The 288358-nt window shown below is 46.6% G+C and overlaps 1 protein-coding gene across 1 annotated transcript; it reads right to left on the reverse strand.

Annotated features, from left to right (window-relative positions):
• Positions 1-61677: 61677 nt before the first annotated feature.
• Positions 61678-62523, reverse strand: LOC138579815 (apolipoprotein A-IV-like). Its single transcript, XM_069650045.1, has one exon. It carries the CDS (start codon positions 62521-62523, stop codon positions 61678-61680), a length of 846 nt encoding a protein of 281 aa, XP_069506146.1.
• Positions 62524-288358: the final 225835 nt, after the last annotated feature.

Raw genomic sequence — 288358 nt, forward strand, 5'->3', positions numbered from 1 at the left:
TGCTAGTAGTCACGGGACGACCTGCCCTTCAGCGTCAAGTTTTTTTAGGTTTACCCATTCTTTATGGGGATGACACAAATATATGCCCAATGATGTAAAATGCAATGAACAACTGCACACCCCAAAACTATAGGCTTTGCCAACACTTGTTTAAAGAGGCATGAGCAATCCTTCCAATATCCGGTACTATCTTCTGCATGCAAACAGATATGGGCATGGGGAGTGCAGCGATGGCTATGTCTGGTTGCCGTGTAACACAAGGCAAGATTCAACAAACCTACTGTTGATGTTGAGAAAACCCTGCATGACATGAACACCAACATCCTGCTGTGGGATTGGTGGATCACCGCAGGCTTGTTGTCTCACGAATCTCTCCTGCTAAATGCAGAATTTTCTGAAATACCTGACCTTTTTATAGGAAGACCCAGCATTTCGCAGAATTGATGCATTTATGCATTCACGCTCTTTCACCAGCTGTATAGTTTGATGACCACCTTTTTCCGTTGGTTAACCACATTCATCGCCTGGCCCCGGTGATACACAGCGAAACTCAAACTCACACTCCACGTACAGAACTTCTGCTATCACTGAAAATCTTTAATGTTATGATCGATCAGCGATGGGCACTGACTCTAAGCTGCTGTCATTGGCAAAGCTAATAGATTTGGCTGTTGTATACTGAAAAGGACTTCATTGATCGGAATTGCCACTATATGCCCAGGTTCTTGAATCCGTGCCACGTAGTGTCATTACCTGTACAGGTACTCACACCCTTTCCAGGTATTCTCACATCTGCTGCAGCTGCTGTTTATCACAATCAAGGAGCATTTAGCATCAGCCCGCCTGCTCTGTGTAAGGCACCAAAAGGCGGTGAGCATGGAATGAATTAAATGAACATCAACATAATGTTGTCCAGTCCCCCATTAGGCTTCAAGAGCAGGAGAAGGTCAGCACCTGTACCCACCAGGGGCCTTCTGGAGCCCTCTGCCTTTGCTCAGTGCATGGCTGCGGCCAGGGAATGTGGGTGGGGGCTCAGCACCTGTACCCACCAGGGGCCTTCTGGAGCCCTCTGCCTTTGCTCAGTGCATGGCTGCGGCCATGGAATGTGGGTGGGGGCTCAGCACCTGTACCCACCAGAGGCCTTCTGGAGCCCACTGCCCTTGCACAGTGCATGGCTGCGGCCTGGGAATGTGGGTGGGGGTTCAGCACCTGTACCCACCAGGGGCCTTCTGGAGCCTTCTGCCTTTGCACAGTGCATGGCCGCGACCAGGGAAGGTGGGTGGGGTCTCAGCACCAGTACCCACTAGAGGCATCCCGGAGCTCTCTGCCCTTGCACAGTGCATGGTAACGGCCTGGGAATGTTGGTGGGGGCGCAGCACCTGTACCCACCAGAGGCCGTCTGGAGCCCACTGCCCTTGCACAGTGCATGGCCGCGGCCTGGGAATGTGGGTGGGGGCTCAGCACCTGTACCCACCAGGGGACTTCTGGAGCCTTCTGCCTTTGCACAGTGCATGGCCGTGACCAGGGAAGGTGGGTGGGGGCTCAGCACGAGTACCCAATAGAGGCATACCGGAGCCCTCTGCCCTTGCACAGTGCATGGCCGTGGCCTGGGAATGTGGGTGGGGGCTCAGCACCTGTACCCACCAGGGGCCTTCTGGAGCCTTCTGCCTTTGCACAGTGCATGGCCGCGGCCTGGGAATGTGGGTGGGGGCTCAGCACCTGTATCCACCAGGGGCCTTCTGGAGCCTTCTGCCTTTGCACAGTGCATGGCCGCGACCAGGGAAGGTGGGTGGGGGCTCAGCACCTGTACCCACCAGAGGCCTCCTGGAGCCCTCTACCCTTTCACAGTACATAGCCACAGCCTGGTAATGTGGTTGGAGAGCTCAGCACCTGTACCCACCAGAGGCCTCCCGGAGCCCTCTGCCCTTGCACAGTGCATAGCCGCGGCCTGGTAATGTGGGTGGGGGCTCAGCACCAGTACCCACTAGTGGCCTCCCGGAGCCCTCTGCCTGTGCATGCATGGCTGCGGCCTGGGAATGTGGGTGGGGGCTCAGCACCTGTACCCACCAGAGGCCTCCCGGAGCCCTCTGCCCTTGCACAGTGCATAGCTGTGGCCTGGAACGTGGTTGGGGAGATCAGCACCTGTACCCACCAGAGGCCTCCCGGAGCCCTCTGCCCTTGCACAGTGCATAGGAACGTGGTTGGGGAGATCAGCATCCTTGTCCTCCTTCTTACCCTCCTGCCCCATCATCTTCTTTGCCCGCAGCAGTGAGGGTGGAGAGGCGGTCCAGGCAGAGGAAGCCTATAGACACTCTGCTCATATTGTGCCGGCAAGGAGGGAAGTGAAGGCAAGCGTCCCCAGCCAGCACGATCCTCCCCGCAATGAGAGACAATGAAGGACTCTCCCAAGTCGGGAGTAAGGCCAAGACAGAGTGCGGGTGAGCTTAAATGGGAGTTTATCAATCAGAATATGGCATGCAAAGAACTCTGCAAACTCCGAGAGCGATCTGTCCGACAATAGCAAAGACAGGCGTATATATTTACACAAAACGTCATAAGAACCTACATACTATAGGGGGCACAAGTTCAATGGGATTGGGTGGCGATGGCTAACTATAGATGCTGCTGCGATGTGGTTGGCCGTGGCTGGAGAACGTCACTGGTCAGCCTCGTGGGTTGGGCTGGGCCTGGCAGATTGGCAGAGTTCATCCGGGCGGTGTTGTTGTGCCATCGCGGCCAGTGTCAGAGATGAATGTCGTTTCCTGACTTATTTGTCCTAGGCCATGCACACCGCAGTCATTCAGTCATTGCAATATTATCTTCTTTAGTAAATCTTCCAATAGGTTATTCTACAGGTTAATGCAACACAGGTGGAATGCACCTTGTGAGGGGTCTAATGGTCATTCGTCAGGGCATGGTTACCAGTGTCCTGTTGACCGGAGCCATAGGTTGAGGGGCTAAGCTTCAGGGCATGGGACGGACGGTACAAGCCTCCCTGTCTTGTTAGATGTGGTTATAAATGTGCCGCTGTGTGTTGCCACAGTGTTGGGTGTCCTGATTGCACAGGGCCATAAGTCTAAGATGATCTGGTGGGTTGTGGGGTTTACGAGGGGGCGCCTTTGGAAGTGTGGGTTCAGGCAGAGGTTTACTGCTGTGCTGTAAATAATGCAGGTGGCGGCCCGTGGCCTTGGGTGCTGCAGAGGGGGCTACACATCTTTTGAAGCGGCTCCAGTCTAGTTGGGGGAGGTGGGGCAGCGCAGCGCGGGCTTCTGCTCTCATGTTTGGCAGTCTCCGCAGGGTGGGAGGGGAAATGGCCTTGCACATATTTACAAAGGTATCTTCCTCGTGTGTTGCCGGTTTTTGGAGGCGAAAACATCACAATCATTAGAACACTTTATAATATTTGTTTGAATTACTTGAAAACATACATTTCATTTCGCTAGAGGCGTTTCAATTATATCCAGTCTGAGCACCTTATTCGTACACTATGTTTCAACAATTACAATATTTAGCTATATGCATATACATTTGCAGTAAGTGAGGTAGTATTGAGGTTGGTGGAGTACATAGAAAATGACCCGCCACTGTATGTGACGGTGGTGGCATGTAAGGGGTTTAGACATACACGCGTGACGAGTGCATTCTCGCACACCCTTCACATGTGCCCCCTGTATGGTTACATTCGTTTTCTTGTGTACTCTAGCAGCATTAGTTCAGTTATGGCGCGGGGCCGCGGGGAGTACGGTTTTCAATGATACATATAAGGAACACTCCCCCGGAATGCGTTTATCATTTGCACACCCCTGCAGGGGTGTGGGTCCTTCATGGCTGGTGTCATACACAATTTTACAGGTTTCTTTAGTAAAAGTGGTTGTATGGAAAGGATATACGTGTTAAAAGTGGTTTTTGACATTCATATTTGGGTACCTTTCTGCTTTCATCGGATGACCATTCTACAGATCTTCCCATCACCCAGGCCTCGCTGACCGGGTCACTCTGGGAGCAGTGATACACTGCGGACGGTGAAATGTTACAGTGTTAGTATCTTATGCTAGCTCATGTCCGTTCTGTTCGTGGGAACGTGCTCACAGCGGGTCTGCCAGGGTGCTGCGGCGGCAGGGATAATTGAAACTCTCCGAGGGTGGGGGTCGCGCTGCAGTGCGCCACGCTCACACCATCTTTATTAGACAAAATGGTTTCTGAGGCCTAGCTAAATTCAATACGTGTGGGCAATGTCTTCAGCAGGTGAGCCATCCGCCACCTGGGCCCAGGTGGTAAGGAGGGGACGCCTGATGAGCCATGGCCCTCACCTGGGGTGGAGATGCAGGCCAGGGGGGGTCTTTTGGACCACTCCTCCCCTACATTTCCCCCCTTTCGTTACTTAAGTAACGAATACTTTAACTCCTCCAGCCTTCTGCATTCTGCTTCGTCCATCACTGCCTCATCCCATGCAGGTGTGCCTTTTATGGGCATCCATGCTCTACACACCCCCCGTAAGCTTTCCCCTCTTCTGCCATATTCATCTGGGGTACAAGTCAGGTATATACATCCGCCATCTCCCGCCAGATCTACCCAAACCTCTTGGTACCATTCTAGTACACGGGGCTCTCTAATGGTGGTGTGCCATGCTTTATCCACAATATCTTTGTCGTGATAGATAGGCACCAGCTGATATCTTGGTGTGTTATCTGTTCCTGTTTGTACCTGCACTTCCTGCATGTTATGCATTGTCCCACGGGTGTTGCCCATTGTCACCATCATCATTGCACCATTAGGTACTGCGTTAGCACAACATCGAAGACCCACCTGGCACAGGCAAAAAATAAAAAGGAGGAACACCACAGCTGGCATCAAAAATTTCACAGTTGTTCCAAGCCATGAGGGGACCCAGGAGAAAATGTTATCGAACCACGTACTGTCTTCTGCTCCACCTTCCATTTTCATTTTTTCTCCTAGGTTGTGTACTGCATCGATCACATGGGACAGGGAGCCGTTTTCTGCATCTTCGGAAGGTACGAAAGTGCAGCAGGCACTTCCAATTTTTCGGCAAACACCTCCATCCATCGCTGTTAACAGGTCCAAGAAATACCTGTTTTGCATTGTCATCAGCCGTAAAGCCCTTAGTTCCACTTTTATTACGTTGAACCCTTCTTCAGTGTCATTGGCCAGCTGAATCAGTTCCCAACGTGTTATCTGGAGCCATTTTGCGTTTGCCCTTGCTTGGACACTTGAGATGAGTGAGGCGAAGAATGTTTCTGCTGAGCTGAATAATCGATATCTGTCTGGGATCTGAGCCAACAGTTCTGATGATGCCTTTGATATGTAATTTGATGCTGTTCTGTTACGGGTCAGCACCTCTCCCTTGTTTCCGGAAGACAGGACATACATTTGTGACTCCGCAGTCGGCTGGGCTGCACTCTGTTGTATGCGTTCCTGTGTCCTTTTGCTTCCATCGATGTGGCTTTCTGGTATTACCATTAGGGCTGAGTGCAGAGTGGCCATTGAGCAGCTGCCACTCCATGACGAGGGAAGGTGCAGGTATGCCTGGTTGCCGCATACCCAGTACGTGTCCATTAGGGCCGCTGTCCCTTTTCTCAGATCTGGGATGGTGAGGGTCTTGTTACACTTCTTGTTTGTTCCCATGGAGGTTTTCCCCTCTCCTTTGAAACATAGTTCATAGTCTATTTCGCTCTGTAGTTTGAAGGGTTTTTCAATGGCGGTTACCCAAGTTAGTTTTGAAATGTGTTCCTTCCATACTGGTGTGCATGTTTCTTCTATCCACTGCAGTTTCTCTGGTGCCACACCTCTCAGTGCTTCAGCTTTACACATTACTTCTTCATCCTTCCACTTGTTGTCTGAAAAAAGTGTCCCTTGTATTACAAAAAATGGTTCCTCCAGACATACCACCCCTGCCATTTTTGGATAACAAGTTTTCTCGTTCTGCAGCATTTTAAAAGTAACTTCATGTGCCTGGAAGGTGTTCTTAATCCTGCACAACGTGAGATGAAGGAGAAATTGGGCATCCACAATAGGCAACTCTTTGGGTAACAATACTTTGGGTGTACTTGAAGCATGAGGAATGAGGGGGCAGACATAACAGCTCTCATTTGTTGTTTGTTTCGCGGTGGCACTCATATCTGCATACCACTTATTTGTCTGGTGGGGGTGTCGTGGGTCTTCCATTTTTATCTAATCCTAACCCATAGTACTCATCATACTTCCTCCTCCCGATTCCCTTTTCCGTCTGTTATTCTTGTTCCTCATGCACTTCCCAGCCTCCTGGGCGAGGGACAAAATAGACCCCCCTTTCTCATTCCCGCCCCCCTTGGCCCATTCATCGTATAGGATTTCGTGTGCTGCTAATATCTTTTCCTTTTCGTCCCTGAGTTTATCTTGCAGGTTGTTTTTTAATATGGGGGCAGGTTGGCTGGTGGTGGTATCGTACAACCACGATATGGCAGACAGGTTTCGGTCATTTAAACTGCGAGCATTATACCTATACATCACTGGTGGAGACACTGTGTTGTTTTGCATTCCACCCTGTGGCTCTTTCTTTTCCGATATGACAGCATTGGATGTTGTGGTGTGATAACCCCATACAAGTTTAGTTCCGTCCCATACCAGAAAATCACCTTCCCTCATATTGACACTTGCAGTTACATTGGTCCCAGTGGCGTTGTTAATCCCAGTGCTGTTAATCCCTCCCCCCTCGTTCGTCTCGATAGAGATGAACGCTACAAACCAATATGTAACCAGACCAAACATTAGCATAAAAAACATCGTAATGCACACAGATAATCCGCACTCATACGAATATCTGCATCTCTCATTTAATAATTCTCTCATTCTACTAATTCTATCCGTTGCAGGCTGCCTGTTAGATGCCATGGTAGTTCCTGTTTGAGATATAAAAGTGCATTAAGTGCATGCATGTAAACATTTTGTTGGCACCATTAGTGCCAATATATATTGACGGGTAATGGAAGCGGGTAGGGTTGTAGGGAAGGGTATTCACAGACAAGGGTGTAAACATGTCATAATTTGATCACTTCATTAATTACATATAAGTCCAAAAAACTTTTTTTTTTTCCCCCAGTAATATATATAAAAGAGAATGCAGGAATACTTCATCAGTCACTTTCCCATTCACGTTCATTGCTGACGCACAAACACAAGTTAATATTCAGACATTCTGTTCAGTTGAATCGGTTGCTGTTGTCTGTACCTCCTCATCTGCCTCCTCTTGCACATTACTATATGCTCTTCGTACATCTGTCAAGTGTACCCAGTACCTCAAGCCCTTTACTTTTACAGCTGTGGGCGTGCACAACACTACCTCGTATGGGCCGTGGAACCGTGGTGCATTCCATTGACGCACAAAACTCCTGACATAAATTAATTCGCCCGGCATCAGCTGTAGCTGTTGCTCAGGCTCTGTGACAGACCCTGTTATGTTTCCCTCCTCTCTAGTGAAGGGTGGGGAGAGCTGCTTTGATATTGCGCGCGCTGCCCTTGTTAATTTTTTCAAATAGTCTGTGAATTCTTCTCCCAATATCGCGGCGCTCCTGTGTGCATCTGAGTGTTCGCGCAGTGGAGAGTGTGCTGTGTGCATTCGTCTCCCAGTCACGATTTCGTGCGGGGACAAATGGTGATCTTTACTTGGCTGATTTCTCAGTTCAAATAGCGCAAGGGGCAGACAGTAGATCCAATTCTTCTTCAATGAAAAGCATAGTTTTGATAACCTGCCCTTTAACAGTCCGTTCATCTTTTCCACTATGCCATTACTTTGAGGATGATAAATCGAACACAATTTATGTTTTATTCCCAATAATGTAGTGACTTCCTTGAAAAGTTCATTCACAAAGTGAGTGCCGTTGTCTGAGCGAATCACGTCACAAATTCCCCAGCGCGGGAACACTTCCCTCACTAGGAACTTTGCAGCGCTTTTGGCATCAGGTCGTGCACATGGTCCTGCTTCCACCCACCTTGAGAATGGGCATACAACCATGATCATGTACCGTGCGCCATTACACCTTTCCCCCATGTCTGCGTAATCAATATGCAGCTCTCTGAATGGGCCAATGGGTTTAGGAATTGTTCCACGGAGCGTGCGTAATGTCATTCCTGAATTGTAGATTTGACATGTTGTGCATTCCATTGCTAATCGAGATACGTGCTCCTGGAGACAGGGCACGAACCATTCTTCTTGTATTTCTGCTGCAATGTGCTGTTTGGTAGTATGTGCAGGGAAGTGTAGTTGTTGAAACGCAATTTCTAGTAACTGGATTGGCATTACCACTTTTCCTGAGTTATTTTGCCGCCACAGTAAGTCTGTTCCCGACTTGCTGCACCCTCGTTTTGTCCACATCAATTTTTCGTCTGCACTAGCTCCTTCCTGTAATTCTAGTATTTGTGATATGGGCATCATGTTGTACCCTTCTGGGGGCTCTTCGTTTATCTTGTGCTGCAGCATGTACTCACCTGCTTCATATTTCTGAAAATAGGAAGCCTCCTTGGCGGCAGCGTCCGCTGCCGCGTTCCCCAAAGACACAACGTCTGTGTTGGATGTATGTACTTGGCACTTAACTATTGCTACTGCAATAGGGTTTTGTAGGGCCTCAATTAACTCTTTCAACAATTCTGCAGGCTGTACTGGTGTTCAGTCTGCCCGTCGGAATCCCCTCCGCCCCCATCTCGCTAGACCTCCATGTACTGTCGTCATCATGTAAGCTGAGTCTGTGTATATTGTCACTGCCCAACCCTTTGCTGCATGTAGTGCTTCTATGAGCGCAATCAGTTCTGCTGCTTGTGCGGAGTAATGTGATGGGAGGCGGTACTGCACTAATGTTTCATACTCACCGTCTTCTAATCTCACCACCGCCATACCAACATGCTTTTCTCCTGTGTCCACATCAATCGATGCAGACCCATCCACGAAGTACACTTCCCCCTCGCTCAGAGCGTTCTCACACACCACTGTGTCCTCCCCTCTTTCTCCTGTGTAGGTTGCGCAATCGTGGTCCTGCATGTCTTCTAGTGTGCATGCTTCTGTAATGAATGTCGCGGGGTTTACTGTTTTACATCTCACCACATGGATGTTGGTGCTAGACAATATGATTTCATAAGCTGTTGCCCGCTGTGTTGTCAGTGTGCTTTTTGACCTCTCAAGGATTGCAAATAATGAATGTTCCACAAACAATGTTACAGGGCAACCCATTACTATTGTGGCACTTTTCTCAATCGCGAACGCGGCTGCTGCGAGCGATTGCTCGCACGCGAAATGGCCTTGCATTACGGCATCCAAAGTACCACTATAGTAAGCCAAAGGCTTGTGTCCTAGGGACGTTTTTTGTGTCAGAACAGCTGTCATGAGTGTTCCCTTGCAGTGTGAGAATAGGTAAAATTTGCGTCCATAATCAGGGTTGGCTAGCACTGGAGCGCTTGAAATTAACCTTTTCAATGATTTGAATGACGTGCTCATTTCTTCTGACCATTCGATCTTTTTATTTTCCTGTTGTGCTTCTTTGAGTGCTTGTAGTAGGGGTCTCGTGTATGCTGCATAGTCTAATATCCATGCTCGACAATAGTTGCACATTCCCAAGAATTTCTGCATCTCTTTCACTGTTGTGGGTTCCGCTACTGATCTTATCGCTTCTACCCTGTCGGGAATTATTCTTTTTCCATCTTTTGATATCAGCTGTCCCAAGTATAAGACCTCTGTCAGGCAGTACTGTAGTTTCTCCTTGTCTACCTTGTACCCCTTATTGGCCAATAGAGTCAGGAGCGTTGTTGAATCTTTTCTACATGCTTCTTCGTCTTGTGCACACACTAGTAAATCGTCTACGTACTGAATGATTGTACTCACAACTGATAGGTTTCCCAAGTCTTCATGCAATATGCGGTTGAATATGCTTGGGCTCTCACAGTATCCCTGTGGTAGTCTGCAGTGTTCATATCTTTTACCCCCCAGTGTGAATGCTGCAAGGTATCTACTCTCTTCAGCCAGGGGTATTGAGAAAAATGCGTTTTTCAAGTCTACTACTGTGAAATGTGATGCCAGTTTCGGGATGCTGCATAATATTGATGCAGGGTTCGGGACCAAAGGGAACTCTTTCTGAATTACATCATTTAGGGGGCGTAAGTCCTGTATCATCCTCCAAGACCCTCCTTTTGCTTTTTTGATTGGATAAATACATGTGTTACATGGGGAGGTTGAAGGCACTATTATCCCTTGTGCTAGTAGTGCATTTATGGTCTCTTTTATCCCTTGTTCAGCCTCACGGGACAGTGGATACTGTTTCACTCGGGGTAAAATTGCTCCTTGCTTTAGCTTTATTACAGGTTGTACTCCATGCAACAGCCCTACATCATGGGGGCCTGTTGTCCACAAATTATTTGGTACGAGCCTCATGTCGTCATCAAAAAATGACGGCGGTGCTCCTACCACTGCCATCAATTGGACGGGGGTTTCCCTGGCTTGAATCAAAATGTCACAGGGCATCGCTATTTCCATTACTATCTCACCCTCCCCTTCCGTGTCTGAAAAAAGATCCTCATCTGTCAACTCTCTTAGGGCGATGTTGGCATTTGTACATAGCACTGTACGCCACTCACATCCTTCCCTATCCACTCCAATCACAGCGATCCTTTTCGCTGATACCTGTACAGCGTGCAAGTCTAATGATACCACTGATCCTGGTGCTGTGTCGGGGCACACTATGGGGCGGAAGAGGAACTCCGCTGGAATCCTACAGTCCATTCTTCTTAGCTCTGGAATTATGAGGGCCAATGTCTTTAGCCCTTCAATAAACATTTCCTCATTTTCCGGCAACCCTCGTACTTCTTGTGTGGTTGTGTAGGCTTGCACTACCAACATTGCACGCAAGGGGCATATCCCGGGTGTAGAACACACTATTCCTCTCTCGGTAAATGATATGGTCATGTTAAGTTTACTCAGGAGATCCCTCCCTAATAAATTAATTGGTGAATGTTCGTAATACAGTAAGGGTGTCTTTACAGTTTTACCCCCCACTGTTACATCCAATGCTTCTGTGTAAGGAACTTCAATTACAGCCCCAGAGAACCCCTGCGTCTCTAACTTCCTGTTAGATAACGGGAACCGGCCCTCCCGGATACATGATTTCTCCGCTCCCGAATCAACCATGAATATGAACTGCTTGTCTCCTATCTGCGCCCCTACCAATGGTTACTCTGCTGCATTGTAGGTTGTAGATAGAACTGGACACGCAAGTGTTCTCCGTGGGCTGTCCTATGCGGGGTGTCTCATTGCCCCCCCCTGATTAAAGGCACTTCCTGAAACCACTGACATGCCGTTGTAGGGTGCTGGTGCGGGGGCCCGTTTGCTGTGGTCGCGAAAGGGTTGCCTGGCGTGTACTGCATATTGTCATTATTTTGTGGGTGGTTCTGTGTTCTATACTGGTGCCCCTGTTGCTGCTCATTATTACCTTGGCCTGGGTTTCTCAGTTGTTGTTGTCCCATTGGAAGGCCATATGGGCTCCCCGGGTTGGGGTGGCCATATTGTTCTACCTCTTGGAACCCGTTGTTGGGTCTGGCTCTGCACTCCCTAGAGTAATGCCCCCATCTTCCGCAGTTCCAGCAACACCCTTGTGCACCTCTAGGGCCCTGCCATCCATTTCCTACCATTGCTCCGTATCCTGGTCCACCTCCTCTTCGGCCCCTGTACCCACCTCGTCCCCCTCGAGGGGTCCACTCTTGCCACTGCGGACCTCTGCCTTGCTCCTGCTCATTCCACTGCCGCTGTCCTGCTCCAACCCAATTAGTTGCCACCCTTCCTTGTATTGCTATCAGCCCCTCCTCCTCCTCATCTCCCTCCCTGCTGTGGGGGAGTGCGGCTACAGCCGCTGCGACCTTCACCAACTTTGTCTGCACTAGCTTTGCTTCGTCTGCCAATCTCTTCTGCGCCACCTCCTTCTCCCTTTCCTTTATTCTCTTACAATGGTGCACTATTATGCTCTGAATCTCCGGCCATCCCTTCGCTTCAATGCCTGCTATCTTGTCAAGCGCCTTTTGCACCTCTTTTGGGAGCCCTCTTTTTATAATGAAGTAAAATAAAGATGTCGATTGATACCAGGGCGTGCCCGTTTCTGCTCTCCACATTTCTTGAACCAGAAAAATGTAATCCATAGCCTCCTCCCCATCATTCATTGTACACTGCATTACTGACTGCAAGTCTGGCGTGTCTGGAAACGTTTCTCTCAAGACACCCTTGCACGCACTGTGTTAAAGGAGGCCCAGTCATGGCGGTCACAGTCTAATGTTACTCCCGGGAAACCGGCCTTGACCCATACTCTCTCAGCCTGATCCCCCACTGCTGATACGAGCAAGCTCTTCACATCTCCTATTGCTAGGGGTACCCCAGCAGTGTGCTTCTCAAAGGCGTATATCCACTTACTTGCCCCTCCTGATAACGGGGGCAATAGCTTTAATAAATTGGCTTTATCCATCTGAGCCCATGGGATATAATTCGGCCTCCCTCCTCCCCTATGTATCAATGGGAGCTGTAGCCTTCCTTTTGTCGTTGCATCCAGACCCGTTTTGGCTGTTGAGGTCCCCAGTGATGCCATTTTCCCCACCCTGTTCCTTAATCGCCCCGTCCACTCATCATCCAATGTTCTCATTGAACATGTACCATCCCCTCCTTCGCTTCCCCCTCCCATTGCCATGCTCAACCTGTCGCTTTCTTCTAACTCGTCCCTTATATCACATAGTAATTCCTCTCTGCCCCCCATAGGCCTTTCTTCATTATCAATATCTCCCTCTCGTGTCCCTACTTCGATTATTCGTGTCGGTTCTTCTTCAATTCTGAACAGTATCTTGCCTTTTTTCCACCCTTCTTCAAGTTTTCTATTCTCACCTGGCGCTCTAGACGTGCGCCCTGATCTAACTGCATTAAGTGCTGTTTGTTCACATATGTCTTTTATCCTTGAGAGCTCATCTTTTGCTATTGAGAGTCTTGATTGTAAATCATCTGTGAGCTTCTCTATGTCCACCCTTTGTGTACTTGCCTAGGCTCGCTCCCTTGTACTTTCATATGGCGGGGGTGCCGTGGGCCGGCGGGGTATAGTAGTTGTCGGGGGAGGCACGTAAGTGGGGTCACTGTACCCTTCTGCGGGCACAGGCTTGTTTAATATCGGGTACAAACTTATTACCTCTATTGGTGGCGCTACACTTGACAATTCTTTAACATCTTTCTGTATCATCAGTGGATTGTCAGTGATGGACGGGAGGTCAGGATTTAATGCTGGTGCTTTAGGCGGTGGTATCTCTTCAAATAACCTCCAGAGATCTAACACTTCTCTCCTATTTTGCAACTGCTTCCCCTTGTACTTCAAACAAATGCATGTGGCCACCATATCCAGAACACTTTTATCAAATGACCCTCCCTCGGGCCATATCTGGGGTAACCCCTCTCCCTTCAACTCGGTTATCCATTGGTCAATGTATTTCTTAATTCGCTCCGCGTAGCCTGGTAGGTTTTTACAAATATGTGATAAGGGTGTTTCGGCCCCCATCTTGTTTATTTTCATAGTACTTGTTTCTCTCTGTGTGTCCACAATTACAATGTAAACCTCTTACCAATATGGCTTTCGTCTTTTATGTCACATTCAATAATGGGTTCCTTTGTGCTCTGCCCCCTGCCTGCGCAATGCAAAACTGGCTGTACACAGTCTCTATTCTATTCTCTTTGGGGGGCACATACAAGAGCAAACCATCAGTTATTTCGACAACCTTAACCCGGAAATCAAATAGGTACACACTCTCTTCACCTTGTCGCTCTTCTCTACAAAAAGTTCTATCCGGTCACACTTACCATGACCATTCGATTTCTATACATTTATAGCCATTTTACACACTTACAACATCAAATTGTCGTCTGACACATACGAGGCGCACACACCTCCCGGTAACACTCTATTCACAATTCAAACTGCCCTCCCTTTCCTCCCTAGCCGGCTATCCCTGTCCGTCTTATTCGGATACATGGATGCGCATATATATATATTGGTCTGCTCTTCCCTCTTATAGTAGGACTCTCTTTCTCTTACTTTCTCCCTAAGTTTTGTACTAATCTCACTTTTATTTTTCCCCCCTAACCCTAAAGAAAAGAAAAGAAAGAAGTAATAGCGGTCACTAATATATTCGCAGTGCCCCCTTTTGCTGAGCACTTTTATCTTATATTCCACTTCTTCATATATTCCCAGTACTAGTCAAGATAGCACTATGCGGCGCCGCCTTCCACCCCCTTTCGGAGCTAGGTTCCCGTCACTTTTATCTCTTATTCACCTCTTAATCCTAATGGCCATATGCAAAGAAAAAGCAAGGAAATTTTAGGATGATCCTTAGTAGATCTGCGTACCCCCTCTTCGTTCCCTGTCCTACACTTCTTCCCCCACTCCCTTTACAATCGCTCGCACTCAATACTCACATGCCCGTCTTGAACCGATAGTCTCCGAAACTGGGTCTGTCCAGGCAGTGTCGCCGTCAGCTCAACAGTCAGCCCCGGCTCCTGCGAGCGGTACTCAAAGGAGATTTTTCAACTGGGATCCCGTACCCTCTCTCTTTTGAGTGCGCACTTCTTAGTGTACCGGTCGCCGTTGGCGGCCAGCCTCCCGGAGCCGGCTCACCGTGCGTATCCCTTTCCGACCGGAGATTCTCGTGCCAAAAGGGGACGGTAATGTTAGATCAGGAAAAAATAATAGTAATAATCACGCTTTCGGGGTCACCACTGAAGGCAAGCGTCCCCAGCCAGCACGATCCTCCCCGCAATGAGAGACAATGAAGGACTCTCACAAGTCGGGAATAAGGCCAAGACAGAGTGCGGGTGAGCTTAAATGGGAGTTTCTCAATCAGAATATGGCATGCAAAGAACTCTGCAAACTCCGAGAGCGCTCTGTCCGACAATAGCAAAGACAGGCGTATATATTTACAAAAAACATCATAAGAACCTACATACTATAGGGGGCACAAGTTCAATGGGATTGGGTGGCGATGACTAACTATAGATGCTGCTGCGATGTGGTTGGCTGTGGCTGGAGAACGTCACTGGTCAGCCTCGTGGGTTGGGCTGGGCCTGGCAGGTTGGCAGAGTTCATCCGGGCGGTGTTGTTGTGCCATCGCGGCCAGTGTCAGAGATGAATGTCGTTTCCTGACTTATTTGTCCTAGGCCATGCACACCGCAGTCATTCAGTCATTGCAATATTATCTTCTTTAGTAAATCTTCCAATAGGTTATTCTACAGGTTAATGCAACACAGGTGGAATGCACCTTGTGAGGGGTCTAATGGTCATTCGTCAGGGCATGGTTACCAGTGTCCTGTTGACCGGAGCCATAGGTTGAGGGGCTAAGCTTCAGGGCATGGGACGGACGGTACAAGCCTCCCTGTCTTGTTAGATGTGGTTATAAATGTGCCGCTGTGTGTTGCCACAGTGTTGGGTGTCCTGATTGCACAGGGCCATAAGTCTAAGATGATCTGGTGGGTTGTGGGGTTTACGAGGGGGCGCCTTTGGAAGTGTGGGTTCAGGCAGGGGTTTACTGCTGTGCTGTAAATAATGCAGGTGGCGGCCCGTGGCCTTGGGTGCTGCAGAGGGGGCTACACATCTTTTGAAGCGGCTCCAGTCTAGTTGGGGGAGGTGGGGCAGCGCAGCGCGGGCCTCTGCTCTCATGTTTGGCAGTCTCTGCAGGGTGGGAGGGATAATGGCCTTGCACATATTTACAAAGGTATCTTCCTCGTGTGTTGCCGTTTTTTGGAGGCGAAAACATCACAATCATTAGAACACTTTATAATATTTGTTTGAATTACTTGAAAACATACATTTCATTTCGCTAGAGGCGTTTCAATTATATCCAGTCTGAGCACCTTATTCGTACACTATGTTTCAACAATTACAATATTTAGCTATATGCATATACATTTGCAGTAAGTGAGGTAGTATTGAGGTTGGTGGAGTACATAGAAAATGACCCGCCACCGTATGTGATGGTGGTGGCATGTAAGGGGTTTAGACATACACGCGTGACGAGTGCATTCTCGCACACCCTTCACATGTGCCCCCTGTATGGTTACATTTGTTTTCTTGTGTACTCTAGCAGCATTAGTTCAGTTATGGCGCGGGGCCGTGGGGTGTACGGTTTTCAATGATACATATAAGGAACACTCCCCCGGAATGCGTTTATCATTTGCACACCCCTGCAGGGGTGTGGGTCCTTCATGGCTGGTGTCATACACAATGTTACAGGTTTCTTTAGTAAAAGTGGTTGTATGGAAAGGACATACGTGTTAAAAGTGGTTTTTGACATTCATATTTGGGTACCTTTCTGCTTTCATCGGATGACCATTCTACAGATCTTCCCATCACCCAGGCCTCGCTGACCGGGTCACTCTGGAAGCAGTGATACACTGCGGACGGTGAAATGTTACAGTGTTAGTATCTTATGCTAGCTCATGTCCGTTCTGTTCGTGGGAACGTGCTCACAGCGGATCTGCCAGGGTGCTGCGGCGGCAGGGATAATTGAAACTCTCCGAGGGTGGGGGTCGCGCTGCAGTGCGCCACGCTCACACCATCTTTATTAGACAAAATGGTTTCTGAGGCCTAGCTAAATTCCATACGTGTGGGCAATGTCTTCAGCAGGTGAGCCATCCGCCACCTGGGCCCGGGTGGTAGGGAGGGGACGCCCGATGAGCCATGGCCCTCACCTGGGGTGGAGATGCAGGCCAGGGGGGGTCTTTTGGACCACTCCTCCCCTACAGAAGGCAACCACCATGTGGGTCGAGCAACTGCCCTTTCCTGAAAAATCTTCATACACACATGTTGTTTTTTCTTCATTAAAGTGCATTAGTTAATTATAAAGTTTTAGCACCATCACTACAAAATGTACAGTACATAATCATAAATAGACCTAATAAAGTATTAAAGTATTTACATTGCATAATGATACAATCAACAATATTATTAAAAACATAATTAATAATATCATTCTTATGTGTTTACTTTTCGACCACCAGATAATGCTCACATATTACCTGACCAATTATATTTTACAATTCGAATAAGTGTGCAATCTACATACAGGGCGCCATTATAAATCATGTTAGGATCAGTATGATTAACAATCTCCTTCCATATCATAAATGCTGCAGATGTTATAACAATCGATTATGCCCCATAAAGGGTGGCCCAGAATTGATCCTTAATAATATTATCAATATTTGCAGCAAAGCCCGAGTATCCCTTTATGTAATGCCTTAGTAATGCTGGACAGAACTACTCCAAGCATCAGGGCGACACGACTCCATACAAAATAACTCCACCGCAGGAATATTAGAAGACCTTAATGGCTCTGATGGTCGAACAAGCAGTGGGCTGACGTGTGTGGAAAAAGTAAACAAACTGAATGCTGAGCATTTGCAGAGAAACGAGAAGGACATACCCGTGCAAAACAACCAGGAAAACTCGCACTCGAATAAACGGCTAGAAACAGAAAAGGGCTTTGGACTGTCATAAAAACATCCATGCACATCCACCCCGGATGGGCGTCGAGACAAACGATCGATTGCTGAAGTAGACCCCAACCACTCCTCTGCCCAAATGTTTCAACAAAAAAAATGTAAAACAACCACAAGCAACATGAGAGAGAATGATTGCCAGGAACTTGTTGATGAAAATACGGATAGGTGCCTAGCTACACCGACAAGGCAAAAGCGATTTACATCTAAGTTAGTGAACCAAAATCAATCTGACATAAGTGAAATTCCTACCCCTGCACAATCATCGCGAAACGCCGAATCTGAAGAACAAGTCCTGAGTACAAACCGGACGAAAGAAAAAAATAAAGCCAACTGCACTTGTAAAGAGGCTAAAGAACACAAGTGTCCCGAAAGCCACCCACAAGATCCAACAAAAGATCCTAGCCTAGCCTGGGCAGACCAATGTATTAAATTGCAATTGGCAGTTGGCTCAATGCTGACAATAACATTGGCCCCGTTTCTCAAACTGTATGAAGGTCTACACGAAAACTATAGGGACCAGTCCACCCTGTTGGCTCTGATGCAGTCGAAACTGATATATAGAGTTATACGTTGATGATATAAAGGAAAGAAGAGCCAAAGAAAAGGAGACAGAAAATGTAATCTTCAAAACTCTGATTGGCCTAATGGAAGATGCCTGTGAAGACAAGAGAGCTTTCCTAAATAGCTTCAGAGATATAGTTAAGCTATTAACACCAGACTCAAACAAAGAGCCAACACTAACAAATGATATCATAGGAATACATGCTGAGCGATTGGCCCCGGAACGCTCCGCTCCCGTGACAGGAGCCTCAGTGGATCTGACTAACTCAGGCCTCATAAGAAACGACCTGTATGTACCATGTCCGGCTCCAGAGTTCCTAAACCTGACTCTGTTACCGTTGCATCTACAGCTGACAAAAGACAAAGAACAGTCTCCCTTAAATAAAGCGGAGACAGTTCCTTTAAAATCTGGCCTAAGTGCCATCGGGGGTGATCAGTCAGGTCCAACCAAAACAACAAAAGAGGTCTTTGCAATATTTGAGCAAACAAAATGAAATGGCGAAGAGAAAGGTAGAGAGCTCGGAGCTAGAAAAAAAAAATAGCTCAACAAACCAAAAAATCTAAGAACCAGCCAATGGGAAAACTATCTTGTAATAGCGGAGCCAGGAACTTCATCAGGAACATAAAAACAACAAAAGAACTAACCAGTGAAACAGAACCATTGCAGTCTGTAAAGTTGATACATAAAGAAAACAAGGACTCAAACGATAAAACAAACACAAGACAATTTATTGTCAACCAGTCAAAAGTAATAAATACAACATGCTCAGAAGAAAGAGACCAAGAGGCACTCCTAAATCTCTCAACTTACGAAGAGGAGAGCATCATAGAACTAGAGAGTGAAGACGAGCTGGAAGAGACTCGAAGCATGATTGGAAACAGAGACTACCCAAAGACCCCCACCCCTGAATCTCCCATCTTCGAAACCCTACAAAAAAAGAGAGCACTCTTGTTATACAAACAAAAACAAGAAACTAAACAGAGACAAATAATGGGTGAAATGGTCGACCATTCCAAAAAAGTCCAGATTAGAAATAGCCACTCATCCAATGACAACCAAGGAAAAACTGAAAAAGCCAAAAAGTGGATCTCCAAAACCCATCAAAAATTAGAAAAATACCCAAAATTATCACTTGGCCGTATTTGGAACGCCATAGATGGTTTGATCTTAAACAGGGCAAATTTAATGAGGCTTCTACACTCGGTACCTCCTTTACGAGTGATAGAGCCAAAAGACATCAAAATAGTGGCTTTCCCGTATGAAAAACAAACAGACTTCATACACATACATCTGGCATCCAAGACAATTTTGAACCTGATCAAATCTGCAACGGAAGATTTAAGAATCCTAGTTTTGATATCAATATTTTGCGGGAGGATGACCAAAGTAGCAAAACCCATTGGAACATCAATAACTCGGACAAAGGTTATCTACAGAGAGAGACGGAGAATGACCCAGAATCGGAGACGCATACTAAACCTATCAGATTTTCACCAACGATTCTGAGAGGTCCAAAAGCCCTACGCATTATTGTCAAAGGCTCCCCTGAAGAATCCCAGATAAACAACTCTGCAAGTACACATAAAATAATCACAAAAATTGATAATAAAACTTCTTGGGAATGGCTATCTACAAATCTGGCAGGGCAAAGTTCCAATTAGACCGTCAGCCGACAGGATGGTATAAGTACTCAAATTGCCTCCTGGAATTCGACAGGATTTAAACACCTGTTTAAAAACATAAACCACAAATTCTTGTCAGCTGATATTATATGCATACAAGAATGTTGGCTACAGAGTACCCCCTTCATTGATGGGCGCACATGTCTCTTAAACGAAGCTCAAAAGGGAGCCATGGGCAGACCCTCTGCCGGATTGTTAACCATCATAAAAAACACGACAAAGAAAACAATCATACGCTGCCTTACGCCGTCTCCCTTAATACAAATCGTAATAATGAAATATGAACAAGAACATACAACAACAGATGTAAAAACAACATATATCCTCTTTAACCTGTATTGGAACAGCAAGGCAAAAGAAGGTGATTCATTTCTAAAGACAGTGATGAAGAATATTGACGAACTTAGAGCAGAATTTTTTCCATCGAGCATAATTATTTGTGGCGATTTAAATATCGACTGCTATAAGCATGCAAAACAGGGAACGATGCACAACAAAAGACGAAAAATGCTTTATCATATCAATGGCTGAAAGCAATCAAAATAAGAGATCTTAAAATGGTAAATGGTAATGTTAAAGGCGACTTAACAGGAGAAGTTACATGGTCCTCGTACAATGCCAGCGCTACACTGAACTACTTCTTTGTCGACTCAGGAACTTTCTCTTAAATAACCTCTTTGGATATCTTGAATACCGACAAAAGTGATCATAAACAACTTATCACATCATTTGAGCACCCGAGGCAATCATTGAGAAATCAAAAAAATAAACCTAGTGAACAATGGACCTACAGATTCAGCACCAATAATAGTCTAAATAGACTCTGCCTAACAGACAGAGAATTACCTCGCCTAAACAAAGAAATGCCAGGGGTAGCGGAAGTGACATCACACAACCCTTGACCCCCCTGGTGCAGGTCTGCATTCAGGACCCCTCCTCATATCCACAAGTCTGGTAACTGCTCACACACAGCCGGCCAATTAGGCGATCTGCCCCTCTCAAGCACATCAGCAGTGGTTCAATCATGCTGAAGTGCACACCGGACATCCTGGCACCAGTAGTGTGGATTGGGCACAGACTGCCCCAGGCCACCTGCTGGGTACTGTGACAAACCTGAGGGTATTCTCCCAAGTAGACCTCGGGAATACTGTATTCAGGTAGGCAGGAAAGGGCAGGCACTGTCAGATCCCAACCCTGGGGGTGGACGAGCGAGGGGGGATCACTTGGGTAGGGAAGCCTGGGGTTATGCTCAGGGAAATGCCCCAGGTGAGAGCGGGACTATACCGGTGAAAGGGAAGAGGAAAATGAGGTCCTCAAGTCTTTTGGGGGCTGTATCAACTCAACCACCCTTCCACCCATTGAATCTCCTTTTCTTGAATGCACAATCCCCTCTGCATCTGTTGAATCCATTAGGCACCCTGTTGCACTTAGAAATCACATTCACCCAAATCCCTGTTTCCCTGTTTCCCTGTTTCTTACCGGAATACTCGCAGTCATTTTTCTTCACGTCCTCTTGATTATTCTTTCCAGAACACCCAATCTACCTTGATAAAAACCCTACCAATCCCATCGCTCTGATTATCATTTCCTGTATTCCCAGCCTGCTCATACAAAACACTAATGTGCCCACAAACGCCCCTGTTTATTTTCTGACAATAATCCTGGTCATTCCCGTTTGTTCCAACCACCATACAAATCTCACCTTTCCGAATTTACCCAAACCCCTAGCAAGAGAACTTTAAACCAATATAACACCTCTTCCTCTCTATACCCCGTAGGATTTTCGAACACTCTAACTCCCCCACTTTCTGATACAAACACCTTCTCCCATCACGATAAACATCGGACTGACACTAACACCGTTTACCTGACCTGCCCCAAAATGAGGGTCAGGCAATTAACCAGCATCACACACACCTGACGGCCCTTTCCTTTCCCCACAGGGATAAAAGGTGGAACAAGAAATCACAAGAGGAGCAAGGCAGACCGCACTACATGAAGGCTAACTCAGCACAGCAGTTCAAGAGGAGGCAAAAGATGGCAAATAACGAGAGGCCGACAAGGAGAGAAGAGATCTTGCCCTTTCCAGTCAAGGCTGGTGAAACCTCCCCAGATGAGAACATTAGACCACGAACAAAGGCCAGCCTGTGTTGCAGCAGATGTCAACAGTACATGAGATCCTCCTCCACTGATAACCAAGCCAGGGAGAGATGTGTGTCTCAGTGGTACCAACCTTGACTCCAAAGCGAAGCGGTTCATCACAGCCGGTGAGTCGAGGGGCGTGTCGATAAGAAACTGAACCGTATTGAAGGAAAAGTAGCAAGAGCTAAATTGACCTTTGAAAAGAAGAAGAAGGGGGAAACCGACAACAGAGGAGGTAGGCACCACGTGGGTACTGAGGCAGGATTACTCTGGGCGATTACTCAATGGTAGAAATACTACCATAACCAGAAGGCCTTAGGAAGAGGCGAAGATAGGTCAAAGTGGTCATACAGGGGTCTTGTCAAACCCTCTGTACCGTCACAAGTCTTTGACCAGCAGATGATTGAGAAAGCTAAGGTAAGTGAATCCCGCATGGCGAGCATTAATACATGAGCTGTATTCCGTAATGATTGTCAAGAGTGAACCCGGTAGAGGGATGCTGATGAGAGGGGGTGAAGTCCAAAGTCCTGACAAACAGTGTGTTGACAAATGTGAACACGACAGAGGGATGTCCACGAGAATTGTTTGAAAAGACATAGGGCCTGATCACGGTAGCGGTAATACCGCCGGATTTAAGGGTCCGCTGAATCAGGGCTTTGGCGGATTTCACCCCAGCTCTGAGCTTGGGGAAAATCCACCAAAAATGTGCGCTATTACCGCCAGCGGGAAATCCGCCGGCGGTAAGAGCATGAAAATTCCCCATTGAGCCCAATGGGGAATGGGGCATTCCCGAATGGGCTCAATAGGGAATGGGGAATTACTTTACTGCCGAACTTGTGATCCGGCGCTATTAGCGCCGGGGAGTTCGGCAGTAGGGCTATTATCGCCGGCGGTAATACCACCGGCGGTAACGGCCAAGTCGTGATCAGGCCCATAGACTGCTGAAAGTTAAAAAGGTGAACTGTCTTTGTGCAAAGCCATAGTGAACCCGGAAGAGGGAGGCTGCGAACCGAGACAAATATTTGAAAGGGGTCTGCACCTGGAGGAGGGAATGCAGGGGTGTGAATCCTCACCTCAAGTGCAAAAAAACAAGAAGTATTGTAAGACAGGTGGAAGGGACGTGTCCCCCTTGTCATTTGGGATCTGAGCCCGGCCGAGGGAGATCAAGGGGTGGAAAGTTATCACCCAACGTTCAAAGAGAAGGGAACTGTCTTGTGCATTTGTTGAATACGATAGTGTGAAGGGTCTGCACCTGGAAGAGGGGGACCCATGGGCGAAGCCGTCACCCAAAGTCTATGGGAAGAAGAAATCTCTGTTTGTTTGTTTAATACATCAGGCGTCGAAGGAAAGAGACTTTTATTGAAAAGACACTTTACCATCAAATAACCTGATAGCTGGAACGGAACTGTCAGCTTGTGCTGAGAAGGCCTGAGCATGTGCTGTGCTCCAAAGTTCCACCCTGCCCTGTGCTAAAAACCTGTGGGGATGGAAGACATCAAGGCAATCACATCCTGACTTATTATTTGAACATCGTTTCCTTTGTATTTTGACACCCTATCCCATACTCTTGCTGTAATTAGTTATCAGGAATTGGCAATAGGTTTTTCTTAGTATAGGCCCTTTTATTTTTTGACACGCCACTAGGACTGCCTTGTTTTTCATTTGATGGTCGATACTTGCTCCCGTCTTAAATTTAGGTTTAGCGAAGGCATTTTTCCACCCTGCATTTACAGTTTAATAAACACCATTGAAGTGTGATCACTTGTGTCTGTCTTTACTGTTGCCATCATGAGAAGATGCGGCTGTCGCGGGCACCTGCATGCCCAAATGAGGAATTCCCAGGTCACAAAGACCAGTGGTATAGCCAAAAGAACTAATGGCCACAGGAGTAGACAAAGGACCTTGTGGCATGGCCATGATGGACCCTAAACACAGTCATGAGCCAAACCCGGTAAGCGTGGTATGGATTGTTAAAAACCTATAAAAGTACATGAAAAAGCTTCTGCTGCCACCAGCTCACTCCTAGGCATATTGTCCAGTCACCAAAAAATCTTTAGAAAACAATAGGACTCCATTGGGCGGTACTGTAATTTACTTTGCACAATGATAACATGTTACCAAAAGAGAAAGACTAGGCAAAACAAAGTTTCTCAGTACTGACATCATGAAGGACATGTAAGTTTCCCCACAAAGATGAGCGAAAGCCCAGTGGAGTGCAGCTGAAGGCTGTGCTCCACTGACAAATGTCAGGTCAGGATGTTGCAACAAAAGCAAAATGTTTGGGGGGTCCACAAATATAGAGGTACATTAGTCATAAGACAAATCTTCTCCAACACTCACCCCCCCAGACTAAGGACAGAGGTACTGAATCTACCTCTGGATAAGTCTCATGTTCAGGTTAGTTAAACATTCCGGACATCCCATCTGAATCACTATGTTGGACACCGGGCATGTGCTCAATAGTGAAGTCAAAGCCTAGAAGGCTAATGGATCATGTGAGCAATTTAGGATTCTCACCCTTCATGTTCATCAGCCACTTTAAGAGCCTATGGTGAGTTTGCACAGTGAAGTGGGTCCCATGGAGGTAGGGCCTCAGCTTCCTAATGGCCCACACAATGGAAAAACATTATTTTTCCACAATGGACCACCCGAGCTCTCTGTCCTTAAGCAGGAGGCTGATGAATCCAAAAGCGTGTTCCCTGCCTTCCTCATCCAGCTGTGATAGACCTGCACCTATCCCAGAGTCAGAGGCAGATGCACAATAAAAGGTTTCTGATCGTCAGGGAACAGGGGCCTGGCACATGGAGTCTTTAGAGACTTGGAAGGCCTTCTCACATTCCTCAGACCAAGACATCTTCTTGGGTTTCTTTGGAGTAGTAAGGGAAGTCATAGGGGCAGCTATGGAACCATAGTGTGCCATGAAGTTTCTGTCATACCCAGTGAGGGCCAGGAAAACCCTCATGTGGTTTTGAGTTCTAGGGGTAGATCAGTCTTGTATGTCTTGTACCTTACTGCAAAGAGGCTGAATTCTACCTCCACCAACCTCATACCCAAGGTAGACCACTGAGTCCTAATCGATTTGACACTTGCTGGCCTTTATGGTAAGGTGGGCCTTCTGAAGAGCCTTCAACACTATTCCTAGGTGTCTCACATGTTCCTCCCAAGTAGGGCTGAGGACTGCTGTATCATTAAGATATGCTATTCAGAATTCATCCAACCCATTCAGAACATTGGTGACCAACCTCTGAAAAGTGTCAGAAGCAGTCTTTAATCCAAATGGCATTACCGTGAACTGGTAAAGCCATTCTGGGATTGGGAATGCAGTCTTCCCCAAGGCATCTTCTGTCAGGGATATTTCCCAATACCCTGCAGTTAGATCAAAGGTAGTGAGATATTTGGAAGCACCCAGCTTCTCTACCAATTTGTCTGTTCTTGGTAGGGGGTGAGCATCTGTCTTGGTGACAGCATTCAGGAATGCAGTCTTCCCCAAGACATCTCTTGTCAGGGATATTTGCCAAGACCCTGCAGTGAGATCAAAGGTAGTGAGATATTTGGAAGCACCCATCTTCTCTACCAATTTGTCTGCTCTTGGAAGGGGATGAGCATCTCTTTGGTGACTGCATTAAGAGCCCTGTAATCTGCACAGAACCTCATCTCAGAGATACCTACCTTTGGCACCAGAACCACAAGACTGGACCACGGACTACTGGAGTGTTTAATTACCCATAGAGCCAACATCTTGTTGGCCTCAGACTTAATGTGGGACCTTACTTTGTCTGACATCCTATAGCTCCTACTTTTGGTAGGCACACTATCTCCAGTTTAAATTTAATGTTTACACCAAGATGTCAAACCCGGTGTAAGTGAAAAGAAGGGGGGGGGGTTGCTTCAGCAAAGTTCTCACCTCACCTTGCTGCTGACGAGACATTTGAAGAGCCAATTTGACAACCTTAATGGAGCAAACAGGAAGGACTACCTTGGAAAAGATCAAGGAGGGGTTCAGATTCCTCTTCCTCTCTGATGCCAAGAGCAGAGCAGCCATTTCAGCCCTAGGCCTGCATTCCTTCAGTCTATATACATGGAACAATTTTGGGGCTTGACCAGGCCTTTCAAGGTTCACTAAACAGTTCACCTCACCAAGTTGCTTCACAACTGTGTTGGGGCCTGGCCTTTTATCCTGTAGGGCTCTAGGCCTTATGAGATTCATAATCAGGATTTCCTGGTCTGGGGAAAAATGTACAAGTGACGCTTTCTGGTCATATCAATGTTTAACCAATCCTTGACCAGCCTTCACCTTGTCACTGGCCTGAGCCATCAGTAAGGCCATCCTCTTTCTCAAACCTAGCATGTAGTCCACCACATTTGTAGTGACAGGAGAAGCAGGGAGCTCCCACCCTTCCTTGACTATAGTTAGTGGTCCCCTGACAGGGTAACCAAAGAGAAGTTCAAAGGGATTATATCCAACCCCTTGCTGAGGGACCTCTGCAGGCAAATTGTAAGCATGGTTGAAGGAGATCCCACTTTCTCCTTTGGGACTCCTCCAGAGCTCCAATCATGCTTTTGAGAGTTTTGTTAAACCTCTCAACTAAGCCATTTGTCTGTGGATGATAAGCTGATGAAAACGTAAACGAGACCCACACTCCTTCCACATGGATTGCATGTACTTGGACATGAAGTTGTTGCCTCTGTCAGACACAACTTCTTTATGGAATCCAACCCTAGTTAGGCACTCATGTTGGCCCTTACTAAACTCTTCCCTGTCAGGACCACTTTCTGCAAGTAAACTCTGCAATTCAGGATAGTCATGGAGGTTGAGAATTTCAGGCAGCCCCTCTTCCTTGCCAGGTTCAGGGGCTTCACCAACTGCCTCCACCCCAGTGGTAGGTGGGTTGGGGGGGGGAATACTCTCTTGCCTTTTCTTTAATTTGTTCACTCCCTTAGCTTTAGGTTTCCTCTTTGGCTTTAGCTCAGCCTTGGTCTTGACCAGAGCAGCCTTGGTCTGAGACCTAGTGCTGGGTCGTGCTGCTGTATTTCCCCAAGACCGAGGTGTCTGAAATCATTTTCCAGCAGAACTCTCACAGGGACTTGCCTCTAAACACTCACAGGTATCCCAACTACTCCACCATTCACAACTATAGTTACAGTAATAACTGAGAACTTGAGAGGGGGTCCATCAGCCAACTTAGTGGGAAGCAGAGGGCTTATGGCTAGCTCCTCTGGGTTTACCAAAATGGAATCCACTATAGTTCTGCTGGCCCCAGTGCCCCTAATGGCTGAAGTGTCTACACCATTTACCATGTCACTATCCTTGAAGTAATGCTTTGTGCTATCAGGGATGGGGGCATATGCCTCAGATACTGTAGGTTCCCAGGATGCCAGGGAAACTAAGAATACTTCTGATCTTATTCCACAGGTTAAGGAGTCAGAAGAGAAGGATGCCCTTGTGAGTGTTTCTTCCTCATTATGAGCGAAGGCTAGATTCACAGAGTGGACCCCCAAGCTTTTGACCTTACAACTGGGGTCCCCCCTTCACATGGTCATTTGCTCCATAATCCACACAAGATCCACTTGGTCTTGGAACATAGAGAGCCTTAGAACAACCAGAGTTTTGCTTGGGGTGATTAGTCCAACTACCCTGTACATGTTCATGTGATGTACTGTTCTTAAAGGTTGTAAGCCCTGTTGGGAATATGATTTTTCAGATGTCCCACTCTCTTTCTCTTTTTGCTTCCTTCTTTCTCCCTGCTTTCCAGAAGCAGTCTTGTCCTTATGGGGCACGCTGTGGGACACCCATAAATCAGCTGCAGTGGCCAACTTCTTAGGATCTATCTCCTTAGAGTCAGCCTGATGCTGCTTAAGCTCAGAGGAACATGAGGCAAAAATATGTTCCATCATGACCAAATGGATCATGCCTTCAAAATGGTGAACTTATTACCTTCCACCCAACCAGTCAAGTTTTTTAAGGTTTCAGTAACATATATTACCCAAGTACTACCTTCTCTTTTCTTGTACTACCTGAATCTTCCAGGTATTGGGCAGGAGTCTTCCCAAACTTCAAGATCAGGGTTTGGTCAATATTGCAAAATCTTTTCTCTCACTCTTAGACATGTCCACAATGGCACTGCAGCCAGAGTGGGGCAGTCTACTGAGTAACCATTGAATCTTATCAGCATCTGCTGCTTCTTGTACTTCACATGCATACTCAAACACTGTCAGCCAGTCCAGGATGTCACCTTTTTCATCATACACACCGAGCAGGTTTTTAGGAAATTTAGGATGTGAGGAGGGACCAGAACCATTCCCAGGCCCTCTTGAGGAGCTGTTGGCAGCTTGAAGCTTGGCAATCTCCAACTGTTGTTCCCATTGTTTTTGTTTCTCCACCTTTTCCATCTTCAGCTTAGCCAGGTTCATCTCACGTTCTTTTTCTGTTAGGCTAAACTTTTGTCTCTTGAGTTCTAATACAACCTGAGCATCAGAGGAAACCGATGGCACATTGGAGTGAACATCATACTCCTCATCCTCTATCTCTAGGATGGCAGCAACAGACACATCATGCCTGTTACTAGGAGCAGTCCAGCACCTTCTGCACTATCATCGGAGGGGGCAGGCATAATTCTACTTTCCTGCCAATCTACAATCTTTTGGATCAATTCAGTTTGTGTGCCAGAGCTAGTTATACCTCCTTATGCATCAGCCATCTTAACTTTTCAGACATAGAAAGACCTAAATAGCAGTGACTGATTCCATTGTATACATTTAGCAGGTGGCTTGCAATTACCAGCTCACAAAAATCATTGTGTTACTGTGTAACTCTAATCCAGGCACTACACCAGTATGTAACACCAAAGTGCGTCAGTTCCTATCCCACCATTGTACACCAATTTGATAGAATGGATTTCTAAACTCTGCTCTGGTGAACAGGTGTTTAGGAGACCATCCTGGGTAGTGAAACGGGGAACACTTCTGGGAAGATAGCCAGACCAATTCACGGTAGCTTGGAGAGCAGTCAAGGCTAAGTCACAGGAGGAGTGAGGGTGATCTGAGGTCTTTGATGAGCACACAAAGTAAGACACCAATATTACCTTTAGACAGTAGTATACGAAAATATAAAACATTTTAGGCCCAAGAATAAACAGAAGTGAATAATGAAATGCACAATAAAAACACCACTCAAACAACACCCATTGTAAAATATATCCAGTCACTTTGGTCAATTCAGTGAAGTGAGACATCCCGACAAAACCTTTAAAGGAAAAGGCACCAGTATTGTGGATTGGGACCAAACTGTCCCAGCGCACGTCATGGGTACCCACACAGATGACTTTCGGTACCCCGAGAAAGACACGGCTTTTGCAGGCAAGTGCATGCCCAAATAAGGATTACCCTTACCCGGGTCACAAAGATCAGGAGGAAGGCCAACAGACAAAATTGCCAAAGGAGTAGACAAATGACCTCATGGCACGGCTATGACGGACACTAGAGCCAACCGTGGTAAGTGCAGTATGGCTCGCTAAAAAGTTATAAAAGTACATGAAAATATTTCTGATGCAACCAGCCCACTCATGGGCATATTGTCCAGTCACCAAAAAATCCTTAGTGGATCACTAGAGCCAGAAAACATAAGGACCCCATTGCATGGTACCGTAATGTACTTTGCGTAATGATAAAATGTTACCAAAACAGGCAGCAAAGTCTAAAGACTAAGTGAAACAAAGTTTCTCAGTACTGACAGCCTGAAGGACGTATCAATTTTCTCAGAATGATGAACGAAAGCCCAGTGGAGTGCAGCTGAAGGCTGTGCTCCACTGGCAAAAGTAAGGTCAGAAAGCTGCAACAAAAGCAAAAGGTTTGGGGTGTCCACAAATATCGAGGTAAATTAGTCGTATGAGAAATCTTCCCTAACAGTCGGCTTTCTCAAGTATTTCTGTACGACATTTCAGAGCCTTAAGGAAGTCATTTTTGGTCCACTAGTAAACAGAATGCTTGGGGTTACACCACCATGCTGGACATTCTTTAATGCCCTGTGTAATTGGGGTTCGAAGATGTGTTTTCACATTCTAGATGACGCTATGCCTGATGGTCAAGACATTAAAATGCATGTTGTGGGCCTCTGTAGCACACTGCGTAAGCTGTTTAATAAGCTCACCTGCTAGTAGTCACGGGACGACCTGCCCTTCAGCGTCAAGTTTTTTTAGGTTTACCCATTCTTTATGGGGATGACACAAATATATGCCCAATGATGTAAAATGCAATGAACAACTGCACACCCCAAAACTATAGGCTTTGCCAACACTTGTTTAAAGAGGCATGAGCAATCCTTCCAATATCCGGTACTATCTTCTGCATGCAAACAGATATGGGCATGGGGAGTGCAGCGATGGCTATGTCTGGTTGCCGTGTAACACAAGGCAAGATTCAACAAACCTACTGTTGATGTTGAGAAAACCCTGCATGACATGAACACCAACATCCTGCTGTAGGATTGGTGGATCACCGCAGGCTTGTTGTCTCACGAATCTCTCCTGCTAAATGCAGAATTTTCTGAAATACCTGACCTTTTTATAGGAAGACCCAGCATTTCGCAGAATTGATGCATTTATGCATTCACGCTCTTTCACCAGCTGTATAGTTTGATGACCACCTTTTTCCGTTGGTTAACCACATTCATCGCCTGGCCCCGGTGATACACAGCGAAACTCAAACTCACACTCCACGTACATAACTTCTGCTATCACTGAAAATCTTTAATGTTATGATCGATCAGCGATGGGCACTGACTCTAAGCTGCTGTCATTGGCAAAGCTAATAGATTTGGCTGTTGTATACTGAAAAGGACTTCATTGATCGGAATTGCCACTATATGCCCAGGTTCTTGAATCCGTGCCACGTAGTGTCATTACCTGTACAGGTACTCACACCCTTTCCAGGTATTCTCACATCTGCTGCAGCTGCTGTTTATCACAATCAAGGAGCATTTAGCATCAGCCCGCCTGCTCTGTGTAAGGCACCAAAAGGCGGTGAGCATGGAATGAATTAAATGAACATCAACATAATGTTGTCCAGTCCCCCATTAGGCTTCAAGAGCAGGAGAAGGTCAGCACCTGTACCCACCAGGGGCCTTCTGGAGCCCTCTGCCTTTGCTCAGTGCATGGCTGCGGCCAGGGAATGTGGGTGGGGGCTCAGCACCTGTACCCACCAGAGGCCTTCTGGAGCCCACTGCCCTTGCACAGTGCATGGCTGCGGCCTGGGAATGTGGGTGGGGGTTCAGCACCTGTACCCACCAGGGGCCCTCTGGAGCCTTCTGCCTTTGCACAGTGCATGGCCGCGACCAGGGAAGGTGGGTGGGGTCTCAGCACCAGTACCCACTAGAGGCATCCCGGAGCCCTCTGCCCTTGCACAGTGCCTGGTAACGGCCTGGGAATGTCGGTGGGGGTGCAGCACCTGTACCCACCAGAGGAGGCCTTCTGGAGCTCACTGCCCTTGCACAGTGCATGGCCGCGGCCTGGGAATGTGGGTGGGGGCTCAGCACCTGTACCCACCAGGGGACTTCTGGAGCCTTCTGCCTTTGCACAGTGCATGGCCGCGACCAGGGAAGGTGGGTGGGGGCTCAGCACGAGTACCCAATAGAGGCATACCGGAGCCCTCTGCCCTTGCACAGTGCATGGACGTGGCCTGGGAATGTGGGTGGGGGCTCAGCACCTGTACCCACCAGGGGCCTTCTGGAGCCTTCTGCCTTTGCACAGTGCATGGCCGCAGCCTGGGAATGTGGGTGGGGGCTCAGCACCAGTACCCACTAGTGGCCTCCCGGAGCCCTCTGCCTGTGCATGCATGGCTGCGGCCTGGGAATGTGGGTGAGGGCTCAGCACCTGTACCCACCAGAGGTCTCCCGGAGCCCTCTGCCCTTGCACAGTGCATAGCCGTGGCCTGGAACGTGGTTGGGGAGATCAGCACCTGTACCCACCAGAGGCCTCCCGGAGCCCTCTGCCCTTGCACAGTGCATAGCCGCGGCCTGGAACGTGGTTAGGGAGATCAGCATCCTTGTCCTCCTTCTTACCCTCCTGCCCCATCATCTTCTTTGCCCGCAGCAGTGAGGGTGGAGAGGCGGTCCAGGCAGAGGAAGCCTATAGACACTCTGCTCATATTGTACCGGCAAGGAGGGAAGTGAAGGCAAGCGTCCCCAGCCAGCACGATCCTCCCCGCAATGAGAGACAATGAAGGACTCTCCCAAGTCGGGAATAAGGCCAAGACAGAGTGCGGGTGAGCTTAAATGGGAGTTTATCAATCAGAATATGGCATGCAAAGAACTCTGCAAACTCCGAGAGCGCTCTGTCCGACAATAGCAAAGACAGGCGTATATATTTACAAAAAACGTCATAAGATCCTACATACTATAGGGGGCACAAGTTCAATGGGATTGGGTGGCGATGACTAACTATAGATGCTGCTGCGATGTGGTTGGCCGTGGCTGGAGAACGTCACTGGTCAGCCTCGTGGGTTGGGCTGGGCCTGGCAGGTTGGCAGAGTTCATCCGGGCGGTGTTGTTGTGCCATCGCGGCCAGTGTCAGAGATGAATGTCGTTTCCTGACTTATTTGTCCTAGGCCATGCACACCGCAGTCATTCAGTCATTGCAATATTATCTTCTTTAGTAAATCTTCCAATAGGTTATTCTACAGGTTAATGCAACACAGGAGGAATGCACCTTGTGAGGGGTCTAATGGTCATTCGTCAGGGCATGGTTACCAGTGTCCTGTTGACCGGAGGCATAGGTTGAGGGGCTAAGCTTCAGGGCATGGGACGGACGGTACAAGCCTCCCTGTCTTGTTAGATGTGGTTATAAATGTGCCGCTGTGTGTTGCCACAGTGTTGGATGTCCTGATTGCACAGGGCCATAAGTCTAAGATGATCTGGTGGGTTGTGGGGTTTACGAGGGGGCGCCTTTGGAAGTGTGGGTTCAGGCAGAGGTTTACTGCTGTGCTGTAAATAATGCAGGTGGCGGCCCGTGGCCTTGGGTGCTGCAGAGGGGGCTACACATCTTTTGAAGCGGCTCCAGTCTAGTTGGGGGAGGTGGGGCAGCGCGGGCCTCTGCTCTCATGTTTGGCAGTCTCCGCAGGGTGGGAGGGGAAATGGCCTTGCACATATTTACAAAGGTATCTTCCTCGTGTGTTGCTGGTTTTTGGAGGCGAAAACATCACAATCATTAGAACACTTTATAATATTTGTTTGAATTACTTGAAAACATACATTTCATTTCGCTAGAGGCGTTTCAATTATATCCAGTCTGAGCACCTTATTCGTACACTATGTTTCAACAATTACAATATTTAGCTATATGCATATACATTTGCAGTAAGTGAGGTAGTATTGAGGTTGGTGGAGTACATAGAAAATGACCCGCCACCGTATGTGACGGTGGTGGCATGTAAGGGGTTTAGACATACACGCGTGACGAGTGCATTCTCGCACACCCTTCACATGTGCCCCCTGTATGGTTACATTTGTTTTCTTGTGTACTCTAGCAGCATTAGTTCAGTTATGGCGCGGGGCCGCGGGGTGTACGGTTTTCAATGATACATATAAGGAACACTGCCCCGGAATGCGTTTATCATTTGCACACCCCTGCAGTGGTGTGGGTCCTTCATGGCTGGTGTCATACACAATTTTACAGGTTTCTTTAGTAAAAGTGGTTGTACGGAAAGGATATACGTGTTAAAAGTGGTTTTTGACATTCATATTTGGGTACCTTTCTGCTTTCATCGGATGACCATTCTACAGATCTTCCCATCACCCAGGCCTCGCTGACCGGGTCACTCTGGGAGCAGTGATACACTGCGGACGGTGAAATGTTACAGTGTTAGTATCTTATGCTAGCTCATGTCCGTTCTGTTCGTGGGAACGTGCCCACAGCGGATCTGCCAGGGTGCTGCGGCGGCAGGGATAATTGAAACTCTCCGAGGGTGGGGGTCGCGCTGCAGTGCGCCACGCTCACACCATCTTTATTAGACAAAATGGTTTCTGAGGCCTAGCTAAAATCAATACTTGTGGGCAATGTCTTCAGCAGGTGAGCCATCCACCACCTGGGCCCGGGTGGTAGGGAGGGGACGCCCGATGAGCCATGGCCCACACCTGGGGTGGAGATGCAGGCCAGCGGGGGTCTTTTGGACCACTCCTCCCCTACATTTCCCCCCTTTCGTTACTTAAGTAACGAATACTTTAACTCCTCCAGCCTTCTGCATTCTGCTTCGTCCATCACTGCCTCATCCCATGCAGGTGTGCCTTTTATGGGCATCCATGCTCTACACACCCCCCGTAAGCTTTCCCCTCTTCTGGCATATTCATCTGGGGTACAAGTCAGGTATATAAATCCGCCATCTCCCGCCAGATCTACCCAAACCTCTTGGTACCATTCTAGTACACGGGGCTCTCTAATGGTGGTGTGCCATGCTTTATCCACGATATCTTTGTCGTGATAGATAGGCACCAGCTGATATCTTGGTGTGTTATCTGTTCCTGTTTGTACCTGCACTTCCTGCATGTTATGCATTGTCCCACGGGTGTTGCCCATTGTCACCATCATCATTGCACCATTAGGTACTGCCTTAGCACAACATCGAAGACCCACCTGGCACAGGCAAAAAATAAAAAGGAGGAACACCACAGCTGGCATCAAAAATTTCACAGTTGTTCCAAGCCATGAGGGGACCCAGGAGAAAATGTTATCGAACCACGTACTGTCTTCTGCTCCACCTTCCATTTTCATTTTTTCTCCTAGGTTGTGTACTGCATCGATTACATGGGACAGGGAGCCGTTTTCTGCATCTTCGGAAGGTACGAAAGTGCAGCAGGCCCTTCCAATTTTTCGGCAAACACCTCCATCCATCGCCGTCAACAGGTCCAAGACATACCTGTTTTGCATTGTCATCAGCCGTAATGTCCTTAGTTCCACTTTTATTACGTTGAACCCTTCTTCAGTGTCATTGGCCAGCTGAATCAGTTCCCAACGTGTTATCTGGAGCCATTTTGCGTTTGCCCTTGCTTGGACACTTGAGATGAGTGAGGCGAAAAATGTTTCTGCTGAGCTGAATAATCGATATCTGTCTGGGATCTGAGCCAACAGTTCTGATGATGCCTTTGATATGTAATTTGATGTTCTTCTGTTACGGGTCAGCACCTCTCCCTTGTTTCCGGAAGACAGGACATACATTTGTGACTCCGCAGTCGGCTGGGCTGCACTCTGTTGTATGCGTTCCTGTGTCCTTTTGCTTCCATCGATGTGGCTTTCTGGTATTACCATTAGGGCTGAGTGCAGAGTGGCCATTGAGCAGCTGCCACTCCATGACGGGGGAAGGTGCAGGTATGCCTGGTTGCCGCATACCCAGTACGTGTCCATTAGGGCCGCTGTCCCTTTTCTCAGATCTGGGATGGTGAGGGTCTTGTTACAGTTCTTGTTTGTTCCCATGGAGGTTTTCCCCTCTCCTTTGAAACATAGTTCATAGTCTATTTCGCTCTGTAGTTTGAAGGGTTTTTCAATGGCGGTTACCCAAGTTAGTTTTGAAATGTGTTCCTTCCATACTGGTGTGCATGTTTCTTCTATCCACTGCAGTTTCTCTGGTGCCACACCTCTCAGTGCTTCAGCTTTACACATTACTTCTTCATCCTTCCACTTGTTGTCTGAAAAAAGTGTCCCTTGTATTACAAAAAATGGTTCCTCCAGACATACCACCCCTGCCGTTTTTGGATAGCAAGTTTTCTCGTTCTGCAGCATTTTAAAAGTAACTTCATGTGCCTGGAAGGTGTTCTTAATCCTGCATAACGTGAGTTGAAGGAGACATTGGGCATCTATAATTGGCAACTCTTTGGGTAGCAATACTTTGGGTGTACCTGAAGCATGAGGAATGAGGGAGCAGACATAACAGCTCTCATTTGTTGTTTGTTTCGCGGTGGCACTCATATCTGCATACCACTTATTTGTCTGGTGGGGGTGTTGTGGGTCTTCCATTTTATCTAATCCTAACCCATAGTACTCATCATACTTCCTCCTCCCGGTTTCCTTTTCCGTCTGTTATTCTTGTTCCTCATGTACTTCCCAGCCTCCTGGGCGAGGGACAAAATAGACCCCCCTTTCTCATTCCCGCCCCCCTTGGCCCATTCATCGTATAGGATTTTGTGTGCTGCTAACATCTTTTCCTTTTCGTCCCTGAGTTTATCTTGCAGGTTGTTTTTTAATATGGGGCAGGTTGGCTGGTGGGGGTATCATACAACCACGATATGGCAGACGGGTTTCGGTCATTTAAACTGCGAGCATTATACCTATACATTACTGGTGGAGACACTGTGTTGTTTTGCATTCCACCCTGTGGCTCTTTCTTTTCCAATATGACAGCATTGGATGGTGTGGTGTGATAACCCCATACAAGTTTAGTTCCGTCCCATACCAGAAAATCACCTTCCCTCATATTGACACTTGCAGTTACATTGGTCCCAGTGGTGTTGTTAATCCCAGTGCTGTTAATCCCTCCCCCCTCGTTCGTCTCGATAGAGATGAACGCTACAAACCAATATGTAACCAGACCAAACATTAGCATAAAAAACATTGTAATGCACACAGATAATCCGCACTCATACGAATATCTGCATCTCTCATTTAATAATTCTCTCATTCTACTAATTCTATCCGTTGCAGGCTGCCTGTTAGATGCCATGGCAGTTCCTGTTTGAGATATAAAAGTGCATTAAGTGCATGCATGTAAACATTTTGTTGGCACCATTAGTGCCAATATATATTGACGGGTAATGGAAGCGGGTAGGGTTGTAGGGAAGGGTATTCACAGACAAGGGTGTAAACATGTCATAATTTGATCACTTCATTAATTACATATAAGTCCAAAAAACTTTTTTTTTTTTTCCCAGTAATATATATAAAAGAGAATGCAGGAATACTTCATCAGTCACTTTCCCATTCACGTTCATTGCTGACGCACAAACACAAGTTAATATTCAGACATTCTGTTCAGTTGAATCGGTTGCTGTTGTCTGTACCTCCTCATCTGCCTCCTCTTGCACATTACTATATGCTCTTCGTACATCTGTCAAGTGTACCCAGTACCTCAAGCCCTTTACTTTTACAGCTGTGGGCGTGCAGAACACTACCTCGTATGGGCCGTGGAACCGTGGTGCATTCCATCGACGCACAAAACTCCTGACATAAATTAATTCGCCCGGCATCAGCTGTAGCTGTTGCTCAGGCTCTGTGACAGACCCTGTTATGTTTCCCTCCTATCTAGTGAAGGGTGGGGAGAGCTGCTTTGATATTGCGCGCGCTGCCCTTGTTAATTTTTTCAAATAGTCTGTGAATTCTTCTCCCAATATCACGGCGCTCCTGTGTGCATCTGAGTGTTCGCGCAGTGGAGAGTGTGCTGTGTGCATTCGTCTCCCAGTCACGATTTCGTGCGGGGACAAATGGTGATCTTTACTTGGCTGATTTCTCAGTTCAAATAGCGCAAGGGGCAGACAGTAGATCCAATTCTTCTTCAATGAAAAGCATAGTTTTGATAACCTGCCCTTTAACAGTCCGTTCATCTTTTCCACTACACCATTATTTTGAGGATGATAAATCGAACACAATTTATGTTTTATTCCCAATAATATAGTGACTTCCTTGAAAAGTTCATTCACAAAGTGAGTGCCGTTGTCTGAGCAAATCACGTCACAAATTCCCCAGCGCGGGAACACTTCCCTCACTAGGAACTTTGCAGCGCTTTTGGCATCAGGTCGTGCACATGGTCCTGCTTCCACCCACCTTGAGAATGGGCATACAACCACGATCATGTACCGTGCGCCATTACACCTTTCCCCCATGTCCGCGTAATCAATATGCAGCTCTCTGAATGGGCCAATGGGTTTAGGAATTGTTCCCCGGAGCGTGCGTAATGTCATTCCTGAATTGTAGATTTGACATGTTGTGCATTCCATTGCTAATCGAGATACGTGCTCCTGGAGACAGGGCACGAATCATTTTTCTTGTATTTCTGCTGCAATGTGCTGTTTGGTAGTATGTGCAGGGAAGTGTAGTTGTTGAAACGCAATTTCTAGTAACTGGATTGGCATTACCACTTTTCCTGAGTTATTTTGCCGCCACAGTAAGTCTGTTCCCGACTTGCTGCACCCTCGTTTTGTCCACATCAATTTCTCGTCTGCACTAGCTCCTTCCTGTAATTCTAGTATTTGTGATATGGGCATCATGTTGTACCCTTCTGGGGGCTCTTCGTTTATCTTGTGCTGCAGCATGTACTCACCTGCTTCATATTTCTGAAAATAGGAAGCCTCCTTGGCGGCAGCGTCCGCTGCCGCGTTCCCCAAAGACACAACGTCTGTGTTGGATGTATGTGCTTGGCACTTAACTATTGCTACTGCAGTAGGGTTTTGTAGGGCCTCAATTAACTCTTTCAACAATTCTGCATGCTGTACTGGTGTTCCGTCTGCCCGTCGGAATCCCCTCCGCCCCCATCTCACTAGACCTCCATGTACTGTCGTTGTCATGTAAGCTGAGTCTGTGTATATTGTCACTGCGCAACCCTTTGCTGCATGTAGTGCTTCTATGAGCGCAATCAGTTCTGCTGCTTGTGCGGAGTAATGTGATGGGAGGCGGTACTGCACTAATGTTTCATACTCACCGTCTTCTAATCTCACCACCGCCATACCAACATGCTTTTCGCCTGTGTCCACATCAATCGATGCAGACCCATCTACGAAGTACACTTCCCCCTCGCTCAGAGCGTTCTCACACACCACTGTGTCCTCCCCTCTTTCTCCTGTGTAGGTTGTGCAATCGTGGTCCTGCATGTCTTCTAGTGTGCATGCTTCTGTAATGAATGTCGCGGGGTTTACTGTTTTACATCTCACCACATGGATGTTGGTGCTAGACAATATGATTTCATAAGCTGTTGCCCGCTGTGTTGTCAGTGTGCTTTTTGACCTCTCAAGAATTGCAAATAATGAATGTTCCACAAACAATGTTACAGGGCAACCCATTACTATTGTGGCACTTTTCTCAATCGCGAACGCGGCTGCTGCGAGCGATTGCTCGCACGCGAAATGGCCTTGCATTACGGCATCCAAAGTACCACTATAGTAAGCCAAAGGCTTGTGTCCTAGGGACGTTTTTTGTGTCAGAACAGCTGTCATGAGTGTTCCCTTGCAGTGTGAGAATAGGTAAAATTCGCGTCCATAATCAGGGTTGGCTAGCACTGGAGCGCTTGAAATTAACCTTTTTAATGATTTGAATGACGTGCTCATTCCCGCACATTCCCAAGAATTTCTGCATCTCTTTCACTATTGTGGGTTCCGCTACTGATCTTATCGCTTCTACCCTGTCGGGAATTATTCTTTTTCCATCTTTTGATATCAGCTGTCCCAAGTATAAGACCTCTGTCAGGCAGTACTGTAGTTTCTCCTTGTCTACCTTGTACCCCTTATTGGCCAATAGAGTCAGGAGCGTTGTTGAATCTTTCTACATGTTTCTTCGTCTTGTGCACACACTAGTAAATCGTCTACTTACTGAATGATTGTACTCACAACTAATAGGTTTCCCAAGTCTTCATGCAATATGCGGTTGAATATGCTCGGGCTCTCAGAGTATCCCTGTGGTAGTCTGCAGTGTTCGTATCTTTTACCCCCCAGTGTGAATGCTGTAAGGTATCTACTCTCTTCAGCCAGGGGTATTGATAAAAATGCGTTTTTCAAGTCTACTACTGTGAAATGTGATGCCAGTTTCGGGATGCTGCATAATATTGATGCAGGGTTCGGGACCAAAGGGAACTCTTTCTGAATTACATCATTTAGGGAGCGTAAGTCCTGTATCATCCTCCAAGACCCTCCCTTTGCTTTTTTGATTGGATAAATACATGTGTTACATGGGGAGGTTGAAGGCACTATTATCCCTTGTGCTAGTAGTGCATTTATGGTCTCTTTTATCCCTTCTTCAGCCTCACGGGACAGTGGATACTGTTTCACTCGGGGTAAAATTGCTCCTTGCTTTAGCTTTATTACCACAGGTTGTACTCCATGCAACAGCCCTACATCATGGGGGCCTGTTGTCCACAAATTATTTGGTACGAGCCTCATGTCGTCATCAAAAAATGACGGCAGTGCTCCTACCACTGCCATCAATTGGACGGGGGTTTCCCTGGCTTGAATCAAAATGTCACAGGGCATCGCTATTTCCATTACTATCTCACCCTCCCCTTCCGTGTCTGAAAAGAGATCCTCATCTGTCAACTCTCTTAGGGCGATGTTGGCATTTGTACACAGCACTGTACGCCACTCACATCTTTCCCTATCCACTCCAATCACAGCGATCCTTTTCGCTGATACCTGTACAGCGTGCAAGTCTAATGATACCACTGATCCTGGTGCTGTGTCGGGGCACACTATGGGGCGGAAGAGGAACTCCGCTGGAATCCTCCAGTCCATTCTTCTTAGCTCTGGAATTATGAGGGCCAATGTCTTTAGCCCTTCAATAAACATTTACTCATTTTCCGGCAACCCTCGTACTTCTTGTGTGGTTGTGTAGGCTTGCACTACCAACATTTCACGCAAGGGGCATATCCCGGGTGTAGAACACACTATTCCTCTCTCGGTAAATGATATGGTCATGTTAAGTTTACTCAGGAGATCCCTCCCTAATAAATTAATCGGTGAATGTTCGTAATACAGTAAGGGTGTCTTTACAGTTTTACCCCCCACTGTTACATCCAATGCTTCTGTGTAAGGAACTTCAATTACAGCCCCAGAGAACCCCTGCGTCTCTAACTTCCTGTTAGATAACAGGAACCGGCCCTCCCGGATACATGATTTCTCCGCTCCCGAATCAACCATGAATATGAACTGCTTGTCTCCTATCTGCGCCCATACCAATGGTTCCTCTGCTGCATTGTAGGTTGTAGATAGAACTGGACACGCAAGTGTTCTCTGTGGGCTGTCCTATGCGGGGTGTCTCATTGCCCCCCCTGATTAAAGACACTTCCTGAAACCACTGACATGCCGTTGTAGGGTTGCTGGTGCGGGGGCCCCGTTTGCTGTGGTCGCGAAAGGGTTGCCTGGCGTGTACTGCATATTGTCATTATTTTGTGGGTGGTTCTGTGTTCTATACTGGTGCCCCTGTTGCTGCTCATTATTACCTTGGCCCGGGTTTCTCAGTTGTTGTTGTCCCATTGGAAGGCCATATGGGCTCCCCGGGTGGGGGTGGCCATATTGTTCTTCCTCTTGGAACCCGTTGTTGGGTCTGGCTCTGCACTCCCTAGAGTAATGCCCCCATCTTCCACAGTTCCAGCAACTCCCTTGTACACCTCTAGGGCCCTGCCATCCATTTCCTCCCATTCCTCCGTATCCCGGTAAACCTCCTCTTCGGCCCCTGTACCCACCTCGTCCCCCTCGAGGGGTCCACTCTTGCCACTGCGGACCTCCGCCTTGCTCCTGCTCATTCCACTGCCGCTGTCCTGCTCCAACCCAATTAGTTGCCACCCTTCCTTGTATTGCTATCAGCCCCTCCTCCTCCTCATCTCCCTCCCTGCTGTGGGGGAGTGCGGCTACAGCCGCTGCGACCTTCACCAACTTTGTCTGCACTAGCTTTGCTTCGTCTGCCAATCTCTTCTGCGCCACCTCCTTCTCCCTTTCCTTTATTCTCTTACAATGGTGCACTATTATGCTCTGAATCTCCGGCCATCCCTTCGCTTCAATGCCTGCTATCTTGTCAAGCGCCTTTTGCACCTCTTTTGGGAGCCCTCTTTTTATAATGAAGTAAAATAAAGATGTCGATTGATACCAGGGCGTGCCCGTTTCTGCTCTCCACATTTCTTGAACCCGAAAAATGTAATCCATAGCCTCCTCCCCATCATTCATTGTACACTGCATTACTGACTGCAAGTCTGGCGTGTCTGGAAACGTTTCTCGCAAGGCATCCCACACCCTTGCACGCACTGTGTTAAAGGAGGCCCCGTCATGGCGGTCACAGTCTAATGTTACTCCCGGGAAACCGGCCTTGACCCATACTCTATCAACCTGATCCCCTACTGCTGATACAAGCAAGCTCTTCACATCTCCTATTGCTAGGGGTACCCCAGCAGTGTGCTTCTCAAAGGCGTATATCCACTTACTTGCCCCTCCTGATAACGGGGGCAATAGCTTTAATAAATTGGCTTTATCCATCTGAGCCCATGGGATATAATTCGGCCTCCCTCCTCCCCTATGTATCAATGGGAGCTGTAGCCTTCCTTTTGTCGTTGCATCCGGACCCGTTTTGGCTGTTGAGGTCCCCAGTGATGCCATTTTCCCCACCCTGTTCCTTAATCGCCCCGTCCACTCATCATCCAATGTTCTCATTGAACATGTACCATCCCCTCCTTCGCTTCCCCCTCCCATTGCCATGCTCAACCTGTCGCTTTCTTCTAACTCGTCCCTTATATCACATAGTAATTCCTCTCGTTCCCCCATAGGCCTTTCTTCATTATCAATATCTCCCTCTCGTGTCCCTACTTCGATTATTCGTGTCGGTTCTTCTTCAATTCTGAACAGTATCTCGCCTTTTTTCCACCCGTCTTCAAGTTTTCTATTCTCACCTGGCGCTCTAGACGTGCGCCCTGATCTAACTGCATTAAGTGCTGTTTGTTCACATATGTCTTTTATCCTTGAGAGCTCATCTTTTGCTATTGAGAGTCTTGATTGTAAATCATCTGTGAGCTTCTCTATGTCCACCCTTTGTGTACTTGCCTGGGCTCGCTCCCTTGTACTTTCATATGGCGGGGGTGCCGTGGGCCGGCGGGGTGTAGTAGTTGTCGGGGGAGGCACGTAAGTGGGGTCCCTGTACCCTTCTGCGGGCACAGGCTTGTTTAATATCGGGTACAAAATTATTACCTCTATTGGTGGCGCTACACTTGACAATTCTTTAACATCTTTCTGTATCATCAGTGGATTGTCGGTGGTGGACGGGAGGTCAGGATTTAATGCTGGCGCTTTAGGCGGTGGTATCTCTTCAAATAACCTCCAGAGATCTAACACTTCTCTCCTATTTTGCAACTGCTTACCCTTGTACTTCAAACAAATGCATGTGGCCACCATATCCGGAACACTTTTATCAAATGAGCCTCCCTCGGGCCATATCTGGGGTAACCCCTCTCCCTTCAACTCGGTTATCCATTGGTCATGATATTTCTTAATTTGCTCCGCGTAGCCTGGTAGGTTTTTACAAATATGTGATAAGGGTGTTTCGGCCCCCATCTTGTGTATTTTCCTAGTACTTGTTTCTCTCTGTGTGTCCACAATTACAATGTAAACCTCTTACCAATATGGGTTTCGTCTTTTATGTCACATTCAATAATGGGTTCCTTTGTGCTCTACCCCCTGCCTGCGCAATACAAAACTAGCTGTACACAGTCTCTATTCTATTCTCTTTGGGGGGCACATACAAGAGCAAACCATCAGTTATTTCGACAACCTTAACCCGGAAATCAAATAGGTACACACTCACTTCACCTTGTCGCTGTTCTCTACAAAAAGTTCTCTCCGGTCACACTTACCATGACCATTCGATTTCTATACATTTATAGCCATTTTACACACTTACAACATCAAATTGTCATCTGACACATAAGAGGCGCACACAACTCCCGGTAACACTCTATTCACAATTCAAACTGCCCTCCCTTTCCTCCCTAGCCGGCTGTCCCTGTCCTTCTTATTCGGATATATGGATGCGCATACATATATATATTGGTCTGCTCTTCCCTCTTATAGTAGGACTCTCTTTCTCTTACTTTCTCCCTAATTTTTGTACTAATCTCACTTTTATTTTTCCCCCCTAACCCTAAAGAAAAGAAAAGAAAGAAGTAATAGCGATCACTAATATATTCTCAGTGCCCCCTTTTGCTGGACACTTTTATCTTATATTCCACTTCTTCATATTTTCACAGTACTAGTCAAGATAGCACTATGCGGCGCCGCCTTCCACCCCCTTTCGGAGCTAGGTTCCCGTCACTTTTATCTCTTATTCACCTCTTAATCCTAATGGCCATATGCAAAGAAAAAGCAAGGAAATTTTAGGATGATCCTTAGTAGATCTGCGTACCCCCTCTTCGTTCCCTGTCCTACACTTCTTCCCCCACTCCCTTTACAATCGCTCGCACTCAATTCTCACGTGCCCGTCTTGAACCGATAGTCTCCGAAACTGGGTCCGTCCAGGCAGTGTCACCGTCAGCTCAACAGTCAGCCCCGGCTCCGGCGAGCGGTACTCAAAGGGGATTTTTCAACTGGGATCCCGTACCCTCTCTCTTTTGAGTGCGCACTTCTTAGTGTACCGGTCGCCGTTGGCGGCCAGCCTCCCGGAGCCGGCTCACCGTGCGTATCCCTTTTCGACCGGAGATTCTCGTGCCAAAAGGGGACGGTAATGTTAGATCGGGAAAAAATAATAGTAATAATCACGCTTTCGGGGTCACCACTGAAGGCTAGCGTCCCCAGCCAGCACGATCCTCCCCGCAATGAGAGACAATGAAGGACTCTCCCAAGTTGGGAATAAGGCCAAGACAGAGTGCGGGTGAGCTTAAATGGGAGTTTATCAATCAGAATATGGCATGCAAAGAACTCTGCAAACTCCGAGAGTGCTCTGTCCGACAATAGCAAAGACAGGCGTATATATTTACAAAAAACGTCATAAGAACCTACATACTATAGGGGGCACAAGTTCAATGGGATTGGGTGGCGATGACTAACTATAGATGCTGCTGCGATGTGGTTGGCCGTGGCTGGAGAACGTCACTGGTCAGCCTCGTGGGTTGGGCTGGGCCTGGCAGGTTGGCAGAGTTCATCCGGGCGGTGTTGTTGTGCCATCGCGGCCAGTGTCAGAGATGAATGTCGTTTCCTGACTTATTTGTCCTAGGCCATGCACACCGCAGTCATTCAGTCATTGCAATATTATCTTCTTTAGTAAATCTTCCAATAGGTTATTCTACAGGTTAATGCAACACAGGAGGAATGCACCTTGTGAGGGGTCTAATGGTCATTCGTCAGGGCATGGTTACCAGTGTCCTGTTGACCGGAGCCATAGGTTGAGGGGCTAAGCTTCAGGGCATGGGACGGACGGTACAAGCCTCCCTGTCTTGTTAGATGTGGTTATAAATGTGCCGCTGTGTGTTGCTACAGTGTTGGGTGTCCTGATTGCACAGGACCATAAGTCTAAGATGATCTGGTGGGTTGTGGGGTTTACGAGGGGGCGCCTTTGGAAGTGTGGGTTCAGGCAGAGGTTTACTGCTGTGCTGTAAATAATGCAGGTGGCGGCCCGTGGCCTTGGGTGCTGCAGAGGGGGCTACACATCTTTTGAAGCGGCTCCAGTCTAGTTGGGGGAGGTGGGGCAGCGCAGCGCGGGCCTCTGCTCTCATGTTTGGCAGTCTCCGCAGGGTGGGAGGGGAAATGGCCTTGCACATATTTACAAAGGTATCTTCCTCGTGTGTTGCCGGTTTCTGGAGGCGAAAACATCACAATCATTAGAACACTTTATAATATTTGTTTGAATTACTTGAAAACATACATTTCATTTTGCTAGAGGCGTTTCAATTATATCCAGTCTGAGCACCTTATTCGTACACTATGTTTCAACAATTACAATATTTAGCTATATGCATATACATTTGCAGTAAGTGAGGTAGTATTGAGGTTGGTGGAGTACATAGAAAATGACCCGCCACCGTATGTGACGGTGGTGGCATGTAAGGGGTTTAGACATACACGCGTGACGAGTGCATTCTCGCACACCCTTCACATGTGCCCCCTGTATGGTTACATTCGTTTTCTTGTGTACTCTAGCAGCATTAGTTCAGTTATGGCTCGGGGCCACGGGGTGTACGGTTTTCAATGATACATATAAAGAACACTCCCCCGGAATGCGTTTATCATTTGCACACCCCTGCAGGGGTGTGGGTCCTTCATGGCTGGTGTCATACACAATTTTACAGGTTTCTTTAGTAAAAGTGGTTGTATGGAAAGGATATACGTGTTAAAAGTGGTTTTTGACATTCATATTTGGGTACCTTTCTGCTTTCATCGGATGACCATTCTACAGATCTTCCCATCACCCAGGCCTCGCTGACCGGGTCACTCTGGGAGCAGTGATACACTGCGGACGGTGAAAAGTTACAGTGTTAGTATCTTATGCTAGCTCATGTCCGTTCTGTTCGTGGGAACGTGCTCACAGCGGATCTGCCAGGGTGCTGCGGCGGCAGGGATAATTGAAACTCTCCGAGGGTGGGGGTCGCGCTGGAGTGCGCCACGCTCACACCATCTTTATCAGACAAAATGGTTTCTGAGGCCTAGCTAAATTCAATACGTGTGGGCAATGTCTTCAGCAGGTGAGCCATCCACCACCTGGGCCCGGGTGGTAGGGAGGGGACGCCCGATGAGCCATGGCCCTCACCTGTGGTGGAGATGCAGGCCAGGGGGGGTCTTTTGGACCACTCCTCCCCTACAGAAGGCAACCACCATGTGGGTCGAGCAACTGCCCTTTCCTGAAAAATCTTCATACACACATGTTGTTTTTTCTTCATTAAAGTGCATTAGTTAATTATAAAGTTTTAGCACCATCACTACAAAATGTACAGTACATAATCATAAATAGACCTAATAAAGTATAAAAGTATTTACATTGCATAATGATACAATCAACAATATTATTAAAAACATAATTAATAATATCATTCTTATGTGTTTACTTTTCGACCACCAGATAATGCTCACATATTACCTGACCAATTATATTTTACAATTCGAATTAGTGTGCAATCTACATACAGGGCGCCATTATAAATCATGTTAGGATCAGTATGATTAACAATCTCCTTCCATATCATAAATGCTGCAGATGTTATAACAATCAATTCTGCCCCATAAAGGGTGGCCCAGAATTGATCCTTAATAATATTATCAATATTTGCAGCAAAGCCCGAGTATCCCTTTATGTAACGCCTTAGTAATGCTGGACAGAACTACTCCAAGCATCAGGGCGACACGACTCCATACAAAATAACTCCACCGCAGGAATATTAGAAGACCTTAATGGCTCTGATGGTCGAACAAGCAGTGGGCTGACGTGTGTGGAAAAAGTAAACAAACTGAATGCTGAGCATTTGCAGAGAAACGAGAAGGACATACCCGTGCAAAACAACCAGGAAAACTCGCACTCGAATAAACGGCTAGAAACAGAAAAGGGCTTTGGACTGTCATAAAAACATCCATGCACATCCACCCCGGATGGGCGTCGAGACAAACGATCGATTGTTGAAGTAGACCCCAACCACTCCTCTGCCCAAATGTTTCAACAAAAAAAATGTAAAACAACCACAAGCAACATGAGAGAGAATGATTGCCAGGAACTTGTTGATGAAAATATGGATAAGTGCCTAGCTACACCGACAAGGCAAAAGCGATTTACATCTAAGTTAGTGAGCCAAAATCAATCTGACATAAGTGAAATTCATACCCTACACAACTGCACTTGTAAAGAGGCTAAAGAACACAAGTGTCCCGAAAGCCACCCACAAGATCCAACAAAAGATCCTAGCCTAGCCTGGGCAGACCAATGTATTGAATTGCAATTGGCAGTTGGCTCAATGCTGACAATAACATTGGCCCCGTTTCTCGAACTGTATGAAGGTCTACACGAAAACTATAGGGACCAGTCCACCCTGTTGGCTCTCATGCAGTCGAAACTGATATATAGAGTCATACGTTGATGATATAAAGGAAAGAAGAGCCAAAGAAAAGGAGACAGAAAATGTAATCTTCAAAACTCTGATTGGCCTAATGGAAGATGCCTGTGAAGACAAGAGAGCTTTCTTAAATAGCTTCAGAGATATAGTTAAGCTATTAACACCAGACTCAAACAAAGAGCCAACACTAACAAATGATATCATAGGAATACATGCTGAGCGATTGGCCACGGAACGCTCCGCTCCCGTGACAGGAGCCTCAGTGGATCTGACTAACTCAGGCCTCATAAGAAACGACCTGTATGTACCATGTCCGGCTCCAGAGTTGCTAAACCTGACTCTGTTACCGTTGCATCTACAGCTGACAAAAGACAAAGAACAGTCTCCCTTAAATAAAGCGGATACAGTTCCTTTAAAATCTGGCCTAAGTGCCATCGGGGGTGATCAGTCAGGTCCACCCAAAACAACAAAAGAGGTCTTTGCAGTATTTGAGCAAACAAAATCAAATGGCGAAGCGAAAGGTAGAGAGCTTGGAGCTAGAAAAAAAAACATAGCTCAACAAACCAAAAAATCTCAGAACCAGCCAATGGGAAAACTATCTTGTAATAGCGGAGCCAGGAACTTCATCAGGAACATAAAAACAACAAAAGAACTAACCAGTGAAACAGAACCATTGCAGTCTGTAAAGTTGATACATAAAGAAAACAAGGACTCAAAAGATAAAACAAACACAAGACAATTTATTGTCAACCAGTCAAAAGTAATAAATACAACATGCTCAGAAGAAAGAGACCAAGAGGCACTCCTAAATCTCTCAACTTACGAAGAGGAGAGCATCATAGAACTAGAGAGTGAAGAGGAGCTGGAAGAGACTCGAAGCATGATTGGAAACAGAGACTACCCAAAGACCCCCACCCCTGAATCTCCCATCTTCGAAACCCTACAAAAAAAGAGAGCACTCTTGTTATACAAACAAAACCAAGAAACTAAACAGAGACAAATAATGGGTGAAATGGTCGACCATTCCAAAAAAGTCCAGATTAGAAATAGCCACTCATCCAATGACAACCAAGGAAAAACTGAAAAAGCCAAAATGTGGATCTCCAAAACCCATCAAAAAGTAGAAAAAGACCCACAATTATCACTTGGCCGTATTTGGAACGCCAAAGGTGGTTTGATCTTAAACAGGGCAAATTTAATGAGGCTTCTACACTCGGTACCTCCTTTACGAGTGATAGAGCCAAAAGACATCAAAATAGTGGCCTTCCCGTATGAAAAACAAACAGACTTCATACACATACATCTGGCATCCAAGACAATTTTGAACCTGATCAAATCTGCAACGGAATATTTAAGAATCCTAGTTTTGATATCAATATTTTGCAAGAGGATGACCAAAGTAGCAAATCCCATTGGAACATCAATAACTCGGACAAAGGTTATCTACAGAGAGAGACGGAGAATGACCCAGATTCGGAGACGCATACTAAACCGATTTTCACCAACGATTCTGAGAGGTCCAAAAGCCCTACGCATTATTGCCAAAGGCTCCCCTGAAGAATCCCAGATAAACAACTCTGCAAGTACACATAAAATAATCACAGAAATTGATAATAAAACTTCTTGGCAATGGCTATCTACAAATCTGGCAGGGCAAAGTTCCAATTAGACCGTCAGCCAACAGGATTGTATAAGTACTCAAATTGCCTCCTGGAATTCGACAGGATTTAAACACCTGTTTAAAAACATAAACCACAAATTCTTGTCAGCTGATATTATATGCATACAAGAATGTTGGCTACAGAGTACCCCCTTCATTGATGGGCGCACATGTCTCTTAAACGAAGCTCAAAAGGGAGCCATGGGCAGACCCTCTGCCGGATTGTTAACCATCATAAAAAACACGACAAAGCATATGCTGCCTTACGCCGTCTCCCTTAATACAAATTGTAATAATGAAAGATGAACAAGAACATACAACAACAGATGTAAAAACAACATATATCCTCTTTAACCTGTATTGGAACAGCAAGGCAAAAGAAGGTGATTCATTTCTAAAGACAGTGATGAAGAATATTGACGAACTTAGAGCAGAATTTTTTCCATCGAGCATAATTATTTGTGGCGATTTAAATATCGACTGCATAAAAGCATGCAAAACAGGGAACGATGCACAACAAAAGACGAAAAATGCTTGATCATATCAATGGCTGAAAGCAATCAAAATAAGAGATCTTAAAATGGTAAATGGTAATGTTAAAGGCGACTTAACAGGAGAAGTTACATGGTCCTCGTACAATGCCAGCGCTACACTGAACTACTTCTTTGTCGACTCAGGAACTTTCTCTTAAATAACCTCTTTGGATATCTTGAATACCGACAAAAGTGATCATAAACAACTTATCACATCATTTGAGCACCCGAGGCAATCATTGAGAAATCAAAACAATAGACCTAGTGAACAATGGACCTACAGAGTCAGCACCAATAATAGTCTGAATAGACTCCGCCTAACAGACAGAGAATTACCTCGCCTAAACAATGAAATTCAAAAATGGATAGGACAAAACAACATAGAGGTGGAATATGAAGAGTGTCTGAGCTTATTTAGAACGGCTGGCACAAAAGTTGGAAATCGCCAAGTAAAAAGACTCCACAAATATGATCAACAACTGGCGGAAAAAAAGAAACAACTGCAAAAAAATCTGCAGCTTCTAAGGAAAAAAATTAAAACAAAAGAAAATAAATTGGAAGAAAAAATAGTAAGAACAAAATATCGCAATTGGGTTAAGGCTCATCGAGCCCAACTTTATCAGCAAGAGGGAGAAAACATGATTCGGGCCACTGAAAACAAGAACCCAAAACTCTTCTGGACATTAATTAACGAACAGGCAAAGCCGACAGGTCATGAACAACTAAATCCAATTCAAGAACATCAATGGGTGCAGCATTTTGAGAGAATATATGATCTGAAAAAAGAAAACTTGAGAGAATTTAAAGAACCTCTAGCTAAAAGCTCATGGAAGATTCTCTTTAGCAAAAGTGAAATATTATCAATTATCAAGAAGGCAAAGGCATCGCGTGCTCCTGGACCGGATGGACTATCAAATTTCACGCACAAGTTAGATCCGGAAATGTGGGCAGATTTCTGTTATGCCTTATACAATAGAATCAACCTCACGCGACAAATACCCATGTCATGGAAAACCATCATTGTAATCCCGATCTTTAAAAAGGGAGACCGTACCAAGCCGCAAAACTACCGCCCGATGTCCCTTTTAGATGTCCTGGGAAAAGTTTATGCGGGCATACTCCTAAAAAGATTAAAAGAGTGGATTGCAATGAGCGGTAACTTTGACGACAGACAGACGGGTTTTGTAGAACGGGTTGATTGTGGCCTTAATCTCCTCCTGCTTAATATCCTTAAAATGAAAGCATCAAAAGATAACCAACCTATCTACCTGGCTTTTATCGACATGGCGTCAGCCTTTGATAGAGTCGATAGAGAAATTCTTCGGGAAAAACTCAAGGCAAAGGGCTGTCGGTCTGACTTATTGGAGTCAATTATAGCCCTTCATTCAAACACCAAGCTTAAAATACGGCTAGACCTAAAAGGTAATCTTAGCAGATCCATAAAAACAACGAGAGGGTTAAAGCAAGGGTGTCCCCTGGCCTCAATACTGTATAACTTCTTTATACATGATATTGGGAGCTGTTTGAACCCTGAGAGATCATATGCCCCTCACATTGATGGATCTGCCATAACCCACCTACTGTACGCTGACGACCTAGTGTTGTTGGACCTAACACAGATAGGGCTACAAAGAAAACTAGACGCCCTACAAGCATATGTAGCAAACAGCAATCAAGAGATAAATGCAACGAAATCAGAAATCCTAATCTTCAAGAGACCGAAGACAAAAAAAAGCAAAGGATTTAAATGGAGGTTGAACAACACAACAATCAAAGTGTCCAGCAACTTGAAATATCTAGGAGTCATGATCAGCGGAGACGATTGTGACAATCCATGGAAATTGAATCTGGAGCTAAAAATGGATCAACTTATTGCCCAAGAATTGATAATAAAGAAAAAGTTCCGAAAATTCTCAATGCAATGTCTAATTGACCTTTACAACCGAAAAGTGACACCAACTATCACCTACGGGGGAGAGTGTTGTTTGGGAATGCCATGGGAAACCTGGGATCACTTGGAATCCAGATTCTGGAAAAGAACGCTAAGGCTCCCAAATTGTGTCCCTAGCGGAGTAATAAGACACGAATTGGGACTCTATTCGCTACATGTTCAAATAGCATGGAAACTGTTGTCAACCTACAGAAAAGCAGATTCTAGCGATTGTCCAGCCCAATATAGGGTGCTAAAAGCAACAAACTTTGTATAAGAACTCTGGGCTGCTAAGTATTTGGAGAAACAAGTGCCAAGAGATAATGGAGAATACCGACATCCGAATGGAAATGTTGCAAAACAATACAAAAAAAGTAAAAGAAGCTCTTTTGGCTTTAGACTGGGCCCAAACAGAAGCTATACGTACAAAAGCAAAATCTCACACTCTTTCAGACACATTTTTTAACCCCCCAAAAATTCTCCCAAATTACCTAAAAAAAAGTGAAAATCCAAAACACAGGGACTGTTTATTGCGCTTCAGATTGAACATTCTTAGAACTCGTCAGATTCTGAAGAAATATGGCATAGCAGAAAACAATATGTGTCATCTTTGTAACGAAGAAGAGGAATCTTTACAACACTTGACGATGTTTTGTAAACAACTCAAATCTGAAAGAGAAAGAACTTTGCTACCAAATTTGCCAACAACATGCGGGCTGGACTCCGATGCATGGTGGGAGGCCATGTACATAGTTCGTAACAAAAAAACAGTCAGAGGACTAGGCTCGTATTTACTTGCAACTAAGGAAAAATTTGCCAGACAAGACAGCCACGAAGCTCTGTGAATTAGTTCAAATTGTACCTGGATACCTTAGCCAAGCATAGGACATTTAACATCGTAGAACAAAGTAGGAGAATCGATGTGTAGTAAAATGTTTGGCTTGATGACGAGAAAGACAATGGAAATCAAAAGCAAAAATTGTATTCATTTGCGATAAATGCTTAAATAAATAAAACAAAAAAAAAAAGGGAGGATTTGCGGGAGGAGATAGTAAACTATTTTGAAACCAACACTGGGAGTGTGGACTCGGCGGGGACACTATGGGAGGCCTTTAAAGTTGTCATGAGGGGGGCGGCCATGGCGAAATCCAAGGGCCTACAGGGTGGGGTTTCGGCTGAACTGAGGGAGACGGAAGCAAAATTGGAAGAGGCCTTAAAAGCCGGTGACGATACAGCGGAGAAACTAGATTTGATACTTAAGCTACAGCAAAAATGTGCGGAATACTGGGAGAGGTTGTGTAACCTTAATTATAAAAAGTACATAGAGAGACAGCATGCGGGAGGTGATAAACCGGGGAGACTTTTGGCGTGGTTATATAAGAGCGAGACCCCCAGAGCCACAATTAGAACTATAGAGAGGGAAGATGGTAGCGTAGAGGACACCCAGGAAGGAGTTAATCAAGCATGTGTTGATTATTATAAAGTGTTATACGGGGAAAATGGGGAAAGTAGCCGTGTAATGATAGAGGAAACGCTTGATGATATGGGGCTGCCCAAGATAAGCGAGGAAGAAAGAGAGGAATTGGACTCCCTGATTACCCTGGAAGAACTGGGGGAGGTGGTGAGGCAGTTGCCTACTAGTAAGAGCCCGCAGACAGATAGGCTCCCAAGCAAATTTTATAAGGTATATATAGAAGAGGACCTCCCCCCGCTGCTAGAAATGATAAACGAAGCGTTCGAGACGGACCGCTTACCGGAGTCACTGAGAGAGGCTGTCATAGTACCGCTCCCTAAACCAAATAAACCTGGGCGTAGCTGTGGTTCCTTTAGACTTGTGTCAATGCTGAACCAAGACGGCAAGATATTAACTGCAGTCTTGGCAAATAGACTGAAGAGGGTCATTAGCAAGCTAATACATCCGGATCAAACGGGCTATGTCCCCCATAGAAACATCACCAATAATCATAGGCGACTCCAGAGGATAATTGAGTTTGGCAGTGGAAGTGATGAGGAAATGGCAATCATGTCCTTGGATGCGATCAAGGCCTTTGACACCGTCAAGTGGCCGTGGTTGCTGGCGGCCCTGAAACACTATGGGTTAGGGCCTGGCTATGTAAGGTGGGCGAAGATTTTGTATAGTGAACCGCTGGCCAGAGTAAAGACAGGATCTGTGATATCAGAGAGGTGGCAGCTTAGTAGGCAAGGATGCCCGTGGTCTCCTATGCTCTACATACTGGACCTGGAACCTCTCGCTATCTATCTGAGGCAACGATATGACACCATAGGCATCGAGGTGAACGGGGAGCGGCATTTGATCTCCCTATATGCGGACGACATGCTGCTGTATGTGCGGTTTCCAGAGGAGAACCTCCAGTACTTGGAAGTGCTTGGGAGATACGCTGTGCTATCCGGCATAGCGGTGAACCCCCAGAAGTCTAGCCTGTTCCCGTTGGGGGGGTATATAGGGGTTCCAGCGGAGAGGTTACCAGTTTTACAGGTACCGTGGGCGGTTAGTACTTTTCGGTACCTTGGGATAGACATATATCACACCGTTGGGGAGGAGCATAGGTGTAATACAGAGGTGGCAATCCAAAAAATTGAGAAATGCATGCAGTTTTGGGCAAAGCTGCCTTTGGCGATGATGGGGCGGGGAGCGATGCTAAAGATGGTGGTCCTGCCGAGGCTCCTACATTACTTCGGGAATATACCGTACCTGATTCCTAAAGTGTTCTTTACCAAACTGAATAGCATGTGTAGGGACTTTCTGTGGCATGGCACGCGAAGCAGAGTGGCGTTATGGAAGCTTGAGAACTTCCATGACAAAGGGGGAATAAAGCTGCCCAACTACGAGGCGTACTATGTGGCGAGCCAGTTGCAGTATGTTTCAAAATGGCTATCTGATGAAGAGACCTCTGAACTTAGGCTGTTTGGGCGTGATTGTGCACCTTTTTATTTGAAAGAAGTTATGTGGGCACCCAGGGCGGAAATGGTGGTGTGCCCTAAAATGATGCTATTAGGGTGGAAGGCGTGGCGCAGGGCATGCAAAATGATGGGGGACCCGCCCCCATGCTCACCGCAGATGCCATTGGTTGTATTGACAGGGACAGACGCTCAGCTGCGACTGATACTCCAGACCCACTGGGAACCGGTTGGGGTTGCAACGATGGGGGATATTTGGCAGGGGGGCTCTAGTGTTACTTTTGAGGGGCTGCGGGAAGAAGCTGGGTTGCACGAAGGCCAGTACATTACGTATCACAGAATGGTACAGAGGATTAAGAGAACATGGCCTGAAACTGTGCTGGAGGAAGAATTGGACACCACCATAGACGTGATATATGATATAGCTGAGGGGGGTCATGAGATTTCCAGACTGTATGAGATGTTGATGTCTAAAGTGGGGAAGGAGGTCACGCAGTTGAGAATGGACTGGGAAACGGAGGTTGGGGCCCAAATGGGAGATGGGATGTGGGAACGGGTGCAAGGGTATCATAAGAAGGTGTCTAGAAACATGAGGCTGAAACAGATACAGCTATACATAACACACAGGGCTTATATGACGCCTTGGAGGATATCGAGGTTCGAGAATGCAGGTCGGCAAGCATGCCCCAAGTGCGATGAAGAGAGCGCGGGCATGGTGCATATGTTTTGGTCATGCCCGATCATAGAGAGGTTCTGGAGGGGAGTAAAAGAGAAACTAGAAGGAAGTGGGGTCAAGATAGTAGTGGATACGGTGTGGGCCTGTCTGCTCGGGGGGTTCCCCAGACCACAGAAACTCAGGCATGCAAGCAAACTGGCTTATGTGCTTGCAAAAAGAAGGATTGCCATGGGATGGAAGTCATGCCATGTGCCGAGGATAGAGGTGTGGTGGAAAGACTTGCAAAAATGGGCAGAAGCCGAAACCATGGCATGGCAAGAAGCGTGTAGCAACGGGGGGGAGGAGGAGAATGAGTCCCTGATGGCCTGGAAATCACTGATAGCCGGACTGTTTGGGTCATTAGACGACCCGACTGAGCCTGTGGAGGAGGAGACCGAACCACAGGGTGTGGAAACTGAAGGTTCAATGCAATAGACTTGCAAGGGGGGTGGGGTAGAGGGAGTAGTGGTTAGGAATTTAAAAAAAAAAAAAAAAGTGTAATGAAACTGTTGGAACATGCATTGTTTGTTTGGTTTTATTGTTTGTTTGTTTGTAAAATTTAATAAAAACCTTTAAAAAAAAAAAGATCATTTCTACAGGGCCTATCCAAGATTATGTTTGCAGGCACTACGTGGGGATTTTCTGTATCATCTATTAGGGATTTCATATTAGTGTTGAGATCACCAAGCACCATAAATTGCACCCCGGGATAGAGTAAAACACAATTTTCCATAATTGATTCCATTTTTACCAGAAGAGTGTGCAAATCATGTCCTGGGGTCCAGTATACATTCCACAATAAGATATATGACAGATTCAGAAAGTCTTTCACCCCCAATAAAATGCCCAGCGCGAAATGTGGTTCTCTATAGATTTCTATTACCTGAAGGCCACAATTGATCTTAATAGCTACTCATATCTGTCTAAATGTGCTGGACTAGACATCCAGGAGTCCTGTATGCAAATTAAATGTTTCGACTTAAGTTTGCAGCATAACTCAGAAGAGGAGGACAAATAAGAATGCCCCCTCGAACTCCAACTAATTAAGGAAAGAGTGTTCTCTGAACCTAAAAGTGCTGATTGAGAGTTTGTAATTTCGAAATCGAGTCTCGGACACTCTGTGCCAGCCATTGCCAACTTGTTTCTTGCTCTGGTACATTTTCTGTGGTCTTTATTTGGACAGACCACCCTGGATAGAGGGGCCTAGAAGCGTCATTTATGGCGCAGTCGGTCAGTTGTTGTGAGCCATCACCAAAAATTAATACATCAAAGCCTCTTCTATTAAATTGATCTAATTCAGCTAATAGTTTCTGGAACACCAGGTGAGAATGAAAAACAACCCTCACATGGTCATAACATTGGGGATGAATAAAATCTACCCTCTTAATATCTGAGCAGGCCATTCCCGCCAGAGATGGTATATCATTTATGAGGGTGAGAATTCTATTTCTATTCAATGCTGGTTGCCTGCCACCGTCAAAAAGAGGATAGAGGAGAATACTGAGGAAATCTAGATGAATGGCTTTCTCCACATTACATCCCTCAAATCGGTATCCAAAAGGTTTTTCGGTTGCCTAGAATCGGCAACGCCCATCATTGGGGGCTGATTTGATGGAGGGGCCCCCAATACTCGGGGGGGATTTTAAATCAGAAATCCCCAGAGTCTCTCTGGTAGGAGGAACCTTGTTGCTGGATCCATGAGACTCTTCCCCAACCCAGAGGATTCGCACGGAAAACTCATTTTTGGGATGATGATGGAGGGCTTCTCCAACAATTTCTCTGTCGCCACTGAACTCTGCCCCTCCTTCTCAACTTCCACGTCTACCAAATGAGTTGGTTTTAAAGATGTATTAGTCTTTACACTACTCCATTGCATTCTAAGGGCTTCTTCCACAGCACTACACATCATTTGAGTCAGATCAGTATGTGAGTTATTTGCAATGCCCCTTATTTCTTTCTGAGGGGGCACTGCCACAGGTATCTGAGGAGGGGTGGGAAGTGTCGGAATGTTCACCCTTTTTTCTACCTCTGTTGCTGACTTCCGGGGCACTGGGAGAGAGTCGAGCACTTTGGTCCTTCCCACCATTGGCAGTTCTACTTCTGCATGAAGTATGGGTTCTAACCCACCTCCTCCTATTTCAAGATCAATTATTTCTACTCATGTGGTTATATTAGAATTGAGTGGGTTTACTCTTGACTTAGAAAAGAGATCATATGTTTCTTTCTGGGGCAGACATGACGGAGACCTGTCTAATGATTTCTTGCTTCTGGCAGGCACTTCCACAAGGCGCTCTGGATTTATCCCAAATTTACCACTGCAAAAGGTGAGGGGGAAAAAACAGCCTTCTCAGTCCACAAATGTCCGTTCGAAGTCTAGGAGGTGCACATCTGGCTCAATCCTGGCGAAACAGACGGGCACTTAATGCAAACACTTCCAAAAAGGTTAAATCTACCTAAAAATAAAGCTGGGCACCAAGAACAGTGCAGAAGGTGATCGACTTGAAGAGGGAATCGAGGTATTGTTTGACATACCCTTGTCACAATAGCATTTGGGTCAAAGACTATCAGTCTGCAGCCCCAAAGCCTAAAACTACAGCTAGTCACCGAGAACAGTGCAGAAGGTGACCGATTTACAGTAGAAAACAAGATCTCGTTTATCATGCGCTAGTCACCATAGCATGTGGGTCAAAGACTATCAGTCCGCAGTCCCCAAAGCCGAGCAGCTCACTGGCTACTCTCGTGGTACAAATGAACTTGCACCACAGCACGACACCATTGGGCGCCTATGGGCTTCAATCTGCCACCCAAGGAGCACCCTGCACAGCTGTTGCCCTTGGCAGACAGCGTTATGTGGAAGGGAGGGATAAAGCTTAAAGGCTTACAGGTCTCTCACTGGACACTGGACACTGGTCACTGATCATTCACTGGTCACTCACCCATTACTGCTGCACACGCGCACAGCGTTGAAAGGGTAACGGCCAACCTGTAGCCCTCTGGTTAGCAGGCAAGGCTTTCAAGCCAAACCCAAAACCATCTCTGGATGACTACTGGCGGAGCTCTGGAGGAATTCCTCTGTCTCACTCGCTCGTTCCACAGATTTCTGCTCCTGCGTTCTCCCACTCCCCGGACCTCCAGCTCCAGCTCCCGCATCGCGTCACAGAGGCCGCTTCTGACAGTCCTCAACCTGTACCCAATCTTCAATAAGTGGCTTCCTTAGTCTGTCACATCAAGACCAGCGTCAGTCAAGTACGTCCTCATCACAATGCTGAGAAGGTATTAAAAAAAAAGAGACCCGACCGCATGAATCAGCAGACCCCCGGTTCTGCCTCTGGACAGTGTGGCTTGACCTCTCCATTCCCAGAGCTACCCATGCCCCTCAGCCTGTCTGATTTGTCTTGGATATTGGAAATTTAAAATCCATTAAGTCCTGCTCTGCCCAACACCTCCACTAGCACCACCTTACTGGGGTGCCTTTTTCTTTCCTTCTCTGCCAGTTTGGCCTTACCCTGGTGGTGCCATAGATAGCCACAAAAACAGGCATTCGACGCCATCCAAACATACTCTTGCTAGACAACCTGTAATGTCTCCCCTAAAAAGCCTTGCCTTTGGTCTTTCACTTTCTTGACTGATTTACTCGCTTGACTAGAACGGCGGCTTCTAGATCTGACATTAAATATGCCTGTACGTTTTTTTCCAACAACCAATAGATCTCCTTCGAAGGGTGCCTTATACCATTTCCTGTAATCGTGCATGCCAGCGGCAAACCTCTCCTTTGTTTCCTTAGACAGAGACAGCGTCATCAGTTCATTCAGTCTTGGACACCAATGCTCCGGTGCAGGGTTGTCCAACCCAAGGCCCAAAACGGCCGGAAGCATATCGGATTTTGAGGATCATTAATATTCATGATATAAATGTGCACAGAATGATTCTAAATGCATGCAATTTTTTTCTCATGAATATTAATGAGGAATACACTGAAAAACAGTCAGGATTGCGGCCCTCGAGGCCTAGAGTTGAACAACTCTGCTCCAGTGGCTTTGTGGAAATGGCAACATCTCTCTTCCTGCTTCTGATGCCAGTTTTTGGAAGGTTTCCCACTTGAAATGAGACAAAGCATCCACAATTAGATTCTTGGACCCCTCCACAAACTTAGCTGCAAAACAGACATTACATTTTAGGAAGTGTAACACCAATTTCCCTCAAAAGGCACAACACGTGTGGACAACTTGCCAATTGCTTGTTCAGCACCTGGAAAAAAGGCAAGCTTTCCCACCCCCAGATCATTATTGCAACCAAGATGGGGAACAGCTTCAGGAAGTTGATGTCCATCCTCAAACCCCTGCTGAGCCATTCAGCTGGACATTGCACGGCGCACCTCAAGCAATGCCACTGCAACATGGTGGAGTTCCAGAGCTGAGCAGCTCACTTTCTCACCTCTCCACATAGAGACCCAGTTTAAATGCAGGCCCCACACTTCCAGGCCCTACTTTACTGGCCATGATAACCCGATAAAGTTATTCCTGTGTCTGAGGTCAACAGTGGCTCTAGCCAGCCTCCTGGAAATGTGCTGACCTATCAGAATCACTCTGGTTACAAAGTGTAGCTTCCCAGTGTGTTAATGTCACTGACCCAATGTCACTTTGTTACTTCTTCAACATGCTCTCACTGCTGCATGAAAGCACAGCTCTCTGGCAGTCAGGACTATTGTTTTGCTGTCTCTAGCTTTATCCGCAGAAATGAAAAGGTTGTTGGCTACTGACGCTTCTACCCAGCCAGCAGGACCCTAAAATCTTCTACCCTGCTCCCCCCCTCCAGCCTACTTCTGCAGGTGTCTGTCCTGATATATTCTGGTTTCACCATCCCCGTCTTGTGGCCAATGCTGGATTTGACTTTTATGGACTTCGTTCATTCACGGTGCGTCTCTCTTTCTCAACTCTCATGCTGGATTTCCTTTGCATCTTGTACTCATGGTGGCCCTGAATCATGCTGTTCCCATCTTCATCTTGTATCCTGGATTGCAACATTGTGTGTTACTACTGACTTCTGCAATTATATTTGCTCTCCCCTCTTGCTTCTCCACTCTTTTTGACTGCTTACTTTCTGTTCTCTCCTCCTCTCCCCTTCTCCCTTGTCCTATCTCCTCCCCTCGTCCCCTTACTTTCTTCTATGCACTTACTCTATCAGAATTGTCCCTGGACCTAGTATGATAGCAACCTCGTCTGTCTCCTTCCCCCTCCCCTTACTTGTTTTTATGCCTTCCCCCCATGCCCACCACTCCAGCACTATCTGAAATGTCGTCAGGCCTAGTATGATAGTCTCTTGTTTTGTTCCTCCCCTACCAGGAGCCCTCACCTTTGTTTTACTCCGGCTCTACCTGAAATGTCGTCAGGCCTAGTACGGTAGTCGCCTGTCTGTTTCCATTTCCATCCCACTCTCCCCCTCCCTTCATTATCTATGTCTTAGCTCTTGCACTATCTGAAATGTCATCAGGCCTAGTTAATTTCACATCCTTACTGTTCATGGCCGGTAAGAATATCATTGTATTTTCCCTTGATCCCTCCCTTGCCTTGAAGCGCTTTGAAACACATTGGGCCTCATTACGACCCTGGCGCTGACGGAATGAAGGGGGCCGGTAACCCTCCAAGGCCTCTCTTAATCTTGGCAGAATGACTGGTAAGCGAAGCTGAAAGGTTGTACCATTGGGTCGCCCTGGCATTTCTATCTGCTTTGGCATTTCTCTGATACTGTTACATTAAACCCTCATTGGCTGGCGTATTATGGGGACTCCCTCCCACTGGCCCCTATCCTTGCCTGAAGTTCTGCAGCTCACTCTGAGATGCCAACCCGCATAGCTGCTGACCTGTGGGCAAGCCAGCAGAATCAAACTCATAGCAGATCCCTTTCCTTCCGAACCCGTCCTTTTGTTCGCCGTTCGCTTGGGGCTTGACTTGAAGGGCTCAGTGATCGCGTGTTGTGCACTTTATCGCACCCGTGGGAAAGATGCAACCCGTTTGGTTGGTGGGAGCATTGATCATAGAAACACCACCCGTCGTTCCTGTGCCCATCATCCTTGCATTGTATTACCTCCTGGTCCTCCCACAAACCTTCCTTCAGGAAAGGTCTCACCTGCGGCTCAACAGTGGCAGTGACCCCTAGAGTCATCCCCCAGTTCCCTATTGTACAATGCAGGGCACAGCAAGGGGGCTTCTTCTCGGGATCCCCCATGTGTTACTCATCTGATCATTCAGTGCTTTTCTTCTTCCCCAGGTACAAGAACATATTGAAATATTTCATTTCTTCCAACTTCTCCTTGAGCTTTCTCTCCACATGGCTGGCATTATCCTTGAGCTTTCTCTCCACGTGGCTGACTTTGTCCTTGAGCTTTCTCTCCACGTGGCTGGCATTATCCTTGAGCTTTCTCTCCACGTGGCTTGCATTGTCCTTGAGCTTTCTCTCCACGTGGCTGGCATTATCCTTGAGCTTTCTCTCCATGTGGCTGGCATTGTCCTTGAGCTTTCTCTCCACGTGGCTGGCGTTGTCTTCGAGCTTTCTCTCCATGTGGCTGGCGTTGTCCTTCAGCTTTCTCGCCACGTGGCTGGCATTGTCTTCGAGCTTTCTCTCCACGTGGCTGGCGTTGTCCTTGAGCTTTCCCTCCACGTGGCTGGTGTTGTCCTTGAGCTTTCTCCCCACGTGGCTGGCATTGTCCTTGAACTTTCTCTCCACGTGGCTGGCATTGTCCTTGAGCTTTCTCTCCACGTGGCTGGCATTATCCTTGAGCTTTCTCTCCACGTGGCTGGCATTGTCCTTGAGCTTTCTCTCCACGTGGCTGGCATTGTCCGTGAGCTTTCTCTCCACGTGGCTTTCATCATCCTTGAGCTTTCTCTCCACGTGGCTGGCATTGTCCTTGAGCTTTCTCTCCAAGTGGCTTGCATTGTCCTTGAACTTTCTCTCCACGTGGCTGGCATTGTCTTTGAGCTTACTCTCCACGTGGCTGGCATTGTCCTTGAGCTTTCTCTCTACGTGGCTGGCATTGTCCTTGAGCTTTCTCTCCATGTGGCTGGCATTGTCCTTGAGCTTTCTCTCCATGTGGCTGGCATTGTCCTTCAGCTTTCTCACCACATGGCTGGCATTGTCCTTGAGCTTTCTCTTCACGTGGCTGGCATTGTTTACCCCTTAACCTGCTGGCCAAGCCCCGAGGGACCTTAATCGTGGTGCTTAGGGTTTGGAGAAGTCACAGAATGCACCTAGACCTATTAGCGGTAGAGACCAACCTCTGGCCTGGTGGTGCCTGTAAAAGGGACTGGCTCTGCCGTTAAGAAGGCGCAGGCAAAGCCAGCAGTGCAGCCGCTACCGTCGAAAAAGAAGGGGAGTGAGCTTTGCCAGGAAAATGGGAGCAAGCAAGCCTGCAACACTGGTAGGGAGGACATTGGGATGGGAGAGGTGGGCGCCTTCTACAGCAATTGGAGGGTAGAGGTGGGTACCACCTGTAACACTGGCACTGGATGAGCAGGCTCAGCCTACGTCTTTGGGAGGGGAGAGGTAGGCACAGCTGGCAAACCAAGTGGACGAACCTTTCCCCTTAGAGGGGATGCTGCCCCTCCCTCTTTCGATCTTGCCCTTTCTCTCTACAGTAATTCTTTGGTCTCTTTTCCCAAACCCTCCCACTCTTCTGCATCCCTTTTATTTTTGCTCCCAAAGGTATTATTGACAAGCGTTTGCCCCACCTTCCTCCATCTATTAGTTCACAGTTCCGTCCACCCCGTGCAACCATGCATGTTTTCCCACTCAGTCCTTATCACATGTTCCTTCTCTACCCACTCCCCCTTCTTTCCCATTGACCAAGAGAATGATTGTCCCACTGTTGCCCTCATCCCCTCTACCTCTTCCTTTGTCCTAGAACTTCAGGGCTGATTGCTATGCTTTTTCCCTTCCCCCTGCTTTCCCAATTCTCCCTGAAGTCTAATATGATATCCCATCTCCTAACTTCTAGCTCACAATCAATGCTGAGCTCCTCTCCATTGGATGGTGTCCCTTCCCTGAGAACCTTTGCACTGTCCCCCAACAAGCGAGTGATTCCGGGCTCCTCTCTCCCTGTGTCCCCCTTAATATCTGCAGCCTCTTCCTTCCTGCTCCTCTCTAGTTCTGCCACCTTTCTCATCAGCTGGGCAGTGGCGTGTCTGGCCTGTGCCAGCTCTAACCTTAATTCCCCCACCCCCTTTCAAAACAGTGTTTTAAAGCCCTCTAGCACCAATCACCATCCAATAGGAAAAGAGGAACCGCTGGTTGTTCAGGGGCCTTTCTGGTGGAAGCCTTCTTGCTGTGGGGAACACTGCAGGTCAGTAAACAGCTGTGACTCATAACTCTTTACTACCAGTGGACCGACAGTGAGAGCAGTGTGTTTATCACTGAGAGCACCCCACAACAATAACCCTGTTTCACTCGTGTACTAGCAGGATAATGATATTTATGAATAAATCCTTGGTGGGCTAGGGGCCTACCCCTTCCTCCTATACCTGCCCTCACTGGTGGTGTAGTGAGCCTCTTATGCCAAACCTAATTCCCAGGTGGACTAGTGGCCCCATAACCAATATTCCAAATCTTTGTGGTCCAGTGGTATATTCCCTGGTTGTCCATCATAGAATGTGCACCCTCCCTCTTAGTCCCCCCAATACCCGTCCGGTAGGGTGCCCTCATGGGTCACCCAATGAGCATGGTAGCCTGCGGGGTCGGATCTTGCCTAATAAAAGCCTCCATGAGGGTCGTCATGGGCTCCTATTTCCCCTTGTCGCTACTGTGGATCGCCTTACAGCTCCTTGCTGCCTCTACTCTCATCATCTGTAATTGTAATAGTAATTGGTTATTTATAACGTGCTTCCAGAGGTTTCTAAGCGGGACCCGGGGATCGAACCTGTGTTGCTCCGTGTCGTCTTGGTTCCAAGGCAATCACGTTTCCCCTGAGCTATCCTGCAGGCCCTCAGCTAGCTGTTGCACTGGCAATGAAAAGGGAGAGGAAAAGAGAAACACAATTCCTTGCCAGGCCGTACTTGGAAGGGAAAGACCTCTCCGGTCCCGGCAAGCACCTTATGGGAACCCTTATATCAGGTGCGGGTACCAACATCATCATGCCGTGTACATACAAGACCACACTATGGAGAGACAGGACCACCCGATGCCACTAGGGCCTTCCTTCTTCCCCCACACAAACCTCCCGGAGTGATGGATCGCCTGGTCCTCGGGGACATTCCGTGCATAGTAAATGAGCAGGGGTCCCCATAGGGAGGGGAGCATCTCTGTGCTCTACTAGCCCACATGGGCGAGAAGCTTGTACAGAAAGGCAGCAGGGACACTGGATCATTGCACCCTCCTCCTCTGACGCATGTAGAGAGGCCGTGGACGTGGGAAAGGCAGGGGGAAGACAGGTCATAGTGAAGGTAAGGAGGACACAGTGATTGGAGAAAACTTTCCAGAAGATCTAGGGGTGGGAGGAAAGGGATAATGATTTAGCAAGTGGAGGGAACATCCAATACACTTCTATCTCGTGTGTGAGGACACCCACTGTATACAATTCTGTTGTCTGCAGTATTTACAACAGCCGAACCCCTCCATCACTATCAAATACCTACAACAGTTAGCCTCTGGGAAGAGGAAGTACTCTTGCTATCTGTGCGGCGCTATGCGCGAGGTCCTGCCACAAGAGTAGTAGTATGTCGAAGAAGTAACCTAGGGATAGGTTCTATTCACCTAAATATGTACCAGAAGGAAGGCCTGAGGGTGGGGTGTTTCCCTGAAAACCCCAGGAAAAAGAAGCGCTTGCAGTAAGGATAACATGCCTACATGAAAAGGACCATGAATGAAGGGGAGAAATACTTGTTACCAACAAGAGAATCCTGAGTGAACCAGAGGCTGTGGAGAGACCAAAAGAAACTGGTACTAAGTCACTTTCCCGACACCATTATGATCGCTTTAGAAAGACCGATTACATTTGAATATCCAGTCTTTTTTTTGTTTTTTTTATTTATTTGTACATTTTACACAAGAACAGTTAATCATCAATAATAAATAACCAAAAACGATATAAATACATACATACAAAGCCCAACCGTCTCCCGTGCCACATACCTTATTCTCTGCGATACCCCAGTCCTCTATGTGAGCCCGTCATCTTTGGACAACAGATGCTCCATGCGATGCACAGGAGTGTCCCCGCAGGGGCTGACAGGCGTGGCCAGGAGAGGGAAGTCACGGGAATTAGGTACGAGGTTTTTTGTGTGAATGTGTGCGTGTGTGAGAGTGTCTGTGAGGGAGAGGTGGGAGAATGTTTGTAGTGGGGAAGGGAGGGCAGGAGTCTGGGGAGGTGGGAAAAAGTGTGTTTGCGTGAATGGCGGGGAATGTGTTGGGATAGGAAGGGCACGGCAGGGGATGGAAGGATGTTTCGGGGGTGAAATCCCCCGATTTACTAGAAATCCTGCAAGCACTCCTGCAAGCACGGGAGAGGGTGGGGGTCGTGGTGCAATATGGGATATTTCACCCAAATGAATCCGTCTTTTTTGTGTTCAGCCTTCAAAATGTGGAAATATCAAATTGAACCAGAACATTGCGAGAGAACCCAAGGTTGGGGAGAGACCTAAGACGATTGATGTGCTTTGTGGAGCACACAGATGTGTTATGTTAAGTTGATCTATACTGTGCACCGCTGCCATTCTCATGGTTTCCGGGCACTCTCTTGGCTCAGTAAGTTAAAGTGGGTAGGGTTGACTCAGGACATGGGTTGTGCTCACCTGTTGATGTGTGTAGAACCAGGAGTGTGTCTCTGTGAGTGTGCTTTCTGGGTGTCTTTTATTTTGTACACTGGATGCGTATTGTTTCCAGATGAGCGGCGTACAGTGTTTGTGTTGTTGGGTGTTAGAGGCTATTGGGGCCTGTGAGTTGGTTTTTAAAGCGATGCGCGGTTTGGAGGTTTTAAGTGAGTGGTGTGAGAAGGTGGTAGGGAAAAGGAAATGGTTAGTACTTTTTTGGGTAGTAGCTGGGTATTGGGCAGCAATGCTTTTGTTTTTTTTCTTTGGTAGGGCATTCACCTTTTCATTGGCGTGCGATAAAATTGATGGGACAGGACTAAAACGAGAGTCCTAAAGAGTCTGTGCTGACCATAGAGCCTGCAGAAGGCTCTCTGGTCAGCAGTCAGGAGAGGACTGGACTGAAACACATCTGGCGCATGTTCATTTCCCAGAATACTCATCGATGTTGAAGATTGAGGTCTTTGAACAACGTTGTTGGTAGCATTAGAGAAGTCTTTTGTTGTAGTATAAGGTTATGTGGGGGGGGGGTAAAAGCCGCTCACAAAGATGAGGTTTGAACTTTGTCTGGCCATTACCTTTGAACTATGGTTATTATCATAGAGCTTCCGTTGAGGGGCAGAGATGTGTAAGCATAGGCTCAAGAATGTTATGTGTAAAGGCATGTCACCCTCTGGTGCAGGCAGCACTTACAAAGCCCCACTTTTAGCCCATTCCAGCCACTAGTTTATTGAGCAGTTCCTCATTCTTTCTAGAATACTCCCCAAGTACCTACAGGTGTTCAAACAGCTCAAGAGCTTCTATTGTAAATGTGAATAAAATGCAATGAAGCTGCAGTTGTGTGGTAGGTTGCGTCATTGCGTGCCCTCCCTACAGGCCCCATAAGGGAACTTCCATAATAAACGTCTTCCAATCGAGCGCCAGGCGGTGGCTAGGCAAATCCCTAAAGCACATGTGCAGGCACACGGGCTAACACATTCCTTTTCCTGAAAGGGACCAGGCTTTCTTTCGGGGTCAAAAACACAAGGTCTCACGTAATCCCTTGCATGTCCTACATTCCATGAGACGATGCCCAACAAAACCATGCAAACTCTAATGAACATTGAGAGTCCGAGCTAGAAAATGTGGGGTAATTCACAAACATAGCCTCAAGCTAACATAAAGGAAAGAAACACAACGGTGCAGCAGGGCGGGCCCTGAATACACACTGATGGAGGTCCTGGGACCTCAATTCTTCCATCAGATCACCATTGAACACACGCATCTATTTATTGTTCAAATGATTGCACTGAGATTCATAAAAGCGTGCCATGCCACCCATGCCATGCCACCCATGCCATGCCACCCATGCCACGCCACCCATTCCTACCCAGCTCGCCATGTTACCATAGCACCCCACCACCACTCCACATCCAGAAACGTCTTTATAGGAGGGCAAAGGGGGTATTTGCCCCAGGCTCTCACCTTGGAGGGGGGCACCACACGGCTGCCCGAGTTAAAGAAGTTAGTTCCCATTATTCGCCAAACCTAAATAGCACACGTCAGGATATGTTATGCTATGCTGAGGAGGTTCTAAACCTATTGCCTGTCTGTTGTTGACAAATAAATTCCACTCTGATCAATTCAATTCATCCTGCAATGCTTTCTGTGTTCACTGTGGTAATCATAGGGTGTGCGTTTACTTAGTTCACATAGTTTTACGGCACAACTCCAGTAGCATTCTCCCCTTTCTCTGGAGGTTATATTGATCATGTGCAAGAGCCAAAGGTGAAATGCTTATTGATAAATGTGAGTGCTGCAATGGCTCAGAAGATAGCTCAGGGGGTTACGCACTCACTGCAGAGATCTGTGTTAATATGCAAGATTACAATACCAAATTCCAGCAAGAGTGACTCAGTCTATTCTATGTCTGGACTTAATAAACCTGCACATGAAGAAAACAAAAGCATAGATGCACAATATCCAGAGGCCACTCAAAATGAGCTAACCATTTCCTTTTCTCTACCAGCCTCCCTCGCCACACACATATCACATCTGCCCAGATGGCCAGTGAACCACCCTGCTCTGCTGCAACACCAAAACCGCACATCACTCCCAAACCAACTCACAAACCCCACATATAAAGTAATATGTACTTTGTTCTGTATTATCAGCAATGTACCTGCATCAGATAGTGGTTGCTTAAAAACAAACGTAGCATCAGTGTGATAAATGTCTAGAAATTGGATTATTCAGATGGGGAGTTGCACAAACCAAGCAGCCACCTCCAATGATGAGCAGTCCAGGGAGAGGGTAGTCCGGAGAGAGGGTAGTCCGGAGAGAGGATTAGGTATGGAACCAAAGCATTCATGCTTGTATCCTGGCTCTGCCAGCAGAAGGCACAGGGATCCTGGAAAAATCATCATTTCACTGACATCACTGTCTGTGCTCTCCTCTGTGAAAGGTTTTGCCTTCTCACATGCTGGTGGCATTGTTTAGCTCATCATCTGATCTTTCTTTTTATTCAGGCGATTTGAGTGGAAGAGGTTCTAGACAGAAGAGGACGGAACACGTATTGCTGGCCTCTGGCAAGCATATTTTAAGGTCTGCTCATTTGACAGGTTTATAAATAACAATTTCACAAGCCTGCATTTCAGGCATATTTAAAGCTGTAAAATGCAATTAAGAAACCCAGATAAAATCACATGAATTAGTAGGCTGGTACTTGTTTACTTCCCTTGATAATGGAGACAATGAAGCTAGAATCATTCCCATTTTGCAGACTATTTTTTTATTAACATTCTGTTCATGTTGGCTTATGTGACTTGTGTACTTTCCTATAAAATGGGATTATTTTAAATAATGGAAAGAACTGGGGAAAACAGGGGTAAAGTTCAGAAATTGCAGAGTGGGTGCAAATCCCAGCATCAGCTCTTAACCAACGTGTGATCCTGGCCATCCCATTGAATCTCATATTGCCTAACTTGTCAAAATTGCCAGTCAGCAAACCTTTCAAAATCATCGCCCTTCAGGGAGAATTTGTTCTCAGGGTATGTACTTCAAAAAGCCTCACGCATGGTTTCACTGGCTAATGTGCTGCTTCCTCTATAAAAGTGAGCATTGACATATTGCACATCACAGGTACTTGTTCCTTTGCTCTCTAACGGCAACACTGCTTGCAAACCATGTCCCTCTTCTAATCGCAGTCCGGATGCAGACACCTTTGCAGTATCTTCTAATATTCATCCACTATCTTTCCTACAGAATGTGTTGCTTTCTCCTTACTTCCAATTGGTCACCTGGATGCATGCTTGAGCACTTTTGCATTCTCTGAGGCAGCTTATCTGAGTCATCTGTTTATTCTGGATTATGAGCATCTTTTTCATACGACATGTGTCTTGCGTTTACGCTATGGCCGGTGTACCTTCACCCTGGCTGCTATTGATGAAAAGTGCCCTGTACTGATACTAGAACACTACCCCTGTCGTGGACTGCTAATGTTGCCCTTGAAATGCTACTTGTTTATCATTCTGATTGCAGCAAGAATGAAGAAGGCAAGGGAAACGGAACGAGAGTACCCATACTTATTGCGATTGTTGAGAGGCAGCAAATCAAGCTCTGGGTTGTGATCGCAATGAGGGGGGCATGACCAGATATTCTGGATCCCTTCATTCATTTGGTTCGGTGGAGGGGGCCCTCAAAGATGTCCTTGCCCCAGCCTCCAAAATTGCTTAAGATGGCCATGTCCACACCAAGACACCACCACATCACCACATCGTTCCACATCACAGTACCACCCACCACTCCACATCACACCCCATTTCCACAGCCCATTCCACATGAAGACACACCCACATTACACCCCCACTCCACACTACAACTCTATGCTTCCACTCCAGACTACTGCGTCACTCCATCCCCCACCCTAGTCACAACACTCCCCCTCCACCACACCGCTCCACCCTGCCTCAATGCTTCACCTCACTACCACTTCACTTCACTGTAGCTACCACCACACTCAACCCATGCTTTAACCCACCCCACTCTAACTCCATGCCCCAACTCTACATCTGCTCCACCAATGCACCTGTCAATCCCTACCCCCACCCTACCCTCTGCCCCACTCTATTTCCTGCCCCATTGTAATACCTCCCCTTTTCACCACTGCCCCACCTTACTCTACCACACTCACCATTCCAGACCCACTCTACTACTCTACTACTTACCCACCCATCTCACCCCACTACACCCACCCAGCTTTACTTAGCTCTCTACCCCTACCCACCCACTGTTAGTGCTTTACCTACCCGCCCTTTGTACCCCTGCCCCCTCATCCACCCATTATCACCCCTCTACCCCAATTTCTAACCCTCTGCCCCCACCCACTCTTTCTCATCCCTATGCTCCCCCACCCACCCCTCTGCCCCCAACCACCTGTCGTTCCTTACCCTCTACCAGCATACACATTTCAGGACCAGGCACTAGACTAAACACCATATCACCTGAGGCCATAGAGATGTCACCAGTCTGGTTGATGCTGAATGATTGAGATCATTTTTGGGGTTTGCAGAATTTCATGTGTGCTTTGTCAGATCCTTTACACATATATGAGAGGCGCACCAGCAAGGTTCATGGACTATGTAGGTCTTTCCTTTCAAATGTGGCAACCGGCTCCACATAGCTACTCTAAGCTCTTGCTCTGCTGTCAAACATTCCTCTGACATCTGCCACCTCCTAGAAGACCTTGACCTGGATGTCCTCGCTCTCACTGAGACATGGTTCACGAACAGCTCTGTCACCAGTTTTGGCACCCTCCTACCTGAGGGCTACAAGATCCTCTCCGAGCCCAGAACCGACCGGCCCAGAGGTGAGTGGCCCTGAACTTTCCAGAATGGGTCCCTGCTTCTGTCATTCCCACGCAGGCCTGCTCCTCAATTGAATGCCTAGTCTTCAGGCTCTCTATCTCTCCAGGCCTCTCTCTGACTGTGGCCACCATCTACAGCCACCTGGCCAGGTCACCTTTTCCTACCTCTCCTCTTCTCTCTTTGCCTCAACCTCTCAACTTCTCTTCCTCAGAGACCTCAGCATCCACCTGGATGCTTCTAATCCCTCTTCTGGGCTCTTCCGCAACCTATGCGGCACGCTCTCCCTTTCCATTCTATCCTCTGGTACGACACACTCTGCTGGACACGACTTTGCTGCTCTCATCTCCTCAGACATCCCCCTCTCAAACCCTCTCACTACTCTTCTCTCTTAGACTGACCCCTTCTTGCTCTCCTCTCAACTGAAACTTCTTGCAGCTCTAGCCAAGCCTACCCCAGACCTGCCACCTCCCTTCTCGGTCATTGGGCCCATGAAGCGAGTGTCAGTGGATGCCTTTGCCTCTACTTTCTCTACTCCTACTACTCCTGCCGCTTACTCGCACACTGACACAGCCCTCTCTATTCCAACCTGCATCTTTCTATCTCCTACACTCTGGACATCCTTGCCTTGTCATGAGAATTCATCTGAAGCCTACCTCCAAGTGCAACTCTTGGTATGACTCCGACCTCACCGCCCTGAAACGTAGGTGCAGGATGGCTGACATGAAGTGGAGGGCTTTGAGCGCATTCTCTGACAAACTGGCCTGCCGCTGGCTCCAAAGGAATTGCAGACTCTCTGTCCTTTCCAAGAAGTGAGTCCATATCCAAGCCCACATCAATGCGGCCTCTCACACGGCCAAACTCTTTTAAATCTGCAAGGAGTTGGGCCGATCCTACTGCAGTGTCCACCTCTCCTGTTCCCTCCCAGCCCCTCTCTGCGGCTATGGCCTCCCATTTCACTACTAAAACTCAGGACATCCTATCCTCGCTTTCCTCTTCCCCTCCCTCTACCTCTCTCAGGCCCTGTTTTGCCGCCTCACCCTCTCCTCTTCATTTTTCCTCCTTCTCTCTGACAACACCTGACGATGTCTCTAGGCAAGTCCAATTTATGAAAGTGTCGTCCAAACAGGTGCTCTCCCACTCCTCCAGAAACATCAACGACCACATTTCCACCCTCGCTCCAGCCGTGGCAGATTTCTTCAATCACTGTTTTGCCACTGGATCTTTCCCCTGTCTCCTTAAGCACTCCCTTGTGCAACCCGTCCTAAAAAATCCATCTGCCAATCCTACATGTCCGGCAAACTTTTGCCCGATTTCTATGACTCCTATCCTGGGCCAACTACTGGAAAAGATGCCATCTCCCAGCTTTGCCTCCACACTGAATCTGTTGGCTGCCTCCATGACCATCAGCCTGGCTTCAGAGCAGCCAGAGGCACTGAAACTGCTCTCCTGAACACCTGTGAAGATCTGCTCTCTAACCTTGACTCCAGGTCTCCCTCTGCCCTCATCCTCCTTGACCTTCCCACTGCTTTCGACACGGTCAACCATGCCACCCTGATCACCCGGCTCTGTGTGAACCTTGGCATCATGGAACAGGCCCTGGCATGGCTGACCACCTTCTTCCTGGACGGTCCCTCGCTAGTCCAACTTGGGTCCTTTATCTCCACCACCTCTCTCTCCACTTGTGGTGTCCCCCAGGGCTCTATCCTCTCACCCTAACTACTCTTCAGTGTCTATCTGGCCCCTTTGGCCCAATTGATCTCCACCTTCTCTTCTAACTTTGAGTGTTATGCAGATGACACTCAGCTCTCTTTCAGACTTTGCTCCGCCTCCTCTACTCCCTCGCTCATTCCTGACTGTCTATCAGCGATTTGGGATTGGTGCGCCACCAATGATCTTTGCCTTAATGCCAGTAAGATGGAGATTCTTATCATTGGAACCCCTGCTCCTGCTTTCCCTCTCACTCTGGCCGCCATCCTTGGGCCCTCTTCCGTCTCCTTCCAGTGAGGCAGAAAACCTTGGTGTCATCTTCGACTTCACTCTCGTTCTCTCCTCACATCACAGACCAAGGCCCACTTCCATCTGCACCATCTCAGAGGTATTCGACCCTTTCTCACTTTCCCCCAGAAGCTCACTGTCTCCAGAGCCCTGGAGGCTGGACTCCTGCAACAGCGACTTTCTCAATCTGTCTACCTCTACTCTTCGCCCCCTGCAAGTGATCCAGAACAGGACTGGGAGACCTATTCTCCGCCTCAAGCCCAGGTACTGCATCTCTCCTGCCCTGAAATCTCTCCACTGGCTCTCGGTGGCTGAAAGGATCAAGTTCAAGACCCCCTGAATTGTCCACAAGGCTTTCTGAGGCCGGGTCCCCACTACATCCAACTCTCTCTTCCAAAATACCTTCCTTCTCGAGCCCTTCGCTTAGCCAGCTCCAGCTCAGGGTCAGATGCTTCTCCTGGCAGAGTGTGGGTGGTAGATTTCTCTGCTCTGCGGGTGTCTCCCTCTGAAAGGACCTCCCTGTCCCTCTCAGAGTTGAGCTGGACCACCTCAAGTTCCAGAAGCAGCCTCCTTTTCTCCTCTGCCTTCTCTCTCTCGCTCCCTTGCTAACATACCTGTCTGCTGCAATGGCTGGGTCCTTGGTTTCCTCAGAGTCTCACTGGTTACCAGGCACCTAGACGACCAGTCTCCCATTGCACTGCCTCCTGGCCTTTCAAGCACTTGGGGGCTGTAACCCCTACACCTCCCCTGCCTCCTTAACTTGGCTGCATTTACTCAGAGCCATGTTGCCCTGATCCCATTTCCCTTCTCTCCCTTGCACTTCCCCCTCTCCTTGTCCCCGCACTTGCACGATCAGAATGACACAAGGCCTTGTAGGATTGTTTGCATTGTCCTCCCTGTGTCTTGTCTCCCTTAACTTGTGGCACCTAGAAACACTTGTGTACAGGCGTGTTCTAAAGGCCATAGCATATCATATAATGTCTTCCCTTTTCGCTCCTTATAAAGGCCAAGATATGTTGAGTTTCTGTTTTATAAGAGTGTCACGCGCCCTGCGTGAGTACTCCTTAATGTTGGTGAGCCAGTCCTTCGGCAAGGCGTATTGAGCCGAAGCGGGAGTGTCCCTTACTATACCTCTGACCTACTATTCTCCTTACTTGTATGAACTTGTTTCCCCCTCATTTGGCCTCTGCGTCTCCGCTACACTCCATCTCAATGCTTGAGACTCTCTTTTACTCCTGCATGTGAGGGGGTGATAAGGATGTCAGTGCTTATGGTTTGTGAGATCCCTGCACACATTTCATCCTCATTTCACAAGGCTATGGTTCAAACCAGGGGCCGGTCGGGTGTCTATGGCCCTGATTCTGATGGCCAGTGAATGGGCCACAAAAAACAACATTCCCCCTCCAGATCCTTCCTCCACTATTCTGAGGTCCCGATTCTGAGGCACTTTTTTAAATAGCGCAATTTTCAGCACCAATATGAAAGTGCTGGACTCGCACTTCCTTTCCACTCCATGTGTCCGAGGTCTCAGGAGGGTGGCTCAGGGGCAACGTGCTCGCCTTGGAAGCAAGACGATACGGAGTAAAACAGGTTTGATCCCCGGGTCCGTGCTTAGAAACCTCTGGGTATTAAGCGTGTTATAAATAACCTATCATGTCAGCACCTTACGGCCGGACAAAGGGTCTTAGTGGGTATTGGGTAATATTATCCCCATGAATAATGTTGCCATACATATAGTCACCGGAAAACGGCATAGGCAACATTATTTATGGGGATAAATTATGGGCGAAATGTGAGCGGGGGTGTCCCGCATGCCTTTTGAAAAAATATGGGGTTTGCAGGGCTATCCCACGCAGGTTCCACAGGGTAATATAACTGCAACAAAAAGGTGCGCTTCTTGCATGGCGATATTTTTGCAGGGATGTTATCACATGGAACCTCCTAGAGACCACAAAAAGTGGAAAGCTGATTGTATGTGCTGATTCTGATAAAACCAGGGTCACTTTTGCACCTAAAAGGTGCTAAACTATGGGACCCGTGAGGTGTCGTTCATGGAGGGAAAAGGCAACATTCCTACCAACGTTTCTATTTTAGATTCAGTAAATGCTAAACCATATTTAGGCCACAAGAAGCAGCTGCATTATAAAATGAGCACCCTGTCCCAAAGCTCCGGGACACATTTCTACTATACAGGAAGTGCTGGCATGGGGTGCACGTGAGCTGCAGCTGGGCAACACTTCCGGTGCAGTCGCTAGAAACGTGTCTCTGAAGCTTCTATTTGGCACAACTGAGCAGATTATCAAAGCTTTGCACTGGTGCAAAAAAAGTGCAGCTAATGAATTAAGCACCAACTTTCCTGCTTAGAGAATTGGGAATAGAGCACACAGGCTTAGCCCCATTGTGTATTATCTAAACATGTTTTCACAAGGGCAAAAAGGAAACATGCAGTTTTTTTACTATGTTTGATGAGTAACATGAAAAGAAATGTCGGAAACGATTTATTTTTAGGCTATGCAGCAAGCATAGCACAAAAACAAGATGATTTATTTGTGCCCCAGTGCAAATGTGTTTAGATAATACTGATTGTGACAAAACCTCTTTGCGCCATTCTAAATTATCAAAGCATTTGCTCACTTTTTTAGAGCTTGTGCAAACGTTTGATAATCCGGCCCCAGGTGCTCTGCACGTGCTAACCCTGCAGAACGGCATGGAAGGATTTGGTGAGGAGACTGTTGGATATTCGCGCCACTTCCCACACAGCGATAAAGTGGTGGGTGGGGGGAGATGTCATCCGGTCAGAGGTGTAAAGCCACCTAACATTGCATGCTTCATCCACACGGGCCCCCGGGCCTGATTCTGAGGCCCGGCGAATGTGCCGTAATATTCCAACACTCTGCCCACCTAAAATGTCCTCTGCCACTCTAAGGTTGACAGGAGGAGTGGGGGGCAGGTGCTGTAAAACATCATTGAAGAATGCTGTAAAATGCTGGCAGGAGGGGCGCTGCTGGGTTAGCATGTGCAGAGCACACACAATGTCTAATCCCTACCTCAGACCCATGTCTCCATTACCAGAAGTGGCACTCTGGGCCTGATTCTGAGCTTGCGCTAAAGGTAGTGTGGAAAGCCGGCATTCTCCCCTCCAGTTTCCAGCACCCCCCTTCTGAGGCGGGTGGAAGGATTGGAGGAGAGCTGTACTGCTTACCTGCAGCACAAGCTGCTAAAATATATACTTGTGGGAGAAACCTGTGGGCGACAGTGGCCCTGTGAGCATTTCCTAAAGACAGGCACTTTTATCATTTGCAAAAGTGTCCTTAAGCTTTCAGTAAATTAGAAAAGTGCTGCTGCAGTCTGGGAAATACTTTACTAATGAAGGGAAAATGTGTGAAGTAGAGGTTAACGGCGCCCCACCCACCAGAAACCCTCCCTGCTCCTGCACCCTCCACCTCACACTGTGCTTGTAACAGTCCGGCATCCTGGTGCTCTTATTGTATTAGACTGGTCTCTACTGCCATCTTGTGGCCAACCTATGATATACGTTTGAAGATAATCTGATTCCAAAGAGTGCAGCAAGAAGGCCGCCTCACCGCATCCATAGCCACACCTCACGGGGTTCTGTTTGTTTTTTTTTTTTTAGTATAGCACTCCAGACCCAGGGGTAAATGGGCGTTTACGGACAGGTTGTAGTTTAGCTCCTATTTTTTCAGGTGCAAATATGCCATTGGGCTGGCAGAGTGTGCTGGCACTGGTGGCTCTGTGGTTGGCCTGGTCACTAGGGCTGTTGCCAAGCCGTCAAGTGAGGACGTGACATATGAACCAAATTGCCAGATAATATCCCAATCCACCACTTTTTAAATCCAGGGGAATCGGGTGCATTGCAGAATAGTACCCCTCCTTCACAGAACACAACTCTACTTGCTTTGCCTGCACCTCCCATTCGGCCCTCGGTGGTTTACATTCCCTCTATACCTTTATGCAATTTGTGAATCACAGGTGTGATTCCTGGCAGGGCAGACTCACCCTTTCATCCTTCTGAGGTTTACAACTTGAGTACTTTTGAGTTGGCAATCATAACATCTGTTACACACTGCTCTACAAATCAGCAACGCGGTGGGACGAGCTAAACGTGCAGAACACCTTTTGCTCCCAATTTTACGTGACTGTGAAAACGTTATTATTTCTTTGTTGTGTAATTGGCCAGGCAAGGTTTATATCAATGTTTAAGGTACGAAAGCAGAACGAAAGGGACAAGGTATCACATGATGTGGTGGGAGGTTTACGGTTGCGGTCAGGCTGAGACAGGATACGAGGAGAATTGGAGAGAAAAAGAAAGGAAATATGGAAAGGAGGGGAGGGAGGATTAGGGTTATTAGAATCATTACAATAACAGCTAAATAAATGCATAGAGAGAGAAACAAGCATTGGCCAAGCCAACAGTGCAGTTCTTTAAATAGGGAGACATGGTTTGCTAAATCAAGTGTTGTTAACCTTGCAACATTGATCCAATACAATGATGTACAAAACATTCAATATCGCGCCTAGAAACACGTGTGTACAGGTGCGTTATACATGCCACATCATATCATATATCATATCAACATATGTTTGCCAGGCCCTGCCATAATATCACCACTTGGGCATAACATGGCAACAGCTGGCCAATGGGTGAGAACCTGAGAATATGAGGGCAGTTCCAGTGAAATGCCTATCTGATACCTATACACAAGCTAAAACTCTTGGCTTTGCCAGAGGTCTTTTTTATGAGGACATCTGTGCAAGGAACAGATTTGAATACACAAGTATTCCATGTAAATCAAATTGTTGAAAATACATACTTGATTATGATCGTGGTATTACATCAGTAGCTCATTTAAAGCAGGAATTATTATTTTTTATTTTATTTTGTACGATTTATGGTTTACAATTAAAACCTTTCACCAATTTCCAGATAGACAAATAAATAAATAAGACTTCAGAACACATATATCCAATACAGTGCAGTTGTCCAAGAGATATAGGAAAAGGCCATCTAGACCATTATCAAATCTAACCTTAAGAGGCTTGATTTTGCAAACATTCTAGCAAAGCAAATATTTCCTGTATTAAATGTATCAGGTCCAGTGACAAAGAAATTTGCTCCCCCTGCAATAGAATAATCCACCACTGTTCAGCCGCAATCGACGGTTGCTCATTGACAAAGTTTCCCAGCCACTTAGCCCTGATTTCGAGGGGGGGTCCACTCCCCAACCTCACCTCCACCACCTATTTTTTAGTATTCAGGAACTCCACAACCACTTATCTTCCCTTTGCAACCCCCCCCCCAAAAAAAAATCGATTACCTTGTTTGTAATTTCATTCACGTTTAAAATGCAGTCGTAGAAATGACAGGCGATGGAAATACGTTATACTGAGTGGTGGGGGAGGGCGGTGACCTCCTGTCAGAGGTGCAAAGCCACCTAACATTGGCGCAGCACAGTATGCTTCATCCACACCCCCCTGGCCTGATTCTGAGGCCCGGCGAATGTGCCGCAATATTCCAACACTCTGCCCACCTAAAATGTCCTCTGCCACTCTAAGGTTGGCAGGAGGAGTGGGGGGCAGGTGCCGTAAAACATCATTGAAGAATGCTGTAAAATGCTGGCAGGAGGGGCGCTGCTGGGTTAGCATGTGCAGAGCACACACACTGTCTAATCCCTACCTCAGACCCATGTCTACATTACCAGAAGTGGCGCTCTGGGCCTGATTCTGAGCTTGTGCTAAAGGTAGTGTGGAAAGCCGGCATTCTCCCCTCTAGTTTCCAGCACCCCCTTCTGAGGCGGGTGGAAGGATTGGAGGAGAGATGTCCTGCTTACCTGCAGCAGAAGCTGCTAAAATATATCCTTCTGGGAGAAGCATGTGGGCGCCAGAGGCCCTGTGAGCATTTCCTAAAGACAGGCACTTTTATCATTTGCAAAAGTGTCCTTAAGCTTTCAGTAAATTAGAAAAGTGCTGCTGCAGTCTGGGAAATGCTGTATTTACGAAGGGAAATGTGAGAAGTAGAGGTGAACACTGTGCTTGTAACAGTCCGGCATCCTGGTGCTCTTATTGTCTTAGACCGGTCTCTGCTGCCATCTTGTGGCTGAGCTATGATATACGTTTGAAGATAATCTGATTCCAAAGAGTGCATCAATGCATTCCTAACCACACCTCACGGGGTTCTGGAGTTTAGCGCCTATTTCTTCAGATGCAAATATGCCAGTGGGCTGCCAGAGTGAGCTGGCACTGGTGGCTCTGTGGTTGGCCTGGTCACTAGGGCTGTTGCCAAGCCGTCAAGTGAGGACGTAGACAGATGAACCAAATTGCCAGATAATATCCCAATCCACCACTTTTTAAATCCAAGCGAATCGGGCGCATGGCAGAATAGTACCCCTCCTTGACAGAACACAACTCTCCTTGCTTTGCCTGCACCTCCCATTCGGCCCTCGGTGGTTTACATTCCCTCTATACCTTTATGCAATTTGTGAAACTCAGGTGTGATTCCTGGCAGGGCCGACTCACCCTTTCATCCTTCTGAGGTTTACAACTTGAATACTTTTAAGTTGGGCAATCATACCATCTGTTACACACAGCTGTACAAATAAGCAAAACGGCGAGACCATGCGATACATTAAATGGGTTATTATTTCTTCCCTGTGTAATTGGCCAGGCAAGGTTTATATCAATGTTTAAGGTACAAAAGCATAACGAAAGTCAGGCTGAGTCAGGATAAGAGGAGAATTGGAGAGAAAAAGAAAGGACATAAGGAAAGGAGGGGAGTGAGGATCAGGGTTATTAGAAAACATTGCAATAACAGCTCAAAAATGCACAGAGAGAAAAACAAGCATTGGCCAAGCCAAAAGTGTTGCCCTTTAAATAGGGAGATATGGTTTGCTAAGTCAAGTGTTTTTAACATTGCAACATTTATCTAATACAATTATGTCCAACACATTCAATATTGCACCTAGACACACTTGTGTACAGGCGCGTTATACATGCCACATCATATCATATATCATATCAACACATGTTTGCCAGGCACTGCCATAATATTAGCACTTGGCCATAACATGGCAACAGCTGGAAAATGTTTGAGTACCTGAGAATATGAGGGCAGTGCCTGAGAAAAGGCCCATCTGATGCCTATACACAAGCTAAAACTCTTGCCTTTGCCAGAGATTGTTTTTAGGAGGACATCTGTGCAAGGAACAGATTTGAAGACACACATATTCCATGTAAATCAAATTGTTGAAGATACATACTTGATTATGATTGTTTTAAAGCAGGAATTAAGCCATGACCTTTCAGAAGCGAGGTTAGAAATAAGATTGGCAAGTCCTATCCAGCACAGCGTTTGATGTTATTGTGTGATAGCGCTACCTGAAAGAGCTTCCATAAGGATTTGTTTTGGGAGGGGTGCTGTAGGTAGCAGCTGGGAATGCCCTTGGGATTAATATTCCCATAGGCATTTGTTTGATGTTTAAATGACCAAACAATGCAGATAGGCTGTGCCTCCTCCTTACATACCATCCCCTTCCTATCTGTAATCCAACGCAGCAGCTTCAGAATACACCTGCCAATAGAGTGCCATCCAATACATAGAAATAAAAACATTAAGAAGACTCCTCTTTTGCCATTATGCTGCCTAGACTGTGTAACTCCCTACCCATAAGAACCAGATCCTTGCCTGACATCACTCTTCCAGAATAGCACACACACCTGGCTATTTCCAAGAAGAGTTAATTACTGAACACCTGTGTAACCTGAAGAGGAAATGGCAGCCGCTAGCTCTGAAATGGTGATAGGTAGACAAACAGATCAAGCAAATGACACTTTGGTCAAATGAAGAAAGCCCACTCATGTTAAGAGAAGCTCCAGTATCCAAGATAATGGCAAGCCTGAAAATAACCTCAGGTCCTGGCCCACCCAGACTACATGACCCTAAGCACATGGCACAAAATCAAGCCAGCACAATTCACACTACTCGGGTGCAAACAATGTCCCCAAGCACCACCCAAGGGGAGGAGAGTGCAGTTGTGTTAAAATGCAGCCAACCCGGTTATCCAGAAGCAATCCCTGGAAGACCATGCAGGAGGAGAGCATCCCTATCTGGGAGACCTGGTAACAAGGGTGCAGGAGGCCCAGTCCTAAATATCTTGGTAGGAGAGCTTGAGAGTGGAAGCTGGTAGAAAAAGAGGCTGGTCTGTGATAGGGTAAGGGAATACAATGGAGGGACACTTTGTGATACCGATGGTGGGAGGTACTGGATGTGTGGAGAGAGAGATGCCAGTGTTTTGGCAGAGGGAGATATTTCTGTGAGGTCAGAGGGGGGCTTTGTGCTGTTGGAGGAGGGAGATAGTCCATTGGAGTGTAAGGAGAGGAATATCACCTTAGAAAGGAAAGAAGGAGACATCATCTTGAGATTGAAGAGAGAGATTCTTTGCCTGAGAATGAGATTGAGAAGACAAAGAGAGAATGTGGAAGCAAAAGGGGGAGATACTGTACTTCAGAAGGAGTGCGATTTTGAAGCAGAGAGACATTGAGAAGTAGAGATATATTGAAGTGAGAGAGATCTTGAGACGGAGAGATTGATGAAGAGAGGGAATCTGTGAAGGAGTGTCAGGCTATGCACAATCACTGGAATGGCTCACCTGTGTCTTCTTTTGAGAAGGCTTGCTGTGGTCTTTTCCTTGACGACTTCTCTGTTTGGTGAAGGAATCATGTAGATGGGGGCGAGCCTTCCCAGACGCCACCCTGCCTGGTGGGTGTTTTCTCATGCCCGGTATCCCCTGGAGGGATTGCCAGTACACAGAAAAATCCTCCCAAAAGGAAGGAAAAAACCTGTTACCCAGAAGCCCAAGAGAGTACCCAATTGAGCAGCAGACAGCAGGAAAACAGGATTGAAGTGTTTCCAGGAAGTCCTCAGAGGAAGAAGAGACCAAGCTCTCAGACACCACAAAGCGGTGGAGCAGTACGGGGAACTGGAACAGAGAAGAGAGCATAAGTAAAAATGTACCAGGGCCAAAACAGGAAGGAACGAGGACTCAAGAAAAGAAGTCAGAAGGAACAAAGGAGGATCACAAGAGGAAGCGCTGAGCTGCGTAGCATACAGAATTACTAAATGTTGAGATGCGTTGTCGTGTTCCGGAAAGAACACAGTTCACGGAGTGTCCGAGCTCCGTCAAAAGAAGCGCCAGCCAATCGGGTTTTGCGCAGTTCGCACATGCGTGTTAGACTATCCCGCGTTCAGGCAGTTGCCGGTTCAGAGAATAAAGAATGTTTATGACGTTCTCTGGCTCTGTTTGATCATTCCCTCTGCACTGGAGTTAACCCCCGGTTTCATCCATCGTTTGTAGCACACCTTCATGCCATTTCTCACACAAAGGACAGGGCAATGGCAGCGAGGGTGTGATTCCAGTAAACGCATCCCAAGTCCATAAAACCTCCTGACACCTGCATCGTTGAGGCCGTCACAGGGACCATCACTTTCCACAATGTCAGAAGGTGAGCTAAATGAAGAAGATGCGCGCGGTGCAGCAGCATTTCACCGACCTGGGCCGTTCGATATGAAGAATCAGCCAGCTCTAGGACCTCACTGGGAGAAGTGGATAAGAAGATGCGAAAACTATCTGCACGCACATGACGAAACTGCGCCTTACAAGTTCCCCAGAAGGCTGCTAGTGAATCTAGCCAGAGATGAGGTAGAACACCTCATTCCCACATTCCCGCCAGAAGAAGTTAAGACTTATCCAGACCTCAAGAAAGCACTGAGTGCATATTTTGACCCCCAACGTAACATCGACCATGAAAGACACCTTTTCAACATGACGTGCCAGCTGATGGGCGAATCAATGTACACCTTTGCAAGTCGTCTTCGCAAATTGGTGGCGCACTGCAAGTTTAACACATTCTCGAATGAAGAGACCATTTCACTGAGAATCATAGGAGGATGTTTGTCATTGTCATTTAGGAAAAAGTAGTCCGAGAACCTCTCCGGTTAGCTATCATATTGCAAATGGCCAGGACAGAGTCCAGGGTGGACGTGCAAGCTTCTCAGATTGAAACCTCGAAAGCACCTAGGAAAGAGTGACTCTATCAAATATCGTCATCGGCCCGAGGGGGACCCGCTGCCAGACAGGTGTCCAGATGATCTGCATTGTCCAAAGGATATGAGAGGCGAGACCGTATGTGCCAAGTTAGACAGTTGACGGGAAGGTCTCCTTCGCTCTCACCACCCAGAGAACCAACCTACTGGTAGGAGATCATCATGCAAAATTCCTCATGGACACTGCTGCCACTCTGAACATTATGCCTGTATCAGAATACCACAAAATGATGTCTCTGCCACAACTAAATCCATCTGACCTGACGGTTTTCCAGTAAGCAGCGAGAGGGCTGGTACAAAATCATGGGAAGTTCTCCACAACATTATGATACAAAGAGAAGTGCACCCAAGCTGAGTTTTCCATGCTTCAAGGAGAGGTTCCCGGGAGAAGCTACTTGGTCGCCCCACAGCCATTGAGATGGAGATTACGGTGGTAACATACAATATGCAGTCCAGGTTCTCAGCCAGACAACTGTTTCTGAACCTATTTAAAGGCATTGGGGGCCTGAAAGGAAGTCCTGTAACGCTCCACATCGACAAATCAGTACCACCGGTCGCTCAACATCCGAGGAGGATTCCAGTGCTCCTGCAACTACTGGTGAAAGAAGAAATACAATGTCTTTTGAGTGAAGGCATAATAGAACTGGCTGATGACCCCGCTCCATGGGTGTCTCCCATAGTAGCTGTTCGCAAGAGAGGATCCACCAATAAGATGAGCGTATGTGTTAACATGCACTAGGCAAATAAGGCAATCGGACGCGAGAGGCATCCTGGAATGCATCTGGATGATATGATCAGCCTACTAAATGGAGCAAAGGTGTTTTTAAAACTTAATCTGAACAAAGGATATCAGATTGTGATAGATGAACAATCCAGGTATATCACCACTTTTGCCATGCCGAATGGACTCTTCAGATATAAGAGACTTAGCTTCAGCATCTGCTCCGCTGCCGAGAAATTTCGGGAGAGTGATTCGCCATGTGAAAAACTGCTTCAAGTATATCAATGACATCTTGATATTTGGGGCCATGCTGGCACAGCATGATCACACCCTGCGTCAAGTGAGCATGGCATTGGTGGATGATGGGCTCACACTCAACAACGACAAATGCATCTTCCACAAGTCGCATTACAAGTTCAATTGACATATAGGCCCTCATTACAAGTCAGGCGGTGGACCATGGTGCTATTAGCACCATGGTCCATGCTGGATTCCACCATGGTGGATGGCGGAATTACCGCCCCATTCCAAGGTGAGTGGGGCGGTAATTCCCCATTAACCATTTGCCCTTCCTCATTCCCATTTTTGCCCCATAGGGCATAATGGGGATGGGGAAGGCGCTAATTATGGCACCGTAAATTACGGTGCTGTAATTAGCACCAAGGTCGCTTAGCGCCTTGGACTTTAACGCCTGCAAAAAGCAGGCGTTAAAGTGTGAATCAGGCGTTAAGGGTTAACGGCGCCGACGGCACCGTTAAACCCTTAACGCCTGAGTTGTAACGAGGGCCATATTCTTATAAGAGGGCATGAGCCCGGATCCGAGCAAGATGTCAGTGAAGTCAGATAATTCCTGGGAATGGCCAGATACTGTGGTCGACACCGCAGAGGCTTCGCAACTACCAGTGAGCCCCTCAGAGATGGTCACAACACTGCAAGGATGTGTTCGCACAGATCTAAAATGACATTGCATAAGCGGAACACATGGCCAATTTTAATCTGAATCTGTGCACAGAATTCACCATCAATGCCAGCCCAGCAATTCTGGCACAACATCAGCCGGGACGGGAATCTCTCCGGACTGTTGTAGCCTACACCAGCAAGAGCCTCTCCGAGGTGGAAACCAGACACTCACAACCGGAAAAAGAAGGCCTTGCTGTCGTCTGGGCATGCAAACACTTCCGAATGTTTCTCCTGTGCAAACCATCCGAGATCACATGAAGCGAGATGTCGCACTGGTCCGATCTGGGTGATGGAGAGATCTGTACAGCACCAGTGAAGTACGAGAAACCCATCTCACTGTGGAAATGAGTGCATTCAAGAATGTGAGAGAAGAACTGTCAATATCAGCAGATGGACTTGTCATGACAGGACATTGAATAGTAATTCCCACAGACGTACGACAAGCAGTCATTGATCTAGCACATGAAGGTCACTGTGGAATGGTGGCCCCTGGAAAGACAAATTAGAGACACCATGTGGTTCCGTGGCTGGGTCAAGTGGTAGAGCGCACCATCAGCACATGCCGCTTATGCCAGAGTACCTCCAGACCAAATAGACCGGAGCCTTTGGTGATTTCAGACATGCCTGAACAATCCTGGACCCACCTCGCAATTTATTTCTTCAGCATCTTCGAAGAAAATGAGTATTGTCTGGTCATTATGGATGAGTTTTCTTGGTTTCCTCTGGCCAGCACCGTCATATCAGTACCAGACAACATTTTCTCTGCCTGGGGCATTCCAGAAGTCCTACAGTCAGATAATGGTCCACCTTTCAACAGTCTGGAGTTTTCAAAGTTCATTGAGTACATGGAAATCCATCACAGAAGAATGACTCTTCTATGGCCAGAGGCCAATGCCATGGTGGAACGATTCATGGTTAGTTTGAAAAGAGTTCTCCATCAAAATGTACTAAGACAAATGTTGCTCAATCAGGTTGTGTGCAACATGCTCAGGGACTATAAAAACTCGATGTATGTCACAGCAGGGAATTGTCCCTAAGAACTGCTTTTTGGTTGGAAAACAAGGACCAGACTGCCTCATTTCGCGGATGAAGTGAGCGACCACGTGAAGCAGACGAGAGATGTAGAAGCCCCACAGAAAACAAGAGATAAAGGTGTACGCTGATAACAGACGGTGAGCAGAAAGCTCTGATCTGCAAATAGGAGACCGGGTGTTTGTATGCAGATGACAAGATAGAAAGACAGATTCAAAATTCGATCCAGAACACCTGACGATATTGCATGTGAATGGAACAATGATTCACATTGAATTCACATTCACGCCTGGGCGTCCTAAGCGAAGTGCAGGCGAAGAAAAGGGAAATTCCTGTTTGGACCTGTTCGGACCTGGAGGACCCAGGGCCTGACCCCCTGCTCAGACAGCAGGTAAGCATGCACCAATATGTGTTACCCCCTCTGTCCCTACAGGCCATTCCCACCCCCTCTGGTCCCCCTGTGATGTCCCCTTGTGCCCCCCCTTTCTCGCACACAGGTGTTGCCTGTTTTGCTTGATTATTCTACCCTGCTCCCCCTCAACCTCCTCCAGCCTACTTCTGCAGGAGTCTGTCCTGATGCATTCTGGTTTCACAATCACCGTTTTGTGGCCAATGCTGGATTTGACTTTTATGGACTTCATTCACAGTGCGTCACTCTTAACTCTCATGCTGGACTTCCTTTGCATCTTGTACTCATGGTGGCCCTGAATCATGCTGTTCCCATCTTCATCTTGTATCCTGGCTTGCAACATTATGCATTACTACTGACTTCTGCAATTGTTTTCACTCTCGCCTCTTGCTCACTCTTTTTGACTGCTTACTCTCTCTTCTCTCCTCCTTTCCCTTCTCCCTTTTCCTATCTCCTCCCCTTACTTTCTTTTATGCACTTACTCTATCAGAATTGTCCCTGGACCTAATATGATAGCAACCTCGTCTGTTTCCTCCACCCTCCCATTTCAGTTTTTTTCCTCCGCACACCCCTCCAGCAGTATCTGAAATGTTGTCAGGCCTAGTATGATAGTCGCTTGTTTTGTTCCTCCCCTCCCTTTCTGCACCCCTCTCCGTCACCTTTTGTTTTTCTCCGGCTCTGCCAGAAATGTCGTCAGGCCTAGTACGGTAGTCGCCTGTCTGTTTCCATTTCCTTCCCACTCTCCCCCTCCCTTCCTTATCTATGTCTTAGCTCTTGCACTATCTGAAATATTGTCAGGCCGAGTACGATAGTTAATTTCACATCCTTACTGTTCATGGTCTGTAAGAATGTCATTGTATTTTCCCTTGTTCCCTCCCTTGAAGCGCTTTGAAACACATTGTGTATAGGCGCTATATAAATAAACTATCATATCATATCATATTACTGCTCGCTCCACCAGGAGAGTGGTTACTCGGACTGTCTCTCACTTCAAACTATACAAAGAAGAAGGTTGAGAAGATCACAGGGAAGGAAGGAGCTGTGAAGGGCTCATCTTCTCCCTCTCTCTGAAAGAGAGAGGGAGAAGATGAGCCAAGAGACCAGCAGGAAGAACATCGGACCAGGTCCACCAGGTGTATTCGAAGGCCTGTACGCCTCATTAAAGAGATGTGAGGACATAAAAACTGTGCGTGACTTTTTGCTTGCCCGAAGGGGGGAGATGTTGTGTCCCGGCAAGGACACAGTTAACAGAGTGTCTGAGCTCCGTCACAAGAGGCGCCAGCTAATAGGGATACATGCAGCTTGCACATGCATGTTAGAGCATCCCACGCTCAGACAGGTGCCAGCACAGAGAATAAAGAATGGTTATAACGTTCTCTGGCTCCGTGTGATCATCCCCTGTGCACTGGAGTTAACCCTTCATGCCATTTCTCACATGGTCTGCGTTCTGAATAAGTAAAGGCGATCTACAAGCTTCCGGTGTGTGTTTTCCCAGTACACTAGAGTGCTAGATCCGCTTCTGGATGGAAATGCGGTGCGCCATGTTGGAAGGCAAAATGGCACCCGTTACCCAAGGTTTCAGCTTCCAGGGGGACCACAGGGACCAAGGTCGATAAAGCATGACAAGGAGTGAGACAGATGGGAGTACGTGAAAGAGAGGAAGGACAATGAGGTACAGAAAAAAAAATGACTGGGATATTAGAATAGAAGACTTGGAGTGAAGAGCAAGGTGGGTGTAACAGTGTCAATACTATCAGGAGGGAGAAAGGGAGAATGATTGGTTAGAGAGGGCAATTGGGTCACAACAACTGAAGAAGAAGTGTGTAGAGATTAGGCAAGTTTCAGAGAACTAAGTCACTCCAGAGGAGATTGCAGCGGAAGGTAGAGGTACCAGGTGGCGTCACTCTACCAGGAAGAAGGTAAGACTGCTTGGGGTGGTAAGAGTGGGGAAACATGGAAAGGAACATTGAGCAGAGAGGTGGGTGGATGGGATTAGGTCACGCCTCTCTGCAATTCTCCACCCTAGCACACCCTAGCCCCTTGTGAGCACCAAACTAGTACATAGCATGGCAAAGAACACCTAGTGTTCTGACAGAGGAAAACCCAGAGGAGACACCCTAAAGGGCAGCACTCGGGGGTAGCTCATAAACACCTGAAAAGGAGAAAGAGAGTTTTGGGGGGAATCCATTAACATGGCCGGGACAGCAATTAATGAAGTACACATAGCAGGAATCAGCACGGGTTGTAATGATATGGCTGCTCTAATGAATGATTCAGGTCAGAGACATGTAGATGCATTACACATTATTCTACCTCTGGCAGAGTTAGTGGCAACTGCATTTCACTAAGAGGCAAACCTGGAGGCTTGGTATTAACAGGTGCTTGAGGCTTGGGAGGAGTTGAATAATAGAATACATTGCCTGATCACGTAGAGCGTGGAATTTAATAACATTTTTAAAACAATAAGGAGCTTAAGGGCAGGAACACTGCTCACTGTCTATTGGTTGAATGGTCCTCAGACTTGGGGTGAAAGAGTGTTTTTGTGCCTCTTTGTTCCATTTAAAAATGATTAAAATAGGAGGATGTTAGGAGAAGAAGAAATTAGGGGAGAGTATAAGAGTAGTGGTCGACACATGCATGTGCAGAAAGATATACGTTTAGCGTAATGGACAGGTGTAATACTAGGTTAGGGACATGGCTCAGTCAATGCTTGTGCTAACACTGACTACTCATGTGTTACTTTCCCTATACTATAGAGAGCGGCGCCAGGGCTCCGTGCAACCCGCGCCATCTTGTTGTCCGTGATAATAGGCCTATCTCTGAGGCTCATGCAGAATGTGTTGGTAGAGAATGGACACAGTGAGTAGTTAAGTATAGTTTGTTAAGTTGAATTACATGGAAACACCATATCTATAACCACCAACTCCATGACCTCCCTTCAAATGTCTTCCCTCAAACTTCTCTCGATTCCAGGGTCTGTAACCCATGGTGGGTCAATCTACACAAAAACACAGTTCTCATCACCTTCCGGCAGCTGTAGCCTACCATGAGACGTGCGCATGGAACCAAGAGATCTTGGACTTGGGGCTTCTAAAACGAGTAGCACAGAAGACCTTGGACACACAGAACCTACAGTTTAGCAGAGGGACACTAAGCAGCCGCAGTCTGTCCTCATGAAGGTGCCTGTTATTTCTGTGTGGTTATTGGCAGAGCACAGGGCGGATTGAAGCAGCAGACCATGCTATGTTTTCTTTGTACAGTTAGGTGTTGCTGGGAGAAACGAGACAGGGCATAGTAGCCCTTTGTACAGAATCCTGCTCCTTGGGACAGTGCCCCCTAATAAAGTTACTTATCTTTATCGTTGAAGCCAGTCGTGCATTGGAGAAAGGCAGCCAAGAACCATACTGGTGTATGATCTAAGCATTGACACATTTTAACATACATATTTAGTGAAGTAAAAATGATGTCAGTTTTCAAGAAAATATAATTGTTTGAGAAAGAAAACTCATTTAGTCAGCTGATGGAACACAAATTAGTACTCAGCCGGGGCGATGGGGGTGAGGTTGGCACCCTCCCAGCCAGTGAGGTTGCTCGGCATAGAACATTACCACATAGTAATCCCCCCGCTCCGAGCCTCCTAACGGCTGGAGGCCACCATCTTCTCCGCCGGGGATCAAGGTAAGTTGTCCCCTGCCTCCGCCGGCCTCTTCTCATCCACAGATTTCCACAGATTTCCCTTCCCTCCACCCTCCCCCTGACTTACCTTCTTTTTGGTCCTTTTCGGGAGCGGGTGCACCAGGAACACTTCTGGCCCTAGAGCATACGCTTCCGAACTGCGACATGCCACCATGGAAAGAGAGAAGGGACTATCTAGTAGCACCCGTCAAAGGGGGGGGGTAGCCTGCCAGTCAATGAGGAGGCTCGGGATGGGGGCATTACGGCTGGAGGCTGCCATCTTCCCTCCGGGGGAACAAGGTAAGTGGTCACTTCTCTCTCCCCGCCCCTCCTCCCCATCCACAGATTTCGCTTCCCATCCCCCAACTTACCTTCTTTTTGGTCCTTTTTGGGAGCGGACACGCCGGGAACACTTCTGTCCCCGGCATGTCCGCTCCCGAACTGCGACATGTCACCATGAACGAGAGATGGGACTACATGTAGTCCCTTCTCCCATTCCATCGTGGCCATTTCTTTTGCTTACTTTTTTTTGCTAATTTTTTAATGGCTGCCATGGAATGGGAGAAGGGACAAGTCCCTTCTCCCATTCCATGGCAGCCATCTTCTTTGTTTACTATGGTTGCCTTGGAAAAGGAGAACGGACTCCGATCCCCAATCCGTGGCTGCAATTCAGAAAATAAAATCTGGTTGTGAAACGCTGGAGCATCTCGCAACCAAAAAAGACACCATTAGTACACCAATCTAACGGGCTGGGTTACTAATAGCATTAAGACCCTCGCCAGGTGGGAATTACAGAGTCAGGTAATGCCCCCCCCCCTCTGGGCTTATTGCTTAGAACGTTAGCCTTTTAATGGCTTTGTTTAACTTTGAAGCACAGCAACACAACTGTTCTCGCATTTGAGAGTGGTCTACGTGCAACCATTTTATTCTCTGCATTACATCTATGTTTTTATAATTTGCTAATGGATATCAGAATACACTTTATTCTGTACATTCATGTGTTTACACTTTGTGAATGGAGGCCAGTGTGGACTTAATTTTGTGCATTACATCTATGTTTTTACACTTTGCTAATGGACATCAGTGTGGACTGAATTCTGTGCATTACATGGGTGTATTTACACTTTGCTAATTGTGCTCAGTGTGGACAATATTCTGTGCGTTGCATCTATGTGTTTAAACGTTGCCAATGGCGGTCAGTGTGGTCTGTATTCTGTGCATTACATCTGTATTCTTTTACTTTTCTAATGGATGTCAGTATGGACTTTATTCTGTGTAAAGGGGGAGGTGTTGAGGTTTTCCACTTTTCTTTCAAGACACAGATATGCCACTACTGTGATTATTTTGTGATTGTCTCACTGGAAAGTGCTTCCAGGTTTGTCAGGAACAAATGTGGCAAATAAATTGTTTGTGAGAGTGTGGAAATTGCAGAAAAGCCCTTGGCTGATGACTTTATCCCTGGCATGCAGCTGTTACCAAAACTAGAGAAAATACCCAATGAACGTGGAGTATTATCCCTCCCTTACAGCATCTAGGAACCATGTAATGAACTCTACCGGTGAAACTGTTGAAGGGCCACTTTCAGTGAGCCTTGTCAATGTCGTTTCTTTACCGAGTCTGCCAGAAATCTATTACGGTGCTGTCCCTTTAATTCTGCATCTTTTCAATCTCATCTCATGGTATTCTCATGGCGTGTGCCTGTCATGTTTCTCCCGGTGGTGGAGGCGTGAAAATAGAAGTATTCTAGCTATGTTTCTACACTTGGCTAATGGAGGTCAATGTGAACTTTATTCTGTGCATTATGTCTATGTTTTGCAATATGTCTCTGTGCGTCTAGATGCCTGTGGGCTTCGGGGCAGAACAAATAAATAAAAATAAACACATCACAGTATGATCTGGTTGCTGTATTTTGCAATTGTGTATTTACTCTAGTTAGCAGGACTTTGTACTATGCACAATGTAACTTTAGTGTTTACCTGAAAAGGAAGGGAGGAAATAATGTTGTCTCTTTAAATTGTGTCCAATAAAATATGTGTTTAAAAAAAAGATTTGTCCAATAAGAAAAACACAGAGCAGATGTCAATCCTTTGGGATTCTTCAGAACCCACGATGAGTTGGGAGAACGTCTGCTTTGAGCGCATCATGATGTTAAATGCTTTGTCTTCACAAGTGAAACAACAGATTTACATGTTCAGGGGAAAAAACATTCATATAGACATAACAAGCCTGTCAAACTAGTTTGCACTTAACAATGTGTTGGAATGACAATATTGTCCTGTTGAATGCTTCTGTTGTATTGAAAAGGGGTTTCCTTTAGATAAAATGCTACAGCACCTCCGGCTGCACATCACTTTAATGATGGATAAAGTGTGATCCGTCACCCAGAAACTGGCTCACCTCCCTCATGTGAATGCCTCAGGATGCCAAAGAGAGTATGTCACCTTTAAAATGTCTCAATTATTCAATTAAATTCAGTGCTACGACACAATCAGGCCAAATAATGTCTGTGGTTGTTGAACGCCTTTGATTGGCGACTGTTTTAGACTGGAAATGCTACTATTTATAGTGACCCTGAGGTTTTGCCTGCAACATGTAACGGTAGAAAGATAGTATTCCATTAGAGAAAGCCGCATTCCCATTTTCTTATTTAATTCATGAGTGAGAGTCACTGCTAAAAAGCTGCCGGAGGTCTGATCACGAGACTCGCACACTGCAAAAAGTCCTTGGGATTCCACGTTGAAGCCAATTCATCCTAACAGGATTTTGTCAGCAGCAACTCAAAGAAAGCCTTGTTCTAAGGTAGCGTCCTCAAAACACCAAGTAATATCTAGCACTCTCAACCTTTTTCCCTACTGTGCAGGCCATGGTACTCTCCCATGTAATCTCCCCTAAAGATGGTAAACTTGCAGAAGGTAAGAAAGCAAGCACCCTGTCCCATGTCCAGCACCCTGCCCTCACCCCCAAGTGTGTGGAACATGCATCCAGCACCCTGTCCTCACCCCCAGGTGTGTGGAACATGCATCCAGCACCCTGTCCTCACCCCCAGGTGTGTGGAACATGCATCCAGCTCCCTGCCCTCACCCCCAGGTGTGTGGAACATGCATCCAGCACCCTGTCCTCACTCCCAGGTGTGTGGAACATGCATCCAGCACCCTGCCCTCACCCCCAAGTGTGTGGAACATGCATCCAGCACCCTGCCCTCACCCCCAGGTGTGTGGAACATGCATCCAGCACCCTGCCCTCACCCCCAGGTGTGTGGAACATGCATCCAGCACCCTGTCCTCACCCCCAGGTGTGTGGAACATGCATCCAGCACCCTGTCCTCACCCCCAGGTGTGTGGAACATGCATCCAGCACCCTGCCCTCACCCCCAGGTGTGTGGAACATGCATCCAGCACCCTGTCCTCACCCCCAGGTGTGTGGAACATGCATCCAGCACCCTGTCCTCACCCCAGGTGTGTGGAACATGCATCCAGTACAGCTAAAGCACTCCTCATTTCACCAAACATTCACAGAATGCATGAAATCCAATCTTCCCTCTTATCTCATCTAGAAAGTTGGGCGAGTTTGGCATTGCGGCAAAGCAAATATACCTCCATATTTAGAAAATTAGGAAAAGACAGGGCAAAATCTATGCATGCTGCGTACTCCAATTTGGAGTGTGGCTTTAACATGATGTCTACATGCATCCAGCAGGAGCACAGTTTGAACAAGGAGATACAAGTACTAAAAATGAAGCATAGATGATATGGTAGGTCAGAACAAAGAGGTGGACAAAGTGGTGGCATTCTTACCAATTCATCTATTGAAAAAATGCATTGAAGGCCCTTCTATTGCTAACAAAAGGGGGAGTTCCCTACCTAACATACATCTAACTATGGTGCTCCTCATCAGTGATGTAGTCCAAATCAAACAGTCCGTTCTCCTTCCAAAAACTGACCTGCGCTGACCCTACCACTAATCAGAAAAAGTGTTCCTCTAACCAACCAAAAATGCTTCCAGGAGAATGACTCCCTTCTCCTGGACAGGCTTCCTCAGTCTTCCTAGTCTATCTTGAGATAGTTCCTTATGACGTGATTAATCAGTTCCTTTAATTCCTCAGGGGGACTCTTCCACCTTCTCTGTCTTGCTTTATTTACAGTTTCTTGTCTACCCATTCCTTAGCATCAAAATATCTCTCACTTTGTTCACAGTCTCTCCTTCCACTTGGACCAGTATCCAGGTCCCTTTGACCACTTCTTTCTCTCCTCCATTGACTATTGCCTATGTAATACACTTGTATTGCTCTCACATTAATTCTGTCATTGTCTATAGCACCTTAACCTAACTGAACGCCGCCGCCCACACCCTGGAGTTGCACTGCATTTTAGTCATTGTACTAAACCTCTTGCACTTGTGCTTAGCAGTGCTTAGCTCAATTGTGTCCTGCCTAGTCTAGATATGCCCTGCAACTGCATTTATCACACCTGTGATTAACATTGTCTAGCTTAAATATGCCCTGCACACAAAACTGCATTCAGTATATCTGTGACTAGTATTGACTACCTTTGCACCTTGCTAGTGACCTATGCCTCTGTGTCCCGATTGTTAAAATCGAATTTAGGTGACCCACTGCCTTTGTACCCGGCTAGTGACCTATGCTTTTGTGCCGTGATTGCTAAAAATAGAATTTAGGTGACCCTTTGCCTATGCACTCTGCCAGTGACCTATGCTCTTGTGCCTGATTGCTAAAAATCTAATTTAGGTGACCCATTGCCTATGCACCCTGCTAGTGACCTATGCTTTTGTGCCTTGATTGCTGAAAATCGAATTTAGGTGACCCATTGCCTATGCACCCTGCCAGTGACCTATGTTCTTGTGCCCTGATTGTTAAAATCGAATTTAGGTGACGCATTGCCTTGCACCCTGCTAGTGACATATGCTCTTGTGCCTGATTGCCAAAAATCTAATTTAGGTGACCCTTTGCATATGCACCCTGCCAGTGACCTATGCTCTTGTGCCAGATTGCTAAAAATCTAATTTAGGTGACCCATTGCCTATGCACCCTGCTAGTGACCTATGCTTGTGTGCCTTGATTGTTAAAATCGAATTTAGGTGACCCATTGCCTATGCACCCTGCCAGTGACCTATGTTCTTGTGCCCTGATTGTTAAAATCGAATTTAGGTGACCCATTGCCTTGCACCCTGCTAGTGACATATGCTCTTGTGCCTGATTGCCAAAAATCTAATTTAGGTGACCCTTTGCATATGCACCCTGCCAGTGACCTATGCTCTTGTGCCTGATTGCTAAAAATCTAATTTAGGTGACCCATTGCCTATGCACCCTGCTAGTGACCTATGCTTGTGTGCCTTGATTGTTAAAATCGAATTTAGATGACCCATTACCTTGCACCCTGCTAGTGACCTATGCTCTTGTGCCTGATTGCTAAAAATCTAATTTAGGTGACCCATTGCCTATGCACCCTGCCAGTGACCTATACCTTTGTGCCTTGATTGCTAAAAATCGAATTTAGGTGACCCATTGCCTACGCACTCTGCTAGTGACTTATGCTTTTGTGCCTTGATTGCTAAAAATTGAATTTAGGTGACCCATTGCCTACGCACCCTGCCAGTGACCTATGCTCTTGTACCTTGATTGCTAAAAATTGAACTTAGGTGACCCATTGCCTATGCACCCTGCTAGTGACCCATGTTTTTGTGTCCCGATTGTTAAAATCGAATCTAGATGACCCTTTGCCTTTGCACCGTACTAGTGACCTATGCTTTTGTGCCTTGATTGCTAAAAATTGAACTTAGGTGACCCATTGCCTTTGCACTATGATAGTGACCTTTTCTTTCGTGCCTTGATTGCTCAAATCGACTTTAGGTGACCCATTAGACTAGACCTACGCTACCAGACAACAACTACACTGCACTAGTCTATCTTGCCCAACATTACAATGTATCTCCATGCTCTTTATACAGTGTTACTGAGATCAATACTGCACATCTTGAACAGCCAATACCTAATCATGCTACCCAACTCACCAGCACTTGAGCCCGCACATAACCCATACATATTAACTGAAATGAACTCCACACCTTGCCCTGTTCTCACGAGGACCTTAGACTACGTGCCAGGCTCGCAAGACTCTATGACCCCCTATCTAAACCAGCCCACAACAAGGTGACCAGGAATCCATCCCTACACCCTCTTCAACTGAACAGTAGACTCCACCGTGAGCCCATCCGTGACCAGAAAAGTATGCACGAATCTGTGCCACCACCCCTAAACCCAGTAGATCTCGGGACCAAGGGTGCACTAATAAATGCCCGCTCCATGGTAGCCCATGCATCAGGCATTGCTGACCTGCTACACAATGAAGACCTGGACTTCTTAGCAGTCACCGAATCTTGGCTTCACCCCACGGCAGGCCCTGCAATTATGCTAGCAGTTCCAGATGACTACACGGTATTAAGACTTGATCGTACCACTTCTAGAGGTGGAGGTCTTGCCATCATAGCCAAAACTAAATTTACTATCACAATTGAATCACCCACCAATGTTAGCTCCTGTGAATCTCTAACAGCCAAGTTAACTCTATCTAGTACTCAATCCATCTCCATTCACCTTATCTACTGACCACCGGGCCCCCTAGGATCATTCGAAAAAGACCTCACAGACATCTTATCAAACAATCTTAAAAACTCCTCACAACGCATCCTACTAGGAGACTTTAACCTCGGTTTTAGCGACCCCGCAGACGCCAATGCCAGTACAATCAACAACACCCTAGAGGAACTAGGGTTTACCCATATCAAAGGGAGAACTCTGGACTGGCTAGCTGTGCACAACTGCCCAGTCCTGGTCTCTGCCATACTCCCGCAGCCCTGGACAGACCACTACTTGATCTTGTTTACCCTAGAGGCAACCCCAGCACAAGCTAACAGCATAGCTCCAGCTGTCCAATCCCGAAATAAAAAAAACATCACCCCGACAATCTGATCCCGCTTATCACACCATCGTTAAATGCCATCCCGGATCACACTGATCCATTCACGATGGTGGACATCTATAATAAAATCATGCTCTCATCCCTTGACGCCATAGCCCCTTTGAAGCTAAAAAAGAGCAAGCCCCGGAAACACATTAACTCCTGGTTTTCGCCTCATCTCAAAGCCCTCAGACAGGAAAAGCGACGCTGTGAAAAAATATGGCGAGCTTCCCCCTCAGAAAATAACAAAAAAAACTTGAGTAGTCTAGCCTCCCAATATAAAAAAGAAATTATACTGGCCAAACAAACGTCATATAGCACGCGAATCTCACAAGCTAAATCTAACACTAGAGAGCTTTTCACAATACTTAAAGAGGTTGAATCCCCAATCCAAGTACCCGATTCATGTATCAAAGATAAAAACTGGTGCACGGGCATTCAAAATGCCCTAGCAAAGAAAATCTCCTCCCTTAAGACCAAGATAAGCATTAAAAAAGAATCTCTGCTCTCCTCCACCAAGCAGAGTACCGTCTCCCTTAAAAAGGTTCACCTGACTCAATCCTCCCCCCCGCGCACAACCCCTCCTTTAACTTCCACAAAGTATCCACCAAAGAGGTAGAAAATACCATTCTCACCCTCAAACCCTCAAACTGCCAAGGAGACCTATGCCCCGCTCAACTGATTACGGATGCTGCCCGTGATCTCGCACCATTTATTACCAAACTAATAAATGCGTCTTTCACATCAGGCACCGTACCTAATAATTTAAAACAGTCCTGGGTCCTCCCTCTGCTTAAAAAACCGAATTTAGACCCTTCCACCCCAACTAACTACCGCCCTATCACCACAGTACCGTTCCTTCTTAAAATCATCAACAAAATAGCATACCAACAGATCCAACACTACCTTGAGCACTTCCATCTCCTAGGCGTCCGACAATCGGGCTTCAGGCCACAGCACGGAACCGAAACCGCACTCATAGATCTCAAGGCACAGATAGACGAGTTGAGAGACCAGGGGAAGACAGTATTATTGCTTCTCCTTGATCTCTCTGCGGCCTTCGATCTGGTCGACCATGAGATCTTGTGCAACCACCTACAAATAGCTGCCCACTTCTCTCAAGAAGCAACCAACTGGATCCAATCCTTCCTTAATAACCGTACGATGAGAGTCTTCTCATTATCAGCAGCAGCCGACCCTACCCCTATCACGTGTGGCGTGCCTCAAGGATCTTGCATCTCCCCTACACTTTATAACATTTTCACGAAGCCCCTTTTTGATGATGTAGACGATCTGGGTATCACCTACACTAATTACGCCGATGATAACCAGATCCTCATCCCTTTGTCGGGGGATTATGACAAGGATTTGTTCTTCGTTAATAAAGTGTACCTCATCATCCAGGCATGGATGGCCTCACACGGTCTATGCCTGAATGATGACAAGACAGAACTTCTCATTCTAGGCTCTACACACTACCTCAACAAACTGGGCCACAAATACTCATCGCTCATAATTGACGATAACAAAATCAAGGTAGCTAAGGAGGTCAAAACACTCGGCTTCTATCTAGATTCCACCCTTACCTTCAATAAACAAGTGAATGCAATGGCCTCCGCCACTTCCTACACTTGCAAACTTATCAGGGCAGCCAAACCCTTTCTCTCCCCCACAAACTGTACCACCTTGGCCAGGGCGCTGATCCTGTCCAAGTTGGACTATTGCAATGCCTTATATGTAGGCTGCAACAAATATATCTCTAACAAAATCCAAATCCTCCAAAATAATGCCCTTAGAGCGGCCCTCAGTATCCCGAAGAAAGCCCATATTTCAGATTCCAGAAGATCTGTCAATTGGCTATCCACCAAGGACAAGATATTCCTTAAATCAGTGTCTCTGATTCATAAATGCCTCCACCAAGCAGCCCCCCAATACCTCATCGCCTGATTTACTAGACCTACCCTCTCCCGCCCCTCGAGAACGGCCAATTCCAACCTTCTTCTGGTGCCCAGGCTCAAACGTACTGCATCTGGAGGCAACAGCTTTCCAGTAAAATCAGCGCAATTCTGGAACTCCCTCCCTCCTACTTGCAGGGAGGACCTACCCTACCACCAGTTCAGAGCCAGGACTGTCCACTGGCTCAAATCTCTCGACTCATAACGACTCTCAGATACCCAGATGCACCACTACCATGTGGCTCCTCATTGAATGTAAATATGTTTATAGTATTGCCTTTAGTGTACATGTTCTACCCTTCCTATTTGGCGTGATACGTCCGGCACTGTAATCCTAGCTGGACCTCACCCCACTGTATGTAACTAAGCTTTGCAACCCTCTTGCTGCCTTTGCGCCTGGCTACCCTTGGGTTAGGTGCGCATTACAAATAAATAAATACTAAATACTAAATACTTCTAAGCACTTCCACTTATTGAGACCAACATGAATATTCATCTGCCCCTCTTTACTTGCTTTATGGTATTCCCAACCACTGAGATGGGTACAATAAGTCTCTTAGTATTCTTTACTATCTTTGTGGGTTTCACAAATACTGGGACGAGTATGATTAGTCCTTTAGTATTTTGTATTTGCTTTATTATGCATTACCACTGACTTCTGCAATTGTTTTCACTCCCCCCTCTTGCTCACTCTTTTTGACTGCTTACTCTCTCTTCTCTCCTCCTTTCCCTTCTCCCTTTTCCCATCTCCTCTCCTTACTTTCTTCTATGCACTTACTCTATCAGAATTGTCCCTGGACCTGCTTTCACAATTACTGGGACGAGTGCGAGGAGTCCATTAGTATTCTTGATTTTCTTTTCTGGCTTCAGTATCAATGGGATGAATGTGAAGTGTTATGTAGTGTTCTTGATTAGTTTTACTATCTTTATAATTACTGGGATGAGGATGATGAGGCCCATAGCATTCTTTATTCACGTTACTGCTTAATTCCTGCCCGTTGTCCCTCCCGGGTCCCCCCGGCCCCTTTTACTTTTATTTTGCTGAGTCGGCATCACCGGTTCTTCCTGTGCGGTCAGGATCGTGCTGTCCTGGTAAACTCTTCCAACATTTCCTCCCCATTCTCTGTTTTGCTCTCTGCGACTCATCGGGTGAACTTTGCTCAGCGGTTGCGGCGTTGTTCACGGACCACATGGTCCACCTCCCTAAGGACATGCCATCACCTTGGAATTCTCTATTCATATGCTTCCTTTTTCATGCTCTTGTAATATTTGGGGTGTTTTTGTAAAGTTTGCACAGTTTGTAATATATTGCACAGTATTCTCTTTGTTACCGCCTCATCTTTTTTGGGATGTTCTTAGTTGATTTATCAAGTTTGAATTATATTGCACAGGATTCTCTTTCTCGGCCCATGTGCTTTTTGGGATGTTACCATGAGCTTCCTTAGCTCCCTCAATGCCCCTCCTGTCCGGTCTGAACCTTTCCCTACCTTTGGAAACTCTCGGGCGGTCTCTGGTGTCTTCAGGAGTTGGAGCAATGCTTCTTCGCTCCTGCCACGCTAAGCGTCCTCCTTCTCGTGGCTCTGCAGCTGCAGAATCTCTCTCTCGCCTTCGGCTGCCTGTGTCTCTGTTCCCGGATGGTTTCCACTGGTCTAGCTTCCTGTGTCTCCGCCGCTGCTCAGGTCCGGCTTGCCAAGGCATCTCAGCCAGCTCTGGCAGTCTGCGACCCACTCTTCAATCTTTGGGTTCCTCCATGCGGATACAACGTCTCCTTCTCTGCTCCTCCAGGGATGATTGTTCGACGACCCGAAAATGTGTCCTTGTTCCCTTTTTACCTTCCATTTTGCCTTTCGGCAGCTGGACTGCGTGTGATGGTTCCACAGTGAGCTTACGCCTCCTTGCTTCATCCTCCTCGTCACAGTGATATTCTGCATCAGGCTTGGGTGAGTCTCCCTCTTCCTTGTCCCGATCTATTCAAAAATGCCTTCTGCTAAACCATAACAAATAGTGTTGTGGGGGTTCAGGGGGGCTGGACTGGGGGTCATGGAAGGTGGGGGTACCAAAGGGTGGGATAGATACTGCGTTCTTCCAGGGCCATTGTCACCAATCCCTTGAAGGGTTTCCCTTCCTATGAGAACCACCCGCTGAGTACCACCCCCAGGGAGACTATCGGGTAGCGGCCTCACCTCTCTGGCCTCATGGAAATGTGCCTCCTTCATGAAAGATGTGTCAATACGCTGGGATTCATCACAGGTGTTATTCATAAGGGGAAATGCCTCTGGATACCTGGTAGCATAGTCAACTATGACTAATATGTATCTGTTTCCTAACTTGGATGGCTCAAGTAGATCAACAATGTCCATTCAAATGCAGGAAAAGGGACCTCAATAATAGGTGGAGGTTGACAAGGGGCTGGATAAATCATCGGGCAGGCCGTTCTCTGACACAGGGAGCAGGTTCTGATAATGTTTTTCACATCGGCATAAATTGCCGGCCAGTAAAACTTTAGGATGACCTGACTTTGAGTTTTGATTACTCCTTAGTGGCCAGAGGTTAAATGAGAGTATGTCAACTCTAGGACTACTCTTCGGTGACTCTGAGGAATCACCAGATGGGTTCTTGATACACCCTCAGGGGTGGTGACACCCTGATACAAAAGTCAATTATTTAAAAGAAATAAGGAACCGCTCTGAGCCCTGCCTTCATTTTAATGGAATAACTTTGGCAAAGGATTCGGTAAAGATTTGGTCGTTATGTTAAGCAAAGGCCAGGTCTGGTATAAGCTAAGCATCGTCGACCTGTGAGGGACATTTTTTCCTGAGCGGATCGGTTTGTCTCCCCAAACCCTTGGGTACCCCTTTCCGTAGTTCCTGTTCTTGTACTTCTCTAGGAATGGGAAAGATGGCATGCTCCAGTAGTTGCTGGCAATGTTGTCCCCTACCTTAACTTGATAAGGCTGTTTCCCATGATTATGGATTAGTCCTTGACTTTTACATCGCCTCTAAAATCCAGGTCAATCACACCGGCCATAACATCAAGACCATATTTCCATGCCAAGCCTGATATAGAGGCCAGTTTTACATAGGTTCCCTTGGCAAAGACAACACTAGACCTGCGGAAACCAGTTGGCTTCCCCCCACTTCAATAGTTACTTTGGCACTGCTATGGAGATCGCAACCAATAGACTCAGCTGTAACCACTTGAGGGGCAGAGTCTCTAGGCATTAGTTTACTAAACTTCAGGGTCCCCCAACTTTTATCAGTTGGGTCAAATCCCACTCCTGACACTATAAGTGATAGGTCAGAAGAAAGAGGCGGACAAAGTGGTGGCATTTTTACCAATTAATTTACTGAAATAATAAATAAAAGGCTTGACTATCCCTACCTAAAGGTGGTTTTGCCCTACCTAACATAAATCTAACAATGGTGCTTGTTGTCAGTGATGTAGTCCAAATCATCCTCCAGCCAAAAACTACCCAGCGCTGACCCTAAGACTACTCAGAGAAAAGGTTGCACTAACCAACCAAAAAGGGTTCCAGGAGAATGACTTCCTTCTCCTGGACAGGCTTCCTCTGCCTTAAAGCTCTATCTGGAGATAGTCCCTTGTGATGTGATTAATCAGTTCCTTTAATTCCTCAAGGGGACTCTTCCACCTTCTCTTTGTTATCCTCTGTCTTGCTTTATCTACAGTTCCTTGTTTCCCTTCGAGAGGGTCTTGGCCTCTACTCCTCTGGGTTTCTTGTAGTGTCTTTTCCTTCCATTGAAAAGATGGCTTTACTTCAAACCATTCCTTAGCATCAATATATCTCTCACTTTGTTCACAGTCTATTCTCCCACTGGGCCCAGTATCCGGGGTCCCTTTGTCTGCTTCTTTCTCTTCTAAGCACTTCCACGTATGGGGACCAACATGAAGATTCTTCTGCCCCTCTTTACTTGCTTTCTGAAATTCCCAACCACAGAGATGGGTACAATTCTCTTGATATTCTTTACTATCTTTGCAGGCTTCACAAATACTGGGGCGTGTATTATTAGTCCCTTGGAATTCTTTATTTGTTTTACTGATTTCACAATTACTAGAATGAGTGCTAGGAGTGACTCCAGTACCAATGAGACAAATTTGAAGTATCCCATAGTGTTTCTGATTAGTTTTACGATCTACAAAATCACTGGGACAAGGATGAGACCCGTATTATTCTTTATTCATGTTACTGCATAATGCCTGCCCACTGTCCCTCTTGGGTCTGCCACCATTCCTGTTACCTCTAGCTTGCTAGGTCGGCATCACCAGTGCATCATGTGAGGTCGAGATCACGCTGTGCTTGTAAACGCTTCCGTTTCCTTCTCCGACTCACTCTCTGTGGCTCCGTGGATCCCTTTGCTCAGTGACCTCGGCGTGATTCGCGGTCCTCCCGGTCCACCTCTTCGAGGTTACACCACAACCTTGGAAAGCCTTGCACACACACATGAGTTGGCTCCTTGCCGGCTCCTGGACTGCTTTTCTCCTTGGTTCTCCTCATCCTCTCGATCGAGGACCTCCCGGATTCTCTTGGCTTCTCTCTCCCAGGTTTGAACTTCCCAGGCTTCACCTGCTCAGTGACATGTCTCTAATGCAATGCAGTTGAGCTGGGTCCTTCCCAGCGGAGGATCATTTTCCTTCCTCACTGTCCATGAAGTATTCATTATTACTCTGTGGTTCACACTCTTCACAGTACAGTCTACTTTCCATGGAGGAGTGATCAGCAATACTCCTCCACTCTTCTTCTTATCACTATAGTTGGGTTCCAAAATGTTAGCACTCGTCATGCTTTCTTCATTCTTCCTCTTCTGAGTGGATTTGAGCTTTGTTTGAGCATTGGAAGTTGTGTTACAGTAGCAAACAGTGGTCTGGTCAGATTGGTTTTTCTGACGTACTGGTAATCTTAGGAGCACATAGGAAAGTGGATCAGGGAGTTACTTCTCGGTACGGGAGTCCTTGTCCCCAAGAGGAGAGTCTCTCCCTGTGAGGTCCTGCTTACCATCCCCCCTAGTGGGAATGTTGCGCAGTAGGCTCACCTCCCAGGCCACAGGCGGAATGGCCCCCCTCTGAGGAGAAGTGGCGAGATCCAGTAATTCATCACAATGACCGTCACTGATGTTCTTAAATTGCTGCTAGTGCAGCTGACTAAACTCTGGGAATAAACTTTTATAAACTGAAACCTACAGATCCAGGTGGAAAAGAAAGGGGGAAATTCAATAGGCACAGGTCACATTACACAGGATCAGGTGCATGATCTTGCCTGCCAGTGTTTGGTGCATCCCACCAAGAGTCAGATTTGATTCTACAGAAGAGGAAACGCTATAACAATTAGTGAAATATGTAACAAAACAGTGAAGTATCGGACATCAAAGGACAAGGCAGATAAAAAATATCAGGAATTACAGATGGTTTACCAATCAGAAGCATGTTTTCTGACAGTAAGCACCATGAATGGAAAACTCAAATTGACAGGAGAGTTGTGAAGGGGGGCAGGATAAAAGAGCTAAGGGGGGAGTGCTGGAGGGGAGAAATGGGAGGCAACCAAGGAAATTGGGCAGGAATGGCAGGAGGAATAATTGACCTGAAATTGAAAAAAGCTGCAGAAGAGTTTGTAAAATAAAATCTATGGGCAGGGCAAGAGCACAATAGGAGAATTCTATAGCAGTGGAATCTTATTTTCTTGAAAGGTGAACCACTGGATCACCCTGTGTAAAGGAAATATGCCAGGTTACAAGAGTACAAAGATACAGCAGTGTTCTCTAGTGCACAAGGGAAAATGGTTACTCTTTGTTAAATAAACAGAAAGAACAGTAAGACCAAATAACCCCAGTCCCAGTGCTGAATTCACATGAAATAAAGGTTAAAGTGAGAATATACTATCGAACCAAAAGCAGCATCTTTCATGTTGTCCATGGATGGTTAGAGAACCCATATCATGTGAACCTGTCCTAGATTTTCTGCCAGCAGTGTTTTCTGTGCTAGAAGTATACAAATACCTTTAATTCGGACCACTAAAACTACAGGCCTCAGAATGCAGATAGGTGTTGGTTGAAAAGCAAGCACTACCCCATGGAGTGCTACCCTGCGACTTTGATTATCACTTGTCAAGAGTTTCCCCTTTACTAAAGTAGGTGGTTTGATGTTGTGGCAAAAAAGATAAACCCAGACATTCAGAACTCAGTAAAAATGAGGAAAGCAAACAGTGCAATCTATATGTATGTTACAACTCAATTAAGAACTAAACTTTGAACGGTATGTCTATGTTCATATAGCAATAACATACTTGTAGAGAGGAGCTACAGGAACCAGTTAAAGGTTTAGATTATTGTTAAGACAGAAATTCCAAGTTGGGGGTTCTAGGGCCACTTTTTAGGTCCCCTTACACTTTTTGCTTTTTTCCTAGTTTTATTTGTGGGTCACTGATCTATTTTTGGTGGTCAGAGGATCTTCTATGGAGTCCCACTACCATAGCAATACTATTCTACAAATTTTTAGTATTTGGCTCTGGGTCGTCCATAAGGGTCTTAAGGGTGCTTCCTGATCAGAATTTGTGAGCTAGGGTGATAGCATTACCGTGCATTAGTTTTAGGGAGTGGGCTGATGGCAGCTGTAATTTAGCTTTGGCTTCACCAGGGATGTAAGCTATTTTACTGCAGTAGTAGCCCAATGTACATTTTGGTAGTCATTGGCATACCAATGTAATGTGTTTTTATTTCACTGGTTTTCTTTGTTCTAAAGAACCACGTGGTAGGTTTAAATGTCCCTTCTTCACATGTGGGCTCGTTATGATCTATATTGGTTTTTATTGGTTTAGATCACTATATGTCCCTGGGCTATTCATGTCACATCCCATGAGAGTGTTCTGAGTTGGGTGGCAATTATAAGGGACAACCAGATTGGTTGGCCACCTGTCCCTTTGTCTCCCCAGCATTACCCTTTGATAGGTGGGCTTGCTTTGGCCAGCCCCTGTAAGTTTTGATATTTAAGTGGAAACCCTGCGCCTAAGCTTCGCCTTGTTCCAGGATTTCTATAATAAGCAGGCTTACATCCGTGCTGGAGGATTTCTTGCCATTTCTCGCCACTGATGCAATTTTAGGCCAGCCAGAATGGCTGAATGAGGTGGTTTGGGCGCATCTCGGGTTTGGGTTTCAAATGCTGGACATCCATCCCGGGCCTCCCACATCCTCAAGCTGACTCCATTTGTGTGCTGGTTCAGGCCTTTCATGCTCAGACTGTCTCCAGGCCATTTACCATCACTTCCCACCAGGGTCTGCCACCTTGGTGCTGGTTGCAGTGCCCTGGAAGGGGACTGGGACAACAAAACCCCACCTCATGTGCTCATAGGGCAGTGCTGGGTTGCCTCCACCATTGTCTCTGTGCTGGGATCATCTTCTGCTGGTTAGATGCCTCCTTTTGCCTGCCGAGCTGTTGGAATCCCTTCTTCAAATCTTCCTCACCTCTGCTCTTGCAGGAGGCTTGAGGTGCTTCATCGTGGGAAGGATGTTTGTCTTTATATTTGGTCATCAGCATTGTCTTTGGCCCAGGGTTCAAGTCCATGGAAACTGGATCCTTTTAAGTCAATCCTCGAAAAGGTCACTCTTTCTGGGACCCAATGGTAGCTACCTCTGGGTCGTGGGCTGGTTGATTACTCTTGATACTCACCCTCAGAGGCAAAGACATTTCAGAAGTGAGTCTTTACCACATGTGCCATTGGTTAACTTGGGGATCTTCCTGCTGTGCTGCCCATCCTTCTGGGCTTCTAGTTCTCAAAACAAACCCTGAATTATGTTTTAGGGGGTCTCCTAGGGTCCTGCTTGGGGTTGTTTGCTACCAAATACACCACTGTGGGGTGCCACAGAAACATACCTTTATTTTCTCCATACACGTGGATGGCCTACTGACTTTGGACTGTTGATTTATATGGAACATTCCACTCACCTCAGAACTCTCCCAAAGTGACATTGGTGGTCCTTTAGCCCATGGTCATTTTCCCCGGTTGTGTTGTTATTCTCAAATGGAATTCATGGTGTTCTAGGCCAAAAACTAGAACTGTATTACTTACCAGTGAGTTCTGTCACATTTTCAAAGCTATGCTCTTCACTTCTTCAACAGTTGATGTATCTTTACACTGTAGCTCAGGGTTGTCATCCTCCAGGCCTCGAGGGCCGGAATCCTGATGGGTTTTCAGGATATCCTCATTAATATTTATCAGAAAAAAATGTGGATGCAAATTTCTCTCATGTATATTAATGAGGGATAGCCTGCAAACCCCTCAGGATTACGGCCCTCGAGGCCTGAAGTTGAACCACCCTGCATTTGGTAACTGTTACTATTTTTCCATGATGTGAATTGCATTGGTTACTGCTTCTAAAATGCACCTAAATCTTATGGAGCCACTGACTGTGTTTACGAATTGACTTTACCCTCTGGCCCTGTCTTTGAGTGGGATATGTACATTTCTATTTTCCAGGTACTAACCCCTGGAGGGCTGGAAATACTCTGATTTATTGGTGTGGGCCTAGGGATCCTATTGTGACTCTGTTTACTGTATGTTTATATGTCAGGGTCCCTTTTTATTTCCAACCGTTGTATTCATATAATGTATGCTTACCACCAGGTAGTGGGCCTGTGATGAACCAACAATCATTCCCCCCAAAAACCTGGCCTGAGACCCTTCTCATGTGGCAAGGAAAGGGCAGACACTTCCTGATTCCGGTCCTGGGGGTGGTGTTCTGAGGGAGGATAACATGGGGGAAACAGGTCAAGAAGACTGAGAAACCTCCTTATTTAACTTTCCATGTAATCCCACACTTTTAATGGCTTATTGCAAATAAGAAGCCATAAGAAAACCTAATTCTGTTAGTTGGGACTACAAGTCCCGTAAATCCTGAAGTACTGGGACGAGAAAGAGGGCTCAAGAGCAATATTGCAGGAGTAATCAGCCTGTTAAGCATAATGACCCACACCTGATGGAAGCACAGAGGCTTAAAAGGCCCCCTCAGTGCAGTCCTCCATGGAGATGAAGATGTGGCTGGAGTAGTCGCAGCATTAGGAGCAGCAGAGCAAGAGCACGTTGTTGGAAAACCAAGCAGAGGTTGGTGGAAAGAAAGGCCATCAGGACTTTGACCAAGCAGATTTCAGCTACCTGGCCTGAAAGCGTCCTGTTCCTCCTAAATCTGAAGTGCAGAGGTTGCACAGTGGAAAGCGTGAAGAAAGAGATTTCACAGCAAGAAGCGTGCCAGAGACCATGGCAGAAAGTTGATGTACAGGGGGGGGGGGCTGTGTGTGTGTGTGTGTGTGTGTGTGTGTGTGTGTGTGTGTGTGTGTGTGTGTGTGTGTGTGTGTGTGTGTGTGTGTGTGTGTGTGTGTGTGTGTGTGTGTGTGTGTGTGTGTGTGTGTGTGTGTGTGTGTGTGTGTGTGTGTGTGTGTGTGTGTGTGTGTGTGTGTGTGTGTGTGTGTGTGTGTGTGTGTGTGTGTGTGTGTGTGTGTGTGTGTGTGTGTGTGTGTGTGTGTGTGTGTGTGTGTGTGTGTGTGTGTGTGTGTGTGTGTGTGTGTGTGTGTGTGTGTGTGTGTGTGTGTGTGTGTGTGTGTGTGTGTGTGTGTGTGTGTGTGTGTGTGTGTGTGTGTGTGTGTGTGTGTGTGTGTGTGTGTGTGTGTGTGTGTGTACGAAACCAGAAGCAGTCAAAGTCCTGTAGCATGCAAAGGGAGCAAAACAGAAGCCGGTGAGTGTTACCAAGCGTTCTGATCCCTTGCGCGAACAAAGGCAGGCTACTGTATCCATAAGAATCACTTGCGTGTCCGTGAAAGCCATGTAAACCCAACCGTTGATTGTCAGACAGTGGGAAGTTACAAAAGTAACCGTCACGTATGAGTGAACATTTTGAATAGCACTTGAATAAGAGTAAAACATTCAGAACCAGATTAATGGAATGTTAAAACATTTGAAAACAGACGAAAGATGGGTGGAGTGTTGTGAAGAATCCTGCCATGTGGCCAGAGGAAGGCAGGTGCTTCCTGATCCCAACCCCAGGGTTGGTGTACTGCGGGAGAATCACCTGGGTGGAGAAAAGGAACAGGGTAGTGAGGACATTCTGTGGGATAAGACACAGCATTTTCCTCTGAAAAGAGAGACTCTTACCACTGTGCCAGAAGAGGTTAAGGCTTATTGTCATTTTGATGTCACTCAACCTCCTATTAAATCTAACGTGGTAAACCTTAAGGTTGTAACACCAAAGCATATTATACCAAAAGAAAAAACCCTTTTGGTTTCTACAATTAAAGGTCCGCAATTCCAAGGGGACACTACAAGAGATTGTGGAAATGTTGTCTTCTCTAAACCATCTTCCTCTATAAAGGGTAAAACCTACAGCGCCTCTGTTAAAATTACTAAGGGAATTAATCTACCCTTAAATATAAGCAAGAAGTGGAAAAACCTAACTTTGATAAAGTAAACTACATGTCACAGAATCCTATGGGGACTGAGACGAGGAAGAGGGCTGAAAAGGCATGTAGATGTAGTAGTTAGGCAATTAGGCCTAGCAGCCAATGCAGTAGTCAGGCAATTGAAACTAATGGCTCACACCTGAAGCCAATTGCCAAACCTCTGAGGCATAAAAGGCCCCACAAGGAGAAGAGAGAAGGAAGGATCTGAAGCACGAGTTGGAAGGCTGGCAGTAGTAGTAGTAGAATAGGAAAAGCACGAGGCCGACAATTAACAAGGAAGTGGGAGCACAAAAGAAAAGCCGGAATGTGGAAATAGCAGGTTCCACCTGCAAGTTCTGAGAGGGTCCTGTGTTCTCAAAACCTGTCTTTCCCTGGCTGCACAGGGGAAGACATGCTGAGGGGAACGTTTTTCCCATGTGCGCTGAGCTGCTGTGATTACAGAGCCGTGACCGTGCTGAAGCCCGAGGCCCGTAGCAGAAGGCAAGACGAGGTACAGAGTAGTGAAGGAGACTCCAAAGTAACCTGGCCGGACCAGAGACACCAATGCTGCAGACGGGTGTGGGTCCCAAGGATGGCCAAAGCAGGAGTAGAAGTTGTGGAAGTCGGGAAAGTGAAGCAACCCACAACCGCAGTGCTCCTAGAGCCAGTGAGTGAAGCTCGGCATTCAGGTTCACTTAGTAAGCCTTGCTGGTAATCCTATCCAGCTAGTACGTAACTCGCATTTGGCCGGAAGCGAGTAAAAGCTTTTCATTGATCTAAAAGCGTTTCTAGCAATGGAAATGTAACACTCACACTAATAGAGAAAGCCGTAGTGTTATGTAATGTTATAACAAATTATATGGCGCAACTTACACCCAAAGGCAGCATGGCGCTACAAGAAAAGCAGAAAAGATGGGAGCAAACAAGTCAGAGACTACTGAAATGGAAAGGTTTTGAGATGAAGCTTAAAGGTTAAATGGTCTGTGATTTCACGAAGATCAAAGGCAGCCTGCCCATATTTGAGCTGCTGCAATGGAGAAAGCTTGGTCGCCTATCTTAGCTCAATGAACTCTAGGTACTGAAATCTGAAAATCCAAAGGAGAGCGGAGCGGTCGAGCAGGCACATAGCAACAGAACTTTGGCTGCAGGTAATCAGCACCTTGTCAGTTTATTTATCCCGTTTGGGGGGCCAACAGGGGCAAAAGGCTTCCTCTGTGTCCATCAGCCCGTGGTTGAAGGACACCATTTCTTTGGTCTGTTCATTGTCAGAGTCCCCTCTGTATGGGAAGATAGTGGATCACTCTACGAGACCTGTAACGCCTTCCTGGCCGTAGGGTGCGCCACTCTTTGACATTTGCTCAGCATTACAGGCTGTCCACTTTGCGCCATGCGGATATGAGTTTGCCTCAACGGTACTACATTCTGTACTTCTGTAGATGCATGTTACTTGGTTGTAGTAAAGGTACACTGGGTGAGCAGTATCTTGACTGTTCTGATTTCTTGGAGTCAGTCGGATGTTAGGAAATCTTCAGCTAGTAAGGACTGGGAAAAGGAACAGTGTACAGAGAGACAATGTCTGGATTACTTACCAGTAATCTTCATTACACCTAGTCCTACTCTTCCTCATCATAGTCCTCACATAGCCACTGCTCCCACCCTGGGGGGGGGGACCAGCCAGCCACCTGTCTTCAAGGTATATTCACGAACACGTGGGTGTGGCCACCCACTTTATGCCCTAGGGGTCTGGGGTGGGTGGAAAAGACAACAGATTTTTTTTTAAAAGCATTGCTGTAGACAGGTTTGGGGTGAAGGTGGATGTCCTTCAATTGGTAAGGACAGTGACCAGAGAGAGCAGGACCAGGTTTTACGAAGATTACCGGTAAGTAATTTTAGACATTCTTGTCCTTCTAATCTATATATATGACCGCCACAAAATGTAGTCCTACTTCCATGTTCATGGCCTGTCAGAAGTTTTTGGCTTTGCAAATCTGGCCATCCTGGTCATTGGTGACGAGAGTGGCATTGCGAGAGTTAAAATTCGAATGTCCCTTGCTTATGTAGAATATGCAGAAAGGGGCAATTCGTAGGAAGCTTCCATGCCATTTCCAAGAAACACATTTACTAACCCGCTCACTCACGACAAATCCTGGGGTGACCTAAAGCTGCGATTTCCGAAGTATGCTGTGGTAAAGGAGGGCAGGGATGGGCAGCGAGAAATCGAGCAAGAAATACCCAACCTTAAATACCATGGAAATGGCCACTCAAATGCAGGCCATTTACAGCAAGAAGGCTGATACATCCGGGTCTGGACGCTACTAACAAATCAAATAAATAAATAAGGCGCCCGTGATGCTTAATAAAAACTCGCCATATTTCATTGGGGATTATTTACTCCCGTGTATCGTTTAGCTAAAGAAAAAATGCTTAAAAACAATGTTTAGACATGTTTGAATAGTCTTTCATTTTTGATAATTTTGTCATTGCTTACAAAGAGTGTGCATTAAAGTAAAGAAAATAACATGTTCACCATTTTTTTAAATTAAAAGTAACATTTTACATTCGTTTTAGACTTGAGAAGATCATGTAAACAAATTAAAATGGAATATGAAAAGGTGATCTTGTCTGTTCCAAAATGGCCTCCTTTCTTTTTTCATGCTCTCAAACTTAATGACGGTTTAGACAGAAGGCCATTGCTCTTTCGGTGAGCATCCAATTAAATAAATATCTCAAAAAGTGTGTGTTTCGAGGGAGTAGGAGTTCCGGTGTCCGTCCCATGCCTGCCCACATTATCCATTCCATTCGGAGACACTAGTCAAGTCCCCACTTTGCTCGCCTGCCTGCAGGATCAAAGCTTTCCATGTGCTCGGAGCTCACATGTTCCTGTGATATTTCCCCTTACTGTCTGTGAAACAGCATTGTAACATCTCGCTCTGTGTCAGCAGACCATTACAATGGCAGTGATTTGAGGTTGATGGCCCAAAGCCATGAGCAGACATGGAAGAGGGGGGCTGAGAACTCACTAAGAGCAAAATGAAGCTAAACCATAACCGTGTTTGTTAACCGTCATACGCGGACAATAATGAACGGAGGAGCCAGCGTGGATTTGTACCTTTCTTTATTCTTTACATGCAGGAACTGTTCTCCCATAGCTCCCCACTCCCCCTCTACACGTCACTTCCCGCGTGACGTATTCCCATGCCATGACCTTCCCTTAAAGGGCCAGTACACGGCAACAACACCCCTGGACAAATGTCCTTAGAACTATAACACGTGATTGTCTTTGTATCAACAACTTTATGGACTTTTTAACTTTCAACACTCCTCCACTAACCTGGGAGGCTTCTTAATTGTCCTTTGTGGTCGTCCTCGCGACCATTGGCTGTGGTCGCCGTCAACCAGGGATGCAGGGCTTGGTTGACGCAGAGCTTGGTGGCTCCGGTCTGGAGGTGCATTGGCAAGCTATGCAATTGCGGACCCACCTGTCGACCATATTGTCCATGAACGGGAACCACACGTGGCACCGCAGCAACCTCTTCGTGTTTTCTGCTCCTCTGTGACCTTCATGAGCCGTTTTGATGACTTCCACTCGTAAGGTGTTGGGAATGACTATTTTGCATCATCTTAGTAGAATGACGTCATCTTGAACTGCCAGTTCCGCGTTTACTCTTGCCAGTCTCTCAAGCTCGTCACAACTGGCTCCCGGATGGGCCTGAACCGCTCTCCTAAAATCTTTCCACTTGTTGTTGCGTGTAAAACTGATGGCTAGGGCTGCTGAGGCTGCGGCTACCGTGTCAGTGGACATAACTGGGGGGAGGGCGTTTGCGGTCACGTAACTGATGTATTCTGCATCTCCCTTTCTCTGGGCCGGAATGCCAACAGGGTGTCGCGAAAGATAATCAACTGGGTTGTTCTCACCCCCTGGTCTGTGGATTATTTGAAAGTCATATTCTTGCAGGCGTATTCCCCACCTCTTGATCCTGGGGGGCATCTTGGTCCGCGGGTTGCCAAACAGGGACAGGAGAGCCTGGTGGTCCGTGATGAGGGTACATTTCTTGCCAATGATAAAGTGATGGAAATGTTCACAGGTCCAGACGGCTGCCAGACTCTCTTTTTCTGCCTGTGAGTAGGCCCACTCTGGAGGAGCCAGAGCTCTGCTGGCGTAGGCGACCACATGGCGTGGGTACGTTTCCTGGCCACTGGTCTGGGCGAGGATTGCGCCTAATCCCACAGGGCTGGCATCGACCACGATTTCGGTATGCCATTCTGGATCGAAGTATGCGAGGTTGCTGGCCTCCGCCAGGGCGTGTTTGATGTCATCAAATGCTCCTTGGCACTCCTCCGTCCAATGGAAGGGGACATCCTTTTGCAACAGGCGTCTCAGAGGCTCTGTGATAGTGGCAAATTGCGGTATGTAGCCAGCACAGTACCCAGCCATGCCCAGGAACGACCTGATGTCCGCCACCTGGTTGGGTTTTTCCAGATGGAGGATGGTGGCAACTTTGTCAGGGTCAGGAGTCATCCCGTCGGCCGAGAAGATGTGTCCGAAAAACTTGAGTTTGGCTTTCCCAAACCGGCATTTCTCTACATTGAGGGTCAGACCTGCCTTTTGTAACGCTCCAGATGTGTCCCTTAGTGCCTCATCATGTTCCTGCCGAGTCTTCCCGAAAACGAGAATATCATCACTGTAGTTTAATGTCCCTTTGATGGGTCGAATGATTTGCCGAACTGTCTCGTGGAAGACTTCAGCCGCGGAGGATATTCCAAAGTTAAGTCTTTTGTAACGGAATAGTCCCTCATGGGGCGCGAATGTGGTGATTGGTCGTGAGTCCGGGTGAAGAACCAACTGGTGGTACCCCTGGTTGAGGTCCAATTTCAAGAACAGGACTGCCTTGTTCAGTTGGACTATCATGTCCTCAATTTTTGGACCAGGGTGCCGTTCCCATTGTATGGCAGTGTTGGCCACCCTCATATCCACACATAGCCTGAGTCGGCCGCCTTCCTTCGGTACGATTACGAGAGGGGACACCCATGGAGTGGGCCCAGTTGCCGGTTCAATAATGTCATCCTTTAAGAGTTGATGTAGTTCTTTCGAGACGGCCTCCTGTAGGTGAAATCCCACTCGCCTTGGGTGTTGTGGCACTGGGTGAACGTCTGGATTTATTTGTAACTTGATGGGCAGACCGTTCAGCTTGCCTAGGCCCCGGAAAATGTCGGGAAATTCCTTTATGATGTCATCTTTTGTTAGGACGGCAGGCTTGGTAGCCCCTTGATCTATGTAGCATATTTGAGCTGGTTGTGGTGTTTGCGGTTCAATAGAGTTGATGAGATCACCTTCCTGGACCAGTATGTTGATCAGGCCCAGCTGTGATGCTGTTTTGTAGCTCAACAGGCATTGGCCTTTCGTCGGGCTCCTGATGACGTGGATTATGGTGTTGGTGGTTCTGCCCCCAAATGTGAGGCGTCTTTTGAATGACCCAGTGCAGCATAGGGGTGTGTCGGTGCCCCATTGGTAAATTTTGGAGGTAGTCTGGGTGAGCGCAGGTCTGTTGAGTAACTGTTGGAATTCCTTTTCACACATGATGTTAACCGTTGCTCCAGAGTCGATCAAAAAGCAGTATCGTTGGTTGCAGATCTCGACTTGTATCCTGGGTGCTTCCCGCGCCACTTCTTCATCTAGTATGAGGTTAACAAATTCATCTTGACTATGCGGATCATATTGTCCGCCTTCATAATCTGTGTAGCCTTCAGGCACAGTGTATGACACTTGCCTGGATGGGGGTGGTCCGTCATATTCGTCTTGTATGTGCGGCTCGGGTTCCAGTGTCTCGTATTGCTGATATTCTTCTTCGGGATATACTTCTTCCACCACCCTGACGTATCTTCGTGGACCGGCTTGGTAAGGGCGATTTTGGTATGACTGATTTGATCATTGAGCCGGTCTGAATGAGGGATTTCTGGGGGAGCGAACCGTGGGAAAAGGTCTACCTTCTCTGCACACGATTTGAAAGTGCCCTTCCCTCCCGCAGTTTCCACACTTTTGTGTGAGGGCCGGGCAGGAGCCCCCGTGCGGGAATGTCATTCCGCATCTGTAACATTGTCTCTGCATTCTCGGGGTCGCCGCGGCGCCGAAACTCCCAGTCCTTTCGTTGTTCCTTTTGTTGGACCCTTGTACCACTGCGATGAGGTCGCTTTTGTCTTGTTTAGTGGCAGCCGTGTTGGACATGGGTGTTACTTGTTTTTCCACTCTCTCGAGTATCCGCGCCATCGCACTCACCTTATCGATAGTGATGGGTTTCTTGAGTAGTTGCTTCTTCAATGCAGGCGAGACACATCCCTCGATCACTCGTAGTCGGATGGCTTTGTCTAGTGAGAATGCGTCAAACTGACAGTGTTCACCCTTTATCCTGAGTCTCACGATGAATTCGTCCACTGTCTCTTCTCTGCGTTGCGTGCACTGATTAAAGATATATCTTTCATAATCCCTGTTGGGAGCGATGACAAGTCTGTTATTTAGGGCTGTGATGAGGCTTGCAAAATCAGTGAGTTCCGCTGGGGGAATGGTCTTGAGGATGGTTTTTATCTCATTTCCCGCCGTGTTGATGAACATGCTGCGCAGTCGAAGAGAGGTGTCTTCTCCGGCAGCCTCGATAAAATTGTTAAAGTCCTCTAGCCATTCAACCCACCTCGCTCCCTTGTCGGCTTGAGGCATCATGGAGAAGGGGGGCGGCATGCGCCATGCTGTGGCTGTGGATCTGGTGACTGGCGCCGCTGGCGGTGTGCTCTGGTCAGCTGGAGCGGTTGATGTGTTGGGCGTATTGCTCATCTTGTCGCAGCTGTGTCGGGGATGGTTGATCAGAAGTCCGGTCCGGAAACGTTTTTTGTTGGCAGCGTGTTAGTGTCTCGTGCTCTCATTGGCGGTGCGGCACTGTAGCTTTGTTGGGGCTTGCTGGTCTCTTCTTGGGCCGTTTGGCCAGGGGTAGGTTCGCCAGGGCTACCCTTCTACTTCCTCTTCTTTTATTTATTTATTTTTTTCCCTATTTGTTGGAGGAGGGGGCCGCAGCTCTTTTCATGCCGATCTGGAGGGGGCGCCGGGCAGCGGGATCACTGCGGGATCACTGCAGGCTCACGTGTTTCCTTTCTCGTGCCTCTGCGCTGGATCCGTGCCGCACGGTGGGATCACCCGCGAGCACAAGGAGGACGACGGCGGGATCGCCGTCAGCTGAGCAGCCACGTGGTGGGATCACCCGTGCTGCAAGGAGGACCACTGGCTGGGGATGGATCCTCGTCGCCAGTTGTTAACCGTCATACGCGGCCAATAATGAACAGAGGAGCCAGCGTGGATTTGTACCTTTCTTTATTCTTTACAGGCAGGAACTGTTCTCCCATAACTCCCCACTCCCACTCTACACGTCACTTCCCGCGTGACGTATTCCCATGCCATGTCCTTCCCTTAAAGGGCCGGTACACGGCAACAGTGTTGCTCCTCATGTTTCTAGAACGTTCTGTATATAGATATTCAAGTTAGTTTATAGGTGCTTTTCAAGGCAGGCTAGTAAACGAAGCATTATTAAAACTCATGAAACCTAAACTTAAGACATATATGAACTGAAGCTGGGAACGGATGTTGTCAAGTGCTTAAGTCACAGACTTGACCCAAATCACTGCGACTTCACTGCATAACTAACTCCAGGTCAAATCCTTAAATCTCTCCTTGTCTTATCTGAGTCACTGGTTGTTCATCAGATTCAATTTTTTGCTATTAAAAATGCCATGCTCCTAGTTTATTGGACTGCAAAGTTGGAGCATATATAATATTGACCCTTGATATATTGCACACCACAAAGTTATTAGTCTCTTGTGTTAATAGTACCAGCTTCTCCTAATGTCACTTTGCACAATGCCCTTGAATATCAAAGACTGATGACACTCCTTGTAATGTTCTTTTATGCGACGTCCCTTCTGATGATGTAAATACATATGCCAATGAACAGGGTTTCAAGTCTTTTGCTGCAAAGGGCCTGCAAAGTCCCTGGGCTGGTCCTGAAGTGAAAAGTAACAGGTAACTTGCCCAGTACCCGCAATGATCCTACAGATTTTGGTATTTTTGTGTGCAGTGCATGTGTTAAAATGCTGTTTAAAACGTGTATCGGGGGAAGAGGGGATCAACTGAGATGCACTGACCCGAGTACACTGCATACTGCTTCTGGAGCACCACTGCCTTTTGTGTCCAGCAAAAACATGTAATAACGTTGTCAACCGTCACCCTAGTGTGGTCGGGGCTGTCCCAGTCCAGAGTGGGGGCTCCCCACCGCTGTAAGCAACACACAGAGACAGGGAAACGTTAGTCACTGGGTCCCCGTGCTGGCTGACTACGCAGCACGGGCGGCCCCTATTTATTAACTACACCACGTGACTTTCCCCATCACGATTATTAAAGAAACATACACTACATTCCTCCTTTTTCATAAACAACAAATTACTGTAACAGTTACCCATGGGGCCACAACGAATAAACAAATACAAAACAGAGCTTTACTTTTCCTTAAATTCAACATCTGCATCACATAGCTCTACCGTGCACCTCCGGGGTGCGGACCACAAAATATTTAAAATACTCTGGTGGTCTACAACGACCTCTCACTGGGTAGCACCTCTCAACTTCCCTTTCGACCTTCCTACTAGCCGGAGGAAACTTGCTCATGGGGGTTCATATTTCCTTTCGGGTACCTGGTACGTACTAGTACCATGTCTCCGACCTCCAGGTAGTGATCACGCAGGCCTCTCCTAATGATTTCCCTTCGATTAGCTCTGCTCTTTCGCTCAAGCACCAGTCCTTCTTCAATCACTGCTAGGGGGCGGATGGAAAGATCAGGAAGCAGTCCACTCGGGAATCGGTGGAAGAGGGCTTTAGGCCGTGGCACCGGATCGAGCAGTGGGGAGTAGTTCGGTATTTTAACAAGAATTGGTACAGGGCCCGGCACTCGCACTCCCCTTGTCCATGTGCGATGCACAGGGACGTCATTTGTGGTGTGCCAGGGGTCGCTTGCGACCCCAACTTTAAATGTAATATTTATTTCTTTTACAAAAAAAAGGGTGCTCCTCATGTAGCAGGCACTCCCGTGGTGCGGTGAAGGGAGTTGGGGAGGCACCCAGGTCTGGTGGGTCCATCAAAGTGAAGGCTGGGCTAGGGAGTCGCTCAGTAGAGGTTGGAGTTGGCCATGACATGTGGCACATGTCACATGCCACGTTCAGCTCCAACGCCTTCTCCCTTGGCTTCCTTGCAGCTCATATACAGGAACCAGGAAGCTCTTCCATCTTCCTGGTTCCTGTTTGTCAGCAGCATGGAGGAGCCGAGGGGGCCTGGAAGGACAGACCCAAGCTGCAAGAAAAAGGTAAGAAAGCTTTTTGTGTGTAATATGATGTGTGTTTTGCATGTGTGAAGTGTGTGTCAGATGTATGTATGTGAACGGTGGGTGAATGAGAAGTTATGTGATGTGTGTTTTGAATGTTCTGGGTGGGTGGGTGTGTGCCTGTGTAGAGAATTCAATGAGTGGATGTAAGAGAAGGTGTGAGTGAATGGTGGGTGAATGAGAAGTGATGTGTGTTTTTGAAACCAGCACACCCCACCTTATGTGGAGTGCTGAGGAGATACAATGTATCCCCTTTTACATTAAAACTGTAACAATTATGTTACAGTGACAAGCTTACCTTTAATGGCTGGTGGCAGTGATACCTTTTACTAATTTGGTGCACCTATACCGCGGGCTGTAATCACAGCTGCATTAAAGGCACCTAAGGGTGCTCATTTTACCAAAATGGCTGTGTCTTCTTTTTCTGCCATTTTAGTGTTTCTTGTCATTTCTTGTTCCTTCCCCTGACATCCAGGGTGGGAAATTCCTTTGTTTGAGTTTTGTCTTTGGCGGGAGGACCCTGGACACCCCGCCCAGGCTCCAGTCAGTCTGTAAGCACATGAAGTGGGGGAGGAGTCCAAAACTTCCCCCCCTTTTGTCTAACACCTTCCTTCAACTGGGACAAATCCCAGTGGGGGGCTGGCTGTCCTGATTGGACAGACAGACGCCCCTTTCTTGTAAAATGCAGGGAGAGAATGCAGACGTTGTGCTGTAGTTCCTGATAAATACTGGAAACCTGGAAGCTGAAGTGATGTTGACCACTGGAACAGAGAACCGAAGGGGATGACAAAGGAAAAGCGGCGGGAATGATTTCCAGTGACCGGAGAGCCTGCTGTGTAACCGGAGCCTGCTGTACCCCTTCCTTCCGATTGACCTGGGGTTTCCAAAAACAGCTACCCGAACCCAGAGCCTGGTGAAACCCACTAGACTTAAGACGACCTGCATTTTGAGCCATCCCACGGGTTGCTGCTACCTTGCGTTCATGCAATACCCAAATACCCTGGGACCTCAAGCCACTGTCCGGTGCACGGTCTTCCCAATTCCGAATCTCACTGAAACTACGTGGGCATCCTGGTGTATCTCCAGATAAACTAATCAAGTCCAAGAGTGCTGGACCTTTATAATGACGAGAATTCAACCGCGATGTTCTGTCTTCTTCTGTGCTCCTTGAAAAGGCGCCAAACCCGCAGAACCGTATTCAGCCATGAGAGAAATCTTGCCTAGAGCCTTCTTCATTGATCCCTGCTGCAAAGTCCCTTCTGAGGTCTTGTGTTCAGCCTCCGGAACAAGGAATCCAGTAACCAGGTATTTGGCTGCAGTCCCTGAAGTTCTCCTGCTGCAATCTCTTCTTCATTGCTGAGGTACTGTGTTGGCTTGGGTACATACTTGCCTTAAACCTGTTGGGATTTCTGTGTAGTCCTGGGGTGTTTTCTGTGATTGGGATGTCCCTCATCCAGTGCACCCTGTCCCACTGCTAGAATCCTGCTGGGGTGTCTTCTGTGAGGCTACTGGACCCTCTTCTAACCCTAGAAGTAAAGTACTCACCTGTTTGCCCAGTTTTCCTAAGGAACTCTGACTTTTGCTACTAAAGAACTTATTCTAACTAGTTATTCAACTAGTCCTAGTGACCCCCCTTCTGCTACTGAGAACACTCATGCTCTAGGGGAAAGACTTTGAAGGGATTGGGACTTCTGCCTAGAAAAGAAATCAAGTGTTTTACTTACTTGTAAAGAGTTGGTGGGTAACTGTAATTCTCAGAGTGAACAGTTACAAAAGTTCTTACTGATCTTGAATGTGTGATGCACTATTCTTAAAAGTATGGTTACCATCTTTTCTTCCTTAGCCACTGTTTTGCCAGTCTAAAAGAAAATAGATGTAAAGGTATTTTACTCTCCTGTGATTAGGTTGTGTATCTTTACATAAGTAATGTGTTGGTTTCACCAGATTATTCCTGTAGGGTAATTGTATGAGTGTCCTCCAACTGTTGGTATCATCAGGTTAGCCCTGTTAGGATAACTGTATGAGTGTCCCCCAACTGGGTCTTGCTTCCCCTGACTTGCTGCTAGTCTGTCCTTAATAAGTCTACATTAGGTTGTTGCCTACCTAGAATAACTATTCAGTAAAGTGTGACATTGGGTTTTACTTTCCCCTTCATTGTGAAGTTAAAGTATGTGGGTTTTACTTACCTTGTGTTAGCTTTGTGCCATCCAAAACAAGTTACCAGAGGTATTGCTTACCTCAATCTGGGGTTCCCTGATTTCCAAAGCATCTGTAATTGTATATTACATCCTGAGGTTTTACTCACCTGGTATAACTGTGTGTTATGACAAAAGTAGTTATAGGTTTTTACTACACCTAGAATAAGTGTTTCACTATTCACCAAAAAGTATATTGTCCAGTTGACTGTTTATGTGATCGTTCCAAGAGTCACTGTATAACTGGAAGGGCCTACTGTCCTTGTATTACCAAAAGTAATCTAAAAGTAACCATTGGTCTTTTACTCCCAAAGAATAGGCTTGACCTATACTAAATGTGTATAACAAGGTTTTGACTTCCCTAGAACTACTGTTAGCTGTTCCAAATAAGGTCTATACTTGGGTATGTGTACTTTCAAGTATGGTGTTGTGTTTTATATTGTGATTTCATATAATGTGTTAGTACTTACTCATCCCCTAGATTTATCTGGGTCTACCTGTATTTAAATAAATCCTTTATTTTTACAATACATAGTGTTTCAGTGTTTCGTTGGATCATTTGTATGACAATTTCATTTGTACTGTATCTACTGCACTCTCTCCCTCCTAAGATAAGCCTGGCTGCTCTGTCTACGCTACCTCGAACTCAGATGGTACAGCCTTATACTAAGAGTGGAGTATTGTACTGCCTCAGTAGAATGGTTTTGCTAGGCCCTTAATTGGACTTCAGAAAAACTGTCCTAACACTGTTGGCATGCTCTGGGATAAAGGTGGATTGCATTACATTGATTATTGATATACTTTGTGTCCAAAGGAAACCATCCAGTAGGTTTTGTTTAGCCAAGGTAAAGTGTACTTATTGTATTTAACACAAGAACCAACACCACGGCCTGCTTTAGGCCCGAGGACTACTCTTATGTTGCAATGGAAAATGTGGTTATAATGTGTATAGAGAAAGGCCTCAATTGTGAACGAAGTAAGCTTGAATGATTACAAAGGGTATGGGACCATATGCATGGTTTCAGTGAACCTGTGTCCACTTCTTACAATATTGCTGGGAGTGAGGATGATGAGGTTTCAGACAGCTGTCCAAACTCCTCAGAGGAGGAATATGAGGGTTCTAATGTGGGGGATGTTAGTTCACCCCCTCCCCTTCTCTTTCCTCTACCTTACTGCCTACCATGTGCTCTGAGATATCTAAGGAACTTTATATAAGAATATTCCTGTGGAAAAACAATTTGGTGATGTGGGAACATGGCAAAAAGTATGACATGTCTGTAGAAGACAGTTTTCTGCACCCCTCTTCTTTTTCCAGTTCTTCTGTGTCTACAGCTTCCAGGTTCCCAGAATTGGTGAGTCAGTATGATCTGAAGTATGCCATTGTTATATGGCTGAAAACCTTTCACCTCGCTTGTAAAAGGTTTGGTCTGTGTGAGAGTGATAGAATACCCTGGGTTCTTTTTAGACTTCCCAAGAGAGACTACCAAGTGCTCTTGGATTTACATGTAGTAGAAACAGGTAACTGGGATAGGGTAAAAACAGCTCTCATAGATAGATATAAGAAAAAAGCTTCTACATATCTACACTCCTTAAGGGACTCTGAGAATAGATGTAGGTCAGTAAGTGCTGTCTCCTCATCCCTTAAGAAATCTGTCAATACTGAGTATAGCAGAAAAGCTGTGGTCTTAGACTCAGCTGATCCCCCTTGTAAAAAGGCTGAGGCTCTTAACCTTGAAGTAAGAGAGTTCCCTTAGGGGACCCCTCTTTAGAGATAAAAGGCATTAACTGCCACTCTGAAGGGCACTTGGATGTAGCACCCATAACTTCAACTAGGGACAAAGCCTCTATGCCCACAAAGCTAAAGGTCACTCCTGTGACCCCACTTTTAGCTGCTGCTAAGGTGATAGAGCCTCTTGAAAAACCACATGTAGTGGAAGTGGTTCAGCTAATTCCCAGAATCTTAAAAACTTCTGTCCTAGTACCAATATGGTGTAATACCATTAACCAGGTCACTGATGTGACCCACCTTCAGTTAACACTGAGTTGATAGAACCTCTTGAAAACCCACCTAGAGTGGAAGTGGTTGACCCTGTGGATAGAAACTTGTATATTCCTGTCCAATCTATAACACTGTGTAAAAACTTTGTTGAACCTGACCAGAACCTCGGTGTTCATGTCACACACCCTGTGTGGTGTATGTCCTTTAGGATAAAGGCCCCTTCAGTTAAACCAGTAGTGACTGAACCATTGGAAAACCCACTTACAGTGGAAATGGTTCCTAAAACTCTAAACATGGATACACCTGAAAACTCACTTGCAGTGGAGGTGATCCAGATGGATCTACAAAGCTTAGGTGTTTTTAACAACCCTAAGAGGGCAAGGAGTTTCCTTGACCCCAAGGTAGGAATTGAGTTTTCTCCTTTAGTTCAGAGTGCCCAGAATGTAACTTCTAGAACTGAAAAATTGAAAACCAAAAAGAGTTATAAGAAACCTAAGAATAGCTTTCTTACTAGGCCTTCTAATAAAAGGCCTGTGACTCCAACTACTCCTACAGGAGAGATGGATAGATGTTCTGACAAGGCTAGGGTCTCTGTTTCAAGAGACCACACTAAGCCTGTAGGATCCTCTATAGCGAATCCTACTGAAAGTCCTAATGTTAGAAGGGAAACCTCTAACAAAGGCAAATCAAAATCTAGAATATTAGGGAAATGGGAGCCCAAACCATACTACCATTTCAGTTCAAATTCTAATGTCTTTGACCCACACTGCTTCTGAGGAAGGGGTGGATAGACAAGCTGGAAACTTAACTAGGCCTTTGGGGACTGGTAAACCTCAAAGCTGGTGGAAATCCAGAAAAGCTATGTCTAAGGCTAAACCCCTTGACCTTGTGGGCTCATCTGCTGAAGACCCCCTTGTAAATCCTAGTGTTAGAAGGGAAAACCCTAACCAAGGTAAAAACAGATATACGAGCAAGTGGAAGGATGTTGTTAAGGGACTTCAATTCAGCACTCCAACTAAGTCAATGCCTGGTCTGGGATGCCCAAGGGAAGCCCTTATTTATATATTTTTATGACAAGTTCATGGATCTGGATGATAAACCCTTGTATAAGGCCCCTCTCTTTGAATACCCCTGACCTCACTGAGCCAAGAAGTAGGTTTGTTTTGCAAATTAACAGATTTATTTGAAAATTAAACAATATATATATATCACACTTTTATAATAAATTAATATTTGATCGCACGCTTATGAATAAGGAAAAGCGGTGGGAATCATTTCCAGCTACCGGTGAGCCTACTGTGTAACCAGAGCCTACTGCATCCCTTCCTTACAATCGACCTGGGGTCTCTGAAAATGACGACCCGAACCCAGAGCCTGGTGATACTCACTGGACTCAAGACGACCTGCATTTTGAGCCATCCCACAAGTTGCTGTGACCTTGCGTTTTTGCAATACCCCAATACACTGTGACCTTCAGCCACTGTGCGGCGCACGGTCTTCCGAATTCCGAATCTGGCTGAAACTTCGCGGGCATCCTGGTGTATCTCTAGAGACAAGCATCAAGTCTGAAAAGGCCCCCCACAAGAGTGCTGGACCTTTGTAACGACGAGTATTCAACCACAATTTTCCGTCTTCTTCTGTGCTCCTTGAAAAGGTGCCAAACCCGCAGAACCGCATTCAGCCACAAGAAAAATCTTGCCTAGAGCCTTCTTCATCGATCCCTGCTGCAAAGTCCCTTCTGAGGTCTTGTTTTCAGTCTCCAGGACAAGGAATCCAGTGGCCGGGTATTTGGCTGCAGTCCCTGAAGTTCTCCTGCTGCAATCTCTTCTTCATTGCTGAGGTACTGTGTTGGCTTGGGTATATACTTACCTTAAGCCTGTTGGGATTTCTGTGTAGTCCTGGGGTGTTTTCTGTGATTGGGATGTCCCTCATCCAGTGCACCCTGTCCCACTGCTAGAATCCTGCTGGGGTGTGTTCTGTGAGGCCCCTGGTCCCTCTTCTAACCCTAGAAGTAAAGTACTCACCTGTTTGCCCAGTTTTCCTAAGGAACTCTGACTTTTGCTCCTAAAGAACATATTCTAACACTGCCTGTTGGTCACTAGTCCTAGTGACCCCCCTTCTGCTACTGAGAACACTCATGCTCTAAGGGAAAGACTTTGAAGGGATTGGGACTTCTGCCTAGAAAAGAAATCAAGTGTTTTACTTACTTGTAAAGTGTTGGTGGGTAACTGTAATTCTCAGAGTGAACAGTTACAAAGGTTCTTACTGATCTTGAATGTGTGATGCACTATTCTTAAAAGTATGGTTAACATCTTTTCTTCCTTAGCAACTGTTTTGCCAGTCTAAAAGAAAGTAGATGAAAAGGTATTATACTCTCCTGTGATTAGGTTGTGCCTCTTTACAAAAGTAATGTGTTGGTTTCACCAGATTATTCCTGTAGGGTAATTGTATGAGTGTCCTCCAACTGCTGGTATCACCAGGTTAGTCCTGTTAGGATAACTGTATGATTGTCCCCCAACTGGGTCTTGCTTCCCCTGACTGGCTGCTAGCCTATCCTTAATAAGTCTACATTAGGTTGTTGCCTACCTAGAATAACTATTCAGTAAAGTGTGACATTGGGTTTTACTTTCCCCTTCATTGTGAAGTTAAAGTATGTGGGTTTTACTTACCTTGTGTTAGCTTTGTACCATCCAAAACAAGTTACCAGAGTTATTGCTTACCTCAATCTGGGGTTCCCTGATTTCCAAAGCATCTGTAATTGTATATTACATCCTGAGGTTTTACTCACCTGTCATAACTGTGTGTTATGACAAAAGTAGTTATAGGTTTTTACTACACCTAGAATAAGTGTTTCACTATTCACCAAAAAGTATATTGTCCAGTTGACTGTTTATGTGATTGTTCCAAGAGTCACTGTACAACTGGAAGGGCCTACTGTCCTTGTCTTACCAAAAGTAATCTAAAAGTAACCATTGGTCTTTTACTCCAAAGAAAAGGCTTGACCTATACTAAATGTGTAAAACAAGGTTTTGACTTCCCTAGAACTACTGTTAGGTGTTCCAAATAAGGTCTATACTTGGATCTGTGTACTTTCAAGTATAGTGTTGTGTTTTATATTGTGATTTCATATAATGTGTTAGTACTTACTTAACCCCTAGATTTATCTGGGCCTACCTGTATTTAAATAAATCCTTTAGTTTTACAATACATAGTGTTTTGGTTTTTCTTTGGATCATTTGTATGACAATTTCATTTGTACTGTATCTACTGCCCTCTCTCCCTCCTAAAATAAGCCTGGCTGCTCTGTCTACGCTACCCCGAAATCAGGTGGTACAGCCTTATACTAAGAGTGGAGTCTTGTACTCCTCTGTGGAATGGTTTTGCAAGGCCCTTAATTGGACTTCAGAAAAACTGTCCTTACAGTGAGGAGTGATATAATGTGCGTTTTTGAATGTTATGGGTAGGGGGTATGTGCCTGTGTAGAGAATGTAATGAGTGGAGGTAAGAGAAAGTGTGAGTGACTGGTGGGTGAATGAGAAGTGATGTGATGCGTGTTTTTGAATGCTCTGGGTGGGTGAGTGTGTGCCTGTGTAGAGAATGCAATGAGTGGATGGGTGTGTGCCTGTGTAGAGAATGCAATGAGCGGATGTAAGAGAATGTGTGTGCAAGTGACGGTGGGTGAATGAGTATTAGGAAGAAACCTGTGCAGTTCCCTCTGGGACCACTGCAAAAGATTTAAGACTACAGGTGGTTGGCAGTAAACCCAATTGGTAGCAGTCTGTACCACCCAGATTTACCTGGTAGCTGTGGCTGAGCAGTCAGACTTCTCTCAAGAAGAGTTAGGCAGTATACAGAGTATTCACAATAGGTCAAAAGAACACAGTAGAACAAGCAAACACTGACCAGAGCTTGGTGTAAAAGAGATATAATTATTTATTTAAAAAAACACATCTAGTTAAACACACTGGCACTAAAGTTAAGCAGTTCAGAAACACGGTCACTAAAAGATATACACTCCCTGCAACAATTATTAGACAAGTCTTAAGTAAGGCAACATTTATTTTCAGACAGCGGTGAGCGCTTAACGGAGATGGCACTCTAATCAATCGATTAAAAAGGGAGAGAAAGGCAGAGCAAAGATAGAAACAGATCCCAATCCTTTCGGAAGAACACAGTAGGAGAAGAAGGCAGGTTAAAACCGTAAAGCCAAAGTTAACAAGGCCGGACCCACTTTAAGAGGCTCCGGTCGAAATGTGTCCAAGGTCACGCGGTTAAAAGTGCCCAAAAGTCTCGCAATAGTTTCAGAAGGAGTTGGATCAACAGAAAGGGACCAGTTAGAGGGTCAAGGCGGCCAGCCCAGTCCAGAAGGTTAAGGGATTATTGTTACCTTGTAGCAATCTTTAGAAAGGGAGGCCTGGCGGACACGGTACCTTAAAATGGTGAGAACGCTCCAGCGGGGGCAGTTGTTCCTGGCAGCGGGTGCAAGTTGGTGCTTCTTCCGGAGGAAGAGAGGATCTCGTCAGGGAGGAAAGCAGGGGTCCGTTGCACTGCCAGGGAAGAAACCAGCCGCGGAGTTCTCAATTAAAAGGAGCGGTCCTTTTATTCGCGGTCCAGTGGGAAGTGGCTATCCGGATGCCGGGGTGCTTGGCACGGGCAATTCGACCACAAGACGTCCTGGGATGCGAGCAAAGAAGGTAAACTGGTTGTGCCCACCAGTCAGGGGAAGAAGACTCTCCAGCAGGGAGATCTCCTCTGTCGTTGGGAAGTTGTGAGTCGGTTCAGCAGGGCTCCACCGGTGGTGTCGTCGTAGCAGGTCGGCTCAGCTTCTCCCTCATTGGATTTTCAGGTCCTGTGGCGACTTCTGAAGTTCCAGTCCCAAAAGCCCTGCTTTTATGCAGCACACCCCCATTCACTCAGCCTAGCTCTCAATCAAACATGCTAAGTGGTGAGCTGGCCGGCCGGCTCACCACTTGGGCCAATCACAAAAGCCCTGCTTTTATGCAGCACACCCCCATTCACTCAGCCTAGCTCTCAATCAAACATGCTAAGTGGTGAGCCGGCCGGCCGGCTCACCACTTGGGCCAATCACACAAGAGTGCGACTTGAGTTGCCAAGGCAACTCAGTCCAGGGTGCCTAATCCCCCTCCCACACCCCCTGTGGTACCCAGACAGAGTGGCACCACTTTTGGAGGCTTCTGTGGAGAAGCCTGCCAAAAAGTGGAACAAAGGGCTCGACCTTTGATTTGGAGTTACAGAGGCGAACACAAACGCCATTTTAAAACAGAGTTCTGGCAGAAAATACCAACCAGTGAATTAATATTAAATAAATAAACCGGCGGTATGTTAGAGGCTATGTTAAAAAGTATTAGCGATATATTCGCGGTTGAATATAAAAAGTAGTATCCACTGCCACCAGCCAAAACTCGACGAGGGGGGATGGGACAGTGCCCCCTCGAATAACAGACCCAGAGGCAATCGAATTGCCCCTACCCGTACGTCCACAATATGATGGTTTGTACTGGTTCTGTTAGTAATTTGGGACTAGTAAAGCCAATGGTGACTTTACATGCCCTGGGAGACAGTAGTCAGTCCCAGGGTATGGAGTCTATGGTGGGGGGTCACTATGACACCCCGGTGTTACTGCATGGAGGGTGCGGGGTAACACACATAGAAAAAACATATGAGACCCTATGGAGTAAAAGACCCCATAGCCCATGAAACACATTAACATTCAAAGGAACACCACAAATCATGTCCAAGAGTGGGAAAAAAAAGAGTCTCACTCTTGGCAGGAGAAAAAAACAAACTCCAGAAATCCAGCAAAGCTGCTGGGGGACTCACTAGGTTAGGAAATTCAGCCTAAACAGAGAAATCTCCCTAACACCTGCCCCCCACAGACTAAGGGACAGGAGGATTTAATCCACTCCTGGATGAATCTCATACATCTAGTCGATGACATACATCCTAGAGAGACCATCAGCATTTTGGTGGTGACACCTTGACCTATGTTCTATGGTCAAATCAAAGGTTTTCCTTTGTAAGCTATATGACCTACAAACCCTTTGGGGAACATCAGTCTTTTTAAAGTTATAGGGGATCTGGTTGACCAGTCCCTCAAAAGTTGTAACAACTTCTGAACCTGTGTTAGGCTTTTTCAAGGGGTCCTTATAAGGGATTCCCTTAGATCTAGAGGGGCCTCCAGAAGTCCTCACCACCTCTCTGTTGGGAGAAGGTTGGGTTTTAGGCCTCTTGGTTGAAGGGGATGGAGATAAGCAAGGTACATGCTTCGCCTTCCTCTTAGATCTACCTTTACCTACTTTAGGAGTTTCCCCCTTAAGACTAGGAATTGGGTTGGAGTCTTCTGTGGAAGGTCCAACCGTCTGAAGGTTTTTGGCCTCAGACTTTTCTTTTCTGGTTTTCCACCAGCACTGAGAATTGCCAGTTCTCTTAGGCCTAGTTAGGGTTCCAGTAGGTCTATCCACCTCTTCCTCAGAAACAGGGGGAGTCACAGACTCTATAACTGGGGGAACAATGATGGAGCTTGGTTGGGGCTCCCATTTCCCTAACATTTTAGGCTGAAATTTGCCTGGGTTAGAGGTCAACTTACCAACACCAGGGCTTGTAGTGGGGGTCTCAGTAGAGGTTCCCACAGGCTTAGAGTGGTTCCTTAAGGTGGCCTCTCTAGCCAATTTGATTTGGTTCTGGGTCTCCATACTGGGAGGCCTGGGGGTACTGGATACTACTCCTGGAGTTCTTAGATCATTCCCCAACAGGACTCTCCCAGGCACCTCAGTCTGAACACTGACAGGAATCAACACTGTCATGTCATTAGACTGAATGAGGGCGGCTGGTAGAATGGAACCATTTGGACAGGGCCTCCAGACATCTTAGTGGGACCTTTGGGTGCCTTAGCAACATCCTCAGGCCTGAAAAAGCTTTCATCCACTACTGTTCTGCTGGCCCCAGAGTCTCGCCTGGCAGGAGTATCCTGGCCATTGACAAGAACACTGTCCATATAATAAACTTTAGAGTTTTCTGGTATGGAGTTGTACACACTCCTATTCTGATCACTAACCAGACCCATGGACTCTACTGTTACACTTGCTTGAAGACCCAAAGGTCCTTCAGCAAAGACTTCAAAGTGAGCACTAGCCATTTGGACTTCCTCCTCAGGAGTGAAGGTTAAGGAGACTGTGCTGATCCCTGCAGGTTAACCCTTACATCTGGTATCTCCTTTGATGTGGTCAGTTGCCCCACAGAGGTAGCATGTTCCAAATGCTCTCTGGAAGGGTGGCTTGGCCTGGCCTCCTTCTGGTTTGTGACCAGAAGGTACACTAGCCTGTTGTGGTTTACCCTGGGGCTTAGCCTGGTTATTTTGTTGTTTGGGGCCCTCTTTGGTAGGGAGGTATTAGAAATCTCTTGGTTCCCTTTTGGTGGCTGCTTTCCCTCATCCTTTTTCTGAGTGACCCCTGAATCCTTGTGAGTGGCCCTGTTGGCAACCCACTGGTCAGCAGCCTTAGCTAGCATCCTGGAATCTAATTCCTTTGAATCAGCCAAGTGCTGTCTGAGCTCAGGAGAGCAGGCATCATAAATTGACTCCAACATAACAAGATTTCTCATTCCCTCATCGGTGTTCACCTTGTAACCATTAATCCATCCCTCTAGGTTTTTCAAACACTCACTCACCCAGGTAGCCCAAGGGGTACCATCATTCTTTTTGAGGGTCCTAAACCTCTTAAGGTACTGGGAAGGGGTCTTCCCAAATCTAGCTATTAAAGCTAGTTTCACAAATTCATAATCCTTCTTATCCACCTTCCCAAATCCATTACCACATCAGTTGCAACAGGGGGAAGCCTAGAGAACAACCAGGGAAGTAACTCATTCCCTGTGATGTCCTGGAGCCCATGATTATACTCAAACATTTTTAACCAATCCAACACATCCAACTTAGGTTCATACATACCCACTAATTCCTTAGGCATCCGGGGTCTTTTGGGACTGGAACTCCTAGAGGAACCAGAGGAGAGAGAAGCATTTTCCACAGACAACTTTTTCATTTCTAGTTCATGATTAAGCTCTATTACTCTGAGTCTCAACTCAGCTTGCTTCTGCTCAGCCTGGGCATTCATTCTTCTGAACTCTAGCTCTTGGTTTCGTTCAGATTGATCAATAAAACGTTTGTACTCTAATTCAAGCTTCATTTTTTCAAGTTCAAAATAAGCAGGGTTACATGTAGGACCTGGTGTAGGTACAGTAGGTAAGGCAGACAGAGGCTCAGAGTGGCTAACTTCATTAGGTTCACTTTCCTCTTCTGACTCATTATCAAGGCTTTGATTCAGATCAGTACCATTACTGTTTTCTACATTTGCTGTGGGGGTAGATTCCTCTGTACCACCCAGACTTTGGTTTTCTAACAATCTTTCTACAAGTTCCATTTTCTTGCCCTTCTCAGAGAGATTCTTATGTCTACACAACACTTTTAAACAATCAGTAGTTTTGGCAGACAATGATTGTAGGGTATAACTCTCCATAGCAGACGTAGTTAGAAAATCAGCTTTTTAGTGCTAAGCTTTGTGGTTAGTTGTCCTAAAGTATTCAAAAAGCACACTAAAGTGTATACTCAATATAAACCCCACCGCTGTACACCAGTGTTAGGCAGAAACCTGTGCAGTTCCCTCTGGGACCACTGCAAAAGATTTAAGACTACAGGTGGTTGACAGTAAACCCAATTGGTAGCAGTCTGTACCACCCAGATTTACCTGGTAGCTGTGGCTGAGCAGTCAGACTTCTCTCAAGAAGAGTTAGGCAGTATACAGAGTATTCACAATAGGTCAAAAGAACACAGTAGAACAAGCAAACACTGACCAGAGCTTGGTGTAAAAGAGATATAATTATTTATTTAAAAAACACATCTAGTTAAACACACTGGCACTAATGTTAAGCAGTTCAAAAACACGGTCACTAAAAGATATACACTCCCTTCAACGATTATTAGACAAGTCTTAAGTAAGGCAACAATTATTTTCGGACAGCGGTGAGCGCTTAACGAAGATGGCACTCTAATCAATCGATTAAAAAGGGAGAGAAAGGCAGAGCAAAGATAGAAACAGATCCCAACCCTTTTGGAAGAACACAGTAGGAGAAGAAGTCAGGTTAAAACTGTAAAGTCAAAGTTAACAAGGCCGGACCCACTTTAAGAGGCTCCGGTCGAAATGTGTCCAAGGTCACACGGTTAAAAGTGCCCAAAAGTCTCGCAATAGTTTCAGAAGGAGTTGGATCAACAGAAAGGGACCAGTTAGATGGTCAAGGCGGCCAGCCCAGTCCAGAAGGTTAAGGGATTATTGTTACCTTGTAGCAATCTTTAGAAAGGGAGGCCTGGCGGACACGGTACCTTAAAATGGTGAGAACGCTCCAGCAGGGGCAGTTGTTCCTGGCAGCGGGTGCAAGTCGGTGCTTCGTCCAGAGGAAGAGAGGATCTCGTCGGGGAGGAAAGCAGGGGTCCGTTGCACTGCCAGGGAAGAAACCAGCCGCGGAGTTCTCAATTAAAAGGAGCAGTCCTTTTATTCGCGGTGCAGTGGTAAGTGGCTATCCGGTTGCCGGGGTGCTTGGCACGGGCAATTCGACCACAAGACGTCCTGGGATGCGACCAAAGAAGGTAAACTGGTTGTGCCCACCAGTCAGGGGAAGAAGACTCTCCAGCAGGGAGATCTACTCTGTCGTTGGGAAGTGGTGAGTCGGTCCAGCAGGGCTCCACCGGTGGTGTCGTCGTAGCAGGTCGGTTCAGCTTCTCCGTCATCGGATTTTCAGGTCCTGTGGCGACTTCTGAAGTTCCAGTCCCAAAAGCCCTGCTTTTATGCAGCACACCCCCATTCACTCAGCCTAGCTGTCAATCAAACATGCTAAGTGGTGAGCCGGCCGGCTCACCACTTGGGCCAATCACACAAGAGTGCGACTTGAGTTGCCAAGGCTACTCAGTCCAGGGTGCCTAAACCCCTCCCACACCCCCTGTGGTACCCAGACAGAGTGGCACCACTTTTGGAGGCTTCTGTGGAGAAGCCCGCCAAAAAGTGGAACAAAGGGCTCGACCTTTGGTTTGGAGTTACAGAGGCGAACAGAAACGCCATTTTAAAACCGAGATATGGCAGAAAATACCAACCATTGAATTAATAAAAAATAAATAAACCGGCGGTATGTTAGAGGCTATGTTAAAAAGTATTAGCCTCGAACAATGGGAAAATCCCATAGAGATATATTCGCGGTTGAATATAAAAAGTAGTTTCCACTGCCACCAGCCAAAACTCGACGAGGGGGGACGGGACAGTGCCCCCTCGAATAACAGATACAGGGGCAATCGAATTGCCCCTACCAGTACGTCCACAATATGATGGTTTGTACTGGTTCTGTTAGTAATTTGGGACTAGTAAAGCCAATGATGACTTTACATGCCCTGGGAGACAGTAGTCAGTCCCAGGGTATGGAGTCTAATGTGGGAGGTCACTATGACACCCCGGTGTTACTGCACGGAGGGTGCGGGGTCACACACATAGAAAAAACATATGAGACCCTATGGAGTAAAAGACCCCATAGCCCATGAAACACATTAATATTCAAAGGAACACCACAAATCATGTCCAAGAGTGGGGAAAAAAAGAGTCTCACTCTTGGCAGGAGAAAAAAAACAAACTCCAGAAATCCAGCAAAGCTGCTGGGGCACTCACTAGGTTAGGAAATTCAGCCTAAACAGAGAATTCTCCCGAACAATGAGTATGAAGGTGATGGTGTGTTTTTGAATGTTCTGGGTGGGTGTGTGCCTGTGTAGAGAATGAACTGAGTGCATGTAAGAGAAGGTGTGAGTGAGTGACTTGTGGGTGATTGAGCATACATGTGATAGTGTGTGTTTGTATGTTCTGGGTGGGGTTTGGTGTGTGCCTGTGTGGTGAATCCAGTGTGAGAGGAGATGTATGGGTGAGTGATCGGTGGGTGAATGGGGATGCATGTGTGTAACGCCCCGGGAGACTGGAGATCACTGGAGCACTTTTGCCATATCCTTTATTGACTTTACAATCTTTACTGGTATTTGTGGCCAAAGGAAAGTTCATGTATACCATTCCCTGGATAGACTGGCATTATGGTGCAGTCAGTCTAGCCATTGCTTACTGTGGCATGACATTTATTATTTGGCATCTTTAAAAAAGCAAGCATGATAAGAAGTGTTACCTTGATAGACTGATGTTTTGGTGTAGCGGCCTGTATATTCTTCACTGTAGCATAACTTTTTATTAACTGAGCATCTATGATGAATCAAGTGTAGAGAAGGAGCTAAGCGCCCCCACCTCAATCACCTCGCCCATATTGCCTATATGTTGGCAACCAGAGCATGAGACACGTACAGAGCCATTTAAACTACAGATACCAAGGAGAATCCTGGAAGCAAGGTTCCCATTGAGACAACCATACCTGCATACGAGACAGTATGATGGCTGTTGGATTGAAATTCGGGAACAAAACAGGAAGATTGAATGATGAAGAAAAATGGTGATGTCACCCAGAGCAGAGTTGATGTGCCGAGAAAAAATGCAAAGACCAGTGAATGCTGGCATTTCTTTAAGGCATCAAGAAAGAATTGAAGATAAGTGACATCTTGGGATCAAGATGAAGAAACTTATGCTATGACAAAGACAAAGATATCAAACTGTTTCACGCATGTAAATATGCAAGGAAACGCAAGCAAACAAAGTATTCTTGAGGCAAGCTTCTTAGTGAATATATTGTGGCATACGCCAATATGTACATATATATATATGTATAGTGGAGTCAGTAAAGAACGGATTTTCCCACTACGTACAATAGCAGAACTGAGCAAAAAGAAGGAAGGCTGTTTTTCCAGTATGTGACAGTTATAAAACAAGTGAATTACGGGCGAGGTTCGATCAGCCAAGAAGCCAAGGCCATATCAGACTGGGGTGAGCTGACATTGGATACAAATCTTGTGTAAGAATGAAGCTCCTGTTCAGGAGGCATGGACAAAAACAAGAAGACATCAGAGGTCTATTAGAAAATAGCATTTTAATACACCAAAAACTGGATTTTGTGGCCTTCAGTCACATGGGGAGAAGAAGTTGGACTAGCATGATGGTCACACCTACGCACGAGGGCAGAGCGTGCCTTCACTCCCCTGAATTCTTCAGAAGCAAGGAAAATTTCCAAGGCTGTGTTCAAAGCCCTAATTGACAGCATACCACTGAGGTGATGATGGACGGATAAGTTAATTGGTGGGAAGCATGGTTAAGATGAGCTCCCCAGCACCTGGACGCTCAGCCTGCATGCTGCTACACGTAGGTGGGAAGTTACTGACGGAGGTTAGAAACTAACCAATAATAGAGGTGTACGGGAGGGGGAGTGACCCATGACTTGCCCATAGAGTCAGAGCTCACCCTTGAGTACTTTAAGACAAGAAAGCTGCACCTGGAGGTGGAAGGGGTGCAGGATTCTCTTACTCCAACACCAATCAATAAGGACAACTCAATGGTTTGGCAAAGGGGAGTCCGTTTAATGACAAGTACAGAAAATGGGGAAACATGGAGATCAACAGTGATGCGATAGCCCGTCTCGCTTCAACTCCCAACAATCTTCATTCAACAGTAACAGTTATACCCAAAATTCGTCATCATTGATGTGTAACACTCATAAGCTTGTCATACAATTCTATTGGTTGGAAAAGGTAACTTAAGTATAGGTGCTATACCTGTATATGGTAATGGAGTGTGACGATTGGATAACTCTTATCATGTGGCCGTCTACGCCCTTCCCTCTAAAATTACTCATGTAAATGTCACTAAAAGTACGACGTCTCATTGGTTCTACTAGCTATAGGACCTTAGATTATTTGGTCCATTGTGATTGAGTTGGCTACAACCCCAGGCATAAGTCTCCACTTTAATTAGCAACTTGTCAGAATGGTCACTCAGATACAGGATGCCCCAAGATTCACCCAGCCTCCCTTCCATCAAGCAGTACTTTATTGCTATGTGTCAATTAGTTGGCTGAGGTTGGCCTCAAAACTGTAGCTTCTTTTCAGGAAAAGTTATGGTATCTTCTGGTTTTGGGTGACATCAGAGGTTGGTACCTCTTCACGCTTGGCTGGTCACGTGATAGGTCAAAAGATATATAAAGGGCGCCTGGCGGAGTCCTGAAATGCCCAGGAGGGTACCTGTATACAAAATGCTAGAAATCAGGATGAAAGATCCATACGCAGCTATCTGGTTTAGATACTTTTTTATTTTGCCTCCAACCAATTTTTTGCACAGATGATAAAATTAAATATTTACATGACTTTCGATAAGCACGAAAGTAGTACGGACAGATATTATTTGGAACACTGGAAATACAGATGTGTATCAACCTCTTTAGTATCGAGGTAAAATTTCCAAGGTAATGCACAAGTACAAAATACAAATAAGTGGGGACAAGATTTGACAAAGTGCTGCCCAGGACTGTGTTAGGTCCGGGGGTGCTGAACAAGATGGTGTATACAACACTATCTACAAACACATATACAACAAGGTTTTGATCGTTGTGCCACGGAATATCGACACTGAAGTGTTTCGGCCAGATAGCTGCATATGGATCTTTCATCCTGATTTCTAGCATTTTGTATACTGGTTACGTGATAGTACACCGTGAATCGGCTTCGTTTTCCTTCTATTTGTGCATTTAATTCTCCTTTCGGCCTACCACCTGCCTGGGCCTCCTTATCTCGACATTCACAGGGCAGGTTGCTCTGCTCTTAAGTTTCAATTCTCTGAAGTTTCTGTCCGCCTCCCTTTCTTGGTCTGACCTTGACTTCCCAGGCACGGCCTGTTTCTTGCTGAGTTTCGATTCCTCCGTCTCTCTTCTTGTTTTAGCTGGAAAGTGAATCCTGTCCTGTTTGACCCTTAGTAACCTGGGTTAATTCTGCTTTTGTATAACATAGACGTGCACTTATATAGTGTGCTTTGTTGAGGTAGATATATAGTTGGCGCTTGCCGCTCTATTCTTCTACTAAGCATAGTGAGCCGCACTGTTTTCTTGCGTTACAAGCATATGTACAGGCGTTAACTGTTTGGATATTTTCATCCTGCTTTACAGTTTGAGATTCTTTATATTTCAATATTGTCTTCCTTCTAAGCTCATGATATTCTTATTCAGATAATTTGTCTTTGTGTGTCATCTATTAATTGTCATTTCTTTCATTTGTAAGTGTCCGGGCCCTTGTGTCATCACCATTCGTCTTCAATTAACGCCTTTTGAGTTTCGTCTGGGACAGTGTTTAAGCAACCTTCATTTCGTGTCATTTGCTGGTAGGGTTGTCTCAATCGATACCTTACTGTCCATGGTTGTCTGGTTATTGGCACTTCAATAGGTGTTGCTCTTCTGATGGGCACTGGGCAGAGTCCTGGTGAGGCTCTCTGCTGGTTTATCTGCTCATCATATGTCACATATCTCGGTGTGAACCTTCCCGGTACTTCAAAATGGGTGACTGGAGTGCAGGCCATATTTGGGACATCCTCTACACTCTCCTTCTGGTCTGTTTATCGACCACTTCCGCTTCCTCCTTTGGATTCATCTTATTTGGTTCTTCTTTATACATTTCTTCTTCATCTTCTGGGTTTGTACATGACGGTTTGAAGCAGTGTCTCTTTGGTGTCCATATCTTTATCACTCCTTTCAGGATTCCTGCTGTCTTTACATGTTCATCCTTATTCCATGTCATTAGCTGACATTGCCAATTGGGCTACAATATATCCATTTCCCTTCATAATGTCTGCATTTCCTGGGATACAGAAACTTCGTACCTTCTGGCGCATACTTGCTGGCCTTCACCAAGTCCTTTATTTCATCATCAGTTAAGTCTCTGGCCTTCCATCCTGGATTGACATCAATCATGATATTCATCCCTATGGCTTTCTTTGCAGTTTTCTGGCATTGCGAGATTATTATCTTGATAACACAAAATCCTTGTAGTATCATCAATAACAGGGCTCCCAGAAACTTGAATAGGTCTGCCATCCATTGTGGGCCCCACAAGAATAGTTATCCAAACCAGCTGTCATCATCAACTTCGTCAGTTTCATTGATCATCTGGTTCTTTAGGTTTGTCAGCATACCTATGGCTTCTGTTAGAGTTCCGTTTTCTTCGTCGTGCGAAGGTATGAATGTGCAACATGATTCTCCGATTTTTGCACAAACACCTCCATCCATAGCTGTGATCATGTCAAGTACATGTCTGTTCTGGAGAGTCATCAGTCGGATTGCACTTAACTCTTCCTTGATTGCTATAACTACATCCCTAAATGCATCTGTTTGGCTTTTTCTTGCTGGAGGACTCTCAGGTATTCTGGTCCATGGTGCAGGTATCTTTATCTGCATCAATGGGGTAGGTGGAGGTTTTGCAGTTCTCTCCTTCTCTTCTTGCATCCTTTTACTGTCCTTTATAAGTGCCTTTATCAACCACCAGCCTGACGCTGGCCCAGTGTATGGCTGTATCGTAGGCCTGGTACTTGTCCCTCGTGTTGGACTATGCGTGCTGGATAGTACAACCTCTGTTGTTCTATTCTTCAGTTCCTCTTGTCATTTTATCGCTCTAATCAGGTGTGGAAATAGAAGGTCTACTGACATTTGTGTCCTTGCGGAGAGTCTTTCTGCGGCCGCATTCTGCGGTCGTTTTTTCTCACTATCTCCTGTGAAGGTTTTTTTGGTAGGCAGTCTCTTCTTCTCTACTGCTTTCGTTTGAGATTCTGTGGTTCTTGCCATCTAGCCTGATTCGTGTGCATTCAGTGTGTGCGTGTAGTTGTCAGTGCTATGTTTTCATTCATCTCGTGCTGACCCTGTCTCCAGCTTTCATCTTCATTCATTACCTCACGTGTGTGTGTATCGCTGCTGATTACATTCATTTCTAGTTCATTTACTTTACCATCGGATTTTCTCGGGACTGGAATGGATATATAAGGTCTGGGTGCTTTTGTGGGTTTCATGCGTACATCATCAGGTGGGTGGACTGAAATTGGAACGCTTCGTGCACCAATGAAAAATGCAGTTCTGATCGTCAATGACAGTAAAATAATGATAAGCACAATTGATAAGTACATTATAGTTAGATATGTAAGGCGACAGCATTTTCTTCCAGAGAAAGAAAATTCTCTGTAATTGTGGGAGGACCAGGTTACTGTTCTGGGCCCCCATCTCGATCATTCGCCAAATGTCACTGTTATCCCCCCTCCCCCAATATCGTTCTTTGGACAGTTTTAGTGTCAGAAAGTGTCAAGTGCTTCACACGTGTTCCCCCTCTTGCGGAAGGTAATTGTCTCTTTATACAGGATACAGTTCCTTTGCTACTATGGGAAAAAAATAACACTTCAGTAAAACACCTTCACTGTGCACGTTCAAAGTGTGCGAGTTCCCAGTTCACTCCTTTAATCTGCTTCAGTCCTGAGGACGTGTTGGATACCGGTCAGTATGGAGAAGTATGGGAAAGATGACAACAAATATAACAAATGAGGTTATTGACTCTGCTCCCTCGATCTGTTCCTCGGTGGAATGTTTCTTCTGGATCTCCTAAGATAATCTCTCTGATGATTCAATAGTTCCACTTGGATACTTATTCCATGCATGAGCATTGCCAATTGTGCGATATTAGCTGGATCTCGGATGAATGTGAGGACGTCAACTTCGATAGGTCTCCCCACTAATTACAGAAAGTCAGCAACTATGCGAAAAAAGACACTGTGCACTAATCTGCTGTCCTCTGGTGATAGGGACATTTGTCCAGTCTTTGTCGAGATTCAGGATTATATGTTCTTTCCTTGACGTGAACAATGTTTGCACTGTCCAGTCGCGTGGAGTGTGACCAAAATGCTGATTTTGTTTAACAAGTGACTCAAATGTTCAGTGTTTGCTGGATCTCGAAGAAATGTCAATGTATCTGTGGTTCTTCCGACAATAGAGGGGCACTCTTCGATTATGCAAAAGAAAAGTGTATTGATGAGTTCATCTAGTATCACCTGTGGTTGAAGCATTTATGTTCTTCTCACCGTACTGCGGGATTACGATGAATGCTTCCGCAATGACAGTAAGCAGGTGTCTGATTATTTGCTCATTGTCAGGATCTTGAATAAAGTCTGTGACACTGGTGACCCTCCCTACCAGTGAAGGGTATGTTATTAGCACTATGTGGAAGTATGTAACCACGTCCTTTGTGATGTCTCTACTGTGGGACACGATAAGTGCTGTCAAATAAAGTCTCGGTTCTGGATAAATTGGGATGCTGTATCTGTTTCCAATTCGGCTATATTTGATCAAATGTTTGTTAAACGTTTGTTATAGTCATTCCTCATCAAGGCTTAAGTGTGTCTTGGTTCAAAAGTTTGCATCACCAAACGTGCTGTGGCTAGATGCGCAATTGTCTTCTTCACCCTGCAACTAGGATGCACAGAGTGTCCGTTTTTTATGTTCTTATCCCCTTTTGTTTAGAGGAAATGTCCAAGTTAAGCCACAAATTGCAAAAGGGTTCTTTGTCTTTGCTATGCCGGTCATGCTTCCTTCTTCTTCGTCATGGATCTCGTCTGCACGTGCTGTGTTTCTTCCCCGTTGTCTGTAGGTTCTTTGCGGTGGGGTGCAGGCAGGGCGTCTCCTCCGACGTATGGCTTGATATCACCCAGGAAGATCCACACTCTTCTCCCTTGTAATTTGACTGTGGAAGGAGTAACGTCTTCAACTGTGAATGGTCCGTTGAATCTTGGCTCATCCCACTTTTATCTTGTGAAGTTCCTCACCAGGACAGTATCTCCAAGGAAGACGAGTGGAGAATGTAGACCTTAAGCTGTGTCTGGTGTATTGTCTCTTTCTGTGCCTTGCACTCTGTTCGTCGTCGCTGCAGCTGGTCTGAAATTACACTAAGGCAAGATGTCATGCAGTCCAGATAATTTTGCATTTCAGTTCCCAGAATCTCCCTGGTTGACTGGGCATCACATCTAGCTCTATCTCGGGGCATCAGGGGAGTGCGCATTCGTCTTCCTGTGGCTATCTCGTGTGGCGTAAGATGATGGTCAGAGCCGGGTTGGTTCCGAAGAGCATGCAGTGCCAGTGGAAGGCAGTGCAACCATCCCCTCTTTAGAGTAAGCATCAACTTGGCTATCCTTTCCTTTAATAAGCCGTTGAGCCTCTCACAGATCCCATTACCTTCCGGATGATACGCCAACGAGAACCTGTGCTTTATACCAAGCAGCAAGCTGATCTGCTCAAAGACTGCATTTACAAAATGAGCCCCATTATCTGATCTCATTACTTCACACACCCCCCACCCAGGGAACACTTCTCTAACAAGGAATTTGGCCGCACAGGTACAGTTTGGGTGTGAACATGGACCTGCTTCTATCCATCTAGAGAATTGACACACCACGACAATTAAGTACCTGTACCCGTTGCATACTTGAATCATGTTGATGTAATTGACATAAAAGTGCTGAAAATGCCCATTTGGCCTGGGGATGACGCCTCTCATAACTTTTAATGTGTGCCCTGCTGTGAATTGCTGCCAGAGTATGCAGCTCACCATAAAGAATGCAACATGCTTAGCTAAATTCGGTATAAACCAGTCTTCCGTGAGCGTTGCTGCTAGATTCTCCTTTGTCATGTGCCTTGGGTAATGCAATTGTTCCAACACTATTTTTAGTAGGGCTACAGGCATTACTGGTTTACCAGTGCTGTCTTGTTGCCACAAGCTGTCAGAGGGGTTTAAAGAACACCCTCGATGTTTCCACAGGTTTTTTTTTCCTGTGGTGCCTCCCCTTGAAGCTCCATCAGTTGTGTTTGCCCAAGATTACTATAGGCTTCTGGTGTGGTTCGTGCTACCGTCATCCTTTCATGGGTGCACGCCACTTCCACTTCCATAACCGTCTCGCTTTTGGATGCCATACGCTTGGCTTCCATGTCTGCTGCGTGGTTTCCGCGTGACACAAAATCTGTCCCCTTGCTGTGGGCAGCACATTTCACGACCGCTATGCCCACTGGGAGCTGTAGTGCCTTAATCAGCCTGTCCAATAAGGCTGCGTGCTGTACTGGCGTGCCATCTGCTCGGAGGTAGCCCCTCCTTTTTCAGCATGCTAAACATGCGTGCACTGTTGACGTCACATAGGCGGAGTCACTGTACACCGTTGTTTCCTGGTCTGTGCGATTCTCAATGGCGAGTATCAGTGCCAATAATTCTGCAGTCTGTGCTGAGTAGTGAGATGGTATCTGCACACTCTAGTACTCGGAATTCTCCATTTGCTTTGTTTTTCATCACAGCAACGCCTGTGTATCTTTGTCCATCACTTTGGTTGATCCTTGAAGATCCGTCAATAAAGACGATCTCTCCTCTCGCCAATGCATTTTCTTTTACCCTGGGGATTTCATCATAGAATTCTTCATAATTCGTGCAGTCATATATCGGCTCTCCTCCAGTGACTGGCTCTGCTATAAAGATAGCTGGGTTCACTATCTTAGATCAGACTATTTTAATCGATGGATTTGATATTGTCACTTCATAAGCAGAAGCTCTCTGAGATGTCAATGTCCCCTTTGGTTTCTCTAAAATGGCAAATAATTAATGCTCGACGTATAACATCATGGAACAGCCCATTACAATGGTTGACGCCTTTTCTATGGCGAACGCTGTGGCAGCTAAACTTTGTTCGCATGGGAAGTGGCCCTTCATCACTGGCTCCAGGTTCCCACTGTAATATGCTAAGGTATTGTACCCCAGCGAGATTCTTTGGGCGAGCCCTGCCGTCATAACGTTACCATCTATGCGCGAAAAAAGGTAGAATTCCTCTGCATAATTAGGAATTCTGAGAACTGGAGCCGTACAAATCACTCTCTTGAGTTCAGTGAACCCTTTCTCCATCGTCTCAGACCCTTCAATTTTTTCCTTTGTCAGTTGGGCCTTCTTTAGGGCCTGAAGTAAAGGCTTAGTATACAAGCTGTAATTGAAAACCCATGCCCTAACATAGTTGCACAGGCCTAGAAAGCTCTGCATTTGCTTTATCATGTGTGGCTTAGCCGTGTTCAATATTGCTTCAGCCCTTTCTAGGGTCACCTTCTTTCCTTCATGAGAGATCAACTGGCCTATGTACAGCACTTCCTGTTGACAATAGTGTAACTTTTCCTTGTCAACCTTATAACCTTTCTCAGCCAGTATAGTCAGTAGCTGAACAGAATCGTGCCTGCATTGCTCTTCTCTAGTACTGCAGATTAGAATGTCATCCACATACTGCAAGACGACACTTTCAAATGCAATATTGCTTAGGTCCATCTGTACGACTCAATTGAAGATGGACAGGGACTCACAGTACCCCTGTGGCAGCCTCGTGCTTTTCAGATGCATTTGTCTGAACATGAATGACGTCAGATCTTGTGAGTCGTGGTGCAATGGGATTGAGAAAAAGGCATTTTTGAAGTCAATCACTGTGAAATATTTTGCCTCACCGGGTATATTATATAGAATTGTAGATGGATTAGGGACTAAAGGGAACTCGGCTTCAACAATATCGTTTAATGCTCATAAATCCTGGATTAAACGCCAAGACCCCCCCTTTGATTTCTTGACAGGATAAACCACCATATTACATGGTGACTCTGACGTCACTAAGATGCCCTGGTCCATCATTGCAGAAATTGTCCTAAAAATCCATTCGTCTGGGATTCCAAGATGGCTGCCAGAGCAGGGAGACGTGAGTGAGATTTGTTCCCGCCGGGCCTTTCAGCAGCACCGTAATTAGCAACGATCCGGAGGGTGGCAGATCCTACATCCGGCACCGAATATCGTCCAAAGACACAGGACGCACACGGAAGAAGTCTCCCCAAGCCCCGACATCCAGAGACGCCGCGGAGAGGAATCCCCCTCCCCCACCGCGCCAACGATCCATCCGACGCGGCCCAGTGCAGGGCCTGGGCGCACCGAGGGAGCGGAGCGAGGTGGATCGCCGCGCAGTGCAGAGGAGGCTAGCGGCACGGACTGCCCGGGTGGGAGTGAACCCCAGCACAGCAGCGCCCACTGAGACGAGCAGAGAGTAGGCGGCCTAGCGAGGTGGAATCGGCGCCTCCAGATGCCAGCAGAGTTCGCGGAGGGAGCGGGGGAGCAGTAAGAGACGCATCGAACGCAATCCGATGCCCAGACCCGAGGGGCACCAGCAGTAGTCCCCGGCCCGGTGGACTGGAAGGTGAGCCTCCCCCAACCGCAAGATCTCCCCCCCTGCGAAGCGGCGGGCGGACCCCGAGAGCGCTAGGAGGAATCCTGCATCCCCCCCACAAGGCCAGAACAGGCGGGAACCACAGGACGCCGTGACAAGATAGCCACAACAAGGGAGACCCTCCCCGCCCCCTTCTATGCACGACGGAACTGGACTGGGGACAGAGAAGCGCAAAAGGGAGAGTCAATCCCCACCCCAAAATCACCAACGGCCTAAATCAAAGCACGCAGCAGGACCTTCCTTGGGTCACCGCTCAAGCTAACATCACGCAGCCATCGAACAGAGAGGGATAGACACGGAGGAGAATCGCGGCGGTGATCATCTGTGGGTACTATGTCTAGAGCGAAAGTGAAGGGAGGGGGAACCCAACAGAACCAGCAATCCGCTAAGCAGGACTCCAGCCTTGTACAGATGTGGGCAGTGGAGACCCCAGTATCGACGAGAAGTAGGCCCCTGGAGTCCATGCCGTCATTACCCGCGTCGGAAGCGGGCCACATCAGCCCCAGCGACCTACCCCCAACAAAAGAAGATATGCACTCCTGGTTTAAAGAACTACAAGACAAGCTCATGTCGACAGTCCAGGACCAATTCGCCGCAATTAAACACGACATGGAACATGCAATCCATGATGTTAAACACGACATTGCGAACCTGGAAGAAAGGACAGATACCCTGGAAAAAATAGTGCAAAACGCAGAAGAGGAGGATCTACAAAACAGCGAAACACAAGAGCACCTTGTCCGCTTTACCCACAATCTGGAAATACAGTGCGAGGACCTAGAAAATAGGTCCCGCAGATCGAACATACGCATTAAAAATATGCCAGAATCGGTCACGGACAGAGATCTAAGGAAAGCGGTGCAGGAGGTCTTCAGAGATATCATAGAAGCACAAGACTCGGAGGCAGTGGGGATAGACTGCATCCATAGAGTGGGCCCAAAGCGCACTGGGGCACCAGGGGAGAGACCCAGAGACGTGCTGGCAGCTCTATCTTCCTACCTACAAAAAGAACTCATACTACGGAGAGCGAGGCAGCTAGAACAAATCAGGATGAACGGAGTGGAAATTCAGCTATTTCAAGACCTATCTGCCACAACACTCCAGAAAAGAAGAGAAATGGCCCCACTCACTCGGGAACTGGTCAAGAGAGAGATACAATATAAATGGACATTCCCTTTTGGTCTACTGTTTGACTGGGAGGGGCAGCAAAGGAGGGTGACCACCATGGAAGAGGGGCTGAGCATCATGGATATCCAGACAGATGAGCCATCGACCAAAAACGAAAAAAAGAAGGGGGAGCGGCAGAGCAGACCAGGGGGATGGGAATGGGTCCACCAGAAAAGGAAACGGCAAGGAAGGGGAATGGAAGTGTCAAATAAAACAATGGAACAGACCTGAACCCATAGCTCAAGATACTCGGTGCCCAGAGGCTGAACATTCTATGCAGAACACTACCCAATGATGGAATTCAGACTGAACAGACTCAGTAGGCCCGGTGTGGAACCGGAACGACTTACATCAAGGCCAAGGGATGACGTGGGGTTTAGGACTCCCCGCAATGTTAGCCTCGAGTCTACAGAGGGCAGGGAGCGATAGGCGGAACGCCAGAGCTACCTTAGGTACCCGGGCCCTCCTCGGGTGCACAAGTTGGAATACAGTTAACGGTTGGGGACAATCTTACAGTTTGGCGGGGAGGCGTGGGTGGGGAACCGTTCCAGAAGAGAGTGAGGAATGTTCAACTCGGGCAAAAGGAGCACCCAGAAAGGGCATCTGAAATGGGAAAGATAAGATTCATAACCTTAAATGTAAGGGGTCTGAACTCCCCCGTGAAACGGAAAAAAGTGGAGAACATGTTAAGGAATGAAAAGGCTGAAGTGCTACTGCTCCAGGAGACACACATCAAAGCACAGGATAGGGGGAAAGTTCGCCTCAGAGGCTATGAAATATTGGCACAATCCAACGCAGCGGGGGTGATGATTGTAGTTAAGGAGGGTCTGGAAGCAAGCCTGATCGACAAACTTTCCGACAAAGAAGGAAGGTTCGCCTTTGCCAATATCAAACTCCACAATGCCACAATGACACTAGCCTCCGTATATGCCCCAAACACGGGCCAAGATGGCTTCCTGAGAGACACGATGGGGAGGCTGGAGGAGTATGCGAAAGGTGAAATAATCATAGGAGGGGACTTTAATGTGGCCTGGCACCCTCAGATTGACAGGAGCATGGGTGGGCCCCACCACCAAAGCGCCCCGTCGAAACAACTTAAACGGCGGATGGAGGGTATGGCATTGTGCGATGCATGGAGAGAACACAAAGGTCAAACCAGGGGATACACATATTACTCAAACGTCCACAATACGATGTCAAGAATTGACTACTTCTGGTTGTCAGTGGGGAACTTGGGTAAAATACAAAACATGGAGCTGGGACCCATCTCTCTGTCAGATCACACACCCCTCTGGATGGATCTGTCGGCCCCAAAGAAAGAGAAAGGAATTTGGAGATGGCAACTTCCACAGGAGATACTGTCAGACCCATTAGGGACAAGATCACAGAATTCTTCGAACATAACGATACAGGGGAGGCTGCCCTGAGTACGGTGTGGGAGGTGTTCAAGGTAGTAATCAGGTGCCACTTAATAGCCCTCAAAGCAGCGAGGGATAAACAATCACAGCAGTGGGAAACTGAACTGGAAAAGAAGCTGTCCAAAATCCGGGAAGAACTACTGGCAAACCCCACCAGGAACTTAAAAAGGTCACTTAAACACACAGAGGGGAAACCTGAACTCCTCCGTAGCAAGAAAGCCCAGAGATCCCTCCTAAACCTCAAACAGAGATACTATATAAAAGCTAATAAAGCAGACCGATATCTAGCCCGATTACTCTCATCAAAGCGAAAAACAATGACCATCTGGAACATTAAAAATGCACAAGGAGATTTTCTGACGCGCACCGAAGATATAGGGGACACGTTCAGGGAGTTCTACCAGAGCCTTTATGCTACTGAACACCCAGATGAGGCAGACCAAAACAGATTTCTGACATCGATCCCCTTTCAAAAAATACCAGAAAAGGCCAGAATGGAACTTGAGGCCCAGATAACGGAAAGTGAAGGGAAGAAGGCAATAAAAGATCTCCCACTCAACAAAGCGCCAGGCCCGGATGGCTTTACAGCCCCATTTTACAAAAAGTATGAAGACCTCCTCACCCCCTTCCTCACTAGACTGCTAAACACCTTTAGAGATAGTGGGAATATTACCCCATTCATGAATGAAGCTAAAATACTGGTGTTCCACAAACAAGGGAAAGACCCCACCCTGCCAGGCTCATACAGACCGATTGCCCTGATCAATCTAGACTCAAAAATATACACAAAAATCCTGGCTGCCAGGCTTTCCCCACTGCTTCCCTCCTTAATTAAACCGGACCAATCGGGATTCATACCAGGGAGGCAGACACACGACAACACGAGAAGGCTAGTTCATCTAACAGAAAAAATTAGCATATCCCTCACCCCTGCAGTTCTACTATCTTTAGATGCAGAAAAAGCCTTTGACCGGGTAGAGTGGTCAATGCTCTTCAAAACCATGGCACATATGGGATTTGGGAACCAATATATTAATATGATCAAGGCCAACTACTCCTCCCCATCGGCTAGAATAGCGGTAAATGGGGTGGTTACGGAGAGGGTGGAAATCTCTAGGGGAACGAAACAAGGCTGTCCTCTATCGCCGCTCCTATATGCGCTGTTCCTAGAACCACTACTAATTAAAATTAGAGAATCGGACCAAATCAGGGGAATCGAGATGGCGGGTAAACAACATAAGGTAATTGCCTATGCAGATGACATGTTACTGGCACTCAAACACCCATCCCAGTCCATCCCCGCGGCATTCCACCTACTTGAGTCATTCGGGGACATATCGGGCCTAAAAATAAATTTTAAAAAGTCAGAAATGTTACTCCTAACCGGGAACAGAGAAACACTGAATAGAGAAGCAGGGCAATTTGGCCTAAAAGTCGCAGAGGAAGGCATAAAATATCTGGGTATAACTCTCACACAGAAGGTAGAGGCACTATATAAAAGAAACTACTCCCAAAAAAGAGCTAGAGCGGTGGTGTCTCTTGGTATCTCTTGGTGGGGAGGAATCCAATCGATAAAAATGAACATCCCCCCTAAACTGCTATATCACTTCCAATCCCTCCCGATCGTGATCCCAGATTCCTTTTTCAGGGCAATGGCAAAGTCAGTCTCGTCATTCATTTGGAATAGGAAACCCCCCAGAGTAGCCAGATCAGTTCTCACGTCTCACACCAAAGAGGGGGGCCTGGCGCTCCCTCACTTTAAGAACTATTACCAAGCGGCACAACTTTGGATCCTAAAAGAATGGCTGGGAGACAATCAGCGAATGATCTGGGTGACCCAGGACAGAGCGGTCGCAAGAACACCTTTGGAGGACTTGTTGTGGAAATCAAAGCAGCATAGGCACCCGAACCTGCGCATCAGCTAGATCATGAAGGCCACATTGAATGCCTGGGATGAGCAGACACGGAAAGGGCACATTACCACTGCTCTGGCCCCGTTCACTCCAATCTGCAGGAATCCGCAATTCCCACCAGGGACATGGCACGGCGCATACGAGAACTGGGAGGAAGCTGGTTGTAAAAAAATTGGGGAAATGTTCGTGGACAAGGAGCTGAGATCTTTCGCCGACTGCAAAACACTATGGAATCTCACAAATGCGGATAGATATAAATATGAACAGCTCAGACACTGGCTGTCCTCACCCGAGATAACACACGCAGCGACGAGGGAACTTACCGCCTTTGAAAAGTTTCTCCTTACCAACTCAGGAGACAAAAAACTAGTCTCCACTCTCTACAAGTTCATAAATACGCAGGAGGAAGACATAAAGTGGGCATATATGAAAAAATGGGAAAAAACACTGGGAGAGGACATCACACCACAACAGTGGCAGTCGCTATGGGCCGATATCCCCAAATTAACCCGAGCTGCCCAAACCAGAGAAATGTGGATTCAAATTATTACACAATGGCACTACACCCCAGAGAGGCTATATAGCATGTTCCCACACACATCAAACCGTTGCTGGAGAGGCTGCACAGACGTAGGCACATGGAGACACATTTGGTGGGACTGCCCAAAGGTCAAAGGCTTCTGGACAGAAGTAATATCCGAACTAAAAAAGATATATCCAGAAGTGGAACGAGTTCCAGAAAAACTCTGGCTATGCGGACTTAAAGGGCATCAGGCCAAAACACTCACTAAGGCGCAATGGAGGAGTCTCATGGCACTAGTCATAGCGGCCTGGGCCACGATCGCACAGAGATGGAAGAAGAAAGATCCACCATTGCTATACACTTGGTTATATAAGGCCTGGTCCCAAATGACCATGGAAAAGATAACACACAATCTCCAAGGAACACAAGGCGCCTTCACAAAAGAATGGGGAGGGGTACTAGAATATCTCCAATCAGACTATATGGCACAGTGGTGCCCGCACAACATAAAAATAAAAGACTTTTTCACTTCTTAATCGATACCGAGGACATTTGAACATGGACCTCTCTTCCGAACGGGGTGGGTGGGGGGGTGGTATGGGAAGGTTGGGGATTGTTTACTTTAGTACTATCTATGAAAACAATAAAAATATGTTTTTTAAAAAAAAAAATCCCTTCGTCTGTCTCTCTGGACATGGGATACTGTCGGACTCTCGGCAAAATTGCTCCTGGCTTTAGTTAAATTTTCACTTTTCCCACCCCCTTCAAGAGGCCTACGTCAAAGGGTCCTGTAGTCCATACTGAGACAGGTACCTTAGCTATATCCTCCTCAAAATATTCCGGGCGTTTCAGTGCCAACATCATTCTCTGGGGCACTTTTCTTTTGATCATTTTTTACCCAAAATACAAGACTCACTTCGACTCTTGTCTCTTCCGTGTCTGATTGTTCTTCAAACAGAGCCTCATCGGTGACGTCAGTCACCCTTCTTTGATGGCGATAATCGCGCACCATTGTACTGCTGCTGTGTGTATCATCAAGGGAAATACTTGTCTCTCCTCCTCATGCATAGGTATTCGTGGTCTAAATAAAAACTCATCAGGGGTTCTCATGGTTCTGTCTGCAAGGCTTGTCAATGCTGCCATAAGCCCACACATGCCATATGCGAACATTTCATGGCTCCAATGGTATGGCCCTCATGGCTATGTGTCCTGAGTATGCTCTAATCATTTTGCATACATATGAATAGTGCATTCCTGGAGTGGAGCATACTACACCCTCCTCCGTGAATGAGATTGTCATGTTCAACTTTGTCATTAAGTCTCGACCCAAAATGTTTACTGGGGTCTGATGTGAATATAATAGAGGTACATTCATTTCGCATACTTCTATGGAGACTGAGAGTGCGTCTGTAAAGGGAACTCGACTGTGAGCTCTTGTAAAACTCTGAGTACCTATTGCCTGGCCGGACAAGGAAAACTTGCCTTCATGTATGCACAAGCGTGTTGCACCAATGTACACTAGGAAGGAATATTCTTTACCCCCTATAACAACATCCACCCTAGGTTCCCTATGAGGGTCTGGTGTCTGGTGTCACTGATAGGATAGAGCACATCAGGGTTCTCAGTGAGCTGTCCTAGTTTATATATAAGTTTGGCCCACTGTGCACCTGCGGATTTTCCCCATTCCCAGTGTTGCTTCCCCTTCCAGGGTTCTGGACCTGCACTGTGCTCATCGTGTGTGACACGTGCAACGGTGTCTGTTGGGATTGTCCTTGTGAAAGATTCCCCATGTTCTGTGGTTTCACCCCTTGTTGCGCACCTTGCTGCACCCCTGGCGCTTGCTGCTGCACCATGTGATTCTGTGCAACGCCCTGTTGTGAGACTGCAGGTGGATTCGCCGTGCCTGCTCCCGTTCATTGGCCATTCTGCAACATGCCTTGACTTCTGCACGTGCGCGCCAAGTGCCCTGTCATTTCACACAGCCAACATACTGGCAGAGGTCGGATTATTTGTCCATTTGACATATCTGGATTACCAATTAGCACATTTTGAAAGCCTCCTTGGTTACTTTGGAATCCTCCCTGATTGCTCTGCCATCCTCTTCCTCTAAATCCTCTTCCCCTTGGGTAAAATCCTACGTTAACCTGGTTATTCTGTTGCGGGTTAACCACCTGCTGAATGTTTTGTTCAGCTGCGTTAGTTAGCATGGCTCCTTCGAGAGCATACTTTGATAATTTCTTTTGCACCAGCTTCGCTTCCTCACCCTTTCGAGTCGCCTCTTTTTTACGATTCTTTTCTTGCAACAGTCTACAGTAATGTGCGATAGTCAACTGGATTTCAGCCCAACTCCTATCAATTTCTTGAGCTGTTTCTGCACTGGTTCAGGCAACCCTTGACACAATATGTGGTAAAACACAGGCATTGAGTTTGTCCAAGATTCATGCGTTTCAAGCACCCACTCTTCTTGGAAATTCTGGATATAAATTAACAGATCTTCCGACTCATTTTTCGAGTCATTATAGCTCCCATATCGGAAGTATCCTGGGTAAAGCACTCGTAGCGCTTTCCATACTGCTGCTCTGCAGTTGTTGAATGGTGCTCCGTCATGCGCAGTGTTAATTGTGGTTACACCAGGGTAGCCTGCCCGTGTCCACACATCGTCTGCTCTCTCACCAAGTATGGCGATCAGGAGACCTTTAATGTCCCCTACATCTAACGTGTTTCCTCCTGTCATTTTTTCTAACTCATGTATCCTTTTCCGACTCCCTATGTCAGCAGTGGAAGCTTGTTCTTCAGGTATTCTCTATCTCTGTGTGGCCATAGAATATACTGTGGTCTTGCTCCCCCCTTTTCTAGTAACGGAAATTGGAGTGCGCAGCCCTCTTTCTCTTCCCTCATTGTTCTCCTGTCTATCGCAGGGTAATATTCCTGCATCACCGTTTACCTGGCAATGTCCTTAATCTTTCTATACAGGGCGGTGACGACACCCCCCTCTGACCATGGGGTTTTCCTTCATGCCAGTCAGACTGTGCAGCAGACTCTGATGATCTCTGTGCGGACTCGCTAGCATCTGACCATCGTACCCCTCTCTCCCTTGGGAGTCGTCTTTCACGCTGTCTGCCTTCTTCATTTGCCTCGCGCTCCTCCTCTTCGGAGTCGGACATTGTTTGTTCCTAATTCACGCAACTTCTTGTGTCGTCATTGTTTCTACTGATTTCTAATCTATCCAGGGACAGTTAACTACTCCCACTACTTCGGGTGACATCCTCAGTGTCATATAGCTGAGTGCTCTCCAGGCACTCGTCCTCCCCCTCTCCGTGGGGTATTTGTTCTAGCCCCATTTCATCATATATTTTATCATTCGTTTCCCAGATGCTTCTGGTGTCGAAGTCATCTTCAATATTTGCCCTAGCCGTGACTGGTACTGAATCGTGCACAGGAAAGAATTCTTCAATGTGTTCCCACTCTACTACTGGATCAGGTTTTTTAACTTCCCTCTCCAAATATTCAAGATTGTGTGCCCTCTGTCTACGCTTAGGTTCAATATCGTCATCAAATTCTTTGCCCTTCCTCGCCTCTTCTCTGACCCTATCTTCCTCCCTTCTCTTTTCATTTCTACGTTCATCTACCCTTTGTATTTCCTCATCTCTTCGTCTTCTTATCCTTTTTTCACGTACCCTTTGCTCTTCTTCCAACCTTTGCTGTTTCTGTCTGTCTTGATCATAGGCTGCCCTCAGTTTGCAAGCTAGCTGCTTTTCTTGCTCTTCGCGATATAGCTGTTCTCGCCTCAGCCTATCTTTCCTTCTTATCCTTTCATCCCTGAACTCCTTCTCCTTTCTCTGTGCCTCATCTAACCTCTCTTTAGGTCTCGCATCATCACTTCCTTTCCCATTGAGCTTCAATAAGATTTGTCCTCCCATCCATTCGTCATTTGCGAATGCTATCTCATCAGTTCTGTCTTCGCTTCCTTTCCACTTCTTTCCCTGTCTCTCATTGTCGGGAGATGCACTTGTCTGTGCCTGATCCTTTCTTTCATCATCGCATCTCCCTTTGTCCCTCGGGACTGCAGAGGTAAGATTCTTTTCCTTATCCTTCCCTTGATTTTCATCACTAATGTAAGTAGGTGACTCATATGTGGGGTTGCTGTACAATGTGGCTGCTTTAAGCTCTCTTAATGGGTAGAGTCCCTCAGCCTTACTTCCTTCGGTTTCTGTTTCAGGCGGGACAGGTAGCACGGTAGGCGTCTCACCCCCCCCTGTGCATACATTTAATATCCTATCTGCAGGTGGCTCGTCCTCCGTTGATTGTTCAAACATTTTCCAAAGTTCTAGAACAATAAGGCGTTTCTCTAGCTTTTTGCCTGCATATGTGTCATGCAAATATGTCATCATGGCCCTCATTACAACCCCGGCGCTAAACCATGGTGCTATTAGCACCATGGTTGGTGCCGGTGTTGTAACGAGTCCGCCATGGTGGAATGGGCAAATACCGTTCCATTCCATGGTTGGCGGAGTGGTATTTCCCCATTTTACCATGGCCCTTCCCCATTCCCATTTTCGCCCCATAGGGCTCAATGGGACTGGGGAAGGCGCTAAGTACGGTACCGCAAATTGCGGTACTGTAATTAGCACCGAGGTCCCTTTGCGGCACCCTACTTTAACGGCTGGTAAAACCAGCCGTTAAGGTCGGGTCCCGAAAAGGGACCTCATAATCAGGCGTTAAGGGTTTAACGGCGCCGACACCTTTTACGGTGCCGTTAAACCCTTAACGCCAGGGTCGTAATGACCCCCCATGTGTTGTAATACGGCTTTGGATAAAGACCCATTGTGTGGCCATGGCATAAACATCTTGTGTTAGGTACCCTTAACCCACTGGGTGCTATACTTCTTTAGGTTGGGCGCATGTTTCGGCAACTGTTTGCATAAGTGTGCTAATGGAGTTATGTCTTCCATGTTTATATCTGTTTTCTTTCCTCTTATACAACACTTGTCAATACCTTGTGTGATAAAAACACCTTGTAACAATGTGAGCGGCACCAAACACTGCAAGCTCCAAACCAAATTGTCCACCAAACAAAAATCTCTTATATCACCACTTTGTTCAAAAACATTTAGTTCAGGTGTGATTCAGTCTCAATTATCGAATCGCTCAACAATATTTCAACCAGTTCTTGTAATAACAATTTCACACAATGATGCCACATAAAACATATAGGACAGACACTTAACATACTTAGACAGACACCAGCTGGACACAAATATCTCTGCCTCTAATCATTACCCCTACATGGAGTTTAAACGAACCCTGTTCACGACATCTTTAACCGTGGTGGTAGCCTAATTGTTCTCCATTATGTGGGACTCTGGGTTCACGTTTCTTCTGACCGCTATATCAAAGCGCAGGAATAAGGCGTATCCTCTCACTTCTCAGATGTCTGCCCTGGCATCCTCTCTCTTCTCGGGTGTCCACCGCGGTATTCTCTATTTGTTCAATTATTCATGAGTCATTATCCCCTTATATATATGCAGTCTTCTCTACTTCTGACTATTTTGTTTTTCCTCCTCCCTCCATTACCTTTTCCCCTTACTTGTTCTAAGGCTTACGTCGTTTAACAAAGCACTCAATGTTTTCTTTCTGTTCACTCACCGTTCGCACCGTTCGTCTCTGGACCCCCGGGATCGCCGCCTCCCTTACTGCCTCCTTCAGGTTTTCGTCCGATCAGCTGCCCGTAGGAATGGGAAGGGATATGTTTTTAAAACGGGTCCCTTCAGGCCCCAACTGCAGTCTTGGGTCAATTACACTACCATTGTCCATGGGAAGCTTCACAGCCTACTCAGCCGAATAGCGAAGGACTTGTGATATTGCCGAAGACCTAGAGTTTCTTCGTGCTGATGGTCAATAGGTGTCTTATTTTAATCAATAATCAATAATCGATAATCGATGGGTTCCAACCATCCTCTGCTACCAAGTGTACGGGAGGAGGAGTGACCCCTGACCGGCCCATAGAGTCAGAGCTCACCCTCGAGTACTTTAAGACAAGATATCTGCACCTTGAGGTGAAAGGGGTGCGGGATTCTCTTACTCCAACACCAATAAATAAGGACAACTCAATGGTTTGGCAAAGGGGAGTCTGTTTAATGACAAGTACAGAAAAAGGGGAAACATGGAGATCAACAGTGTTGCGATAGCCCGTCTCGCTTCAACTCCCAACAATCTTAATTCAACAGTAACAGTTATACCCAAAATTCATCATCATTGACGTGTAACACCCATACGTTTTTCATACAATTCTATTGGTTGGAAAAGGTAACTTGAGTACAGGTGCTATGTCTGTATATGGTAATGGAGTGTGAGGAATGGATAACTCTTATCGGGTGGGCGTCTACGCCCTTCCCCCTAACATTACTCATGTAAACGTCACTAAAAGTACGACGCCTCATTGGTTCTACTAGCTATAGGACCCTAGATTATTTGGTCCTTTGTGATTGGGTTGGCTACAACCCCAGGCATAAATCTCCACTTTAATTAGCAGCATGCAGAATGGTCACCCAGATGCAAGATGCCCCAAGAGTCACCCAGTCTCCCTTCCATCAATCAGTTCTTTATTGCTATGTGTCAATTAGTTGGCTGAGATTGGCCTCGAAACTGTAGCTTCTTGTCAGGAAAAGTTATGTTATCTTCTGGTTTTGCGTGACATCAGACGTTGGTACCTCTTGGTGCTTGGCTGGTCACGTGTTAGTACACCGTGAATCGGCTTTGTTTTCCTTCTATTTGTGCATTTAATTCTCCTTTCAGCCTGCCACTTGCCTGGGCCTCCTTATCTCGACCTTCATGGGCCAGGCTGCTCTGCTCTTAAGTTTTGATTCTCCGAAGTTTCTGTCCGCCTCCCTTCTTGGTCTGACCTCGACTTCCCAGGCACGGCCTGCTCCTTGCTGAGTTTCGATTCCGCCGTCTCTCTTCTTGTTTTAGCTGGAATAAGAATCCTGTCCTTTTTGACTCTTAGTAACCTGGGTTAATTCTGCTTTTGTATAACGTGGACGTGCACTTATATAGTGTGCTTCGTTGAGGTAGATATATAGTTGGTGCTTGCCGCTCTATTCTTCTACTAAGCATAGCAAGCCGCACTGTTTTCGTGGCTTCTTGTGTTACAAGCATATGTACAGGCGTTAACTGGTTAGATATTTTCATCCTGCTTTACAGTTTGAATTTCTTTATATTTCAACATCATCTTCCTTCTAAGTTCATGATATTCTTATTCAGATATTTCGTCTTTGTGTGTCATCTATTGACTGTCGTTTCTTTCATCTGTAAGTCTGTCCGGGTCCTTGTGTCGTCACCATTCATCTTCAATTAAGGCCTTTTGAGTTTCTTCTGGGACAGTGTTTAAGCAACCTTCATTTCATGTCATTTGCTGGTAGGGTTGTCTCAATGGATACCTTACTGTCCATGGTTGTCTAGTCATTGGTACTTCAATAGGTGTTGCTCTTCTGATCGGCACTGGGCAGAGTCCTAGTGCGGCTCTTTGCGGGTTTATTTGCTCATCATACGTCACATATCTCGGTGTGAACGTTTCTGGTACTTCAAAATGGGTGGCTGGAGTGCAGGCCATATTTGGGACCTCCTCTACAGAGGACTGCATGATCAAGGTTCCTATAGTTGTGTAGCCAATAAAACGTTGTATATTTAGTGATGTACACAGTGACATGTTTAAGGGAAGGGCTTAGTTGCCCCACCTGATGTTAGGAAGCGAACCACATTATTCCATTGCCCTAGACGAGTATGGATTGTATACTTAGATGATCCTTTTAGACCTATCACACTCACCATTAGGTTTTTGTAGTTTGCCACATAGGATGACGTTAGTAAAACATAGGTTAACGTCATCAATGATGAGTTTTTACTATAAGAGTGTAATTTTTTATGAAATGCTTTGAGAAGTCTTGAGAGAGTCATTATGCAGAGACGTCCGTCGATGTCCGTTGTACTCCCTGTTTTAGATAATTGATATTAAAACAATTATCCTTTTGACAACTAACTGAGTTGTTTCGATTATTGATGTTTAAATAATTTCTGCATCCCCATCTATCTCAAGGGTATTGCTACCTCATCATAAAGGGCTGGTAGCTCCAGATCACGTGGTAGCTGAGAGGATGTTAGATATCCATTGAGATAAGTAAGCTTTTGAGGTCCCGAAAATATTGCACAACCTCTGCCATTCGGCTGAAAGGACGTGAGGCTCCCTGTCGATACCAGTTTAGTGTAGCACGAAGTCTTGCAAGCCAGGTTAGAGACAGGTTCCTTGTTTTCATGCAGAAACCCCTCCTGGCATCTACATGAAGCTGAGTGAACAGAAAGTTGGAGAGGCTGCTGAGGAGGCGTACGATCCTGAGAGTCGGAAGTTGAAATATTCGAATGGTGAGTGAAAAACTGAGCGAGGTGGCAAAAGTGTGAATGGGCAGTGGGTAAAGACAGTGATAAGGGGAAAACGTGTAACAGAGGGAGGTGGTTTAAATATTGAGTAAATTGACTTGAGGAGAGGCCAAGCAATTAAGTAGTATTGTAAGGAAAGGTTTTGATAAAAAGAGTATGCCTAGATACCTGCATTTTAAAGAATGTAACAGAAGGAACTGCACCTAGAATCCCGTAGCGGGTGACGTAGGAGACAAATTCAATTAAAGTCAAATTTAAAGAGGGCAGTTCAAACTCTGTAGGAGTGTTTTTAGAGACAGGATTAGTCTTAAGAAAAAAGTCTATGATATGTGTGGCCGGCCGAATGTGTTTGTCCGTCTGTCTGTTTTATGTGATTGTATAAATAATGATGAAATAGTTAGAGGTAATTGAGAAACAAAAAGAGGAAGATTGCAAGAGTTAAAGAACTAAGCGTGTATTTAATGAATGTGAATTGATGATATGTTTAGCAGATTAAAGTAAAATACGAAATAATAAAAGGTTTGGAGCCTGCGACAATTGGTGCATGCTCATATTCTCTTGTTTTTATTATTAAAAAAGTATTATTGTAATTTTCAAAGAGTAAACAGTGAGTATTGACGGTCAAAGAGTCACCTTTGCAAACAATTGGCGAAACACGCACCTAAGCCTAGACAGTACAGTGCGGAATGGGTTAATGGAACTGCAGACAAAATGTTCATGCCATGGCCACAAGGGGGATCGCTATGGAAGGCAGCCCTGCAGCACATGACAACATATTTGCATGCTGCATATATGGGGAAAAAGTTAGACAAACGACTAGCGAGCTTAGAGTACTGGATAATGCACCAGGATGAGAGAGAGGACCTGCCTCCTGTAGATTGGATACTTAATGTATGCAAAGAGGGGAGTGCAGAGCCTTCCGCTCCACCCACCGTGCCGGAGGCCGACTGCGATAGTAAGAAAGATAATGGGCTGTACCCATTAAGGGAGCTCAAGGCAGCAACAGGGTATAGCAACCCGGCATATGAGTCACCTGCGCAAAGCAGTGACGAGGGCCCAGATAAAAATACTGAGAGAGACGTAATCTCTAAGCTCCCAAGGGACAAGGAGAGACACGATAAGGAGAAAAGTGATCCACCACATACATCTCTAGATATAGGACGAGAAATAAAGAGATGGAAAGGAAAAAAGGATAAGACTGATGAGTTAGCGCTTATACAGAACAAATGGATGGGTGGTCAGATTTTGCTCAAACTCGATGGTAAAGGCATTCAGGACGTAAGGCAATGGGAAGATCGAGATGAGCAAGATAAAAAAGATAAAGAACGGGAATAAAGATTGAAAGACAATAGAACAAAAAGAAAGGATAGACAGAGACTGGAAGAGTTGTATCAAGAGGAGCAACTGAGAAAACAGGAAAGAGGAGAGGAACAGAAACAATATGACAACAGACAGAGGGCGATCGAACAGCAAGAAAGACTAGAAAGGAAAAGGAGGGAAGAAGAGGAACAGAAATGAAGGGATAAAAGAATGCAAAGACGCATAGATGAAGAAATACAAAGGGCAAATTAGAGAAGGGACAAGAAAAGAAAAGAAGAAGACGGGGTAAGGGAGGAAGAAAGGAAGGGAAGAGAGTTTGATGATGAAATGGAACGAAAAAGAAGACAGAGAGAGCGCGATCTGGATCGTGTGGAAAAGTAGGTAATGGATCCTAATCCAGTAGTGGCATGGGAGGACCTAGAAGAATTCTTTCGAACACATGAGCCGATAGAAGGTCCATCCGGAGCAAATCTGGAGGATGAGTTTGATTCTAGAAGCATTGGGGACGCAATCGATAAAGTCTACCATGACATGAAAACCAAGAAAGTACTGCAGGGGAAGGGTGAAAATTATCGACTTGAGGGTACGCAGCTGTATGACAAAGAGGGAACCTCATGTAGTTTTGAACCCAAGGAGCTGTCTTTAGATAGACTGACTCTGAACAGAGATGATGAGTAGCGAAGTCACACAAACTAAGGACAGGATATGTCAGACGAGGATAGAGAACCCCGCTCATGGGAATGAAGGTAATACATGTGGACCTGAAGGGTGTTTTTCAATGGATAAGGAAGTAAGATGGTCGGATTTAGATCTCCCTATATCTCGGGCGTCAGATTCAGTGACGTGGCTAAATTGACCTAAAGAGCGATCCCATCGTCAGAGGGGGGACTCGCCACCATATGTGAGCAGGCTAAGGTCACTACCAGGTAGAAGGCGGCGCAGAACCATTCGTGACACCCTGTTATGGACAGACAAATTATGGGTGGCGAATGTGAGTTTGGGGTTTCACAGTTCCCCTTGTTAGAGAAGGGAGGGGCCAGACCACAATATATACCTTGGCCGCAAATGGAAAAGGATAATTTAAGGTGCAAACTCCTGAGTCTAACTTCTGGTGCTGGAAAGTGGATACATGAGCTAGAGAAAATGACAGGAGGAAACACGTTAGCTATAGGGGACATTAAAGATCTCCTGATTTATATTCTTGGAGAAAGAGCCGATGATGTTTGGTCGAGAGCAGGATATTCCAGTGTTATCATGGTAAACACTGCTCATGATGGAGCGCCGATCAATAATTGTAGAGCGGCAGTTTGGAAAGTGCTTAGAGTGCTGTATCCGGACACATCAGATATGGTAGCTATGCTGATGAAAAAGATGCAGGAAGGGGATGATTTGCTTGTTTACATTCAGAATTTTCAAGAACTGTTGGTTTTGGAGACAGGCAAGGCTTGGGGGAAATATATACCTGTGTTTTATTCTATACTATGGCAAGGGCTGCCAAACCCGGTACAGAAGCAGCTCCAGATGTTAGTGGGCATGGAAGCAAAAACAATGGTTTAGCTGACCATTGCACATTATTGCAGGCTTTTGCAAGAAAAGAATCGAAAGAAAGATGATATTAGGAAAGGCGAAGAGGCGAATTTAGTGCAGAAAAAGCTCTCTAAGTACGCCATTGAAGGGGCAATGTTGAAAAGTGGGGACGGATCAGGTCCACATCAATCAGCAAACATGCCACAGGGAAATAATCAAAGGCAGTTTGATCAAAGTAATAATGGATTTATACCACAGGGAAGGGGAGTTTTTCGAGGAAGAGGCTTCCAGAATAATCAGAGAAACTTCCAGAAGAATCTGTAACACTCACCTGGTATCCACGGGGACGTCACTCAGCCTGTTCTGACCTCTTACGACCTCAAACACTTCCCTGGAGTCGACTTGACTGGAGACTGGACCTGAAACATAGGATTGGTAGAGTTTAACTCCCTATTGTCTCTGTGTGCTTTAACCCCTTCTTCCCCGGGGTCCAACCCTTCCCTTTGATCCACAGCTCACCTTGTTTTCTTGGAAAGTGTGCTCTCCGTCCTGCTTTCAGCGCAGGGGCAAGTTGATTGATGCGGGCTCGTTGCTGCCTAGTTACTTCACTGGCAAGAGTCCGACAGGTAAGTATAATGAGTCTTTTGAACAGTTTTCTAACTTCGTTCCTTTCCTTCCTTAGATGATGAACACAAAGACTCACATCAAAATCCACCTTGGCGTCACGGAAACATCATAAACCAACCAGTTAGCCCACATGTTGGGGCAGCTACGTTCCGAAGTACATGCAGGCAGGCAGGAGACCAAAACCGTGAGGAGATAGCTGATAGTAGCCAAAGAACGCACTGATGATTTAAGCCGGCAACTTCTCCAGTCACAAGCAGGGCATGCACCATTGCCAGGAAGCGTGCCCTTGATGCCAGCACCATCAGCCAATCCCGTTCAGATAACCCTTCCTTGGGCAGTTCCATTGGCCCCGTCCGAACGATTTACGGGGGATCCCAAGAGGTTTGCAACGTTCATGAACCAGTGCCGCCTGCACTTCCTTTGTAGACCAGGGGCCTTTCCGAATGACCAATCACGGGTCGCTTTTGTGCTGTCCTACCTGAGTGGTAGCACCGCGGACTGGTCTGTACCCTTTGTGGCCCAAGACGATCCTTTGCTGCATGACTTCAGGGACTTTCAGCAGGAGATGGAAAAGCTGTTCGCCCGTCGTACTCATGGGCAGGCATTAGACAACAAACTTCTGTCCCTACGCCAAGTGAATCAAGACCTATTAACATACATAGCCATGTTCAATAGACTCGTATTTGAAGCAGAATGGCCAGTGGAGAAGAGAACCACGTTATTTCATCAGGTGTTGCGGGGGGAGCTCAAGGATGTTCTCGCACAAGTAGTGAATCCCCCAGAAAGAGTGCTCAGAATTCATTGACCTTGTTGTTCAACTGGATCATAGGTTGCAGGACCGAAGATCAGATCGAACCAGACCGGACCCTCGCCCTATGTATGTGCGTTCAAAGGACAATATTGCCCACACAATGGAAGGTTCAGGAGAACCAATGCAAATCGGGGGGGTCAGACCCTCTTGACTAAAGCGCAAAGGGATAAAAGGAGACAGCAGAAGTTATGTCTGTACTGTGGAAGGTCAGGTAATTTCCTTAAAGAGTGCCCTGTGAAGCCACCGAGGAGGACGGTAGGGGCCACGGACAAGGAAGATACCATCAAGGAATCGGAATACTCCCCAGCCCGGCAAGTGTAGGGGTCCACTTGTCGAGCGAAGAAAGTGAACTACAGACCTCCCATTTTGCACTATCTGTGGTCTTGATCAATCACCAACAACCATCTTGGATGCACGCAGTAAGAGCGTACATTGACAGTGGAGCCGTTGGGAATGACATCGACCAGGATCTTGCGGCAAAGATGGGGCTTCCGTTATGCCCTAAATCAACCACCGACACTGTTACCACTGTTGACTGCATGGAAATAGCTTCTAGTCCAGTATCCCAATGCACTGCAGCTTTAACCCTTCTGTGCCAGGATGGACACCAGAATCTATCATTTTCGACCTCATTAAGGCACCACAGTTCCGGGTTGATTTTGGGAATGCCATGGTTGGTAGCTCACAATCCTCAAATTGATTGGCAAGCAAAAGAATTGGCCTTTACCGAGACTTGCGCCCACACATGTTATCACCAAGAGAAACAACCAATAGACACCAGAACCTCCACGCTGCGACTGTGGCAATCGGCACCCTACCAAGTGAATACCAGGACTTTCAAGATGTCTTTCATAAAGAACAGGCTAATGCCCTGCCACCCCATAGATCATACGATTGCCAAATTAACCTGATACCTGGCGCACAAATCCCTTGTGGGTGAATTTTACGCACTCACGGAACCAGAAAACCAGCACCTGAAGGCCTATCTTGACCAATACCTGGCCAACGGGTTCATCCGTCCCTCGAAGTCTCCAGCAGCCAGTCCTCTATTCTTCATACCGAAATAGGAGGGGGACTTGAGAACGTGCATCGACTATCGCGCACTGAACCAGATTACCGTAAAAAACCGCTGCCCCCTGCCACTGATCCCTGAATTGCTTGATCAAGTCAAAGATGACCAAATCTACACAAAACTAGACCTGAGGGGGGCATATCACCTTGTTCTCGTAAAACAGGGGGACTAATGGAAAACCGCTTTTCGCACCAAATACGGCTTGTACGAATATCAAGTAATGCCCTTTGGCCTTTGCAATGCGCCTGCAGCATTTCAATACTTCATGAACAATGTCCTACAGGAATTGATTGATGTCTGTGCTCTAGTGTACATCGACGATATTCTAGTATATTCCGCATCAAAGCAGGACCATGTTAAACATGTCCGATCCGTATTGGAGAAACTCCATCAACACCAGCTCTACGCCAAGCTCAAAAAGTGCTCATTCCACGTCTCTGAGGTGGAATTCCTGGGCTTTATTCTCAGCCCGAATGGAATCCGAATGGATGTACACAAGGTAGACACTATACTGAACTGGCCATCCTTAAATTGATTCAAGGGGGTTCAAAGTATGCTGGGTTTTGCAAACTTCTACTGCCGGTTCATCCCAGGATTTTCACAAATCGTGCATCCCATCACGTCATTGCTAAGGAAAAACAACAAAAAGATCCAGTGGACATCGAAGCCGAGGAAGCTTACCAGGAACTCAAAGCAAGATTCACATCTGCCCCAATCTTACGCCACCCTCGCCCTGATCTCCCATACCTGGTGGAAACGGATGCCTCAAGCATGGCTATGGGAGCCGTCCTCTCACAAAAGGACCCCGAAACAGGCCAGTTACACCCTGTTGCCTTCTGGTCGTGTAAATTCACACCCCATGAACTCAATTATGCTATCACAGACACAGAACTCCAGGCCATTAAGTCAGCCTTTAAGGCATGGCGGCACTACCTCTTGGGCGCCAGACACACAATCACCGTAATAACTGACTACCGGAACCTCCAGTACCTAAAGACGGCAAAGGCCCAATCCTCAGTACATGATTACATTTCGACCAGGGGTGAAAAACAGGATGGCCGATGCCCTTTCCCATATGGGGGTGGAAGAGCAAGGGTATCAGACCGCTGACCCAATAGCAATCATCCCGAGTGACCAACTCCTAGAAATCACAGCAACCATAACTCAGAAAGAATTACATGAAGAAATCCAAGGACTACGAGAACAAGTCATGTCCGGTTATCATGATTCCTTGATCGAGGGCCACCCCGGAATCGCTAAAACCCGGGCCAAGGTAAAACTAAATTATTGGTGGCCCACGTGGTGTAAAGACATTATCCAATTCATCCTATCTTGTGGAGTGTGTGCTCAAAACAAGTCATCCAAGCAGAAACCGGCTGGGCTTTTACAACCATTGGAAATCCCACCAGCACCCTTGCACCCTTGCACACGTTGTCCCTCGATTGTATTTCTGATTTAGCACCCAGTCAAGGGTTTAACACTATTTTCAAAAATGGCACATTTCATTCCTCTTAAGGGGCTCCCAAATGCTTCCACTATGGCAAAGGTATTTCTTGAAGGCATCGAATGGCTCCATGGGTTTCCTTCAGTTTTAGTCTCAGACCGAGGTACTAAATTCGTATCTAACTTCTGGAGAAAATGCTGCTCTATGGTCCGGATCGACATTCGGCTATCCACCAGTCACCACCCCCAAACGGATGGTCAAACTGAGAGGACAAATCAGACGCTCGAGCAGTATCTGCATTGCATGTTACACCAAGCTGAAGGAAGCTGGTTCGACCTATTATGGATAGCTGAATATGCTTATAATAATTCCCTACACACCAGCACTGGGCAGACACCCTTTATACCATATATGGCAGGCACTCACGTACTTCTGAGTTGGACGTTCCTACAACCCTGGAAATTCCAGCAGTCAAAACCTTGCACACGACCATTTGTCAAACCATTAAAAGGGCAGCTAAACACCTACTTCAAGCTAAGAATCGCCAAAAGAAGTTTGCTGGTCAACACCGAGCAAAGGCCCCCAACTACCAAGTGGGAGACAAAGTCTGGCTGGCGTATAAACACGTGTCCATTAAAGGAACCCGAACTTTCCGTCCAAGATACCTGGGTCCATTCACCGTCACCTCTGTGATAAATCCTGTGGCGGTCAGACTATCTTTGCCATCAAACATGCAGATTCATCCTGTGTTCCACGTGTCTCTCCTTAAACCTGTTCAACCTGGGACCGGGGTAGCAACGCCACCGCAGCAGTAGTAGTCGCTGGGGAGCCAGAATTCGAAGTCAAGGACATCCTGGATTCAAAGTACATCAGATCCAAATTATACTACTTAGTAGACTGGAAGGGGTATGGTCCACAAGACAGGACGTGGGAGCCTTGTGAGTACATCCATGCACCTCGCTTGCTTAGAAGATTTCATCGAAACCATCCAACCAAACCAGGACCAGAAAGAAGAGCCACCTTGAGAGGGGCCTCGGGGGGGAGTGCTGTCATGATTCCTGCCCCTCATGTCCCCAGCCCTCCAAGATGTCAGACTGGAGCCAGGCCACAATCACCTACATGGCCCTCAAGGGCCTCTCCATCCCTCCAAAGACCCACTTGGAGTCAGACTTGGTGCTTTTGGCACCAGACTTTGGCACCAGACTCACTTTCTGCACCTGCAGCGTGACACTCACTGTGTTCGGATCGGTCTCCAGTAGGCCTGCATCTTTCTTCTGCGCTCAGCTCCTGCAAGAACAAGAACACTGTTAGGAACAGCCTTACCTTGCGGCGCTTCTGCCCATCATTCATCGCTTCTTCTGTTCTGCGGGTATCTTCGGCGGTGTCATTCCCATCCCGGCAGGCCTACTGGAGACCGATCCGAACACAGTGAGTGTCACGCTGCAGGTGCAGAAAACACAAAGCATCTTTCTCAGCCTGGGCATGGCTTAAATAGTCTCTGGGTATCCCAGGTGTCTCTGGGCTGAACCACACTCAAAAGACTAGACTGCACATGCAGTTCTGGGAACCGAAATATGTGGGGGCATCCATCTTGTCCCCATCAATGCACTACAAGTCCAATCCCCAATGTTATCCTATGGGAGTGAGTGAGTCTGGTGCCACAAGCGCTAAGTCTGACTCCAAGTGGTTCTTTGGAGGGATGGAGAGGCCCTTGAGGGCCCTGTAGGTGATTGTGGCCTGGCTCCAGCCTGACATCTTGGAAGACTGGGGACATGAGGGGCAGGAATCATGACAGAATCAGAGTGGGTTCCAGAACATGCAGAATGATAAGCAAGGTATGCAAGGAGGGCAAATTAGGAGACCTCCTATATGTTGGACATGTGGAATGACAGGGCACATTGTGCGTATGTGTGGAAGCCAAGGGTTTGTGCAGAATGGGCAGTTCTCAAGGGGGGGGATGTCAAACCCACCTGCATATTTGCAGCAGAATGGAGATGGGTTTTCTCAGAATCAGAAGGTGCAGCAGACACAAGCGCAGAGAGTACAGCAAGACTTTCAAACACAGCAGCCACCAATGAATCTGCCACAAGGGCAGTCACAGCAGTCACCCATGCAGATACAGCAAAAGACAAACGCAGGTCAGTTAATGTCTCCTAGAATAGGGGTGTCCCTATTAAAGGAGGGAATCCTTTCACAGCTACGGGAATGGGACTGTATCCACAAGAGGACAGCTCACTGGGAGACTTGATGTGTTCTATACTATCAGTGATGCCTAATCCTCAAGAGGAACCAAGGGTTGACGTTAAAATAGGAGGCAAATCCTTTTCTTTTTTAGTAGACACAGGTGCAACGCGCTCATGCATACGAGAGGGGACATTTTCAATGTCTGGAAATGCCATGAATACTCAAAGGTTCACAGGAGCTACACATAGAGTTCCTTTTACTGACACACTACTAGTCTCTATAGGAGAGTGTGACATGTCTGTACCGTTATTATATTTGAGACAGACACCTGTCAATATATTGGGTCGAGACTTAATGACCAAATTGAATATGACGATTTTGTTCACTGATGAAGGCATAGTGACTCAACACCAGGAATGCATTATTTAAATGTGAGTGAATTTAATATGGCATTTGCAGGACAGATAACCATACAAGGAGTGCCATTAGATGCAGAGGTTTTTCATTATGGGGTACGCATTCTGTTAACATGGTTACCAGGCTTAGTGGGCAGAACTGTGAAAATACCTGATGAATTTTTGTTTAGGCCAAAGATACCTATGGATTAAGAGGGAGGGCGAATCTTTCCTTTAGAATTGCAAGCAGCCATAGTGCGAGGAGAAATGGCTTTGCTTGATGGGAATGACCATGAAGGCAGACAATAGAGCACAGTGATTGCCATTGGGGAGGGTTATAGATTGACTGACGTCACTGATGAGGAGATGCTTGGAGATTATCCATCTGATGATCTAGTGATATTCGAGATGAGTATTACTTATTGGGTGAGAGCCATTAAACTAGAAGTTCTTCAGAAAATGATGATAGCACAGAAATGCCCAGAGTATTACGATGAAGACATGGCAAAAATACCAGTTTCTTTATGGACAAAAGGCCCCTGTGATGTAGGCGTGTTGAAGGGGGCTGGAGAAGTAAAGATTAAATTGAAACCAGGAGCAATTTTACTTTGAGCACAAACGTATCCTATGTTTCGAGAGGCAGATGAAGGTATTTTTAAGACCATATCTGCTATGATGGAACAGGATATTTTAGTGATGTCAGAATCACTGTGTAATACTGCAATCTATCCAATCAAAAAAGGGAAAGGGGGGGTCGTGGCATTTAATTCAAGATTTACGGCCAATTAACCAGATTGTAGGGGCCGGGTTCCCTCTAGTCCTTAATCCAGCGACAATTTTATGTAATAAACCTGTTGAGGCGCGATATTTTACTGTGATTGATTTGAAAAATGTGTTTTTTCAATCTATTGCATATACACTCACAAAATCTGACGTCATTTACGTTCAGATAAACCCACCTGTAAAGCACTCGTTTACCCGAGGAGTACTGTGAGTCCCCATCGATTTTTAATAGGGTCCTACAGATGGACTTAAGCAATATTGATTTAGAAAGTGTTGTGTTGCAGTACGTGGATGACATATTGGTCTGTAGCACTGCAGAGGAAGTGTGCAGGCCTGATTCAGTTCAGCTGATGATTATCCTTGCAGACAAAGTATATAAAGTAGACAAGGAGAAGTTACAGTACTGTTAGGAGGAAGTGATGTACATAGGCCAGTTAATCTCACATGAAGGAAAGAAGGTTACTCCTGAAAGAGCTGAGGGTATATTAGAAACAGTAAAGCCAGTCACAATAAAGCACATGCAGAGATTCTTAGGACTACGTAATTATGTGAGAGCATGGATCTTTGACTACAGTTCATACATAAGGTCCTTGTTGCAAGCTCTGAAAAATGCACAGCCAAATCAGGAAAATATTGTTTGGAATGAGGTGATGGAAGAAGGGTTTGATGAATTGAAAAAGGCAATTTGTACAGCTCCAGTTCTAAGGATTCCTAATTATGCAGAGGAATTCTTCTTGTTCTCACACACGAATGGTACTGTTATGACAGCTGTACTCACGCAGTGAACCATGTTGGGGTACAAGCCCCTTGCTTATTACAGTGGGATCTTAGACCCAGTAATGAGGGGTCACTTCCTGTGCGAGCAATGTTTGGCAGCCGCCACCTTCACCATTGAGAAGGCTGCCAGTATAGTAATGGGATGTTCTATGACGCTTTTTGTCGAACATGCATTGTTTGCCATTCTGGAAAAAACGAAAGGTACGTTAACATCTCAAAGGGTTTCTGCCTATGAGGTGGCCATATCAAATCCAGCTATTAAAATAGTCAGATGCAGAATAGTGAATCCTGCCATGTTTGTAGCGAAAGGTTGAGCATGCACATGATTGTTCGAACTACGAGGAGTTCTATGAAGAGCTCCCAAGGGTGAAAGAAAGTACATCGGCAGCTGGGGAGATTCTCTTTATTGACGGTTCTTCTATAATGATGGACAAAGATATACAGGTGCCGCTGTGATAAAGCACAAGGCCAATGGAGAGTTTGAAGCATCGACAAGTGCACGACTACCGTCTCATTTTATTCGGCACAGACTGCTGAATTAGTGGCGCTGATTGTCGCGCTTGAAAATCATGCAGACCAGGAAGTAATGGTGTACAGTGTCTCCGCCTATGCGACATCAATGGGGCACGCAGGGCTAGCACGTTGGAAAAGGAGGGGCTACCTCCGAGGGGATGGCACACCGGTGCAACACGCAGCCTTATTGGACAGACTCATTAGAGCACTACAACGCCCAGTAGCCATTGCAGTGGTAAAATGCACAGCTCACACTAAAAGTGCAGATTTTATTTCACATGGGAATCAAAAAGCAGACGAGGAAGCCAAACATGTTGCATGTACATAAATAATTATGTCATTTGATATGCCTGATGTGAATGAAAGCATGGTGGTGATGATGAGTGTGCCAAATTGCTATAACAACTTGTCTAGAACTCAGTTTGGAGAAATCCAAGGGGAAGCACCCCAAGACGAAAAAGACTTGCGGATGCGGTGAGGGTGTTCTTTAAACCCCCCCGAGGCATTGTGGTGACAAGACAGCACTGGTAAACCAGTGATGCCTGTAGCCTTGTTAAAGGTGGCATTGGAACAGCTACACTACCCTGCTCATGTTACTAGAGAGAACCTCACCGCAACAATAGCGGAGGATTGGTTTGCTCCAAATATAATAGAACACGTTGCATTTTTTGGAGTAAATTGTATCGTATGTCAAATGTTTACTGCTGGGCACACATTGTGCACAATTAGAGGAGTTATTCTGAGACCTAATGGTCCCTTTCAGCATTTACACATCGACTATGTTGACATGCTGCAAGTCTGTAATGGAGACAGATAGATGATTGTAGTAGTATGCCCCTTTTCAAGGTGGATCGAACCTGGACCATGTACACATCCAGACGCCACCTGTGCAGCCACATTTTTAGTACGAGAAGTATTTCCTAGATGGGGAATATGTGAAGTATTGAGATCAGATAATGGCCCTCATTTTGTCAATGAAGTCTTTGAACAAATAAGCTTGTTGCTTAGCATAACACACAGGTTTTCATCGGTATATCACCCGCAGGTGAATGGCATCTGTGAGAGACTGAACAGCCTACTTAAAGAGAGAATAGCCAAATTGAAATTGACTCTGAAGAAAGGCTGGTTGCATTGTCTACCACTGGTATTGTATGTGTTGAGAAATCAGCCAGGTTCAGACCACCATCTTACCCCTCACGAGATAGTGACAGGGAGGCGAATGAGGACACCTCTCACCTCTCTGTCTAGGACTAGAAGTGATGGCCAGCCAACAGCAGAATTGTTAGGAAAGGAGCTATGAGACTACCTTACATGTATGACCTCAGGTATCTCGGTCATTTCAGCTCAGCTCAAGCGAAAGGGGTGTTGGGCAACGCATAGCAAAGAAGGAGATGCTACAGCAACAGGAGCTGATCAGCTTTGTCTTCCTAAACTTTGTCCTGGAGATGCAGTTCTAATCGGTAATTTCACTCGAAGGTGGCACAAAACTCATTTCAACGGCCCTTCATAGTGGAAGAAGTAACACCATCTGCAATCAAAGTGCAAGGCAGACGTGCTTGGATATTCCTTGGCAACGTAAAGATCTATACTGGAGAGCCTGCATCACCCTCACCCCCACCCGAAGAGAACATCAGGGAAGAACCACTGCAAGTGCAGACTAGGTCTATGACGAGGAAGAAGGATGCAGAAGCTGCTGTCGAGTAAAAACAAAGAGTTCATTGGATTGTGGCTTATTTTGGGACACTCTTTTCAGTCACAAAAAAAGGGTCAAGAGAAAATAATTCTTCTTGTGCCACAGGAGCTTGTTAACATTGGACTGAGACATGTTTAAAGTCTTGACCGTAAAGAAGAGTGCGCCAAAATTAGAGGTCCTTTTCAACATTGAGAAGAGGGCGCAGATCCCCGATTCCTTTCTTATTAAACTTCCTTTCTAGGGTGCCTATGGTGGTGCCCAACGACAGCGTTTCCCAGATCGTTCTTACTGTCTTTCTGTTCATCTTGCACGCTTACCCGGTGCTGGTGGGGAGAACTACTAATGTTCATTTGTTCTTTCAAGATCCTAAAAATGGCCCAATTGTGAGAAGATCGCTTGCAGCTATCATTGAGCAGATCCTTCAGCTTCCTGAGTTCAGTGTGGAAAACACAAACGCCCCTATCACCGGATAATGCTCACAGACTAGCCAGTACAGTATTTTTCTATCTGATATAGGAATGCCCACACCTTGTTGGGAGACAAACCGACATCCGAACTTTCCAGAGAGATCCGAGAAACAATGCAGCGCTGAAATGAAATATTGAGAGACATCATGAACCAAGTGAATGGGTACTCTGAGAGAACATTAAGAACTGAATGAGACTTTCGAGGAAGAAGATCAAAAGGTTTACTGATTGATGAACTTTTGTTTCATGCTGAAAGAAAATCTGCATGTAGTCTGGTCAAAGGCCAATTTGTGGCATCAATTGGGAATTTGAGTTTATTATTGTATAGTCATCCTGCTGAAGCTGATCGAGGAACTTTTGAGCCAATTCCACAGATTCCAGAAATAGTGCATGGTGTTGCCCTATTAAAAATTACTTTTTCTTTCCTTAAAACGTAACATGGGCAGCATCAGTAGCAACTTCATCATGGCAGATCACGAGAGAAGTCCACGATGTATCAAACGTTATTGCTTCAAGTGGTCGTGTTTCTGCACAATTTACACCTGTATTTCGTTCATAGTAATACTGCTCTCACTTGCAGTATGAACAGCTTATTATGTCGACATAAATAAAGTGAAGATTCCTGTGTATCCTCCTGTACAATAGAAGAGTACAGACGTGGCAACTATTAGGCAGCCGAGACCTTATGTGATTGTTCCTACTCTAGAACTACACACAAAAGCACCTTGTCCTGTGATAAATGAACAAGGGTTCGTTTCTAAAAGGAAGTCACCTATGGAGATATTGCAAGACATTTTTATGCCTAAAGCTTATGTTGAGAGGATGAAACTCCTATAACTTTCTCCTTCTCAGGTAGCACATGTAAATACACCCAGTCCACTGATGAATGGTTCTATGATTGGTCTAGTAGGAAGAAACTATGATGACATACTTCGTAAGAGAAGAACGAGATCCAAGAGAAATGCTAGTGAGGATGATCATGAGCTAAATGATTAGCTGGACAGTACAGCACACTTGGGGAATGACATTTGGTAACAGCATGTGAAAGAAGTGGGAAGGAGGACCACGAAGGAGGAATGCTTTGTATGTGCACTCCTGCCTTATAGCATGGGGAAGTCTAAAATCTTCATAGCTATTGAAATAGACTTGCAGACAGCACATTGCCTTTCACACATAGCACTCTGTCGTACAAGAGGCCAGTTCATGCGTCGAGATGCCTATCTCAAATGGGCAACTGAAAAGACAGATCCAGAGAAGATGACTACGTGCAAGACACAATGATAAGAAACAGAGCTCATACCAAGAATCACGTGATCAGATATGAAAAACCTGGATGATTAAAAGGAGCTGGAATCAGATGGGAAGTAAATAAAAGACTTGAGAGTCCAGTAAAAATAAAGAAAACATCTGACATTAGAAGAACAGAGACCAGATGCAGATTTGGGGAACAGTGTTATCACCAAATGGATGGGAAGAAGGAGTGGTTATCTGCAGAGCCGGAATGATATATGATCGTCCTGAATCAACTGTTTGGAATGCACAGGTGGGCTGAAAACCACTGTGGCCGAAACCTGCTAAACTATTGACCTGGGTCGAAGACAGAGGGGGACCCTTGCAGATAGTGCCTTTGGAAAGTTCAAAGTTGTGCTTCAGAAACAATGGCACAAGAAAAGTCAGAGAGAATCAGAACTGCAGTCAGATCTTTGATGCACCGAAGATGAATCTTGGGACAGCAGTGATCATGGATCACTATTGGGCCTGTGGAGCCAAAGCCTATATGTGATTACCCACATACTGAGGAGGAATATGCACCTTGGTGAATGTTCATGTTCTTGCATTGGTGATGCCTAAAAGTGACTTGAATATTGACAGTTTTCCTAAAGCAGATGCTCATCTGAGGAAGAAGAGATCTGTAGAGCTGACTAATCAAATGAAGAGGGAGAACTACTTCTCTGGCAAGTCAATAGAAGCCTTTGACTTCATCCCATATGAACACAGACTGTTCAGCCAGACTTCATCAGTATTCACGTTAATCTTCATGCCGAGAATCCAGGTTGTAGCAAACTCCAAATGGTTGCAAACTACCAGATGGGAATTGCTGCAGACGATTAACACAACCATAAAGGGATTCAATGCTATCAGAGAAGAAATGAGAGCCATAGGACTGATGACTCTCCAGAACAGATACATCTTAGATATGATCACATCTATGGATGGAGGTGTTTGTGCAAAAATCGGAGAATTATGTTGCACATTCATACCTTCTCACGATGATAAGAATGGCACCTTGACAGAGGCCATAGAGATGCTAATGAAGCTACACGTCCAGATGACAGATGAAGTAGGAGACACTGCTGATGACAGCTGGTTTGGGTCACTTTTTCTTGGGTTCCACAATTGAGGGCAGACATGTTCAAGATCCTTGGAGTCCTGATCATGCTAGTGTTGCTGGGATTCTGTGTGATCAAGATAATAATCACACAGTGCAAGAAAACAGCAAAGAAAGCCATAGGGATGAAAATCATGATCGATGTTGAATCAGGGTGGAAGGCCAGAGACTTAACAGATGAAGAAATCGGAGACTTTGTGAAGGCCAGAATCCATGCACCTGAGGGAACACAAATTCCAGTATCCAAAGAACCATAAAAAGGATGTGAGAAGATGGATCTATTGCAGTCCAAGTGGACAGTGCATGCTCATGAACAAAGATGAGCATGTGAAATCAGCTGGATGTTTGAAGGGAGTCATAAAGATATGCATCCCAAAGAAACATTTCATCAGTCAAGGATGTCTAGATGGGAAGAATGATGAGAGTGGTCTATGAATTGCCCAGAGGGGATGAGTGTAGAAAAGGAGCTAAGCGCCCCCACCTCAATCACCTCGCCCATATTGCCTATATGTTGGAAACCAGAGCATGAGACACGTTCAGAGCCATTTAAACTACAGATACCAAGGAGAATCCTGGAAACAAGGTTCCCATTGAGACAACCATACCTGCAAACGAGACAGTATGATGGCTGTTCAAATGAAATTCCAGAAGAAAACAAGACAATTGAATGACAAAGAAAAATGGGGACCTCATCCAGAGCAGAGTTGACGTGCGGAGAAGAAATGCAGAGACCAAGGGATCATTTGGATCAAGATGACGGAACGTATGCTATGATTAAGAAGAACATATCAAGCTGTTTCACACGTGTAAATATGCAAAGAAACACAAGCAGACAAAGTATTCTTGAGGCTAGCTTCTTAGTGAATAGATGAAAAGATTGCGGCATGCGCCAACATGTACATATATATATATATATATTCAGTAAAAAAACTTTGTTAAAGGGACGTTATGGTTAAGTTGCGCTACTAAAAACCTATGAAATTCAGTAAAAAAACTTTGTTAAAGGGACGTTATGGTTTCAAGTAAAACCGAAAAACCCCTGAAATTCACCAGTTATGGTAAGCTAAGCAACCATAACTCGCGCCACCACCGTGCACTGCTAAGACTAACACCCAGGACATCAAAGATGACATCACAAATGTCATTGATGACATCACTGATGACATCACATGTCTTGCTCCCCCTTTTTTCCTTTACTGATATATCTAGGCCAGTAACAGTCAGGAACTAAAAATTCAAAAGTACTATATTTTTAGACTTATACTTCAAATATATTCTTACAGTAATTCACTTGGGGTTCACTCACAGCATATTAAACATATACATAGGGGAAAACACAGATTTGGAAGACAGCAATGCTTTCTATGTATGAAGATGATTAGTAAAGTTATCGTCGCCATTGTAATAATGAGGCACACTGGGATGGAGGTGAGTAAGAGCTTTATTCAAGGCCCCCGGGGTAGTCACAGTGGAGGCACCAACTGGCGAGGCACTCTCAAATGGAATATACATGCACGAGGTTCTAAAGAGACTTGTGCATGTATTACCATAACACAGTGCACGTGGTGGTGCGAGTATATGCACTTTTCTCTGGGAAGAAGTGGTGGCTTTGAAAAGAACCTTGTGGTGGTGTTTTTGTGTGTTTGAAAAACTTGCAATCATCAACATCTACTGCAAAATAAGTCACTCTAATTCCAAAAAAGGTTGCAATGCATTTTGTACATTTCTCGGAAAAATCTGATTGCCAGCATAAGTAAGATGGACTCCATCTCTGCGAAAAATGTATGTGCTACGAAACATAATATTTTCATTGTGAAAAGAGGACATGCCAACATCTCTTAGAAAGGCACAAACAGCCTTATTAACATTGCGCCTCGCTTTCTCCATTTGTGCACCAAATAAAGAAGAACGCAGCCACATCTGTCTTTGTGCAATACGAGAAAAAATGACTTGGGAATTTGGAACCATGTCCATGACCTTCTCAAGTCCTTCTTTCATTGCAAATTGCAAAGAAATTCCAGACACATGTCCTTAACTGTACCCTCCACAATGAATGATAATTATGTCCGGATGATGCTCTGTCTCTAAAGTAGCACAGAGAGGTACCAAGTCCAGCCACTTCATTCCAGGCACTCCATGCCAGTGCACTTCCACATAAGGGAATCCAAGATCTGCTGCTACTCTACAATGTTCTGCATGCACCTCCAACCAATGTATCCATGAGTCTCCCAAAATCCAGATAATCTGTTTTCGAAAACACACAGCCATAGCTATCTGTTCTTCTCTCAGGAAAAAGACATTCTCACAAAACTCTCCTTACACAACACACCCACTAAGCTTTAATGAACAATCCCTAGCTCCGCTCATTCTCATTTGCATGCCTCTCCACCCCAGAATCCCTGTATGTAAAACATGCTGTCCGCAGACTACCGCCATGTCCGTGGACATATCGAAGATCTGAGCATGGTGAATGTACAATTAAATAAATAGTGTGCCCATTTCTCATTTGAGGTGGGCTCTGAAAAGAGAAGTTTTTTTGGTTTTTTTGCAGATGCCTGACAGACACCTGTTATTTTTATTTTTTGGGGGGGTTTTCTTCTTACTTTACAACTAAAATCTTCACATAACCTTCTCCAAAGCAACCCTTACATTCCAAAACAGCATGGCATTTCCCAAAAATGATATAGAAATACCATCTTCTTCAAAATAAACAGCATTACTACAATCAATATTCTCATTATTACAGAAAAACATACCAGCTCTAAGCATGAAACCACACATGCCTCGATTTATTGCACACCTAGCAATGTTTTGCTGAGGACAAAAAACAGAACTATTGTCCCATATTGCCCTAGGTAGTAATACAGAAAATATTATTTCGCATTTAGAAGGATGTTCATTACTGCTTGAACCAACTGTTCCAAATCTTCCAACAAAGTAGGGGCACTCGCGTAGCCCAAATAGAAAGCACCATAGTGCAAAACTACCAGATGGGGACTGTTCATCCTACGCATATCTTCACAAACTTGTGGAATTCCCTCTACATTACAATCAGGCACAGCGCTCCATACCACCTCCACTCATTCAACATCTAAATTGTTTGCCACATGCCTACATTGAGAATACTGCTGTAAACCATGGACAAACATATCTCCGAGCACCAACACCCTGACTTTCTCCACCTCCGCCATCTTCACTACACACACTCTCTTTCTACACAAATCCACAACGTCAACATCTGATTGGCTGATTCCTACAGTCCCCTTTCCATACTGGATTTGCTGGAAAACCCTGGATGTGGCACGCACTGCCCGCAGACAGCCCCGGTGCCCACGTGGCACGTAACTCTTAGCCAGCCCTTCTACCCTTTTCACATTACTCTCGGTGCCATTCCCTCATTGGATACAGCTAAGCAGTCACACAACCATCCACCAATCACATCGAAGACCTCTACATCTAACTCCATCATCAGAGTTCCGCACTTCAAATGTACTGTTGATCACTCTGAGTACAAGTCTCATATCATTGGAAAGCTCCTACCACAAAAACTACTGTACACGTCTCCAAGATTTCTACTTACAGCTCCATGAATATCCACATGCCTGAATACAAACTACAGGTATGCATATTTTATTCAGAGTACATGTATAACTCATATGAATGCATGTAAACAGAATAATGTCACTAAACCTGTATAACCTATACATACATGCCAACCCTCCCGATTTAAGTGCGAGACTCCTGATTTTTCATTGAAAATCGCACTATTTTTGACTGTCTTCCACCTAAATTAATGCTAATCCCAATGCAATCCTATAGTAAAATAAATGTTCCCGATTGCTGTGGTGAAATATCTCTCTCAGGGGCTCCGGATTGTTGTCATGTCTGCCTATAAAATTAACTTATTGAAATTTTTCCCATCTACTATAATCAACTGTCACTTCCAAACCTGTCTGCTATCTACAACACACCTTTAAAAAAACAATTGAATTTCATACACTTAAAATTCTACTCATTTGCAAAGCATGTTGAACTAACATATTGTAAATAAAATATAAAGGCTGCACATAGTCAAATGAAATGCATGCACACACTATGTTCAGATATCAAACAAGAATACTACCTCAAAAACATAAAAATCAACGTCTACATTAACATCAGTGCTATAAACACACAAAATTACTAACTTCTTTCTTTTACAATTACAGTGAAGACCACTCTCCTGATCAGCAGCATCTGAACTACAAACAACATATCCGAAGAAACCTGCTCATTCCACAAAAAAAGAGTAAGTACAATACTACCTTAATATTCTTACTGTTCCTCAAAGACACTGGGCCTCATTACAAGTGCTCCGGTCCGGAAATTAACGCAGCCGGTATAACCATACCGGCACCGTTTCCGCGTCCGCCTAATCATGACCTGCGAACCCGGAAATAGCACCACCTCCAACCGCCACCGCAGAGTCAAAGCTCCCGTAAACTCTGCCTGCACAGAAACTCCTCCGTTGCCGCCAATATGAAACACTGCGAGCATCACAACTAGCGCGGACATGGAAACACAAACAACAAAATGGCGGTAAAACCGTGATCACGGTGGCGGTACCGCCGTCACAGCGAACATGACGTTAAACTGTGCCTGGTGTCCTGAATCAGGCCACAGGTCCACCAAATCAGCCCAGCTGGACCCAGCAGGCCACTGGGTGCGTACAAAAGGGCCACACCCAGCCCAACTCAAAACAGAACTATGCAGGCAGCAGCTCTAGTAGCATTGGGACTGGGCCTACTCAACCAACAGGCAGCACTGCACATGATGGCAGTAATGTTGCAGAGGAGGAAGAGGAGGCAGAGGCATAGGAGGGGCAGGCGGCAACCAGCTAACCCTGTACCCATGGCAAACCCCACTGTCCAGCCGGCAGCACCCCACAGGCAGCCTGCAATACCACGCATCAGGGCCTCACCCTGGAACCTCACCCCAGGACAGATCCACACATTATACTGGCTGGACCGTCCAACAATCCTGTACATCACTGGCCTGATAGAGGACGACATCAGAAGCCACATAGACACCCCCACCGCCATCCCCCCTCCTGAAGGTCGTGTCTGTACTGCACTTTCTTGGCACCGGTACCTATCAACACACAGTCGGTGAGCTGCACGACCTATCACAACCCTGTTTCTCAATAATCCTGGTTCAGGTACTGGATGCCCTGTTGCGCCATGTGTCTGAACAGATTGCCCTACCCCGTACCCTCCCCCAGGTGATTGCCACCAAGTTGGCCTTCCATGCCATAGCATGCATGCCAAATTGCATAGGTGCAGTCGACTGCACCCACATTGAGCTGACAGTGCCACGTGCAATTGAAATGGTGTTCCGCAATAGGAAACAGTACCTCTCACTGAATGTACAGATGGTATGTGATGTGACGCAAGTGATTACACATTGCTGCGCACGTTTCCCGGACTCAAACCATGACTCCATGGTACTGCAGAATTCAACATTGCCACGGTACATGGAACGCTATGCTGGACAAAGCACATGGCTATTGGGTGAGTACAGCTGCCAATGCTCCAGACCTGTGTAAGTGGGGTGTGTGTGTGTGACCAGAGCAATGAGCTACGTGAGTGGGCTGCTGCGACTGCACATGCATCCCCCCCACCCATCCACTGAATAGACAGCAGAACCCAAAGTTCACAAAACAACACATGACAGGTAGCCACAGTGTGGCCGTACATACCCTGCCACCTGACATACACAGCCTGAACTCCCGCTGGCACACACACCTGGAGCCACAGCAACCCCCACCCCCCATAATATGCAACACAGCACTTACAATGCACATGATGGCTGTACATGAGACGTCCTGCATCTACTATATCATCACTGTGGAGTGACCCTGCCATGTGTGCACATCACTGCACAATGCCATACTCACAAGCCACATGCACACCAATGCATTGGTCAATGTCCAGCTGCCAACCCCCACTAAGATGGCCATAGAAGATTAACACCCATCTGTGAAAACACTGCATGACTCATACGCATGAATGACCAATGACACACGATTGCACTGCATCTGATGAAGACATGATACTACCAACACTGACATGTCTCCCACATCTGCATCCCATGTAGGAGATTCCGGATATGCACTCATGCCATGGCTGATGACGCCTGTACGGAGGCCAAGGAACAGGCATGAGGATGCGTACAACAGGGCACATGTCCGCACACGTGGCATGATTGAGAGGACATTTGGACTACTGAAGGCCCGGTGCCGCTGTTTAAGCAGATCTGGCGGATCACTGCTGTACAGCCCAGTAAAGATGGGTAAAATTACGCTCGTTTGTTCCATGCTGCAAAATCTGTGCCAGCGCAGGAACATTCCAATGCCCCCAGATGGAGATGATGAAGATGGGGATGGTGACGGAGCCGGAGACAGGGATGGGGATGGGATGGCACAACCACCTCCTGGGGGTCCAATAGATGGACAACAAGCACGGGATGCACTGATTCGCATTTACTTTTAGGGGCAGCACATCCACAGCATTTCAGGGATATGGTGATGCCACTAAATGAATAAAGGGTGTTTCCGTGACCAAATTGTAATTGGCCCTACGGGTCGGCCATGTGTTTTCAGGCATGGATCTGTCGTTCGTAGAAAATTTTCATATGGACCTTACCCGACTTTTCGTCCACTAAACAAACGATAAATCAGGCTGCTGTGCGCCGACATTAGGTGATAATTCTATCACTTGCCCCATCGCCCTGGCTGACCTGCTTTTGCGGCACTAAATCATATCCCCTGCCCCTGAGCCTGACATCAACAAAGCATTCATATTCCCCGCCTCTCTCCGTGACGTTACTGGGCTGCGTAGCCAAACGCGCTCAGTCGCCTTCTACGTGACTTCACACAGAACCCGTAAAACAACACAGATCATCTCATAACACAGCGTGCCACGATTTGGAATATGAAACTGTGGTTTAAAAGCAAACAGCAAGATTGTACAATTGGTAAAGTACATTTATTTGACGTCAAATGTTTAGAGAATATTCAGCGATTCGCATTTGTCTTTGCTCTCGATCTGCAAAAGTTCATCTTGAGTCACGCGCTGTTCCTTTGCGGTACACAGGGTGTTGTTTTACGATAAAAGAAGCACTATGGTCGCACTGATAATCGCAAGGCTTTTCCAACAACGAGGCACTACACCACCGTAATGGTTGGGATGTTGCTTCTAGCCGCTAGTACCGCGTAAGGGCATATTGGTCCTTGCCGATCGTCCCGTAAAATGGTCAGGGTGGTGAAGTTGTTGACATGGAGCTGCACCTGGCAGGTGAAGAACCCGTCGGCCGGGGTCTGGAAATGATGGCATTGGCAGAATGGAAGGATGTACCTGTATTAAAAACATAAATTAGTCTCTCTGAAAGGGGCCCCTAGGGGACCCTGACGTCTATGGAAACAAGGCGAGTCACCACACACGATAGATACGCCAGACACGAGGTTGTATTCCCAAAGCTAGGGTTTATTGCAAAGCAAAAGTCTCAGTTGGCCAACTCGGTCTCACGCCCCGCGACGTGTATCTCTAGACCTCGAGGGACGCAAGAGAGTGAATTACGTACATCAGTTACATATATACAAAATGCATATCAAACAATTAGCTATGACATGTTTAACACCCCCCTTTTATTGGGTTTCTTTGAACTTGGTGTGATGATGGACATCTCCGACAACTATGACACCTTCAAACATCCATTCTAGTAACAATTTGCAATTTGTGAGTGCGAAGGCATCTTTCAGTTGTTGAATAGAACACAGAGCTTCTGTTCTTGGAAGCGAGCTACATACGGGGGGAAGAGTTGCATTCCAGACCTTGCTATCTATTAGGTGCTATTCGTGTCCTGGGAGCCGACATGCTCTAGTGGGCTCAGCAAAGGGGGGCTGTAAGAGAAGCATAATTCAAGCCTTTAGCGGTATTATTCTAACATATTCTACCATATAACGAGACTGGCTGGCAGCTGCAAAATGATTAAATGCCCTGCAGCTCTGCTTCAAGGCTACATTCGGGAGGGAGCTGGGCATTCTTCCTGGCACTGCCTACGTTTGTGTTTCAACAAACTCTTGTTATCCTCTCAGCCCTGTGGCCTTGTCCTTTTTACGTACAGACAACAATGTTTTACAGTTGAGCAGTGTAAGCGGAAAATATACTGCGAAGCAATAGGAACAGAAAGCAATGAGCAATGGTTAGAAAACAAAATGGTGATCCTTGTTACATCAAAACGGGCGTTCATTGGCGAACTCGAAAACCTATATTCCGTCATATCGTGCATGAGACTGTTGGCCCACAGCCACCAAAATACGTTTCCGGTCACAAAGTAGAGGTATCCATTTTTCTAGACTGACATCTCCAGCCGATCTTTATTAAAATTATTCATTTTATTTATTGGGCCTGAAACTATTTGCTAGCGAGGAGAGTGCAACGGAGTATGTTACGTTATTCCCACTAACCCACACCCTCTCCTCCGCCAGGGGAGTACTTCGGCGTTGATAGTGCGCGGTACAAAATACCACATTGAACGAACAAGTACAATTTAACCGGCCTTTAACGCTACGCTATTGTTAATATATTCCGATATAAAATCTTCTAAAGGGTTACTTACATTAGATTTGCATTTTCCATTGTCTGGGCGTAATGCAGTCCCTAAATACCACTCCGTCTGTGCCAACGATCTTTCTTTTAGTGAACAAACATGAAAATCGGTCTCGTTTCTAAAATTTCATCCTTATCATCTCTTACGTTATTGCACCCCTCCTTCAAAAGAAGTCTTTAGGCACGGTGCCTGTCTGTCAAGGTAAAAAAACAATAGAACCTTATACTGCGAGTCGTGGCCCACTCCGGCCCGCGAGCAATAAATCGAAGCAGCTGACCTTCACTGTGAACGTGCATACATTCTTACTTTGCAACATTCTGTGTAAAGCCATCCCTGAGAACTTGAATTTTACACTCCATCTTTGTATATTGTCAGCGTGCTTTGCAGCCCTAGAGAACCATAAATATGGAGATAATTGTCTATCTATGTAAAAGTGAGATTTATCGTTTGTTTAGTGGACAAAAGGTCGGGTAGGGTCCATAGCAAATTTTACTACGATCGACTGATTAATGTTTAAAAACACATGGCCGGCGTGTAGGGACAATAAAAATTTAGGACCGGAAATACCATTTAATTGTACTGCATATGAAATGAGAGTTGTCCACTCATTATGGTACTTTTCAAAGGTGTTGTATTTTCGATAAACCAGGTAAGAAAGTGCATTGGGTAGGTAAGCTGTACACCCGTGCCCACGCACCACCCAAACGTACACCCCCCCAACCAGGCCCCAAACAACTAACCCCCTAATGGACCTTCCCCATCACCCAAACGTACCCACACCCCTACACCCATGGTGTCCTCAAATGTCATGTTGACTGGCATCCCCACATGCCACTATTTGCGGGGGCGCTTATGCGGTGCCATGTCCTTGCTGGCGGCTCCAGTCACCTGACTAGAACGCCTCTGTGTCCTGACAGTGGCAGAGCTGGATGGGGTGGTGCTGACTGAGGTGACTGTCGGTGTGACTGTGGACAAGCGCCCTTGAAACGCCTGCTGGGCTGCCAACATTGACTGAGCAATGCTGGATTGCACACAGTTCCCTTCCCTGACATGGCGTGCCAGGGTGACAATGGTGGCCGCAAATCGTCCAATCGACCTGGAGAGCTGCCACAACGACGTACCATTGCTCTCACGCTGCAGCCTGGCCTCCTCCCGCTGATGCCCGGCCTCCTCACGCTGCAGCCTGGCCCCCTCAACTGACTTTCTGCCAGCTGCGTCAGGGTGGCCTGTTGTTGCTCAAAGTGCTGCAAGCGTGTACTGAGCTCAGCCATGGAGGGAGTTGGGGAGCGCATGGGGCTGTGCAGTTCTTGGGGGCTGAACTGTAGGCCATGGATGGGTGACACCTCATCCATGTTGTCCCCCTGACCCTGTTGTACTGCTTCGGCCTGCATGGCCGGGGCACTTCCATCACTTGATGCAGCCTCCTCAGCTGTGCAGATGGGCTGCGAATCATCATCCGGGGCTAGGGTGGTTGCCTGCATGGGGATGGTGGCGTATGCTGGTGTGCCTAATGTAGCCGGTGTGGCTGATGTAGCCGGTGAGCCTGATGTAGTTGGTGTGGCTGATGTAGCCGGTGTGGCTGATGTAGCCGGTGTGCCTGATGTAGCCAGTGTGCCTGATGCAGCCGGTGCTTGTGTGCTGGAGCAGCTAGCATCATCCTCCTGGACAGAAGTGCTGAGTTGTTCGCGTGCAGGTGGCCGTCGCTGTCACTTGTCTCGACTGTGGGGATACAGAGGGCATGCTGTTAGTTGTGTGATGTTGCTAGATGTGTCCATCACATGCATCCAACATGATAATCCATTACCACTTCCATGTACACACTTGTGACTATTGATGCACTCAGGTGTGTGTGTGTCTGCTTCCAGTCAGGCACACACTGTGTGCATTTCCAAGGTTCATGCTTTGGGGATGTGTTACTTGTCATCTGGCCAGTCAGTGGGTCCATTGGGTCACTCCTGCCCTGTTGGGGGGGGAGGGCATTGTGAGTGGGTCCATTGGGCACTCCTGCCCTGTTGGGGGGGCATTGTGAGTGGGTCCATTGGGTCACTCCTGCCCTGTTGTGGGGGAAGGCATTGTGAGTGGGTCCATTGGGTCACTTCCATTCACATTTATGGCTTTGTACTATGTGCACTTACCAGCATGTGCAGGTGGGCTCACTCCTGCCTCTGCCGCTCCCATGCCGTGGATGCCTTCGAGGTGCATGACACTGCTGCAGCGCTCCTCCTACGGTTGCAACTTGAGAGGGGATGCAGGGCCTCCACCAGTGCCAGTGCTGTGTTGGCGGTGTGCAGTCATGAGGTTGTGCACCAGGAGCCTGAGGTCATCCCATCTCTTATGGCAGTCCTTCACAGAGCGTGTGGTCACACCGACCGCTGTGCACTTGTGTGCTGCCTCCGCCCACACCTCCTTGCGCCGTTGCTGAGTAGCGCGCCGCTGATCTGCACTAAAGAGCATTTCCGCATGCTCAACAATGTGGTCCACTAGAACTGTGAGCTCAGCCTCACTAAAGCGCGGCTCACGCTGTCTGCATGCTGGTATCCTGGATGCCATTCGATGAGTTGTCAGTCTCAGGGAGGTAATCTGACCTGTGGTGTCTGAGGATGGCAGTGGATTGTGCTTTGTATAATGGCCGCCTCTCCATTTCCGTTTTTTTCCTGCGGTCATGCTGTTTCCGCTTCCGGTGTTGGTGTTTCCACTTCCGGTGTTTCCGTGTCGGCGGGGGCGGACACAGGTTTAGCACCGTTTTCTGTGGCGTAAAGTCCATGTGCCTGGTTGTTTATATGACGGCGGTGACTCTGTTTCCGCCTCATTGTGTTGCGCACGACCCAAGTGCCGTAATCGGCCCTTCTTTCCGCAACCTTGCGGTCGCGGAAGTGGAGTAACCGTCGTCACGGAATCACCGGATTCCGGCACGGCCGACTCGTAATGAGGCCCATTGTGTGGTTAATTCATGTAATTTGTGCACCAAAAAAAACAGCGATTTCTGAACCATTCTGCCCACAAATCACCATTTATTAAACAGAGATTAGCAGGCAGAATGGCACACAAATCCTGTTTTTTTTGGATGGAATACAAATAACATACTCAACCCTTAGAATGTTAGTACTACAAAACAAAGAACTGTTTTAATTTTATACCATTACGTTTACTATTAATGCTTCTCCTCACCACTAGCTCACTTTCTACTCTCATCTGAACCACAATTTAGTAACACACAAATAGAAGACTAGCCTTCCCAACTCATTGTAACTGCCCATTACTCAATCACACATCACCACATACATCTTTCCCATCATACTCAGACACTCATGCACACAGCACACATACCTTGCAAAACGGCCAAACCAATACCTTCTTTTTTTTTCAACAGACCCCAAAGAATGCCTACCAAAAAGCAACTCCGTAGAAAGCAACGCAGAAATAGAGCAAATGAAAATAAAAGTGTCCAAAATAAGTATCCATTTCTACCAGAGTTTGTACAAAACGTTCAAACAAAACAGCTAATAGTCATTTAGCGAAACAAAACAAGCTTCTAGTACAGAAACCTTGCCTCCTCTATCAAAATGTAAAACGAAACAACTGCTAAAGCTGCTCATATACATCTTGATATACTAGCAAGTAACCATAACAAAAAAACTATTTTAGCAAAAATGTACCGCCACAGAGTCCTTCAGAATCTTATAAAAACAGGAGACAAATCATGCACAACCCTTCAAACCTACCATCGAAAATTAATCTTAGAAGCTTTAATAGACAGTGCAATCCTTCTCAAAAGAAAGTTATTCTTTTTAGTGTTAAACAGAATGAAAGCAGTAACAAAACTTACTACTAAATTACAAAACAAAACTTCTCAATAAACGGAATGTCAACAAAAATAACTTCTTAAATATTTGTGAAGGTGAATGGAGTCATAGCACGAGCACAGAATCATATTTTAATGAAGAAGCATACAAACAAAACCAAACAAACACAATTGCCATCCATAGCAGTGGACGAGGTTATAAAAACATTAATAATACCATAACGGAACAAGAAATACTGCTTACAAAATATCCCCAGAAAACTCAGAATTACCTCTCCATTCGACTGAACCAGAACGCCCAGTATACAAATGGCCATGCACGTCAATGTGTAACATTCCCAAAAAATCTTTCAAATCTTTACGCCAGTTCCTCAATCAGTATGTGAAAGGTAAAGACAAAATCAAAATGAAAGTGCTGCAAAATATGGATATCTGTCCAGTGCGCAAATACACAGGACTACAAGGACATTCATTAGCCTGCATTTCAGGACCTATTTGCAAAAGCACCTTCCATCATATCAAAATGATATCAGCACATCATTGAACTATAAGAAATCTAGTCTATAAACTGTACTATGCTAAAAGTCCTGCTTTAGAACTAGCCAATTTAATTAACACTCTTCTACATGGTACACCCAAAGACCTAATAGAAGAAATCGACCATATCCAGAGAAAATATTTTGGAAGTGAAAGCCACTTACAAAATGCAATAGCTTTACAACAGACTAGCAACAATTCTGCACATGGCAAACTTCTACTACACTCATACAAAAAAGAAATACTAAAATTTAAAAGTACATCCACTGAAGTACCAAACCATGTGTGTGTGTGTGTGTGTTGCCACAGAACTTTTTATAAAAGTAACACAAAAACTATAGACGTAACATACAAAATAGAAGACAATGAAGATTCCAAATGGTTTGGATTAGCTCTCTACCTTGTAGCAGAAACCAAACAAGAAATAACTGACTCCTTAATACTTTGCAGTTACTGTACTACAAAACTTGACAACAACCAAACTCCTTCACGTGCTATCACAAATAACTTGGAATTATTCCCACTACCAAAACCCCTGCAACAACTCAATTTATATGAGATCATCATAATTCAAACAGTGCACCCATTTCAAGCAATAATACACCTTCAACCAAAAACAGCAAAATGTCCTCCCTCTGAATTGGTGAAAGGCATTCGTGGCAAAGTAGTTTATTTACCATTAGATCTGAAAGAAAATGTGCACACTATGGGAGTGCAACATCCAACAGAGCAATCTTTAATTGTCTTAGTAAATGGTGTACCAACAAGAGACAAAAATATTTGGCAACAACTCGTCGACTTGCATAAAGTTAGACAAGCCTTGCAGTATCTAAAAGACAATAATGAATACGACAAAGAAATAAATATTGAAGAAAACTTAAGGGAAACAACTGAAATATTTCAAGAGTCACCACAAACTGGTCAATTTGAACTTCTAGATCCTGCTACAGTATCCAATATTTTAGACCATTATACAATTCATCCATTACACTCTAATGACACCGTAGATGATGCACTAGAAACATAGCAAATGCGACAAACCAAAGGATCACCAATGAGCATATGGGAAAAAAGTATAGAAGCACGTGCTTTTCCTCTACTCTTTCTTACTGGCAAAGGAGGAAGGTATGATGATAGACCCACCTAGATAACAGCATCAGATTACCACTCATTACGAATCTATTCTGAAGATCCCAGATTTAGACAAAATGTGGAATACATATTCCACCTACGTTTTGAAAGTGAACTAGCAACTCTATGTTACGGAGTTGCACACATATTGAAATCAGGAACCCACTTTCAAAATATGTCAGCTACGCAATTAATACAAAAAGTGCAATAAAAAGATGAGGTTTTACAATCAAGCATTACAAATCTGTTTGCAAACATGTGTGGTACGAAAGAGTACTGGTTCCGACGTCACAGAGATGTACATTGTATGATGAGAAACCTTGGCCCACCCACTTGGTTTGTTACATTAAGTTGTGCAGAATATGCATGGGAAGATTTACATGATTTCCTACACATATCAAACAGAAACAAAACAAACATAGATATACTAACACCTGGATAACTTTTCTCTCTAGATCCTGTTAATGTTTCAAGATATTTCCACCATTGTTTCATTGCTATGCTACACTTTATTTGTAATAAAACTGTGCCTCCCCTCGGAAAAGTGCAACACTTCTTTTGGAGAAAAGAATACCAAGTCAGAGGAGCACCACATATGCACATGCTTTTTATGGATTAAAGATGCTCCTAAATTTGGTCAAGACAGTGATTACACTGTTTTACAGTTTATCGAAAAATAGGTGACTTGTGAAATTCCATCAAAGCAACAAATACTGATCTTCATGCACAAATTGTACAATTTCAAAGACACGAATGTGGCAAATATTGTCGTCGCAAATACAAAAACAAAGGGAAATACAACACCAAATGCCGATTTGGTTTCCCTAGACCAGTTACAGAAACAGGTGACGTGAACAACTTCATGTCTTCAGTTAGACATAGTGTTAAATGTAAATCACCTAAGAACACTTATTACATAAAAAGAACAGAAGAATCAAAATATATCAATGATTACAATGCAATCATTGCCCTCTTATGGAATACAAACATAGATGTGCAGTACATTGCAGACAATTCCACTGCAGTTGCACGATATGTTACAGCCTACTTAACAAAAGCAGAAAAAACAGAGCTTTAAGACCTCTGGAATGACCTATCATCAGACAAAACACTATCTCAGAAATTGTACAGCTTAGGCATAAAAATCCTCTCTCATAGAGAATGTGGCTCCTATGAAGCTGCAGATCGTTTAACCAGTACTGCTTTGTATGGAAAATCTGAAAATATAGTATGGCTAAGTCTTGGTCCTGCTAAATCTAGAAAAAGAGTTCTCAAATCATATGAGGACATAGAAACAATAGCCAAAAATGATCCCAACAGCCAAGACAAGTAAATTGAAAAACAATTTACTAGACACATACTACCCGAACAGGAGTACCACTTTGGAAACCATGTGTCTATACCACATAGCCCAAAACTTTGCATACAAAAATAACATAAAACCAGATGAAAAAAAGGTAGATATAGAGTGACAGATTGTGAAGGCAGCTTAGTGAAACTCACCAAACGAAGCTTAATTAATCATATCAAATTGTCACTAAAAACTCTTCAACAGAATGAATTATATTACATGTCCCTGCTACAACTTTTTAAACCATGGAGAAAAGAAGAAGAGATACTAGATAACTATGACTCCTATGAAGATGCTTTCAAAGCAAATGAAAGCACTATCACCAATGTAAACGTTATGCAGTACAAAACAATGTTGCACAATGAGCCTCAACACGAAGAAGAACTCAGGCCCAACTAGATAAGGACACTCCCGACAGTAGTCAACATTCTGTAACAGGAAGCCAAGAACCACTGGGACAGCCACTAATAGCAAATGAGGCAGAATTAGCTATGACAGAAGTAGAAAAAAACCATGTGTCACTATGAAGAAGATACAGAAGACTTAACTGTACTACAATCAAAACTGAGCAAAGAGCAGCGCACCATTTTTGAAGAAGTAACAAAAGAAATTGCACATGGTGTACAACATGAAAATCAAGAATGTACCTGCCAAAATTACAAACCTATACTACTATACGTCAGTGGTGAAGCCGGTTCAGGCAAAAGTTCCTTCAACAATTGACAAACAACAAACTGTCAGCTGTTGTAACTGCCCCTAGAGGTTTAGCTGCCTACAACATAGGTGGTGTCACTTTACACCGATTACTACTCCTTCCAGTAGAAGACCAAAACAAATTAGACTATTACAAACTTTCTACAGACGCTGCAACGGAACTACGCAGAGTGTTAAAACAAATGAAAATGCTACTAATAGATGAAGTGAGCATGGTCTCCAACCTAATGTTGTCTTTGATTCACCTCAGATTGCAAGAAGTACTTAAAACAAACTATGAAGAGCTCTTTGGAGGAAAACACATTATTGTTTTCGGAGATCTTCTTCAATTGACACCAGTGAAAGGTGAACCTATTTTTAAAACCTAAGAACACAAACTGTTCCATAAAACTGCCAACATTTTAAAAAGTATTAGAGTTAGTGTACTATCTCAAGAAGCACAAGCAACATTAAAAACCTGGCACATCAATGCACTTTATGGTGATAACTCATGTGCTACTGATGTTATGGAACAATTAGCCCACAAAAATGTTAATTGCATGTCCTTATTGCCAACTCTTACAAGCTGTTCCAAATTCAATGAAACAATGTTGAAAAAACAAATGCAACCAATAATTGAAATTTGCTCCACAGACAAACTGGACGTACATGGTATGACACTACCCATGTGTCAACAACCCACAACAAGACTAAATACCTTAGAACATTCTATCTCCAACACAGCTGGTTTGGAGAAAATATTAAAGTTATCCTTAAACTGAAGAGTAATGCTTAAACGTAACCTTGACGTGGAGCAAGGACTAGTTAATGGAGCACTGGGTACAGTTGTTGGCTTTCAAACATACCCACATGACAACAACATTCGGTTTGTCAATATTCTCTTTGACAAACTTTCAGAAGTAAAAAGGATAGGGCGCTCAACAGCTCGATTCCTTCTCTTCAAAGACATGTATGTACGCAGAGAACCATTTTCTCTAACTCTAGCATATGCAGTCAACATTCATAAATCACAAGGTCTTACCCTAGACAAAGCATTGATAGATATTGGTAACACAGTCTTTAAAGAAGGCATGAGCTACGTAGCACTATCACACTTACGTACACTTGACGGTCTATTTCTAATCAACTTTAATGCAAGTAAAGTAAACACTGACATGCCTTGCATTTTAGAATACAATAGACTACATTCACTATACGCCCCAGATCTAAAAGCATCCTTTTCCACAAAAAGTAAAACGCTGTAAAAGAAAACTGATTCAAACAGAAATGCAACAGGATCTGACTGCAAATCCTCCAAAGAGAGTAAAAGAAGCGAATACTTCATCAATTACCACAACCAAAGAAGAAACTATTACTCAAAGTAACTCAGGTACTTCTTCTTTGAAGAATCAACACACACTCCGAAAAAATGACTTGGACACAGAACTATCTGGTCCATTCAAATTTTCAAATCTAACTGGTGTAAGTTGTTACGCAAATGTAGCTATGAATATTCTATTTCAATTCCATAAAACTTGCAAAGGACTGGGTTTTTTTGTTTAGAGAGGCCTAGGACAGTGCCAATGAAACTCGTATTGGCTGCAAAGAAAGGGTCCTAGCTCCTCTCACCACCTCACCCTTAGGGATCCAAATTGAACTGTTCGGAAACCTTACGACCTGCCCTCCTTAGTTGCAACAAATTACACTTACAACCATAATTGAAAAAATATATATATTGTTATGCTTTATTACAAAATTCACTTTATATTATAAAACCTTTTTTCTTAAAAACAGCATACCAACCACAATAATTCTAATGTGTGGTGCAAAAAAAAGGAAAAAAATAACTAAGATAGATAATCTAGTAAAGAACAGATAAAGAAAAAGAAAAAAAGAGGCCCTGAGATGGGACTAATAAAGTTCCGTGCATACGTGAAGAAGAAACCTACACCATTAATAAACAAGAAAACGGAAAGACAGTTGTTGCAAAAAATGTTACTCTTTGTGGTTGTTATTAACATTATGAAACACAAACATACAATTGCGTACTAAATAAAACATAACATATGACATAAAAAATATAAAACATTAGCATCTTCGGTCAAACCACAAATCTGATGTCTAATTTGGAATCTCTTAAATTGATGATGAGATCCTATTATTAATCCTGGATGCAAAGCAGCTCTTAATGCCTTAATGAAACCGTGACATCTTTCTCACAGACAAAAAACCCGACATGTTTCATTCCCATTATCCTTCGAGAGGGTTGTTAATGGGAAATTCTTCAGGGGGGATGTACGGTAAACAACAATTGGCATTACAATTACTAGAATAATTCCAAGTATTAACAGTGTGACTTGATGCAAGGAAGAGGGAGCAGCTCGTTAAGGAAGGCTCTTATCACTGTGTAGTGCCCACCTAAACAAAAAGGGGAGAGAAAGAGAGACAACTGGACAAATCAGTATAATGTATCAAACACAAATACTAATTATAGTAGTTTGTGGGCTTTCTAGACTATTAACAACTTGAAGGCTTACCTCACTGCCAACTTATGAATAGTAGCAGGAGTAACAGAAGAGTCTTTGTGTGCGAATGTTCTACTCTCTGAAAAAAAGTGGGATGGCAAAGCCTCATTAGTGGTGGGACAGAGACAACAACATATAATCTATTAACAATCATGTGGCTTCATAAGAGATGAATGCACTCAGTTGATTTCTAGCAATGCAACAGTAAAAACCTTTCATCTCGTGCTCACATATGTAACACACTATAAACCAAGTGTGCACTTCTATGTAGCACTGGCTTGTAATATGCAAGATCTCTCAACTTCTATTCTTTATGGAAACAATACATATACCAAGTATTATGTGTATATGAACACAACTGTACTGTATAAAAGGAACTGTACCGTTCTAATAACTTAGTAAACATTTATTTCAACTGACCTTGAGCTTCGGTCTTTTTAATTAAGTAGACAGCAGGAATTATGAATCATCGAACAGCCGAAAAAGTCATGAAATATCTGGACTTAAAATAGCCTCGCGCCGTTGGCCTTTGAGGGCACTGAACTGTGCCTATAAACAAGTGGAAGGAAAGAAAGGAAAGCTTCACGAAACATGTGAGCGGGGGCCTCCTACTTGTGTCAGGACACTCCATGTTAAAGATTCCGGTGTGTGGTCCATGGCCAAAAAGTGATCCACAAGGGGGGCTGTAATATTCTTATTTCTGATACAGCTTTTATGTTCTGTAATTCTTGTTTTTATTTTCCTTTCCGTCATGCCAATATGTATTTTGTGGCAAGGGCACCAGGTCACATAAACTACCATCTGTGAGTTACAATAAGTGAACAATCTTTGCTGCCACGGCTTCTTTAGACCCAAATCGAATTCTTTTGTTCGCTTGGTATTGGAGCAACAACTGCAATGTCCACAAGGTGTGTGTCCAATGGGTTTTGGCATCCCCCAGGACTCAGTTAGAGTCATCTGAGGTGAATGTATCGATATGTCATTTCTAGTGACCATATCTTTTATGTTTTGGCCTCTCTTGAATGTGCATAATGGTCTGGTGACAGGGCATTCCCCCGAATCTAGGATATGCCAATTGCATTTGATGATAGCATTCACTTTATTTGAAAGTGTATTAAATGTGCTCACAAATACTATTTGATCGTCATCTTTTGATTTATTCCGGTATTCAAGAAGAGCTTCTCTATTGTTATTCTTTGCTCGTTTATGAGCTCTCTTTACGATCTTGTGAGGATACCCTCTTGACAGTAACTTGGAACTTAAATTAGGTGCTGCTTCTTCAAAGATAGTCGTACTAGAACTATTTCTCTTGAGACGAAGAAATTGGCCCACTGGTAAGTTGTTTCTAATGTGACTCGGGTGACAACTGTTAAACTGTAACAGGGAATTACGATCCGTTGGTTTATGGTACAGTTTAACTTTGAGTGTGTTATCAGTGCTGTCAACCCAAATTGTGATATCAAGGAAGTTGATTTCAACGGTGCTTGTGGTAGCTGTAAATTTGAGGAATTGATTTTGTTCATTCAGCCATGTTTTGAATTTGTCAAAAGAGGGTGTGTCGCTGTCCCAAATGATTAGGATGTCATCTATAAAACGCCTCCAAATCTGTAGATGACTCAAAAATGGATTGGAGGAGTTGTAGACACTGTTTTCAAAGAATTCTACTAACAAGCTAGCTGCAGAAGGGGCTACAGATGATCCCATTGCTGTTCTGTGTACTTGTTGGAAACGTTGCTGATTAAAACTGAAGTCATTTTCTTTAAGGGACATGGTTGCAAACCAAAGTATAAAGCTGTTGGGACAATTACCATCCGTTCTCTTAGTAAGGAGTACCTCTTCTAAAACTTCAAGAGTGATATCCTGAGGAATACACGTATACAGAGATACTATATCGAGACTGACTAAAATTTGTCATTTACTGTCAAAGGGGTAGTCTTCGATTAGAGTGATAACTTCAGTAGTGTCCTGTATATATGAATACATCTCTAAAACAAATGGTTTTAAGTACTTGTCCGCAAATTTTTAGAGCGGTTCTAACAATGATCCTGACCCAGACATGATCGGACGGCCTGGATGGTTTTCTAATGACTTGTGGATCTTTGGCAAGATATAGAATTTAGGTATTGATGGTTTTTTGGCAATCAAGTATTGATATTCTTGATGACAGATCCATCCTCTTTCCAGAGCTTTCTTAGTTTTTTCTTCGATCGTTGCTTGCAAGCGTGGTGTAGGATCTTCATGTATTTTTTTGTAGAATGATGTATCTGCTAGCTGTCTAGTACACTCTGAAATATAGAAGTCGCGGTTGAGTAACACTATCGCTCCTCCTTTATCTGCCTTTCTTATTACAATTTGATCATTGTTCTTCAATTGGTGCAGAGCTAGGCATTCTTCCTGTGTCAAGTTTTGAAAAAACTGGGTATTTATGTTTTTCTTTTCGAGCAGTTTTAGTTCGGATAAAACCTGTTTTTCGAACACTATTGCTTCCGGTGTAAGGCTGGAAAAAGGAGGATGAAAATCCGAGGGATTCTTTAATCCACTGCTGTTTATTTCACCGTCAAAACTTTTGTCTGTAAAGAATTGTTTAAGGTGGATTTTGCAGAAAAGTTGGTAAATCTCTGTTCTCATCCTAAAACCGTCACAGCTTGTTGTTGGTACGAACCCCAAACCCTTATTTAACAATTTGACCTCTGGAGGGGTCGGGGTATAGTGTAACGCTCACCTGATTCCCGTAGAGGCGCCGGTCTTGACTGGGCATATACCGTATCTTCAAAGGTGATGTGTAACACACGGCTGGCTCTTTGGGCTGGACCTCTGTGCACTGTATGTCTGACTCGAAGGGTAAGATGTCTGCAGATAGAAAATATGGGATTAATGAACTGGGTTATTGAATGTCTCTCTCTTCTTCCCTTTCTCTTCTCCTGTAGAACCCCGAAGGTTAATGCTCTCACCTTAGGTAAGTGAACGCCGTGCTCTCCATCTGCCTCGGGGCAGGGTGCTGTAACCAGTTTCTTCACTGGATAAGGGGAGCAGGCCTCTTGACTTCAGAGGACTGCTGTCCGTCGTTTACTGCACGAACGGTAAGTTTCGAGTAATTCTAATGTCTTTAAAGTCTTTAGTAATGATGTCTCTTGTTTTGCAGGGTTCCGGCGATGGTGGATGACGGGCTGAAGTGAGTTGAAGATGGAGCCCGTGTGATGAATAGAAGCGCCTGGAAGCACGTAAGTAAGCGCTTGTTGCCTGCTTCACGATGCGCTCTAACTGTCTTTTTATTTTGCAGGTACAAGTTCGGAGCGGCTGCAGGGTGCCGGAATACCCACTGGGTTAGATGTGGAAAGGAGTAATGGCACGTGAGCATTAAAGTTCCCCAATGTCTTTAAACGCACCTTGTTTTGTCTTTCAGATGCGGGATGCAGCGCCGAAGGCCTCCGGAGCGTGCGAAGAGTTGGTAAGCTTTTGTCTTTCAGATGCCGGAATGCAGTGTGAAGACCTCCGGAGCGCATGAAGAGTAGGTAAGCCTTTGTCTTTCAGATGTCGGAATGCAGCGCGAGGCGTTGGTGACAGCCGATGGACCAGGTAAGTGAAGAGCTGTCACTGAAGACCGTAATGCTAACCTGTTCTTTCTTGTCTTTATAGGTGTTGCTGAAGACTGGATTCAGGATGGTAAGCCTTTTTCCTTAGGCCCAGGATCAGATGCAGAAGACACGATGAGCGTTCTGCTGCAGAGGATGCAGAATAACGCAAAGCAATATTCATCCATCGGGTGTGGTTTAAATAGCCTCCTGTAGTGCTTAGGTGTCTCCTTCCACAGCCACGCCTAGGTAAGAAAAGAGTTCCTGCTTTCCAGAAGAGTTCCAGTGTTCTGAACCTAGGGAGTGGCTCCTGCCCCACCCAACAGGAAAAGTAGTTCCAAACAGAAGAGGATCAGAGGCTCAACTGGCAGGCAAGTAAGCAGCATGGTCTGCTGCAGGTAAGTCCACCCAAGCATTATGAGCCCGGCGCTTCCAGCGCTGGGACTGGGCATATTTATGAGCCTGGTGCCACTGGCGCCAGGACTGGGTCCAAAAGGTCCCAATTGGGACTGGTTGGCACTCGGAACCTGGGTTATGGATCTGCTTCCAAGGGAGTTGGGAAAACCCTGACCTTTTGGAAGCAGAGATCATGACATATAGTTCGACAAGTTCACTAGTAGCCCCTGGTGCTCCTGAGCTGGCGGGATGCATAATCCCAGTCCTTGTTGTGTGCTTCCTCCTCTAAAAAACGTTGTCTTTGTGGTGGTTGTCCTTGCCTCCCTCTGGAGGAACTGTTATGATTTCGTCCTCTGTTGCTGTTCTGCCTGCCTCTGCCTTGTTGCCTTACAGGGCGATGGCTATTTCTCTGAGGTCTAAAGTTAGAAGAATTCTCATCTCCTGAGGATCCTGATGAAAACGAGGTGTACCCGAAATGCACTTTCCGTTGTTTCTGGAATTGTACTGCTTGATTTTTTGAAGGGTCGTACCCTTCTTGGGTGTACTTAAACGCCTTCTCATGTGAGAATTCAGTAAGATCTTTTTTCATTCTCTTTACTCTTTCTCTTGTGGTGAATTCCTTAAAATCTGTCATTTCTTTCATGGTGTCTTCTAATCTACGTTTATAAGTCTCGAGCGGGACCAGTTTCTTGATTTCAGCCTACATTGCTGTGAGGTCTTTTGAAATTTGAATGGACATCTCACTAGCCGTATCTATAATAAGTACAAGCCAATCCCTCCCACACTTGTTGTCAACATAACTCCATTTAATAACAAACTCCTTATTATCTAAAAATAACCGGGGTTCGTTATGGACAATCAGTCCTTGAGGGAGGGTGCCTGCTCTAAGATACTCTATCATGATAGAACCATGCAATTCTGTCCTAATGAGACGTTTTTTAAGTTGTAGAAGTTCGTCCCAATTACTGAGGTTTGAGATTAACAAACCCTCACCTTCCTCAAAATATTTATCATCGAAACTGATCACCTTTTCGGCACTCATTTTCCCAAGCTAGTTGGGAGGTCTGTGTCAACAACTATGCCACCACACCAGAGTGCCCCGCCAAACCCACTTTCACAAAGGCAAAAAATCCTACACACGAATAGACACTAAAGGCCTTTGGCCATGCACTCAAGACTCTAGGCCCTGCCCACAACCACCTGACAGATATTCGATTCTATGGGTGTGATCTATGGGTGTAATATGCTGCGGTGGTTGTGGCCAGGGCCTAGAGTCTTGGGTGTATGGCCTACTGCCTATGCGGCCATGCACCCAAGACTCTAGGCCCTGGCCACAACCACTGCAGCATATCACACCCATAGAATCAAAAATGTTAACTGCGGCATATGGTCAATTTTTATGTCTGCTGACACCGCGCGTGTCCTTAGAACAGTTTCAACTTGCCTGCGCACAGCACGGACGGGAATACTATCCTTAGGACACCCCTCATTTTCACTAATTACGAACATCCCGGACAGCGCGGGCATGGCAAATACATCAGTAGCACCTGCCACCTAAACAAATACAGTATTTCTCCCATCTCTTACTCCCCAAACCTCCCCAAGCACTCTTGCACTCCAAAACACTCCCCAAAACTGCATTTCGCCTCTGTTCACCGCCACGCTGTCGGCAGATCCAAGATGGGGGGTGCATCAGAACAATCTGATGCACATCACGCCTTACTCCAGCCAATCGGCGGACACGTTGTGTGTCCGCGGACATGACGCGAGCCAATTAGCCAATCAGTGTCCTGTCTGCGGAGCGTACAGGGAAGTGTGTCCGCAGAGCAGACATAGATATCACTAATTTTTTTAGACCTACTTTTTGTTTGTTTTAAAAAAACTACTGGACGGATTTTCACCAAATTTACAAAAGCACGCTTCCGGGACCATGCCGCTGCTCCTGTCGCAAATTTGGTGAAAATCCGTCCAGCGGTTTGGGCTGTAGACGTGCGCAAAGTTTTTCCCCCATTCAGTCTATGGGAAAAAATACATTTTGGGACCCCCTCTATAACTTTCCCCCCCCCTGAATCAAACCTTCCCAAACTTTGCAAAAATAAATTCAGAGTCGGCCATATACTTTTTTTGCAAAGTTGGGTGTGGATTCGTCCAGGGGGAGCAAAGTTATAAGCTACCCAAAAAGTGCTCTTCCTATGGGATTAGCAATTTAATCATAACTACAAAGCCACTACTGTGGCTGTGTAATATATATATATATATATATATATATATATATATATATATATATATATATATATATATATATATATATATTGGGGTCTGTAAAGAATAGATGTTCCCACTACGTATGATAGCAGAGCAGAGCAAAACGAAGGAAGGTCGCTTTTCCAGTATGTCGCAGTTATAAAACAAGTGAATTACAGGCGAATCTCAGAAAGGTGAGGTTGGATGAGCCAAGAAGCCATGGCCATATTAGTCTGGCGTGAGCTGATATTGGATACAAATCGTGTGAAAGAATGAAGTCCCTGTTCAGGAGGCATGGACAAAAACAAGAAGACGTCAGAGGTCTATTAGAAAATAGCATTTTAATACACCAGAAACTGGATTTCCTGGTCTTCAGTCACATGGGAGAAGAAGCTGGACGAGCATGATGGTCACATCTACGCATGAGGGAATTCTTCAGAAGCAAGTCACATTTCCAAGGCCGAGTACAAAGCCCTAATTGACAGCAGACCTCTGAGGTGATGATGGTTGGATATGTTAATTGGTGGGAAGCATAGTTAAGATGAGCTCCCCAGCACCTGGACGCTCAGCCTGCATGCTGCTATATGTAGGTGGGAAGGTAGTAACAGAGGTTAGAAACTAACCAATAATAGAGGACCGCATGATCATGAGTCCTATATTTGTGTAGCCAATGAAACATTGTATATTTAGTGACGTTCACGGTGACATGTTTAAGGGAAGGGCTTAGTGTCCCCACCTGATGTTAAGAAACAAATCACATTATTCCATTGCCCTAGACGAGTATGGATCGTTTACTTAGATGATCCTTTTAGACCTATCACACTCACCATTAGGTTTTTGTAGTTTGCCACAAATGCTTTGAGAAGTCTCGAGAGAATCATTACGCTTAGACGTCCATCGATGTCCGTTGTACTCCCTGTTTTAGATAATTGATATTAAAACAGTTATCCTTTTGCCAACTACCTGAGTTGTTTCGATTATTGATGTATGAATAATTTCTGCATCCCCATCCATCTCAAGGGTATTGCTACCTCATCTTAAAGGGCTGGGAGCTCCAGTTTACAAACAAGATAAGTGTTCATATGGGTCTAAACTGGCTCACATTGGAACCAGTTTGGACAGTTTTTCCAATTGTGACATGTTACTTTTAATGCCCAAACCAATGGGGGCATGTACTTACACAGTACTACTGGTATTTATTGGCAGAGCCAGTTTTGGGCCCAGTGCCAGTGTCAATACTATAGAAATACATCTTAAAGCGAAAATAAGTATGGTCTTATATGGGAATACTAGCATATGTCGATGGAGCCAGCATTGAAATGTATGGGCAGAGCCAGTATACAAATGTTTTTTATAATGGCATATACTGCAGGGACCGGCATGATATTGCATTGGGAAATGCCCTGTGCACTTTTGGTGACTTGCATCTATTCTACTTTTTTTCATGATTTACCCTACACCCTATAAAACCGATTGTTGGCCTTTTACCCACATTGTTGGCCTTTTACCCACATTTTCCGAGAAAATATGGTGTGTAATGCACAATTTTAACCCATTATTCAAAACATTTACTCAGGGGAGGAAGAAGAATACCCCAGACGCCCCCCAACCCATTTTCGTTAGTGAGGGCTCCCTTGCTAGTCTCAATCAAATACTTGTGTAAATCAAATATTTACACCTTTGAAAAAACAACTCACCAGTACCACTGGTGGCCGGTATATATGTGCACCATGCACCGCCCCCTTCTGTCAATGCTGCGTTAAAGATTTAATCTGTGATTGAAAAACATATTTACTTCTTTCACTTGCAGTAGTGCATGCCCCTGCAGCGGCATAATCATCATGGACATTGCGCACAAGTGGTGGTCCGATTGGCCTGGGGTGTGGTATGCCCTGTGCTTTGTTAAGGGTCTTGAGGGGCCCCCACAGCATGGCTCACAGGAGAGCTGCCAAATTGTGTTCTATGCCATTGGGCACCACTGGGTCTGACAAAGGATTAGTGTGCAGTGCGCGCCTTGACGTTTGCCAGTGAGTCCCCGGGTGAGAAGCAACTTGTGGATGTTTTCAATTTTAAATAACTGTGTGGTGCCATGGATGTATGTATGCAGCAATGATATTACATTAAAAGGTGTTTTTTTTAAAGTGCTCTGGCACCCATTATTACTCTTAGATAGTATAAACTTTCCCAGGTGTTATACTCCAGCAAAGATAACATTATCAGGTGCACTCCCCTCTGTGCACGCAGACTAGTCTGATAGGTTTCTTCTATCGTAGTGGTAGCTGAATCATATATACATTTATAGCCAGGGAATTTTGGTGATACTAAATCTTGCTCAATTATTTAATTTTCAGGTCTTGCTCGTGCAACATTTTTCTCCTGGTTAAACAGCAGTGCATGCCTCCCCAGGTCAGTGATTGCTTGGCTTGTTTAACACAGATAACACGTACTTATCTTTTCATTGATCTATACATGTTTCATACACTAGCTGTAGCCTGCGTTATAGATTTTGGTTACCCTGTAAGAATACTGCATTATGTATGCTTTACATATAGTCCCCTCGTCGAATCTGGAAAATGGCATTCCCCAAATGTGCAATTGTTAGGCAAGATTATATGCAGTACCCTTTGGGTGCACTACAACAACCCTGACCTCCTGGCAATAGTAACCCAACCTTTGGTATAAGTCTGTACTACACAGTTTGGTAGCGTGATTGAGCAGCCAGGCTTATCTCAAGAGGGGTCAATGTGAGCTGTAGGGGAGTTACACAGAGATTCACAGTGACAAGTATTCAAATACACTCTTACACACAAGGTTTCTTGATTAAACAATTATTAATTTATTTAACAGTCAGTTTGAATAAGCCTTCTTCAGAAGGGGCAATATAATAGTAACACACAAATACACTCCAAAATACACACTCTTCATATTTCTAAATCAGTAAGTACCCTTTTGGGATGACACACAGACACTGCCTACACCCTCAGGTGATTTTAGTAGTTAGGACACTGTGGACATTAATATATCACAGTTAGCATTTGGAATCCGATTTAAGAGTTTGTCAAAGAAAAAGGTTATTAGGACAAAACAAGATATCTCACAAATATTCTGAAAGCAAATAAGTACTTTTGAAAAAACCCCAATGTAAAGTTTGTTAACCCCTTCCTAGAAGGAAGACAAAACAAAATGTCAGAGGGAAGAAGAGTCATTCAAGGAGCCAGGCTAGGCCAAAGTCAATTGGGCAAAAGTCTAGGTGAGCTGAAGCTCTTCTCAGAGGTAGAAAAAAGTCTTGTACAATGTTTTAGAAATCTTTGTAGAAAAGAAGATATCAAAAAAGGACCACAAGCTGTTTAGGCAAGTGAAGTAAAGAAGCTGATAGCAACTCTACAGAGCAAACAAGACAGGTCTCAGCAGAGAAAAAGTGAGGTTACATGACAAGAGGTAAGGTCTTAGACTGTATAGTACCTTTGGTTAGAAGAAAAGGGTTTGGCTGGCTTCTGTTCCTGTTCAGCTCTACAGATCCTGTGTTCCCGAGCCTCAGTTGTGGGGACAAGAGGGAGGACATCTGGAGGACTCCCGCACTGCAACGGGATGGTTGACGACAGAAAAGGACCAACTTCTATTCAGTGGCACTTTGCGGTTTCAGCTCCTCGGGTCTAAGCAAATAGCACCATCGCGGACTCTTGGCTGTTGAGATGGGCTTTCCTTGCATTTGGGGTCCATCACTCTGTTGTGGTGGCTCAGGCTCGGTCAGTCCGCCTTCCTGAGAATCCGGAGATCTTCCTGGAGCACTTGGCCAACTTAAAAACAATTAACATGATCAGGTGTTCCTCTCCCTGGCTGTTCAGTACCAGCAGCAACTGCAGTGGAATTTCAACCTGCTCCGAGAGAATGTCCAGGTGGCTTACTTTGGAGTTGATTGGTCCCACCAACTCAAGGGGAGAAGTCGTCCCTACAGGGCTTATCTAGTCGAAACGAATTTGGAGTTTCAGCACAGCAGCAGGGCTTCACCGGGCAAACCAACGTTCTAGGAGTTGCTGCATGTGTCGTCTTCAAGTTCTTCTTTGGATTCCTTCGTCCAGTGGTCAACTCTGCCTTCCAAGCCAAAAAGCCTCACCTTTTATGCAGATTTCTCCCATTCATTCAAGCCTAGCTGTCAGTCACCCAGCAGGGTGGCTGTCCTTGCCAGACAGAAAGTGGCCAATCATCTAAGAGTGCACTTCTGTTTCCTAGGAGACTAAGCACAGGGAGTTTTGGGCACCTCCCTCGATTCCTGCCCCTGCCAGACGCCCTAGATCCAGAGGTGGGATTCACTTGTGAATCCTGCCAAAGGCAAAGCGAACAAAGGGACCAAACCTGGTTTGGCACGCAGAGTAAATCTCAAGAAGGACCTTTCCACAAAGAAATAGCAAAAAAAGAAGACCGGGCCATTTTGAAAAAAAATGGCACCCTTGGGTGCTTTACTGCAACTGCGAACGCAGCCCGCTGTAAATGCACACCCCGGTAGTTAAAAGTAAACCACTGCCACCAGCCATTTATCAAGTAAAGGGTAACATAAAAATGTTACATGAGAAACTAGACAAAGGGGATACTAAGTAAACCCTCCAGCACCCTATTGTAAGATAGTGTGTGCTGGGTCTAGAAAGTTAAACTGTAAGTAAAGTCAATTTCACTTCACTTCTCTTGCAAACAGTAGTGTATCCATGAGAAGGTATTTAAACCTTGGGGAAATCTGAAAGACTTCCCTGTGTCACTGCACTGAAAGTGCTGTGTGACACATGTAAAAGATGATGCCTATGGAGTTTGTCAGACTCCACAACCAAAAGAAACACAGAGTTCAAATCACATTAAAAATACATGAGAGAGTAGGAAAAAGGATCTCACTCTCTCCAGTTTAAAAATTCAAGTCCTCAAAATCCAGCAAAGTTGCTAGTGGTCTCTAAGGTAGAGAGGAATTCGCACATTTCTGAGAATTCTTCCTAACATTAATCGTGGACAAATCATGCCTCCCTCTGTGCCTCGGTTCTTATATTTGCCTTAAATAAGAGCACCTGGAAACACGGGTGCTAGATGCATCTAAAAATGTGATGGTCGCTTACCATCACTTCCTCTGATGTCATCAGGGGGTCAATGGTCATGTGATGTCACTTCCGCTACCCATGGCATTTTGGTGAAATGATGTCCCTGGTGATGCGAAACACTTTGTTGAGCTTCCTCATCATACTTTCTGCTTCTCCGTCTCCCTCCGCCAAACCAGTGTTATTTTCCAGTAGCAGATCCTCAACCCATGGAGGTACTCCGAGAACCTCCCGCTTTGAAATGGCAGGCATTATCTGTGCACGCCTCATCCGGGAGTCTGTGAGTGACGAACACTTTCTCGAGAATAGGTACTACATCTTCTAGTTACAAATAAATAAACTAAACTAAATAAACTAATAAACTAAACTAGCGAGGTGGACTCCACAAACTCCACCTCCTGGGTACCTTGACCACAGGTCCACTAGTACCAGGAAATGAGTTTCCCGGCAGGAAGATCCAAAATCCATGTACACCGTGCCATAGGGGACATTGCTTTGGTCCATGGACTCTATGCATGGTTCTCTCTGGTGGGGCAATGCCACCTGACACGACACACAGTCATGTACGAATTCTTCAACCTTCTAGACCAGGAAACCAGAACTTCGTTCTGAGTCGAGCTTTTGTTTTTGCCACTCCTTAATGTCCTCTGTGGGCCAACTCCAGCTTGCGTGCTATCAGGCTGGATGACATGACCATTCTCGATCCTCTTAGGACCAGTCCATTATCAAGGAATGTCAGTTTGTGTTAGGACACCACCTACCTGGAGGCAGTCCTTGAGGGGTTCCCCGGGTCTTGGGCGATCTTGGAGATTATATCCCCGTTACCGCTGGGGGGGCCCACAGGTGCATGGTGCACCACCCCGCGTCTCACATCTCGCCTACTCCTGAACACTGCGCATGCGCAGTCAGGCGGCGGCGCAGAGCTTGCGCGGCAAGCCTCGCTTTCGCGCCGTGGGCACGCGCGAGGAGGCGTTGAGTGCCTAGCCTCGTTTTGGCGGGGACTCCCTTATTATGCGGTCGGGTCGGGAACAAGTCGCGTATCAACGCGGCTTGGTTCCTGACCCGCCGCATCACTCCGTGTGAATCCTGACCCGCTCAGTACCTCGCAATTCCCCTGCCCTGCTGGGTAGGGCCCCTGTCTTGCCTTTTCTCCTGCCTTGTTGGGAGGTTGTTCCCTGTCCTTCCAATTGCTCCTGCCCTGGTTCTGTCCCTTCCAGATTCCTTCCGTCCAGCCCCTGTTCTGCTCCTTGTGCCCCCTCCTTGTCCTGGATCCAGTTTCCTGTCCACTCCTACCTCCTGGTGGTCCTGTCTTGGGCTCACCCCTTGTTCCTCTGCCTGATCCTGACTGCATGATTGCCCCTGGCTTGGGGTCCTGTCAAACCAAGGTTCCTGCATCCTCGTTCTTCCTTCCTGGTTTCTGCATCTGGACCTGAACATCTACCAGCCCAGTACCTCGTTGGAATGGCCTTCCCTGTCAGTGCTCGTACTGTTCTGGTGCCACATTAAGATCCAGGGAAGTGCCTCATTTGTGGCGTCAGGAGTTGGTTCCCCTTCAACCCTGTGCCATTAGGGCGGGAGTGGGGCTGACTTCTGGCGTTACCTCTCTTCGGATTACCCACCAACCGACAGCCTGGCATCTCCTCAACGAACAACTCCCGGAAACACAGGTACGCAACGTCCCAGGGACGTACACCCTGACAGATTGAGATGCCTAGCCACTTGTTCCGATTCCGAGATAGACGACGCTCAGGAACTACGAGACGAAATGAGGGCCTTGAGATTGGAGATGACCGCTCTACGCCAAGAGAATGTGAACTTGCGACAAATGGTCGTTCACGGGGCCGGTACTGCTCCCCAAGCAGAGGCTGCCATGGCCCATATTGTACCGCTGAAGTTTGACGGTGATCCCAGACGCGTGGCTGAATTCTGCAATCACTGTAAGATCCATTTCATGTACCGATCTTCACAATTTAGTCAAGGCAAGGCTAAGATTGGTTACATTCTGGGAAAGCTGACCAGAAACGCCCTGGCATGGGTAACGCCTTTGGTTGCAGCTAACAGTCCTGTTCTTAGTGACTTTGGTGCATTCGAGAAGGCCTTTTTGGAGGTTTTTCAGTCTCCAAACCTCGCGGCCACAGCACAGAACCAGTTGGTGGATCTCAGACAAGGATCAAGCGACATAATCTCCTATATTAGCCATTTTCGCCAGATTGCCACTGATTCACTGTGGCCGGAAATAACCCAGAAGACTCTGTTTCACCGAGGACTGAGGGAAGACTATAAGGACGAGCTATTACATATACCGGAACCTGACACCTTACAGGCCCTCCAAGACCAGGTGCTTTGGATAGACCATCGATTAGCAGAACGTAAGGGTGAAAGACGACGGTATAAAAGAACCTTCCCAAGGCCCCCGCCGATACCCGTAGGAGTACCAGGTACTGCTGAAACTGGTCCAGAACCCATGCAGTTTGGCGCTGTAAGAGGGCCATTGTCAGAAACCGAGAAGAAGCGCCGGAGGGATCTACGGTTGTGTTTGTATTGTGGAGCTGTGGGTCACTTTTTAGGGACCTGTCCCCTATGACCCGTGAGAAAGTCGTAAAACTGAAGGGCCTGTCGTGTATTGGGAAGGTTACGACGGGCCTTTCAACTGCCACAACCCTTCCTGGCTCTGAGACAATCCTACAGCCCATGCAGCCCGTGGTCCTGATGATGTTGAAACTTGAAGTATCCTGGCAGAACAAGTCAGTGGATACGCTCGGTCTCTTGGATTGTGGAGCCTCTGGAAACTATTTGGATCTTGATTTTGCTGTCAGGAACAGCATACCTCTTCTTACCAAGGAACAAGTCTCATTAGTGGAAGTGATCGACGGAACGCCGTTGGCTTCCGGACCCATTCGACAACACTCTGGACCTTTGCAGCTTCAAATCAATGGACATCAGGAAATTGTGTCTCTGGGTGTGATCAAGTCCCCTGCGTATCCCATCGTCCTTGGGCTACCCTGGTTGCTGCAGCATAATCCCAAGATTGACTGGGGAACACGAACCCTGACTTTCAATTACACCCATTGTGTTCAAAATTGCTATATAGCCAGGGCTGTTCCAAAGCCCTTGACAGCTACAATGAGCATTGAAGGAGATAAAACATCTAGGGTCTGCTTGTTAGACTCAGTTCTGTCGGAATATGATGCGTTTCAAGATGTATTCTCGAAGCCTGTGGACATACCATTACCTCCTCATAGGTCTTGTGATTGTTCCATCGAGTTGTTACCTGACATGGTCATCCCGCACAGAAAAGTGTTCTCTTTGACTCCCAACGAGAGAGTGACACTCCAAGAATATCTGGAGGAATGTCTGCGTAAAGGTTACATAACTCCTTCTAAGTCCCGAGCAGGATTCCCACTGTTTTTCGTTAAAAAGAAAGAGGGCACTTTGCGTCCCTGTGTGGACTACAGACAGCTGAACAACATCACACGGAAGGACAGGTACCCCTTCCCTTGATCCGAGACATCATAGAATCTCTGCGCACAGCACGTATCTTTTCTAAGTTGGATCTCCAGGGGGCCTATCATTTGGTACGGATTAAACCTGGAGACGAATGGAAGACGGCTTTTAAAACACCATCAGGGCATTACGAATATCGGGTAATGTCATTTGGCCTGTGTAATGCCCAGGCCGTCTTCCAGCGGTTCATGGACGGGATATTCCCGGATTTGATTGGAGTCACCGTCTGGGTTTACCTCAATGACATTTTGGTGTTCTCTTCCTGCCTGAAGGACCATGTCTCCCATGTAAAAGAAGTTCTCAGTCGACTGTCCTGAAACCATCTGTATGCCAAGGCCGAGAAATGCCTTTTTCACCAGGACAGTATTGAGTTTCTCGGTTATGTAATCAGTAGTTCAGGCATTCAGATGGATCCCGCTAAAGTACGAGCTGTTCTTGAGTGGAGTCTGCCTCATGACGTGAAAGCCTTGCAGCGTTTCTTGGGATTCGTTAATTTCTATCGACAATTCATTCCTCGCTTTTCCCAGTTGTCCGCCCCCTTGACACATCTAACAAGCAGCAAGGTGCCATTCGTATGGGAGTCTGAGACCACAGCAGCATTTAGGAGACTTAAGGAAGCTTTCAGCACATCACCTATCTTGCATCATCCAGATGAACAGAAACCATTCATTGTGGAGGCTGATGCGTCCAATTTTGCCGTAGGATCTGTACTACTATAAAGGGACCAAGAGTCGGGGATGGAATTCCCTGTGGCATACTACTCCCGCAAGTTGAATTCCAGCGAGCGCAACTATGCAGTCGTCGAGAAGGAGCTCCTGGCCATAAAGAAAGCTTTTGAAGAATGGCGACACCATTTATTGGGCGGAAAGAATCCGGTAGAGGTCCGTACTGATCACCATAATCTGCAGTATCTCTGTTCTTTGCAGTGTCGAACCTCCCGACAGGCAAGATGGGCCTTCTTCTTTTCCCACTACGATTTCACCATTACCTACATCCCCAGCTCTCGGAACCTGAAAGCAGATGCGCTTTCGCGCTCTCTCGAAGACGACATTGAACAAGACCATCTGGGCCAGTCTCTTCTCGCCTTAAAGCATTTTCTGTTGTACGTCTCTCCTTTTCTGCGTTCTCTTACTCGAGACACCTTGGCCTGCCCTGAACAGATAACATTGAGGGAACTACCTCTTATCAGAGAAAAGGACGGGATGCTTTACTATGATAACAGATTATACATCCCTACTGCTCCACTACGGTCTGCTATCTTACAGGGATTCCATGATTCCAAGATCAGAGGACATCGAGGCATTCGATCTACCCAAGAACTGATAGCAAGACAATTCTGGTTGGCCGGGTGGGCTAGTCAGACCAAGCATTATGTGGAGAGCTGTCCTGTTTGTGCTCAGACGAAAACACCACGAAGAAGACCTTTGGGACTTCTGAAACCCACAGAAACGCCACCCTATCCTTGGCATACCATCACTACGGACTTCATTGTAGATCTCCCTCCATCTGAAAACAACACTTGTATCATGGTTGTCATTGACTGCTTCACTAAGATGGCCCATTTCATCCCCTTTTCCAAGATCCCTACTGCAGTTCAGATGGCACAAGCATTCTTCCACGAGATCTACCGTTTGCATGGGTTTCCAGAGAAAATCCTTACTGATCATGGATCACAGTACATCTCGTCTTTCTGGAGTCAACTATGCCGCCACCTTGATGTCTGGCGGGCCCTTTGTTCTGGATACCACCCACAGACTAACGGCCAGACTGAGCGTACAAACCAAACATTGGAGCAGTACCTGCGCTGTTACGCCAATGCCACCCAAACCAATTGGTCAGCTCATCTGGATCTAGCGGAGGTGGCTTATAACAACGCAGTACATTCAGCTACCGGAATGAGCCCCTAACAATGTACTTTTGGCTTACATTCCAAGCTTTTGCCGCTTTGTCCAGTCCAGCCCAGTGCTGTGCCTTCGGCTGATTCGCTTGTGACCAAGATTCAGGAATTCCATGCCTTGGCTATGAATGTTCTTGATGAGGCTCGCGAGCGCATGAAGGATCAGGCAGACAGATGGCGGAGCCCTGAACCCGCTTTTCAGGTGGGGGATCAGGTATGGCTTTCCTCCAAAAACTTACCAGTCCGTAACTTGCCCACTAAGCTTGCTCCCCGCTACTTTGGGCCTTTTTCGGATTATGAAGAGGATCTCGTCTGTGGCATTTCATTTGCAGTTGCCAGCCTCCTGGCGAGTCCATCCCGTTTTCCATGTTTCTTTTTTGAAACTTTACCTACCTGATTCCTATGGTCGTTCTGGCTCTCGTCTCTCCGCTGTTGATGTGGAGGGCACACTGGAGTTTGAGGTTCAGGAGATATGCGACTCACGGGTCCGACGGGGAGTGCTCCAGTTTTTGGTAGATTGGAAGGGCTATCCTGCCTCTGATCGTACCTGGGAACCTCGGAGTAATGTGCATGCCCCCCGTCTGGTTCGCAAGTTCTTTCTTCACCATCCCTGGAAGCCTGGGGCCCCTGGTCTTTCTGGGAGGGGGTATAGTGTTAGGACACCACCTACCTGCAGGCAGTCCTTGAGGGGTTCCCCGGGTCTTGGGCGATCTTGGAGATTATATCCCCGTTACCGCTGGGGGGGCCCACGGGTGCATGGGGCACCACCCCGCGTCAGCATATCTCACCTACTCCTGAACACTGCGCATGCGCAGTCAGGCGGCGGCGCGGAGCTTGCGCGGCAAGCCTCGATTTCGCGCCGTGGGCATGCGCGAGGAGGCGTTGCGTGCCTAGCCTCGCTTTGGTGGGGACTTCCTTATTATGCGGTCGGGTCGGGAACAAGTCGCATCTCAACGTGGCTTGGTTCCCGACCCGCCGCATCGCTCCGTGTGAGTCCTGACCCACTCAGTACCTCGCAATTCCACTGCCCTGCTGAGTAGGGCCCCTGTCTTGCCTTTTCTCCTGCCTTGTTGGGAGGTTGTTCCCTGTCCTTCCAATTGCTCCTGCACTGGTTCTGTCCCTTCCAGATCCCTTCCGTCCAGCCCCTGTTCTGCTCCTTGTGCCCCCTCCTTGTCCTGGATCCAGTTTCCTGTCCACTCCTACCTCCTGGTGGTCCTGTCTTGGGCTCACCCCTTGTTCCTCTGCCTGATCCTGACTGCCTGATTGCCCCTGGCTTGGGGTCCTGTCAAACATGGGTTCCTGCATCCTCGTTCTTCCTTCCTGGTTTCTGCATCTGGACCTGAACATCTACCTGTGCCACAGCACAGAACCAGTTGGTGGATCTCAGACAAGGATCAAGCGATATAATCTCCTATATTAGCCGTTTTCGCCAGATTGCCACTGATTCACTGTTGCCGGAAATAACCCAGAAGACTCTGTTTCACTGAGGACTGAGGGAAGAGTATAAGGACGAGCTATTACATATACCGGAACCTGACACCTTACAGGCCCTTCAAGACCAGGTGCTTCGGATAGACCATCGATTAGAGGAACGTAAGGGTGAAAGACGACGGTATAAAAGAACCTTCCCAAGGCCCCCGCCGATACCCATAGGAGTACCAGGTACTGCTGAAGCCGGTCCAGAACCCATGCAGTTGGGCGCTGTAAGAGGGCCATTGTCAGAAACTGAGAAGAAGCGCCGGAGGGATCTACGGTTGTGTTTGTATTGTGGAGCTGTGGGTCACTTTTTAGGGACCTGTCCCCTATGACCCTTGAGAAAGTCGGAAAACTGAAGGGCCTGTCGTGTATTGGGAAGGTTACGACGGGCCTTTCAACTGCCACAGCCCTTCCTGGCTCTGAGACAATCCTACAGCCCATGCAGCCCGTGGTCCTGATGATGTTGAAACTTGAAGTATCCTGGCAGAACACGTCAGTGGATACGCTCGGTCTCTTGGATTGTGGAGCCTCTGGAAACTATTTGGATCTTGATTTTGCTGTCAGGAACAGCATACCTCTTCTTACCAAGGAACAAGTCTCATTAGTGGAAGTGATCGACGGAACGCCGTTGGCTTCCGGACCCATTCGACAACACTCTGGACCTTTGCAGCTCCAAATCAATGGACATCAGGAAATTGTGTCCTGGGTGTGATCAAGTCCCCTGCGTATCCCATCGTCCTTGGGCTACCCTGGTTGCTGCAGCATAATCCCAAGATTGACTGGGGAACACGAACCCTGACTTTCAATTCCACCCATTGTGTTCAAAATTGCTATATAGCCAGGGCTGTTCCAAAGCCCTTGACAGCTACAATGAGCATTGAAGGAGATAAAACATCTAGGGTCTGCTTGTTAGACTCAGTTCTGTCGGAATATGATGTGTTTCAAGATGTATTCTCGGAGCCTGTGGACATACCATTTCCTCCCCATAGGTTTTGTGATTGTTCCATCGAGTTGTTACCTGACATGGTCATCCCGCACAGAAAAGTGTTCTCTTTGACTCCCAACGAGAGAGTGACACTCCAAGAATATCTGGAGGAATGTCTGCGTAAAGGTTACATAACTCCTTCTAAGTCCCGAGCAGGATTCCCACTGTTTTTCGTTAAAAAGAAAGAGGGCACTTTGCGTCCCTGTGTGGACTACAGACAGCTGAACGACATCACAAGGAAGGACAGGTACCCCCTTCCCTTGATCCGAGACATCATAGAATCTCTGCGCACAGCACGTATCTTTTCTAAGTTGGATCTCCGTGGGGCCTATCATTTGGTACGGATTAAACCTGGAGACGAATGGAAGACGGCTTTTACAACACCATCAGGGCATTACGAATATCGGGTAATGCCATTTGGCCTGTGTAATGCCCAGGCCGTCTTCCAGCGGTTCATGGATGGGATATTCTCGGATTTGATTGGAGTCACTGTCTGGGTTTACCTCAATGACATTTTGGTGTTCTCTTCCTGCCTGAAGGACCATTTCTCCCATGTGAAAGAAGTTCTCAGTCGACTGTCCTTAAACCATCTGTATGCCAAGGCCGGGAAATGCCTTTTTCACCCGGACAGTATTGAGTTTCTGAGGTAATCAGTAGTTCAGGCATTCAGATGGATCCCGCTAAAGTACGAGCTGTTCTTGAGTGGAGTCTGCCTCATGACGTGAAAGCCTTGCAGCGTTTCTTGGGATTTGTTAATTTCTATCGACGATTCATTCCTCGCTTTTCCCAGTTGTCCGCCCCCTTGACACATCTAACAAGCAGCAAGGTGCCATTCGTATGGGAGTCTGAGACCACAGCAGCATTTAGGAGACTTAAGGAAGCTTTCAGCACATCACCTATCTTGCATCATCCAGATGAACAGAAACCATTCATTGTGGAGGCTGATGCATCCAATTTTGCCGTAGGATCTGTACTACTATAAAGGGACCAAGAGTCAGGGATGGAATTCCCTGTGGCATACTACTCCCGCAAGTTGAATTCCAGCGAGCGCAACTATGCAGTCGTCGAGAAGGAGCTCCTGGCCATAAAGAAAGCTTTTGAAGAATGGCGACACCATTTATTGGGCGGAAAGAATCCGGTAGAGGTCCGTACTGATCACCATAATCTGCAGTATCTCTGTTCTTTGCAGTGTCGGACCTCCCGCCAGGCAAGATGGGCCGTCTTCTTTTCCCACTACGATTTCACCATTACCTACATCCCCAGCTCTCGGAACCTGAAAGCAGATGCGCTTTCGCGCTCTCTCGAAGACGACATTGAACAAGACCATCTGGGCCAGTCTCTTCTCGCCTTAAAGCATTTTCTGTTGTACGTCTCTCCTTTTCTGCGTTCTCTTACTCGAGACACCTTGGCCTGCCCTGAACAGATAACATTGAGGGAACTACCTCTTATCAGAGAAAAGGACGGGATGCTTTACTATGATAACAGATTATACATCCCTACTGCTCCACTACGGTCTGCTATCTTACAGGGATTCCATGATTCCAAGATCAGAGGACATCGAGGCATTCGATCTACCCAAGAACTGATAGCAAGACAATTCTGGTTGGCCGGGTGGGCTAGTCAGACCAAGCATTATGTGGAGAGCTGTCCTGTTTGTGCTCAGACGAAAACACCACGAAGAAGACCTTTGGGACTTCTGAAACCCACAGAAACGCCACCCTATCCTTGGCATACCATCACTACGGACTTCATTGTAGATCTCCCTCCATCTGAAAACAACACTTGTATCATGGTTGTCATTGACTGCTTCACTAAGATGGCCCATTTCATCCCCTTTTCCAAGATCCCTACTGCAGTTCAGATGGCACAAGCATTCTTCCACGAGATCTACCGTTTGCATGGGTTTCCAGAGAAAATCCTTACTGATCATGGATCACAGTACATCTCGTCTTTCTGGAGTCAACTATGCCGCCACCTTGATGTCCGGCGGGCCCTTTGTTCTGGATACCACCCACAGACTAACGGCCAGACTGAGCGTACAAACCAAACATTGGAGCAGTACCTGCGCTGTTACGCCAATGCCACCCAAACCAATTGGTCAGCTCATCTGGATCTAGCGGAGGTGGTTTATAACAACGCAGTACATTCAGCTACCGGAATGAGCCCCTAACAATGTACTTTTGGCTTACATTCCAAATTTTTTGCCGCTTTGTCCAGTCCAGCCCAGTGCTGTGCCTTCGGCTGATTCGCTTGTGACCAAGATTCAGGAATTCCATGCCTTGGCTATGAATGTTCTTGCTGAGGCTCGCGAGCGCATGAAGGATCAGGCAGACAGATGGCGGAGCCCTGAACCCGCTTTTCAGGTGGGGGATCAGGTATGGCTTTCCTCCAAAAACTTACCAGTCCGTAACTTGCCCACTAAGCTTGCTCCCCGCTACTTTGGGCCTTTTTCGGATTATGAAGAGGATCTCGTCTGTGGCATTTCAGTTGCAGTTGCCAGCCTCCTGGCGAGTCCATCCCGTTTTCCATGTTTCTTTTTTGAAACTTTACCTACCTGATTCCTATGGTCGTTCTGGCTCTCGTCTCTCCGCTGTTGATGTGGAGGGCACACTGGAGTTTGAGGTTCAGGAGATATGCGACTCACGGGTCCGACGGGGAGTGCTCCAGTTTTTGGTAGATTGGAAGGGCTATCCTGCCTCTGATCGTACCTGGGAACCTCGGAGTAATGTGCATGCCCCCCGTCTGGTTCGCAAGTTCTTTCTTCACCATCCCTGGAAGCCTGGGGCCCCTGGTCTTTCTGGGAGGGGGTATAGTGTTAGGACACCACCTACCTGCAGGCAGTCCTTGAGGGGTTCCCCGGGTCTTGGGCGATCTTGGAGATTATATCCCCGTTACCGCTGGGGGGGCCCACGGGTGCATGGGGCACCACCCCGCGTCAGCATATCTCACCTACTCCTGAACACTGCGCATGCGCAGTCAGGCGGCGGCGCGGAGCTTGCGCGGCAAGCCTCGATTTCGCGCCGTGGGCATGCGCGAGGAGGCGTTGCGTGCCTAGCCTCGTTTTGGTGGGGACTTCCTGATTATGCGGTCGGGTCGGGAACAAGTCGCATCTCAACGTGGCTTGGTTCCCGACCCGCCGCATCGCTCCGTGTGAGTCCTGACCCACTCAGTACCTCGCAATTCCACTGCCCTGCTGAGTAGGGCCCCTGTCTTGCCTTTTCTCCTGCCTTGTTGGGAGGTTGTTCCCTGTCCTTCCAATTGCTCCTGCACTGGTTCTGTCCCTTCCAGATCCCTTCCGTCCAGCCCCTGTTCTGCTCCTTGTGCCCCCTCCTTGTCCTGGATCCAGTTTCCTGTCCACTCCTACCTCCTGGTGGTCCTGTCTTGGGCTCACCCCTTGTTCCTCTGCCTGATCCTGACTGCCTGATTGCCCCTGGCTTGGGGTCCTGTCAAACATGGGTTCCTGCATCCTCGTTCTTCCTTCCTGGTTTCTGCATCTGGACCTGAACATCTACCTGTGCCACAGCACAGAACCAGTTGGTGGATCTCAGACAAGGATCAAGCGACATAATCTCCTATATTAGCCGTTTTCGCCAGATTGCCACTGATTCACTGTTGCCGGAAATAACCCAGAAGACTCTGTTTCACTGAGGACTGAGGGAAGAGTATAAGGACAAGCTATTACATATACCGGAACCTGACACCTTACAGGCCCTTCAAGACCAGGTGCTTCGGATAGACCATCGATTAGAGGAACGTAAGGGTGAAAGACGACGGTATAAAAGAACCTTCCCAAGGCCCCCGCCGATACCCATAGGAGTACCAGGTACTGCTGAAGCCGGTCCAGAACCCATGCAGTTGGGCGCTGTAAGAGGGCCATTGTCAGAAACTGAGAAGAAGCGCCGGAGGGATCTACGGTTGTGTTTGTATTGTGGAGCTGCGGGTCACTTTTTAGGGACCTGTCCCCTATGACCCTTGAGAAAGTCGGAAAACTGAAGGGCCTGTCGTGTATTGGGAAGGTTACGACGGGCCTTTCAACTGCCACAGCCCTTCCTGGCTCTGAGACAATCCTACAGCCCATGCAGCCCGTGGTCCTGATGATGTTGAAACTTGAAGTATCCTGGCAGAACACGTCAGTGGATACGCTCGGTCTCTTGGATTGTGGAGCCTCTGGAAACTATTTGGATCTTGATTTTGCTGTCAGGAACAGCATACCTCTTCTTACCAAGGAACAAGTCTCATTAGTGGAAGTGATCGACGGAATGCCGTTGGCTTCCGGACCCATTCGACAACACTCTGGACCTTTGCAGCTCCAAATCAATGGACATCAGGAAATTGTGTCCTGGGTGTGATCAAGTCCCCTGCGTATCCCATCGTCCTTGGGCTACCCTGGTTGCTGCAGCATAATCCCAAGATTGACTGGGGAACACGAACCCTGACTTTCAATTCCACCCATTGTGTTCAAAATTGCTATATAGCCAGGGCTGTTCCAAAGCCCTTGACAGCTACAATGAGCATTGAAGGAGATAAAACATCTAGGGTCTGCTTGTTAGACTCAGTTCTGTCGGAATATGATGTGTTTCAAGATGTATTCTCGGAGCCTGTGGACATACCATTTCCTCCCCATAGGTTTTGTGATTGTTCCATCGAGTTGTTACCTGACATGGTCATCCCGCACAGAAAAGTGTTCTCTTTGACTCCCAATGAGAGAGTGACACTCCAAGAATATCTGGAGGAATGTCTGCGTAAAGGTTACATAACTCCTTCTAAGTCCCGAGCAGGATTCCCACTGTTTTTCGTTAAAAAGAAAGAGGGCACTTTGCGTCCCTGTGTGGACTACAGACAGCTGAACGACATCACAAGGAAGGACAGGTACCCCCTTCCCTTGATCCGAGACATCATAGAATCTCTGCGCACAGCACGTATCTTTTCTAAGTTGGATCTCCGTGGGGCCTATCATTTGGTACGGATTAAACCTGGAGACGAATGGAAGACGGCTTTTAAAACACCATCAGGGCATTACGAATATCGGGTAATGCCATTTGGCCTGTGTAATGCCCAGGCCGTCTTCCAGCGGTTCATGGATGGGATATTCTCGGATTTGATTGGAGTCACTGTCTGGGTTTACCTCAATGACATTTTGGTGTTCTCTTCCTGCCTGAAGGACCATTTCTCCCATGTGAAAGAAGTTCTCAGTCGACTGTCCTGAAACCATCTGTATGCCAAGGCCGGGAAATGCCTTTTTCACCCGGACAGTATTGAGTTTCTGAGGTAATCAGTAGTTCAGGCATTCAGATGGATCCCGCTAAAGTACGAGCTGTTCTTGAGTGGAGTCTGCCTCATGACGTGAAAGCCTTGCAGCGTTTCTTGGGATTTGTTAATTTCTATCGACGATTCATTCCTCGCTTTTCCCAGTTGTCCGCCCCCTTGACACATCTAACAAGCAGCAAGGTGCCATTCGTATGGGAGTCTGAGACCACGGCAGCATTTAGGAGACTTAAGGAAGCTTTCAGCACATCACCTATCTTGCATCATCCAGATGAACAGAAACCATTCATTGTGGAGGCTGATGCGTCCAATTTTGCCGTAGGATCTGTACTACTATAAAGGGACCAAGAGTCGGGGATGGAATTCCCTGTGGCATACTACTCCCGCAAGTTGAATTCCAGCGAGCGCAACTATACAGTCGTCGAGAAGGAGCTCAAGGCCATAAAGAAAGCTTTTGAAGAATGGCGACACCATTTATTGGGTGGAAAGAATCCGGTAGAGGTCCGTACTGATCACCATAATCTGCAGTATCTCTGTTCTTTGCAGTGTTGGACCTCCCGCCAGGCAAGATGGGCCTTCTTCTTTTCCCACTACGATTTCACCATTAGCTACATCCCCAGCTCTCGGAATCTGAAAGCAGATGCGCTTTCGCGCTCTCTCGAAGACGACATTGAACAAAACCATCTGGGCCAGTCTCTTCTCGCCTCAAAGCATTTTCTGTTGTACGTCTCTCCTTTTCTGCGTTCTCTTGCTCGAGACACCTTGGCCAGCCCTGAACGGATAACATTGAGGGAACTACCTCTTATCAGAGAAAAGGACGGGATGCTTTACTATGATAACAGATTATACATCCTTACTGCTCCACTACTGTCTGCTATCTTACAGGGATTCCATGATTCCAAGATCGGAGGACTTAGAGGCATTCGATCTACCCAAGAACTGACAGCAAGACAATTCTGGTTGGCCGGGTGGGCTAGTCAGACCAAGCATTATGTGGAGAGCTGTCCTGTTTGTGCTCAGACGAAAACACCACGAAGAAGACCTTTGGGACTTCTGAAACCCACAGAAACGCCACCCTATCCTTGGCATACCATCGCTACGGACTTCATTGTAGATCTCCCTCCATCTGAAAACAACACTTGTATCATGGTTGTCATTGACTGCTTCACTAAGATGGCCCATTTCATCCCCTTTTCCAAGGTCCCTACTGCAGTTCAGATGGCACAAGCATTCTTCCACGAGATCTACCGTTTGCATGGGTTTCCAGAGAAAATCCTTACTGATCATGGATCACAGTACATCTCGTCTTTCTGGAGTCAACTATGCCGCCACCTTGATGTCCGGCGGCCCTTTGTTCTGGATACCACCCACAGACTAACGGCCAGACTGAGCGTACAAACCAAACATTGGAGCAGTACCTGCGCTGTTACGCCAATGCCACCCAAACCAATTGGTCAGCTCATCTGGATCTAGCGGAGGTGGATTATAACAACGCAGTACATTCAGCTACCGGAATGAGCCCCTATCAATATACTTTTGGCTTACATCCCAAGCTTTTGCCGCTTTGTCCAGTCCAGCCCAGTGCTGTGCCTTCGGCTGATTCGCTTGTGACCAAGATCCAGGAATTCCATGCCTTGGCTATGAATGTTCTTGCTGAGGCTCGCGAGCGCATGAAGAATCAGGCAGACAGATGGCGGAGCCCTGAACCCGCTTTTCAGGTGGGGGATCAGGTATGGCTTTCCTCCAAAAACTTACCAGTCCGTAACTTGCCCACTAAGCTTGCTCCCCGCTACTTTGGGCCTTTTCAGATTATGAAGAGAATCTCGTCTGTGGCATTTCAGTTGCAGTTGCCAGCCTCCTGGCGAGTCCATCCCGTTTTCCATGTTTCTTTTTTGAAACTTTACCTACCTGATTCCTATGGTTGTTCTAGCTCTCGTCTCTCCGCTGTTGATGTGGAGGGCACACTGGAGTTTGAGGTTCAGGAGATATGCGACTCACGGGTCCGACGAGGAGTGCTCCAGTTTTTGGTAGATTGGAAGGGCTATCCTGCCTCTGATCGTACCTGGGAACCTCGGAGTAAAATGCATGCCCCCGTCTGGTTCGCAAGTTCTTTCTTCGCCATCCCTGGAAGCCTGGGGCCCCTGGTCTTTCTGGGAGGGGGCATAGTGTTAGGACACCACCTACCTGCAGGCAGTCCTTGAGGGGTTCCCCGGGTCTGGGGCGATCTTGGAGATTATATCCCTGTTACCGCTGGGGGGGGCCCACGGGTGCATGGGGCACCACCCCGCGTCAGCACATCTCACCTACTCCTGAACACTGCGCATGCGGAGTCAGGCAGCGGCGCGGAGCTTGCGCGGCAAGCCTCCATTTCGCGCCGTGGGCACACGCGAGGAGGCGTTGCGTGCCTAGCCTCGTTTTGGTGGGGACTTCCTTATTATGCGGTCGGGTCAGGAACAAGTTGCGTCTCAACGTGGCTTGGTTCCCGACCCGCCGCATCGCTCCGTGTGTGTCCTGTCCCACTCATACCTCACAATTCCCCTGCCCTGCTGGGTAGGGCCCCTGTCTTGCCTTTTCACCTGCCTTGTTGGGAGGTTGTTCCCTGTCCTTCCAATTGCTCCTGCCCTGGTTCTGTCCCTTCCAGATCCCTTCCGTCCAGCCCCTTTCTGCTCATTGTGCCCCCTCCTTGTCCTGGATCCAGTTTCCTGTCCACTCCTACCTCCTGGTGGTCCTGTCTTGGGCTCACCCCTTGTTCCTCTGCCTGATCCTCACTGCCTGATTGCCCCAGGCTTGGGGTCCTGTCAAACATGGGTTCCTGCATCCTCGTTCTTCCTTCCTGGTTTCTGCATCTGGACCTGAACATCTACCAGCCCAGTACCTCGTTGGAACGGCCTTCCCTGTCAGTGCTCGCACTGTTCTGGTGCCGCATTAAGATCCAGGGAAGTGCCTCATTTGTGGCGTCAGGAGTTGGTTCCCCTTCAACCCTGTGCCATTAGGGCGGGAGTGGGGCTGACTTCTGGCGTTACCTCTCTTCGGATTACCCACCAACCGACAGCTTGGCATCTCCTCAACGAACAACTCCCGGAAACACAGGTACGCAACGTCCCAGGGACGTACACCCTGACAGTTTGGACCGCACGTGCACATTTGCTCCAGAACTCTTTTTGCATCCTGTGTGCGTCCATTTAACTTGTCGAGGACATAGTTTCGCCTGCTCTGTGATTTCAGCAGCCCGAAGCATTTGTCGTTGGCTGATGCCTCTTGAATATCTTCGAGCGACAGGGATATGGGGATAGCTTCCTCTGACAGTGTATGTAGGAACTCCTCAACCTCACGTTCTGCATCGTCCTCCAACTGAGACGTTGGTTTCCGCGGATGTCGGGACAGGTAGTCTGCTCTATTGGCATTCCCTGTGCGGTACACCAGTTCAAAGTCATATTCCTGCAGGGCCAGCAGCCATCTTTCGATTCTCGCTGGGGCCTTGGTGGACGATCCAACCATGATTGAGATGAGAGGCTTGTGGTCAGTGACCAGTCACTAATTTTCCGTACACATAGAGATAAAAATGCCTGCAGACACACAGCACAGCTGGCACTTCCTGCTCAATTTGCAAATATCGCTGTTCCGTGCTCGAGAGAGTGCTCGCAAATGCAACTGTGCGGGCAACCCCTGCCCCATCCGGCTGTGATAGCACCGCTAGAAGACCATGATGCAAAACAACCTCAACCATCACAAGTTAAATATAAATTACAGTTTCCACATATTACATTCGCAAGGGTCCCTATGTTAGCATAAGTTTACTAGCAACTATTTCCCATACATGGAAGGCGGCAGCCGACATAACCATAGATTCAGCCCCAAGCAGACAACTCCAGAATTGATTAGTAGTAGGCCACACAAATTTAGCATATTCACGATCGTAAAGACTTTCCAGAGCCTTAAATTGGCTTAAAATATGTTGGGCAGATTCGATTTTTTTGCTGCACAATCGGCATAATCCGCATAATCAATCTTCATATGGTTTACCCACCCACATCCCTGTGTTTCCAAAAACTGGGCTAGTCTGTAGTCTTAGCGAAAGGATAAACCTGATCAAGGCCGGGTGTCGCCCTTTTATTAGATACGATTTGGGGACACCCAAAACAAATGCCTGTTGGGTGTAGACCCCAAATTTCTGTAGCGTACCAAGGTGGCTTGGGGCCTGAGCAGCTTCATACTCCCTGGCTTTCACCAGTATACTGGCCAGGTTATAATGCAGCCAGGAATCTGGCAATGGGGTCACTCCAATGATATACAAGTAGCACCTTACTCATGAATCCAGGTTGATAAACCATTGACTCTTCGGGAATCTCAAAGCATGTTGAGACGTATGTGCCAATAGGGAATCCTTACCCCTAGGTTAAATGTTATCCTTGCCCAGAAATTACAGGAAGCAAGTGACCACACCATAAAAAAGAGGGAAGGCTGAGTTCTTATCTAATGGCCTGTATTTGTAAGCACGATGGTAGATTCAACAAGGACCGGAGAATCTTACCCTTGAATGTATACAGAGATGCCACCCACCTCCATGGGAAAACCTCTAGGGCATAAATCATGGTGGGCACGATTAAAGTCGTATATGCTTTGTGGGAGCGAGGGGCCAATGGGCCCCTCTCTACCATCACTTCTCAGTACAAAACTTGGACCAAGTGCCTCTAGTGGTGGGTACGCCCCTTGCCCTTATGCAATACTAACTTTTGCTTATATTCGCGTAGATGGGACCACCGAGCAGGACACAGGGCATCAATTTATTGTCCCCCCTTTCGACTCCATCTTGGTAGCCTGGCCTCACTGTGATAGTACAAAACGCATCTCTCCCTTTTGGCCGCCACTGTAGCTCGGAGCACATGGCCCCCACCCTCGTCCCCACTCCAACTGGAAAACTCTGCAGCTCCATTCTCACGCTGAGGCCAGAGCTGCTTGCAACAAATAATAAATGTAACACATCCCTTTTCCTCTGAGATCACTGTCCCGCATGTGAACCAACATGAGCCAAGCACATAGTTTGTTCATCTCCGCAAAAGTGTCCTTGCCCTCTTACCCTTGCCAGTTGAAACCTATTGCCATTCAAACCCTGTGTCCTTGCGAGGCATCCCTTTCATGTGCCAGACTGCCAACCATACTATGAAACCCACCCAGCAGACCCCCAACTAACATTAGACTCCTGTGCAGTATATCGTTCCCAATACTAACAAGTGCCACATACCTGAGATTCTTGTGAGACTAACCCTATAGTTCAATGACAGTATTATAGTGGTCAAGGCCCTTAAACCTGTGACCTGTATAACCCAAATGTGTAGATGGTATAAATCCTTGAGTGATTTGTATAATGACATGATACACTACTAAGAGTCTTTTGATCAGCTATTATTTAGTGCATGCATTACTCAGAGTGTATTTTCTTAGCTTTAGGTAGTGACCACTGTGTTTCACAGCGACCTGACCTTCACCCATCCGGAGCACAAATGTCTGACGTCAATCCTCCCGCCAACCAAGCAACCAACCCGGAGGAAGAGATGATGCCCACACCTAAATCGCCACCACGGCTGACCAATCCTGGTCCAACGTAGCATCATATGTTAAAAATGTAGATGTACTATATAAATGTGTTGTAACCTTGATGTGGTCAGAGCGCTCTCAGAGATCTAGATAAACTTTTCCTTGAACTCTTGCAGCCTGCTCTTGTGTGCCTTATTCCCTGCCCAGTGAGTGCCTGTTTTATTCATTTCACACGTGTGAGTCAGGGTGGGCACAAACATTTGGTGACCCCCTGCGATGTGTTCGGAGAGGTGCCTCACGAAGAAGGGTCAAGGGTTCCCGGTTGACGAATACCTGACTGAAAAGCTGGTCGCCGAGGCGGGCCACGGGTTGGTTGGGGTGCGAGCCTGATTGGGGTCGCACTACGAGCGGCAAACCTCGGGGTCACCTGACTGAACACGTGAGTGCCGGTTGCGAAGGTTACGAAGGAAAGGTACGTGGAAATAGGGGGGACAGGTGGTAACGGGTAGTAGGGAAGAGTAGGGCCTGTGTGAGTGATGATGAGGCTTTTCTGATCTATCCTTTATATGGCCATTAGGTTTTGGTAAGAAGTGAAGAGAAAAAGAGAAGTGGTATCCTAGCCCGAACGGGGTAGAAGGCGGCGCCGCGTAGCATTGTCTCGTCCAGTGCAGAATAAATAAGTGAAGTTACAGAGAAAATAGTAGGAGTCTCGTATATTGAGTAGACTCGGAGTAGTTATTTAGAACATTCTTTTCCTGGGTACGAAAGGATTCTTGGAAAAGAGTAAGAGGGTGTAAGAGGTGGGGAGTGAATGAGAAGAGTAGGCGAAACGGGAAAGGGGTGGAAAAAAGAGCAACGGGGAAAAAACGAGCGCAGGTAATGCATGTGCATGATAAGTGTTATATGTGCTTTTGTGTTCTGTCCATTTTTTGTCAAGGATATCCAAGTACTGTGATTAATTTGTGGTTAAAGTGGCAAAATATGCAACAATGAACTGTTGAATTTGAACATGCAATAACTAAAAGGTTAACGTTGAAAAGGGAGTTGATATATATATATATAGCTTGATATATATATATGTGCATACAAATTACAACTAATTGATAAGACTTGTGGTATATTATCCAACTAGTGAAGAAGTGCTTAAAGGGAAAGGAAGGTTGAAAGGTAAGTACAGACAAAGGGTGGAAAGGAAACACATCGCCATGGGGGGAATAACACCACTAGCACATATTTGTCAGCACCTTCCGTTATACAGTGAGAAAATACAAAAATACCACGATCAATGGTTGACGGAGATAAAAGGGGACAGTGTGACGCCAATCTGGCCAGAGGGTGGGTCATTCGACAAGAGAGTATTGGATCTAGTATCTACACACTTTTTAGCAAGGTATAAGGGGAAATAACTGCAAAACAGAAGGGAAGTACTAGACCTATGGCGAATGTTTGAAGAAGTTACGCCTGCAGCAGAGGTAAATAAAGAGAAAGTGAATGAAGCACAGAAAACGCAGGAAGAGGTAAGCGGAACGCCAAAGGGCGAGTGCACAACCACTACAGCTGAAGGCGATACAACTAAAATATATCCTCTAATGTCCAGACCAGCAGTAGGATATAGTGAGCCCCTGTACGTACCAGCATGTCCAACTCCTACACCTACAACAGGAGCAGTTGCCACAGCACCACCCCCCTATGACAAAGGAGGTTGTATGGCCCAACAAGCGCACCCCGCGTGAATTTAGCACATATTACTGGAGAATTAGACCGCCAGCTAGCGCATGCACAGATGGAGATAATGCGGCTATGAGCGTTGTGCGACAGGAGCCAAATGCTGCCAGGGGGAGGAGAGGTGCCACCATTATCCATAGCAGATCTAACACCAACATTGAGCACATCAGGGGAAGTGGCGCAAGCAATCTCAGAGCCAACACAGTCAGTATCATCACAAGGAACACGCATACCACAAGGGCAAGAGAAAGAGTGGCGGTCAGGGGAATTCCTGTTCCATCTAAATGACAAACCTGTGAGGATTATACCCCACCCACCCCAGACAGTGAGAGAGGAGAAGGATGTGAAGGGAACAATGAGCAAGAATCAGAACTAGAAGAGGTGTGGAGTGACTTAGACGAATATGAAGAGGCAACAGCTGAGACCGGGTCCCCACTTCCAAACCGCCGGTACCCAGACACACCATCGCCACCACTATGGCAGGGTAGGCTAAAACAGTGAGGGGGAAATATGATGGTAGGTAAAATAAAAAAAGGTGCGGTAAGTAAAGTAGGGAAGAAACACAAGTTACAAATGCCATTGATACATAAAGGAGCAGGTAGGCCACATTACATTCCATGGGCTCAAATGGATAAAAGCAACTTGCTAAAGATCCTCCCCCCACTGTCAGGAGGGGCTGGGAAATGGATACACGCCTTTGAGAAAAACACAGCAGGAGTGCCGCTAGTGATAGGGGATGTGAAGAGCTTATTAGTATCAGCAATTGGTGACCAAGCAGACGCAGTGTGGGAAAAGGCCGGATTCCCCGCAGTCACAATGAGTTGTGACCGCCATGATGGATCGGCGTTCAATAATGTTTGAGCACAAGTATGGGATGCATTGAGGCGCACGTTTCCAGATATTCCAGATTTACATTTAGTAATGCAGTGCACAATGGAGGAGAACGAGGATCCTACGCAATTCATACTGCGGGTGCAGGATTTATGGAGAAGCGAAACTGGCACGGCGTGGAACCAGTCCACCGCCTTGTTTTATTGCATCATCAAGAAGGGGCTCCCGAAGGAGGTGCAGAAGGTCTTGGACAAAATAGCTGGGATAGAAAACAAGGCCTGGCCTGAAATACAGAGTGTAATTGTGCACCACTGCAGGAGGATCAAAGAGAGAGAAAAGAAGATAGCACAAAAAAGGCTGGCAGACGAGACGAATCTGGTACAGAACAAGCTAGTGAAGGTCGCCGCCGTCAACGCCAGCGCAAACACAGACTGAGAAGACGAGGGGGACGAAGGAGCGGGAAACAGACCAGCAACAATAGCAGCACTGCGGGCTGCAGGAGGACAAGGACAGTGGAACAGAGAAGAGCAATACGGTGGGCAACAGTGGCAAGAAAGATTAGCAAGAGGAAGAGGTGTGTACCGTGGCCAGAGAGGGGGGTTTGGAGGTATGGGAAATAGGGGATTTGGCGGCCAAGGAATGAGAGGCGGACCACAAGGGTCATGTTGGAACTGTGGGAGATGGGGACACTACTCCAGAGATTGTAGAATGCGGCCTTCAGGGTATTTCCAGGGGCAACAGCCCTTGGAGAACGAACAAGGTTGGGGATGTCCACACCCAGGTAGCCCCTACGGACTCCCGATGGGAAGTGGAAGACAGCAAGACTACTGCTATAGCGAACCCCAGGTACAGCAAGGACAGAAACCACCACCACAACCAATGGCAAGACAAAATGCAGTGGGAAGCGCAACCAATAATTGTTGTGCAACATCTGCAAACGGTGCGCCCGCATCATATCGCGGTGTGACCGTGATTGGGGACAATGTCTTCTCAGTGCCATGGCAAGAAAGATATTCAGATTAGGACAGCCGACAGGGAATGCTTGCGTGTCCAGTCCTATCCACCACCCGATGTGCAGAAGAGGACCCACTAGTTGGGGCAGAGATAGGAAATACCCAGTTTATCTTTATGGTAGACTCTGGAACAGAGAAATCATGTCTTATGGAAGGGCGGTTTCCGCTCTCAGGCAGGAATTTAGAGACACTGGGGTTCTCTGGGGCTATTTTTAAAAGTTTCTTACACTAAAGATCTTGATATAACGGTGAGGGGGAAAACCGTGCGTGCACCCTTACTGTACCACGAAGACGCACCAATAAACCTGCTGGGGAGAGATTTGTTAAGCAAATTGAATATGACGATCTCGTTTACAGAACGAGGAATAGTGTGCTCAACACCAGGAGTATGCCCAGTATGAGCAATGTTGATGATCAGCACAGTGATGAATGAAGTTGTGGTGCGAGGGGTACCCATTGATATAAGCATGTTCATATATGGTATCAAGGTGTTAGCACGAGTGGTGCCAGAGATAACGAGAAAAGAATGGAGAACACCATCAGATTTCATATTCCGCCCAATTGCACACACAGACATTGTACCAGGCACGATAATGTCCATAGACATTGAGGCAGTTCAAGTATCCAGCAAACGTATTGTGGTCATAGGACTGGACGTGCATGGGTGCAATGCTGCAGAGAGTAAAACAATATCCCATATCAAAAGAAGCGGAGGAGGGAATTAGAGAGAACATAACTGCACTCATGAAACAAGGCATCATAGTGCCATCAACCTCCCCATGTAATACAGCGATTTTCCCGATCAAAAAAAGCAAAGGGAGGGGCGTGGAGGATGATCCAAGATCTCCGCCCACTCAATGACGTCATTCAAAGAGAGTTCCCATTAGTGCCTAACCCGGCATCAATATTGTGCAGTGTGCCAAAAGAATCAACATGTTTCACTGTAATTGACTTGAAGAACGCTTTCTTCTCCATACCACTCGACCCAGAATCCCAGTACCTGACAACGTTCACAATAGGGAACAACAGGTATGAACACCGCTGACTCCGCAAGGGTATTGTGAAAGCCCCAGCATTTTTAACAGGGTGTTACGGGAAGACATTGGAAACATAGATGTAGAGAGCACCATCATTCAATACGTAGACGATTTGCTTGTCTGTAGCCATACAGAAGAAAAGTGTCGAGAAGACTCGATAGCACTACTGAATGTGCTAGCTGCCAAAGGATACACGGTAGATAAGGGGAAGTTACAATACTGTGTCGCCGAGGTTGTATACCTCGGACAGTTAATATGAAAAGATGGGAAGCGAATACTCCCAGACAGAGCAGCTGCTATACGCAACATGATAATACCAAAAACTGTGAAAGACATGCAAAAGTTTCTTGGCATTTGTAATTATTGCCGAGCATGGATCCTTGATTACGCGGCATATACACGCCTCCTACTACAAGCATTAAGAGAGGCACAGAAGAATAGGGCGACAATAAAATGGACGCAGGAAATGATAATACAGTATTCGAAATTAAAAGACCTCATCGCTGACGCCCCAGTCCTCGCGAACCCAGATTATGAGAGGGAATTTTTCTTGTTTTCACACTGCAACGGGACACTGATGACAGCAGTACTGACACAGAAGACATCACTAGGTCACAAACCATTGGCTTACTACAGTGGGACACTAGATCCAGTAATGCAAGGTCATTTCGCGTGTGAACAGGCCCTCGCAGTTGAGGCCTTTGTGATTGAAAAAAGCGCCACCAGTGTCATGGGATGTTCGGTAACGCTATATGTGGAGCATTCCCTGTTCGCCATCCTTGAGCGATCAAAATCAACACTAACGACAAAAAGAGCAACAGCATATGAAGTAATAATTTCAAGCCCCAACATACACGTTGTGAGGTGCAAGATAGTGAACCCAGCAACATTTATTACAGAGCCATGGATGACAGAGGACATACAAGTGCCACATATGAGGGGGAAGGTGATGACATCCCAAAAGCAAGCGAGAATGCCCTACAGGAGGGAGAAATATATTTCATAGATTTGTCAGCATCAATAAACCCAGAGACAGGGGAAAAACACGTTGGAATGGCGGTAGTGCGCATGGAAGAAGATGAAATTGAGACAATTGTGCAAAAGCGCCTCCCATCCCATTATTCAGCACAGGCAGCAGAATTAACTGCCCTGATTGAAGCCCTGCGCACAGCCAAAGGCGGTGACAATATACTCAGACTCGGCCTATGCAACTACCACGGTGCACTCAGGGCTGTCACAGTGGCGTAGAAGAGGGTTCAGGAGGGCAGACGGTTCTCCAGTACAGTATGCAACATTGTTCAATGAGCTGATAGATGCATTAGCAGTTCCATCGGTAGTGGCAGTGGTGAAATGCCAAGCCCATACCAACAACACAGATGCAATCTCATTGGGAAACGCGGCAGCCGACGTAGCTGCGAAGGAGGCCTCGTATTTCAATGTGACACCAACACTCGAATGCATCACAAAAGCAACCACCACAGATCCATGAGAGGAGGCATACAATAACACCCCAATAGCGCAAATAATAGAGTTACAAAGAAAAGCGTCCCAAGAGGAGCAAGAACTGTGGCGCAAACGGGGATGTAAACAATCTGCCACAGATCTCATTTGGAGGCAAGAGACAACAGGAAAGGTTGTAATGCCCATAGAATTACTAGAAATAGCATTCCAACAGCTGCATTTCCCCGGCCATGTAGCAAAACAACACATTGCCGCAGACATCCAGGAACACTGGTTCGTCCCCAATTTGCAAGAGCACCTGTAAAAATTCATTGTAGAATGTGTAACATGCCAAACATATAATTCAGGAATGACATTAAGAACACTGCGTGGTACCTTGCCCCCACCAACAGGACCATTTAGAGAGCTCCACATAGACTATGCTGATATGGGAGAGCGGTGTAACGGAGCAAGATATTTGATTGTGGTGGTGTGCCCCTTTTCAAAGTGGGTAGAAGCGGGCCCATGTCCCCACCCAGATGCAAAATGTGCGGCCAAGTTCCTCATGCGGGAGGTGTTTTCAAGATGGGGGATATGCGATGTGATTAGATCAGACAACGGTACGCACATTGTAAATGACCTCTTTAAGGAAGTGACCTCACTCTTGGGGGTAAAACATAAATTATGCTCAATTTATCATCCAATGGCGAATGGGGTGGTAGAAAGGATCAACGGATTATTAAAGAGTAAGTTGTCTAAATTGTGTAACACATTAAAGAAAAATTGGGTGTATTGCTTGCCACTAGCACTATTCCAACTCAGGACGCTACTGTGTAAAGACCACCATTTAAGCCCCCACGAAATTGTAACTGGGAGGAGAATACACACGCCAGTATCCCCGATTAGAAGAGCATCGGATGCACACAGGGCTGCCACAGTGCTGGGGGAAGAGTTCCAGGAATACATAACCCAGTTAACACGCGCAGTACGCAGCATAGCGAGACAAATAGCACCGCTTTTTACTGAAAATGTGATGACTGATATTACTACACCCGCCACAGATAGTTCAAGCGGGCCACTGATGCCGGGGGCACATGTGTATGTCCGCAGCTTTGTGAGAAGGTGGAATTCACCCAGGTTTCATGGCCCCTATGAGGTCATTTATAGTACACCCACCGAGGTGAAGGTGAAGGGATTGAAGTATTGGGTGCACTTATCCGATGTGAGGAGGGCACACAGTAGTACAATCCCCTAGGAGGAGCAAGACAGTGCTACTGGGACAACAAATGAGGTTGAAAGCAAATAACAAAAGAGTGAGTAAAAGAATATGTAGAGATAAAAGTGATGATATGTATTTTGTTCTGCACAGCTTACTTCCTCCTTCTTTATTTTCTGTCTCTTCCCCCTCCCTTCTTCAATTGGCCAGCATATTGTCTATATACCTCACCTATCTCTCCCTCTCTATCTCCCACCTTCATTTTTTGATGGTTGTCTCTACAGCAAAGGTACATGAGCAATAGAGTAACAGAACAAGCCTGACTGAAAATAATGATTAAACGTGAAGTTGAACAAGAATGTAAATATATGTATATATTGTGATGACTTAACAAATTTATATCGCCCCTCCAGGTGAACAATGGCCCAACGACCCACGATCAGAGAGAGCAAATTAATGTTAGATAGTGATAGGGTCGCCATTAGAGCTACAAGGTTCAGTGATGTTGAATGCATTTTTAAATGTGCTGCACTTTTGATGTCAGTTATGTTGTTTTTTGCAGCTTGGTACTATACCCTTTTATCTCTTGTTAATGACATGCAAAGGGGGGAAGCGGGGCTAACATGATAAGAGAAGGATCGCAAATGATATGGACTGGGGGGAAGACTATATGGCAGGAGTCACATGAAATTAATGTTAACAACACAGATGGAATGCAACCCTCAGAGTACATCACTGTGGAATCAACCAGTGCGTCAGTGTTACATTTCGGTGTAAATATGAGTAATACTTATGGATATAACAAATATGATGGGGATTATTATTGGACAAATGATTTAATTAACACTAGTATTAATGCACAGACAACCATACACTCTACCTCACACAATATTGCTGCTACTGACGATGATCCATATGACATATTGAATAGTAATGATACAACATGGGCTGGGATGTTTCCAATACATTACAAAAGGGTGGAAAACAATAACAGAGAGGAGGAGGAGGAGGAGAAAAAGGGGGGCGGGAGGGAAAAGATACGACATCTATCACGACCTGGGGTTAGATGAAATAGAAGATCCCCGCCATCCTGATCAATCAAATAAATGGTATTCTGACATGAGTGCCACGGCGAAGCAAGCAACAAATGAGAGCTGCTACGTCTGTTCACTCATCCCGCATGCATCAGGAACACTGAAAATGTTAGTACCACAGGACGTGCCCTTGTCGGAGGCCCAATGTTTAATTCATCTGGTTTTATGCAGAATAAAGAGCACATTCCAGGCATACACCGTCACATTGAAAAAGCTAGAGAATGAAAAAACATGCACAAGCAGACGCCAAGGAGTAATTTGCCTCGAAGAACAATTTCTTGTTATCAAGGAGACACGATATGCAGAAAATAAATGGCACGAAGAAACAATACAATGCAAAGCCGAAGCGCTTTGAGGCCTACCAAATGACACTTTCCAATGGATAAAAGAGGTATGTGATCCCATCTGGTCGCAACATGTCACAAAGCTAACGTGGGTCACAGAATTAGAAAAACCTATCAAAATACAAAAAGAAGTGCCACATGAACTATGTTTCCGTGGAGAAGGGAAAGTGAACATGGGGGAGACAAGGAGATGTAACAAAACGGTAATAATACCCAACATGAAAAAAGCTGCACTAATGGACATGTATTGGGTTTGCGGCAAACAAGCTTACCTGCACCTCCCCGCATCGTGGAAAGGAACTTGTGCTTTAGCCACCCTCCACACAGCCCTGATGGTAATACCAAAGAGCCACATCCAAGGGTCAGCAGAGCAATCGGCTGGCATATCGGCAGCAGAGCAATCGGCTGAGCCATCGACAGCGCCCCAACTAATAAGAACAGAAGCTCCAGCATATTAACTATTGTCAGAATATGAACTAAAGAAAAGATTGACACGAAGTAAAAGATCCTCCAATTACATCTCATCCGAATCATCGAAACTCCTTGCTGAGATCCCGCAGAAATACAAGCTCTTTTCATCAGCAGAGACATTCTTTGCCTCACTTCTTGCCATGGGACTGCAAGCACGAGTGAACGCCAAATGGTTGCAGATAGTGCGCTGGGAGCTCATTCAACTGGCCAACGACAATGAAGAAGGGTACAACTTGATTAAAATAGAGCACTGCGCGCTGCACCTAATGACAATGCAGAACAGATATGTCCTAGATCTCCTCACGGCGATGGACGACGGTGTTTGCCAAAAAATTGGGGGGGCGTGTTGCACATTCATGCCAAATGAAGATGCTGATAACGGGACACTCTCCCATGTGATAAACGCAGTGCACAACTTAGGGGAAAGAATAAGAGCGGAAGGAGGAGCAGAAGGAAGTACATGGTTCGACAATTTGTTCAGCTGGATACCATCATGGGTAAATGTGGCAATGAAAATACTGATCCCCATCATCATTTTTGTGCTCCTGTTCTTTTGTGTGTCCCAACTGGGACTACGGTGTTGTGAGAAAAGCATGCCAACCTCGGCTATGATGATGGTGACAATGGGCCGACCGACAACGGTAGCTACCATGATAGATGCACAAATGCAAACAGGAGAGTACACCACACCACAATATAGAATGACAGAAATTTACAGGCAATATGTGGATATAGTGGATAATTTGCACCACACAACGATAAAAGAACCAAGAGAGTTGCAATGGTACCAAGAAGTATGGGTAGATCTAGATGGGGATAGAGGTATTTACTTAATGTGTACACCAGATGAATATGCCAGAAGAGGAAACAGCCTTAGAAGCGTTTGTAGAGCTTGGAGGCCCATAAAAGGTACACCCGCGTGGGACGAGGCGGTGGCCGAGGCTGAGTACTACCGAAGGGAGAATGAAAAGAATAAAAAGTAGAAGTATTTGTTACTTTAGATGTAACGAAAGGGGGGAATGTGTGGGAGCTAGGGGCCAATGGGCCCCTTTCTCCCATCACTTCTCAGTACAAAACTTGGACCAAGTGCCTCTAGTGGTGGGTACGCCCCTCGCCCTTATGCAATACTAACTTTTGGTTATATTTGCGTAGATGGGAGCACCGAGCAGGACACAGGGCATCCATTTTTTGTACCCCCTTTCGACTCCATCTTGGTAGCCAGGCCTCACTGCGATAGTACAAAACGCATCTCTCCCTTTTGCCCGCCACTGTGGCTCGGAGCACATGGCCCCCACCCTCGTCCCCACTCCAACTGTAAAACTCTGCAGCTCCAGTCTCACGCTGAGGCCGGAGCTGCTTGCAACAAATAATAAATGTAACACATCCCTTTTCCTCTGAGATCACTGTCCCGCATGTGAACCAACATGAGCCAAGCACATAGCTCGTTCATCTCCACAAAAGTGTCCTTGCCCTCTTACCCTCGCCAGTTGAATCTTATTGTCATTCTAACCCTGTGTCCTTGCGAGGCATCCCTTTCATGTGCCAGACTGCCAACCATACTATGAAATCCACCCAGCAGACCCCCAACTAACATTAGACCCCTGTGCAGTATATCTTGCCCAATACTAACAAGTGCCACATACCTGAGATTCTTGTAAGACTAACCCTATAGATTAATGACAGTATTATAGTGGTCAAGGCCCTTAAACCTGTGACCTGTATAATGCAAATGTGTAGATGGTATAAACCCTTGAGTGATTTGTATAACGACATGATACACTACTAAGAGTCTTTTGATCAACTATTATTTAGTGCATGCATTACTCAGAATGTATTTTCTTAGCTTAGATAGTGACCAACGTGTTTCACAGCAACCTGACCTTCACCCATCCGGAGCACAAAGGTCTGACGTCAATCCTCCCGCCAACCAAGCAACCAACCTGGAGGAAGAGATGATGCCCACACCTAAGTCGCCACCACGGTTGACCAATCCTGGTCCAACGTAGCATCATATGTTAAAAATGTAGATGCACTATATAAATGTGTTGTAACCTTGATGTGGTCAGAGCGCTCTCAGAGATCTAGATAAACTTTTCCTTGAACTCTCGCAGCCTGTTCTTTTGTGCCTTATTCCCTGGCCTGGGAGTGTCTGTTTTATTCATTTCACACGTGTGAGTCAGGGTGGGCACAAACAATGCCAAGATCTTGGCTTCTATACATCTTCCACCTTCTATGCATCTTCCATCATTTTTTAAAGCATAAGCCACTTGTTCAACACTTTTTGCGTAATTTCCACCAATAAATGGGTGCCCGAGAAGGTTGTCCTAATAGTGATTCCTAGGTATCTATACTCATTGGTCCTTTCTAGTTTTTCTCCCCCTGACCACCAATTATAGGTGCTGTTGACCCACGCATCTTTTATAAAGACCATGACTTTCGTCTTTTTAATGGTTGGTCTCAAGCCTAGGTTGGTGGAATAGTCAAATAGTGCCTGGGGTGAACGCTATAGACCAATTTTTCTTCGGTCTAAGATAATCACCTTTTGGTGAGGTTCCGAAGAGGTTCAGAAAGGGTGGCCAAATTACGAATTAACCTCCCGCAGTAACCATATACAGAAAACTACAGACTTCTGAAGAATTTGAGGGCGATCCTGCCGTTTAGATGTCCTTGACCCTCTCGGGGTCTGAGGAGATGCCATCTTCTTGAAATATGAATCCAAATTCGATTTTTCATTGCAGAAAAGCCCACTTGTCCCTGTGCACCATGAGTCCTAGTTGCTAAATACGACCAAGCACCTTCCCTAGTCTTTCCAAATGTTCTTGCTCAGAGCTTGAATATACCATAATATCATCACTGATGTGGATTGCTCCTTTTAGACCAGCAAGGGCACTACAGATCGTATTGTGAAAAACATTTGCTGCAGAGGATATGCCAAAGTTAAGGCGTTTGTATCTGTATAGTCCTTTGTGGGTGGTGAATGTATTGATGTAGCGGGAGGCTGGGTCCAACACCAGGTGGTGGTATCCCGATCTGAGATCTAGTTTCGAGAAGAACTTAGACCCTTGCAGGTCTGCAAGAATATAATCAAGTGTCGGGTGATATGTCTTTCCCTCTTTGTGGCTCTGTTGAGAAGGCGCATATCGACACAAATTCGGATGGAGTTTGGTTGTCTCGGTTTATTAGCAATGACGATGGGTGAAACCAATGGTGTCGGCCCTTCCACCTCTTCAATGATGTCCATGTTTACTAGATCATCTAGTTTTTTCTCGACCATTGCTCAGAGGTGAAAAGGCACTTGCCTGTGCTTCAACGCCAAAGGCTGTACTGCCGGATAAATGTGTAGGCATTATGGGTCACCTGTGAACCGTCCTATGCATGAAAAAACACCAGCAAATTTGGACAAATGTATGTAGACCCCAAAGGCAAAGTTCACAATGCGCAGCGCTTCTCCTGCTGTGCACCCCAGTAGTGTGACTTTACTCACTTTGGTAATGAAGAACCTTGCTTTGATAGTGGTGTCTTCATGACGGACCAGTGTGATGAAAACACCTTCCATCGTCAGTGGCACCTCTAACCCAAATGTGTAAATCTGTATCTGAGTCTTTTTCAGGGGGGTGTGCATCCGTCACACTGGGGTAATGTTCGTCCGCCATGACACTAACCGATGCTCTGATGTAAACAAGTGCCAGAATCTGGGAGCTGCAAATGTCAATTGTCCATTTCGGCTGCCGTCGTCCTAATGCTTTCATCACTGACATGCTGGATATAAAATATACCTCCTCTTCGTCGGTCTATTCTTCGGCTTGTTGTTCCTCATTTTGGGGTATTTGATCTGCCATCACCCCCATCCGGGTTTGTCTTTGTGCGTACTGCTTCGACCCCGCCGGTCCCTGCATGTGTGTGGATGGTGCTGGTGCACGGTATACCCAGGCAAAGTGATTTGCTACACCACATCTCCTACAGGTATGTCCCTTAGCAGGGCAGTCGGCAGAGTGAGGCAGGTCATAGCCACAATTGGGACACGGCGTAAAAGTTCCGCACCACGTTGCTCCTTTTTGCCCCACAGTGGCCGCCTCTCTGGCTTGTGAAATTGTTGTCTTCCTATGGTGCAGGCCTCTTCCAGCTTTACGGATTTCATAGTGGCACAGATTTTCTCAGCTCTTACGTCTGCCAATTTGTCTGAATGCTCGAGTTCAAGGATGCATACCAGGGGTATCCCCGGCTCCCGCAAGATCTGTCGCTGTAGTTTGACCGACAAACAACTGTTGATCAACTGCTGGCGTATTTCATGTTCTTCTTCTGGCTATGCACACGTTGTCGCCCTCCTTCGTATTCTGCAATGGTACGTGTCAAGGGTATCACCCTCTTTTTGTAGAGCATTGCTCATCAACGACCTCTCATAATCGAGGTTCGCCATGGGGGCAAAGTATTTCTGCAGCACTGTATTATCCGTGCCGAATGTCACATCATTGGGTCGGAGGGTCTCGAAAATGTTTCAGACCGCAAGGCCAGCTGAGTATAGCATAATTGATTTCTTCGTCTCATAATTGTGTTTGCCGGTGGCGGATAGAAACATGTCCAGATGTTTGACCCAGGTGGACCCTCTAGGGCCGAGGGCTGACGGAGCTCCTGAGATGTTACATTCCTGTAGGGGTGTGAGGTATACAGGTGCATGATGAATTCTGGCTGCAGCCGGGGGAGCAGCTGGGGCTACAACAGCATTGTCCACCATTGCAGACGGTCAGCTGTGTGGTGATCCTGGGCAATATGCAATGGGTAGGACGTGGGCTTGTCAACTTCTTCATGCGTGCAGGCCTCAGGCAGGTAAGGCGCACAAGCACTCCCGGTGGGAGCTGCAACCCTACTGCTCAGGCTGTGATATAGTTTGAATGGCACTGTTGCTGTGGTAAATGGTGCAGGCTGCACCTTCAGAAGGTAAAAGGGCGAACAAGTACTCCACATCAGGAGCTGCAACCCTTGTTCCTGCTTTGTCCTTAGTTTCCACACTGGGTACCTAGTTGTAACTATTGTAGGGTCTGGACATACCTTGTCATTGGCTACTGCAATGCTGGGCTAGAAGCCTCCACTTGGTCTCCCTCCTGCACTATTGTTTCGATGATGTTGCCAACTGTTCGTTTTTTTGTTGTTTTTTTTCCTTCTAGCCCGCTCAGCGCTGCACTCTGCAGGTGACCAGAGCAGGGCCACATTGTAGCCTGCCTTGGCGGCAAGCCTGGATTAAAAGGGTTGGGCCTTCACTCCCTGCAAAGCCTATGGCGGCTCCAGCGGTGATTGTTCTCAGCAAGGGAAGAGTTGCTCCGCCTTTGGGAGCAGAAGCTGGTTCACCGCTGAGTGGAGTGGCTTCAACACGGCGACCGCCTCCTCGCCAGTGTGGTGGGGTCTGTCCCAGTCCAGAGTGGGGCCTCCCCACTGATGGAAGCGACACAAAAAGACAGGGATACAGTAGTCACCGGGTCCCCGTGCTGTAGGGTGACCAGACGTCCGGGTTTTCCCGGACAGTCTGGAGAAATCACCCACATCCCTGCGTCCCGGGAGTTTTTTCATTTTTGAAACCCCATCCGGGGTTTGCAGGTTTGGGGGGCTACGGTAATAAAAAACATAATTATTTTTCACAACACTTTCAGCATTTTGAAGTTGGGGGTTTGGCTAAAACCCTCGACCTCTCAGGTACAGGTCAGAACCCTTACTGACTGTGCCGCGAGACTGCCTTGCAAATGGCTGTCCAGCAGGCAATGTAATATCAATTAGAGCTAACGCTCGTCTTGAATTAACATGCCACGATTCACAGACAAAACTGCACAAATGAGATTATAAACAGTTTATAGAAAGGAGAAGTGCTGGAAATATGGTTGGGGTGGTTGTGGGGGCGTGTTGGGGGAGGGGTGGTAATTGGTGGGCTGCGATGGGGTAGTCCTTCTTTTATGTTGTTGGCCGTCCTGGTTTTTTGTTTTGAAAATCTGGTCAACCTACCATGCTGACTAATTACGTAGCACGGGTGGCCCTTATTTATTAAATACACCACGTGACTTTACCCATCACGATTATTAAATAAACATGCACCCCACCTAGTGCAGTGGTATTTGTTGTAACGTGCATGAGCACCGTGGCTCGTGCACAGTCACATGTTAGGGCCACGTGTGCAGAGATGTGGTCCGCACTAATAAAGGCAGTTACAGAGAGACACTGAAGCCGTGTCTGTGTGTGCTTTTTGGGCACACGGGGCCGGCCCACACTGAGTGGCAGCACCATAACAGTAGTCAAACATTTCCATAGTGAGCCGCCTGTTACATCTGCCCTCCGCCCCGCTACGTGCTGACATAGGGCGTCTGAATAAATGCCCCACCCCCGCGCAAGGGAGGCAGTTCCGGGCACAGACTCCAACAACGTGTGACGTGTTTTCTTTCACTCCGGCTGGAGCTGCGCCACTGCGGCCTACCTCAGAGGCCTACTACGTTCTGCCTCCGCGCGGAGCCAGAACATAACACTGGCGACGAGGGAAACGGGACAGAGCACACGCACTCGGCGCCCGACCATCTCATTCCTCCTGCATCGCACGACCGACCGGTTTTTCTGCGAGCCGCTGGGACTGCTCTTCGACGTGTGGGCCTACCGCACACGCAAGGTGCACGTGCGTTTACGACAGTGGACAGTTGGAGAGAGGCAGCGGCCAATGATTTCATAGGCTGGCCTCAACAGGGACCATCAAGGGACGACGACACACAACATGGCGACCGGCACGTCAACCCCCGGGCCTGGCACACCGTCCCGAATCGTGGCAAATCTGTCAGTCACGCCACCGCCAGCTCGCCCACAAAGCAGCTCCTCTACCATGATTCAGCCATTCGATCCGCTCATGGATCCATCCTCGGTTGGCCCCCGGTGGCAGCTATGGCTCAAAAAATTTGAGATCGCTATGGAGTGCAAGGACGCAACCTCGTCCAGGAAGTTGAGATCGCACCTACTATTGAACATGGGGGTCGAGGTGCTACGCATTTTCAACACGCTAACCATCGCGGATGGCCAGGACCTTTACCAACTATCGAAAGACGCTCTGAAGGCTCATTTTCTCCCGCAACTCAAACCTGATTATGAGACTTTTATATTCTGCACCACGTTTCAGGCGGAAGAGGAGACTTTGGATGCCTATCACACCCGGCTCAGGAAACTGGCAATGTCGTGTGACTTCACGGATGTCGAGAAAGAAATCCGGAGACAACTCATCAACGGCATCCAATCCGAGAAACTAAGAAGGTTGCTGCTGGGTGAGAGGGATATCTCCTTGAAGCGCATTCTGGAGCTGGGTCGTCAGGGGGAGCTGGCACATGCCAGAGCCGCCAACATGGGTATGACTCTGCAAAAATTATAGCCGGCCTTCGCGTCATCCATGGTGGCCCAGGTCACAAATAGACAGTCCACAAGAGATGAATCTGGTGGCAATTACGCACCGGCCAGATGGCAGCCACAGATCCCAGGGCCCACGTAGTGTGGCTGGTGTGGTGGATCGCGTCAGTGACAGTGAAATTGCCCGGCACAAAGCACAACGTGCGGGGCATGTGGCAGAAAGGACCACTATGCCAAGGTGTGCCGTTCCCCGCAGAACCCCCAGGAGAGGAGTGGAACAAAGAAGAAGAAGCAGGCAGTCACGAGGCGCGTCGAAACAAACAACTCGTCGACTGAGGAAGACGGGGATGACATCACAGGAACTTAACTGGACCCCGGTAGAGAGCAGCGGCCCAAAGGAAGAAAAGTCTACCTAGTGTCAGCCCTGGATCATGGGCATGATACGCAGAAGAAAGGGCTCCGGAGGCGCAAATGCCAGGTCACCCTCCAAAACCAGCAGATATGGATGACCATAGACATGGGAGCCTCGGTGAACGTCATGCCCAGGTCCACTTTCAAGACATTGCAACCGCGACCAGCCCTTAAGAATACTGACACTCTCCTGTTCGCATATGGCTGCAAAAAGCCGCTACCGGTGGTTGACAGATTCCGCACTACCCTCAGCCATGGTGAAAACAGGCTACCGTCCAAAGTATACTTAGTGAATGCGGGGATTGAATGCCTTCTGAGCAGTGATGCGGCTGAGGACCTAGGGCTGGTACAGTTTGTCAATCAAATCAAGGAAGCCCAAGAAGTCGAGAAAATCCTTGCGCAACATCCCAACCTGCTGAATGGGATTGGGTGCCTGAAAGGAAAGACGATCAAACTCCACATTGACAAGTCGGTCCAGCCAAGGGCCGTCATACATCAGAGGACCCCATTCCACATGCGCGAACAGGTGGAGATTGAACTGAAAGCTTTGGAAGAAGCAGGCATCATCGAGGAGGTGACGGGGCCGACACCAGGGGTGTCCCCGATGGTGGTCACAAAAAAACCCAAACAGCCGGGGAAGGTCCGCATGTGCATAGACATGCGCCTCACGAACACTGCCATCAAGAGGGAGCGCCACATCACGTCAACCCTCGACGAAATTATGGCTGACCTCACGGGATCGAGAGTCTTCTCGAAAGTTGATTTGAAAGCAGGTTACCATCCGTTGAAGCTACACAAAGACTCTCGGTACATAACGACATTTTCCACGCATTTGGGTCTGCGAAGATACAAGCGGCTAGGTTTTGGCATATCTTCGGCGGCCGAAGTCTTCCAACAGACCATTCAAGAAGTCATCCAGGACAAACCAGGTGTCCTGAATGTCAGTGACGACATCCTGATCCACGCCCAGGACAAAGTCGAACACTCGAGAAGGATACAGATGCTTCTTGACAGATTGGAGGATGCGGGCCTAACCATCCATAAGGAAAAATGGGAGTTTTTCAAGACGGAGATATTGTTCCTTACGCTACAAGTTCAGCAGTTCTGGCATCTCGCCGGACCCCCAGAAGGTCGCTGACATACAGGACACAAGTCCGCCCAAGACACCCTCCGATGTCCGCAGCTTCGTGGGGATGGCCACATACTGTGGAAGAGTCATCCGAAACCTAGCCACTTTGTCGGAACCCCTTTGAGAACTTACAAAGCTCAACGCGAAGTGGGAATGGGTAAAAGCTTGCCAGGATGCCTTCGAGAGTATCAAAGAGTCGCTGTCTGTAGAAATGAGAATGGCGTACTATGATACCGCTCTTCCGACTGAACTCTACGTGGACGCCAGTCCTGTCGGCCTGGGGCCATCCTCATGCAGGTCACCAAAGAGAGCGAGAGGAGACCCATCGCCTATGCGTCGCGAGCTCTTACGGCGACGGAGCAGCAGTACTCTCACATCGAGAAAGAGGCAATCGCCGTACTGTGGGGGTGCCGCCACTTCCACCTATATCTGTATGGCCGCAGGTTCACGGCGATTACGGACCACAAACCCCTCCTACCCATCTTCATGGACACCTCCTCGCGCCCACCGGCCAGAATAGCCAAATGGCTGCTACATCTTCAGCAGTACAATTTTGAGCTGATTTATCAGCCGGGATGTGGCAACCCGGTGGATTTTCTCTCCAGGCACCCGAGAAGGCTTGCATTCGACACCGAGTGTGGTTTCCACGGATTGACGAAAAGGTGGAAAAACTTGTAAACACCTGCCTGCCGTGTCTCATAACCGGAGCCCCACCTGATCCAGAACCCATCCTATCGGCGGAACGAGGCTCTGGCAGTTGGGACGCAATAAGGATTGACTTTTGCAAACTAGGAGAGGGCCTGTACCCCCTGGTGGCTATCGATGACCACTCCCGATACCCCGAAGTCGAGGTGGTCGAATCCACTCAGCGGAAGTGGTCATCCCGGCCATTGAGAAGATGTTTGCGACACATGGACTGCCAACCACGATCAAAAGTGACAATGGAGCACCCTTCCAAGGGGTGGAGTTCAAACAGTACTTGCAAGATCTGAACATCCGGTATCACCACATCATGCCCAGGTGGCCCCAGGCGAATGGGGATGTGGAATGATTCATGAGAACGATTAATAAAGTGTTGAGGTTATCGAAGGCAAATGCCAGCCTGTGGAAAGTCGACCTCTATCGGTTCCTGAGAAACTACAGGGTCACCCTGCACTGCACAACTGGCGTTCCCTCAGCGGATCTCATGTTCGGCACCGTCATAAGATCGTCCATTCCACATCACCCCAGCAGGAGACCGGACGAGCTCGACGAGGGGCGCACCGAGAGAAGGAGAAGGGACGCCAATGCCCACATGAGTGCCAAGAGGAGGTCGCGACCATCCAACCACCAGGTGGGCGACCAGGTGGTCATGTTACGGAACCCGACGAAGTCCAAAATGGATTCCCGCTATGAGACTCTCCCATGGACCGTCCGTGAGACACAAGGGACAATGATAACCGCACAAAGGGGGCATCGTCAGGTGACGCGCAACGCGTCGTGGTTCAAGGCGGTGCCGTGCAACCTCTGGACTGATGGGGACTGTCCCCAAGAAGATGAGGATTCTCCGCTGATCGAGGACGAACCCGAGAATCACCAGGGCGAGGAAAATGCAGGTGGTCAGAACGTGGGAGCAGTGGAGTGAACAAGACCTGGGTGAGCCGGAGGTGAAAGGTGAGAGATCTGATGAGACAGTAAAACCCACCTCCTGTGGTGGCAGATATGGCCTGAGAACTGCCACTCAGCCGCCAGCTCGGCTCAAGGACTATGTGTGGTAGTTTGAAATTTGAGACCTGTGAAAGGGGAATGACGTTTGTATTTGTTATGTTCATAAGTATAGGCCCATTTGTGTGGTTGTGTTTGTTTATAATAAAGGAGGAATGTTACATCCGCCCTTCTCCCCGCTACGCGGTGACGTAGGGCGTCTGAATAAAAGCCCCGCCCCTGTGCAAGGGAGGCAGTTCCGGGCACAGACTCCAACAACGTGTGGCGTGTTTTCTTTCACTCCGGCTGAAGCTGCGCCACTGCAGCCTACCTCAGAAGCCTACTACGTTCTGCCTCCGTGCCGAGCCAGAACATAACACCGCCCCTTGAGTAAAAATAGTTTCTGTGGGCACCCACCAGGAAACTTATACATAATTAATATTCTGTGTGGAAAAGCATTGATTTAGCAGGCAGAGCACAGTGTTTTCTATGTCATGTTAGGCTAGAAAAGCCAGCTAGATGGCAGTGCAGGACAGAGAAACAAAATGCTGCCCTAATATCGAGATCGGAAACAAGGGAAACTTAGGCAAAAAGTTGGTGGTATCTAGAGGGCGACATTAGGCCTGTGAAAAATGCGTGTAGAAGCTACATCGTAATTTTGCGATCGAAATTGCATTTTTGCTCGCGAAAAAGACAGAACCGTCGCTGGAGGTATATTGTTATTGCCTACTTAAAAAAAAAAAAGAAATCTCTAAAGATGTCGCCTGGAAAACGGCTTTTTTTATTTAGGATTTTATTAGCGCAAAGATTATTGCGAAATTGTTTGTGATAACCGTTTTTAAAAAAAACGTTACCGCATCTCAAGTACTTATTTATGTGTCAAGCGCTCTAAAATGAAGAGTTCTGCCTGAAGTGAGAGGCGCGTCCCGGTGGAAGAAGGCCACATCCCACGGCGGGATTCCATCACACGTCGCAGGGGGCGTGATAGTGGCGTGATCTCTCACTCCGGTTTTTTTTGGACAGGAGAAAGGTTTGGCCAGTAGTCTGGGAAGAGGAACCCGCCATCCATCGGAGAAGACCTCGTCCTCCTCGCGGGTTTGCTCGTAGTTTTCTTCGCTACTGAGACGCTCGGCTCCGCCATTGAAAGCAGAGGGGGCAGATGCTGCCCATCTCCCTCTCTTCCATCAGGGGGCGTGCCTGGGAATAGACCCCACAAGAAAAATGCTTTCGTGTGATCAGAAGGAAGAGCATCCGGCGCTCGCTTGGGGCAGATGGGGAGAGGGGCGCACCTGCCGTGGCTGATGAGGAGAGGGGCGCACCTGCCGTGGCTGATGGGGAGAGGGGCGCCCCTGCCAATGCATGGACCACCCCCTGCGGCCGAGTAAGCATTCGTGTGTTTCATGTCGGCAATGGTCCTGATCAGGAGGTGTCGCAGTGCTTAGAAACGGTTGCTTCAGTGAGCTGTTATTGGAATGTTCCAGAGAGATGGGCTGCAAGGACTGTTCGTTTAAATTGACAAAGGGTAAACATCAAAAGCAAAATGGATTTAAAAGGAGCGTTTTGTAAAAAAAAGTATTCGTGACAGTTTTACTAGGACCGATTTAGGGCATGCCTGGGCAAACCTCTTCGGACGGCGACGGCATTCCATGAAGGAAAAAAAACGCTTTCTGGAGCTGACGACGTAAAACCTCCCCAAAATGGAGGAGGCAGCAGGGTAACCCCTGCGGGGTCATGCCGCCGGGAGCGGGGACCCTCACCGGGAAGGGTAAAAGGGCAAAGGGGCGGAACGGCGCCAAAAACTCAATAGCCCGAAAAGCCCGCGAAGGGTAAACAAAGGAAAGGGGGCGGGGCTTGCAGGATAAAAGCAGGCGAGATCAGGGACCAGGCATCTTGCTCCTGCACTGGGACCCGGTCGCCGCAACCTGACAAGGAAGAGGAATTTCGTTTGGACCAGACTCGAGGAATTCGTTTGCGCCCGCACAGCAGAAGGAAGGTGGTCCAGTGGCCAGGCCGGGAAACGCCTCAGGGAAGCAGTTTCTGGAGCGGGCAGCCGGTGGAGGACAGCCGGCGTACGCAGAGGGGTGGCCCGGCGGATCGGAGGTTGCGGCGCGGCAGGAGGAAGAGACAGAGGACTGCCAACGGGATCACCCGCCTCGCAGTGGGAAGGAGGACCAGTGGCAGAGCCAGGAAACGCGGAAGGAGGTCGGCAGCAAGAAGCCGGGAAGCGTCGCGCAGCCGGGGAACGCAGCCGGCGGGCTGAGAGAAGCAGCACAGCTGATCGGAGCAGCGCGAAAGAAGGCGGGCCCAGCCCAGGACCAGGGACGAGGCTCCGAAGGCAGAGCAGAGCTACGGGTGAGCCCGCCTGGCGGAAGCCAGATTCAAGGAACGAAGGCCGGGCGGAGGAGCAAGGCGAGGGGAACACCAGTCGGAGGCGCAGCCTACGAGCGCAACCCCGCGCCCGGTCCCTCGCTCCCCCCCCACACACGAGCAGAAACATCCGGCGGAGGGGCCAACGTCGGGGGCACTCAGACGCCCACGCCCGCCCCCCAAGGCACACGACAGGCCACAAGGAGGCAGCCGCAAGGGACACCTGAGCACGGAGCACGGGCAAGAGCAACAAGCGGCCCATAAAGAACAAGAAGCAGGTGGCTGGCCAGTTGGGAGACCACCAAATGGATCTAGCATCATTCATGGAGTTGGCCAGGGTGGCAGCAGCAACCCATGGCCCAGACTGGATGTCAAAGATGGTGGCGCAGCCTAGCCAGGAGGGGCACAGCCAAGGAGTTGAAAGCTCCCCTCTGATGTTTCAGGACAGTGGCAGCGAGGCCACCATGATCGAGGTCGAGATCCACAGCCAGGGGGAGGAAGAGGAAGAGAAGGTGACTCGGGGGAACAAAAGGAAAAAGACAATGACGGCCAGGGCTAAAGCGAGCAAGGAGCAGGCCAGCAGCGCCAAGAGGCCACGGCAGAAGGGGAGGGCGCAGGAGGATGCGGCCTTAACGGCTCCTACACCTGCTGAGGCTCCAGGGAATCAAGTGAGCCCACCCAACGCGCCTGCGACCAGAACGGTGGATGTCGTGGGTGGAGGAACAACATCCCTGGAGACAGTAAAAGGTATGGTGTTAGAATGCATGCAAGCATGGGGGAAGATGGGGCAAATGCTGAATGTTGTGCCCAGTAATGTTATGGTGGCAAGGGGTGTGTCTCAGGGGAGTATAGCCACGCATCTGGGGGCTTCACAAGGGCTGGGAGGGCTCTGGTGTAGTGGTAACACGCAAGACTGGGCACAGACGGGTGGACTAAGTCAATTGCCCCAGAAGAGGGGGATACCGCCCGGGGGTTTCTTGTCTGTCGGGCTGCCTAGTGTGGGCCCACCTATGGGAGGCGGGCAGCAGGTGCAGTTGACGGGGCCCCCGTGGGGTCAAGATTGGACAAACCAGGGGCGCCAGTAAGCATGGGAGGGGCGCAGCAATTGGCTTCGGGGTCTCCGGCAGGGGCACAGGGGATGCAGAAGGAGGCAGGGCCAAGTGCGGTCTTGATAGGGGGCCTGAACGCGGCGCAGCCAGTAACGGCAGGCCCGAGCATCAGCGAGACAGGGGGACTGTGGGGACAGGCAACACAGTACAGGAGGCCAATGCCGGGGTTCGCACCTATGCGGGCTACGGTGAATTCTCTGGTGTGGCACATTCCATGGGGGGTCAAGGAGAGGTTATGGAGGAAGGAATTCATTGACATCTTTGATTTATTGGGGATCATCCCCACGGGGGGAGGTCTAAAGGAGCTGTCTGAAAAGGAAAAAGATAAAAGGGACAGGGAGGCCACCAAGGTAGAGCGTTCCATTAACAACTGGCTGAAAGCTTATAGGATGTACATGTCAGTAATGTTGGAGAGGTACCCACAGGATGCACTGGCGATGATAGCGTACGAGCAATATGTACATGATTTGTATCAGAAGTATGGAGGCGAAGGATGGCTGGAGTATGACCGGGGCTTTAGATTAAAAATGCAGATATGGCCAGCAATGTCATGGGACGAGATGGATGTCGGGGGGTACATGGATAAAGTGGTTCCTTGCAGGGAATCACAGGATGAGTCACCGGGAGAAAAATCTCGGGGAGGGAGAAGCAGAGGCGGGTTCCCGCAGCGGGGGAGAGGGTCCTTTCGCGTGCCCTCCTCCTGGGTGTACCGGGCAGCAGCCCACCAGGGGGAGCCAGAAGTCTGCTGGAGGTTTGCGGAAGGGTATTGCTCATATGGGAAGTCATGCAGGTACAAGCACCAGAAGGGCGGTGGGACGGGCCCCCGCAGGGCCACTCCGGGAGAGGCTAAACCCGGGGATGGGGGGAAGCAAAAGAATAAAGGGAATGTTGAGTGATGCGCCGACAAAACAAGGCAATACTGTGGAAACAAAGAATGACAAATGTATGATTAAAAGGGCATTGCCTACACCAGTTAGCCTGCTTGCCATGACTCCCTTCCTAAACAAGTACCACAACAAGGCCGAGGCAAAACTGCTATGGCATGGGTTCAGGTGGGGCTTTAGGATTCCAGGGGCGGGTTCGCAAGGGGGAAAAGAGGCGGCCAACTTACGATCAGCTCTGGAGAATCCCGAGGTAGTGGAAAAGAAGGTTAACAAAGAGGTGGGGCTGGGGAGAGTGGCCGGCCCATTTACTAAGCCTCCTATGAGCAATCTGGTGGTATCCCCGCTAGGATTGGTGCCAAAGAAGGAGGAGGGCCAATTCCGCCTGATACACCACCTATCCTTCCCCGAGGGTCAATCAGTGAACGATGGCATCCCAGAGGAACAGTGCAGGGTGCAGTACGCCTCCCTGGAGGATGCAATACTAATGGTGAAGGCGGCAGGGAAAGGGGCATTGCTGGGGAAAGCGGACATAGAATCAGCCTTCCGCCTATTACCAATCCACGAAGATAGTCACCACTTGCTAGGTTTTAAGGTGGGGGACAAGTACTACTATGACAAATGCCTCCCCATGGGGTGCGCCATTTCCTGCTCATATTTTGAGGCATTCAGCACCTTTCTGGAGTTTACGGTGAAACAGGAGATAAAAAATGGGGGAGTGTTGCACTACTTGGATGATTTTCTCTTCGTGGGGAGGGAAGGGACGGATGAGTGCAGATCCATTATGGAGGTATTTCAAAACAGAATGGAATGTCTAGGGGTTCCCCTTGCACCGGGAAAGACCGTGGGGCCAGCAACAACATTGCCGTTCCTGGGGATCGAGATCGATTCAGTTAAAGGGGAGTGTAGGCTCCCTCAGGACAAGGTACAAAAACTGAGGGGGTTGATTCAGGAACTGTTGGGTAAAAACAAAGCGACCTTGAGGGAATTACAGGTGCTGGCGGGAAACCTCAATTTTGCAGGCAAGGTGATACCAGCGGGGAGGGCATTTGCCAGAAGTGTGGAACTAAAAACTGTGGGCTTACAGCATGCCGCACAGCACGTCAGATTGGGTTCAGAGGTAAAAGAGGATCTGAGAATGTGGGATAGCTTCCTGTCGGGTTCCAGCGGGGTGGCAATCTGGAGGGCGGACTGGGCAAGCAGTCAGAGGCTCAAATTGTTCACGGATTCATCCGGGTCCTTGGGTTTCGGGGCGATCCTGGGGGACAGATGGTGCGGCATGGCATGGCCGGAGGAATGGCACAGGGAAGGGGTCACAAAGGATATCACGCTGCTAGAACTATTCCCCATAGTGGTTGCATTCAAGTTGTGGGGCAGGCAGCTGCAAAATTCCAAGGTCACGCAATGGTCGGACAACTTGGCCGTGGTGCAGATCATTAACACGGGATCGTCCAGTAACCCGAGGGTGCTGAGGCTCCTCAGAGAACTCACTAGGAGTTGGTTAAAGTGGAACATCGAGGTTAGGGCGCGGCACATTCCAGGGGTGAAAAACACGGCCGCTGATTCTCTGTCTCGTTTACAGTGGGACCGATTCCGGGAGAGCTGTCCCGAAGCAAGGGAGAAGATGACCCCATTCGAGGTACAATGGTGGGGGATTATTGGGGTGATCTGACCGCATTGGTAGAAACTGCCCTGGCATCCGGTACAACCAAGAGGTACAGGGCTTGTTGGATTCGGTTTGCACGGTTCCAGGAAGAGGTACTAGCAGGGGATCCCGGGGAGAACCCGGTGAGAGCATTCATAGGCTGGTGCTGGAAAACAGGGAAAACTCGGGCATGGGTAAGCTATCACCTAGCGGCCATAGCACATTATGCAAAAGTGCACGGGGAGAAGGACCCCACTAAGGAGCATTATGTCATGATGGCCATGAAAGGCTGGGCGAGGCAAAGCGCTCCGAAACCAGATGAGAGGCGGCCAATTGATATTGGGAAATTGCACGGTTTAATTGAATGCCTAGGGGAGGTATGTCGGGATGAATCGGAGCGTGTGCTCTTCTCGGCCGCATTCACTGTGGCATTTTTTGGGGCGCTTAGAGTAGGCGAACTGGTGCCGGAAAACAAGAACGGCAAGGGGAGTGGGTTCTTGCGCGTCAGTGACATCCAGGTGGGGAGCGCGCAGGTCATCATCTATGTGAGGCGGTCAAAGACGGATCAGAAAGGAAAGGGCACGGCGCTGACCGTACATGCCATTCAGGCGAGCCGGGTTTGCCCGGTGGCAGCATCGGCAAACTTTATGCGACAGAGGCGGCCATCAGGGGCAGAGGCGCCATGGCTCACGCACAGGGATGGGTCCGCACTAAGCCGTTTTCAGTTCAAAAAAGTAATGTCGCTTGGGCTGGAGAGAATGGGCCTGGCAGGGGGCCAGTTTGGGACACATTCTTTTCGGATTGGGGCCGCCACCTCAGCATCAGTCGGGGGGCTAGGGGCCGAGGAGATTAAGAGATTGCTGGAGTTGTGAGTGGAATGAGGAAGAAAGGGGACCCAACGGTGGACGGGAACCCACCGGTTGGCGTGGCGGTGTTTGGGCAACCAAACACAAATGATAGACTCCGGACGAGCCAGAAGGAAACAGAATGGGTCTTCGCTCTTCTGGACCAGCGCCTCTTGGGGGCCTAAACGGCGGGGGCGCCTGGTAGGAACAAATAAGGCTCAGCTTCCCCCCCAAAACAAACGGCGCTCTCCCCACCCACGGACCCCTGCACGGGCAGGATAGGAACAGGTACAATGGGTCGGGGGAGTTGGGGGCCTACTATACCAAGTATAGGGGGAAGCAAAGGAAATCCGGCAGGCAAACGCCACACGTACAGAATGAGGTCACTATGGTGTACAAATACTTATGTTGTCATGCAAATAAAACTGCGGCCAATTTTGCCAACTGAAATCTTGTCATGCCAATTCATGGGGGTCGAAAGCATTGTATGCATGAAACAAAATAATGGGGAGTAAAGGCAAATGGACGGCTGCAGGGGTTATGGGGCAGTGAGCGGGCCCGGCTGAGGATGGGTCACGAATTGTGGAGGCCCGTTTCAACAGTATGCACTTTTTGGAGCAAAAAGGGGTCTGAGCCACCCATGGGGTGCATGCAGTACAGACACAGCACTACAGTCTCTTCGTGACTCGGCATCTGCTTTACAGTGAAACCAGCTCTCTTTGTGAGTCAGTATCTACTACACAGCGAGACCACTCTCTGCGTGTGAGTCAGCATCTACGTAAGACGTGGTGGGAGTGAGCTAGTTGCCGCTTTGCATCTTGCGACGACGTTTTTGTTTCGTGGGATTAATCTGGCGCTCAAAGGTTGCTCAGTGGCAAACATTTTTGTATTTTCTTTTATCGTTCCTGACAGCAAGTGTCTGCAGCTGGTACATGCAGGGCCATTTCTTAGGGCCGACAACAGAATCAGCTGCTCCCGGCCAGAGTGGCCAGAGCTTTCATTCCTCAGTTTTTTTTTTTTTAGCTTTCCATTGGAGCTTTTAAACTGACGATTAGCATTCAGTGTGCAGATGCAGGTGCAGATACAGTGTTCAGCTGGTAATTAGGAATGTTTATTCCTGGTGAGCCGTCCTTAAATACAATTGCAGTGTGTTTAAAAATGGCAGGAGTGCACAGCAACAGTGACGACAAGCAGGTGAACTTATACAATTCCTTAGCGGGGACAGCCCACAGCTGCAGCCCCACCCCCCTCACAGACTCGGGCTTTAACCATCACACCAGTCGTACTGGACCCACAAACTTGTGCCCGCTCTCCTACCTCCTCCCCAAGGTCCCACTGGGTTTTCCTGAAATAATGCGGCAGGACCATTTGTCAAAGGGGGAAAGTCACAAAGGCAGCAGCAAGCTTTATTGAACATAGAGCCAGGAGTTGGCTTACAGATCCGTTTCTCCAGCATGCCGCAGGATTCTTCGCTGGGCATAGATTCCTAAGCGCCTGCGCCCCCTCTCTCAGCATTCGCAGGACCCTGCCGGGTAGACCTTCCCCTTTCTATTTTTTTTATTCATATTCTATCCTTCTATTCATTGGTTTTCTTCATTCTACCAATTCATTTCCTTGGTTATTTCCCCTTTTTGCATTCTTCTATTTCCCCCCCCCACTCACGACCCCTTCTAACCTGTCCTCAGTTCTGCCATTCCTCGAGTCATTGCCACTGTGCGTTCTTCCATTTTTTTTTGTTTTTGTCCTGTACCCCTGCTATAGCATTTCTCAATTCTTCATGTACCCCAATACCTAGCGTTCCCCCCCAAGTCTTTCTGTGCACCCCATCTGAATGCCCACTGCTTGCCTGCTCACCACTCCTTCCATCGCAAATCGATTCCATCCACAGTACCCTCATTCCCCAGAACTTCCAATACCCAAGTCTATTCAACCACCCAGTTCGGTCCAGTCCCAACTCCTTACTCTTCTCATCCCCCAGTTCTGATCCATTCCACAACGCCTTTTATTTCCCTAATTCTTCCCGCTCCCCACTACTTCCCCTCCGTTCCCCATTAGTTTTCATTTCCCATTTTCTTTTGTTCCCCTTCTCACAATAAACCAACCTTTTCACATCATACACGCATAACAAACATTCACACCCAGGATCGATGTATGCAAGATGATTAGCTGGAGGGGGTGGAGAGAGGAACAGGCTGTGGCAATAGTCCAGCCTGGAGAGTACCGGAGCTCTGGAGACATTAAGTTTCTGGGGAGAAGTAAGGAAAGGGAGGGTGCCTCTGAAGAGCTAGTTGGAAATGGGCCTTCTTGGCAAGGTTCAAGATGTGTGGAATGAAAGAGAGGAGTAGTAGAGAACGCCCTGGTTTCAAGGGGAGGGGGGAGAGCCCATAGAAGGTAGCCAGGGCGAAGGGAGAAAAGAGGGAACAGGAATCCCGATAGAAAGATTCTGTCTTGCAAGCATTGAGACAGATCATTGGAGGTGCACGAAGACTGACTGGATGGCGGACAAGCAGTCGGGAATGACAGAGGAATTAGCAAAAGATGCAGAGGGTAGTCTGAAGAAAGTTGGGTGTCATCTGCATAGCACTGGAAATGTGGGAAGAAAGTGGAGATAGGGTGAGCAAGATGGGAGAGATAGACGAGCCAAGGCAAGAGGATAGGACCCTGGGGGAACGCCACAGGTGGAGATAGAAGTGGGTGAGGAGACAGAGCCCAGGATAACCTGGGAGGGACGGTCAGTGATGGTCAGCCAGTCCAGTGCCCTCTGAGATATCAAGGGTATCATGGAGGCGCTTTATGGGGACGGAGTGTCTGACCGTGTCAAAAGCAGAGGACAGATCTAGTAGAATGAGAACAGCGGGTGAGTTGGAGTCAATTCTTCACGGGTTTTCAGGAGAGCAGTTTCTGTGCCTCTGGATGCTTGGAATCCCGATTGGTCGTGTAGGCAACCAGCAAGCTCAGTATGCTGGGTCAGTTGGGGGAAGACCAACTTCTCCCGAAGCTTTCCACCCCTTCTTCCCATTGCACACTTGCAATGTCATTGAACATCACAGACTTAAAGGAGTTAACCTTTTAATCTCAAAACAGATGCAGGAATGTACGAATAATGGAGTTCTAAAGAGTCAGGGGGAAAGGGAGGCAAGTGAGAGGAATGGGGAGTGGCTGGGCAGCAATGTAAAGGCGAATGGTGTGTGACACGTGGGTAAACGAGGGAGGGAAAGATTGAATGAAAGCAGGTGTGTATGCAAATGGCAGCAAAAGAAGGAAGAGAGCGGGATCTTTATAACAAAGAACCTTTGGCAGAAATGGAGAAGGAAAAGGCCAGACGATGATTAAGGGAATGAGGTAAGAACAGGGATCGACATGCTGTTCAGAAAGAGCAGGAAAGAGTGATAGTAGAAAGGAAATTGATAGTAAGGAAAAAGATGGCAGAAAATGCTGTATGGTAGAAAAAAGAAGCAGGAGGGAAAGGAGCAAAAGGGTAGTATATTTGTAATGGAGGGTGGGCAAGTGCTTGCTCTAGCTGCCCACCTATACACAGTCACAGCTGCAATGGATACATTAACAGGGAAACAATTAAAATGCAGCCACTTAGCTAAAGTTGTAGCGAGATGGGCCAACAAGATTCACATGGAGGTCTGCAATCCCCTTTGTGAGAGTTATGTGTTTAACCTGTACCAAATTGCCAGATGAAACCCAAGTTGTGGAAACAGGGCTGGGTGTCTGTAGGGTGGCCAACCATCCAGCGTTTTGCGGGACTGTCCCAATTTCATGGGTGTGTTACAAACACGGCCAGCATGGGACAGGAATAAGGCCTGATTTTTCTCTGATGCAGGATCAGCTGTCCAAAGTTCCCAGCTCACACTTTTGCTGTGAAGGTTGATTGCGCAGGGAAGCGCAGCATCTTGCCCACTGCCTCCCCCCCCCGGTTCAGCTTTGTGTCGACCTCATTTCAATAAACCGATAGAGGTTGATGACCCAGGGGTGCCTGGGTAAGGACTGTTGTCCCTTAGAAGGTGCAATTGGTGGGTGGTGAAAGGTGTACAATGCTGCTGCAGTGCAAAATGATGGCTCGAGCAGATTACCTTTTATATTAAATTCTCTTTCACTGAAAAAAATCTTTTAAACCAAATGTTTTTAGTTCCACATTCCTTTGCAGGCTGTTACTGCATTGTGCATTCAGGGGGCCAAATATAAAGCTATGTTTGACCTATTGCTATAACAATGTATGTATAGTGCGCGAGTGGTGAAGTGATCGGAAGCGGCCTCTAGCGTTACGGACTTGCGTACGCTTGTGATCGTTGAGGTGCGGCTTGACACTTTCTGGTAGCGTTCGCGCTCGTATTACGCCGCAGGGTCCTTTCCTCTTTCCTCGCACGAAGCGAGACGCGACGCGGAGCAGCAGAGGAGAGGCAGAGCGGCAGAGGAGAGACCGGCCCTACTCGGGCCCTCGGCGCCTCGGTCCCCCGACGCCCATAAGAGCTGCTGGAGCACGGGAGCAGTGAAAGGACGGGGAGCTACACGCCCTGTTGGTGAGCCGCGGAGCGGAAAAAGGAGGACTCCGTGCTTCCTCCCGCGGCTCCCTCATAAAACGAGAGCTCCTCTTAACATCAGAGTTGAGTGGGGATTTATGTAGAGTATCCCTGGGGCCTCACCTCACGCTCTCCATATTGGAGACTGGACCATTGGACCATTATATAGACCCAGTACTGAGGCCCATTGTTGATATAGGTGAACTGGATGCTGGCTGTATAATAAAACCAGAGGGCCAGCTGGGACAAGAATATAACTGGGGGAGAACTATTGTGCTAAAAGAACTGCCAGTGGAGAGCATACCCTCCACCCACCCTGATTAGAGGGGCTCTGTATAGGAGCCCTGTGGATTCAGCACTTCTACCTGGTGCCCAACCTACCTTAGTAGGGAGCAGCGGGGCCAGTACTACCCAATTTATGAAAGCAGGCTTTAAGAGCATAAGCACAGGGGACTGCAGGCCTAGGCCTTTGATCCTGTACGTTACAAAGCCCGCAGGTCACTAAACCGTGAAAAACCCGTATGCCTCCAAAGAAGAGATCTGTACAGTCTAAGTACAACCTTAGAGGAATCAAGGGAATGGAGACAATTAAGAATCCCTCAAACAACCCCACGGGGCGGGCAAAATCCAAAAAGAAAGTTAAGAATGACATACCTAAGGATCAGGGAGTGATCACTGAGTTCTTCCTGCAAAACCCACTCCCAGAAACCAATTCAACTATAATTGAGGAAGATCTGGTTCTTGTGCCGTCCAATGCAGGATCTATAAATGCGTCTACTTACGACGACATTGACAACAACTCGCTACTGGAATTATGTCTTAATATTCAGAGGAAAATGACTCCTGCCCCATGCTCGCTACCTATTAGCGTGGACTGTGCTAATTCAAACAAGCAGAGAAATACTCCATTTGCATCCCCGACTTCAGCAGAAGCTATGGGTAGACTGTCAGCATCACCAAATTTGGCGATGGCCTCTATGGAAGACAGTCTCCCAGCGGAAAGTGTATGCTTGGCTGATACTTACCCAGGAGCTACAGAGATTGCGGAGATCCAGTCCTCAGTTGCATCGTTGCAATTTGCCCTTAAGGTCTTACTGAAAATGACGGGGAAAATCATGGACAACTCAAACGCCCTAATATTAGAGAGGGCCGAGAGGGAGAAAGAAGAGAATACTGCTGAAGTGGATCAATCAGCAGAGTCCAACCTCTCGGAAGCCATAAAACTGGTGGACGCAAATGAAGAAGACCATTCTGACGAGCCTCACAGTCCGGGGAGGGCGACAGAAATAGGAAATGAAGAACTTTTCTTCTCACGTAAACAACGCAGATTGGCTAGGAGGGCAGCAAGGATCAAAAGAGCTAAAGAAATGGCCCTCCTTAAGCCGGTTAACGAATCAGCAGGGCACCCCTCAAAGAAAGCCAAAAAACGGGCAGCAAGGGCAAAGAAAAGGAAGAACAGCGGTGAGGGATGCCTGACGAGCTGGCTAATAGCTGACAGAGAAAAAATGATCGAGCCTGAGGAGGTGGAGGATCTATGCGAGGAGGAAAATCCGAGTGGAGTGCCAGAGACTGTGGACAAAGACTATCCCGGGAGTCCATTAGAGCTATCAGCAACATCGAATATAACTCGGCCCACTGAATCTACAACTACCATGGAAGGAAACCGTATATGTTTTATAAAGAATTTGTACCTAAGCGAAAATACGAAATGGCTCTCTCGCTCAGAATTATTACTTAGATTGAGCTATGTACCTCAACTGAGGGTCCTAAAGTCTGATGATTTCCAATTCGTGGAACCACTAAAAGGCCCTAATCCCCAGGTCTCGGCACTGCATTGTAAGTTTCTATCCACAGCGACACTACTAAGGAACTATAAAACCGAATTGAAAGCAGTTGACGTGGAGATTGATGCCGATCCCAACGAACCAGACCTATGCCAACCGCCCATCAAGGTAGACATGATAGCTGAAACTAACCTCCGCCCCTACCTCCCGGAAGGTAAAAATGTGGGCATATCAGACATACAACAAGCATTAAAATGGTTAGCGGCTTCACTACCCGAAGTACTATTAAAGCAATGAGATATGTCTATTCTCTCCTGGAACTGCAGGGGTTTCGCTCATTTGTTGTCAACTGAGGGCTCCATTAAGATCCTAGATAAACACAGTTGTTTTTGCCTACAAGAAACCTGGGCAATGGAGCCACTGATCCTGGATGGCTTTGTTATTTATCAAATGGTAGCCAATAAAGGTACAAAGGGAAGACCATATGGGGGACTTATCATAGGGGTGGCCAACATGTTTGGCTCTAAGTTAGTGAAAACTGATTGTGCCAGTAACTTGATGGCAGTTGAGATCGACTATAACAACCAGTTGGGAATGGAGCACTTACTATTAGTTAGACTCTACAACCCCCCGGGTGCACTAATAAGAGAACAACTCCAGGAGGCCTTACACAATCTATTGGCTACATGGCTACTAAAATCTGGGAATACTGGGATAATAGTGGTGGGAGACTTCAACTGCCATATGAGCGGTAACACAGAGAAGTTCTATAACCCTAATTTAAAAACTAAAAATCAGATGCTACACTCTAAAAATAATGATCCTGAGGGTCTAGGATGGAAACATTTGTTTGATCTATGGGACATCGAAATGCTTAATGGGAAAACAGTGAGCGATTCGCCAGGTAATTATACCTGGTCCAATGGCATTTCGAGAAGTACCATAGACTACATGTTTGTCTCACCTAGCCTCTATGAGATAGTGGTGGACATGCAAATAACCCCTAACGAGTGGAGTGACCATGCCACACTCATTTGTAAACTGAATATTGGAACAAAAGCCCCTATTGGCATCAACATGGGTAATATTGTGCCAAATAAAATCGGCACTAGGATCAGCTGGTCAGACAAAAATGTCACGCTTGCCGTAGCAGCCCTGGCTAATACTGATCCAAACTCACTACCGGATTTCCAGGAGATGTCAAGTGAAGCCATTGAATACTGGATCTGCAATTTTGTTAAGAAACATGCAGTCTGTCGAATGGGGCCTATGATTAGGTGCGGAAAGGAAAGGCCATCTTTTGACATAGCCATGCGAAATCTGAAAAGAGAGCGCAGAGCGGAACTCCGGCTGGCCAAGAGACAAGCTCACCCTTCAGATGTCTATTTTCTGATGGTCAGGAGCATTAAAAACAAATACAGAGCCATGATCAAGACTAAACGGAAACTAGATAAAATCAAGACCTGGCAAAGACTAGTTAACACGATTTGCACAGGCAAAACGCGGAACATCTGGGCTCTGTTGGGTGAGGCACAAGGTACTACACATGGCACAATAGTTAACCCTATTAATGCGGAAACATGGATAGCCTTCCTCGCAAATAGGAATTCCAAAGCAGATCCAGAGGAACCTCATATAGTGATTCATAGGCCATCTATTCCCCCATTTAATGTGACATATCTTATGGTGCTGAATACAATCTCTGAACTAAAATCTTCGCGTGCCCCGGGCCCGAATGGTCTAGCTAACATTGTGATGAAGGCATATCCTGAATTCTGGGCATCCCTGCTAACTATAATGTTTAAAAAAATCCTAAAAGAGGGGAGAATTCCTCGATCCTGGCAAACGGCGGTGCTCATACCAGTCTTTAAGAAGGGGAATAGAGCTGACCCCAACAACTATAGACTACTCTCAAGGCTGGATGTCACGGGCAAAATATTTGCCTCTCTCCTATTAAAGGAGCTGCAGCTTTGGGTAGAGCAGTCAGACATACTCTGTAAATTTCAGAGTGGCTTTAGGCAAGGAAATTCGACAGCACATAACATCATGGTGCTGGATCTTCTGAGAACACGTGCTAGATCAAGAGGGCAGCCACCACTATATGCCTTATATATAGACTTCTCGGCGGCATTTGACTCCATCCCAAGAGAGGCCCTCTGGAGGAAGTTAAAAGCAATGGGTTGCCCGGATGGCTTGACCTACTATCTTAGATTACTTCATCAGAACACATCTGCTAAAGTAAAGTTAGACCAGGAAGGACACACCACTAGAAGTGTGTTCCAAAATAGGGGGGTCAAGCAAGGATGTGTTACGGCCCCGCTGATCTATAATATGTATGTACATGACATCCCGGAGGCCATTAGAGGAGCAACAAACTGTCCTCCGAAAATAGGAGATTCTGTCTGTCCTGTCCTGGCCTATGCGGATGATCTGGTTATTCTGGACCACACAATTGGGGGGGCTCCGAAGGTCGGCCATTGCTTTATGGGAATACGCCAAGACAAACGGCCTCAAAATCAATTTGGATAAAACTAAGGCAATGAGATTTACCATCAAGAACACCACTCGTGTACAGCTCAGGGTTGGTACAGATATCATTGCCTATTCTCCTCATTATCGCTATCTAGGGGTAGATTTCGAGAGCATTGGCGACTATGGACTCTGCAAGCAGGCTCGTAATGTAAAGGCAACACAACTGACTGCACTGTTCCACAGATTCACAGTGAAGCAGGGGGGATTTACTATCTGGGGAACGAGACAACTGTACGTGCAGGTACTAGCACCTATGATCACCTATGGCCTGGAAGCCCTCCTCAACTCTGACCTGAAATGGTTGCAGGTGATCGAGGGGAAATTCTGGCGCTCTATTCTGGGCCTTCCACCGGGAATCCCCATGGCAATACTAAGACTAGAACTGGGGCTGACCTCACTGAAAGCGATCGTATTGAAAAAGCGTGCCCTATTATATCTGAGAATGAGAGAGGAGACCAAGAATGGGCTACTTAAGGCGGTCTACATAGAGATCTCGAAAAATAAACCAGCGTGCTCCTTGAAAGAGCAAATGTCTAAATTTCTGAAGATCATTGGGTGGCAAATTAGGGAAGGCAGTGTTACTATAGAAACACAAAGGGCCTTGGTCAAACGCATAGAGTTATGGGATTGGCTGGAGAATTACGACCATCTCCAGAAGCTAAAAAGCTATCAGTTTGTCCAGTATAGATTGTATAATTACAAAAACTTGCAGAGATATCTCAATCTATGCCCAGATAGGAGACTCAGACGTTTTATACTACTCCTAAGGCTAGAACAACTGCCTACCTTAATGATAACAGGTAGAAGAGATATGATCCCCCTAGAATTACGACTCTGCCGGTTATGTAAAGGAGTGAATTGCATAGAAACGGCCAGACATGTACTGACCGAGTGCTGCAAAATGTCACCTACCATAAACCTTGCTTTGGGGCCGTTTGTGCATAACCAAGGTTATATCTATGAGGAACTATTCTGGCATCACTGCATTAACTCAAACAGTATAAGGCTCTTGATGGCATTGTATAGTATTTGGCTGATTGTGGAAACAAGACTTAGGATAACCATATAGACGGATTTAAGGAAACTCTCAGTGGAGATCATAGGGCAATAGGTGGTAAGCCAGGACTTCAGAATTACTGTAAATGTAAATACTAATTTAAAATTGAAGTTGTGTTTTATATGGTTTTAGAAAATGTATATCTAAAGAATGTAATGTATTGCTTTTGCTTTTTGGCATCTTTTATGCAATCTGTTGTTATTATTGACAATTTTCTCAGTAGAAGTTTGCTCTTATTCAAATATATATTTTATGTGTAAAGTTTCGTTGTAAACTAAGTCACAATAAATTATAAATAAATAACAATGTATATAATGTCAGATTTGGTTTGTTATGTGACTTGTGTACTTTTCAAGGCATTGATAAAAAAACAAATTATTTCGTTTTTGAAAACCCAACCATAAAAAAAAACGTTTGACTTATCACTGTGAAGATATGTAGTCAAGTGCTTAAATCACAGCCTGGGTCCAAATACTGATTTCAACATTTAAACGAAATGTGTGAGCCTGGGCAAATAATCTCACAGTGCCTCATCAGCTAACATTGGATATCGCTAGAAGTGATTTAGTGTGCAGTTTTTCCTATGAAGAAAAACCCTTGTCTACTAAACTATTGAGTTGTTGTATATTAATAGAGAATATGTATATATTGCACATTATTCTCTTGGCTTACACTTGAAAACATATTGTGATGTCTTTACCAATGGTGTCCGAGAGTACTGAAGACTGATGCCACTGCTTGTAATGTTATTTACTGTGATGTTGCTTCTGATCACGTCAATCCATATTGTGCAAGTAAGGGATCTGCATATCCTTTGCTGGACAGGTCCAGAAAGACACAGAACATATCGGTGCCACAGTGTTGTGATTTTGTTGTTCTGTGTATGTGTTCAAGAGCCTCTCGGAAAAGGGAAGGCAAGCAGTTGTCCCTATTTTGGCTACACACAGCAACATATTTCTTCTTTCATGACATTAAATGTGCACTTTGCCTTGTGTGCATGTTAAAGGCTGCCCTCTGTCGCGGGCAACAGTAGCACATTCCTATTATCGGGGGATCACTAACTGCTGGTATGTTATGTTACTTTGCATTTATATAGCGCTCTATATATCATTGGTATGACCTCAAAGCGTTGGTAGGTTGAAGGCCCTCGGGAACCGTACTGGACAGTAGAGAGGGGTAGTGTTGTAGGATGCGTGGGTGCAACGGATATGTGTGCAGCTGATGTAAATGCTGAATTGTAGCTGCATCCTAGCGATAGGTGTGGTGCTGAAGATATCAGTTGGATGTGTGCAGTCTGGTAGGTGGACACCTAGACTGGGCTCTGGCTGCGTTAGGCCTGAAGGACGCATATGTGAGCAACTAGGTCGGAATGTGCTTGGCTAGCTGCGTTTTATTAGGGTAATGAGGTGTCCATGGGGTCGTATTCGTATGTGAACAGCTATGCCAATTAATCAGGGCTATAACTGTGTTCTAGTTGCTTGATGGTGTATAGTAGAGGGTAAGCGTAGTGATTTGATATGGTGGTTATCTTTCAAGCGCCTGAGACCAGGCACGTGAACAGGGTGGCAGGGAACAGAGTGACACACGGACACATAGAGACAGGGGGCTGGGCTTGCAGCGACAGGAAGGGAGGATATGGAAATATAGCAACAGGATGTGGGAACAGGAAAGCGGGGTACACAGTGATGCACTCGGGCATGTAACATTTGCATGTTAACATCAATCTGTACCATCCATCCGTTGCATCCATCCGTTTGTTCGTTCCATCCAACCGTTCCATCGGTCCTATCCGCTCCATCATCACATGTTCTATCCTTTCGTTCCATCGGTCCTATCCATTCCATCCGTTCCATCCATATGGGAAAAGAGTTGTAAAAAAAGGGGGCATTTTACAGCTACAGTGAGGTGGAGGGTAATGGGTGTGGCCGAGCAACATGTATAGTGATGTTAGGATGCAGGTCCAATGTGAAGGAAGGTACAAGCTGCGAAAATTCTGTTAGCATGAAGATTTTGTCATTTTAGTCTGCGTTTGGCGTTTGTTGCATCGTTTCAGGCCATTTTCTAGGGCGCACTAGGCTACAGAGTACGTGGTGGAATGATGGGCAGCAAAGATTGTTACTGATTTCCCATTAGCATAAGTCCCTCTTGTCACATTAGCCAGAGTCCTGACATTTTGAACTAGGCACCGTTGGAGTGTGTAGATTTGTTATTTGGGGGACTAGAACGCAGTTATGAGCCTCTGTCCTTATGTTTAATTTAACTTTTATTCCTGCTTCCTCCCTGCCACCCCTCGCCCGCCTAGCGAGTGTTTAGCATGTCAAGGTCCTTGGAGGGAGGGTGAAGCGAAGCACACACTATTTGTTATTGCAGGGACTAGCTGTTAGGAGCTTTGAAACTGTAATATTGAAGATAGATAAGTACAGTAGTTCTGAAGGACATATTTTGGTGTGTACTAAGCTTTGAGTGGAGACGCCAAACTAGATTGTGGTACTGAACCCCCCCCCCCAGGGAGTAACTGCGTCTGCAATAGAATGGCTTGGTAGTAGTGGAACCTCAGTTAATTAGTCCACCTGGTTCCCAAGTGATGGCCAGAAAAATGTGTGCCATAACCTGTTTCAAAACGGGAGTAGCAAAGTGTTGCTGAGTGCACTGATACAAGACCTGGGAACTGTCTGAATTGCCAAATCGGCTGAGCTCATGCGAGAGATTCACAGTGTCTAATTTGCTGGTTTCACTGTTCGCACTCGCTGCCTGATTGGGTTATTTCGGTGGGACTGCACATCAGAAGTTACATGAACTTGTTTTGACCACTGAGGGTATGCCATTTTAGTGAAAGTAGCATAACTTTAGCCATCAGGATAGTTTTTTTTTTTTTTTTTTTTTTTTTTTTTTCTGCTGACTGCACAATTAGGTCATTCATAGGGAGCTGCACATAGGATGTACTGACCAATAGAGCGAGCTAATGTATCACCTTTTCCTCCTGCAAGGTTTTTTTTTGTTGCACTTTTCATTTTCGTATTAACCCGGTAATCTCAGTGAGCACAAAAAAATGGCGACTTTCCATTTCTGAAAAGTCTCTCTGCTGCAAAACCCCATTGGAGATTGGCTATGAATTCCCATGGGTGTCTTCTTTTCAGAAATACATGGGGTTCCCTGTTTTTCCTTGGTGGCTTTGACACCATGGGCCCAAATCTGTGGGTTGTCCACAAGGCCGTTTGGTGTACCAGTGACTTAGCCTTTTCCCTTTGCACCCACGTCAGTGGACCCACACCTCTGGGAAAGTAGGATAGGTGGTATTGCCCTCATGTTTCGGGTGGTTCCTGGTCGCAAAGATCTAAATATTATTCTTTTTCTCCAACATGCTGGGTAATGAATCCTAATCCTAGCTCGATCTGTGTAAGCGAGACCTCTTTGGATTCCCACAGGTGCCTTTTCAGAAATGCATAGGGTTCCTGGTTTTCCTTGGTGCCTGACACACCCAGTCCTAAATGTCTGCCCTAATTGCACGGCTAAATACAGTGTCCCAGAGCACCAGCTATACCTGTACTTTAGCCTTTTCCCTTTCATACGCTGCCAGTGCACCCACACATGGGAGGTATTGTTTTCAAGGGGAATCCTTTGGGAATGTGGCCAGGTAAAAAGTATTCTGTTCCCCGTCCCTTTCTGTGGTTTCCCAATGGCTAATGCATCTCCTATTTGCAGTGTTCTGGGTTAAAAAAAAAGTCTGCAATTAACAGAAGCAAGATGTATTTGGATTCCCCTTGGTTCCTCCTGTTCAAAACTGCATGGGATTCCCACCTTTCCAAATATACTGTTCAGTGAGAATTTCCATGCTGGCAGTTTAGCCATTTCCTTTTGCCCCAGGCCAGTAGAACCACACATGAGGTACCGTTTTTATTGGGACACCTGTGACAACGTGAGAAGGTAGGTCATGGACTGTTTGCTCGGCATTTCAGTGTTTTCCCAGTAGCAAATATCACAAAATACTGTTTTTCTGTGCATTCTGGATAGGAAAGTCTTGTGGCAACAATGCAGACTGGGTGTATTTGAATTCCGACATGTCGTCTTTCCAAAAATATATGTGGTTCCTTTTTGTTTTTTTTTATTTTTTTGTGGGAGTAATGCCCCAGCCCTAAATCTATGCGCTGCCCACAGGCCCCAATAATCTTCCCAGAGCGTTAGCCATTTCCTTTTAGGCCAGAAACAGTGCACCCATACATGAGGTACCAATTGTATAGGGCACCTGTGGGAAGGTAGGACATTTTGTTGTCTTCTCTTGATTGTGATTACTGCGATTTGTTACACAATCCTTTAATTCCCCAAATGTGCTCTACATTCAGTCGCTGCTTTAGGCACTGCATGCTTTTGGGAGTTGTGCAGTTTACCTATCCTTCAAAAGGTCAGCCCGTTCTGTCAAATGTATGCTTGGCATTCTTCACCACATTGGTTTTCATTATTTTTAAATGTTAAGTGGGTCATTTTAGGCTGTCATAAAAATACTGTGTGCCATGGCTTGGCTAATTGGCTTGTGGTAGTGCTTGTTTTGTGAAACATTACAAAAATGTGATTTCTTAACTACAAGGGTCTGGGGAATGTAGCGGTGCATTGCTTTACTGAATATTTATGGAAGTGCAAACATACCCAGCACATACCATTTGAGGATTTTTTTAGCAATTTATGGGTTAATGGGTCTTGCCTGATCTGTGCAAATGATCCCTTTCTGCAGGGCGCAAAACTTCCACTCGCAAATGGAAATTGCACTGCTTCTGCTTTGCATTACACTTCTGCAATTATCTGTTCGCTCCACCAGGTGGCAGTGGAGCAACAGAGAACGTAAACTGTTTGCCAACATTTCGGTGCCATTTTCCAAGGGTCCAACTGTATGTGTAATCAGTCCTAGCATAAATCTTTTAACCTAAAGCTGTGCGAACTGGTTGCAATTGAGTCGAGCTGTTTGTTTCCCAATTATGAATTGCAGAATTCGTTAGTACATGCACTGTAAACTGCTGTGCCTTTTTTAAAGGGCTGTCTGGCGAGTACCCGCACCCCCTCCCCTGTGCATTGCCTTTCTGCTGCAGAGCTGCTTCAGCCATGAAATGGAACATTCCTTTTCCTGTGTCCTGGCTGCCATCCGAGAAGGGTTTTATTTTTCTTTTTTTTTTTTCTTTTTCTTCCTTTTTTCTTTTGGATTCATTATTATACCTGCTCAATGGTTTGTCGTTTGTTTGTATATAAAATTGTAAATATAAATGAAAAAAAAAGCTAGGGCTGCGAGCAAGCAGCATGGCAGGGCCCCGAGGCAAGGTGGATGTCCTGGGTGACATCATTTTAGAGTTAGTCCGCGCTGAATCCCTCGCATCTATTGGAATCCGTGCCCAAGCTGTCAGGCTGAGAAGGGAAACTTTCAGAGCATGCTTCTCTGTGTAGGGGGTGTGGCTGAGGGGCAGGGGGGCTGTGCCTCTGATCAGCGCATGCCAGTGTAGCTAATTCCGTGCGGATCTCAGGGCCTGTACTTTGAGGTCTGTCGGTCCGGCCTGTGCGAGGCTCCCACGGCATTTGGGGAAGGAAAGGGCTTCAGCTTCACATCTCGCCTGCATGATCGTGACCAGGTGGGGTCTTCAAAGCAGCTTTCAGTGGCTTTAGGATTGCATGTCTTGCACAAAGGGACCCAAGGCTGTGCTTTCAGACGGCCGATGCAAACGGTGCTTATTTTCGTGCTGTTTTCTAGAATTTACAAACTAATGCCTCCGTTGGTTTCATTTTCTCATGACCCAGGCGCCTAGGAGGCGGCAGGGCCTCGTTTTGGAAATGGTGGGTACTTCTAGATGGTGTTCTTCAAAACTGATTTCACAAAGCAGATGGGTTATTGGACCATACCGCATTCCGGATTAAGAAGTGTCTTATTTTACACGTCGGATGCTCTCTCTAAACTTACTGTGGTGTTTGCTTTTGTGTGTTCAGTCCATAGAAACGTTCGCCTGCTTGGTAAGGTGGTCCGTGGGTGTCATGTTTGCATGTTTAAAATATAAATCATGAACTGCTTTGGGTACGAGTGCCACTCTAGGAAGAGTGTTTTTTAAAGTTCAGCCATTATTATAATTTTGTTTTTGGCTGGTTGATGGGCAGAAAGTGTTTCGTTTGTATTAGTGGTGAAATTTCAGCAATGCTGCATTACCTGTTTAGTTTTAAAACTTATTTATAGTTCTAGGTTACGTCAAAATTGTGCGCTCACTCTGATATGTGTTCTTTCAAGCCAGTTTTCCAGGGTTAGGTTGGACGCAGGGTGCAACCCCATGCAGCTAGCATGTATACAGCGCTCCAGCTGACTTTGCAGTTATGGATTTTAAAATCTTCCCTTTTTCCGCCTGGACACTGGTTTCTTCCGATTCTTTTTGCTCGTCAACCTTTTGACCACCATGCTTGCATTTCCCGGGCGTCGTTTTGAAAGCACACTCGTGCTTGTTTCCCTCTAATTTTTTTGTTTTTTGTCATCCGACCTGCAAGGCATAAAACCTTGGGGTTATCTTCGACTCCACACTCTCCTTCTCTCCTCATATATCTGACGTCTCTAAGAAGTCACACTACCAGCTGCACCTCCTCAGAGGTATTCTTCCCTTCCTCTCCTTCCCCCAGAAGCTCACTGTCTCCCGAGCCCTGGTTCTCTCGAAGCTGGACTACTGTAACAGCCTCTATCTTAATCTTCCTGCCTCCAGTCTCCGCCCTCTGCAAATCATCCAGAACAGAACTGCAAGACTTGTCCTTGGCCTCAAGCCCAGGGACCGTATCTCTCCAGGACTGAAATCTCTACACTGGCTCCCAGTGGCTGCGAGGATAAAGTTCAAAACCCTCTGCATTGTCCACAAAGCCTTCTGGGGCCTAAATACCTTCAACTCTCTCTTCCTAAATATCTTCCTTCCCGAGCCCTTCGCTCATCCGTCTCCAACTCCCTCAGGGTCAGCCGCTTCTCGAAGCTACGAGCTGGGGGTAGATCTCTCTCTGCGGCAGGGGCCTCCCTCTGGAACAGCCTCCCTGAAACTTGAGGAGAACCATCTCCGGTTCCGGAAGCACCTCAAAACCTTCCTCTTTGCTTCGGCTTTCTCTCTCCCCTGCTAATTCTTCGCTGAAACTGCACTGAATCTGCAACTGGGCGCCACTCACCGACCCCGGTCCTGGGCCCAGCCACTCTCCACTTGCACTGCACTGCGGGACTGTCTCTGTATCCCTACAGCCCCCCCTTCCCAGCACTTGTCTGCACTTACCTTGCACTTGCCACCAGCTGGCCCTCTATTTATTTTATTCTAGTTACCTTGTACTGCACTCCCCCTCCCCCTCGCCTTACCCATGCACTTTCTCCCTTCCCCCTACCCCTGCACTTGCGCGATCTGAATGACACCTGGCCTATTAGGATCGTTGTCTGTCTTCCCCTTGTCCCCCCCCCCCGCCTCGTCGCGCCTTGAAACACTTGTGTATAGGCGCGTTACAAATGCCATATCATATCATCTGAAGAAATTTGATTAGATACTAAGTCAATCCTTGTTCCTGTTTTTATTTTTATTATTATTTTTTTCTTGTTTGAACTCCCAGCCTGCCGTGCGCATTCATACAGGCTGTGGAGAGCTTTGACGGTCTAGTGAGATGGGTCTGTGGAATGTGTTTTTTCAATTCAGCTGCGACACTTAAAGAGACTTCCAAATCTACTTATTTGAAGCCAAAGTTGACCACTAATGTACTTTTGTGATGACTCCCCCCCGCCTATTATTCTCCCTATCCATTACAGCGCCATTGCTCCAATACCTATAGTATTGTGCCAAATATAAGCTGAGTATCTGGTTCTAAACTGAATGGTGTCTTGCCACGGAAAGTGTCACTGGACGATGAGAGCATTGACTATGCCTTTATCAGGATTATTAATACTATTATTACCTATTGGTACTAGTATTAGCCACACTTCGCTGAGCGGAGAAGTTTTCCGAAGTTTTGCGCCGGTGTCTAGTCACCGGGATGCTGGGGTGGTGATTCGCAGACTCCCAGGCGATGGACTTATCTGCTGGTGTGGCGAGGTGCCCTCCGGCCAAACGCGCTCCGGTGCCATGTGCAGCGCCTGTTCCTGGTCCGGCCGCTGTGAGTGCTGCTGGCTCCAAACATAGTGTCTGTGTTATTGTCCGGTTCTATACCTCACAATGTGTCACTCACATTCTAAGACGTCCCACAAAGGGTCTTCACGGCAGACACTGAAAATGACACCCTCAACACATCGCCTTTCTCCATATCCAATTTCTGGATGCTCTATTCTGCCACTGAATAATGGTAGCAACCCAGACCAGAGGGCCAGAAATTGGGAGCTCCATCCAACATGTTATTAGTGGGACAGGTGAGGCCAGAAAGCACGCTCTTGCTGGCTGTCTAGCATCTAGGTCTAGCACGGGGCGCCCACTCTGCAGGCGGCGCCCGCCGGCCCCGGGACCAGCATTTGGGGGGGGCCAAGATTTTTTGGGCACTGGTACTTATTATTTTACAAATTAAGCACTAGCTAAAACTGCACTGTTGTGAGAAATAAAAATGAAGAAACTATAGAGTTCATAATTGTGAAATGTTTAGGTGCTAATGTGATTAATTGAAATGGCAAAATATTACAAAATGGCCGGAGACATGAGAACTTTGTACCGCCATCTTGTTTCACATGGGATTTTCAAGGGCAACAATGCAAAGTAGCAGAGAATGAAAGAACGATGATGGCCGAGCCAAACCTAGCTTGTGGAAGGTGGCAGGGCAGAGTAGATTGGCCAAGATTAACTAGCGGTGTCTCTGGAGGAACAGGGTGTTAAATTAAATGGTATGACTTTAGAATAATTAATTCACATTGAATCTGCTGATTTTTTTTCTAGGGCTTTTAATGCCATCCAGTAGCTATCCACCCCCTGCCTTAAGCAAGCAGGAATCGACCCTGAAAAGTCTGTATAGTGTGTTTGGACTTGGGAGCACTTTTCGTATTTTCTTTTTTTTCTCTTGCACTGGGGGAATTTCTGTGGCACTGTTATTTGAATGAAACAAGGTCTTCTTTCTCACTGTTTTCTTGTACTCACCTCGCTGTTTCCTCTCTGCCTGACTCTCTTCTGTGTTCATCTCCTGTTGTCGTCTCTCCATCTTTGCCTGTCTTTCCTTTCTCGTTCTCTCCTGTCTCTTTCCTGCCTTGCTGCATCTCTCTTGTTCTCCTCAGTCCCTCTTTCCTCCCTTGCTGTGTGTCTTCCTTCCCTCCTCCTGCCCCTCTGTTTCCCCACTCCTTGCTTTCTTTGTCTGTTTCTTCGTCCCCTAATCCGCAGATTCCTCCCGTCTCTGGCACCTCAAGACCCCTGCTGGCCTGAGATGTAGTTCACTCATGGAAATATACAATGAGGACGTGTAGCGAATTGTGAGGGTGGATAGTTCGCTCTGACGTGATGTCTTGAATTTCGGGTCACTTAGGGTTTAATTTAAGAATCGAGGAACGGTGCCGGTGAGAGAGAGGACAAGTTGCCACTGCACTGCCTTTTTCTTTTCATTACTCCTCGCACAACCCGTAAGTGGCTGGCTATCAGTCCAGTGGCTACTCGTCCTTTTCTTTCTCACTCTCACTCAAAACATTCCTTCTCCTGGCACTTCCTGTAAATATGTAAGCCAACGAACTGTGGGTTGACAAGGACAGTCCAGGGAGGAGGGCTCAAGACGTAATGAAGGAGGTGAGCAATGAAGATCGCAGGACTAAATGAATGCACATCACAATCGTAGCGCTTGCTTTTTACATCTTCCTGCAATGTGCATGTTAAGAACTTAAGATCATTACGCTTCACTTTCAGGGACCATGATCTCAGATCACTTTAATTTGTATCCTATTGCTGAAGTTTTGCCGCGCATGGGCTCGAGACGCATCGTCCACGATTTGTTTTCAAAAACTGATTAGCAGAATTTGCCAATTGGAATGTTCTTGATTAGCAATTTTGTACTAATCTTTGTAATGTCACTAGACTTATTTGTACTCTGGACATAAAATTAGCAACAATGCAGTATTTGTGTACCGCTGAAGTAAGACCGTACTGTCAAAATGTAAAGGTTGGCTGCATGAATGTAAACCAATGGATATGATAAAGGCCCTGAAAAGAGTTTTCAGTGCAAGGCTCTGTGCAGTCGGTGCTGCATAGGGCAGTGTTGTATGCTTGACACATTGTTTGCTGTGTTAGAAGTTCAGAACTTTCATGAATCAAAAAATGTTAAAGGAAGGTCATAGCCTGAGGGGAAGTACATAGTATGGTGTTGTGGCAGGCAGGGTAATTGTCAACTTCAAGTCGACAAGATGGCGCCTGCAGGTTACTGATATCAACCTTTTCCAATATCACGTTAAATACCACTATCTCAGGAGGGCAAGGCTGCTAACGGCCCTCGAGCCGGAGTCCGGTAGCCCCAAGCGGAGCATTCCAGCCCTGCACACCCCCAGTAGTGGTATTTATTGCTATTAGCACTTGGAGCCACCATCTGGGGTGCTGCTACTTTTTTATGTTTGCTTTTAAAAGAAACGAGGCTTTGCGCAATTAATGCTTCCCTTAAAAAGAAACACATTTCTGCAATTGGAAATAACCTTTTCCTGGAGAATGACCGAGGAGGTGCGTAGGTGAGTTGGCTGGGAGGAGTTAAGGTGTGGAAGTCCAGTGGAGACTCTGCCTCCCTCCCTCCCTCTAACTCCTCAAAACTGACAGAACTGTGATGAATCTGATGATGTCATCACTCCTTTCCCGGAGATCACCTCTCCTCGTGTGTCCAGGGGGTGGCTATGTGAGGGAGGGTCACATGAGGGAAGGTGACCCTCGGAGGGATGGAAAGGCATCAGTTGGGACATGGTATTACCCCCTTTCCTTTTGGGGATATCCCCTCCATTCCCCATGCCTTAATGGCATATTGTGAGAAACCCCTTCAACATCCTGCAAAAGCAGACGGACAGTATGAGCATTTCTCACATAGAAAACCAACATGTACTGAGACGAGGAAGAAGACTGCCATGAGAAAGTGTGTGAACCATGATGCATAGTCTAGTGCTGTGAAGAATGATTGGTCCAAGACAGTCCCCAGCCTGGAAGCAGACGTTTAAATCAACTGGCACTGTTAGATTGGGAGACCTTCCTTTTCCAAGTGTCGGCTTGGAGGCTGACGAGAGACGCAGGGTGCAGTGCAGATCAGACTGTGTCCCAGCCCGGGAATGACCAACGAAAGCAGGCGAGTGGAGGTGGCGATAGAATGAGCCGACCCACTCACTCCTGGCCAGTCCAACAAACCAGTGAGTAGACTGGACTGAGAGCTGTGGCTGCAGAGCTCTGCCGGCTATACGAGAGGTGCGGGGTGAGCTCCAGACCGGCTGCGTAGTGAAGCGGTGCCGGTTGATCGTGAAAGTGCCAGACGAAGGAAGTCACAGCAGTAACTGGAAGCCAGGACGTGCTTCGTTCTGATGCAAGGTGAGCACGCTCTGTGCTGCTGTCGGGGGCGCTGCTCGAGTCCAGCAGATACCAAGGTGAGTACCCGAATGTGTACGACTGGAGTGAGGGAATGCAGATTAGGTTGGTGAACACAGATGGGAGAAGGGATTGCTGAAACTGGGGCAAAGGGACCCTGAAAGAGTGAATTGGTGTCCAAGAGTGATCTGATTGGAATCGTCGTCACAGTATTTTGCCATAAAGTAACTTGGGGAAGACCCATGCCCCCTTGTACTGAAGGAGAAAGAGAAATTACAACCTAAAGTCCTGGCAGGAGAGTATACCTGGCAAAATGCCTTTCTGGGATTCGCACACATGAGCAACTGTACATGAGAATTCCAGGTGTTTTGCCAGTATGGGACCTGCACTCAAGTTGTGTTCTCTTGGAAAGAGAATCCTAAGGAAGACACATGCCCTTAAGATTGGAAATATATTGAATGTGGAAAGGCCGGCATTTCCCCTAGAGTGAATTGCAACACAAGAGGAGGGAGATATTCTCTTGGACTATAAAGAACTTGGGTTATTCTTTGAACTTTTTTCTTTTGGTGGACAGAATCCTGGGGAATGGAGTCATTGAATCTGGAACTGAACATTATACATTTGAAACTTTTGTTAGTTATACCTTTTTGTTGAACTTGAACCCTTGCACACTTTCTAAGCCAAAGACCATACCCCTCACAACTTAGAATGCGAGGGTTGGGATAGGATTTCGGACACTGGACATTTTGCTTTAGACATTTTGACACTTGACAGACTCTTAATTTTGGTTGAGGTAGAGGAATACCCCCTAGATTAGGCAGGGTTCGACATTGAGATTCAATGAGCAGGAGCTAGAACCAGGCATCACCCAGTTGGCAGGAGCTACTGTAGGGGAACCAGGAGCTACCAGATCTGCTCATTTTTTGTTTTGTCTGAACCATTGTGTTTAAATGCGTGTTAGATGTGTTCTTGTTAGATGTGTTCTAATTCTTTTTTATTAACATTCTCAAATACTCAGTCACATTTACATGTTTGGAAGGCACCAGTTGGTCCTTGGAGCCACATGTAGCTCCTGGTACCTGTTGGTTTCAAGCTAACCAGGCTCTGCTGTGCTAGAAGCAGGAGCTAAATGGCCCCAAGCTCCCCTCAATTTTCAACCCTGTTGGGGAAAGTCAGGCATTTTGCAACCTCTTTCTTTAATAAAAGTCTATATCCACCACTATGAGTCCTCTGTGTCCACATCTCATTCCTGGCTTCTCACGGTACTCTTAGAAAAATATATACATATTTTTTATTTCCTCCCAACCTGTTCTTGAAAGCTTGGAAGATGGTGAATTCAGAACTGCAAACCTTTACTTCATAGCTCTTACAAGAAAAGAAACCCAGGATTCTTGGTACATAATTTTATTGGCATTGTCTGAAAAAACATTTTCACACACACCACTACAGCAAACCATGCATCCTTGGTGGCGTTACCACCACCTACATGTGAGAAGCAAAGGTGCAAATGTGGCCAGGATATCACTATGCCAGCATACTAAAATGTTCAAAAAGGCCTCGGCACTGGTAGGAAAACCCCTCTGCAGTTAAGGGCTTAAAGGAGGTTTATAGTCCTTTCATATGCTAAAAGAGTAATTGTTAACTTATATGCAGTGCTGTAACATTATACATTTTCACTTACAAAATCCAATGGAATTCAGTGAAAAAACGTTGTTAAAAGGTAAGTTATTGTTGCAAGGTCAAATTGTAAAACCAAATATTCTCCAGTTATAAGCTAAGCAACAATAACTAATGCCACTTCCATGCACTATTAATACTAACAACCCAGGACATCACATATGATATCACTCCTCTGTTACACTCTACACCTGGTCCTTCTACATGGCCCCCTTGGCCCACATGATCTAACTTTCAGTGTTATGCGGATGACACACAGCTCTTACAGGCTACCCTCAGCCGCCTCCTCCTCCTCACTTATCCCTGACTGTCTATCCGCAATTCAGTCTTGGTTTGCTGCGAACGATCTCTGCCTGAATGCCAGTAAGACGGAGATTGTTGTGGAGGGTTTTGACCCATGTGGAATCATTAGACGGGGTAAATATGGGGATTAAGCTGTCGCTGCCCATCATTTTACCCCAGAACAAAAATAAATCATTGGAGTGGGTAAAGATGGGGATGCGCTGTCGCCGCCCATCATTTCATCCCAAAATCCAGGAGAGCTGCGCAGTTGTGCGCACACCAAAATGGTTACCTAACTTGCCACCCACCAGTGTAAAGAAAGGTCTTTGTTAACAAAATCCACTGTTACTGATGTCAAAAAGTTGCTGAAATCGTGACTCATTGGACCACTTTAAAGATTCAACCCTTTTGTGGGGTTCCACATAACCATCTTACTGTAAGGAGCCCCATCAAAACAATGTTAAGCAAGGATTTACTACCATGTAAGAACCATTCCTGTTTGGAATGCATTAATCCAAGAAAGATCCCAAAATTGCATGCAGTACCAACAAAATCCTCAAGGCGGCACTGGCGGTCTAATCTCTGACAGGAGAGCTGTCTTGCAAAACTGTCTAGTGCAAAGAAAGGGGTCTTATTTCATTAAAAGTTCAAAGGGGTTGCCTGTCCTGAGAACTCTTGACACTTCAGAACTCAACACAAGAAGCCAGGAAATCACAGGGTTCTGTTAATTAAATGCAAAGTGGCTCCCTGGCCTCCTGATCTCAGCTTCCCAGAGACCACACACTGGCCCCTCTCCTCTGAAAGGAATATGTTGATTTTTACTGTTTAATGTCAACAAAGGCCTGCCTGCCAGAGGACACATGTGACTGACCCACCCAAGTCTTGGAGGCGGACTCCAACACTCTGAGAACTGACTTGAAAGCAAAATATATATTTTACAAAAACACTGATAACTCTTTGTAATCAAATGACAGAAATGTATAACCTTGAGAACCTTAATTTAGAAAATGTACCTTCAATTCAAGCCCAAACTCCAATTTGTGTGATGTTCTGGGGGCAAACTAGCAGTTAAGAGGATATTACTCAAAATGTGTGCATGTGAAAAATCTGACACTTCATCAACTAATGTCCATACTCCTTGCGCACATGTGTGTAAATTTGGGGTAATGTCCGGGATTGCAAACCAGTAAAAAAGTGCAAAATATCGCCATTTCTGAATGCAAGCCCCCAGGAAGAGCAGAGTTTGAACAGGGTATACCTCCTGTGATATGTGATGGGTGCATGTAATTTCAAACCACTGTGTAGCTATGAAATATGTATTTGGTTCAAATCTAGATTTGTGTGCAAGTTGACAGGAGGAGTGGACTTTCTGCAGGGTGTAAAATGACATCACTCTGACACAACTTAGCTCCCCCAATCAGGGGAGAAATGAAAGCTTGGCCAATGATAAGTGGAGAGGGGCTGGCTAGTGATGCTGCTCACACACACCCATTTTAAAAACACATAAAAGCAGAGAGACAGGACAAATAGGGACCTTCAAATCCATTTGCAGCTGGAAGCTCTGCCGGGGAAATCCATACTTTACCTCCATCAACCTTCAGAGACCCAGACCAGACCAGCAGAGTAGAGCTGACCTGTTAGCAGAACCAGAGAGAGCTGACCCAGATCACTGCGAAGTGCAGAGTCCAGTCTAAAACCTGACCAGATCCGTGGCGAGGCCCATTTCACTCAAGAATATAGTGTGAGTACCTAGAAAACTGTGCAGAACCAATCTCTTAGTTAAAATAATATAATCCAAGCTATTTTAATCTAAGTAGAACTGCCTCCTAACTGTCACCTATCATTTGTAAAGCTGTCACCTGTGAATTGCTAGTTGCAAGCTGCACTTGTCTTTGTGAACTTTAAAATTTCAATCTGAAAAACGACCTTTATTTAATCGCTCATATCTCCGTGACCGTTTGTGCTAGAGACTTGCAGTAACTTTCATCTGGAAGCTGAGGTCCTAGGCTTTCATAGCCCTTGTAGTTCTTCTGTAATAGCGCCAGACGCATTCGCGAATTTTACCGCGATTTGCAAATTTCTTCACGTGTAAAAATCTGCTGCTGCTTGCCTTCCATTTGCCAGAAATTCGTTTAACCTGCTAGTTACACCCTAGATCCTTGCTAGTGTGAGCCTGGACTAATATTAACTAAATACCACTCACCCTGAACCTCCTAGAGGGAATTAAAAGCATTTTAGCATATTTTTTTCTACATTGCCAGCACATTTAAAAGCATTTGGGCCTGTGTTTTCAACTTCTGTAGTCTAAGTTGCTGGGTGAACTGAATTACGTTTGAATTGCATTTCTGAGAATTGTGTGCCTTCCTTCCATTTCCTTGCATTGCATAAAAGGTGGGGGTGAATTGTCCAAGAAAGTGATTACATTGTCTTTTGCTGAAATCCTATCAAGTTATTTTCTGTACTGCATTTCATTCCACATTGCATCCATTGGAAACCATAAAAGTATTGTTGCTATCTTATCCATTTCATGTCAACTCCTTAGTGATTATCAAGAAGTGTGCTAGTGCCAGATTCTCTGTTGTTAATCTTTATCATATCAGATTAAGTGTGATATTCAATTATTAATTTATTATAAAGCGTGATATATATATATATATATATATATATATATATATATATATATATATATATATATATATATATATATAGTTTAAATTATATCAATTAAACCTTTTAACTTGCAAAACAGAACTACTTCTTGGCTCAGTGGGGTCAGGAGGATTCCAAGAGAGGGGTGTTATATAGGGGTAGTCATCCAGAACGCATGAACTGGACATAAAGATATATCAATAAGGGTTTTCATTCAGTATTCTAGACTAGGCGTTGACTTGGCTGTAGTGCTGAATTGAATCCTCTTACATTGTACTCATTGTGACCCCTGGTCCCGCTTTCCCACTGTCACACCGGCCGGCCTCCCTTGGCCCTGCGCCCTCAGCTACCAATGAGGCAAGAAATGTAGGGGACATCTTCGACTCCTCTCACATCTCAGACATCTCCAAAAAGTCCCACTACCATCTGCACCGCCTCAGAGGTATTCTACCTTTTCTCACTTTCACCCAGAGACTCGCCACCTCGAGAGCCCTGGTTCTCTCTTGGCTGAATTATTGCAACAGCCTCTTTCTCAATCTTCCTACTTCTACTCTCCTCTACAACTCATCCAGAACAGAACCGCAAGACTTATCCTTGGCCTCAAGCCCAGGGACCGCATCTCTCTGGCACTGAAATCCCTCCACTGGCTCCCCGTGGCTGCAAGGATTAAGGTCAAGACCCTCTGCATAATCCACAAGGCTTTCTGGGGCCAGAGGTGCACTATCTACAATACTCTCTAAATACTCTCCCTCTACAGTCCTCCACACGCCCTCCAACTCTCTGCGGGTGAGCCGCTTTCACAAACAGATTTGGGGTAGATCCTTATCCTCTGCTGGTGCCTCCCTCTGGCAATGCCTCCATGCCGCTCTCCGTCCTGAGCCGGAGCCCCTTCAGTTCCAGAAACTCCTCAAGACCTTCCTCTTCTCTTCCTCATTCTCCCACCCTCTCCCCTGCCAACCTCTGTTCTTTTTCTCTCCATCCTCCTTCTCCTCCCTAACTCTGTTCAGTTTTTGCTTACTTGTTGTCTGGTTCACCTCCTTACAGGTCCCAGGCTCCCCCCCCCCCCCCGACGGTCTTTGCACTTGCCTCGGGTCAGCTGCACGATGTTCAGCATTACTGCACTTTCAGCTCACGCGCCATGAGCGGGGCAATCCTGTCTGCACTTAAACCAGGGCCCTGCTGGACTGGACTTGCTTGTCCCTCCTCCCCCCCCCCTTCCTCGCACTGCCGTCTGTATGCATGCATGACATGTCCCCCCATTTTTTTTGAATTCCCAAAGCATGGTCGCAACTGTAATAACTCATGTACTTGCACTGGGAGAAATGCCGTTGGGCCCAATATGCTAGTTCTTCTGTAAGATCATTCAGAAACTTCAAGGCCTAAGAATGATTACTGTATTACCTTGTTCCCTTCCCGCCTTGAAGCGCTTTGAAGCGCTCCACCTTTGTATACGCGTTGTATACATTTACAATTACACTGCTAATAGTCCCTACAAGGGGTTCTGTTTAGACTTTAGTGTGTTGCTCGTAACATATAAAGGGTGATCAGGAGGTCACTCATGAACTACTCTATGTATTACAAATGTATTTATTGAAACAAGCGTTCTACTGAGGTTTTGTTGTTAATGCAGCAATCTAATAGTACATACACATATGCGTTTGCTGCAGCATGCACCATAGAAGTAGAGTGTTCTTAATATTGTATGTTTGGCCAGTAGAATAAAAAAATCTGTCTATCGGAATCTTGACTGATGTTAAACTCTGAATCAACAGCTAACCATACAAGAATTGCTACACGCATCTCTGTATAAAATGTATATGTAGAGCATCGATGAATACAAATCCGAGGTACATACAGGGAAACTAGTAAGGAGGAAACCAATACTATGCCGGTCAAGTGGCACAGCGAGTAGAGCGCTCACTTTGACATCCGTGCAGAGCCTGCTAACGCAGGTTCGAATCCCGGCAGGGCCAAACTCAGCCTTTCATCCTTCCGAGGTTGATAAATGAGCACCACACACCGTGGGTAATAATAGCAGCGCTCAGATACCAGGGTTCGTAGCACTAAATAAATGTGAAATTATTATTATTACCAGAAAGTGACAATAAGATTACAGTTCAGCGTCCTGCATACAAATAGTATTTTGTCTGGGTTCTGCTTCTTGCTCCATGTTTGTGCACCATGAGCTCCGGCCAAACCCTAAGGAAAGTACCTTCAGAATCTAGCACAAAGTTAAGGTCTACATATACCGCACCTTTAGAGTATGTGTCTTCTAATGTAGTATGAACACACAGTCCTATGCTTAAATTTATGATGTCATCTTTGATGTCCTGGGTGTTCGTCGTTTTAGCAGTGCATGGCGGTGGCGCAAGTTATGGTTGCATAGCTTACCTTAACTGGTGAAATTCTTTCATTTAAAAAATGTTTTATAGTTTATTTTTATCTTGCATCCATAACGTACCTTTAACAGTGTTTTCTTTTAATGATATGCTGCACTATAGTTAAGGTGTGTGGTTAGTTCCATAGGAAACCTGAAAATGTAATTGCTAAGAACTATTGACTTGCATGATGAATATGGCTGATAATGTGTAAACAAAAATGTTGTCACACTGCCCTCCACCCCAACAGCCCCCCAGGCTGGAAATGTTGGGAAAGGTTTTCAGCCTACTTCATTTATTCTCCCAAGTCTGAATTACTGGAAATCGCAGGACTGATTTGGACCAGGTATGATACAAGTTGGGCACGAAGCATTCACTCGCTTTCTGGGGAGGGTTGTGGGGTTATTCTGCCCAGTAGTAAAAATATTTGAAAGAGAAGGGGGTGCCCCTTCACCCAAACATAGAGCTATATATGTGTCCCAGAGAGAATTTTCAGAAATGAAAAAGCTGCCATTTTCCTTAAATTATATTGCTAATTTGACTTCCTGGGTGAATTTGGATAATTTTCAAAACCTATTAGTTTTATAGAGGTTTCCCGCTTTCAAAACTGCAGATTTTGGGAACAGTATATTATAAAATGAGAACTAAACACCAGTGTTCAGCCCACTCATTTTCCCGTTGAGAAAAAGCGTGGTTTTTAAACAGCCGTAGCATGAAAACTGCTGGGCATATTTTGATCAAATAAGAAACCATTTGGGCACAAAGCGTTGACTTGACTTTCCTGAGTGGCATGGGTTAAATCCATCCAGTAGTTTTTTAAATATTTGACAGAGAATGGGGTTCCCCGCTCCGTGAAACCTTTATCGTTCTTGGTGCTTTGCAGCATAGAGGCATTTCAGAAATGAAAATCCGACATTTTATTTTTCTTTCGCTGCAATATTACTGGGAGAAGCCGCAAATGAAAACTCAAATGCTATTTGATAATCTTATACACCTGCAGTCATCATATCTCCTAGCCAGGGGTTAATGGGTCTTTGTGTCTGTCATGGCTAGTGGGCCAAAAGAAACCTATTGATGCAACATGTACAGTGGCCACGTTCGAAGGCCATGGCTAGTGGCTCGAAGAAACCATAGTATGACGAAACTCTTGAAATTCAGTGAAAACTTTTGTTGGAAGAGTTAAGGTGATCAGATTGAACGCCACAAAAACCCTGAAATTCAGCACTCTAATTTCGAGAAAGTCGACCATAACTATGCACTCCCTGTTGTGTAGCATATGACCGCAATATCACTGATGGCATCATGCATGAAATCACTGTCACTGGTTTGGTTTAATTACATTTTGAAATATGACAACTTTTTAAAAATGGTATTTTTGACTTTTTCATCAGTCTTTGACCTTTTACACGAAGGTTCACAAAATCGTTCCCAACCAACAAGCCTCGATAAACTTGCTGAGATCCATTTAATTCCTCCTTCTCTGTCAGGGATATATATCATCTTTTTTGTTGATGCATTCAAAAACGTTGTCCAAATGGGTAACCAAGGCAATTACAACTGTCGTCCTTTCCCCTTGCATACAGACCTTCCACCAGTCATTGCTATTGCGTGTTTTAAAGAACTCTCCCAATATCACTGTTCTCTGTGCGGTTAGCGCATCGCAGGATAATACTAGATGTTGTAGGGTTTCTTTTTCATTTGTGACCCTACATAACCTGCAGTCCGTGTTTATTAGGCAGTCAAGACTTCCAGGGTAGGATGTAGGTTTAGGTAGTCTGATAAATTTGGATCTGATCAGGGGTCTAGGACAATTTTGTCAAGTAGTTTGATAAAACGTTGTAGGGCCTGTCGGTGATAATTTCCTGGTGGTTTAGTTCCACCCTGTTTGCTTTTTCTAGAGTCCGAATTCAATCCTGTCTCCAAAGTTTGATCTTTATTGAATTTGGGTTTGATTACAACTGGTCCTCGGTCATATTCCGGTAACTTAGGTCTTCCGTTACATTCTGTTCTCCAGTCTTGTAGGTCTTTATCCCGTCCTCTTGTCATACCCTCCTTTAATGCTCCGAAGCCCCGTACTGGATTAACCAGGATACAATTACAAGAGGTTCAGCTTCTTCCAGGTCTAGTTCTTGCCCTGTTACTGATGCTGGCATACAGATTTTCAACAGCTTTTTCCAGAATAGGCCTTCTAGTATGTCCCATGTTTTCTCAGGGATATCAGTAAAAGCTTAATCCCGAAAAGTCATAATCGGGGCGACCTTCATTTTTTAGAATGCCAAGAGTAGGGGTAACTGAACATTTACTATATTTCCTTTCGATCAATCGCCTTGATTAGCCAGTGTCTGCATTTTAGATCTCAACATGTTTACTTGATTTACTTCTCTTAGAGAAGTATTTGTGCAGATCCCCAGATATAGGAATGCAGACACTTCAGGTAGCCCAACGTTCTTAGTGTGCCATGTTTCTTTGCCCGGCTTCCTTACCCTTGCTGATTGAAGTGTCAAATCCTTGATTTACTTACATTAACTTTCAAACCATTTGTTTGTATGTACTCGTTCAGGGCTTTTAGTTGTTGCTGTAAGCCCACTGGGGTTTGGTCTATTAGTACCAAGTCGTCGGCGTACATCAAATGGTCTATGATGTTGCAGCGATATTTCGGGGAAAGCACCTAATTCTTTCAGTGCCACTGTTAGGTCAGACACAAAAAGATTGAACAGAGAGGATGCCAAGGGGCAACCCAGTTTTAGGCCTCTGGTTGTTGAGATTGGGCGAGACAGGGTGCCCCTTTGGTCCATCTTTATCTGAAATACAAGTGTAGGTCCTTGATTGCTTCCAGTACGTCCCAAGGACAGCCCCAATTGGCCAGCTTGGTGCAGAGCATGTTCCTGTTGATCGAATTGAATGCCTGGGATAGGTCAATGAAGGCGAGATATGTTTTCTTTTTACAGAGAATGGATCGCTTTTTCAGTAGGTTAAGCAAGAACACATTCAATGATGTGTTCATGCCTCTCACGAAACCTGACTGCCATTTGTCCATTTGCCTTGAGGTTGGGGTGCACGCATCTAAAGCCTTCCAGATCAACGGAGCAAATGTCTTCCCCATCACGTCCAGCAGGGCGATAGGCCAGTAGTTGCTGGGGTTTGTCTTGTCTGCCTTCTTAAAGATGGGGACGACTATAGATCTTTTCCAGGAAGACGGCACTGCTTCAGTCTTTTTTTCCGTTCGAATAAGATCTCGATAAATTTTGCCCAGAGTTCTGGTTCTTCTTTCCGAATGGCGTTCGTCAGGCCATGAGTCCCTGGAGCTCTCGAGCTGCTGGCTTTTTTAACAGCGTTACAAATGTCTTCAGCCTTAGTTTTAAAGGTCCACTCTACTCCGCTGCTAGAGCTCGTTGCGGACAGTTGATCTTCTTGCGCATTGAAGACCTTCTTGGAGTGTAATATCCATGCCTCTTCCTCTACCGCAATAGTTTGCAAGGCACCAGTTACATGGTTAATTGAGTTTAGAAGTTTCCAGACTTCCCCCCCTGTTTGTTTTTTGCAGATTTTTAGCACCATTTGATTCAGCATCTTCTTGGATCATCGGGTATTTATGGGCATTTACCAAATTTTTGTATGCTAATTTCCTTGCTTTGATCAGCTGATGTTACAGCGTTTCCTGCTCTGATCCTAATTATGTCCAATCTCATTTTTTTCCTCTCTTCGACAAAGACCCATTGAAACAAATGCTTATGCTGGAAATCAATCTTTGTGAACCCTTCCTTTTTTCCACAAAGTCCTTCAGTAGCTTTGGGTATTCTATTCTCAAGTCTTTTATCACTGTTCATATTTTGTGGTAGGTCCTCCACTTCTTTCATTAGTTTCTTGATGCTTACTGCATCTATTTTTAGGCAGTTCCCCCTCCCTCCCATGATTAATTACCGCTGGGCCGGTATAGCGATCTCTGGAGGGTGGGAGGGATTGGGATCTACAATATAGGATAACTTGATTATGTTGTGGCCACTCTGGGATGTCAAGGTTACTTTGAGGGAGGACACCTAAGGAAGTAGATTTCGAGACACAAAAAAGTAATCTAGAGTCTCCCTGTTTGCATGTATGGCAGGCTAGCGTGTCTCCCCTGGTTTGCCTGTTCAGATGTAAGTCGCGGGGCCCCATTTCTCCACAACCTTCCTTTACCAGTTCAATGGTCTTATGGCCCAGATCATCATGGCCTGCCACCTGATGGTCTTCCCATGCATCCGTGTTGAAATCGCCACATATGACAATTAGTGGGTCTGGTAGGGAGACCCATTAAGGTATCTAGCAGTGACATGATCTCCTTAATGAATGTAAGGTTATCTATCCCCGCGTGTTCCAGTAGACGTTAAATAATATCAACCAATCAGGTATGTCGGACCTTATCCCTGAGCTTTTAATCAGTCACTTGTGTGAGCTGGTTTGGGTTCCAAATTTCTGAGACATATCGATTTGTGTTTATCAGCGTTAGAGTCCCAATGCTGGTCTTCCTTTTTAGGGTTCTGTAGGGTAATACATCCATCTAGGACCGGTGGTGTTCTCAACCAGGTTTCCTGGAGGCAAATTAGCTCATAGTCGTCCCATCTAAGTTCTTCTTTGTCAAACAGATGGGCGAATCCCCTGGTGTTCCAGCATCCGATTGCCCACCCCGTTAATGTGGGGCAAATGCGTTGCTAGACTTTCCCTTTTTTTTTACCACTAATGCATCTGCCATCCATCCCCTTGTTGACCTCGTCTCCTCTTGGGGTCTTATTTGAGTGGGTGGTGACTCTCCTTTCCGATGCGGCAGAGTTATCCACAAAGATACATAGCAGGGCCATCACGTTATCTTCTCTGTCGGCTCCTTTCATCTTTGGCACTTGTTTTCGGAGCCATGTCTCAGTTAACGTTGTTTGCGACACCACTCTTCCAAATGGAATATGGTTGTTTTTTCTTGTGCCCGAGGATGTCCTTTGCCCCCCCCCCTCTCTTTTCTGCTGGTGTCACTATCTCCAAGAGGGAATAACCCATAATGGAACGGAGATGTGTGAAGCCTCCTCTTTTTATTACTACATCTTCCAGGTAAATCACGACTTCCTAAGCGGTCCTCGCTCGGGAAGACCACTCTGGCGATGTCGTCCGTTGTTTATCAGTCTTGATTTTGGAATCCGATGTAACATTTTCAGGACGTTTGCTCTGTTTAAAGTCAGGCCGTTGTTTATCCTGGCGGTCCGTTCAAGAACCATACTTGGGACCCAATTGTCAAGTTTCCTGGATCGGTTTCCCCAGGGGCTCTCTAATGGTACTGATTCCTTCACGGTGGTTGTCGATCCTAATTACGGATAGGGGAGAGGAGTTTTGGACCACTGTTCGTGGGGGATTAGGATTATCCCTCTTGCTTATGTCTGCCTGGTCTAGTTTCACTGAAGTTTTGTTCTGGCTCGGGTGTGAGCACTTCTGGGCCAGGGTTCTAGACTCGTCCCTATCCATGGAACTTGGACTCAAGGAGGGCAAAATCGCAGCCAGGGCTAGGTGCTTCTGTTCCAGAGTTCAAAAGCCGTCCAAACGGGCTACTGCGTCTTTTTTTTATTTTTTATCTGTGGCCCTGTGCTGTTCAGGCCATCTCCAGCGGTTTCATCTGTTGTACACAGAGGCGTGTTTGAGAGATCCTTCCTTTCTGATTCAAAAGAGTATGTGGAGTAGTCCAATCTGTGTTCCATGAGCTCCTTCTCACCTGGTGAGGCGTTTACATGTTTGTAGGCAGGGGATTTTTGGACTTCTGATGTCTTCCCTTTTTTCTTCCAGGGATTTCCGCTTCGAAAAGTAGTTCGATTCTTTCTGGGAGATGGGGAGTAGCTGGGGATGGTTAACTTCCTGAAGACTTGGTGGGCATCATTAGACTAGTCCTTGGCCTGTTTTGTGTGGCCCTCATGACTTTCAGATCTCTTGTCTGTCAAACAGTTTGGATTTTCTTTTGGGGCCTTTTTGTGGCTCTTAAATTTAACCATGGTAGTAGGTAATCTGTGGCAGGGATGGAAGGGCAGCTGGGGGTGCCCATCCGGTCCAAAGGTTGTCGGCCTACTTGGCCGTAGTATTGGGATACTCTGCCTCTTCAATTCAGGCTTTCATCTTTGCTCCGGAGGACTTTGGACTCGCCCACAGTAGCGTCCTGCTCCACTTCCTTGCTCATAGCCATCGGTTCACCTTCCGGTTGGTTAGTTTAGTGTGTTATTTCTGGGTCCTCCGTCTCCTTTTCAATAACTGTGGGAATTTCCTGTCCCTCGCCTATTTGGTGCGTTCTGAGGTCGCTGCGGGCCCACTGGAGTCTGGTCGATCTGATGAAGTGCCTGTGCTTTGGTTTCCTTTTTTTTTTGGACTGTACGTCTTAACCCTTCAATAATCTGATCTAAGATCAGGAGTAGCATGTACGTTGTCTCTTCTTTATGCGTCTCCAATTTGCTTTGGACAGCTGTAATAAATCCTTCCACAAATATTTCGGAATGTAGCGCGGCCATAACGGTTTTCTGGTCCTTAACGTGGTCGTCAATTGCCTCATACGATTTCTTAAATGGTGCCAATACCAATGCTAGTGCAGCCATAGTACTGGCTTTAATTGGTGTATCCACGTTAGCCTTAAGTTGCTTACACTTCCTTTTCTCTTTCCCTTCTTTTGGTGTTGGTGTTGGTGCGGGTTAGCATCAGTTCCTCCAGTGCCCGGGTTGAGGTTGAGTCGGTATTTCTGGCCGGTAGTAGTGGCTCGATATCACGAGATCCTCATCTGATGATTATGAAGATAACTCAAGTCTGCGCCTCTTTCTGCCTTTTATCCCCCTTTTAGTTTTTAAGTAGGGGGTGAACTCCAGGTTTCCCCGTCTGCATTATTCGTTTTTCTTTCTGGTTTACTACCCTGTAAGTGCGAAGATGTACTTTGACTGCCCGTTTGATCAGGGCAAGTCGGTACCACTCAAGAGTTTCCCCTACAGGCATGCTTCCTTCAAGTTCTGAAGTGTCGAGCATGCTCGTCAATTCACTTTGCCCTCTCAGGTCTTCAAGGGCGTTTGGGACGTGGCTTTTAAGCGTGGGGTTTCTTTTTTGCATGTTTAATCCAAGGCTACTGCTAGTAGCCATGCCACTTCTTTCCAGCAGGTTCCAGCTTGCAAGTAGCTTGGAATCTTCAACTTCCCCAAGGCCCTACTCGATGGTTCCAGGCTCTTGTCAGGCATTTCCCTGCTTTTGAACCAGCGTTCCTATAGTCGAATCGTGTTGAGTTTGTGATGTTAGATATTCCTCGACCTGGTGGCTTCCATTGGGAGGGCCCCTTGCCAAGAGGTGTTTTTAAAAATAAAAAAAAAAGTGGGTACTCTCTCAGTTGAGGTTGAGGGTAATACGTCTCCTATTGTCCCCACTAGGGGCTCCCTTCCCATTGCGGAAAGTGATTGTGACTCCAATACTTGTGGCCTTGGCCCACCTTTGATCCTGAGGCCAACAAGTCTGGATGACACATCTGTTCTGGGACCGCAGGGGTGGGGGGCTTCGTACCTAGGATTTCCGGAATATGTGATTCTACGTCTCGTTTTGGGGTCTCTGCCACTATCCTAGTAAGGACCAGGTCCAGTTGTCTGTTAGCTGTAATGGTTGCCTGGGTTCTGCTAACCCGCCACCGTGATTCATTTACTCCCTGCCTGGTGTCCCTTGGATCAGTCTTTAGTGGCATAGCCAGCCTTAAGGCTTCTGCCGTTGATTTCTGGGCCTGTTTGCTGTGGGGACGGGCCATATTTTTCCAAATCTGAGGCAGTGGAGGCAGTTACAAGTATTTTTAGCATTGAATCGGGAGGCGCCGCAAAATCGAAGTCGCTGCATGTATTATGTTGTGTGTCTCCAAGGGGCTTGCACAAGTTTGACCTTAGAGACACATCGTTATGCGTTATAGAAGTGCTACTTTACTAGTCTGTTGGCACCATTTTACTCGGCTCCAACAAAGGGTTCTTCTCTGCGAATGCCATCCACTTAGGATAGACCTCGAAGAAAGGTCTGTCTTTTCCATTGGTGGGGCAAGTCGCCCAATGCGTGTGTAAAGACGCCGGAGGGGGGTGGTCTGTACTCCTGCTCTCTATATGGTAGAGGAGAGGCACAGAGGACCCCTGCCAAGATTCTCTATGATTGGTATCGTAGTCGAGCAATCGAGGCCTAGCTTCTTGGGAGGTGATGCAGGCTGGTTCTTAAGTACAGTGTAGTCCCCAAGCACCCACAAAGGAATGTCCGCACACTGTATTGGTTAAGACAGTCTTTATATAATTAATATCCAAGGTCATGTACACTATCACAATAACTCACTTTGTGCTCCGTAAATCGACAATGGTAAATAGTTCTAAAGTGGTACCACAAACGTTATCAGATCTCATTAAAGTGCACACGGTCAGAATGACACACAGATCAAATAAAGGGAAACCAGCAGTAGAGAGAGGAAGGAAAGCAAGATGGTTGAACAATTGGCAGACTACTGGTCCCGCTACCTAGACACAGCTCTTTGTGGAGATTCCCCCCCCCCCCAACCTGGGCAACCTGTAGAAGAAAGATACAAGCCCAGTCCATATATTGTTCTCAACAGCCTTCCCAATAGTTCTGCAACCCCAAAGTATCTGGTGTTGTAGCTTTCCTCGTCGGGGTATCGACGACCCTTCTTGAGTGCCCTCCCTTTAAGGCGGGAGTCACGGGTCGTCGAACGTCCGGAGAACAGGTCGAGCTACGATGGTGAAGTGGCTGCTTCGTTCCTAGTGGTGCTCGTTGACGGGGGAAGCGTAAACGTCCTGCAAGGAAGAGGCGTGCGGGGCACCTCGGTGTCGTTAGTTCTGGACCGCAAAGGGTTTGAAGAACTGTGGCCCAGCAAGGGCGTCGAATCGTCAGCGTCTGTGGTCTTTGGGTGGCGGGAAACCCACTGGTGGATGCTCCTCGGCGCGTCGACGGTCAGGCCTTCTCCAGCAGGATACAGCGGCGACGATGCAGACGAGAGCGTCCTTGGATCAAATGAAGTTCTTAGGCAAAACGGGAGCACAGCGGTCGTCGACAGTGGCGGACAACAGTCTGGGCGTTTCTCCTTGGCGTTCCGCTGCAGTCCCTGTATCGGGTCGGCAGCCTGTCGAAGGTCTGTCTACCAGGGAGCTTTGGCCAGGATCAGCTGGTGCACGATGGTCCCTCGTAGCTCGGGAAGAGGGCGCCTTACCAGGTCCTCTCTGGGTCAGTCCTTGGAGGAACAGCAGCTTTCAGATTGTGAAGGAGAGCAACAGCAATTCTTCTCGTCCAGCGAGGCTTCAAGGTCAAGCTTCAGTTACTCGTCGTAGTGGACTTCAGCTTCTGAACACGATTCCTAGCAGTGAGAGGTCCCCAGATATACTGCTGATCTCCCATTCATTCCGCTGGGTCACACTCAAGCATCCAATCACAACTAATGGCATTCATGCAGGCAGGCAGCCAATCGGGCACACGGTGCATTCAGGCTATTCACTTCTCTCCAGACACTCACAACAGGTTATGTGTATTGGGACAAGTACTGAGCCATTCAACACTCCATACTGCATTCATACCGGTTTCGGGCAGGGCTGTCTCAGTCATTGTGTCAAACACCAGATACTAGACACCCACAACATAGAAGGCGTATTCGTCACACACTCCATTCACCCAGGTCCCACCCACAGGCGTACCCACAACATACGGTCATTGAGAAGGCTCCAGCCAGTCTGGTCGGCACTTCCCCACACTACCATATATGGAACTTCCACCCAAGAGCCAGTCAGGGGGAAGGGACAGAGTCCGGGCTTCCCGGGACTTCAGGAAGATCAAGGTAACAGGCGATGGAAGGCAAGAGGCCACAGGGGCCATCTTGTCTCCATCAGGAATCTACCGATTCCAATGACGGGGGCCTGGGCAAAATGGACGATGCTCAGGGCACAAGTCATTTCAGCACAGAGCTGCCACCAGCCTGTACCCTGCTCTGTGGGTCACACACATACACTAGGGGCACAGGTTTTTACCCACACCCATGGGTGCCCTAAGGGTATCCCATGGATCTGTTCACCAAACCAAAAGAGAGCTGCACCGCCAGGAGCCCCACATGAACTCCTGCCCGGAAAACATGACAGAGCGCACGATAAAAATCAGTAAAGGACAAGGATACGGAGGCCCTGTCCCTCCGATGCATTTCCAGCATCACAGCGTGCCAGATGGGGTGGGAGGGGGAAAGGGGTGGGGTGGGAGCCCAGCCGGCAATTGGAAGGGTGACAGCAGTAGGGGCGGCAAACCAGCAAAGCAGTAACTGCAGGGAACTAACTGCTCTCGCTCTGCTATTGCTTTGCTCTCGCTCGCAGTATTTTTAAAGGCTCCTCCTCTTTTCCTGCAAAGGCAGACCAGCATTGGTCCACACGGCACGGCTCTGCAGGTAACTGCTCACACTCCGCGAAGTGAGGCAGTGTTTTTAAAGGCTCCTCCTCTTTTCCTCCAACAGCAAAGGCAGACCATCCTTAGTTCTCTTTTTAACTTATATGCACATTTGTATTCTGCCCTTGTTTCTTTAAATGTAACGCGCAGTATGCAATTGTATATACAGACATTATTACAAAGAAGAAAGTTTTCAAGCATTTATGTACTTTAGAAGGTACTCTGTTATATTGAAATAAAAATTCATGATTTTCAAAAGGGACTAACATTGCTATGTCTATAATTATTTACTTTAGATTTTCTTTTCTATACATGCAATCGTATAATCAGAATGCACACGGGCACGTAATCTTTTTTCTATGTTTTTTTTAATAAACGCATTTTCTAAATTAGTTTTTATGTAATGTTATTGCAGGAATGACATTGTGAACAGTGACTATTTTCATAACGTACTAGGTTTGTATTTGTATTTTACTACAACATATAATTATGCTTTAAATAGTTTGACCAGAATCGGGTACTTTCCCAGCAGTATTGTAATTGTTTACTAATACATGAAATTCAAACCATTTGTATAATGTTACTTATTTTTTATTTGAAGTTGATAAGTACTAGTCGTATTAAGTGTAATAGAATAACATATGTATTAAGAGATCAACACAAAT

The sequence above is a fragment of the Ambystoma mexicanum genome, chromosome 3p (genome assembly GCF_040938575.1).
Source record: "Ambystoma mexicanum isolate Mex_15411 chromosome 3p, UKY_AmexF1_1, whole genome shotgun sequence".
NCBI lineage: Eukaryota > Metazoa > Chordata > Amphibia > Caudata > Ambystomatidae > Ambystoma > Ambystoma mexicanum.

Excerpts from the sequence above, each read along its gene's own strand:
- LOC138579815 (XM_069650045.1), bottom strand. The coding sequence starts at position 62,523 with ATGGAGAGAAAGCTCAAGGACAATGCCAGCCACATGGAGAGAAAGCTC.